The sequence below is a fragment of the Camelus bactrianus genome, chromosome 33, assembly GCF_048773025.1.
Source record: "Camelus bactrianus isolate YW-2024 breed Bactrian camel chromosome 33, ASM4877302v1, whole genome shotgun sequence".
NCBI lineage: Eukaryota > Metazoa > Chordata > Mammalia > Artiodactyla > Camelidae > Camelus > Camelus bactrianus.
Window position 1 is genome coordinate 20951581 of NC_133571.1, and position 285592 is coordinate 21237172.

Sequence of the window (285592 nt, forward strand, 5' to 3'; positions counted from 1 at the left end):
CCCTTTGGATCAGGGCCCATCCATTTTATCTCATTCACTGCTTTCAAGGCCCTGTCTCCAAATCCATTCGCATTCTGAGTGGTAGCCAGGGCTTTCCCAGGAGAACGTTAGGGGGGCACCACTCAGCTCCTAACACTGGTCATCAGGAACAGAACCAAGACTGTTGGCAACCAAAGTCTCTAGCCCTAGACTGTGAATTTGCTTTTGACTCACATCCTTTCCCAGGTTAAATACTCTCATAGATTATTGATAGCACGCTCTGGTTGGAAGGTATCGCATGATGATCGGACTGTAGTCCTCTCATTTGCCGAATGAAGAAGCTGGTCTTAAGTGTCTTGCTTAGAATCATAGACTCAGGGGTGGCCCGACGTGGGCGAGGATGCAGACACGCCCCCTGCTCCCCCGCTGGGTGCCTTTCTTAGATTTTGATCTCCTGATCACTTGCTACTCAGACTCTGGATTTGCAACTCTTCAGCCCAAGGAAGCAACTGGGTACCTGGAGCAAGAAAAGCCCCACCCCTTCTCCCTTTGGAAATAGCTGAGGGGTAAGCTGGCTTTCACGAGTCTTCCTACTCCTTCCCCCAGCCTCCTCTCTTTTGCGCCTTCTTAGGGCAACTATTACCAATTTCAGCAATTTTCTTCTGGCAAATTGAAGGCTCCAGGTGACAAAGGGACTCAGTCATATCCTCCTGGAGGATAAGATAGGCTGGGCCCCACTCCCACCCTACCCCTGGTCCCAGACTGGATGCTTAGGGCAGCAGGCATTCCCCCCATGAGCATCCATTACCCTCCCCATCCCCAAAACATACACAAACTAGGCTGGCTTCTGGGTCTCTGGGATCTGTCTGCAGCTCCAAAACCCTATCAGAAAGGGAATCCAGATTATTTTTCCTTTATTCTCAGCTCAGCTCTTTTCCCCCAGACCACCATGCGTTTATCATTGGCATGATCCTTGGAGTGAACACCCATTCTGTCTTTTAAGATTATCAGAAGAATAGGAAATAGGACACGTGGTTGAGCATGCCCATCCACTTGTGCGTGCGCGCGCACACACGCACACACACAACCCTGAGGAACTTGGAGACAAAACACCTCCACCCGCTGACCACCCCCAGGGTGCTTGGGAAGAGGGATGATCGCCTGCTCCCTGGTTAAACCATTTCTGTAAAAATGAAGCCAACGCACCAGCACTGATCTCATGTACCCCTGCAAGTCAGAAAATGAATCAATCTCCCTCACTCGGGCGAAACTGTCCTGGCAGTTCTTCCTTAATAACAATGTGATGGTGTCGTTTTTTTCTTGTGTATTCCCTTCTTTAGTTATTGGTCAGAAAGGAGGGCTTTTGCTAAATAATTGTTCCGCTTCTCTGCTTCTCAGTTTCAGTGTGGACACTGGGCAGCCAAACAAACCCAGCTCCTGCCTCCAGGGAGCCTGCAATCTAAGGACAGGAGCAAACCTCAGACAGATGTGTCTACAAAGAAGGAAGCAATAACAACTTGGAAAACAGAGCGAAGAAAGAATCTAGAGAAAGGCTCTCAAGTGATCTCTTAGGAACCACCTTCAAGAAAAGGAAGAAAGAAGGAGCGAGAGTGGCAGGGAGGGAAGAAGAGAAGAAAGGAAGGCAGAGAGTGGAAACAATCTGGACGGTGAGGTATTAACTGGACAATTTGTTTAGTTTTCGTCTCCCCTAATACAGCTGAAGAGTTAATTTTCAAATCTCTAGCTTTCCTAAAAGAAATTTGTCTTTAAAATGCCTGACATCCGTGGAGGACTATTTATTATCTGATGTAGGAGCACCTTGTTTTATTCATGGCTGTGTGTTTATTCCCTTGGGGAGGGAAGGCATTCTCTGTAAGAATCCCAGGAACAGGAGCGCGGGGCCGTGGCTGGACCTCCAGCCCCTGCCCCTCCCCGAGGCCTGTCTTGTTTTCCTAAGCACTGGTCAGGAATGCGCTGGGCGGGGGCGCCTGGCCGTCAGCGCCGAGCCCCGCAGCCCCAGTCACGGTCCCAGGCTGGCCTTTCACCTTCCCGCTCTCCGGGCTGCTCTTATTAAGCGGCAAAATGTTTCAATATGTTGAGCTTTGGGGGAGGGACGGAGAGAAAAATCGGGATATTGTTGAGAAGGAAATAATGAATAACCCGGCCGCCAGTCCTCATACCCCCCACGTGGGGAGATCTGGGCGATAAGTGTGCTTTCTCCAGAAATGGAATCCCAGCCATTGCCTTCTGGTCAGAAATTTCCAGAGCCAGTGGGGGGAAGGGGGGAAGTGGAGAAGAGGGAGCAGGTACTAAACAAATTTTCCTGGTGTCCAGAACCAGAGCAGTCAGAGATCTGGGGGCCCGAGAAAGAGGAGGAAAAAGTTTGAGAAAGTGAGGCTCATTCTCAGAGGTGCACAGAGCTGTCAGTTTTGTCCTTACAAACCACCACACTCTCCACTCTTGCCTGTCAGCTCTGCTCCCCTCTCCCCAGCACCCAACCCCACCCCAGCCAAGTTCAGCTGTTCTGGTCAGAAGCTGAGCCCCATTCAAGGCCAAGTCTAAGAAATGAGCAACGCTCCAAATTGCCAGAAGACACAAATTGGCAGACCCAGAAACAGCTCCTTAGCAAGAATGCTTTTAAATGTGTGTGCATTTCTAGGTGAGGGAGGGTAATATCTCAGTGGCTGAGTACACACTTAGCAAGCATGAGGGCCTGGGTTCGATCCCCAGTACCTCCGTTAAAAAATAAATAAGCCTAATTACCTTCCGTCCCCCAAAAAATGTGTGTGCATTTTTAAATGAACACCCCTTAATATCACTGGTTCTCTGACACTTGCAATCCACTTTGCTCTTATAGACGCTGCCTAGAAAACGTGAGTGAGAAGGAGGTATACATCTGGGGAGGACCAAATAAGATAAAGGAGTAATCTTAAAGGAGGAAAAATCTAAGGGCTTGAGAAATCAAAGTAGACGTCACGCGTATTAAGTGTAAATAATTATTTGCATTGCAACTGTTTGAAACTATATATTCAGCTTAAAGAAGGCCCTGGTTTCCATGACTCCTCCTGGCCTGACAGGGCCGTGTGCCTTCGCATTTATGGTGGTTTCTAGTGATCCTTGACATTTCCTAGTAACGTGGAGAGGTTTCTGGAAAAGCAGTGGAGGGCAGATGGGTGGCTGTCTATTAAAACAATTCATCAGACAGCAGTTGAAATATTGATAAGAAAACGGAAATCAAATTAAAAGACGGGAAAAGAGAGAGGAAGAGGGAGTGGGACGGACGGATGGAGCTGGAGGGAGGCAGCGGAGAGGGAAGCTGCAGGAGGCACAGACTTGAGTGGCTCCCAAAGCCCTAGGATGTGCAGGGGCTGAGGCTGTGTGTCTGGATACGCTGGAAAGAAAGGCAAACTTTGACTCTGGGCAGCCAGCAGGTTCAACTCCGCTCTGTCAAGGATCGGGAATCTGGGCACAGAGGATCTGCACCAAGAGCTCGAACATCGTGGAGTTGCCAGAGTCCAGCTCCTGCTGGTGGCGCAGAAAAGGGTGTCTGAGGTGGGTGTTCACGTTCCTGTGGGGTCTCTGGGACGATGCAGGGTCGCTTCTCTCAGTCCAGCTGCCTGCTCTAGTTTGCAGCCGGGAAAAGCAAGGCTTTCTGGGGCTCTTTCTTTCTCTCGTTCTCTCCCAGGCTTTCTCTCCTGCCCTTTTGATTTTTCCTCCTGCTTACTCTTCTTGCAAATTTCACTCCAAGTCTCAAAAAAAAAAAAAAGGGTGGCTGGGGCGGGGGGGACTCTGGAGCAAGGGCGCCAGGGGAGAACAGTGATCGAGAATCTAGGAGACTGGAGAAACGGAGAAACATACCTGGTCCCTGAACTCGTGTGTCTGTTGTGGCTCCAGGAGCCAAAAAGCTGGAATTTGTTAGTGGAGAGAAAAGTGTTTTATCAGAAACACATTGGCTGCCGTAGAAGCTGCGCCCTGCCACGTTAGAGATGGTCTAAGGGAAGAAGTAAAGGAAGAGGAGAGAGACAGTCGCCAGACTTGGCGAGGCAGGGAGAGACTCTCGCAGAGGCACCTGGCATCCTAGGGCAGTTTCTGTGCCTTCCAGCCTAAATAGTCAAATCTCAGACCTCGCCTCCCTGCCATTAAAAATGAGGCTGCCTCATTCATTGTCTTTGTCTCTTCGGGGGGAAAACCTGTTTTCTTCCAGAAGTGGGTGGGGGGTGCTCTGGAGAAGGGGCCTGTGTAGACCTCCTGAAACTTGAGCCAGGTGTCCTTTCAAAGCGGTCCCCCAGCAGGGAAGAGGGAGGCAGCTGGACGCTGGTGGAGTCCTAGTGGTGGTGAGGAACTTAGGCAGAGGGTCTGTGCCCAGAGGGCCCCAGCATAGGCAACTCCGTAAATATCTGTTCCTTGGGCCCTTGGGCTGTGTGGGTGAGGAGACCTACCTCTATCTATCCTGGCCACGTCTGGCCAGGGTGGCCCTGGTGTCCCCAGGTATGAAACTACCCAGGCCCTGGGGGAGACGCGTGTCTCCGATTACCTGTAGGTTACAGGATTGTAGGAAAGAGATCCAACGGTGTGAGCTGGCTCTCCCCACTATCCTTTAGCCTGAACCCTGGGGGAGAGAAGTGCAGGAAGGGCAGGGGTCCAGGTGGGTGGGCGCCTCTCAACTCGCCTTCCTCTCCCTTTGCACTTCCGCCTCACCACCCGACACAGCCTCATCCTTCCTCCACTCGCGAGTGACTGAGGTTTCTCCCACCCAGGTTGGTTCCTGGGCCTTCCCGACCTTTTCTCGCCAACCCAGGATGTTTCAGACAGTCCCTGACACGTCGTCTTACGTCAAGGTAAGACAAGACAGCGTCTTTAAACAGGTAATGACCCTCAGCCTCTCCCACCCCCTCCCCGACCTAGGGTCCCTTCCGCCTTACCCCGGGGAAAGAGGTCGGGGGAGCGGGCCGCGCTCTCAGCAGGTGCGTCTGGAGCCAGGGGCACTGGCTGGACAAACTGAGCGGGGCGCAGACCCTTGGGGGATCCCTGGTTGAGGACCAAGGCTCTTGGCCCCTTTGGTTTGGGAGAATGGACGTGGACGAGCCTGGTGAAGGCTGGAGAAGCCGAGACGCCAGCTCCAGGACCCACGCAGGCCAGCGTCCAGTCCCAGCCGGCTGCGCGTCCACGCAGCTGGCGCACAGCAGGTTCCCTGAGTCAGGGGTCCGCGTGCACCGGAGCGTGCGCGTGTGTGCGTTTGGGTGCGGGTGAGTGATCGAGACGCGCTTCTCCGACGAGTTCGACACGCCCCAGTCCTCAGGCCCACCTTCCTTGGCCCCATCAGCCCCTCGAAAGCGAAGAGTCCTATATTTGACAGCATATCGAAGGGGACAGGTTTTTTTCCCCCCTTTTCCATAGCAGTTCCTAAGAATGTAAACAAACCAAGGCCAGGACATCTGGGTTACACGTTTAATGAAATCCCCCAGCGGGGCGGGGCCGAGGGTGCGTACCCGCCCAGGATGGGGACCGCAGCGAGGTCCTCTCGCAGCCCAGGCGCGACCTCCCGCTCTCAGGGTAGCAGCCCAGAGCCTTCCGCTGCGCGGAGGAGGAAGGACCACCACCGCTCAGCAAACATACTCCCAACTCCTTCCCGAAACTCCGCCCCCGGGAGGCCCCCAGCTCTTCCGCCTACCCCCCCACTAGCCTTCCTGAGTCCGCGAAGCCCGGCAGTGTGGCCGTCGGAGGACACCGAGCACCTCAGTGAGGTGGGAACACTCGGGTCCTATGGGGCGCGCCAATTAAGCGTCCAACCCTCCTCCTGTTTCTCTCGAGGGAAATTTGTTGATCCCAGGTAGCATCTTCTGGCCCCCACCGGAGGTCTGAAGGACTCTATAGTCACTTTGGGGAAGCGGGGTTCTCCAGCTTGGCAAGGAAGAGTGTTTAATCAATCAGTGATGAAAGAATGAAAAAGGAGTGAATCAATGGATGGGTAATCAGTGAACGCTTGGGTGGACGGCTGGCTCCCAGGAGGTGGCAGAGTATACCCAGCCTACAGCGCGCTTGGATTCGCGGTGTCCAGCTTTCCCCAGAGGCTAAGGACGCCGTAAACCCCCTCACCCCACTGCTCCCAGAACGCAGGCACAGCTGACTGATTTCTTATTACAGGCTCTGCCCCGAGGGCTGCGAAGGGCCCCGGGGTGAGGAGTGGCCGTCTCTCTCCCATCCACAAGGATCCCCCGAGTCTGCCCCCCACCCCCACCGCCCAGGATCCACAACCTCAGAGATGACAAACCCAGAGGGGCAAAAGGGAGCCCAGGAGCCTGACCCTGACCAAGAGCCAGAGAGAAAGCAAACGGGCCGGGCAAGGGGAGGGGACTGGTGGGGGAGGGGGAGGGGCAGCAGTCTAAGAGCTGTAGCCGCCAGGGGAGCCTCTCACCGCAGGAGCTCTTTTGAAGGGGAAAAAATGGATTTTTTCAGCAGCCACAAAGTTTGTATTGTTGCACAAAGGGGTGCATTGATGACGGCGAAACGTCCGCGTGGCAGGGACAATCTGGGTCTGTTCCGCCGGCTCCCTACGCCTACCATTTGCCAGAGGGGCACAAACAGTCCGCGGCTGCCAAGCCTCTGCCATTCCGCCTCTGGCACTCGACTCGGAGCTTGTTGACAAACAGTGCGGGCCCAGGCGCCCAGCCCTGGGGAACCAAGGGTGCTCACTCCCACCGGGCAGCGATCTGGGTTCTAAGTGCTCGAAGAGGAACGAGCAGGAGAGCGCGTAGGGCGGGTACGAGGCTGTAAAGAGTAAGGGAAAGGTGAAAAGGGAGAGAGCATTGTATTTGTGCTAACTCATTTAATATTAATAACAACCGTAAGAGGTAGTCAGTTTTGCAGATGAGAAACTGAGGCATTAAGAGTGTAATGTAACACAGCTTACAAGTTACAAATAATAAGGGCAAAGTTGTGCTGATTGCAGGCAAGTTCTAAATCCTCACTTCATCTTCACAACAGCCCTTTGAGGTAGTTCCTATTATAACACCAATGTACAGATGAGGACACCGAGGCACAGAGAGGTTAAGGAACTCGTTCAAGGCCACAGAGCTGGTGAGTGCGGAGCTAGATACAAACCCAAGGGGCTGGGTTTCCCAGTGGAAACGTTCGACCAGGAGATTCCACTTGCAGATATGGGGAGGGGCAGGAGACCCAGTGGAGTAATCCTGACCACGTCCGTGCCAGATGTCAGCACTGGGCAATGCACTTCCCAGTCCTAGCGCCAGGAGCACATCCCTGAAGGTCCCTGGCCGCCCCACTCGAGATTGGCAGGATCCTCCACTTTCCCTCTTTGTGAGTCTTCCAGATTCCTTGTTCTCGCTCCCCCACCAGCCAGCCCGCTGGTTCAACCCACGCTGCATTCTGGGGGAGACAACCCCCACTAGAGGAAAGGAGGCTGGTCGCCCTAGAATGTTCACAGAGACGTGGCCCGGGGACAGCATCTGGCCGGCAGGTCCTGAACCAGCGTTTCAAGGACACAGGTCTGTACCTTGAATGCTGTTTGGGACGTCTGGGAGGCAGGGCGGCTGGAGATTTGGAGACGCTGAATTCTCCCTTCCCCCCAAAGCCCCCATCTAGGCGCCGCCACCGGGTGAGGGTCCTGGCACCTGGCTGGTCTCCACCTCTTGTCAGCCTGCACTCTCTGGTCAGCCTCGGACTCCCTTGGGATTTCCTCCTCGACGCCGCGTGGTCTGGGGACAGGGCCGGGAGCGCCACGGGCTCGGGGCGCAGAGACCCTCCCCCTCCCGGGCCCTCCCACCGCCGCGGCCTCCCACGTAGCGTTTTGAACCCTCTTGGCGCTAAAGCAAGAACGAGCGTGGGGAGCGGGCAGGGTGAGCAGAGGCTCTAAATCTTCCTTCAATCTGTGAGTAGATGAAGTCTGAGAAACAAATTCAAAGCAGGCGCGCCTGCAGAGCCCTCCTGCAGAAATATTCCCCGGCATTCAAGCGCATCCAGGGGCTGCTCGAGCTGCCTTGTTTGGCTAAGGTCAGACGAGACTCGAGTTCTCCAATAAAAATAAATCTCAAATTAATTATGGCCTCGAGCGAGGGGCCAGACACTTGAAGCTGCAGTTGTGCAGTCTGGAGTTTTGGCGCTCGCTCGCCCACCCTTCCCCCGCGCCCCCCTCCCCCACCCCCTTGCCAGCTCGAATCCCGCCTCGGCCGCTGGACAGGAGGGGCCGGGAGGGGGGAGGACGCAGGAGGAAGGATCCGCCCCAGACGCTCTGCCAAGCCTGGCATCTTTCGGGGTTTCAAGTGACCGGCCGTCTCGGGGTCCGGAGGCACCCCAGGGACCTGGCTCCGGCTGTCGCGTCCTCCCACCCACCCCCCGCCAAGACCGAAGAAGCCCCGGAGGCTGCGTCTGGAAAGTCTTGACCGGGTCAAAAGGGCTGACATTGAGCGAGCCAAGACACGTTTCACCCCGCCGCCGCACCCCTCCCCGGGGAAGCAAGACTTCCGCATCTTTGAAAATATTGTCAAGTGCGGATAGTGCGAGGCCAGTCATCCCACCACAGTTGCAATGAAAATGCTCCAAGTCCAAAGTTTTCCTGAATACTCGCCCCCCGTGGGCATGCTTTCTACAAGTGACCTTAGACTTAAAAACGTGTAGTGGACTGTTTTGTTGCCCACCCCCACCGCCCGCAGTTGGTAGCTTTTGTTTTAAATGCTGGTCCCGGTCTCTTGGCTGTCAGCTCCCCCTGACTTGAAAGCCAGCAGGCGCTGGTAGAGTGGGCAGGATGGTCACCACGGGCACCAGCTCCTGGGCACCAGTCCTGCCCAGTCTGGGAAAGGGAGAGGCAAGACAGCCCCTGGTGAGCCAGGAAAGAGGGTGTGAGCTAGCGTGTGGGCCGGGGCGGCCAGCCCCTAGCTGGGCCAGGAGAAGGGAGGGGAGGAGGAGAGAGGGCAGGAGAGGGGCGGGGACAGAGACGGGGGAGGGTTCCCCCCTCCCCAACTCCAAGCCAGTTTTCATCCCTAGCAGCCTCAGGCCTCACCATAGGCTCTCTATCGATTTGTCTTAATGCAAACATTCGAAATATTCTCTTTGGCTGCTCGTGAAAACAACGTGACCTGCCAGGATCAAACCATCTTTCCAGATGTCTGGTGGTAACCACATTAAACGGGGCAGACTTGTTTACTGTTGTGTTTGGTTAGGGCTTTTTCCCCCTTCGGGATTTAAAAAGGCAGCAGAAGCGAGTGGGGCATCAAATCCAGAGTTACATAAGTGGGCAGACTTGCCCACCGCTATGTCAGCATGGGCACAGGGGATCTCAGAGTCCCTCGGAGGACTGCCTAGAGCTGGTGTGTGCGTGGTTGGGGGTGGGGGGACTTGCGTCTTTCTGGGTGGAGGACCTGGTGAATGGACAGGAGCTCCTCATGGAAGAGCTGGTAAATACCAAAAGCCAGGGCACCAGTGCAGCCAGTGAGTCACTCAAGGGTGACAGCTCTGCCACTGCCAGCCTCTTCCCACTTCCCACCACCTTCAAAATTACGAAACTACCAAAGCTTTGGTTTTACAGGCAGAAACGGAAAGTGTTATTGAGTTCCACAGCTAAAACCAGAGGGCCAGTCCTCGTTTTAATCAAGTGCCACACTGAGTTCTCCCAAGGTAGGAGGCACCTCCTGCTAAAAGAAGTTGGGGTGCTAGGGATATTGGGGTGACTTACTGATCAGAGCAGTGAAGACTGGCTGTTATTTGCCAGGCTGAACAGGAGTTGGGAAGAGGAGCCTGGCCACCGTCTGCCACAGAGGCACCCTTCTCAAGCACTAGCGGGACTGTGTGTAGAAGGAGAGCTGCCGGCTGGTGTGGGGTGGCCATGAACGGCCTCAGTGTTTGCCCAGCACCAGGAAGGGGGCCTCCTGTGTAGACCGGAGTTCTTTCTGCCTGCAAGAGGGGGAATGTGGCTGAGGGTGCCTGGTTTCTGGTCAGGTCCGGGTGGGAAGTGGTCTCCCCGCTCTCTCCTGAAAGCCTTGTTGTTGTTTGAAGGTCGGCAGAGTCTGGGCTGAAAAGGAAACAATTTGGGGTTTGAAAGGATGTAATTCATTCTTCCTTTCCCTTTAACCTCTTTCCTCTCTGGAAAGCATGTGGAAATGCTGAAGGGAAGAGTGAGAGGGCCGGGGGCCAAGGGGAGGAAAGGGTTAAGCCTGATTTCTTTTAATTGAACTCCAGAACTGGTGGCCCCAGGCAAAGGGGGGGGGGACTGACCCCGCTAGCGGTAACCAGATGTGGCAGTCCCAGGGGAGCCCCCAAGCAGACCCCTGGATTGAGAAGCAGACAGGAGGGGGGGGGCCTGCCCGGCCCGCATCCCACCCCCACCCCATCCCCCTACCCCACTCCCCCGTGCACACACCAAGTCTCAATTGCTGGCAGGCTGCACCCGCCACTCCAGGTCTGGTCACGTTCAGACCCGTGTCTGTGTTCGAACCCAAAATTGGAGCTGAATTGATGAGACTAATTTCGAGAGGGGGGTGGGGGGAGGGAGGGAGGGAGGCCAGCGAGCTCTTGGGCTCAACTGCTCCTGAAGAAATAAAGAATTAATGTCACCTTTTTTGCCGCTGTGGACACCCTTTTGAAATTTTTTTCTTTCCAATTGACTCGGATCTCCTCTGGATTTTTCTCCCTCCTTCCCCTGGTGGACTCTTAAATAAAAGTGAGAAAGTCCAAAGCGTGGTCTGGAGAGCGTGGACAAGGTAACCTGTTTCGGAGGTCGGGGAGAAGGGAGTCACGCCTAGAGCGCCCCGGGGTCCCCTCGCAGCCCCGGGACTCCCAAGGCTGCCCCAACTGGAGCGGGCGGCGGCACTGCAGAGGGACAGGGAGGTCTCCGAGGGGCGGGGGCCGACAAGGCGGGCCGAGGGGAGGATGGTCTCACCGCGGGGTGGGGATGACGGTCTGGAGCACCGTCCCGGAGGTCTCACCCGGGAGCGGTCTGAGTCTGTTCAGGGTTGTTGCATGCAGTGTTCTGGAGACCTGCCGGCCAGCCGGGAGGGATCGTCTCGCCGTAGTGTAAGTTTCTTGGGGCCCAAGGTGGCATTGCATTGGCGTCTCTGGCCCGTGCGCTGGGGCTTGGGCCATCGGGTCGGGGTCAGCGCGAGGGGTCTGACCCCAGAAGGCTCGGACAGGAGACCTGGGATGCCGCGGGAACCGGCCCTCGGCGGGCGCCGGGAGCTCTCCGGTAGCCCAGGTGCCGGGTGCCGAGGCGCGCCCCCCGATAGCGTCCGTCCGCTAACAGCGCGCTGGGAGCGGAGTCCACGCCCCCGACGGCAGGGGTCGGTCCGAAACCGCCCCGAGTCCGCGTCGCCGGGTGAGCCGCTCCGGGAGTCTGCCCGACTCTGCAGCCCAGGGCTCGAGTGGAAAAGTTCCCATTGGATGCACTTTATAGCGGTTAGTTTGCTTCTGTCTGCATCCGGATCTTCCTGGGCTGTAGGCTCCACGTTATCCCCAGCCCGAGTAAACTCTCCCATCCCACCCACCCCCCCAAAAAAAAGTTTGACTCCGGCTGGGAAAAGCATTAATGAATGTATCTGTGGGAAGAAACGGAAAGTGAATGAGTCAGGAGGGCCACCTTCGGCCAACGGCCCCGGGGAAAGGAAGGAGGCCGAAGGCGTTTGGTGTCGGACTTTGTGGGGAGGGGGGCGTGCAGACTGCGGGAATCAGGGCGCGGGCGCCGGGCGTGGACCCCGGCATTGTTCCCAGCTCGCTCTTATCTCCCGGGAGCAAGTATCCTGTGTGCGCAGCGCATGAATGTATCTGGGCATCTCCGCGTATATTTATATAGTGTGTGTGATGCGAAAAGCAGGACCAGCAGAGGGGAGGAAGAGAGTGTGGGGTGGGGGGAGGGAAGACGAGGGAGAGCAGAGGGGAGAGAAGAGAAGAGAGAGGAGAGCGGGAGACAGAGAGAGAGAGAGAGAGAGAGAGAGAGAGAGAGAGAGAGAGAGAGAGAGAGAGAGAGATAGGACTTCCTCCCCATTCGCAAAGTGAAGTCACTTCCCAAAATTAGCTGAAAAAAAAGTTTCATCCGGTTAACTGTCTCTTTTTCGCTCCGCTACAACAACAAACGTGCACAGGGGAGAGAGGGCAGGGCGCTCGCGGGGGGCACGCAGGGAGGGCCCAGGGCGCCAGAGAGGCCGCGCCGGGCTAATCCGAAGGGGCTGCGAGGTCAGGCTGTAACCGGGTCAATGTGTGGAATATTGGGGGGCTCGGCTGCAGACTTGGCCAAATGGACGGGACTATTAAGGTAAGCGACGGAGCAGTGGGCGCGCCGCGGCGGGGCCCTCCGTGGCGGCGAGGCGGCGGGCAGGCTGGGCTCGGGGCGCCGGGGTCCCGGAAGACGTGGCCACTCTCCCTTCCTTCCGCGCCCCGGCTTCGCGCCGTCTCCTCCTGCGTTCGGGTGGCGAGTCTGGCAGGCGGGGGCTCCCCGCCGAGGGCGATCTCCCCCTCACCCCTTGTCCCAAAGCGGAGCCCGGCCCCCTCCCACCGCGCTGCCGGCCAGGCTGCGGCGGGGGCGGCGGCGTGAAAGCCGGGGACCGGGGCGCAGATCGCAGCCAGGGGCCGGAGACCTCCGGGGCTACCACTCCCACCCGGCGAGCGGGACACCCCGGCCCGGGCGCCAGCACCCGCCCGGCCGCTGGCTTCCTCTTCCCCGAAGCCGAAGGCGGCGGGGGCGGGAGGACAGCTGCCAGCAGCCCGGGTCCCTGCCGGGTGGGCCCAGGGGCGGGTGAGCGGACTGGTTGCAGGCGGATCGGGGTACAAGTGAGTGTGTCTGGGGGTCTGTGTGAGCGGGCTCCTCCAGATGGAAGCCCTGTTTACATGTCAGCGCGGGCCGGTTTCCCTTCCTCTTGGTACTTCTGTTGCCGGGTTCTCGGCGCTCGGGAGTAGCCGGCGCCCTACGGCTAACGGGCCGGCCTCGCCGCTTCTCCGCCGGGGTGCCGGCCGGTGCGCGCCGCTCCCCGCGCCGGGCTCCCGCACTCTGCGCCCGGGCTGCGCCGGCTCCGGGACAGGGCTCCCACCGTCCTCGCAAAGGGGGTCCTGCGTGCCTTCAGAGCCGCTTCCAAACCGAGAGGCTCTGAGCCCACGGTCCCGGCCACTGCCCAACCAAATCCTACCCCTCAGTCCCTACCCTCACCCGACACCGTGCGACTGGGTCCATGTTGCAAAGTGCAGCCCGGAGGGCCGGGTGAGGGTCTGGGTTTTATGTCAGACTGCAAGACGGTTGACTGCCTGCTCCCTCTGGAAGGGGGAAGTGGGGCCAAAGGCAGAGATGAGGGACACCCCCTAATGTGACTGGCCTTAGAGGACGGAGAAGAATGAATGGGACCTGGGGTTGGCTGGAGGCTGTCCCAGGACACAGAGCCGGAGCTGATCTGGAAAACCTATTAGGCTGCTGAGGTGGGGACTGGCAAGCGTGCCATCGCCAGAACTTGGAGGAATCAAGTCCTAGCTCAGGGCTGAGTAAGAGGAGGCTAAGATGTGAGGCTTGGAGAATTCAAGAGATTTTTATCATTTGGGTGGGGTGGTGGTTTTTATTTTCTAAGGTTTTTTTTTTCTTCTTAAAGTTTGAAATATGCTGACTTAAGTAAAAGGCATCAACAGCAGGAACTTGAAAATCTGGAGAGGAGACAACTGATTGTCAAGGGAGCCGCTGAGAGCCTGGGTTCCTCAAGTTTAAAGTGTGTGCATGAGAGGGGACTCCTTTAGGGAGGGGGTCACTGATCATTTTATACCTGTTTCTCTTCATGTTGGTATGTGCATGCAAGTGTCTCATAGCCCTGGTTTTGTAATAAGATGCTCCCCTCTAGAAAGCTCCCCCTTGTCCGGAGGCTTACCACTTACCCAGAAGGCACCCTCTGACCCGGAAGGGTGCTAAGATGGCTCCAGGGTCCCGATGTGGACACCCTAAGGAGAAGTGAAGCAATATCTCCCCAATGCTCAGACCTCTTAGCACAGGCCCCGAGGGTAGGGAGGAAGCTGTGGTCTGTGTACCCAGGATGTGCTAACCTCTCTAGATACATACACAGGGATTGGCATGGCAGGCAACAAGAACAGGCTTAGGCTAGGACCCTGGCGCTCCGTGCTGGGATGGGAGTGATGGTCTTCTTTCTTGTGTGGGTGATGGGAGACTGTGAGTCCATCCAGACCCTCCCCCGGAGCACTTTTGACTCTGATCCAGGTTACCTGGCTAGGAGACCCACCATGAGAGCAAGGCTGTTCAGGCTGTCACCTTCAGTCCCCAGCGCTGTGAAGGACTGTGTCTCTAGTGTATAGTTCAGTATTTAGATTGTGTGAAAGCCAGTTTCCTGTTCATGTGTGACCTTCAGATCTTGGGGCTCCCAGACCCCACTCCCACAATGGTTCAAACACTGTGTTTGGAGAGAACAGTGGATGAGGAGAGGCCACTGGACTTCTGGTCTCCATGCACAGTCCATTAAACCAGTAGATGCTTCAAATTCTGTAAAAATGAAACAGCGGGGCCAAATTACCTCTACAGTCATATCTTTCCAATCCTTTCAGTTCCTAAATATCATGCTCATATGCTCTTGCAAGAACATACACCTGCATGCCCACAAAATCCAGTTATATACTGAGAGGGGGTCTGAAGACACTATGTACCATGTTGAATTTGTAGGCACAAACCCAGAATGTGTGTTCCCAGTTTGAATGGCCTTGACAAATCATCTTTGACTAATTCTGGGATGTGATTTTCCTGCACCTGCATATTTCTTCCTTGTATACAAAGCATGTTTGTATTTCAAAATACATCGGGGTCTCAGCACTGAGGAACTATTTGGTCCAGGTTGCCAGAGAAGTCTGTATTTCTTTGCAGAAGTCTTTTATTTTGTGCATAGTTTGCACAACTTCATGTGAGTACAAAATCTCAGCCTCATCGCCCTTGCTATAATAAGTCCTTCTGTATCACGCTGTCCACTCCTTTCCAAGAATGTCTCCTGGGAAGGCTCTGAGCATCACATTGGGAGGACCAGAATTTGCAGGAGCCGTCCCACTCTTCTTTTGCCACAGATAAGTTAACCTACAATATTAAACAACACCCTGCCCCACCCTGCTCTCCACGGCGATAGTATCAGTGTTGAAAAGCACGTGATGCTGGTTGCTGATTTAAGAATGACCTGGTTTCAAAAACTGCATCTTAGTTCTAGGCAGTCTTCAATTGAATCTACTCATTTCATCAATGGAAGTTTGATTTAATGTACGTGGTACTGTTAAAGGTGGGGAAGCAATCCGAGAAGATGCAGACGTGGTGAATGAAATATGGAAATGAACAGGGGACTTGGAGTCAGGAAACCTGGGCTCATCCTCAGCTCTGCTGCTCAGTTTCTGTGTGCCCTGTAGCAAGACACTGAGCTCCCCGAGTCTCAGTTTTCTCATCTATAAAATGGGGCCAAAGTACCTCCTTGCCATAAATCACAGTAAGGATTGAATAAAGTCTGATACCTTAGTTGAATGTACATTAGTTGAATTTCTTCTAAGGGAATTGGGCTTTTGGAGATCGATTGGTCAGAAAACTGCATCATAGGTCTGGATTTATTATAATATATATTTCATTAATTCCATAAATGATGTGTCCATTACATTCCAAGGCTCTGCTTGATGGCTTGAGGATAAAACAGGGATCAAAACCCTGCTGGATTTACACTCTAGTGGAGATGACAGACACATAAATCAATAATTGGATGTCCAGGACGATACATATTCTAAAGAACAGGTTAGAGGGTAGAAAGTGATGTAGCTGTATCAGCCAGGATGGTCAGGGTGCTTCCAACAAAGTCGCAGTGGAGCAGGACACGGCCCGCTTTCATCCCTTACCTCAGGAAAGCTCAGCCCCATGCAGCCAGTGCGTGATGGGAGAGCAAAATGGGAAAGGAGGGTGGCGGTGACAGCTGGGCTTTCAAAACCATTCTGAGCCAGAATGGCTCAGGCCGCAGGTAATCACCACCAGGGCAGCACTCGGCCGCTGGGGAGCTCTGGGGCTGGGCTCCCTGGGGACAGCAGCAGAGGGAGGGCTACCTGGGGGCAAAGACCTTCCTTCTGTCCTCAAAGGGGTTGTTGCCTTCACTTTGAAGAGTGGACTGCCTGCCCACTGGCACCTTTTCACCTTCCTGTCACCTAGACTGACGGGAACTCTGGGCAGGAGAGACTGTGTCCATTGATCTGTCCCCAAGACCACGCAGAATTGCCTCCCTCAGGGAGCTACCAAATGGTGAATCCTGTTTGGTTTGTGAGTAATTTCTACCAAAAAAGCTTCCATCCACTTCTGCTGCTGTTCAAATGCAAGCTTAGAGGTTTGCAACCTTAGAGCTTTAGAGATTATTCAGCTCCATATTCTTATTTTATGGGTCAGGAAACTGAGGCTCAGAGCAGTTTGATGAATTATCCAAGATCACATAGCTAACTGGTGACAGGGTCAGGGTGAGAACGCAGGGCTCCCAGCCCCCGGACTAGTGTTCTTTCCACTATACCAGGAACATTTCATTTGCTTTCTTTACATTATTATGAATTATGGTGTCCTGGAGACAGTGTGTGTGTGTGTGTGACAGAGACAGAGAAAGTAGCATTTAAAAGAACAAGCATGAAGAATCGGACACTTTGGACTAAAGACAGTTCTGTTAGTGAAAAAATGTATTGCTCCCATCTTGAATTATTTCTGTACTTCAGGAAAAAATTCCAAACTTTTGGATAGGATTTTTTTCATAACTCTTTTCCAAAATAAACCCTTCTCTTTCTGTAGACAAACAAGCTCTCCATTACCGGGAGACTACAAAAAATAGTCAAATAGCCAGTAGGCCCCTCTACAGAGCAGGGGCAGGTGAGCTGAATTCCTGTTTTAATTCTTTTAATAATGGAATACTTGATGATTTAAATAAAATATATTCATGCATTAGATGCATTACAGCATATCTTACAGACCCACCTTCCAGTCTGTGTAGTAAGTAGGTCTTGAATAGCAACCACATTATATAAGATTGAGGATTTCTATGTCTCTTTCTGTTTGGGGTCAACCAGTTAACTTGGCATTGGTTTCCAAAATTGGTTGATTTAAACCAAACCTGTTTTCTAGAAATGTAACATTAGACAAATGCTAGCACTGAATTGCCTCAGCAAAAAAAAAAAAAAAGTTGGGAAAATTTTTATGACACTGAACCACCAGGCAGGATTTCTAATGGCCTGAGGCCTTTATCCTACCTCAGACTTCAGAAAATATCCTACAACTGTAAGTCCACACTCAGGCCACCAGCAAGGTCCTCGTCTTCTGTGGGAAAAGATTCATTCTACCCGAAGCATTATAGAGAGACTTCCAGATTAGGGACCAACTCTTTAGAGTTAGAATGAAAAAAAAAAAATCTACTATTTTCATTTATTTTAGACAAGCAGTTGCATTATGTAGGTATAGGATAATGTTTTTGTTTTGTTTTGAATAACGTGACTTTCTTTTCTGGGCCTGTACTTAAAACAGTCTTTCTAAGTCTATCTTTTGCTTATTGTTTTGGGACAGATTGAGAAGGCACATTGGCCACTATGTACACAAACACACACAATCTCACAAAATCTTCCACCAACCACAACAGCTTGTTCAGAAATCTCAGAGCTGTGCAGCTGTCTTGCCCTCCGCAGAAGACTACACCCTGTTTCATTTTCTGTTGCTTCAGTGATGTGTTACCTAGAGCGCTCATCCATTCGTGCATCAGTTCATCAGTGGGGTCGTCTTCCTGATGTCACTCCAGTTCTCCCAGCATCAGGAGCCCATGTATTCTGAGATGTTTCCCCCAGAGGCAGTGGATGAGGTCTGTCTGTCCCAGCGCTGTCACTTTTAGGGCTAATAGCGTGGACATTCGACAGAGTTGGACAGGCTGTGGAATAGCCCTTTTCTGTGCAAAGCTAGCTGGCCTTATGGGAATTTAACTGTAACTTTAGTCTCATTGGCATCATGAGGTGATACCAGCCGTATTAACGCAGGTCAGGAGGCCTGTGGTGTGGCTGTTATGCAGGAACTGGACCAGGTGACTAAGTGCTACGAGGACACCATGCTGGTGGCCAGAGGGCTGCTGCCCTGGAGACCAGGCAGGAGAAGCCGTGTGTGTGCGCGTGCACGTGTGTGTGCATGGGTGCACGCGCACACATGCGCGCACAGCAGAAGGAAAAGTCATTTCAACTGGATAGATGGAGAAAGACGGAATAACAATAGTTACGTGTAGGGTCCCTTCTGTTTACAAAGCACTTTCTTACACATCCTTGCATTTAATCCTCACAACAGCCCTGTGGGAGGTGATATCACATCTTTGTTTTATAGGAGAGAAATTAAAGGTCAGAGAGTTTAGGTAACTTGTCTAAGAAGACTGCTAATAGGTGACAAATTGGGTTTTCAAGCCGAGTGTTTCTCTTTCCAGAATGCCTGTTTTTCCTACGTACCAGCCACACTGCCTCTCGGCACAGGTGGATCTGGACCTTGGTTTCAAAGGACGGAGAGGACTTGGCAGGAAGATGTGGCTCAGGGGCTTTCTGGGAGCTTGGAATACTTTGGGTGGGGTACATTTGAAGGAGAAGGTGAGAGTGGGAATACTGGATGGAATTAGATTATGGATGACCTTATATACAGTAACAAAGAATTTGGGTCTTACAAAATATGTAGAAAGGAGGAATCGTAAGATTTTTAACAGAGGGGTGATCTGCATAACTGTACAAATCTCTTAGGAACCGCATCCCTCCTATTCTCATCCTGCTCCTTAAGAAACGGAGCTGGGAGGGGCCTCCATCACTTAGCAGAGGCCGCAAAAGTGAGCAGCAGGAAGGATTAGATAGAGTCAGGCCATCAGACCGTGCTGTCGGCTGTCTTTCAAGATGCTTGTTTATTATACATGCAGTCAGCGGAGGGAGGAGAAACTCCGCTTCACGAGGTCTCATAAAAATGTGACTATCCTTTTCCTCCCGTCACTGTGTCTTCTTGCAGTGTTCTAGAGACTTCACCACAAGCTGTCTTTTCATCTGGGCCATTTATCCTGAGCTGCAACTTTAGTTCCTTTTGAGAATGAGTCAGCAGATAGTCACGGAGAAGAGACAAAAGGAGAGGTGGTTTCCCTGAAACTCAAATCTAATTTCTATGGACATTTAGACAGGACGGACAGACGTCCACAGGCCGGTTGGGCCCATCACCTCACGTAGGATCAGAGATTACAGGTTCACATGCTCTTTCGGGTCCTTTAGATCACTTTTTGGCAAATTCAGACTTGCTTGTACTGACTAAAATGAACCAGAATACTGAAATTTTTAAGATAGGTCCCATCTTTGGGGAACAACATGATGTTTAGATCATGATCAAAATCCCAGAGTCTGTAATTTTTCAAGCCACCTTCCAAGAGAATGTGGACTTGAAATGTGAAATGCGTTCCCCACAGCAGGACCCGTTTTCTCAGACAGCGTCACGTGTCCTGGGGAATGAGGGCCCTTATGTCACCTCCCCGGGCACGCACGCAGGAGGCCAGCACTGCAGGTGCCATGGGAGCTTTAACTCTGCACTTCTAGACGTGTGTGGGTTTCATGCATCGACTGGAACCTAACATTCCGGCAGCAGAGGTGTTAGGTCTGAATATATGGGTGTTCATTGATTTTATGTGGGACGGCATCTGAGAGTGAACAACTTTTCAATGTTGTTCATGTAGCAGGAATGTCAAAAAATAGGTTAGTATTATAAAATAACTCAGCTTATGAGTTGTCTTTAAGTCAACGCTGTTACAGTCTGTATAAATGCATATCTTTGGATTGAAATTCTAATGCTTGAAGAATCCTTTGTCATTAGGTATTTATCACTTAATTCATACTCATTCATTTACTCATTCAACTAAACGCTGAAAACCACTGCCAGGCACAGTGTTCCGTAAAATTCCATGCAAAGAAACAAGATGCCTTTACTGTTTCTCCCAGGCTTCCGGGCAGTAGAGGTTTCTCTGCTTAACTGATTTTTAGTTCTGACTATTGGAGATTCCAAAAGAAGCAGTATCCACTAGTGATATCTTTATCTGTGGCTTTGGATTATAAGGAAATAAAGACACACATTCCCAAGGGTAACACCCAGCTTATAACTTCCATTGCCCCTTTACCCTGGCGATATTTGTCCATTGTATGGACATTTTTGGAAAACCAGGACTACGGCCAAGGAAATTCCTTCTTTTCTTCTTCTTCTCTTTAGCTTTCTTAGCTTTAGTTCCATTTATACATTAACAGAGAGGAAAATATCATAAATAGAATGAAACGATAAATAAGAAACTGAGAAAAAAAATTTCCATACATTAAAAAAGGGTAAGTGTCCTAAGATATAAAGATTACTTATGAATCAATAAGCAAAAGACAGACCACTTAGAAAAATAGGCAAAAATGCTACAAATAGGCAGTGCTAGAAAAAGAAATACAAATAGCCAATGACCATATGAAAAGAATCTCAAGCATGTATATAAAGATATTCAAGTGAAATTCCAAAATTTGTCACATAGAAGGATAGCAAAGAGTCATGATGCTTTATGTTAGAAAGAATAAGGGGAAATGTCACTCTCTAACCCTGCTGGTGGGGCTCTAACTTGGCACACTTATTCTGGAAGGCAATTTAGAAACATTTACTGAGATGTTAACTTTTTATACAAATTTGATAATAATTTCAATTCTAAAAATTTGTCATACAGGCATGTTCACTTGGATACCAAAGATGTATGTACAAGATGTTTACTGTAGCGCTGTTTATAACGGCAAAAATTGGAAAGAATCTAAGCATCCATCAATAGGGGACTAGACAAATAAATTTTATAAGACTCATATAAGAAAGTACCAGGCAACTATTGAATGGAACAAAGTCAACTGTGTATCTACACTGATTTAGAAAGTTCTCCAAAGTATATGATTACATGATAAAAGCAAGTACGAAATTGTGGTCCCATTTCTGTGAAAAAAAGGAAAACACTATACATATTTATATATATATATGTATATATATATATATATTCTTCCAGAAATTGTCTATGCATGAATAATCATATATGTGTGTGTGTTTTCCATTCTTTTTTTTTTTTTAACAGTGGCTGCTTCTAGGCAGGGAAAAGCAGACTGTTTTACTTTTCACACCATAAACATGTAGCATTTGATTTTTGCCATCACCAGTATATATTATGTTTATAATTTTAAAGAACTGATGCAAAAAATGAAGAGGGACCATTGGAAATGAATTTGTAAAAACTAAATTGGACAGCAGCATTCTAGCCCCAGCATGCTGATTTCAGAGACTTTCGGATCCCATTTTGCAGTAAACAAGGAGAAAAATGGGCCAGCCTAGGATCTGGGGAGTGGGATTCCAGCTCCAGCTCCATCCTAAATGAGCTGTGGGCTCTTAGACAAGTCATTTTACTCCATCAGTATTCGTGTAAATTTTCTCATGTTAAAGGTTTCCTTGTGTATAAAATGAAGGTGTGATTTCAAAAGTTCCTTTCAACTCCCATGTTTACAAGACTCTGATCCCAGGCAGGCTTTACAATCATGTCTTATTTGGGGGCGTGGATGACTGAGTGTCTCACAGAAGTTCTACCCGGGCCCATGTGGCTCTTCTCTGTGATCCTGAGACTGAGGCATGGAATGATCCTGGAGGCCGGTTGGAGGCTGAGGGTCTTAGGAGGAGGTGCTTTGCGAATTTCTGTGAGCTGCTGTTTTTATTACCAAGTGACACGGGGGCTGCGCTAATCCCTCCGCATTAATGTAAGCTAAGAATAGGCGCTGACGCTGCTTTGGGGTCTTACACTCTTTTCCAAAATTTGGTCTCATTTAAAACCCAAAACACATCTGGCCCCAAGTGCTTTCCCCTTGGACTTTTAAAAAATTCTGTTTAATTGAAGGGAAATTGAATTCGTCTGGTTTTGATTCATTTACACTTAACTCTTAAAAAAAAAATTGGGGGGACATATTTGATGTCCAGGAAGAATTTTGAGCCTCTTAATGAGTTTTCTGGGAGGCTTTTTTTTTTTCTTCTTCTTAAAACAGGAAGTGTGCTATGCTATGGGCAAACACAGTCAGCCCCGAAAGGCCCCAATTCAGTCTGAAACCGTATCACCCACCATTTTGCATGAGCCCCAGTGGTCTTTGCTAAGGCCTCTCTTTTCCTGCCCCTCATCTAAGAGTAAGAGACTCAGGCGCCTTCCATGTGAGGGGCCAACAGGGTGGCAGTCAAAGGCAGAAGAAGAAAAAGGAGCAGCTATGTTCTAGCTCTGACCATGTGCCAGTATTTTTTAACCTCTATGGACACACTGACTTTTGATCCTTGTAACAGCCCTACGCTGCAGGTATCCATTTCATTTTGGAGAGGGGAGGAGCTTACCAAGGCCATCAAGAAAGCAAGTGGAAAAGCAATGATTTGAACCTAACCCTCTTTGCCTCTGAAGTTCATCGAGCTTAGCCACTGTGATACGTCACCAGTTTGACACATGTCCATCAAGCTGAGGCTCCAAACCTAACCGGTGTACTGAGGACCCGGCAGGTTGTGTTGCTGCTTGTCTAAGGGAGCCCCACCCGCAGTCCGCCCTGGGCGGGTTTGTGGCCCTGCTCTGTTCCCCACACTTTTTCCTTAAGAAGGCCTAGACCCGGGATTCCCCAGGTGAGGGTCCAGTCTGACTGTGCCAGCAGGTGTGCTAGGCAGCAGGAGGGCAAGCGGGGCTGAAACCAGCAGGTTCTGTTTTACTTTCATGAGCCATCGAGATGATTTTTTTAAAAAAAACTTTTGCAGCTCAACACAGAGTAGCGTTTTCTTTGACCTGGCAGTGCTTCCTCCTGCACCATTCTACCCTGTCTCCTCTCCTTTTCTCACTGTCTTTTTCATTCTCTTTTCACTCATATACACACACAAACTACACACACTTTATTTAAAAAAAAAACCCAATTTTGGAGGGGGTTACATAAAACACAAAGAAGGCAATGTTTTACAAAGTTAAAAGGAAATCATCGAGAAAGGCTAACTTCAGGCTCCAGTTTCTCCTGAATAGCATTTCTTGTTATTTCAAGGCTGATTGACTTATAACTGCATCCACAGGCCCCTCACATCAGTTCCTTTTATCAGCTCAAGTGAGACTTCCTGTGGACGGGCCCGGCTTCCTGATGTATTTCCTTTTTCCTTTGGCAGAACAAAGACAACCATAGCTCCAAGGATCCTTGGAACCAAACCTAATTTAGCGCTGAAGAACCTATTATTTTAAAATGTCATTCTCAGTGCGGAGAGCCGGGTGCCTGGCTCCACGTTTGTCCCTGACTTTGTATAGCATTAGGATGGACCCCAGCGCAACTGTCAGGGGGCAGTGGGCCACTCGGACTCATCGCAGCCGTAGTTTGAGTTCCTTCAAAGAAGGAAAATTAACCCATTCTCCTCGCTAGCACTGCGTGAGCGCCTCCCCCTCCCATCCCATACCCACACACACCCCTTCAAGAGTTACATGAGATACCTCTGTGTATGGGGTTTACCCTTTTGCAACCCCAGTTCAATGTAACCCATCAGCAAAGAGCTCTCTTATTTAGAGATTTCAGTCAGTCTAGCTCATCTGAAGCTCTAATTCTAGAAACATGCATATACGAAAGGAAGCTTCTAATGCTATCCAAGTGGTTACCAACGTTAACTGAAGAAGAAATTCCAGAAATTGGGATATAGATTGTTGCTCTTCTCCTTTGCCTGGAGTTTGCCGAGTCGCCCCTCACCGCTTGGCCTCACCACCTGCTCTACGCGTTCTTTGTGAAAGGCCTTCAGCATCTTCCTGGGTGAGAAGCGGGCCCTTCTACGGGAGCTGCTTGCATCTCTGTCCTGTTTCCCAAGGCAAATAGCACAGGTTGCCAACTTGCAGTCCCCCAAGACTGTTAGACACAAGAGGCCATTGCACAGAAGAGGTTCTGAGGCCCCGAGGTGTGATGTGTCTAAAGATGACGACCAGGCCAGAGGCCTTGGCAGCAGAACTCAGGTCGCCATTCCCCAGACAACACGCTCCACGATAAGGGCGTTTGTTTCCAGGAGCAGAGATATCAAGACTCATCATATCCACAGGCACTCCAGCTGTCTCTGCCCTTCGGTCCTGTTTCCTGACCATTGGATAACACTCCTGCGGAACTGAACCTGGCACTTTCCATAGGAACCACCCAGGCAGCTAAGCAAACATGCGGCCACCCAAATGGTACTGAAGTCACTTTTCTCTTTGCAAAGATCACCAATTTGAAATGGAAAACCATTGAAACTGAAATGTAGCTCTCCTGGCAAGAGGCATATTTCCAAAACAAGAGGAATTATCGTGGATAATTTATACTGACTTTTCCCAACCCAGTCCTTAACGTAGTCACCCCCAGATGTAGATGAAGAGGCGTTCTCCAAGAGGAAAGGGACTCAGAAACTGTACGGCAGGAGGGGAGTGGGCGAGCGTGGGTACCGGCATGACTGCGATGCTAAGCCTCACGTAACCTGCTCTGGTGATGCTGGGGGAAGGGGTGAGCATGACCTCATCGGTACGTGAGGGCGTTGAGGGCTTTCCCTTCCTGGCTCTACTCTGTCGCCAGCCCTGTGCTAAGTCCGTGACCAGTCAGGAATCCTAGGACAAAGATCCACGCATTATCTCCCTCAGCTCCAGAAATGCTGTTTGTAGGGAACCATGTAAGCACAGTCGTCCTCCAGTGTCCCCAGGGGACTGGTTCCTGGACCAAAAATCCACAGATGCTCAGGTCCCTTCCATATCCACGACTTCCCTATCTACAGATTCAACCAATCACGGTTGAAAAATGCTACTAAGAGATCTGATGTTTGTTGACGTCAGGGATGAGGACCCGCAGAAACACAGGGTCAATTGTACTGACCTTGGTTTTCCCCACGATAGGCGCATACTGGGCCAAAAGGTATGAGTGACCTTGCTCAGACAGGGTCTTTGGTATAACACTGGACTTCCCTAGAGGTCAGGGACTTGAGGGCCACTGCACTATTTGCACTTTTCTAGAAAGGGGAGGGAGGAAGTGCAGACGACTTTTCTGGAAATGTGTTTCAGGAAATTGGCATGCGTGAACTTTTCCCAGGGTGCCTCAGGGAAGGCATCTAGTCATGTGGACTTGTCGTTCTGGACACTGGGACCTCTAAGCTCTTCCTTCTGGAGCTCTGTAGTTCTCCATCTACTTTCTGGGTCTGTAATGTGCTCAAGGGAGACCATGGTCCTTCCACCCTGCCTTCTCAGAGTTTGCCCCTGGAAGACCTTGTAAACAAGCCATGATCAGGCAGTGGGGCTGGGATTGGAGCTCCTCGGACATAATCATTTCTTCCCATTGGTTTGGACTTGGTATAACCCAGATTTCGTTCGGCCCAGAGCACCCTTTAAAAAAACTTTAAGCCCTGTGTGTATTTCATGGGAAATTTCACACGCCTGTTTCTGATTCACTTCCAATTAAAGGCTCAAAATGCTGGTTTTGTAAGAGCTCTTTGATGATTCAGATTCTTGTTGGTTCGTTTTTTCTTTTTTTTCCTCCTAAAAGTCCACAGAAGTTTAATAAGTGTGGCTCAGACATTTGCATGCTTAATTGTTAAAAATAATTGGAAACAGGAGAGAATTTTTACTGTGTGTGGACAAAACAACCCCATTTACAAGAGAAAAGAGGGAGACAGATGCCTTGGTGAAGGCAAACTCTCGTGAAAAAAATAAGGAATGTGACTGAAGGTGGGCAGCTTAGCGTGCCCAGCACTGGGAGACAGCGAGGGGTGGCCCCGAGCTCAGTGCCTCTGGAAGGGTCAGGGGAGTGTTACATGCAACACGGGCGTCCCCTCAATGCAGCCAGGAAGCATCGACCAGCTGTCGGTGGAGTGGTCGGTGTCACAGGAGATGGCCCGGTGGAGGGGCACTTGCCAGATACTAACACTAATTTCAGTTCCCTTCTCATCGGAGGGAGTCAGTGGTCTGCAGTACAGCAAGCGGTCTCCTCCACCTCCTTCCTACTCATATAGAAGCTTTGATGATGAACCGACCTGGGCACACCTCCGGACTAAATGCAGAAGAGACGGATGAAGCAGGTTCCCCCCGGACCCGGAGTAGATGGAGGTCCCATGTTCTGCGTTTCCACCCGTCCCTCTGACGTGCGCCCAGGGTGTAGGGTGATCTGAGTTCTGCTCCTGGCTTTGCCTTTGGCTGCCTGGGTGACATTGCACAAGTCACTCTCCCTTTCTTAACCTCAGCTTTTCCATCCACCCAAAAGGATTAAGATGCGTCATAGTATAATTCTCTTCTCCCACGGATTGGGTGAAAATGTGGACTGATGAGCTGCCTTGAATTCCTTGAAGAAGAGCATGAGTTAATTACCACCATTTGACTACCCATTGGGTGGCCCATTACCCGGCTGCTCTTGCTGCCAGCTGTCAGTTAGGCATCATTTCCATCTCCGAACCGATGTGGACATTTTACTAAAGAGAGCGCACCTTCTCTCCTCATGATTAGGGGCTGGTCAGCAGTGTTCAGCCAGCCAGAGTTACCAAATGAGACGTCGCGTGCACACCATGGAGCGTGGGGATGCGGTGTGCTGCGTGGCGCTTCTTGCCTAAAAGAGGTGGCACAGAACCTCTATTCAGGCGAGCGGTGAGATGCTGTTGTGTTTTGCAAATCAGAGTGATGGTGACAGAACGGCTCAGTGAAGGCCATGTGCAGTGTGAAGTGTGGAAATCTAGGTTTGAAAGCCAGTTATTCACTGTGCGATCTTGGGCCAGGTATCAGCGTCTCTAATCTTCTCCCCTCCTGTCTGTGAACTAAGAGTCATAAGGATAGTAACAATAAGTAACACTAAGTTTTTTACCCGCCTTACTGAGTAACTGTAAGAATCAAAATCAGCGTGGAAGTAAAAACACTTGGCCTTTGTAAAGTGTATGTAAATGCTGGTTAGTATTATCTTAATTACTATTCTCATCCAGGTCGGTATTTGAACATGACAGATAGTAAATGTTTCTTAAATTGAGTCCATTAGTTTGCTTTTATTTCTGGCTTTCATGGTTCCCAAGACTTCCTTGCATTTGGCTAAAGCTGTCAGCTCGCTATTTATTCATATCTCTTTGCCCATATAGACACTCTCCCTATGAACGCACCAGCTCAGACCCAGCGCCACATATTCCTCCTCTCCCCTCCCTCGCGTCCGGCCATTGTTCTGCTCCTGAAACTCCCATCCCAATCAATGGGCTTTTACGTAAAAACCGATGGCAGGATATGAGTGTGGCTTCAGGAATTCCAGGCTTGTGCCGCTGATAAAGAGAGTTGTGTCAAACTCAAAACACCAGAGGAACAAAATTCTCCTGTCCAACCTATGCCAGTCAGATTTTTTTTTTTTACTTCTGCCTCTGCCTTTAAAGACTCAAGAGCCTCCTAGAATATAAAGCATGTATCTTTATAACGTTCCTCTGGGGACGGTTTTTAGATGCCCATCTAACTAGCCGGATGCCCACTGTCCCCACTCACCCGCTTGCCCACTTCTGCCACCTCCTCTGCTATCTTCTCCGTGTCCTCACGCTAAGGGGTTACAGGATACAGGGCCACGCCTGAAGTCGGTTAATTCAGAGGGGAGCTAACACTTCAGTCCTTCTATATGCTCTGGCTTACCATCCCCTTCCAGAAAGAAGGGCTCTCCCACCAGGGAGGGACTGCAGACTGAACCCCCCGATCAAGGAACGTGAATTGGGGTGTGATGGTCTAAGTGTCGAAGGAACTAAAAGGCTTAACTGACCTAAGTGTGAGTAAAGGGACAACAGAATGAAAGAAGGAATTGGTCTTGAAGATGGTCCTCTTGGGGGTGGAGGTCGGGAGTGGTAGAGACCGGGCAGGGCAGGCTTTTCCTCATTCTCATCATCAGTGCTAATGTCTTAGGGGGGCCTGTACCTCTGTCTTCCACACAATCAATGTGAATGTATGAGCAGAGATGGTGAGAGGAGGAGGAACATCGGCCCCTATTCTGCCCACAGTGAAGTAGATAAGTAAGCATGAGATGAAAACAAAACAAAACAACACAACACAAAACAAAACACAGACACAAAGGAAAATGAAGTTGGCTCTTCATTTTAAAGTGCTCATCCAGACATTTAGGATTGAGATTCAGAGCGTCTTCTGAAATCTTTTCTCTGGACGTGTTGAATTAGATATTAGGGTTTTTTCCTTGACCCACAGAATAGGGATTTCAAAGTCTAGGGGGTGGGCATTGAGCTGCTCAGACACTCATCTGTTAGCTCTTAAGGAACCACGATCCAGCTAAGACCAGTCCTACTGTTTCTTTCTCCATGAAAACAAATGACCCCGAAAGTCTGTAGGATGGACTGAAGGAGCATTCTGGGTTTTTCTACACCAAAATCACAGAGTCAAGGTAAAGAGATCAGAGTGCATCTAAGATGTGTATCTCCCACATGGAAATACATTCAGCCTTGCAGAAAATGCATTTTGTTGACAGTGGTAACTACCTTTGGGAGGCTGGATTGTATGAAGGCTCTGGACAAACTCATCATCCTGCCATCTTAACTTCTTAACTACGTCTGATGTCTTGCCTAAACATACACAGATTTGGAAATAGCTAATGTAACGCTATCTCATTTTTCAAGGAACTCTAAATTTCTGTGTTTAAATTGATTTGGATAATAGGAAGTGATATTTTCTCGGGCTGCAGAAGGCCCAAACATCTCTCTTTTGAAGGTACTGGTGTATAGAAAGCATCGTGAGAGATGTGGCTCTTGTACACTTTTGGGTCAGAGATTTGGGAAACATCAGTCCTTCTCAACTTTCTTAACCTTATTTTAAAGGCCAGGGAAAGTGGAAGATTATAAAAACTATCTTTATCCAGGCTGTCCAAGGGAACTTTCTGCAAAGGTGGATATGTACTGTTTTGTGCTTTTCAAAATGGTAGTCACTAGTCTGGCTGTTCAAACAGCTGCTAACCCTTCAAATGTGGCTAATGCAAAGAGGAACTACATTTTAAATTTCGTTTTATTTCATCTTCATTCATCTACGTTTAAATACAGGTGGCTAGTGGCTCTTGTATTAGATAATGCAAGTCTGTATATTTTAGGTCAAAGACATCTTAAAATCTGAATTCAGTCCGAGGGTATATTTACATGGCTTATTTTTATCTGAGTCAGCAATGTGTGATCCACATGGCAACTGCCACTTCCATTGACTCTTATGACTGACATTAAAGCAGAACCAAATGACCTGGAGCTACCAATGCTGGCCTGGAGCTGGAACTAGGGTTACCATCTGGTCTCTCGGCTTCCTTGCCTGTTCCGCACTGACCTTGAAGAACATAATGCTTTCTTTCCCCGTGTATACGATGGGTGCATTTGGACTTTGTCACAGGGATATTCACAAATCATGATTCCATGTGCATTGCGCTCATCAGAGAAAGGTATGAGCTCTTCTGTGCTCTTCTTCCCTGAGAATGACCTCAGCCAGAGAGACTCCCTGCACAGGACGATGATTTCGTGTTTCCCCACTTGTAGAACACTGGCACTGGGCTAGATTATTTTTCAGGTGGTTTTCAGCTCTAATGCTTTGTGCTGCCATAAATATGTGATTCCTTGTTACAGAGGATGCCACCCTATTAACAGAGTCGGCTTTTCTAGTTCCAAGATTCCTATAATTTGTGGTAGGACTGTTTCTCCTCAAGTATCAGCAACTTATTCAGCAAACAACTAGCTAGACTGGGGGACTCTGAACCCCAGTTTCCCTCCAGTGAGTGTTCCCTGGGCTAGCGTTGTTTGATGGTGCAGTCAGTTACCAAGACCCACGTGGCTGAGCGCTCCCAGGCGTGAAACGATTTCTCTCTTTGCTTCGCGGTCCCCCCCCCCGTGGACAACAGAACATACTACCTGCTGGACCTGCTGTAGCTTTGGAATTACCATGAGGAGTAAGCGCTCAGTCCTTCTCCAGGGAGATCTGACCTCCTTACTGAGGCCTCTCCAATGAGCAGAGCTATGCTGGCTTTGCCTTGGAAGTCTTCCAGTGGTGCCACAGAGAAGGCCAGCCCTGTGTCTACCCCGGATCGGTGGCGTGGATTTCTGAGCTGAAATGTTTAAAACCAAGATGAACAGACGCTACAGAGAAGACGGCAAAGTTCCCTGCAGTCCGTCTCTCCAGGATAGTTCCAGGGGTGCTGAACCTCCGTGGTCTTGCTTCTCAGGCGCACCTGGCCTCCAGAAAGGGTAGAATCCAGGTCACCCCCGAGGCCCCTGGGAACGCCCAGTTCGAGTCTCCGATCATCTCACTCTGATGACGTGCAGACTCCACCGTTGGTCGGATATTTCTACAGTGCATGCACTTTCAGAAAAGTCTCCCTGCAGCTCGAAGGCTTCTGCCTTCGCTCTTTCCAGATGGCCTCTGGGATGCGGGGAGGAAGTGTGCATGGAATCCGATTCTGTGACACGGTCCTTTAGCTGCTCCGGGACGTCGTGGCGAGCAGCGCGGCGTGGGCTTCCACTGTTCGCTGTGAGCTCCTTGCAGACAGACGCTGCCGGTTTGCCCCAGAGACCCCAGCACCCGGCACATGTTTGTGTTTGCTGAGCACCTTCTGTGGGCCAGGTGCTGGGACACGGTGGTTAAAAACAGACAGGCAAGGCTCCTGCACGGAAACTATAGTCAAGGACGGAAGACAGATACTGAACTGGTTGTTATAAACGCAAAGAGTTCTGTGAAAAGGGAAGTAAAAGGTGCTTCAGGAGAGGCTAATACGAGGACCTAACCTAGTCTCAGAGGTCAGAGGCTTCCCCGAGGAAGTGACATGAAGGCTGAACCCTGATTGATAAGCAGGAGTGAGCATGAAAGAGAAGAGGCCTACGGTAAGTGGTTGCTGACTGAGTGATGAATGAAATACCGCTTTGCCCACACGGCGGCTCTGCTAAATTCTTCCAAGTTCCCAGCACCGTCACTCCAGCCATGGTCCCTCTAGCCATCGTCTATGGGTCCCTAAGGCATTTTCTTGGCTGTTCTTTTCTTAAGTGAAGGCAAGTGAAGTGAAATCAAGAATGTCACAAGAGGACCATTCTCTTCTCGATTACCTTTGATGATCAGACCAGTGTCTTACTGATGCAGACAGTCCATATATATTGATATGCCTTTAACACGCAGTGCATCCAAAAGTCTCAAGGGCAAGAAGATTCTGGAAGGCTTACTTCCACCTTTGACAACCACAACCTATTGGATGGACTTGTTCTCGGCTTGGTCTAACTGCTCACCGGCAAATTCAGGCAGCTTTGTGACAAGCCGAGCTCTGGGAGCCCTGCCTGCCGGCTTTGGTGTGAACTGCTGTCTGCCCTCCAGGTCCTGGACCTCCCCAGCTTCGGTTTCCTCAGCTGCAGAACAGGGAGATTCTGCCAATGATAATTTTACCTCGAAGTGCTGTTGTAATAAAGATGGCCGTAAAAGCATTTTGCAAGATCAAAAACAGAAGACCAAAAAAAAAAAAAAAGAAAAAAAAAAAGAAAAAACACGCCGACTGAAGAGGCATGTTATCTGTATCTAGTGTTTGCTAGAATCTCAGAGAAAGCTCTCTGATCTGAGACTTTAGAGAGGTTAAGAATTGGGATTGGCTTTCAAGAGCTTTTCTGGAGATGCCGTGTTCCATCCCTCATTGTTATTTTCGAACAACTTTAGCGGGAGGTTATCAGTAATATCAATAGCATTAATGATAATATTTATTGAGTAGTTACCAGATGAGCCAGGCACTGCCCTGCATTTTAGGGGTTCATTTCCACCGCAGCCGGTGGAATGCATCTCTTACTGGAAATACTCCACCTACGGATAAGAGGAACCAAGGGCACAGAAAACTCAAGTTACTCGTCCCCAAGTTATGCAGCTCGGATGGTCTGTCTGATCCCAAAAGCTTTACTCACTTCATATGTGAAATATTTTGAACTTTTCAGAAGAAAAGCTCAGGGCTGCCAAATGACCAGACTTATACAATTAATTACTCCTGCCCCGGAATACAAGAGCATTAACATTCGCGGTTTATTTTTGCCATTTCTTTGGCCCTCTGCTGTCCCCGCACGCCTCCGCCCCTCTTGTTAACTGTGCAGGCAGACCTCGGGGAGGGAGGGTCGCGGGTCAGGTTCCAGACCACAGCAAGAAAGCGAGCATCTCTGCAAAGCGAGTCACAGGGAGTTGTTTGGCTTCCCCGTGCGTATACAATTCACATTTACACCACATTGTAGTCTGTTAAGTATGCAATAGCTTTGTGTCTGAAACCTTTCATTAAAAAATACTTTATTGCTTTAAAGGCTCACCATTATCTGAGCCTTCAGCGAGTTGTGGACGTCACATCAAAGATCGCTGAACACAGGTCACCACAACAAATATAATAATAATGAAACAGTCAGGGGAAAAAAATCTTTTTTCAAATGCGTCTAAATAAAAATGAATTGCATTAAAACTAGCGAAAGTCACCCCAAAGGAGCGACGCTGAGGCGTCAGTCGCGTGTGATGAGGACAGACTATGTAAGTGGAGAGAAAGGCAGGGGGCTCCGCTCTGTTTTGTCACCAAGATCTTAAACAATTTTTAAGAGTCTTTTTATTGCCTCCCCTCTCCCACATCCCGCCTCACTTGGTTGGATGCTACAAGAGAAAACAACACTTGCACCTCCTTGAAATGCAAACAATAGACTCTGCCTGCGCCACTTCTGTTTCCCCACTGGGGAATCTGAGCGATGACCTGATTGAATTCCACTCGCAAAGGTCATGCTTTGAATTCAAGGCAGAGGAAAAAGCGAAGAAAACACTTTGCAATGATACCCCCTGGGTCCCGAGCATGCCGGGGCCTCTCCTCACTGCACTGCAGTCTGCTGATAAGGATAACGTGGATGACAAGCGGAACGTTTCCAGGATAAAGGAAATTCCCCATTTCATTGTGTAAAGGAAGCCACCACCGTCCACGCGGGGGAGCGAGGCTGGGGGCCCGGGCACAGATTTCCCTGCCCCGGCAGGAGAGGTGGTGCAGTGCGAACGGAGGGCCGCCCAGCTCCTCGTGGGCCCACCTCTCCCTGAATTCATCCAGGGAGCACTGGCGGGGTTGGAAGTCAAGGAGGGGTCATGGCAGTTTATGGCCTTCATAGTAGTTAGCCAGACTCTTGGAGATGGAGGCACATGGGCTGGGGGCCTGAAAAGCCTGATGCGTACAATGTGGCCCATTGAGGAGTCACAGAAAAAGCTCCAGGAGATTTAGAGAAGTTGATCTGGTTTTAAGTTTAAATTCTGGACCTCCTTTTCTCCCCACCCCCTTCAAGCCAAAATGTCAGAAAAGGGCCTGGTTTCCCTTTATGGAGTGCAAAATAAACAGATCTTCAGCAGCAGGAGAGGGGCCCAGCTCCCCAGCCCATAATGCCAGAGCCGGGGGTGGGGGGCCGTGGGGAAAAGCAGTTAGTCTTCTGTCTGGTTAGTATTTGGCATTGACTTTCATTTTCTCCAACCTCTGTTTTCTCGAAGGCTGCCTGTACGGGAAATACAGGAATAAAAGAGAAGCTGATCTTCGGGGGGCGGGGGGGGGGTGCGTGGGATTCTTGCCAGACTTCAAAGGAGGTGGCCTTTTGTTTTCTGATAGTTTGGGGAGGCATTTGCAAAATGAAAACCGCCTTGGGGAATTGAACCCAAAAACCTTCGCTGCTGGCTGGTCCCAGCGCGCTGCTCTGGTCCTGATGGAGCCCAGCTCTCCAGCCTCCTGGTCCTCCTGCCCAGCCCCGGGGAGCGCACCGAGCCCTGGGCACGGCGGGGTCAGCTGTGGTTAGCCTGGCCACAGGGCTCTGCATTCCTGCTGGGCTCTGCTTGGTTTGGGTGGGTGTGACCACGAGTTTACTCTGGAGAAAACTGAGACAAAGGTCTAAATTGGGCAGGATCTCGAATCTAATGACTTGTTTACAGATCCTGTACTTTTTTCAGGGCAGGGAGGAGGAGGAGGAGCAAAGGGCAAGCTGGTCACTGCGGGCACGTTGTTGTTTTTCATTCTAAGGAGGTGGGAGAGTTTCGGCAAGCAGCCGGGCATCTGCCGGCAGCCAGTGGGCCAGGCGGCACTCTGTGTAATTTTCCAAGGTGGGGAGGAAGCAGCCACGGCCGCGGCCCCTGTCCACTGGCCGGGCTTCCGGGGCATCTGCTGCTCTGGGGAGGGCACCCGCCCCACCACATGACAGGCCCCCGCGTCCTCCGACTGCAGCCTCGGGAGATGGGGGAGGTGATCCTCTTCACCCGGCCCCAAGTGCACCCCACGCTGGGTACCCTGCAAAGGATGTGCACCTGTGATGTGGCCAAGGAAACAGAGCAGGGCCTGTGGAAGGAGAGAGGTGCTGCCCGGGCGGGCCTCCCTAGTAGAACAGCAGACTCTTTAAGGTTTTGCTATCAGGTGGTGTTTACTGAATGATTGCTAAGTGTAAGAAATTCCTCCTCCCAAAAAGTGCACTGCAATTTGAGGCCTTGTGTTTCCAGATCCTGGCAGTTCCTCTGGCATTCAGAGGTGCTGCTTCCAAGACATTTAGGCCCCAGGGTTGACCGAAAGGGTGGGGTTGCACCACGGAGGGGGGCGGGGGCGGGAGGGTACTTTATAAACATCCCTGCTGAGCCCACAGCAACCCACGAGGTGGGTATTGCAATTAGCATTTTATGAGGAGGGAACTGAGGCCCAGAGAGGTTGGGTGATTCACTCCAGGCCGCTCAGTGGCTCCGTTCACCTCGCTGCCCCTCCTCGGCACCCAGTCTGCCAGGTTCATAGGCGAGGCGGGAACCGATGTGTGCCTGAGCTCCTCAGACTGAAAGGGTGGGGAAAGGGTGGCCGTGAGGTGTGGTCTGCCCCTCTCCTGGCCTGTCTCAGTTGGGTGTGGCTGATTCAAAATTGCACTTCAAGAGAACGTGCGCCCAGGCTGCGACCAGTGAGGCCCAGATGCCGCAGCACGGCCGGTTCTTGCTTTCCAGAAGGGCTCCCGCTGTGGCCGTGGGGACACCTCCGGGGCTGTGGGGCTGCTGGAGGTGGGGGCGGCATCCCCCGGACTCTGGAAGGGAAGGGGCTCCAGTTAGAGATGCATCAGCTGTCCTACCCACGTCCTATAAACACTACACCAGCTCACGTTCACTTTATGCTCTGTCACTTCAAAACTCTGCCATGTCTGTTAACTCATTTGAGAGGCAGGCAGGGCTGTTACAGCTGGAAAGAGAGGCAGCCTGAAGCCACAGACCCGGGTTCAAATCCCGGCTCCAGTTGTCAGCTAGAAGGGGCGGGCTGCCGTGGACCCTGAGCAACTCACCCAACTTCTCCCATCCTGTTTCCTCCTCTGCAAAGTGGAGGACTTGCTCCCCCAAGTCCCCCGCGTGGCGGGAGGTGGGGTACGGAAATGATTCTCCGCCACCTTCTGAGGGTCCCCAAAGCTGGCTGCTGACCCCTCCGCCTCCCGGGCCTCTCCCCGTGAGGAGGCGGGGTCCACGGGAAGGAGGAGGTGGCGAGACTCCTTTCCACTTGTTTCCTGCACCTGGAGACAAGCACAGAGGCCATTCTTCGGATGACTTATTGTTTAGAGCTTTTGTTTGTTTTGGTTTGGGTTTGTTTTTTTTAACTTTACAGAAAGAGGACTTGCATATTTTTGACATCTCCATTGTTCCTCTCTGCTGCCTGTCCCAGCTCCCCACCTTGCAACTGGCTGATCACTGGAGGACCTTAGTTAATAGTAACGGCCTGTGTGATGTGTCTGTGCCCCAGTGGGTGGAGAGTCGATGAAATGGGAGACTCTGCAGAGCAGCTGAGGTTGGACTCAGTGGAAAATCCAGAAGTGCAGATGTGGATCCAAATTGGGCTGCAAAATCTCATGAGATCAGGCTTTCTTGGACTTCCTGCTTTTAGCCTAAGCAGTATGTTCAACATAAACGAACTTTCGGTATTTTGAAACTTCCGTTTCTGATCTCAGAACCTGGAAGTAAAGAGCTGTTGTGAACGTTTCCACACATTTTGTCATGGTTATTCTGGAGGCCAAGTCCAACCCAGTAATTATGGAGCTTTGGGGCTCGCTGCGACCACAGCAGCCTGCCAGGACTGCGAGGGGGAGGGGGAGGGGGAGGCACCCTGCTGCAGAGCCCGGGACTGGGACACGCAGGACGGTGTTCAGATTCTAGCCTGCCACTTCCGGCCGTGCAGCTTAACCTCTTAGACTCTTAGTTTCCTCATCAGTTAGGTGAAGAAAATATAGCATTTCATAATGCTGCGAGGACCAAATGGTCCGTGTGTGTGTGTTGTGCACTCAAGCGCTTCCCTCTTTTCTTGTATATTTGTGTATGATGTGCAGACATCCGTCTGGATGGTACATGCATAGCTGTGCATACAGAAATTCAAAATATAGGTGTGTGTGGACGTGTGCATATATGTGATTGACTGATTGATGCCTTAAAGAAGTTTCCGTGGCAGTCTAAGGCAGCCCATTTCTGATAGATGGGCATTTGGAAGTCATCGAAATCTCCCTAATTAACTGTCAAATGGCCCTTCACACCCAGGCAGTGAGAGCTCTGGATGCAAAAAGGATGAGAGCTCTGTGGAGCCAGAGAGATCCCGGGTGGTCTGGAGTGACAAGTGAGACTTACTCTGGGCTTTGGAAGCTGAGCTTCCTTCATCGCGTCTGCCGGGACAAGCTAGCAGTGACGCCAGGCAGGCAGGTGCTGCAGGACAGCCAGGTGCTTTGGGAGCCCTGCACGGGCATCGGCTGGCAGAAGCAGAGCTGTGTAAGGCTGAGAAAGGAGGGGAGAGAGAGGGTCGGGACCAGGAAGGGGAGGTGCAGTCAATCCGCCCAATGCTGACCGCGTCAGCTCCCTTAGAAGGTCTACACTGCATAGACTTCTTTCCTTCTCTGTTTTTTGGCTTAAAATCTTTCTCTGCCCTTTAAATGTATTGTTTATTTTTAAGCATTTTTTAAAATAATAATTTCCAAAGTAATACATCATCTTTGTATAAAATTTGGAAAATTCAAGGAAAATAAATCACAAAAGAAAAATACACAAGCATCCACAGCCTAAGAACCCAGAAAACAACCTAGTAATATTTTGGCACATTTCCTTCTAGTCCTTTTAATGCAAATATACAGATGTATGTGTCTTGTTTTTATCTAACCAGAATCCTGTTGTTTTGCAAATTCCTTTTATTCTCTTCCTACTGGATAATGGATTTTTCCCCTGTATCATTTAGCTGCTACTGTAGATCACCCTCCTAGTGGACATACAGCTCAGCCACTGGGAGTGCGAACGGCTGGGCTTCTGGACAATCTATGTCATCTTGCTGCTCTTCAACTCCTGGACCTGGGATGGCTAGACTTCTTCCTTTTTTATTTTAATAAAATGTTCTTTCTGGGCTTTAGAATGAGCCCACATGAAATGCTGAAAACGGGATGCTGAAGCGGTCACAGGGTCCCCCTTGAGTCATAAAGCGGGAGATGCTGGGGAGGCGGGGGCCTGGGCCCCCCTCCTTGGGTCCTCAGATGGAAGCCAGGCTGAGACGGGGCTGCAGGCAAGCCCAGGGCTTGATCTGACCGCACCCACACCCCTGTGCCTCCTGCTTGCAGGAGGCCTCTCGTTGCACAGGCTGCTTGCCTTACACATACGTGGAAAGCAGCCACTAAGAATAGAAAAGCTGCCTCTTTTCTTCTTCCGTTGTCAGGCCCCGCATTTACTGCTCAGCTCCTCTGCGTCTGGGGCAGCTGTCTGCCCCTCCTCTGCCCTCCCAGCAGCAGGGTCAGCCCGGCTCCTCGTCAGAAAGAGGCCAGGCCCTCCCAGCCCGCTCCGTGTGTGGTGGAGGTTGGGAAGGTAGCTTTACTGAGGGCTCTTTGTCTGGTGAGGGAGCGGGCCCTCTCTGCACAGGAGCCCCTCTGGCCAGCCCCCCTGCATCTCCCCTCTGCCAGCCAGTGCTCTGCTGCCCCTCTAGCCCCCACTAACCTGAGCTCACTCCACCAGCCTTGAGAAGCTGGAACAGGCAGCTCTGGGAAAATCTGTCCTTCCCAACGGAGTGCTGGCAAGTTGGTGAGGGTGAATTTTCTGGGTGGACCAGCAGCTATGCAGATTCACCCCGGCATGATGCCTCACGGAGCTGGCACAGCCAGACCCTTCGTCAGGACTCGCATGGTGCCACTGCCAATCATTCATCATTCCACTAAAAGGTACTGAGTGCCTCCTGGTGCAGGCGCTGTGCTGAGGGTAGTGATGGGACAGAGGCTAAAACAGACAAGATCTCTGCTCTCATGGAAGATACAAAGAGTATAAAAGGAAGCAACTAGAACTGAAGAGTCTAGGGTAGAAATTTCAGGGGAGACACCTGCCAGATTACAGAAGACCCTTCTACTCTTCCGTCTCATGTTTGACGCTGGGATCCTGGCCTTGGCCCTTCCCCAAACTATCTCGAGCACACGGCTCTCCCAGCCACTGAGCTCCCGGGAGACCATCTCTTTGTGCAAGATCAGTTCTGGGCAGGAGAGTACGCTGGGCTCCAGCACACAGCCCCTCAGACCCTTGTGGTCAGGGAGTTCCTAAATGAACTCGAACTTTGGGGGCTGGGATCTGTTTACTCTTGGCACACTGGGATTTCCTGTTTCTAAGAAAATGGGCTTAGATGCTCAGCTGCATTAACCAAACAACATGTTGACGCAAATGAATCTGAAACTTGCCAGTCCCAGACTCTTTAGAAGGTCGGGTTTGGGAATGAGGTATTCGAGTGACTTTCCAGGCCCTGAGTTCCAAGCCGGATGGCTCAGGCCAAGCCCTTAGTGGGGGGACCTCCTCTCCTACCCTTCCAGGCTGAGCACCCCCCAACCCCATCCAACCAGGCTTAGATTCAGAGATTCTAGTCATCTTGGAGCAGGTTTGGGGTGGGGGTACCTCTCACTGGTCCACAACTGGCCTTCAATGTAGGCGTCCCACAGCTGTTCTGGGAGGCTCTGAAGGATCTGTCCTCCAAGAGACTCCATCACCAGTAGCCCATCCTCTTGAAGTGATCACCTTGAGCTGATTCCTTGGAACTTCCAGGAAGCTCATGTCAAAATGCAAGTTACTCTTCCACACGGCCCAAATGACTACACTTGCATAGGAGCTTATCTCAGCAAGGTCCTGTGAATGCGGCAAACCTGGCGGGTTTTGGCAGGGCGTGGGGGAGGGGGAGGGGAGGAGACATTGTCGAGGGGTGCTTCTCAGAGAGGCCCAGCCCAGAGAGGGGAGGGCACCATGGTAGCAGTGCTTGAGGGGGATGTTCAGACAAGAAGCAGATCAGGCTGGAGACACCCATTTGGTGAGTGTAGACTCCAGAAAACCACCTGACCTACTTAGCTACAGTTGGCCCACACCTGGGGTATTTACTTTTTTAATCTGTGGCCCCAGGTGCGAATAAAGTCTGTGGGCTGTACCTGCTCCAACTCTGGGGAGAACGCCTCTCTCCGCTGGGGAGAAGTCTGCAATTTGTTATCAACATTTGAACCAAGGGACTAAGTTGTATGGCCTTCACATTAAAGGGCAACTGTGTGAGTCAAAAACATGCCAATTATTGGAGATTTATTCCATAGCAGGAATTCTAGTCATTCAGATGCTCATTACTACTGCCCGAGCAGGGGCTAATCTGACACGGTGCAGTTTCCCTGGGAGAACCCACAATCCGCAAGTGGTGCAGAAAGTCAGCATGGGAGCAGGTGATGCAGCATTCACTTTGTGTTCTGATCATGTATCAGGTATTCTGAACCATGATGGGAGAGTCTCTATAAAGAATCAGGAGAGACGTTTATCCATGACAACAGCATACAAGTTCAAAGCCAGGGCAACAATTCAAGAGAACAGAGAGTGAGGCGGGGGATCAGACAGTGTAAGCGGATAAGCCAAAAAAATATTCAGAAGAAAAGGAACATCCCTGTAGGTTTGGATGGGTGTGGGAGGGCTTCCTGGAGGAGGTGCGTTGTGATCCAGAAAAAGTCAGCTTCCTGGGCGTCTCCGTCTTTAGGTCATTTAGGGCCAGAATCAGTGTCTTTACAGACGTTGGCGGCTCATGAGCCTTGGTGAGTAGCAACAGCTATGGGTAATTTTATGGAGCTTGTGCACAAGGATGGAGACATTTCAGAAATGGAAATAAAGGAAGTGTGTTCCTGGTGCCATGTGTGTGCTGAGCGCCAGGAGGTGGCCCCATGTGGGAAAGGGAAGGCAAGAAGGAAAACAGGTACAGGAGACTCTGCTTGCGATTCCAAGGAAGAGATGGATGGAACTCATTGATTCTTCCCTTGATTTAATCATGAAACATTCATTGAGCGCCTGTTATTTCCATGCAGTGCACACCATGGAGAATGCAATTATGCCTCAGACATGGTCCTTGTCTTTGATCAATTTAGTCTCCCAGTGGACACGGGCAGACATGAATTTCTTGCTGAAGGAGGGCAGGTGCTTTCACAAGACTATGCGTCAAGTGTCACAAGAGAGCAAGTGAAGAAATAACCAACTCTGCTGGAAAAAACTAGGAGAGTCGGGGAGGGCTTCACAGAGGGCAGGTCACGATGGAGTTGATATTTGAAGTGACTTGGAATTTACCTGACAGGGTATTCCAGGCAGAGGGAACTGCGCGGATGGGCACATGAACGGGGGAAAGAGAGTCAGTAAAAGAGCCACAGGTAGGGGGCAGCTGGTGGGGAAGCTGGAAAATAGGGCTTGACCCTAAAACCTGCAACGTTTATTATACCAGGCTGCAGAGAATTTGGAATTTATGTTATAGGCCCGAGAAAATCAGGACATGCTTTTGTGAGGGAATATGACCGCCAGTGTTCTCTTCAATTCCATGAAATAAGCATTTATAGAGCGCCTACTACATACAGAGTGCTCACTGTGCTGGGCAGCTCACGGGTCACGCAAAGAAAACATACTCTGAGCCCTCAAGGGTGGCCCCCACCCCAGCAATCCCGCGGAGGAGCAGTGGATGGAAAGAGTGAGAAGTGTGACCGCAAACAACTCTGATGTCAGACTGTCACAGGGGACGCCTGGAGGGCTATGGCGGCAGAGACTCCCCACAGCCTGCTGATTTGTCCCTGACCGCTCAGGCCTGATTTGGAGGCCCAACCATTTCTCATTTCCTTTCCTTGATGAGATCCCTGAGGTTCTCCCTCCTTTCTCCAGCAAAAGTGCTTTATTAACCCCACAGAGAACTGTGGGGTTCACATCGGCCTGTCTGCAAGTAGATGACACCCCAAAGCCACCCAGAACCAGCCTGACAGCTGGCCGTCCCAACAGGTCCCCACGCTCGGCCCGGGGCTATGACTCTAGGAGGCAACTCTAGGTGTTTGGTTTAGACGGAAACTATAATTAGCTGCCCCAGATGCGAGGGAGCGTGGGCGGGGGAAGGGGAGACCTGCATGTGAGTGGCTGTTTCTGGATTTGTTCATTTCTGGCTCCTCTTCTTGCCTGGAGTCCACGTTCAGCTGGCTCCTTCCGCTGGCAGATGCAGAGCAACCCCTGAGGTGGGCCTGAACGCCGGCCCCACACAATACTCGGAAACTCAATCAGGGTCTTCCTGTGTCTCCCTCCCCCTCCTTCCCAGCCCCGGCAGCACAGTCGCTGTGTCCACACATGCACGTGCCTTCAAGCTAGGAAGCTGGCAGGTCCCCTTCAGAGGGTAACTGAAAGTCTCGGTCCCTCACAGCTCACCTGTGACCACAGGCAGCCAGGGCGAGGGACCCGGAGCTCACTTCCTCAAATCCTGCCTGCCCGCAGACCCCCCAAGAGCCTTCTCCCCAACAGAAGCCCGCAGAACAGGCCAAACAAGGCCCAGACGGCCGCACAGACCTTTTGAATGTAGTACATGATTTATAGAAAGACATCTTGGCATCTCTTTCTGTTCTGCTCCCTCCTTTTCTTTTCTCTTCTTGCTGTCTTTTTGGCTGAGTTGCCTCAGGGCTGGTGGTTTCAAAACTAGCAGCTGCAAACTTATGAAGAGAAAAAAAAACCCAAACCACAAAAACCCGTCTTGTGAAAACCGTGTGGGCCAGTGTAAGAGCGGCAGGCCGTGCGGGAGGACAGCCTGCTCTTGTGTCAGGAGCACAGAAGCCGGAGTGTCAGGATCATGGCTGGGTCTTCACAGGGGCAGGAATCTTAGCGTGTGTGTCCAGGGCCCCGGGGAGACGGGGGCAAGGCAGGAGAGGACTCTGGAGGAGGGTGGGCTCTTCACCAGCCCGGGGGCTCTCAGGAATGGCTCCCTGCATCAGATGCGCTGTCTGAAACAGTCTGGCTTCCCAAATGCAAATCAGAGCGGCTGTCACCGCCACATGACCGGTGTCTTCCTCCAGGACCTAAGATCCAGGCTCTACTCCTAGTCTACTTGGGAGCTTTGGGAGCACCTGTCACTGCGTCCCAGCTCCTGTCTCAGTGCCATCGTCCCCAGCTAACACCCCCTCACATTCACCTGTGTCCTCATGCCTTTCGGAACACCACGAATGAAACAAAGGCACCTCCCCAAACCTGGCCCCCAGCTCCCGCTCCGCTGCTAGGAAAGGAGTAGGAAGGACCGGACGGGGAATCCTAAGACCCTCTCAGAGAGAGTCAAGCCCTTGTCTGGCCCAAGGTTGGAAAAAGAAGTCCTCAGCAGTTTCACTGAATGTTCAGGCTGGAAAGGAGAGTTCCCTGAGGGACATCAACTGCCCTGGGCTGTTTCTCCCGACCTCCGGCCCAAGCTCCACACCAGTATCATCTCCGACCAGAGCCAAGAGGGTGTTTGAGTCATTTGGCCAGATCCCTGGGCCATCTGCTGCGGATGCTAAGAACAGGCTACTCGTAGACCCCCAGACAAAGACCAACCCCAAGAGGCCCCGCGGACAGCACTCAAGGCCAGGCCCTGGGGGAAGAGACAAAAGAGAGAGTCAGGCCCAGTCGAATGAAGGGGACCCCAGTGGACTCCAATTGTGAATGCCAGGCGGGAGAAGTCGCGTGTGAGTGTGAGTCTGAGCATTTGAGGAGAAGCAGAGCTGGTGAAGAGATCAAAACTGGGTGGGGTTAATGAGAGGAGGCTTCAAGGAGGAAGTGAGTTCTGAGTAGAGGTTGAAGGAGGGGAGGGCCAACGGCTGGGGGAGGGGGAAGAGGAAGTGTGTCCTGTGGGGGAGGGTGGCTGGTCTTCGGGAAGAGTGAACGCGGGTTTACTCCTGGGAGCTGGGCCACCCTCCCGGACCCACCTAGAGTGTATTTTCAAGGAGGAAGAATAATACCGATCAACAACAGGCTTGCTGTGTAGTGGACAGAGTGCTTTGGAAAGAACCCGTTTTGGAATCAGGCAGATCTAAGTTGAGTTCCTAGCCCTGCCTCTGACAAGCTGGCAGGCCTCACCTTTTCAAACTACCAAGTGAGGAAAGTATTTCATAAGGCTATGGTGAGAATGAAATTAAACGGAATAACTTACACAGAGTGCTGGGTTCCGTACCTGTCAGAGCAGCTCCTCAGGTGACAGGGACTGGCGGGGTATGTTTTATGGCTTACAGGTTAGAAAGGCAGCCACACGAAGCTGCTCTAAGTCCCCAGGGGGTAAGAGTATAAGGAATCCGGGCTCTTGAACGCTAATCTCAGCAGGTCAGGCCCACTTCAGCCTTTCAGTGGGATGAAGTCAGCTGGGATCGAGTCAGTCCGGCGGCTAGGTCCATGGTGAGGCTGTGCACAGGGCTGACACCTGGCCTCCAGCCCTGGCCTGCAACAGCCAGAGGCCTCCGGGCACGGATTGGAGTCCCATCTGATGGAGAAGTAGGCACATTGAACCACGCGAGCTGATCAGTGTTTAACCACCAGCTCCCTGGGTCTGTGTAACCTGTTTCCGTGGTGCGAACACGCCCACTGTGGTCAGGGTCACTCCGCCAGTATGATGGCACTGAATGTGGGGCATGCAGTGAGCTCTTCCAGTGTGACCAGTGCCAACGCTCCACTGCCCCCAAAGCCGCTACCCAGGTGCTGGGAAGGGCACCTGTCCTCCGGCCCCGCCTGGTTTTGTTTCTTGTTTGTTTGTTCAGTAGAGGTGAGGAGCGGCCTCCCTGCCCTGTCCTCCGTCCTCCTCTGGGCAGAAGTAACGTTCCCCCCCAGGACCAACTTCCCCTCGGGCCAGTTCCAAACTGACTAGCAAGTTCATTTTACTCACAAGCTGAAACAAGATAAAACAGGGGGTATGTCCAGGGGGCCTTCAGCTCTGCTTTAAGAGGGACCAGCAGGTGCAGCTCCCAAGGCCCCACACTCATTCCAGGAGCTAAGGTCACCCCGCCTCATGCTCCCCGGGCTGCGTGGCCACCAAGGGAGCCGATGAGGCTTTTTGTCCTTCAGGAAGTGGCCACAGCCTCTGGCTTCGTGGTTCGTGAATTACCCAGCAGTGGCCGGCGCAGGATCCGGGATGCCGGAGCCAAAGAGATCTTAGGGATGGGCTGTGCGCCCGCGCGCTGCCAGGTGAGGGGACAGGGTCAGCCCCTTGCTGGGGCAGGTCTAGACCCCGGCTTCTCTTTCTTGCCCGGCTGATGTGCACACATGTTCCTCAATCATTTCTTCCTTAACTCCTGTGGCCCCTTGCGGGTACAAACTCCCTCAGGCAAGCCTCGTCTTTCTCACGTGTTCCCCATGGGTACCCAGCCCTGGGCACAGACTTGTGGACGAGCTGATGAACAGATCTTCTCCTGTTTGCAGTAAAGGAAGTGACAGGAGTGGTGGGAAAGGAGCAGCATCAGGGCAGCTCCCTCCCCGCAACCCCCACCCAGCAAATTCTGTCTTGGGATTCCTTCCTTCTGTTACGGGAACTTTCTCGTTTCCACTCCCCGTTTACCCCGTGGGCATCACCAGCCTGACCTGAGTGTTGGGTAAACCTGCATCACCTGCGCCTTGCTGAGAGATGCAGTAAACCAAGACTGACTGACCACGGTCAATTAGCCCCCTAGGGGGTGGGCTGGGGGGACCCGTGACTCTTTGGGCCTCTGCTCCAAGCGCCAGAGACCATGCCTGGGGTTCTCGTATTCCACGAGGTGACCCACGTTGGGCCTCCTGTGATGGCAGAGCTGCAGTATCCATCTCGGTTCAAGAAAGGCTCCCACGTGACTCCTAAATCACCAAAGACAGGGCAGCTTTGGAGTTTCATGCGGGGAGCATCTTTCTTCCGCCAGGCACCTCGCTCTGTGACCCGGCATGGATGCCCAGCCGGACTCTGCCAGGACCCTGTGTTATGTTCCATGTTTAAAAGAAAAGAGGCAGGGCGAGGGATTAATAGAGTGACAGGAAGTGAGCTTATTATATTTATAAACAATGAGCCCATGTTCGCATTTCAGGTGTCCTGATTCATCTTGCAGGTGGGAGGGAAGGACCGCTGGCAACCTTTCGCTCAGGGCTCTGGGTTTTGGAACAGGATTTCCTCTGCAAGTTGTCGAAGATCAGATAAAAGTCTTAATCTCAGGCACACACAGCCGCAGGTCTTGGCCCCTGCCACTGTGTGCTTGACTTTCAGTAATGAAACTGAACAATGGTTTGGGACTGAGGACAATTAAAGAGGTGGGAAAAGAAACACGTGAGGCTTGAGGGATGGGGGGCTTTCCAAGGGAGATGCAGCTCCGCTGAGTGGGAAAACCGGCTGCCGTCCAGCCTGGGACTCCTTCACTCCCTTTGCTTCCTTGTGCCAAAGAGAAAGTCTACAGAGCAGACGCACACACCTACCACCTTTTTTTAAAGGATGGAAGCAAGAGGCATTCACTTCTGCTTCTCGAGCTGGATTCTTCTGACCCTGCCTGGGGAACACCACGTCCCAGCATCAGCCGGTGGGACTGTGGGGTTGGGAACCCTTTTTAACTGTTCTCCACGATGCTTGCACTAAAGGGGTGCCTATTGTTTCAAAATGCACCTGTAACTTCAGCATCTTTTTAGAGCAGGAAGGACCAAGACTTTTAGGCGCTGCGTTTAGTAAGTGGCTCTGTTAGGGAGAGCTCCAAGGAGCAGTGAACCAACACACCTGACCTCCAGGAGTGCTCACCCACCGCACAGAGTTTATCCATGCTGGCTGAGCCCGCCGACTGAGTCAGCGCGAGAAGCTGTGGGTCGTGGAGGAGCTGAAGGTCTTGAAATCAGGGTCTGCACTCTGCAGGATTCCTCTTGCTCTAAAGTTCCACTTTGAGTTCATGTTCTCAGCACCTCAACTCCGCCTGCCATGTACGTGTTCGGTTGCGAGGGTCTCGTGCTGGGCTTGTCACTCATATTCCCTCTTCTGTCCTCACAACCCATGATTCCCATTTTACAGACGAAAACCTGCATCTCAGAGAAGTTCCCAAACTGGCCCAAGGTCACCCAGTGTGCACGTTAGACCAAAGCATTTACACCCACGCTCCGTGGGACCGGGGCTTCCAGAGCCTCCCTGTCCTCACACTGCTCCCCGTGTGCTTTCAGTGGGGAGAGGAGCGCGGTCAGGGGCCAGCTACTGCTGCTAAAGCCACGGTCCAGCTCAGGAACATGCGTTTTTTAGTCTAGAACGTTGATAAATACTCTGGCATTCCCAGGAAGTCACTTCCAAAGCAGTGAAGAAGGGCTCTGCTCTGGGGGAGGGCCTGGGGGGACCTTTCTCCTTCCCTTCGCTGTTCCCGTGTGAGGACAGAAGTGACCTGTGATCTGGGCTCCATGAGCCTTGACACCACAACTGTCCTGTTGGCTCCGCCTCTGGTACGATTCTGGGGACGAGACCCAGAATTATTTGTGCGACAAGTAAACGTGAAGGGATGCACTTATTTATTTGCCAGGAGGATGTAATGGGGGGAAGCAAAGCCTAATTAGTGAATTGCAGGGGAAACACAATCTATGGAATAAATGATTTTCCCAGCTGGGCTGTATTTAGAGGCTCCTGGAAATCTTGCATTTTTCCATCTCTGTTTCCCGGCCTTTCTGAGCCTTGGCTGAATGGATCCGGAAATCCTCTGGCAAAGAAAGTGCACTGGTCTGTTCACCTTGACAATGAAGAGAACGAAAAGGCTTGTAAATGTCCCTCTTCCTTCTCAGGTGGAGCGATACATTTTGCAAGCACCTCAGGAGGCCCCGAGGAAAAAGCCAGTGCCTTGTCCTCTCCCGCTGAAAAGCTCGTAATAATCTGTGCAAAACAGCACCTCTGGATAAACACAATGTGGCTATATATATAGCCCTGGCCATTTCCTGTTGCTCTGCACTGCCGCTTGTGTGGCGAAGGTAGGGTGAGGCTGTGACCATAAGCTGCACAGTGACTCGTACATTAGCTGTGCCCTCTCTTTCCTGTGCTGCTGACAGCCCTGGTGGACCAGATGGCACTGCAGGACCCCCGCCCCAAGACCTGTCCAGGGGGGTGTCTGCAAGGTGCGCTCCCATCCTCTCTGGGTACCAGTTGCCTTGCTGCAGAGATGTTGGTGCAAAAAAAGCACCGAAGAGCTTGCAGCCAGCGTGCTTGTCTAACGGTCCGCTTATGTAACTTTTGCACCACAAAGCAAGAGGTCAAGGAAGCAAGGGTGGTAACAGAGGGCGCAGCCCTTGTTCTGTTTAAAGGGGCAGCGTCGGCACAAACTTCTGTAGTGAGGTTGTATTAAAAATTATTTGGCAAAACCCAAGGCTCCCAGCCACGTGCTAGAAACCCACCATGCCAGAAACAGTAACCATGATTGGATCTTCAGAATGGCCTCTCATCTGAGGATTTCAAAATGCTTGAGTAGACATCTCACGGTGCAATCTCGGAGCTGCACACGAGACTCCCACTTTACTAAGCAATGAAATGTAGGCACCAAGATGGCAGAGACTTGCCCCAAACCTATAGCGAGTCAGGAGAAGAGACCAGAGTAAAATTCACCAGGGCCCACCGCTCTCCATCCACCAAGCCAGTGACCCCTGTCTCATTCCTGGGCACCGCTGCCCTCCTTCTTATGTAGGAGAGAAGCCTGGGGTGGAATCTGGCATTTTTTAAAAAAGCTTTTTAGGAAATTTTGTGCACAGAAGGAATCACTGTGGGTCAAAATCACTTCAGCTGACATGTGCTTGCGTGAATTGCTGAATGAAATCTTGTCATTTACCAAGGCGACGAGTAAGGATAGAGTGCTTGCTGTCTGCCAGGCATGGTGCTGATTCTTAGGTGCACGAGTGAAACCTGACCAGAGACCCTGCCTTCAGAGAGTTTCGTCTGGTGGGGGAGAGGCATTCATCCCACTTTTCAAATATATAAATGAATATATAATTACCAATGTAGTCCTTGTGATGAAGAGAGGGCAGGTGGCTCCGAGAGAGAACTCAAGGCTGGGTGTAGTTTAGTCCAGCGGACTCGGAGCAAGGCCCTCGGAAGAAGTGATATTTACACACAAATGATGCAGGTGAAGGGAGAGCATGTGTCAGCGCTTGCAGCACAAAACCAAGGCGCGTTATGATTCTAAGAAGCAACTAGTTACCAAAAAAAAAAAAAAAAAAGAAGGGATTGCTCTCCTGAGCTTAAGTGCATACATGCATTTGTCTTTGCCAAGGGAACCACGCCTCCTTCTCCCAAGAGTGCAGGTGGTTTATGGCAGGAAAAGAGGAGAAAAGTGAGGTCCAGGGAGGTAGGGTCTGACAATGACTTGTGATAAAGTTTCTATTAGGGCACGTCACTGCTTCCAGAGCGAGCCTGCAGGATGTCCCCGATGCTTTATTCAAACAGGATTCTGGGTTCAAATTAGCGTGGGAAGCACCGGCTTATTCAGAGCTACAGGGGCCTGTGTCTCGGGGTTTGTCAGGATGTCGCACGTGCTGACAGCGATCAGGCATCTGTAAGGGAAGGAGAGGAGTGATATCCAGTGTGCAGTGTTTTCCAAACAAACATGATGGTGGAAGAGTGCTTTTCCACTGGGCACCTAACAGAGGTGCTGAAACTTGATTCCGCCTAAGACCCACTTGGGGACAGTCAAGAGCGCTGATCCAAGGCTCCAGCTCCTGAGGGTCTAATTCACTTGATCCAGAATGGTCCCGGCAAGCTTCATTTTTAATCAATACCTCAAGTGATTTTGAGGCAGCAAATCCAGGAACCACACTTTGAGAAAAAGTAAGCGGGTTAGTATTCCAGGGCACATCTCAGCCGCTCACGCATTTCCGTGACCAGCCTTCCTGGCTTCCGCGCGTTCCTTTAAACCTGGTTTATGCTAAGTGACCACATCTAAGTTATTGGGCCAGGATAATTTTTTTAAAATAATAATAAGCAAAATATGTCACAGACGGCAAATCCGACCTTGATCTGGAATCCACTGGGTGTCACAGGTAGAGCTACAAAGGCCACCTCTGTCACCTGGGCTCAGTCGGCAGGAGCATCACGTGTGGTGTGCGGTACTGTGCATTGAGGATACCGGGAGCTGTGCAAACACTAGCGAGATCCGGCAGATCTTTTTCTGCGGGAGGTGCCCATCTTTGTCTTCGTCTAATTAGCCCTGTCTCTGAGGCCACCTCCCTTCTTTTCACGTGGAACAAAAGTGCTCAGAAAGACAGGTCTTGATGCATTCATATGCAAAGAAGCTGGTGTCTTTTATTTTCTCTCCCCTGATCCTGGCCTGCAGAATGAAGAAGTCTGGAGAAATGAAACGGGCTCTGTGCAGGGGGCGTGGGTTCCCACAGGCCCCTCCTGTCTGGGTTGCAATCAGCGCAGTGAGGAGGGGGACCACGGATGGGCTTGCTACTAAGATACAAGGTCCCCATGACCTGCCTGGGCCACAGCAGCCCCCACCTTTCCCAGTGCTCCTGACTGTGGACAGAAAACACATCTAGAGTCACACACCAACTTGCCAGAGGTTAGACTTGATTCAGAGAGAGACAGGAGGTGGGGAAGAGACACAGAAAGAAAAATGGGAGGGAAGATTGTGTTTCCCTGCCCATTCAGCAGCCCTGCCCTGTCTTTGTCAGACACGCAGCCCAAACATTTAGATAAGGCTATACACACGCAGGTGCCAGAGACCTGGTTCTAGGGGGACGCAGGTTTCAAGATGAGTTGTGTGTAAGAACACACATGCAGAACCCGGCTGAAAGCCGAGAGTACCTGTGACCCCAGCCACACTGAGGGCAGACGTGCGTTAGCTTCTGCAGGTGCTAGCTGCAGGTTGAACGCATTTGTCCCACTGACCCGCACAGTCGGCCTCTCGATGTGTTTTGCTGAGTCTGCACTAACCCTCTGGCTGGTGGTCATTTGCTCTTGGTGGCCAGTTTCGTTTCCTGGTTCTGAGAACATGGCAGTGGGGCCTGTGACTTGGGCATACTGTATCCCTGCAGGAAGTGTGCAGCTTTAACCTGTCAGAGCCAGCAGCCTCCTGTCTGGTGCATGCCGTCCATCAGCAAGTGTCTCTGGACCCCCAGGGAGCCCACTACCAGTTAAAACGGTAGCTCACAGATAAAGATCTCGCCTCAAAACTGCCTCCCATCCAACCAGGGGGGCAAGATCAAAAGGGAAAGAAAAATGGCTTCAACAGAAAAAATGAATGTCCTCAGTGCTATGGGGGTTGGGGGCAAAGAAAGCATCAGTGATAGGGGCCCCCCTGGGAAGGGCTGGTTATCGGGGGTCCAGAAGGTGGGGTCACGTGTGTGTGACCAGAAATGAGTTCTTGGCCCCTCTTGATCAGCAAAAGAGGGGAGGGGAGTAACACAACCTACGTCTTCAGTTTATTAAATAAGATTACGGGTATGGGAAGCCTCTGCTAAGATGTCTTAAACACCATAAAACAGCCCAAATAGCTCAGCTATTATTATTGCTATAATAACAGGATGGAGGGAAATCAGTCTCGAAGATGTATCTTCTGCCGTTTCCACTAGGAAGAGAGAGAGAGGCAGAGGCTGAGCTGAGTGTAGGAATTAACCCTGCCCAGGGCTCCAGCCCGGCTCCTCACCCTGCGCCCGAACTCCTCTGTAACTAGTTGAAGGTTATCATGCTTATCATTAGTCTTGAAAGACTGAAATTGGACTTATCATTTCTAAGATTTGGAAAAATCCAAGAAAATTTTGTACTTCCTAAGGTACCATTTGGTTTTCACTTTCAGGGAGCTGACCTTAATTTAGGAGAACTTGGTGACTGTGTAGTGGGTGTAATTCCTTGAGAGATCAGTTTGATGTTCAAGAAATAATCCTGGTGAATATCAGTATTACGAGGTGTCTGGACAACACAGGCGAGCCTAAGGTGGCCTTATAACGCCTGTGGGACGGTGACTTCCTAGGTAGTTCAATGAGCCAGGAGCCCGAATCCGGCTGTAGTTGGGGAATATATTGTGAAATGGTAATGAATTTCATAGGCCTTTCCGAGTTTTCCCCACCCTCACATACCAGGTCCCCTTGGAAATTCATATGATTCTCACAAACAGAAAATAGTATTCAGAATAAGATTTTTTAGTGGAGGGGAGGGTACAGCTCAAGTCGTGGAGCGCGTGCTTAGCATGCACGAGGTCCTGGGCTCGGTCCCCCGTACCTTCCCTAAAAATAAACAAATAAATAAGCCTAACCCTCCCCCCAAAAAATAAGATTTTTAAATACTTTTCCTTCAAGGGCCTTCATGCAGCAGTCTGAGAAACGGGTTCATCTCGCTTTAAGGGGAGGACCTTGGGTGGAAGAGGACAAAGGCCGACTGAAACAAGTAGCTAGAACTGGGGACTGGCTGACCCTGAAGGTTCCTCCACCCGGTGTCCAGGGGCCAGATCTCCATCCCTGGGCCATCAGCCAGGAGGCTTTCTATCTGCTTTGCCACTGAGACCTTCCTTCTTCCACCCTTCACCCAGCCCCACTAAACAGGAAATGCAACCTACTTGAGCTGAACAGGCAACCGCCCCCCAGGGCCCCAACCCCCACCCCGCCCAGCCTAAGTGCACTGTTCTTTACTGTCCATTCATCATGATGCTCTGTACACATTCATTTAATAGATGCAAGGCAACCAGAAATTGTGAGACAGAGAAGACCTGATAATAATTCTTACACTCAGGAAACTTCTAACCAAAGGGGTCATGTGTATTGATAAGCTTCAGCTTTTGATGGTGATATTAGCACCCTGGCTTCTGAAATTCTTAGGACTGTACTGGGAGCAGGCTTGTCACTTTTAAGATTCTAACGGCTGGCCTGATACCCTGAACTGGTTTGTCACTTGAGCAACTTTGGGGTTGTGGGAACCTAAAGAGATTTCTTAAGACACACCCATTTCAGACCCCTCCACTGCTAAACACGCAGGTACACATAAAAATCTCCACTCAAGCGACATCATCTAAACACAGAAGTCTACAGCTAATAGTGCACTGATAAATTGTGTTGTTTACTGGCTTTCCAGAGCAAATATTCAGCAAATACTGTATGATCAAAAGAAAACTAGAAAGAATGGTAATTTTTTTTATTCTAGAAAAGAGATAGCTACCTCTTTGTGCATACTTTCTGCTGTAACACTATTTGCATAAGTTAAATATTTATAGCTCAATTTTTAGTAGATTTCAAAATGCATTGAATTTGTGGGTATCAGTGTGTGTGTGTGTGTTTATATGTGTGCAGGTGGGGGTGGGGTGAAAAAGGACTAAGGCCTCTTGTCATGGGATAGAGCCTGACTCAGAACCCCAGACCAGTCCAGCCCCAGTCTGAGTTCCACAGGATGATACTAACCAGAACTCTCTCTTCATGCCCTAGGCAAACGTGTTCTAAAGGATCTATACGTGTTTCAAAAAGAATACGGGTATCTGAGCTCTAGTGCCTTATTTCTGCAGTAGATTTAACTCTTAAATGGACAGGGACTTCTGAAAGCCTTTAACTGAATTTGTTGAATTCGGCCAGCTACTTAGTGATGACGTGGGCTTGGGGGGGAGGTGGGCAGCACAGCTCCACCCCCTCATCTGTAAGGAGAGGGTACCCTCTCCGACCCACCTCCCAGCGTTATCTTCAGGTCCACGTGAGCCGGGAGCTGAAAACTCAGAATACGAAGGGCAAAGTCAGGCATTCCTGAAGGAGACTCCTGGAGAGACACAAACGGGGCTCTCCTTGCATCCCTGCAGGTGGCTGCCTGCGCCTGCGCACTGGCCCTCTGCAACGTGGAGCTTCTCTCAGGCTCCTTTTCCCCCAGGAAACTTTCTTTCTGTCTGAGTTCCAATTACTTTCGCTGTGACACTACTCGTGAGGTTTTTGTGGAAGGCTTACTTTCTATCCGACTGCAGCTGGTCAGTACCGTAGGTGCAGTGCTGAGCGCCTGGCAGTCAGGTGCAGCATTGCTAATCAAACCTTGTGTGGAAATAACTCTTACCTTTATGGACATAAACAGCGACTGGTAATTCCTTGACATAAAGACCCCTAGAGCAGCACCAAGAACTTGGGAGCTGGGACTGACGGCCAGCTTCTTCCACTGTGCCTTCATCTGACTCTTAACGCGTCGTGTCAGCATTTCATTCTAGTACTGACGTGGTTTTGCATCTTTTAGGAGAATGTACTCATGGGGGAGCAAACACTCTCCACACTACCCTCACCTTCTCCCTCCCCTCTGCCTTAGGTACCACTTGCCTGGCTTCTTCATTTTATGGAAGGAGAGATGGAATATCAGAGAAGTAGCCTTTGGTTAAGACCCCCTAATGGTCAGGGGTAGAGCAGAGGCCAGAGTTCTGGATTCCCTGTTCCGTGGTCCTTCTTCTCTACTAGGTCAGGCGTCCTGCTAACCTCCCAGACTAAAACATCAATTCTAACCCATACACTGAAATATAGGACAGCCAAGGCTCTGCCTTTCTTGCGTTCTTCAAGGGCTGCAGAGCTCAGAGATTCCCCTCCACCCCAGTTTACCCATTGGCACCCCAGTTTTCCAAATGCATCCAGGTGGGATGCCCAGGTTCAAGACCATCCTGATTTCTGGGTGTCTTCTAGCTACTGAGCCGCTGCATGGGATAGAATGAATAGAATCCAGCTTCGTAGCCAGAAAAATCTGGGTTTTACTGCTGCCGCCCCACGTCGAGCTGTGTGGTATTGGACCAATCACATAATCATCGCTCAGGCTCATTTCTTCAGTCATAAACCATCTGCCTTAGAGGGTTGTCATGAGGGCCAGATAAGACAACGCCTGTAAAAGCACTTTGGAACAGAAAATGCTGTAGGCGGATTGTCATTGTTATCAACGTTTGACTCATCCTCTTATGTCCAAGACTGAAAATGTTTCTTCCATTGATGTCAGAACAAAAAAAGAGTTGAACAAAGCGAAGACCCAGAGCTGCATTTCTGCTCTGGAGTCCCCTGTGTTACAGGGCCTATGCTGGGCTTTCCAGTGTGTAGACGGAAACCAAACAAAACAAAACAAAAAAGAAGAAGAAAAAGCAAGCAGCAAATACTGCTTGGTTTTGCATTTTCCCTTCTGTTTTCTGATCAGAGTGTCTATGGCCTGTGAGTGCAGAGAACCTCAAAAGACTGTGTTCGCTGCGGATAAGCACCCAACCTGATGTTTATCAGCACTTATCTCCTGCAAACTCACTCTCTGGAGGCTTCAAAGACGGGGGAGATCGCTCAGCCTTGTTCTGAGGGGAGGCAAGCTCCTGCAGGGTTCCGGCAGCAGGTGTGGCCCCAGAGCCCTCCTTCCATCCGTCAGTCCACAGGAACAGGGCTCTCTGCTCCTCCCTACGCAGAAGAGGGAAGCAGCAGGATGGGTAGGGGTGGTGGGAGCAGCAGAAGAAAGGAGTATTTGGAAACAAGCTCAGAAAGGCTGAGAAAGTCGGTAAAGAGGGGCAGGAGGGGCGGATAGACCCCCTCCTTCCCTCCCTCACCCCCACCCCACCCCCCGCCCACCCCAGTCCTTAATCTGCCAAACAACCCATCGCACCTTGAAAAGGGGTTTTAATTCCCTTCATGGGCTCCCCGCTCACCGTCCCCTACCTCCTCGGGTGCGCCCACCACTCTCAACTCAGAGCAATTGTCAGCAGGGTGGGACCCGGGAAAGGAGGGAGGAGGGGGAGAGGGAGGGGAGCCAGCATTTTATTAGGCTGTTGAATTTGATTTATTAGTGGGGGAAAATCCTGCGCTTGCTTGCCACACAGGTTATTCTCAAAGTGAAAACTCTATTTTACTTTGAAAAAAAAATGGTGAAAGTACCTCCAGTTATGAATGGAGCTCTTTGTTACCTTCCAGATGGACAAGACAGACTGTTTGGTTCATGTCTGTGAACCAGCAAAGAAGTGCGGGGGCCTGGGAGACAGATGTGGCCTTAATTGCATGGAAATATTAGAAGATCGTTAAGCCATTTTGACAGAATTTTCCTCCTGCTGCAGGAGCAAAGGGCCACGTCTGAGCTGCGTCAGGTCTGGCCAGACCCTCTGGCTGCGCCTCTTGTCCCCACGTGTGAGGGACGGGTGGGTCTGGATTCACTTGCCCTGACGTTAGAGGGGCACAGTGGCCCCTGCCAGCCAGGTCTGCGCCTCTCTGGGCCCCTAAGTGCAGACAGCAGCCTCCCGAGAAACCCCCGGCCCAAGGTGGGGAGGGAAGCTGGAAGCTGAAGTAAACACTCGGGAATGTGCGCGGACACACAGGGAGGACGGTGGTCAGACGGCCTCTGTCGGAGAGGCGTGCTCCGTAGGGCGCTCGAGGGACCCATGCGGGGCCTGAAAGAGTAAATCTGTGATCGCAACGGAAAACGATATCCAAAGACATCTGCGCTTTGCTTTCTTTCTTTCTTTTTTCTATTATTTTTTTGTATTGACGTATAGTCGATTTACAATGTTGTGTTAGTTTCTGATGTAGAGCATGGTGATTCAGTTACATATGCACACACACACACACACATATATATATATATGCCTTTTCATATTCTTTTCCGTTACAGGCCATTATAAGACATTGTATGTGGTTCCCTGTGCTGTACAGTAGGACCTTGTCGCTTGTCTATTTTATACATAGTAGCTAATATCTGCAAATCCCAAACTCCCAATTTATCCCTCCCCACCCACCTCCCCCACTGGTAACCATACGTTTTCTATGTTGTGAATCAAGTCAACATGTTTTCTATCTGTTCCCTGTTCCCCTTGGAGATCACATTTGGTGTTTACAGAAGTAGTGCTCTATTGGGAGTCCTGAAATGAAGTCAGAGAAACCCTTGAACGATGTTGGGTTGTCAAAGATCAAGACCCCATAAATGTGGTCAACCTCGTTTCCCGTCGGCCCGCCTGACTGTGGCCCCACATGCTTTCACTCCCTCCTCTTCCTCTACTTCCAGTTAGTGGTCTGTATGCTTAAAGAATGCATTTTTTTCAAACATTCACCTAAATTAAAAGTGATGAAGAGGATTTATCTGCTCTGAGGGAAGGGGAAACCCCTTTAAAACTGTATGTAGTTCAAGAATCCCTTTGGGTTATAAGAGGAAATATTTTAGATCAAATCTCTCTCAGTGAGATCGGAGCATCCACTGTTGACCACTGGGACCTGAAGTGGGTCTGTACCCTTCAGAGGGTTAGGTAATCTGAGGCGTCCTGATGGTCCAGTCACCTCTTAGCGTTGGTGTGGCAGGTGGTTGCTTAGATGATGTTAGACCATGGCCAGGGAGGGATGGGGACCAGAAAGGAGGGGAGGTGGCGAGGAGGGAGAGAAGGTGCAGCAGCAGAGATTCTGTTTTCATGCAGATGTTGCTGTTGTGGGAAGAAGGGAAGGGCTCCCAGGCAGAGTTGGCACCCAGAGCCCCAGGCTGTGTCCATCAAGGTTGCTGCTCCCTAAGGGCTAAGCATTTGAGAAGCACCCGTGATGTGTCACAGGGCCAAGAGCACGTGGTCTACAGGTCTGCTTTCCAGCACAGTCACCTGCCCACTGGGACTTGGGCTCCGGGGCTGAGCAGCCTGCCAGGATTAGGGCATCCTACTGCAGGATCTGACCACCTTGCAGATCCCTCAAGATCGAGACGCTGTTTGAAGGTCCTGCAGTGAGAGCCACAGCCTTTTACTAAACGGAGACAGTGCCCTTCCAAATCCCTGACGAAGCAGCCCTGGACGGTGGCGGTGCCAGGTCTGCACCCCTTCTCCCCGCTGCATGCTCTCTAGACCTGGGACGAAATGTTTACCTGAGGTCCTCGCTGGCTGTTTGTGACCAGGAAAGTCCCTCGCAGTCCGTGTGCTGACAGTCAGTGGAGTGTTAACGCCCTCCCCTCGACACACGCCTGCTCAGTTCACTGCTCTCCCCTCCTCTGAAATCCCCCAGCCTCGGCAGCTGCTTCATGCCCCGCCACCTTCTCAGGGGGCGACAGGCAGCTGCTCAGCTCCTTTCGATGGGACACTGGGCTGTCTGGGGAAGCCATCACCTCAGACTGTTCCATTAAAATGCAGCGCCTTACACGTTCCAGACCTCTCCTTGGCAGACCTGGTTCTCCTCTCATTTGACCCTCACCACATGCCTTCATTCCCACCACCTTTAATTCAGGATCGTCCCCTGCTCCCTCTCCCACCATCACCTTCCTCCCCATGGGCACCGGCCCTGGTCACACAGCACATCCAGAGCAGCTGCTCCCTTGTCCAGGGGCCCCTCCTCGTCCCCAGATCACCCACACCCTTGCCAGGTGTTTACTCCACCACAGAGACACGGCCAGACCAGTGAGGGGGAAGTTCCTACAAATCTCCTAATTCCAGGGTCACCAACAAATGCTTATAAAACTCTCTGATGTCATTTTCCATTGACCCATTCTTGACTTTTCTCACAGTCCCTGGTCCATAGCACAAGTCCAATAAATATTTGTCAAATAAGTGAAATGCATCAATGAATGAATGCATGCTTTTTTGTGCCAAATATGTTTCATGATCCTCTAATGAGACAGGACGTGTTAAAGAAATATCCTGAGGGACCGTCACAGGTTTTGAGCAGCGCGTAGTCCAGCCACCAGGCACCAAGGGTCCAGAACCCGTGCTGATTAATGCAGTCACCACCAGTGGCACAGGGCTGTTATTTACATTAACTAAAAGTAACTAAAGCTTAAAAAGTCAGCACCTCCGTCACACGGGTCACACTTTAAATGCTGAGAGCCGCACAGGACTGGTGGCTTCTGTATTGCACGGTGCAGACTGGAGAACATCGCCATCGCAGGAAGTGCTGCTGGACAGCACTGGTCTAAAGGACCAAACGAAAGAGTCCAGTTTCTTTCCATGTAAAAGAATCACCGGTTTATGTGAATGTTTTTGCCTCTTCATTCTGAGTTTATCCTAAGACTGAGGTTGTAGAGTACACGTACCCTTGTTCCTTTCCACAATCCTCAACACTTTAAAAGACATTCAAGTTGGGAGACCCGAAACTTTTCTTGGTTCAGGCTTAGAAGGAGCTGGGCATTCACAGGTTCCCGAGAAGGGCAGGGTAGGGAGGGTTGGCATCGCTGGCTTTGACTGTCTCATGAAATCCACCAAGCCCTACTGATGGTGGGCGATCCCAGTGGGGCAGAAACCCAAGCAGAAGCAGCCGTGTAAGAATTTGACAGCCCGTGACAGTGGAGCCTGAAGTCAAGGGAACTGAGCAGGGCAAGCAGCTGACAGGCCTGGGTGAGGTTTTGGACACCTCCTCACAGCATCCTCGTCTAGTCGGCCAGTTGCCCATTTTCCGTAAGTTTCTGGAATGTCAAGGATTAAGGCTCACAGCCACCATGACCAGTGTCCTTGAGACAGACAAACAGGTGTGGCTCCTATGGAGCAAGGCCGGTACTTCCAGAATCTTCCAAGAGTCGAGCACTAAGTATCCTTTATAGAGAGGGCAACCAAATCGGTCCCAAGTCCCTAGGAACTGTCAGTGGGCTTCAGCTGGGTTTTCTGCTCAACCAGCTTTACTGGGAGTGACAAACAAAATACCTCCATGGAATCCCACTGAGACGTTGTCACCGGAAGGCCACGGCAGGACTCGTTCACAAAGCATCTGCTTTTCCTATAGATGGATGCAGAGAGACAGGAGGCCCAGTGCCAGAATGCCTAGGTTTGGCACTCACGTCCACGAGGATGAAGGCCAACCCAGGGGGCAACTGCTCCGAGGGTGGCAGCCAGCTGAAAGGCCAGCTGGGTCCCAGAGACGGAGTCTCGGCTCCAAGATGAGCGATGCTTGGCTTCTGGAGTGTAGACCAGGCTGTCCCCCATTCTCCTGACCGCGCCGCCCCAGAAGGAGGGCAGGGGTGACTAGCCGTGGCCCGTGGGGCTGAGGCACACTGGGAAATCCAGGTTCCTCATAGACAGGGTGGCCCCATAATGCACCATCCAAACCAGGATAATTTAGAGGGTGAAAGGAGGCATTATTAAGCACTTTCTAGAACAACAATCATCAACTGGGACCGTCCCAGGCAAACAGGGCTGTAGGCTCAATCTAACAATCAATTGTAGGACTGAAGCCCTGGCAGGGAGCTCATCGCTCTCACTGCTCACAGTCCTTTTGTGTTTTGGTAAAGAAACAGGCCCTGGGGAAACGAAGCGCTTTTCCTGGATTAGAACCTGTGAATTAGAACGAGAAGGTTAACCCTAAGGAGCGCTCACTCTGTGGCAGGGGTGAGGTAGAACCTTATCATCACCTGTTAGCTCGCCCTGTTCTCACATTAACCTGTGAAGTAGGTTCTGCCCTTGTGCCCACTGTCGGGATGAGGAAACCAAGGTATTAATGGGTAAAATAGAAATAAAAGCAAAGTGACAAGGTAGTCTGGAATACCGTGGTGAGTCAGCGGTGGATAGAAAGTACTGCCAGCTTCAGCAGAGTGAGGGCTCTAGCAGCGGGCCGCAGGGCGGTGAAACCTCCTGGCAGAGGTGCTGGGGGGTCCCCTGCCACGCATCTCAGGTGCTGCCTCCCCCAAGCCCCTCACTCACGCCCCCCGTGCCCCCAGCACGCATGCCTGTGTTTATGTCGGCCTCTCCCCAGACTTGAGCAACTGGGGGGCCAGCGTGTGATTTTCAAGTCTCATTTCTCTCAGCATCCCCTGTTCCCGGCCGAATGTCTGGCAAGTAGTAGGTCCTCCATGAAGGTCTGGTGGATGAATGAGATGTGATGAGGCAGAGGAGGGCAAAGGAAGGCAGTTCTGTACAAGGATGGCTGGACTGAGCAAAGGGAGAAGGAAGCTGGTTTCACGTGGGTGTTTGCAGACACCCAATGCGTAATCAAGACATGTATTAAACAGATGTCTACTGGGTGAGAGTGCTGGTGAGAAAGGGCTGGCAGGTCTTATATAACGAGATCCTATTTAAAATAGGATGTTAAAATGCAGGAGAAGGAACGAGAGAGGGAGAAGGGATAGGGCAGAATGCAGGAATAAGTGGAGACGACAGAGGGGAAAATGAACAGAGGGTGGGCACGGAGTGGAGGAGCAGACTGCAGTAAACCCGGGAGGTGGGCAGGGACGGGCGGGGCTGAGGAGCCCGCCCAGAAACCTGAGCTCCGGAGGCACCCTCCTCCCAATCCTCCCACCCCACCACGCTGCAGCCATCTGTTGACCACCTCCCCCGGGGCCGCAAGAGAACGAAACCCCTTGGACAGCCTGGCCCATCCGGAGGTGACCGCTGGAGGTCCTGCACACTCAGGACTCACTGGGCATGTGGTCACCCAGCGGGGCCCCTCGGCATGAATCACGGAAGGAAACAGACGTAAAAACTGGGCATGTCCCCTTTTCCCAACAACCCGTGAGAAAATGAAACCAAGTGGAGTCTCCGGTGCCGGGCCCGTCTGTCCATCAAGGTGAAGTGGATTCGCCCTGACTGGGCCAGCCGAGGGTCACAGACACTTGGATCTCTGCACACAGGGGGTGGGACTCCCTGCATCTTGAGGCTGATCTGCTCTCATGCCCTGCGAGGGGCGCCCTGAGCGCAGCTGGAAGACCAGAGCCATGGCCCCTGTGTGCTTGTTTCCTCCCCGACTTCCTGTGATTATGAGAGTACTCGTTGCCATGGAAACTGTCACATGAGGACATCCTCCGATAAGATCACAGCTTCTAGGAAAAGGACCTCAAGTGCTTTTGGGGGGAGGGGATGATGGGGGGAGTGGTCAGTGGCTTCTTGATTAAATTTGAGCAAGAAAGGGTCACTGGGTGTGGCTGGTTAAAACAATAGACAAACTTGGGTGTCAGGCTTTAATGGCTCGTGGCCCAGAGTGACGGGAAGTCTGGCTCTGGCAGAGGTGCCAGTGGGGGAGGGAGGGCTCGGTGTTTCCCATCATGCTCTAGGGTTCTTATCCATTAAAGACTTGTTGCACAACTACTAGATGCTGGGATCTGTACAAGCCACTGGGTGCAGACAGTGAATAAGATGCATGTGGTCCCTCTCTTTGGGTGCCTCTAGCAGCAGAACTGGTCTTTGAAAGAAAGGATGGGACAGTTCCCAGCACTCCAGGAGTTGAAGAAGCACCGAAGGGCACATGCCACCTACACTTCCTCTTCTCCCCAGTGCTTGCAAAAATGGCAGCAAATGCCATCGCCACTGCTGGTGGCCAAGTGTCTGCTTCCCCCTGGGGGAACCCACTGTTTCAGCTCTGAACTGCCTCCCACCCCCATCCCTTCATCACCACAGACCAGACTGAGATCCTCTGGGTCCAGCTGCAGGGCCAGACCCATGAAGACCAAGTCCCAGGGGGAACTCTGAGAGCCCCGCTCCCAGGAGCTAAATCCTGTCTCCGGGTGTCCCGTCCCCCCGCAGTGGGAGGATCTCAGGTTCTATGAGGAAACACTGCAGCCACTCCCCATGAGGATGCTTCTTCCAAGCGTCCAGCTCTCTGCGGTCAGAGCAGTGTGGCCATTCATCATTGTCAAAGAGAACAAAACATTCAGGAGAAGACAGGTTAAATTTTCCAGGAACCAAGAAGTTAGGTAATTTGCCCCGGGTCGCACAGCCAGTAAAGCCCCGCGTTGACCCAGCTGGTAGCCAGCGCCTTGTATTGGAGCAGATTTTACGACAGCACCCTGTGGAGTAAGGAGAGCAACGGAGTGGGTCGCTTCCTCTACCCTTCGCCTTTGACCCCCTCCAGCAGCAAACATGCTTAGGGATCCTCTGGAGAAAGAAGCTGCTCCTCGCCCATCCAGATCTTCAACCATCCTCTCGTGACACTGCCTCCACAATCAGAAAACCGCACTCTGCGGCAGGGAAACATTCTGATGCATAACCACCCACGTGTGCTGCGGGGGCACCTGGATGCCAACCCCTTGTCGTGGAGCAGAGTCTCAGGGGAACTGCTGTGCCAGCCATTGACCCTTCAGTTGTCCCGGGCAGAGGAGGAAGGAGGGGGCCCAGAGCAGCAGCACTCAGCCTCCGGTGTGGAAGTATCCCAGTATGTTTCCCGGCTGGTACAGGGAACCAGGCAGGACAAAATCCCAGGGCAAGGGATGAGCAGTGACATCGATTGGGATCTTCTGCTGCTGTGTCCAGGACTGCCGCTCCCCTGACTGCTCCTCCCCCCGGCGTCTGGGGCTGTGTCTTGATGGTTGACAGTTCTCTCTTCGGCATCACCCCTTTGCACCTGGCAGGGCTTTATTTAACCTTTGCAGCCGATCAGCATGGGCAGGAGAATACGGGCTCAGTCTCACAGAAGAGATCATCTGAGTTTCCCAGTCATGCTGAGTCTGGCTCCACGTCCCACCCTCGTGCTGCCCCGTCCTTGGGCACCGGGGAATCCGCCTCCATGGTCAGGTCACCACCCATCACTGGAGAGGAGCCTGGCCCTCCGATGGTCAGATGGAACAAGTTACACGCGACAGATCATGCTGGCCCTTTCTCTGTCCCCACTGTCATTGAGAAGCAGCAGCTTGCAGAGCGGTCAGGCCCACAGTAAAGAAACAAAGTACAGATACTATAAAGTGCTCCCTTCTTGGGGCTCAGACAAACCTTCTGTCCCCCTTCCTGTCAGCTTCCATATTCAGCACTTTTTCTTCTTTTCAGCAGTAAAAGCATTCTCCGTGGGAGGAGAATTTCACTTCGATCTTTAGAGATGCCCTTTAAATGTGGTTATGGTCAAAAAGTGACTGTGAAAACTCAGTGTCAACGGGCAAAGGTAGATACCCACGGGAGATGTGGAGGTGCATCTGAAGGGAGACTGTGAGCGACAGGGGACTCCGGCCCTGGGTCCTGCTATGCGGGCTGCCTTTATGGACCCTCAGATCCTCCCCTCTGAACTCACTGAGGCTCATTCCGTTACTTTATTAAACTCCATTAAATAAAGTACTTTCATCTACGAAGGATTTCAATTCCATCTTCTAGGAACGTGGCCAGCTGCCTTTCTGGGCTGGTCCCAGCAAAAGTGCCCTCCCCAGTTAGTGAAGATTTAAGTGACAGGGACGGGGGTGGAGGACAGGGGGGTGGGGTTGCGAGGGTTAGAAATTCCAAGAAGTTACTTCAGAAGTCAGCCGAGCACTCTGAGTTTCCAAGGCCGATTTGGCCACGGGGCACAGCCCAGGGTGGGACAAGAGCCCTCCAACCGGAGACGGTTCGGGGGAAAGAGTGGACGCTTTGCAGAAAGGCAAGAGGGCGGGCAGTCACTAGCTGAGGGACGGAAGCCCCACGCCTCTGGACACCTCGGTTTTCTTTTCAGTAAAATAAGGGTCCTAACTCACATCTTCAAAGGTTAAGTGAGGTAACGGTTGTCAAAGTTCCTTGTGTACTTCAGGTTATCAAATAACTCCTGTCTTACTTGTCCTTTCTAATCTGAAACAGTGGTCCTTGCCTGTTGTTCGCTGGTTTTCTCCTTGTTTGTCTGAAGCAGTTTCTCTGCGGGGCTGTCACGGGCGTTAGACCTCAGCGCTGAGCCTGAGCCGCCCTCGCTGCATGAACCCTAGACAGGGCAGGCTTTGTGCCTCGACTTCCCTCGTAGTCAGTCCTGGTGCCGACGCCTGCCAGCCTGCGCCAGTAACCGTAGCGAGAAGGCCCCTCACACGATCACCCCCTGCCTCCTTGGAACATGGGTTCTCTCGGTGCTGGTGAAGGTGACAGGACATGCACCAGGGGCCACGTGAGAAACTGCCCCCAAATCCAGCGGCGCCAAACAGCTTGTTGTGCTTGCGGCTTCTGTCAGCCTTCACTGACGGTTCCGCACTCCCAGGTCTGGAGGTTGATGCGGGCCGGTGGCTGGCGGCCTCAGCTGCTCTCTGTGTGGACCTCTCCATGTAGTTTCTCTGCTTGGGCTGGTTTGGGCTTCCGCGTGGGATGGTGGCCGCTGCCCAAGGGCCAGAGGCCCGAGAGAGATCAAGAAGCAGGTGGACGTTCTGACACCTCTGCAGCCTCACTGGAAGCCATGCGAGGTCACTTCTGCCCCCTTCCATTTGTTGAGGTGTCACAGTGTCCCCTCTGGGCTCAAGGGGAAGGACGGAGACACTGCCTCTTGGTGGGGAGTGGCAAAGACTGGAAAGACAGCTCTGGCTGTTCTGGGGAAAGAGCCTCCCCGACGTGAGCAGGGGCAGCGCCTGCCCTGTCCTGAGCAGAAGAGCTTTCAGTTAGGACTGGGCGACTGATGCGTGTTTGCCACCTTCTTCCTTCTCCAACCTTGCCAAAAATGTGCCCCCCCTTCCCTTTCACCCCTGCCCTCTGCGAGATGGAAATAATAAGCTGGAAAGGGCATGGGGCCGGCAGTCAGGGGACGGAGAAGCCGAAGGCCTGAACTCACTCACAGGAGCCATCTTCTCCCGACACTTAGGATGTGACTGTGGCGAGACATCCCCCCCACCCCCGCCACACACACACACACACACACACACACACACACACACACACACACACACTGCTGCTTTCCAAAAACAGAAGACAGAGGACTGTGCTCCCAAGAATTCTGTCTGCATTTTGTATGCTCTCTGGCTGCCAAGAGAAGGGACTTCTGGTCATTATGCAAAGAATGTGGGCTCCCCATGGTGACCCAGGGACTCGCTCTCCAGAGAGGCCTGGTTTGGGAGCCCAGAGGGCCCTCAGAGCAGGGACAGTGGCAGGGAACTCGCTCTGGTTGCTTTGGACATCCTTTCACTTGCCTCCAGCAAAGCTCATCAGCCACAGAAAGCTGTCCTGACAAGGCAGGGGACAGAATCAGGGGAGAAGATGGGAAGGAAACTGGGACATGGGGTCAGGGCCTCTCGGGCCCTGTGTCTTGGGTCATTCCCTGTGCTAGAAATAAACACTCAGCCTAATAGTAAGAATTAGGAAAGGCTGGGGAAATTGGGCCTTTTCCGTCTCTGACTCCACGTGGCCCGTAACTGTGGCTCGTGTGCGTCTGTCCTGGCCGTGGAGGACAGTGGCCGTTTCTTCCATGTGTTTCTGCAGAGAACGGGGAGGTCCTCAGGGCACACTCTTCTGCCTGTCCTTGCTGCTCTGGGGGCTTTTCCATCTCTGCCTCCATCTCTGCTAAGCTGCTTGGAGACGCAGTTCTCAGCTCATCACTAATACCACCCAGGCCACGACGTAGCAATGCTCTGACCACATCCCGCATCACTCAACCGATGTCCCCTTGGAAAATAACCTTTGACTTAATCTAAGGAAAACAAATGTTGGAAGAGACATCTGCGGGTACTTTGAAAAAAGGAAGAGAAAAGAAAACAACATATATGTGACAAATTCAAAATAAGGGAGGTTTTTTTATTAGTGAATTCACAGTTCTGCACGTGGCATTCTGCTGACATTTACCGCATGCACGGTGTCTGAAGGGCGGCGTGAGCAGGTGCTGGCCGCCTCCTGCCCTGATTATCTCAGCAATAGATGCCTCCTCCCCTCGTTTGCAGGGTTATTTAACAGAGCCTTGCCTGTGCCACGTCGAGGTCTGAATTCAGACGCCAGAAAGGGACAGAGAGGCCTGAGGCTGCAATGGAATTATGTGATAGTTTGAAGGGAGACGCAGAAACACAGATTAGCGAAGTAGGCTCTCTTTTCTAGAAGCCCATGGAATTCACATTTCAAATCTATTATCTTCAAACCCACTTATTTTGAACTGTAGGCAACCCTGGTTACTTTCAAGTAACCAACCCAGTTGAGAAAGACTTATCTCCCTGGCTTTATCAGTCTCCTTGCCCCTGCCCTCTGCCCCCAACTCCAACCCACAGGTTCTCGTTGGCATCTCGCAGCATTGTGCTTTTTTTTTTTTTTAATTGTTTTTAAAAAGTTGGTATATTCTACATTCTAAGAAATTTAGGCACCTAATTTAGGTACTTAATTTACATTAACTCATTTTATCTTTATTCAGAATCTAGCCGGTTAGATACTGGTATTGTCCCCAATCTACAGGTGAGGAAATGAAGTTTATAAAGTGTAAATAAATTGCACTAGGTGGTGTGTCAGTGAGTAATTGATGGAACTTGGACTGGAACCCAAATCTCTCTGACTCCAAAGACTGTGCTCTGTGTTGCCGTGAACACAAGGAGTTACCCTCAAAGGGGTTATAGTCCAACTGGGAGGTGACAGGTAGTGGGTAAGTGCCCAGACAGCAGACCTGAGTTTGAAACCAGGTCACACTCACTTGCCGTGTGACGTGAACAACTTAGCTCATGTCTCTGAATATCCATTTTCTCATCAGAAAAGTAAGGATGCCAACAGTCTCTCCCTTGCAGAATTGCTGGGAGGAGTAAATTAGATCGTTCACGTAAATAGGATTTGCACGTAATAAATGCTATGATGATTGTCTGCTACTTTGATCTGTTTCTATCATGAGAACAGGGATGTGTTATCAGTGATGTGCTGAAGGCATCTTACCCAAACTGGTCTGCATCAGGACAAGTGCCCGTCAGCTGTGGCACCCTGGGCCAGCAGGGCACCCCGGGAAGGAAGGCAGGCATGTTTTGGTCAGCATTGCTAAGAGCAAACATGGCACCCACTTAGCCTGGGACTCCAGCTGCTGCTTCTCGTAGCTGCCCTTGCCTGGGAGCTCTGGTAAATGGGACAGGTGGAATACTGATGTTCTGGGCCACCTGCCTGCTCGGAGTCAAGGGACCAGGTGCCTCCCTCTGAGTCTAAGACACAGTGGCTGAGGGACCCGAGCATCCTGGTTGACTGGCCTTGCCTTCCCAGTGCTCAGCAGAGCGGAGCAACGAGCTTCTCTGAATCCTGTTACTAAGCTGATTCAGGGCTGACTTCACAGGCACAGGTAGGGAGCAGACCCTACAGACAGACCCCAGCGCTGAGCGCCACACGCCCTCTGCCCATCCCACTGCAGTCAGTTCCCACACAGCATCCTCAGCAGCAGCCTGCGCTCACGTCTGTGAAGAAGCCTTGCCTCCGTCTGAATGAAGGGCTCAGGGCCGCGTCCAGAGGCAGGAGGGAAGCAAAGGAACTCGGTCCCTCTGAGAACAGTCTGAACTTCCATGCTGTCCTTTCCACGTTCAGCCTGTCAGCCCGAAGTCAAGTCCCGGCAACAAATCACCAGTGAAAAGATCTCCAACACCAACCGTGCACTCACTCCTGTGCAGTGTCTTAAGCGCAAGGAAGAGGTTTGCAGTTAAACTCAGTGTTGAGAGTTTAAGCAAAAGTGACCGGCTTCTGAAGACAGCAGCGGCCACACACGTGCCACAAGCTCTAGGCGTGTCGTTGGTGTGTCTGCCAGCCCGACGGCTCCGCAGCTCCTCGGCACTGACACCCACATCAAATCACCCCCCGGGACCCCCGGGGTCCCCGGAGGGGACCAGATGCCCTCACACAGTCTGTCGGCCGCACTCACCCCGCAGGACGCTCCTGTTGGCTTCCTCCTGCTCCCTGCCCGTCTTCCCTCAATGTTCCTGCTGCCCCCAAGGCAGTTTGGAGACCACCCCCACTGCCCCTCAAGCACCAGCGGCACGTGGTCTCAGGGCAACCCCAAAGCTCTCAGCTGGGAACGGCAGAGGGCTGCTGTGCCCTTTCAGAGGCAGAGGGAACCCTCCCAACCCTGCCGTTTCTCCAGCACCCAGACCAGCACGTCTGGGGCCTCGGCTCCCCGAGGCTTCGATTCCCACCCAGTAGCCCCCGCCTCCCTCCTCTGCCTGTGGTAGGTTTCCTAATTCGGCCCAGCAGGCAGACAGGGGCCGCCCTCCTTAACTTCTCTCTCTCTCTCCACCTCCTCCCAACCACCAATTCTCTTCTCCACACTGTTATCAATTTTTTTAAGCCCTTTCCCTGTCAATGGTTGCAAACAGAAAAGTGTGTATGTGTGCGTGTGTGTGTGTCTACCCAAGCGGTACTCTCACTTAGCCCTTAAAAGCTCGAATGAGCCAGAGGGCATTACCATGAGGGAAGACTGCACACACCTACAAAATGGGAGGACTGGGACACGCAGGAGGCAAGAGGGCCAAGAAAGGCTACTCCGAGCACAAGGACTCACAGACTCTGAGACACACAAGTGCACGCAGGGCTCGTTTAGTGGGGCCGCGGGAAACGGCACGCCCAGGACAGGTGTGCAGCGTGGACCATGCCCGGTGGGGAGCTGGGGTGGCGCTGAGTTCTGGGGAAACAGGCAGAGGAGAGCAGATTTGCCATGACATGAAGGGAGTTCTCAGAGGCATCTGAGCCGAGGTTGTGGTCGATGGCAGTACTGACTGCTTTCAAGGGAGCCAGATGGGCAGGGGGCCGTGCAGGGTGGGCTGGGTGAGGGAAGGGTGTGGGAGTGTGTGGTCACGGAGCAAAGAGTCCGAGAGAGAAACCTGGGGAGCCCCAGGCAAGACTAGACAGACAGGAGAGGTGTGAGGTGGTTTGGGGTAAACCAGGGTCCTCTCCTCCTGTGACATGGCCTCTTGGCTGGAGTTTCTTTTGATGGTGAATTAAAGGGAACTTCTATTTCAAAATAAGTTCAGACTAGTTTTGTGCCCTGTACCAAACTACACTTTGTCTTGTAAAGTATTTTTTCTCCTCTCTGTAAGAGTGTCTCCACGGTCAGCCTCAGGAAGCCCCAGCTTGGTCTTTTCTGTCCTCTGTTACAGCCTCTCTGCTGTGAACCTGGGTTTTGCCACCTGCTTGGCCCCTCCGACTTGACAATCCTGTTTCTCTGCTTCTTGACCTGTGCTCTCTGGGGATAGTGATGTAAGGGGTCTTCCTCCCTTCACCAGAGCATCACTACCCCAAGTCGTGCCTCCCCGGCCTCCTAGCTGCCATAGTTCCATCATCTTCGCCCCTAACCTAGGGGAGACAAGATGGAAGAAGTTCTTTCATTGGAAACTGCAAGCTTTGTGCATGATCGAGCAATTAAGCCACTCTCCACCACAGAAGACGACACCCCGTTTCTTAGATGTGGTCCCTCTTTGTAGCAGAACTGAAGAACGGTCATCACCTTTATCGCCCAAAGGGCATTTATGGGTCCCAGGTGGCAATGCGTCTCTGCTTCTCGTGTAGAACCCCAGAAGTTCACGGGCTGAGGCTCAGCCCTCTGGAAGACGACAATGTCACACTTTTCTACTTGGGACCACTGTGTGCCCGGAGGACAGTTCCAAACTGCTTTGGGATGTAGAGCCCAGGCTGATCCCTCAGTGAAGGGGAGGATGGATATAATAACCAAAGACAAGTGGTTCTGAGAAGCACAGCTTTGCTCTGAGCCTGACACAGGCATCAGGTGGAAAGTGAAGGCTCGCAGCAGAGTTTCGGTCTGAATCCCGGGACCCCTTGTCCTCTCCATACGATGCAAGCAGCTCAGCTTTGAAAGTCCCGTCTCCGGCCATGTCTGTCCTTGGCAAAGCCTTCTGGTGCGGGAGCAGACTTCCCGGAGTGTGTTCCAGTAATTCTTCCCTGATCTCAGCCGGAAACAGACGCAGAAGAGCCTTTTCTTTTGAAGTATGGCTGTTCTCCTGCTAGGGTTGAGAATGGCCCTGGGCGAAGGGGTAGCAGTTAGCTGGTAGACAGATGGTAATTTTACAGGTGGGGGGCGGGGCAGGAAGGGGTGGGGCTAAGGTAAACAACTTAATCATCTCTTTAAAGGTCTTATCTCCACCTAGGGTCAGATGCTGAGGAACTGGGATTAGGGCTTCAACACGTGAATTTTAAGTGAACAACTCAGCCCAGAGCAGGTGGCCTCAGAGGATCGTTACTTGAAACTAATAGTCATTCAAAGGTCACTTTACTGGGCGTCACTATGTGCCGGAGACTGTTCTAAGCATTTTGCATGTGGTGACTGTCTCATCCCCACAATTACAGACTGCATGATTCTAGATTATGTAGATGATAATTAATTCTAGATTATAGATGACTACCTTCTTTTCTGAAACACGATCAACTTAACTTGGTGGAATCAGGTCATACGGTGACCCTCACACCCAGTCCCTGCTCTGGGTCCCTGTGATCTGACGGGCCTGGGAGGGATGGGAGACTCTCATTTCCGGGCTTCGGCTGGTAGGTCTCTGGAAAGTGCAGGACAGCCTTTCTCCATCCGTCACCTCCACCCGTTCCGGCAGGTGATGGGACAGCCTGAATGGGAGGACAGAACATCCTCTTTCAGCCCTGACTTCCCCACCCACAGAGCTGAGATGGTGCCCTCTTTCCTGGGCATGCTGAATCATTACATTTAAGACTGGAAACTGTCATCGCAAGGAGTCAGGCAAGGAAGGAGGAGGGAGCGCTCAGTCCTGGGGAGGCAGAGAGACTCCCGCCTGAATCGCGGGTGTGTAAGATGGAGCAGCATCCTGGAGCGCCCCTCAGCAAACAAACTAGACACCTGTCCCTACGTCTTCTCATTTGACCACCTATCAACGGTGAAAAAGCTATTCTTATTCCGGTTTACAGATAAGGAAACTGAAATTAGACAGGGCCACAGCCCTGGGCCCCACCCTTCCCTTGTGTGACCTTGAGCTACATACTTAACCTCTCTGGGTGGGTCTCACTGGCCTCACCTATAAAAGAAATGCTCCCTCTCATGTGCCCGTAGCTGGACGGCTCCCCCAGCTAGCGACCAGCATTTCTGCTCATCCGGAGAGCGCCTGGGCTCTGAGCACCACGACATCACACATGTGCGCCGTGTAGCCATTCTCCTTGGCTTCCTGCTCCCCGCCCTCCTTTCTGGGGGTCCCAGCCTCCATACCTACGTGAACACACTCCTGGTAATCCTCCTTGCGTCACTGCCCAGCCTCCCCCTCACCCGGGGTCACCCACAGAGATCCACCAAGTGGGCGTGAGTGTCACTGACCCCCTGGCAGCCCTGGGAGGCCCGCCAGTCCTGGAATTGGGGTGGAGAGTGATGCTGGGTCAAGGGTGACACGGGGCTCTATTCTCCTTCTCTGCCCTCCAGGAGGCTCTGTCGGTGGTGAGCGACGACCAGTCCCTCTTTGACTCCGCGTACGGAGCGGCGGCCCACCTCCCCAAGGCCGACATGACCGCCTCAGGGAGCCCCGACTACGGCCAGCCCCACAAAATCAACCCCCTCCCACCGCAGCAGGAGTGGATGAACCAGCCGGTGAGGGTCAGCGTCAAGCGGGAGTACGACCACATGAATGGATCCAGGTGAGCCCGCCGGGTGGGGGCTGCCCTGGGCAGGGCTGGGGGCTCGGGGCCGGCACCCCCATCCCAGTGTCTGGGTCAGGAGGGCCCGGCACGGGGGTGTCCGGGGCGGGCGAGGCGCTGGTGCCGGGCCAGGGAGCCCGGCCAGTCCCTAGAGAGCGGAGGTGAGAGCAGGGCCAGGGAGCCCCCTGCCTCTCGGGGCCTCGACTCCGAGGCCGGGTTAGAGTCAGACCCCTGCACCGACCGGCACGCGGCTCGCCTCCTTCACGGCAGCCCGGTGCAGCCCTGCTGGGGTCACTAAGCGAGAAGGTGCTTCTCCGTGTCTTGGTGAAGATGCTAAGCTTTCTGTGTGCGCCCCACCAGAGCAAAGATGACAGACCATTCCTGGAGTAAAAGTCCAGGAGCGCCAGCAAAGGGGGACACACCTGCGGGCTCACATGCGAGGGAGGGCACGTCACACTGGGAAAGTGTTGGGGATGGTGCTGCCCAGGGCCTGTGGAAATGGATGGGGTGGCCAAGAAGAGGAAAGCCCCAGGGTGAGGGGGCAGGTGGCCCGGGTATCAGTCCCCGCTCTGCACGTGGGTCAGTTACTCATCCCTCAGTACGCCGGCCGGAGCAGCCCTGGTCCACAGGCTCGTTGTGAGAGCTGACTCTGATGCTGTAGGGGACCCACCCAGGGCAGGGCTGAGGACTCGGAACGCACTGGACGTCATGACAGTGACCTTCACCAGCAAAGTTCGAAACAAAGAAAGCACTAGTCTCAGTCACGAAACCAAGCCAGTGGGCCCACAGCACAGGGAGACACAGATGGAAATGAGGAGGGCCCTGATTGCCAGGCTGAGAAAACAGGGCATTTGTTCCACATGCAGACACCACCTTGAAGCATTTGGACGTGGCATGTTAGCACCATCAGCACCGCGACTTAAGGTTCGAGAGCTGAGCGTGACTGTACACAGAGATGGGGAGGGGAGAGTCGGAAAGATGAGACGTTGGTGAAACAGCCCAGGTGGGAAATGGTGAAGTTCTGAACTAGGGTGATGGCACTGGCTGTGGAAGTAAAAAGGGAAAGTCACATGAGGGACATCGGGGGGACAGTGAGCAGGGCTTAGGTGGGTAAATACCGCGCATGTGGGGAGAGGGTGAATCAAAGGCGAGCAAAGCTGGGCTGTCTGCAGGAGGGAAGGTGCCAGCAGCCACCACAGGAGCGGGGAGAGGAAATGCTTTGAGAAGGGATGTCAGCGTTCCCCGTGAGATGTGTGCTGAGCAATCAGTAGAAATCCAGATAAAAACATAGACTCGGCTTTGGAAACCGAAGCTCAGACAACATTAGGGGGTTGGTATTTAGGCTTGGGCCTCATCTCAGAAGAGTTCTAGCTGAGAAAGTGGATGAGGTCACTAAGGAAGCAGGTCTACAGTGAGGGAGCCCTCCCCCCACCGACGGCCCTGGGCTCAGACCTTCCCGGGAAAACTCCAGCCCCACTAACCAAAACCAGCCCCTGGGATCCCAGCCGCCTTCCCCACGCTAGGACTGCAGGAAGGCTCGGCGGTTCGGAGCCAGGAGCCCCTCACATGAGGGTCCCTCCTCAGGCAGAGAGAGTAACACGCAGCTCACTGTGTAAGGACACAGTTTGTCAAACATTTCTCCACATTATCACTCGCTCCCCAGCACTGTCCCACGAGGTTGAGAATGTAATTCCACTCTGATATATGGAGACAAATCGGGCTTTGAGAGGGCGACTGACGTGCCCAAGGACTTAGAGGAGGCAGTGCTGCCCCAGAGCCCAGGCTCTCAGGTCCTGGCCTGCAGCCCACCTCCCCACCGCCTCCCCGAAGAGCATCCACTGTCTCATGTCTGCCGACACCCACCGGACAGTGAGGAGGGCCATTCAGCAATGCCTCCCAAACTGGCCTGACCACAGGAGCCCCTGCTGCTTGCTAGAAATCCAGATCCACCCCTGAAGAGGCTGTGGTCTGTGGGAGCCTGAATCCAACCACTGCTCACCTCTGCGGCCCCACCCCAGCCCAAGCCAGCAGTCCCTCTCCTCCGAGGTTCCCCTCTCCTCCAGGAGCATCCTCTCCTCCCACATCCTCTTGCCTTCCTGAAGTCTGCTCATCACACAGCAGCCAGTGTCCTCCTTTCAAAATATTTCACTTTCTTGCTCAAAATCCTTTCTTGGATGACAAAGTCCTTTGCATGGGCCACCAGCCCTCTGACACCCTCTTAACCCCCTCACCCATCTCACTCCTTCCACCCACACCAGCCATACGAGGCTCGAACTGTTCGTGGATCCCAAGCTGACTCCTGCCTCGGAGTCCAGGCCTACGTGTCCCTTCTCTCTGGAACACTCCTGCTCTGTCTAGTCTGCCAACTCTCTCCTGTACTTGTTTCAGGTCTCTGCCCGAATGTCCCCTCCTCAGAGGCCTTCCCTGATCACTAGACCTAAAATGGCACCATCAGTCTTTACCCTGCTTTGGTTCCTCCTGGCTGCTGTCACATCCTTCTCTGAAATCCGGGCAGGGCTCTGTTGTCCCTGAGCGGTGCCTGGCACGTGACAGTTGTTCAACACCCAGTTGCTACATGAATGTGGGAAGGAAGGTGTGGTCCACCCAAGTCAGAGGCAAAGATGCCCAGCCCTGTGGGCCATCGGTGTACAAGCAGGGCCACAGCCCCCAGTCAGCCGGCCTGGGTCTGGGCTCAGAAGGGGCTGTATTCGTGAGCTGACTGCTCCCTCCTGCTGCTGGCGAAGCCACAACACACCAAAGACTAATCCTGGGCAAAGAGGGTTCCCCCACCCCAAGGAAATCAGTTCTCAAACCTACTTGCCAGCTCATCCCTGGCTCCGGTCACCCCAGACGTCAGCAGGAGGACGGCTGTGTGAAGACCCCGGGGAGCAGATGTGGTATCTACCTGGCTCTGGTTACACAAAGCAGCCCCTGCTTTTGATCTGCTTCTCTTGACCAGGGCCCTGAGCCGGTGGCAGGAGAGGCTCAGAAACTGATGCGTTCTCACCCGTCCCGGGGAACAAAGAAGACCCAGAGGGCTCTCAGAGCCCAGCAGGCGAGGCACAGCCTTCACCAGCACCTCGTAAATATTCCCTAAGTGCTCACGTGGAAGCTGGACTGGTGGGCAGCAGGGAGCAAGGATTTTCAGAAAAATGTCTTTGCTTTGGATGGAACCATGTCAGAGCAAAAAGGAGCAAGATGATGGAATAGACGCCAGCCTATTTAAACTTCTCCCTCTCCGCCCCAGACTTCTCCTATCCCCCGGGTACCACTGATGATGGCACTTCTAATGCAAAAGATAATTCCTAACTTCAGATGAAAAAACCGAAGCAGTTGTAAAATTTGGGCTCTCCTGGCTCAGGAACTAAATTTGCACCTTGGATGCAATAGCCATTAGTCATGGGTTCTTCGGAACACTTGAAATACGGCCTATCCAAAATGGACACGCTGGATTTAGAAGATTTAGTGTGGGAGAAAAAGTAAAACACCCCATTAATTATTTTTCTATATTGATTATGCTAGAATGGTCATCTCTGGGCTGCATTGAACAGAATAATACATTTTAATATATGATTAAAATTCATTTTACCTGTTTTTTTATTCTTTGATATTATCATACTTTTTTGTTGTTATTTACCTGTTTTTATTTTTAATTTTAAAAACGTGGCTACTAGAAAATGTTCTGTTACGTATGTGGTTCCTTCGAATGGACAGTGCTGGGTGAGGTTTTGGACCATCCCGTGATTTGCAGTGAATTCTCTCTGCATTCTTTGATAACTTGGGATTCTGAGTTACTTGATGCTTATCAGACACCCCAAGGAAATGTGTGTCTCTGGAGGAGGTATTCGGTAGGCCTAAAGCTGCAATGCCCCTCTTGCTTCTGATCCCAGCAGCAAGTCATCTGCACCAGGGCACAGGGTGGGGAGAACCGAGGGCTGAGGAGCCCACGGAAAGTCGAGCTTGCACAGGTTGGGAGAGGTCCGCTCTGTGTCTCCGCACCTTCCCCCTGCGGTTGAATCTGTTAGCATGAGATGCTCTTGAAACAGCTGGGCCCCGGGGCTCTGTGCTGGGTATAGAATTCAGCAACTTGATCCCCGCTGTGGTCTGCAACCAACTCTCAGCTGCTTCCTGCCTCAACCACGGGGATTGGGGAAAACATCCCACAAAGGAAAGAATATCAACTTATGGAGGGAAACACAGGACTCGCTCCCCTTGTGTACCTGCCACTCTGGACCAGAGTTCAGTGTCGGTCTGCCCCGACGCTCCGGGACTGGCCAGCTGGATCTGGATGGCCTTGTGAGACATCACAGACCTCAGATCCACGTACAGGAAGACGAGCCTCCCAGACCCTGTCACTTCCACCTCTGACTGTGGGGGCCCCTTCCTAAGGCGCCTCCTAAAATTCTGCACCTTGCAGTCTGAAGCACGTCACACATAAGCTGGTGGGAGGTGTACCCAGGACTCTGGAGAAGCTACAGGCATCCAGTGTGCAGGGAGATGAAGACAGCTATTGGGTTAGGGTGATGGCTTTACTGGGGATGATTCCTGGAAACTTGCTTTCAGTGTACTGCATCTTCTTTTTAAAAACAAAAAAGCCCTATGCAGCATCTCAGCATGGATCCTACAGAAATGCTAAAGGCATCACAGATTTGCTTAATTTTCAAACAGTGTACACATGATATGAAAGACACACATCGGATAGTCCCAATGAAGTGGCTTGGGGAGCCCTTGAGTTAGCTGTGCAAATATCGAATATTAGGTATCCATTGACTGTGAACCTGGGCTGCAGACCTGTGGATCTGGATGACAAACCCTGAGTTCAGCTGCTCTGAGCTGAGTGGGAAGGTAGGGAAGATATTTGCAGCATCTAAAGAAGTTATCTTTAGGCAAGGTCTTTGAAATCTCCTTTCATCCAAAGACTCAAGATCTCTCACCTTGTTTTAAATCACTTGACAGTTTGCACGGCACTTCTGGAAACCAGTAGCAATCTTTTTAAAGAATACTCACCGAGCACACAAAAACAGAACCAGAGGGGTAAAGAGCTTATGTCCAGTGGCGAAAATAAAGGACCAGGCTGCAGGGTCCACATCATCTTTGCTGTGGCCTCTGCTGCCCCGGCTTCTGAGCCACTGCCGAGAGGGAGATGCTCTGAGTTACACCCTCACAGGCACCACCTCCTCTCTACGCTATTGTGGCGGCCCCCGGCCAACTCGTCCCCTGTCCCAGTGCTACCAGCTGCCCGTGGGCCCCCACCCCGTGCGAGCTGTAAGTGCAGGGCTCAATACAAATCAGCAGCAGCCTGGGCAAGCTGAATGGCAAACTCTCTCCAGCTCCGTGCGTCCCCCCAACCCCCGCCTTGTTTTCAGGGGGCCTCTTCACAGGCGCCAGCTGCCTCATTCAAGAACAGCCTTTCTGCTGTGCTTCACCTGTCCGCGTGCTGTCCGCGGAGGCACAGCGCCTGGGGCTCCGGGACGGTGGGATGTGCGGGGGGCAAGCGGAAAAGGTACAGCTGCCCCACCCCAGCAGTCAGAGGGGGGCCGGCCGGCGCACGCGTGGAGGGTCGGGGCGGGTGCCAGGGCTTTCCCTTATGGCGCCGCTTTGCTGATGGTAGAGTCCGGGTCCAAGGACAGGACCTTGGTCCAGAGGAGACGTGCCCAGGCAGTGGGGCAGACAGGCAGATCCCCTGGCCCAGCTGGGGAGCAGGTGCACACACAAGAGTGAGGAAAGAGAGAGGACACCGAAATCTGGTAACGTCTTTGGGATAGGAAACCCGGAGGCTCCAAGCACTGGACAGCCCCAGTGGTCACCCCAGCAGGAGCACCCAGGGCCTGGCTGTATTCAGAGGTCCCCCCCCCCCGGGGGCGGGGCTGCCCCGGCCAAGCCGCACCCCACAGGTGCCTCTCTTGCGCTGTGCTCAGACTCCTCTTCTTACCAGGCGACCTACCAGGCCGCTTTCACCAAATGAACCCTCTAGGCAGTTGGAGCTTCCTCTCTTCCTGGCACCAGGGACTGGCCCTGCTACGGTGCCTTGGGCATAAGGGGTCACTTCATTGCGGTGCAATGAGAAGGGCTGACCTTCTCACCTGTGCATGGCACGGGGTCTGTTTGGGGCTCAGAAGTCCCCAGAAGCCCAGCTGATGTGGAAAGCAATTTTCCCAACTCCGTCTCCCTCAGAGTTCCGAAAGGCGGGGGTGCAGCCCACGAGAGGCACTCCCCTTCCGCCACGCCCGGCCGACGTCGCCCCCTCGCAGAAAGTCCTCCGGCCCCTGCCAGAGGCAGTGTGTGCTCTGGCAACCCCACCCGCGGCACGGCGCTCCCAGCCAATGAAAACGTTGCGCTCTCTCTCTTGGTTGAAGGCCAACTTAATCCTCCAGACTCCGGCCGCACTTGGGCTGTTTCACAACGGCCAAGTATGCCGGGAAGGGCTGCCGGGCTGTGGCAGCGTGTGGGGGGGTACGTGTGGCGTGTGTGTGTACGCATGCATGTGTGCGTGTGCGTACGCATGCATGTGTGCGTGTGCGCGCACGTGGAGTGTTCTGTGCCGGCGCACGGCGCATCTGTGCACGTGGAGCGCATGTGCGCATGCGCCCACTTGCGGTCAGCCGGGATGAGGGCGGGGGACCCCGCGAGCTCCGCCCCCGCTTAGCTCAGATCCAGGACCAGGGTCTTTCCGGGGCTGCTTCATCTCAGGCCAAGTCCTTCTCCAGCAGCAGCCAAAGGGCCAAACTCTGGTGAAAAGCCCTGATGTGCTACTGCCTCCCCTCAGACTGCCATGGGGACATTAAACCTTCAACAATCTGGGGCTCTGACGGCTGGTTCTTGGTTCTCTGCCTGGAAAAACAGTAGGCGAATAGTAAAACCTTAAATTCTAACATGTGTAAGTTATACATCTTATTTTCATTTTCAGCCCATGTTCCCCTCTGTAAGACATCAGGAAAAAATTACCGTCTGACTTCTAATATCTCAGTGGAGCATTTATCTCCCAGCTATGATAAGTGATCTTCAATATTTTTTTTCCTTTCAGATTAAGAAACAAATTCATTTAATTTTCTTTATTGAATGTGCTCTGGCCTCCCCCTCCCCCTGCCACCGCCGAGGCCCCCCGCCCCCGCACCCCAACCCTCCTGGCTGTTACTCCCTCGGGCTCCCTGACTGCTTTCCTGCCCACCGGCCTGCCGCCACCGCATTGCGGGCTGGGCGGGGGTTGGAGGGGAGGGGAATCTGGCAAAACCTGGCTCCTTAAGGCCTCGGGATGGTCTGTTCCTGCCCATAGCAGAGGGAGGGAGGGCAGCCGCCAGGCCTCTGGAAAGCCCTGAGAGGTTCTGCGGCCCAGAGTTGGACGTCTGTAATCTGAACCTTATCTGAACTCCTGGGTCTGAAGGCCTGGTCTGGACCTCTTGCGAGGACTGGCTGTCTCCCAGGGTGCCAGGGCTGACGTTTCCTGCTCCGGATGACCAGGGCTGCAGCCTCTCCCTGGCCTCTAGTCTCTCCTTCGTTCCACTGCTCTCGGAGTGGCTGAGCAGAAGCTGGGGCAGGACAGGATGGCGCTGCCCTGGGCAGCACTGGGCTCAGGGTAGGTGGGGTGTTCTGCCATCCTACTCCAAGTACCAGGTGGCCACAAGTGAGATGTCGGCTCCGTCTCCAGACAGATGCTCTTTGCTGAGCTGGAATGCCTTGGGCAGCCTCTCTGCTCCCATGTTGCCGAATACCAGGGGTTGACCTGGCCGTGTACTTGGAGACCAGCTCGGGGGGATTGCCCTGTCCCTTGTGTACTTCCAGGGGCTGGGTGGTCAGGCCTGCAAAATGCCACAAGGGCCACAACCTCTTGGGTTGAGGTTCTTGGATTCTCTTCCTCCTTCAGGCAGCAGCCAGCTCTTCTGCATGTGTGTTTTGCTAGAGAAGCTTAAGGCAGGAGACTTGAGTCAGTTCCATCTTCTCTAGCTGTGTGCCCCTGGGCCAGTCACCTCACTGCGTGGTTTCCTTAACCATAGAAAGGAGGTGTTAACCCTTGCCATCCCTGTCCTGGAGGGTGATTGGGAAGTTCAGATAGAACGCTGTATGAAAACTGTGTTAAAATAATATATGTGCAATGGAAAGAATTTGCTTAGGAAACACTGATGGCTCACTCCCTCTGTGAGGCACTATCTAAGATGCTTGAGGTGAAAACCTGAAAGTAACGGACGCAATCAGGAGCTTGTCAGTCCAGCAAGGGGAAGCGCACCTGCCAGGCTAACCATCGCATGGCGTGACAAGTCCTAGGACCACGTTAGAAACAGGGTGCCGTGGGGGCGAGGCAAGGGCAGCAACGCCGGACTCAGAGGTCCAGACTCCAGTCTGAGGGCAGCCAGGGGCTGCCAAAAAGTTTTTCAGTACCGTAATTACAGGATTGGGATGGGAATTGAAGAAAACCCTGGTGGCAGCGTGGACAGAAATCAGGCCGCGTCAGCAGCGTCTGCGTCATCGTTACACCGAGCGGGGCCGGGCGCTGGCTCCGCGGACGTGGCGCGATTGGCTGGGGCGAGCAGCCCCGTGCCGCGCCGCGGCCGTGGTGGCAGTGGCACTGATGACTTCCTCTGGACTTTGTCTTTTCTCGCTCCAGGGAGTCTCCGGTGGACTGCAGTGTTAGCAAATGCGGCAAGCTCGTGGGCGGAGGCGAGTCCAACACCATGAGCTACAACAGCTACATGGACGAGAAGAACGGCCCCCCTCCCCCCAATATGACCACCAACGAGAGGAGGGTCATCGTCCCCGCAGGTACTTTGGGAACCAGGCGGCTGCCTGCCTTCCACGTCCTCACTCTTCTGGGCTAGTAGCCCCAGTGGGCGTCTCCACCTCCACCCGGTACCCTGTGCTCAGTGGAAATGCTTACTTGGGAAAGCAACGCCTCCCTCCTCCTTCCCTGGTCCCCTTCCAAGACAGCCTCCCCCATGTCACCAGACCCCGACGTGCAGCGTCCAGTGGCCCCGCCCCCAAACAGTGTCACCTCAGAGAGTCTGTCCTGAGTGCCCAGCAGCACACACGGGGTGTGCCCAGCAAAGAGAGGAAAGGCCAGGCCCTCTGAACCCAAAAGGAATCCCGGGAACACCCAGGCGTGCCCACCCTTGCTTTTAAGGAGACGGGTGGCTCAGAGGCTGTCATGTCCACCTGGCAAGCACTGCCTGGCATCTGCAGGGTCCCACCTTTCCAAAATTACAGCCAGCGCTTATGGTTTCAAAATAGAAATAACTATATTTAACAAAAGGAGCGCCTTCACATGTGTGCAGCAAGTTATGTCATTCTGTAAAAATAACCTATTTTTCCTAGGAATCGGCACTGTTGGTTACAGAAAATAAAATCATTGTTCAGGCCTTCAGTGCGTTGGCCGGACATCCTGCCTCGGCCAGCGAGCTCAGCCGCCTGGTCCAAAAGGGAGTCAAATCTACAACGTGTAGGGTCCGTGCCAGGTAGAAGGAGCGAGAATGTCCAAATCTCAGGCAAAGTAAATTCCAGGGCAGGAGTGAGACCTAATCTCACCAAAACAAGTTTCCCAAAAGGCCAAACCCCTTCCATTTGGAGACGTGCCGACGCAGTTGTGTCTGAGGGCAGAGGACTAGATGTGTCTTCGAGGTAGTCCAAAGGGGGTTGCGAGTCGGTCAGGAAGGCGTGGTTTTATAACGGTCTCTCCTCCTAGGCTCTGGGCATTTATTTTCCATGGGAAGTGGTGTGTCACCATCTCCTGGGACAGACAGCCCGGTGCATGCCTCCTGGGCCAGATTCTAGGTGGCGGGGGCGGGCACGCATGAGGCAGGAGAGGGCCGGGCTGACAGGAACTCCTGCACCCTCCGGGGCTTGAAAACTGCTCCTGAAGCGTTTTCAGTTTCCTTGTTTGGCAAGCATGTGACCTGACAGGCAGAGGAGGAATGGGTCCACGGGCTGAGGGCCTTCCTGGTGCCGGGCACCGGGTAAACGGCCTCGTCCCGAGACGCTGTTTCTGTGGTGTCACGTCCGACCCCCCTTCCTCAAGACCCCCACCACAAGTGTTTAGCTCAGGTGCATCAGCCAGGGCCAGGAAAAGCCCGCCCTCTCCCCTCTCGCGGAGAGAAGGTGGGCAGTGACGGCAGACCAGAGCTGGCCTGCAGGGATCCTTCTGCACCCCCGACAGCAGAGCCGAACCTCTCCAGGCCTCGGCTCACTCAGTATCAAACCCCCCGCTCCAGCCCTGCTTCTCCAAACAGTGGCAGCCTGGGAGGGAAATCTTGAGGACGGAAGAGTCAGGAGGCCAGAGGCGGTCTCTGAACCAACTGTGGACACCATCTGACTTCCTTAGTCCCTCCAGGGAGGGGATACAGAAGTGGGGAGAGTGACCAGACTGCTTGGTTGACCCTTCAACTCTGAAATGCTTTCAAAAGAAATAGCAAAATGGGGAGCTTCCGTGGGCCACGGTGACCCCAGCCGTAGTGATGAGAAGAGCCTGATTTCCTACCAGAGGGGTTTCAAAGCACTTCATGTAATGAATTCACTAGCTGGGGATTCACTTCATTATTTTACCTCTGGCTAGATCTTTAGGCATCATCCTCACACATTTTGGCCTACTCCAGGTCAGCCTCCTGGACAAAAGAGAAAGTCTCATTTGGGCAAGTCCACAAATTAAGGCAGTGAAACGTTGGTGGAACAACCAATTGAATTTATGGTGGGATTTTAAGACAAGTATAAATGAAGGCCCTAGTTAATCCCCAGTTCCAAGTTCAGATGGGAAGACACCAGGACTAAATCATCCAGGAGCTGCATTTGGAAGAGTTTAGCGTGATCCAGAGAGGAAGATTTATCATTCATTGTGCTGTAAAGGGAGAGAAATAATATTGTGACAGAGCCCAAAGCAAGGGAGGAAATAATAAAATAAATAACATATACAGTATAAATTTGAATTTGAGGCTGCAGATACTCAAAGTGAGGAATTAGGAGAAACAAAGGAGAGCTGATGAAATAGTACGCCTCATAATCCAAGTTCCCCGAGGACATGTTTCTTTAGAATTCTGAGATGCTGCAAAATTACTTCCATCTACCAATGGTCCGTGCCTAACTGTTTCTGGAGAGTGAAAGAGTAAAACAAAGCAAGAAATTTATCTGAGAGAGAGAGATGCAGACTCGGACATTGACGCCCTAGGAGTAGCTGGGCCTTCTGGCGTGATGGCAGAGGACCTCTCCTGTGAGCTAAGGTGGGAAGGCGAGACTGGCAGCAAAGAGGAGGCTGGGGGGTCGGGGACCCTCAGCTAAGTGCAGTCCTGGGAGGACTGGAAGCCCAGCTCAGACTGGGACTGAAGTTTGAGTGGGGTCTTAACCTTTCCCAACTCCACTACCCATCTGCAAAATGAAGATAAAAGCCCTTTTGCCGGATTTTCTTGACGAGTGGAAAAGGGGACACGTGTAGGACACGTGCAATGCCTAGTAGGCATTCAAAATCCGGGCTGTTACGGGTTCCCGGGCCCTGGGTCACTGGTTGACGGTGGCAGCAGCCTGGGACCTGCGGCCCCAGGTCCTCCTCTTCTAACCCCAGCTCTCTGCCCGCTCCTCCTCCTCCAGCAGCAATTCAGCAACTGCCCCACGCGTGGGTGGTGCCCCAGCCCCACTCTAGGGTGGGGAGGAGACCACAGAACCTTGCTCTTTTGCCACGGCCACTCTGGACCATTCAAACCTCTCCCATTTTCGCTGAGAGCCTTCACAGCCCCTTAGAATGTGAGGGTGAGGTGACAGAGGTAGCACAGGTATTCCTCCCAAGAAAGCAGGCTAATAACGCCAGCCCAGTAGAAGCTGGGGGCTGTCAAGTCTCCTTCCTCCTCCCGGAAGCCTTCTGTGATTCCAGATTCACACTAACCCCTCCGCCTGGGAGTCCTCCATCTGCCACCACAAACACCTGTCGCTTAATTACACGCTTTCCTGCCTAAGCGCTTCGTGTGGACGGGATAGACCCGTGTAACTTTCTCCCATGATGCATGTATTTGACTGATTATTGGATCCACTAATTGGGTGCCAAGGAAAGAGATGGCTTCCAGGTTGTGACACGTGATAAGATTTAAGGGCTCCACCTACTGTGGCACCTACTAGACTCACCAGCAGCACTCCAGGTACACCAGCTCCCCTCACACACACACCCCCCTGGCTTGGGAGGAGTCTTGGGGGTCCTAAGGGGAGATGGCCTCAGCCCTTCCATTACTTACTTGGGACCTAAAACATTTCCTCCCTCTGACACCATTCTCATCTTTGGGATTTAAATATCCTGAAACCATTCGGGAGATGTTCTTAAAGAAATGTCAACACAGCCGTCCCCAAAGGGAGAAAACCCAGGTTGGGTTTAAGTTAAAGATTAACACCTCTGGATTTCCGACTGCACAGATGGAATTGTGGTCCAAGTGTCCACATGTGTGTTCTTTCCTGCAGCCATCTGAGAGGCAGGTGTTCTTTCATGCAGTCATTGATGTTCTGAAGATACAGATGGTTTCCCTTTCCAGAGACATTGTTTCCTGGGTCTAGGGGACCCAGAGCGCTAAGTTGTTCAGGCAGCTCCAGATGCGCTGGGGCCAGGTGGGAGCTCTGGGAGGACCATGTGGGAGGGGACCACTTTCCCACTGAAGGAGAGAGGAGGAGCAAGGGAAGGGGAAGGGAGGGGAGAAAGGTAGAGGTGGAGGGAGAGAAAGAGGGAGGAGACCCAGAGTCAGAGAGATGGAGAGGGACAGAGACAGAGACACACAGAGAGGCCACCCAGGCAGTCTGAAGGGGGAGGCCCTGCCTCCTGCAGCCCTGCTGACTAACATCTGTGTCCTCCGTAGACCCCACGCTGTGGACGCAGGAGCACGTGCGGCAGTGGCTGGAGTGGGCCATCAAGGAGTACGGCTTGATGGAGATCGACACGTCTTTCTTCCAGAACATGGACGGCAAGGAACTGTGTAAAATGAACAAGGAGGATTTCCTCCGAGCCACCTCCCTCTACAACACGGAAGTGCTATTGTCACACCTCAGCTACCTCAGGGAAAGTAAGTGCCTGGTCCCCTCCATTTCTGGGCAGCAGAACACTCCCAGGGGCTGCGGCCCAAGTCCCCGGGGCTGGGAACCGACTCTGCAAGGCCAGCCAGGATGAGGAACCACCCCAGGGCTGGGCGGACGCGGCAGGAGCCACAGGCACGTCTGGGTGTGAAGTTGCCGAGGTCACACTGGCTCCCAGACACCCAGTGAGGGGGCTGACCCAGTCCTGCCGGGTCAAGGGGAGGAAAACAAGGAATGGAGGAAAAGTCGGGCACTGTGGCCCCGCGGGGTCTGCCAGAGGCCAGTGACACTCTTCCCAAGAGAACCCCTTTCCAGAAACCACTCAGCTCTGAATTATAAATAGATGGACGCCCTGGCCAGTATTTTCTTGAGCAATGATTTATTCCCTGCAGTAAACGCTTGATTCATGGATTTAAGGTTTTAGAATTTTACACATTCACTACCTCTTATTCTTGGGGCCGCTCTAGCACCCTCTAACCCAGCCTTACCGCTGTTCCCTACACACCGTCCCTGGATAAGCAGGGACAGTAGCAGCAGGTGCTCCACGCAGGTTGGGGTCTGTTGGAAGCTTTCTCCGGGCACAGTCAGAAGGAAGGGAGTTTTAGGAAGGGAGAGTTTATGAAAGAAAGTGCACAGTTGTCCAAAGGATTTATCCAACACAAGGTTTCTCTAGCACCACGCCCCATCAATTTGATATGAATCTCACTTGATATGAAATGTACACAGAGATAGGAACAGAATTTGGATAAACTGCCAGTCACCTCAGCCTTAACCCTTCACCAGAAATTCAGGTGCTGGATCAACGATCCCAAGTTCTGAAGGATCGTTCTGCGGCCAGAAAAGATGGTACTAACACGGGGGAGGAGAAGGTGCAGAAAAACAGATGCGGACTCATTCTAGAAGGGGCTTTCTAACTGTCAGCTCTGTCCAGAGAGCAGCTGGCAGCTCCAGAGCACGGGGCTCGCTGTCAGTGGCCAAGGCTGCTCGGAATCTTGTCGGACTTCAGCTTTCAAGGGAAGGAGGGTGATGGCTGTTAATCCCCTTTAAAGCTGACATCCTTGGGCAGTGCCTACAGGCCGCTCTCCCGGGTCTCCTGGGCTGCGGGTTGGTTCGTTCATTAGTTCAGTGGGTCCTCGCTCAGCCTTTCTGTCATCGTCTTGCAACAGCTCACTCTGGGGGGTGGGGGCAACACATACTGGCCGTAAAAATCAAAAATTTTTAAAAAAATGCCTTCGGAAGTTTCCACTGGTGCCTCGGGGCTCCTCGGTCCCCTGTCCGAGGCATCTGGTGACCAGCGGGAGAGTGTGGGTGATGCAGTGTATGTTAACACCAGAGCAATTACCTCATGTCTGAGTCTTGCTGCAACATGAGGTCAGCCGAAGAAATGGCAGTTTCAAAAAAGGGGGCAATTTTCCACCCAGTTTTTCTGAACTTCAGAGAATTAGCATTTTTCTAACAATCTGTATTTCTCAGTCTTTAAGTATTTATAGAATTTTTTTAAAAGGATCTTTGCACGGAGTCCCGCTGCGGCGCTAGCTGGGCAGGGCAGGGGGTGGAAGTGGGCGCACAGAAGCCGGACGTGAGGAGGAGAGACCAGCAGAGCCAACACCCTGGCCGGTCCTGCCTTCCCGCTCCTCCTGGTGTCCTGTGGCGGGAGGTCCAGGAACCGCCGGTGCCTTTTCTTCCTTTGTGGAAGGGGAGATGGACAGCAGTACAGACAGCGTGCTCGGAACACTTAAAGGGCCCAACTATCTTGGGCATCATGGCGACGCCCTTGATGGGGGAATGTTCGGGCACATTCCAGGTTGACGTGGGGGGAGCCCACTCCCTCCAGGTGACCCCAGACCCTGCTTTCTGTCTGGTCCATAAACGACCCAAGTCCACACTAGGACTTCCTTTCACAGGAGAGGACCCTTCACGGCCCCTGAAACAAGACCGACACCCGCTCAGAAGGCCCAGGAATTGCATAAGGAGGCCATGGGTAACCTTGGAGGAGGCTTTCCATTGGAGGAGAGCAGATAAAGAGCAAAGGAGGGAGCAGGCCGGGAAGAAGCGGGGGCCGGAGACTCTGGTTTGGGGGTCTAGGTAGCAGGGCAAGAGGAAGTGTGAGTTGCTGCTGCTTTCCTTCTTTCTTTTTAAGATTTGTAGACGTTAAGGAAGCTGCCCCAAAGCAGTAAAAATATGAAGTTTCCAGAAAGGAGCTTATTAGTAGTGGAGCAAATTTCCAGAGTTGAGAGTAGAGGAACAAAGCACACGTCTGACACCATGTCGAGGAAACAGCGAACGATTGAGGGGTCTGTGTACTGATGTCAAACCATGTCTGCCTGCAAAGCAAAAATTAAAATACTTATATTAAGTTTAAAAAAAAAAAACCTGGCCCCAGCATAGTATGGTAATAGTCTAGAAGCCGTTTGAGAAACTTAGACTTAAAATGATCTGCTATCATGGAAAAAATTTTGATTCATGCTTCTTACTAACTGATGTCCACCTTCAGTTCCAGCACCTGGGACCCCTGGCGGTAGGTCCGGTGCCTGGGGGCCGACTGCTCTCAGGCCTGCCGGGAGCCCCCCTGGTGCCCACCAGCAGGCCCTCAAACAGTGTGTTGTTTGTCCAGACTCACTTCCAGCGGGTATTTGTGCTGAGGCAGAGAGGCCGGTGCTCTGGGGAGAGGCTGGGACAGCTGAGCTGAGACAGAGAGAAGGGTGCTCATTCCTCGTGCTTTGTCATCTGTCCTTTGGTGGAGGAGGGGGTGGGGTTCAAGCATTTCCACTCTGGCAAGCGGTGGAAGGGAAATAGCAGAGCTCCTGGACACAGACGGGGAAGCACAGTAGGGCTGGGAGAGTCAGCAGAAGAGAACTGGAGCCCTTCTAACTTGGCTGGAAGCCGGGAGACTCCAAGTCAGTTGCCCTCTCCGAAGTGTCTGAGCTTTCTGGACTCTAGCAGAAAAAAGGACCTGATAGGATTAAGAAGCTCTGGCATCAAATTTACACTTCCAGTTGTCTGGGAGGGGAGCCCTCCTTTTAAATTTTCAATACCAAATTTCAAATTAAAAATGTATTGTCCAGGGTGGAGAAGAAATAGCAATGTCCTGAGCCCCCTCTCTACCCTGTCTGGCTTCAGGGGTTTACCTGGCCTGCCTGGGGGCACTGGATGTCCATACCGTGGCTTGTCAGCTGGCCCAGACGGAGTGCTGTCCCTATACCGTCCCCCCGAAATGTCATCCACACTTGAAATGCCAGGGCAGTGAGGCCTAGGTCTGGGGAGATGCCCACAGTTCTTGGGATCATCCTGGAGTCTCCTGGGGCCACCAGGGCTCAGGTGTCATTCACTCTACAGGGACAGGATGCCCCCTTGTGGACACCAAGGACAACTGTTTATCAATCCCCATTTTAAAGCCAAAATAAACTGAGGCCTGGACTGTTTCAGAAATTGATCCAAAGGCACACAGACCGTGAAGAGCAGCCTGGTATCTAAGACTCAGGCCTCTTAGCACGGCCTCAGGCTCTGATCTCCAAAGGCCAGGCCGCACAGAGAGCACGAGCTAACCTGGGCCACACTTGTCTACCCTGCTTTGGAATTAGCCCCACTCCCCTTGGGGCTCCCACAGTGAGGTTTGGGCCACGTTCCCCACGGCATCTTCTGTTTTTGTTTGCACCAAGAGATAAATGCTTTCCAAAAATTTTCCTGGGGCTTCCTGGAATGAGGCCGATTAAGCCAAACCTATCACCGTGCCCACCCTGCCCCCTTCTCTTCCGCGGGGCGCCCCTCACTCGGGGCCCGATGGGCGGCCCCATCCGTATCTCTCGCGGCACACCCCGTTTGGCAGAGGTCATATTTACAGTCTCGGGGCTGCGGGAAATGAGATTGGGTGTCACAAGGCAAGATTGGGACGGACCTCAGAGGAAGTGGGAGAGCTGCCCCCCAGCCGGCAGTTCAGACTCAGGGCCGCTGGGGGGAGTTCGGGGTTTCTGGGAGCCCAGAAGTCCTGGGCTGGGCAGCCAGAGGCAGAAGGAACAGGGGTCTTTTTTTCACTTTATGGGATGTTGTGTTCTGTCTGTCTGTCTGGGTCTGACCTGTGAAAAATACTAAGAAACTGTTTTTAAATAGTGGCAGCCCTAGGGAATGAAATATACTGTGTGACAGGGGGACCACAGCGAAGGTATCTATCTTAATTCCCATTTTTAATTTAAACTTAATGGGAAACACATTTTGCGTTTTGTGGCATTCCCATCAGCCGCCTCAGATGTTCGGGCAAAGGTGATGGGTCCGGACGATTAAGCTGGTGAAGTATTACCCCTTCCAGGCCGGGTCTGAGCCACAAAGGAGAACAAAAGGCCAGATTTCCCTGGACTCCCCAGTCAGTCAGGCCTGTTGTTTAGAGCACGGAGCCCCTTCCCTCCTCCCTCCCGCCCGCACCCTCCAGCCAGGCCATTGACGGCAGCGGCAGCGCAGAGGGAAGGGAGTCTGGCTTCAATGGGCCGGCTGCGCAGGCGGGCAAATTCTCCACGAGGCGGGAGACAAAGGCCCAGGCGCTCAGTCGGCGTTGTCTCGGGCTGCAGGTGCCCCAGATGAGGACCAGGTCCGCCGAGGGGATGTGGAGCAGAAGAAAGCCCGATTGTTGGGCCCCTCCCCACACCTGCAAGGCTTCGCTCTGTTCATATCCATCCTCTTTCAGATCCCAAGTACCGTACCAGCGACGGGCAGACTCAACAATGGAAGATGATTTTGTCCTTTTGCTTTCGCTTTGGGAAGCTACTCTGTGCCGCTCAGGGTCCCCAGTACACGGACAGGCATAGGTGCCCACATGCACTCACACGTACGTAAACAGAAAAGGAGCCCCGTGTTTTAATTGCGGTATAGCGGAGAGAGAGATGCAGAAATCACAAGTGCACAGTCAAGGAATCATCACATGACTCATACCAGCACCCCCAGGTCAAGGGGGAGACCAGAAGCCCCCATGTACCCCCTCTCCATCACTACCCCTTCTTCCCCAAAGGTAGCCACTGTCCTGATTTCCAGCACCATAGGTAGGTGTTGTCTGTTCCTTCCATTTAGCCTGGAGCCACAGGGTGTGCTGGGCTGAGAGCAGGTTTCGTAGACAGACCAGAATGGGCAGCCTGCCTCCTGGGCTTTCTGGCTGTGTGATCTTAGGGAAATTACTTGACCTCTCTGAATGTCAATTTCCTCATCTGTGTAAGGAGTGAGAAGATAGATAGTAAGCACGTGGCACACAACGAGCATCCCCAGAGTGTTGGCGTCTCTCCTTCCGTCGCAGCCTGCTTCCCCTGACAAGGTGGCATTCACCCCACGGGGAAGGAGCCTCAAAGCGTGAGAGAGAAGTCCAAAGCCACCAGGCGAGAGGCCAGGCTCCAGGGAGACCTGCCGGCATGGGAGCAGATTCCTTTAAGGAAAGAGCGTGCAGTGCCCCTCCCTGCAGCCTGAGGAACTGGTTAAATAAAAATGGGAGGAGAGAAGGGAATGCTGGTCCCTCGGGAGGGAGGTCAGACGCCCTGAACCAGCCCCTCCACAGGCAAGGCAGCCTCTCCTTCTAGGAGTGAAACTTGAACCAAGAACAGTCTTCAGGGCAAAATCCTTCTCCTAGGTTACCATGAAATATGTATTTCATGCGGGCTTTGCAGAGGTCAAACGACCCTTTCTCTTGCCTTTCTGGGAGTTTCCTGTGGGATTCACATGTGCCCAAAGAAGAACGTTCACCGAGGGAGAAATACAATAAATGCAGTTTATCTGAGCTCCGTGCTCTCCACTGCATCTGCGCTAATGACTCAGGCAGCTTGATCCTCTGAGACCACCATTTTTCTTTATTTGCTCCAGCCGTGAGGTTTCAGCCGGAGGGGACGGCGGGCACCGAGAGGCAGACGTTCTTGGTCTAACCCCTGAGACTGTTTTCCCTTCCCTTGGAACGTTTGGTTCCATTTCTTAACCTCCTTCCAGCCACGGAGGATTATTTCTTATTGCAGCGGAACCCATTCATAACTCTCATTCCAGAGGACAGACGAATGCCCAGCAAGCTCTTTATGAAGAGTTTATTGTGTGTCATTGTGGTGTCTGTGGGGGAAGCGATGTAAAAATAGCAATGATAATGCCTCGCACGTATTGAACACTCGTCACGAGCCGAGGTCTGTTCCGGGCAGCTGTATGTGTCACTGCATTCGGTCCTAACGACCGCCGTACTGGGCAGGTGCTGCTAGTAGCCCCTTTTGTACGTGAGGAGCCTCCAGCTTAGAGAGAGTGGGTAAACTGATGGCGGTCAGAAAGCCAGTCGATGGTAAGAGGCAGGTCTCCTTCTAAAGTCTCGTTTGCATAACAAGTTAGATTAAATGAGGTGGTCCCAGCCTTACTCTGTCCTCCATAGTTTTGCGTCTGCAATAACCAAACACATCTGGTTCTTGGCCCTTCCATGCACATGACTGTCTCATTTCTAAAAGCGTAGTTGCACTTCCACACTTTGGCACAGAGCTGTCTCAGTATCGCCACCACCCCTGCATTTTTTTTTTTGATCTGGAACTGTTTCAGAGCTGGAAGGAATAGTCACCCAAGCCTGAAGTCAGAGGTTCTAGGCAGTTGGATGATGCTTCCAAAATTCTTTCTTCGTCGTCTGGCCTGGAAGGGCACACGGTTTCTCTGAGGCACACAACCAAACGCCCACAGCTGGGTGAGGCAGCCTCTCCGGTCCAGCGTCCCTTCCATGACTTGAGACTAAAAATAGGAGCATCTGACAGCCCGTTCCCTGCTCCAAGCCCTGGCACCCAAATCCCTAAGTCCGTCCATTCGGTCACAGGGAGCAGAGAAAGGATTGTTTAGAAAGACTTTTTAGCCTCCAACACCCATGTCAAGCTGACTGCATCCTTTGTAAAAGCAGATCGCAGCCTTCTTGATAGCACGTCCAAGTTTCCCCAGGAGAACCCCAAAAAGGATCACAAAAATGCCTACATTTTCCAAAATAAAACTCCCGAATTTGCTCAAAACAAAGGAATGTGTCTAGTTTTAGGAAAGAAGGGAGGATTTTTTACCTGCAGCAACAACCAAAAAAAAAAAAAAAATCCCCAGAAAACGCGTACTACCAGACGGGTCTTGCATTAACGTTCAGCTTTAGACGGTTGTGTATCAACCTCTGCGACGACAGAAAATTCAATGTTTTATGCCCCGTGTCGAGTTGTATTTTCTTGGATATGTGTAAAGGGATGCAAAAGTTACTCTGGGGAGGACTGTCACCCTCACGCCCTTCCCAGCTTCCAGTTCCTCCCCCCAGCCGTGAACATCCAAGCACCTCGCCCACCTGTAAACCCAAAGGACATCGCAGCAGGAAGGATCAGGGCTAGTTTTTCCTCCAGGGTGTGGCAGGCTACAAGATGCAGACCAAATCTGGCCCCTGGACAACACAGAACAAAAACCAAAAGGAATGTACAACAGAGACCATATTTACCCACAAAGATATTTACTATCTGTTCTTTATAAAAAGTTTGCTAACTCCCCTTCTAGTTCAACTCCTTCATTTATCCGATGACAAAATCAAGGTCCAGACACATAAAGTCACTCACCCACGGTTACAGAGGGAGCCGGACGCAGGACCAGGGCGTGGTCCCCAGCCCCATGCACCTGCCGTGACGTTGTGTGGGCCCCGAAAACTCCAGAACCTCAAACATGGCTGCTGGGAGGGCATTCTGTCCGAACTTCCTTGCACCCTAACTCTAGGAAGTGACTACGGTCCTGCATGATTGGCCCCCAAAATGAGTGGCATTAGCTTTTTTTTTTTCTCTCCAGGAGTCAGCTGTCCCTGCAACCTTCTCCCCATCTCCTCCCCGCCCCACTCCCTTCTCATCCCACCTCGTCCTCTTGATCTCAGAAGAGTGGCTTGGTCATAACCTGATGCCTTTGCTTCATCTTTCAGGTTCACTGTTAGCCTATAACACAACCTCCCACACGGACCCGTCCTCGCGACTGAACGTCAAGGAAGGTGAGTCTCTTCTCTCCGGCACGTAGAACTGCCCTCCGGGCCAGCCCGGCACCGTCCCCGGTGCTGAGAGCGGGCGGGGGACCTCAGGAGTGTGCCTCCACTCTCTTGTTCCACTCAGCCTTCCTGGAAGCCTGCGTGGACAAGGGGACCCCCTCTTGTGCGTCTAGCTGCGAAAACACGACAGGGTTTTTAAATATCTTGTCATAATATTGTAAAGATATGACTTGAGGTTATTACTCTGGGAAAGAAAGCGTGTGGCTCCTGGAAGGAAATGGATACCGCCCACTTTCAAAGCTGAAAGGTGCAGGTTTTCTCTGTTGAAGGGAAGGAAATGAAGATTTCAGGGATTCTCGTGATGGCACATTTTCATTGGGTTTTGTTTCGTTTTGTTTTTGTAAGAAATTGTAGCGACTCCAGTTCCTTTTTAAAGTGGTGATTTGGGGATTTGGTCTAGTCGGTTTGGTTTGTTGGAGAGAGAAAGAAAACTGTCTCAGCAAACGGATTTTGCCGGTGAGGATTTTAGCGAACGTCACAGTAGCATTTCTCCGCATCTTTATTTATGAAACAACATTGTGGAGATTTCCTGCTCCGGACACTGTTAGAGTCTAGGCATTTAAACAAGTGAGTGACTCGTGGTACCTGGTTTAAGGGAGAAAAAAATGTGAGTGAAGGAAAATCTGCCCTAGGCAAAAGAAAAATTCCATGGAGCGGGGCATTTTGAGTGGGGGCTTGAAGAATGAATAGGAGTGTGGCAGGCACCCTCTCTTCCTCGGCTCTGCCTCCTTCGGTACCTTTTCTTTAATGCACACCTGCCATATAGAATGCAGGAAAGCAGAAGTTTTTCAGTATTGGGTGCGTGGAGTTAGCACAGCATAATATTTCAGAGAAACATGGAGCTCTTCTAAGAAAAGAACCTTAGAGGCCATTTGATTCAAAAATCGTCACGGATTCTAGAGGAAACACAGAGCCAGTGAGCCTGGGTGTCTTGGCCAAGGTCACACTATGATCATCAGATGATGACCAGACTATGCCATGGAAGAAATCTTTGACATAATGAATCTGCTTTTAGTTTCATGCTTTTCTGTGGCTTCCTTCCCCCTACCCGACTCTGGGCCAGTTCCTGTTTGTGTTACTGTTTTCCTTTCAAAATCAGAGTTATTGGCTTTTTCCATAAAAAACCCTGAAGTCGCATTGACTCATCCCACAATCCAAACCACATTTTATTAGGTGACCCGCTTACCATTATGTTGCAAACATGTGTAAGAGAGAAAAAGTGTTACAGTGACAGGCACGTTAGGCTGGAAGTTGGAGCACCTTTGGTTTACACTGGGGAAATCTCTTCAAGCCCTGAACCTCAGTTTCCTGTCAAATAAAGGGGCTGAACTAAACTGGTAAGTGTCACGCCTAAAAAAAAAAGTCACACCCTGACTGTTGAGCTCTTGGCTTCTAAAGAAGAGCTTCGAGCCCCTGTGCTCTAATCTGGTTACTCACTGAGCCTTGTTGCATTTGCAGTAAGAATCCATGTCTTGGAAGGAAGGAAGAGGGGTAGGGAGGAGGCAGAGAGGAAAGGAGGAAGGAGGCAGGTGGGCGGCCCCTGCAAGTCCCTCCAGCTCTGCAGGATGAGGCCTGCCAACGCCAGAGTGAACCAGTGAGGCTCTGGGGCAGAGCCAATGAGAGAGAATCTGATACTGGACTTAAAATACGATGTTCATTGTCTGGGTTGAGCTGTGCAGATAAAGGACTCATTCCTCCCCAGGGGGCCTCGCTTTCAGCCTCTCCCCTACCTGTGCTGCGGCTCTCGCTCCCCTCGGTCCTTCTGTCTGCGGGGCGCCTTTGTCACCACCGCCAGCTCTTTCGGGCCTTTGCAGGAGCTGCTCCCACGTGCTCTGGGCCGCAGCCCCTCTTCTGAAATGAATGAACAGCAGTAAGCAGGCCAACGCCCGTCCAGCCCTCAGTCAGACGGTGCAGGCCGTTTATCTCCCAGCATCAGCCCAGGCCTCAAAGAACCCTGAAGCCTGTGTTCTGCAGGTGCATCCTTTGTCCCCAGTAACGCTTGCCACTTGAGCTGCCTTGCTTCTTGGCCGCCTCCCCCGTGCTGAGGTGGTCTGGATCTGTCTAAAGGGCCCATCCATCCCACAAAGCAAAGTACATTAGCAAGACAAAGCTCTCCTTTTCCCCCTCCTCCCCACTCCTCTGTCTCTGCCTTTCTCTAATAGCCATCTTTAGTTCTTCAGATATTAAATGGAAAAATAAAGGGACGACGTCATGCAACCTTAGCTCCATCTTGTTTGAATAAGGCACACACACAGCCCCAAACAAACCCAGAGTCCATCGAGAGCACCGTGCAGGCGTGTGCGTGTGTGTGTGCGTGTGTGTGCGCGTGCCTGTGTTTCACAAAGGGCAGGTGCTCGCATCAAGCACAAAGGGGAGAAGTCGAGGTCTGTGTATGTTTCTTCATGCATTTATGAAATGAAAATACCTCTTTACTTTCAAATGGCATAATCACCCTTCCAGCTTGTCTCCTGAAAACGATTGCACTGTCTAAGGGTTATTTGCGCCCAGGAAGGAAGACTAGATTTTGAAAGTTCATTTATAACAGTCTTTAAGCTTCTTTAAATTAAATATTCTGTGGCCACAGATTGGACCCAACCAGAACCATTGTGCTCTCTCTACCTGTTAGCGAGGCCAATGCACTTAAGAAAATAAATTAGGGTGGACGCGATTGTTACCTGTTTGCGATTGCAGTGACAGCTGTCATCTGTATGGGATTCTGCAACATCTCAGACACTTTTCACCCGCTTTGCCTCTGTTTTTGAGCCTGGCAGCATCCGTGGGAGGTTGATTGAAGTACCTCCATTTTGCAGACAGACAAAGTGAGATTCAGGACCATTCAGAGGTTCATTGGGGCAGAGCCAGGATTCAAACCCAGGTTGCAGGATTCAAAATCCCGTGCTTCAGATAGTTTCCCGACAAACACAGCCTTTCCCTTCTAACTGGCTTCTCATGAAAACAACCTTGCCTAAATATAGTGTGGGCAGAGATTTGAATTTTTCCCATTATTTTTCTCTGCCCCTGCAATTTTCTCATTGTCATCTCCATCCGCATCCCTGCACTATTCTCTCTCCAGAGATGAATTCATACATGACCCCTGCTTGGCAATACCCCCTAGTCCTCACTGCACAGAGAATGAGCTGGAGAACTTTTTAAAATACTGATGTCATATGAAAAGTATCATATGACTTCACTCACAGGAGGTGCTTGAAGTAGGCAGATTCATGGAGACACGAAAAGTGGAATGGGGATTGCCAGGGGCTGGAAGGAGGGAAGAATGGGAAGTTATTATTTAATGGACACAGAATTTCAATTTGGAAAGACGAAAGAGTTCTGATGGTGACAGTTGCACAATGTGAATATTGTTAATGCCACAGAAAGTTGGTCAAAATGGTAAATTCTACACAATGTATGTTTTACCACGGTGAAAAGGCAAAAGTACATGAAAAGATGCTCAATGCCGCTAGTTATTAGAGAAATGCAATCAAAACCCCAATGAGGTATCATCTCACACCAGTCAGAGTGGCCTTCATCAAAAAGTGTACAAACAATACATTCTGGAGAGGGTGCGGAGAAAAGGGAACCCCTTCCGTGCTGTCGCTGAGAATGTAAGTTGGCGCAGCCGTTGCGGAAAACAGTATGGAGGTTCCTTAAAAAACTAAAAATAGACTTACCCACAATCCCACTCCTGGGCATGTATCCAAGAAGACAAAAACACTAATTCTAAAAGATGCATGCACCCCAGTGTTTATAGCAGCACTATTTACAACAGCCAAGACGTGGAAACAGCCTAAGTTCCCATCAGTAGACAGTTGGGTTAAGAAGATGTGCCATGTATACACACACACAGGATGGAGTATTACTCAGCCAAAAGAAAGAATGAAATATTGCCGTTTCCAGCAACATGGATGGACCTAGAGATGATCATACTAAGTGAAATAAGTCAGACAGAGAAAGACAAATATTATATGATGTCACTTATATGTGGAATCTAAAAAAAACAATGCAAATGAATCTATATACAAAACAGAAACAGACTCACAGAGAAAACACACTTCTGGTTACCAAGGGGGAAAGGGGGAGTGGAGAGGGATAAATTAGAAGTTCAGGATTAACAGATAGAAACTACTATACATAAAACAGAGAAGCAACAAGGATTTACTGTATGGCGCAGGAACAATATCCAACATCTTGTAATAACCTACAACGGAAAATAATCTGAAAATTATATATACATATAACATGTAATTATCAATGTATATATAACTGAAACTGAAAGTTTTTTCAGTTATAGATACAACTGGAAAAAAAACTGCAAAAGTAAACACAAGAAAATGTTTTAAAATACTGCCAACACGACCAGTTGATTCAGAATCTCTAGGCGTGACACGCGGTCTGGGGGATTTTTTTAAAGCTTTCCAGGTAACTCTTAAACCTGCAGCGCAGGCTGAGCAGTGCAGTCATACAATACAGACACAAACCAGAAGGGAACAGGGATGCCCATCTCAGAGACAGCTAGGTGTTCTCGGAGACACGCTGGGCCGTTTAACTTGACCTTTCCTGGCCCCAAATCGACCTAGAAAAGAAAGAGCAGGACCTCCGGGTGTACTAACGAAGGAGTCGGTTGAATTGAGCACGTGATTGTTCCTTCTTCTCCATCCTTGTATTGATAATGTTGTAACTATTACTGATTTTGACAGCTTTATGTTAGTACATCACTCCACCGCTCAGAAACCCCTTTCTTACACGTCCCCATGACGTGTGTCTAAAAAGTAGATGCAGAACTGGGACGGGGGCTGGGAACTTGATTTTATCGGGAGGACACTGAGGTTCTAGAAGTTACATGGCCAGTCCAAGAACAAAGGAGTCTTGGGGCCAGGACCGCGGATTCTCTCAACCTCGCGCTCCGACCGCCACACCCGGGGGCAAGAGTGTCCACACTGGACACGGGTCAGGCTCCGGCGCGCGTCCGGGCAGCCCTGCCCCGGCCCTCCCCGCGCGCCCAGGAGCTGCTCTGCGCCCTGAGCCCTCACTTCCTTAGCTCCTCGTGCTGGATCTGTGTGAATACCTCCGACTCTCCCCGAGTCAGAGGAGACTGAGCTCCTTGTTTATTAACTCCTGGAACTCATAAGCCAGCCGGGCCCTGCAGCCGGGAAGCCTTTCAGGACCCGCGGTGGAACGTCCTCCACGCGGCCGGCCGGCGGCCCGCGGAGCCCCCCGGCCTGCAGGTGCCCGGGCTGACGGATAAACAGCCTGTCCGCCTGCGCGCTAAGCGTGGGAGCGAGGGGTGGGGGGGAACCACCTGTCCGCGTCCTGCGTCGTGAAATGCCTAACGGGTGCTGAAGGGCACGCTAACGCGAACCCTGCTTCTCTCAAGGAGATTTCCAGATGGCGGGGCCCCTGCGCGGAGCAGCCGCCGTGTTTCAGCAGCCCCTCCAGGTCGGCATTTGACGCCGGTAATCTCATTTGCGCCTCTCCCCATCGCCAGGAGCCGGCGGGGCGGGCATCCTGCCTACCATTCTGTAGTTCATGGAAGCGAGGCACACAGAGGCAACGGGGCTCATCGGAAACCCCCCGGGCCTCGGGGTAGAGCAGGACCCAGACACAGGCCTGAGCTGTTCTTTCCTCCCTCCAAGCTGTTTCTCACCTCATTGTCTCAACATACTCAGTTCAAGCGTCTGACAGCATAAACATTCTTTAATTAATGCTCTCAGTTTACCCAAGGCAGGCGTTCGTCTCGTATTTCAGCATCGTTGCGTACTGATTCAAAACTCAGGCTCTGGACTCAAAGAGGCCGTGCGACCTTGGTCCGGTCACTTACTTTTTTCTGCTTCAGTTTTCTCACGTATAAAACGAGGATAATCTGAGTGTCCCTTTGGGGGTGACATCCTGCTCCTAAGCCATTTACCGTGGTGTCTGCCACACCGGGAAGGACTCAGTATGTTAGCCCCATGAATTACAGTGTAATTAGCAGTAATATCACAGAATTATTAGAATATTTTTGAGGGTTTGCCACATGCTGACCCTGTGCCAAGGGCTGTGAAGGATGCCATCCTGTATCCTGCGACCTGCTAACACCAGAGATGAGACAGCCAAGTTCTTACAATCTTATTAGGGAGATATACCTGTGGAGCTATCAAGGAATAGTATGAAACTGCATATAATCAAATAGAAAAATGTGTGCTACGTACAAGAAGTTCCCTGCAAGTAATGAAGAGATGACAAATCATTCAGTGCTGAAGTGGACCATCCTCCAAACCTTTCAGGGGACAGAGTCGAGATGGGAGGCAAGAGATGGCATGAGTCCCCCCGAGACCACACTGGGAGTCAAGAGCTTCACCCAGAACCGTAGGCAGGACTCAGGCCCTCCTCCACCCCGTTCATCCTTCTTTTTGTTTATTAAGAATCCACTCCATCAGGGAAACTAGGCTGAGCCTCAAAAAGATGGTGCCCAACCAGCTGCCCTGTAAGGGGGTGTAGAAATGCGGACCAGTCCGTGATTCAGCACCGTGTTGGGTGTAGCCGGTGTATCATCCCATCTCGCTACATCCCCCTGCATTCTCATCCTCTAGGGGGAGCCCTTTATGACTTAATGTTGGGTTCCTGGTGAGAGAGGGGACGCCCCTGGAAATGCCCAGCATGTCGGTGCTGGAAATGGACCCTGACCAAAGGGAAGGTGGGCACCAAAGACCCCCTCAGCACGTCTGGATCTGTCCTGCGTAGGGGCTGCTCGTGCTCAGGCTGGGTTTTGGGGAAGGGACTCAGTGAGCTCCTGCGGGTGTGCCCGAGTGTGCCCTGTGGGCCCCAGTGTGGGACGCAAGCATGAGCAGGGAGCCTTGGGTGGGACTCTTGGGGGCTTATAAGAAACCGAAGGAAAGGAGCCCAGAGCCAGGGATTTGCTTCGGGATTTGGGGAGAGGGGAGGGAGTAGGGGGAGGAGACCTGAAATGAGGCGGGCCCTGAGTTCATGCTCGGTAAAGCCTCAGGGCCCTCCGCGGGCAGTAGACTTTTCTCTCTGCTTTTCCACATCTCCAAAATTTTCTGTGATTTAAAAGATGCCCAAGAAGTTTTGTTCTGGTGGAGAAAATGCAGACGAGGGCAGAATATTGATTCCTGTGCCCCGAGTGTGTCGCACCGAGCAAGGGTGGCGGATTTCAGGGCTCGGCACAGGAGGTGGGGGCGGGCTTCGGGCAGCATCCTGAGTGAGGGCCACTTTTGGGGAGCGCACGGCAGGGGAGCTGTGCCGGTCGGTCTGGAACACGTGTGCGTGAAGGAAAAGGCCTGTAATGCTGTGAGGTAATGCCTGTTATTTTTAGGGAGTAAATAACATCTCTCATATAGCAGGTTACGCGGCTCCGCGGGCCCTGTCTGTGTTAGCGGACGTGCACTTAAAATGTGAGGGTATTGAGGCCTCACGGGGGGCCTGCTAAGAAGTTTGTCATTTTATGTTTTTCCTTTATGATGAAATGCCTCTAATCCATTTTTAGCAAAAGCAGGGATGATCTCTGAGTGTGTGTGTGTGTCTGTGTATGTGTGAGTGTGCACTGTTTCTGTGTCCAAAGGCAAGATTTATGATTATTGAACAGACAGTAGCTTGCTCTCTCCGTTTTTTTTTTTTTTTTTTTTTTATTATTGTTTTCCTTTGAAATTCCAGAGTTAATGTTTTGTCTGCTTTCGAGCTGACCTTCTTTGGAGAGCTGAGTGTGCGTGTGTGTGTGTGTTCACCAGAGAGAGACTGAGAGAGAGAGGAAGAGAGAGAGAGAAAGAGAGAAAGAGAGAGAGAGAGAGGTCTGGAAACAAAGAATCTTTGTCTGTAAGCTGTAGCAGGCAGGAAACCCCAATCCCGAGGGAATTTAGCCAGCCAGCCCTGTCCTGGAGTCAGACTCCAGCTCTCTGAATTCAATTTGACAGCTTGTCTGGGACACTTTCTAAGTAACCATTATCCTTCCTTTCTCTGAGTAAAAGAACTGTTATTTTGTGCCGTGGGTGTGCTGTGTGCACCGTTATCACCTGTGTGGGTTCCACAGTGACTAGGACACGCTTTCTCTAAATTGTTGGAAATGCTTAGCCTGTTTCCTAAGACAAGTGTAAATTTGTTCCAGGATAACAGCTTTCAGCGTTGCCCCGTGGCCGCGTTAGAGGCGGGTAGAGAGGGGTCTCATTGGGGTAGTTCGTTTAGTTCCACTTAAGGCATAAACCCCCTTCTTTGAAAGAGCTCTTCTGTCTCAGGAATCATTCAAGTTGTGTTCATTCTATTCTTTTAAAGACTTTTTTTGGAAATGTGTGCAAAGATCTCTTCCCATGATCATTCCCCCTCAGTTTCTGTGTTTGATGGATGAATCGATGACTTGTAAAGAAGTACACCGCCACAGGCCTGTCCCACCTGGGGAGAGAATTCCGAGGTCGGTGCCTGTCACCTGCCAGACCCTGGGGTTGGGGGGGGGGGCAGCCAGGCACAACTGGGGTGACCACCCGGAGTACAGCAGGCATCTCTCTGTCCTGTCTCCTCTGCCACTGACATCAGTTGACTTTGCTACCACTGCCTGAGGGTTTGTGAGGCAAAGCCCACCCTCTCCTGAGTGTGCATATTTGCAGGCCGTCCGGGTCCAGCTGTGCAGAATGACCAGGAGCACTATCCAGCACGGCCCAGGTCACTTTGGGGTCTGGGGTCTGACAGCTTGGCCGACAGCACGGTGTTGCCCATTTAGGTTCTGACCAAAATAATGTGTCCTTCAGATGTGAATGGATTCCTCTCCAGACTCTTTCCAAACAGAATTTTGAATGTCTCCTCATTCTTTGCCTGGCATCCCTTCCCTGGCTGTCTTAGCCCCACCCCAACCGCATCCTAGGAGCCAACTCACTTCCCACAGCCCAGCTCAGTGGACGTCTCCTCCGCCACCCCTTACCCCGGTGCTTCGCTTGAACCCGCTGTTCCCAGGGTAGCATCTGACGGAGCCTATCCTAATGGCCGTTGGTCTTGCAAAACTTGAAGCATCTTGGAGGTGGGGATGGAGACTTAGAAAAGGCCACTGGATGGATGATGGATGCATGATGGATGGAGCATGGATGGAGGGTGGATGGAGGACTGATGGAGAAAAAGTATAGACAAAGTGCCTTAAGCTACTCCTCACAAGCTTACTGTGACACTCACCCTTCGTGATGTTTCTAAGTCTGAGGGTGACAATGTGGCCTCGTCCACTGCGGGGAAGGGAGCTGTACTCGCCTTTTCCTCTCTACTTGCCATCAAGTTCCCCTTCACCTGACCCCAAGGTGATTCCTCGGAGGCTGTGATCGGTCCCATCCAGGAGTAGAGGGAAGAGCTTGCCGAGGACAGATCTCAGGCACAAGACGAGGTCTCCACTGCACCCTTTTGCCCCATTTTTTTTATCAGCTTAGACTACCCTCGGGGCCCCTGCAGATCTGGGTCCTCTTGCTGTGTGTGCCCATGCATTTTGGGACAGTCATACTGCAGGGAAAAGTTAACTCCCGCTCACTTCCGCCCTCCTTCTCTTACCTTCCTTACCCCCCCCCCATAATGATAACAGCTCCCATTGACTGAGGGCTTACTCTGTGCCAAGAACGTTCCTGTTCACTTCACCTGTGCACTTCACTGACAACCTCATGTCGTTGGTACGACTGCGTTCCCATTTTGCCTATGAGAAGGCACAGATAGGTTAAGCCCAGATCACCAAGACAGTAGGAAGCAGAGCAGAGTCAGTCACCGCAGCCCCCGCCCCATTCCACCCGCCCCTCCACGGAGAAGCCCACTTCTCCCAGGGAGCTGAGGTCATCCAGTTGTTAACACGATACCAGGAGATTCACTGATTTCTGCTTGGTCCAAAAAACAAACTCAGGAGTCTCACTCGGTGTGCTCAGCACTCGCGTTTTGAGCAGCACGTTAGGCGGCTTCCCAGCTGTTCTTTCCACTGTCGTGCTGTGTGATTCAGGCGGCGCTACGCAGCTGTGTGCTTAACATTACATTTTTTAAAAATAAAGGAAAAAAAGAAGAGATTTAGGGAGGGAAATGCTATGTTGAGCAACACCCTGTTGATCAATAAGGACTGCGATAAACAATTACAAAAACAAGGTGGACATCAGTGTGATAAATCTAGTTGTGGTATTTCCTAAAATGACAACAGGTGAGCAATGCCTTGCCTCGAGAAGTTTCTCGAGAAGGAGAAGGAAGGGTATCAGTATCACCTGGACTATTTTAAAGGCACGTGCCAGGCGGCTGCGGCCCCCCGACCCCACACCCCTTCCCCGTTCATACGTGCCCTTGGCGGGCGGAGTTGGAGCAGGGTGCTCTGAGAGTAAGCACATCCCACCGCCTGTGAAATCCCCTTCCCCACGTCACCCCGCCGCCGAGAGCCAGGGCTTTACTCAAACACTCAGCGGAGAAGAAACGTGCCTTCGGTGCTCTGCCGCAGCCTCCTTTCTACCGCCACATCATTGGTCTTTCCTCTTCCCCACGCCTGCGGGCACCCGGGCCCCTGGTACTGTCCCTGGTGCTTAGAAGTGCCCACGGTGTGACCTTCCTGCCCCTTGGGGCCTGTCCCGTGTCGTGACCTTCATCAGAGCTGCTCGCAGATGCTCCCTGGAGAAACCCAGATCTGGTCAGCACCAGCTCGCTCTGCGACATTCATGACAGTGACAAGGCAGGTGGGAGCCCTGCTGCATTTTAATAAAGGGGAATGGCTCTAAGTAACCCTCAGAGGGGGCCAGGGAGAGGCGCAGGGCTGCGGGGGCGGGGGCATTTGGGGGCGCCTTGACCTCCAGAGCACCCTTCCAACTGGACTCGGCCAGCCGACTGCTCCGCCCCCCCCGATGGTGAGCGCTCGGCGCGGGTGGGGTGGAGCGCCACCGCCACCGCAGGGATGCCGGTTTCTCAGTGGCATTTCACACTTGCAGAGTGGGCCGTTTGGGTTTTGCATTTCCAATTCATCTCCAGACTCTTGACTGCTACTATTTTAGGCCTCCCACCTCTACCAAGTTTCGCTTTGACTCTGACATCTCATCCCGTCCCAGAGAGCAGAGCTGAGGCGCAAAGTGCAATTGGCCTTGGTTGGTGTACCTCCAGTTCCCTCACCACGTGGTCCTGGTTTGTAATAGAAACTACAAGTGACCGCTGTTAGCTGCGTTGGGGCGGGGAGGGCAGAGCACTTTGGAACGAAAAGGCTAGATCTGCAAGCTCTCCAGAGGACCCCCAGGTGGTCATCTCCGTGCAGAATATTCCAAATCCATTTGTTTGGCAGAATGCGATGATTTAGAAATTCTACAGGGAGACTGTTTGGGGGGCAGTAGTCGCTGAAACATATTTAAAAGATGCTTGTTTAGTCTCGTGCTCATAAACCAATTTTTTCTCCCTCTCTCTCTCTCTCTGTCTCAAGAGAGAGAAGCTTCTCTCATTCCAGGCAGAGCTGTAGGGTTCGCGGAATCTTCTAGTGAAAAGCCAAGGCAGAGACTGCATCGTTTGTTATTTTAATATAAAAACCTTTCCCAAGTTCTTTTTATAGATACAACAACTTACTCTCTTCAGAGAAGCCTAAGATAATACATAACTTATTTCTCACGAAATAGCCTATTGGGAGAAGATAAAGTCTTTGAGGATGAAATTCTGTGGTTAGAGACGCTAACCAGGACCTGCGTGGCTTCTCCTCCCCAGCCTCAGGGATCTGTAAGCTTTCACATGCGAGGGTAAATAAAAAGTTTAACATGCCTCTGATGAAGTTCAAAGTCTTGTGTTAGGCATATTCTCAAGAGAAAGGGTAAATTAAGTGGGATTATTATTTTTTCAAAATCTCACACACCCTTCAAAGCCCAATTCAAGCCCCGCCTTCTTCAAGATATTCTCTCCTTATTCCTGAAGACTGCAGTCTCTCCTGAGGCCCCACCACACCCACAAGCTGCCTGTGGGCCGGATTACAGGCCACCTGGTGGTCCTTCATTGCGAGTTTGGTCCTGCAGCCTTTTTCCCAGCCTTGTCGATATTCAGTAAATGCCATTGACGGTCGATGGAGTCACCGGGGAAGGAAAATCTAGTTTGTCAACTTAATTAAATGTTTACTCAATCCTTCTGGTTCACTAAAGAAAGAACCAGAAGAAATGAGCCTTGGTTGACACAAGAAAGATGAAGTTCTTATTTTCAAAGACTAAAACTCTGGAAAGGAAGAGCAGCCACAGCTGTAGCGGACGCTTTGGAGCACAGAAAGCATTTTCACACGCACGACCTCATTTACTCTCAAAAGAAGAGTGCAGGGATTAAATAGGCCGTTCGCTTTTCCAAATTCTTAAATTTTTGGAGCAGCATTTTCCCCCCAAGTATCTACCTGTTACGGATAGGTTGACTGAGATTCAGAGAAACTGTCGCTTGCCTAAAAGCTGACACTGGCAGAGGTGGGAGGCCGACCCTAATATAGACTTCTTTCTATTGCATCGACCTGTTTCCCTGTTTGAGATGGACTGAAGAGAAATGATGGAATTCTTCCCCATGAAAATCTTCAAGCGCCCTTGGTAACACCACAAATGGCCTTGCACGTGGTGAGATGCAGGTATCCCTCTTCCAAAGACGTGGAAATCGTTCTCAGGATGATTCTGAAAGTTCTTTGAGCTTCCAGAGTCTTTGGGCTGCCTGTAAAACACTTATCAGTCCTGCCCAGTACCCTAGGGGAGTGAAAGGCAGCTTTTCTGCTATGAGTCATACTTTCAATTTCTGTTAAAATTCTTATATGGCCACATATGCTTTCTCTCAGGCTTTGGGCCTCCAGGCCTGTGCTAATTTGCATGTCTGGTTTAGATAATGTCTGAAGTCCCTTCCAGCCTGCAAAGAAGCCTTGGATTCTAACATATAAGTGAGACCACATTCAACCTGCCGAGAGTTGCTGGCCCTTTGTCTTTACTGTGCTTTGACGTGTGGACACTGGACTCGGAGGTGGGAGTGTTTCGTGCTCACCTACCGGGTCACAGAGATGAAGTGAAGTCACCTGTCCGCTTCTCCCGCACTGAGCCCAGAGCACCTTCCTGCAGACCACTTCAGATGCAGGCTAAAAAGCAAAGCACAGGAAGCACTGGGATTTTAAGTTTCTTAATTTGAACAGCAATCCTAAGTCAGTGCGAGGCTAAGACCGCAGATCGGGCAACTACCCTGATTCTAAAACTGTCAGAAATCGGCCAATTCTTTCATAGACTAAGCTCATCTCATTTTTCACTCTCGCTCAACCAAACATCAAAAAGATGCTGCCAAGATGTTAAGCTAAGTGTTTCATCTTCAAACATAACGTAATTCTCACCAGATAAAGAACTGATAACAAAGAGTTGACTTTCCAGAAGGGCTCTGAAAGCAACGCAGGAAGCCCCAGTCACTTTGCATAAGAGAATCATGGCGCCCTGGAGAGCTCAGGTTCATGACGCTGGACAGGTCAAGTCTTTGCTCAAATTATGTTATCGGTGAGGCCCTCCCCGTCCCGGCACTGCCTCCTCCCTTTCGCCTGTTTTCTTTTAATCAGTAGCACTCGCCACCTTCTAATATACGATGTGGTTTTACTGTTTGTTTGGAATGTCGGCTTCAAGAGCAAGGATGTTCCTCCAGTGGCCATTGTGTTCCCAGCACGTAAGACAGCGTCTGGTACCATAGTGGACATTCAAGAAAATGTTGTTGAGTAAATGAACACATGTGGGAGATGAACTATGAGTTAAGTCCAGTTAGCTCCTTCTGGGGAAGAGGAAGAGCCTGGGGCGGGAGAAGAAAACGAAGGTGATAAGAGACAGCCCGTCTCTCCCCAAAGATGATCACTAAGCCAGGGCACAGGTGCCCAAGGAATTACACCAGGAGCCTGGACAGGCGAGAGCACTGCACGTAAGACCCTCACCGGTGAGCCTTGACCTGCAGAACTTTGGAAGGAAAAGATGCAGGAGCTGAACTGGGCAGCAGACGCAAGACTGGATCCTGGGCCGCCAAAGAGCGCGAGGGAGACCCCGCTGAGGAACGCCGGTGGGAGGGGGTCAGATCGGGAGCAGAGGGGGCTGAACACAGACTACCTCTCATTTATCCTCAAGCCCTGTTACCTAAGTGAGCTGCTAGGTTTTCTTTTTCCGACCTGGAATCCTCTTAAACCTGAGGCATATTTGACCCAAGAAGTATGCAATTAAGTTGCGTCTGCAGGGCCCAATGAGGAGGGGAGTTTGGGACCAACACCTAATTAATCTAGTCCATATGAATTGCTTTTCCACATAAGGCTGGCCCCCAAATCCCACTTTGAGACCTTATCAAAATAAAGAGGTCATTTAGACTTGTGTGTCATTTAGACGCAGAGCCCACAGGAGGAACCCAGTGGAGGAAGGGTCCGGGCCCGCGGGGGCCCCGGGGGACTGTGGCGAGGCCGCCTGTCACGTGCCACTGGCCTTTCCAGACCCTCATACTTGAAAGCCATCCATTTTTTTCAAGGATTTCTCTCACGTGTCCTTTCTTCCCTTCGCACACGGAATTTCTGAAACAGTGCCTCCATTATACCCCACGCAGCGGGGCTGGTTCTGGGGCTCAGGGGCTGTTTGGATTCCAGGACAAGATCCTCGAGCAAAGGAAATCTGATCCAGGATGTTTTTTTTTCTGTGAGTTCCAAGTTTGAGGAAAGCCTTCCCTAGGTATTTCCCTCCTCCCGAGGCCTCCATAGAAGCCAAGATCCTCTGTTACTCTTTAGAACATAAGACGCCCCTGAGGTGGAGGCCGAGCTGCCCCGACAGGATGGGTTGAAATGAGGCGAGGACCCAGTTCTGAGCTCCGGGGCCGGCTGCGCAGGGAACTGGGGATGCTGACAGTCTAGGGAGCAGGGAGGACGCTCAGTCCAACCTCAGCCTGGTAATAGCCTGAGGCAGGTAATAGCAGGCAGCAGGAGGCACCACCCTACTATCTCCTGGAGCAGCCATTCTACACTGGGACCCAGGGTAACCCATTTCTCTTCCTAAAAGAGAGCCATGCTTGATTCAGATTTGGGCATCACTGGGCTGGGAGCACAGGAGTGGAGGACCCTTCCTCCTTCACATCTTCTCTTATCTCTTAGGGCCTTTCCTGTTGAGCTTTTTAACTGTAATTCACCAAGATAAACATCTTAGAGGTTCAAGCAAGACTGTATTAGACTCTGTGTATATTGTGTGTATTTTTAATTGCCATTTATCCAATGCTTATTTAATCCTCCTAGCCACCCTATAAAAGGTCTGTTATTAATCCTTCTTAGGGGCTCAAAAAGGCAGAGTAACCTTTGGACCAAGATGGTTCGGCAGAGTCAGTGGCAGAGCGGGGATCTCAGCCCAGGGCAAATGGATTCTAAATGCCGTGACATCACCCCTGGGCCGCCAGAGAGAACGGATGTCTTCACCAGGGCATCTGCCCTGCAGAACCTTCCACAGCTTAGGGGCTAGCTGCCTGTGCTCTGCTTTTGAAGTGGGAGGCCAGGCCAGCAGATCAGACATCTGGTGTGGTCTCTGACAGGGGTGATAGTGGCAGACAAGAGGCTGGTCCTGAGTTGGAAAGGCTCAGGAAGCAGGGCAGGCCGTCATGGGTGGGGCCCAGCAAGAAGGAGAGCCCGGAGTGAGGCAGAGTTCGGTTGGTGGTCAATAGGTTCTGGTCCTCCTCAAAGGCTGGTCCTCTTATGACCTGGGACCTCAGAAGGAGAGGGGGTCTTGGAGGATCATCTGGCCCAGCCCCCAAACAATAGTGAGGCTGCTGCCCCCAGGTACAGTGGATGTGGGATGGTCTGGGCAATGGTCTTCCTTCTAGGGGACTTCTTGGAAGTTCGGGGCTTTGGGTGCGGGGTCCCCTTTGTTCGAGCTTTTCTCCTTTGGTGTCCTCACACTCTTCCAAGAAAGGAGGTCTGGATCGGACTGAGAGGAGCCTCTGCTCTGAGCTGGAGCGGCCCTGCCCGTTCTTGGGCTGAAAGGTCTGCATTCAGAAGCCGGGCTTCCCAAGGATAAACAGGGCCAGGTGCTGCCAAGCAGAAATTCGAAGAGACGTTTCAGGGAAAATTCATCTTTTTCCATCAAGTAATCGAAAGCATGGTCTTATGTCATCAGGGGTGAAGAGAGAGGCTTTTTGTGTGCTGCTGTCTCTCATCTCTGGCCTCCGGGTGAGGTCATGACAAAGCATGGGGCTGCATGTTGCCGGGGACATTGGGCCTTCAGACGGCGAACTGCCAGCATCAGAGCAGAAAATGTCTTTCCTGAGATGTTTGGCCAGATTTCTGGGACGCGTTTCACAGCTTCACACAGAAGCTGAGTTAACACTGGGATGTCTGTGAGAAGGTCACGTCCAGAGAAAGCTTTCGCCTTCCAACAAGGACTTTTCAGAAAAAAAATCTCCATGCTCGTATTTCTCCACCCCGGGAGGCTCTCCTGGAATCTAAGAGGGCATTTAGTGTCAAAGTCAACCACACCGAGCAGCCCATAAAGGAGATACTGTTCAGGCCATTATATACATGAGGCTGACTTATCCACAATGCCTCGCGCACGGTGCCCAGATGCCCCAGAACAAGGCTCTGGCCTCACTTTGCTTTGGCAAAAGTTGATCTCAGGACTGCCTTAAACTGTAAGCTCCACGCAAAACCCTCCTGGTAGGACTCCTCTGAAAAGGCGTTGTAGTTCAGATTCGTTGTTCTGGTACCCTCTCAAGCCAGGGGGCACCAGCCATCACTGGAGTGAACAGTGAGTGTCACAATCAGGGTGGTTTTCTTCCAATGAAGCATCTGCCACCACACGGAAGTTCTGAGACCAGCAGCTCTGCTGGTCCCTAACGGTCCCGTTTTTGCCCACTGTGCCCTTGGCTGCTACTTAAGCATGTGTTTTCAGAAGTCAGTTCTCAGCAGACAGCAGGCAGCATATTCGGGGTGGGGGGCCCTGCACACACTCAGGCTGCCCCTTGGTCCAGGCACACCTTGCAGGAGAGCTCCCCAAGCTGACCGGCATCCAGGGGTCAGAGAGCCCCGACCCAGCTAGGCGTCGGGCCAGGGCAAGGAGAGCGTTTGTGCAGAAATGTGAGTCTTGGGGTCACTTCCTGACCCAGGCTTTACCATTTTGGTTATAGATACATTTCTGCTTGTGTGTCTGCTGACCACACTGCTAAGTTCTCATTTGTATGACTTTTAGTGGGGAAAAAAAAGCCTTCATGTCAACAATGACATTGTTAAAATATATATAAACTAAAATGCAGGCCGTTTAAATGAGTGGCATCTCGTCCTGGACATCCCCCGGGGAAAAAGGTTTCAGCCTCTGCCCTGTAATGGGTGGATCATTGTCCAGCTCAAAGGGCACACAGGGTTTACAGTCTTCACTCCGCATCGCCCAGACTGAAATCGCACGGAGACTTCACTGAGTGGCGAGAAGTCGGGGTCAGGGCTGTGAATTCTCTTCAGCTAATAAAATAGGGAACAGCAAGAGAAAGTGTGTGTGTTTAGCAAGAAGGAGAAAATATTGGCCCCATTTTCGTACATTCAGCAGATACTTACCGTGTGCCTGCTCTGTGCTGTGCACTGTTGTAGGTGCTTGGTTCTATCAGAGAACAGAAGAAGGCTCCCTACCCTTGCGGACCTGAGAAAGGGGGTGGGTTGGGGAGGGGAGTTGACATGTATTCGGCAGGGCTGGAGAACGTGTTTCTGGGTCTGAACATTCTTTAGGTATATAACGATGCAAAGACAATCATACTAATTGCTAGTATCTTCCGAGGCTGACTCTGCTGGAATGCCAGCTGTCCGCCTGGGCACCTCCTTGGGTACCCCTGGTTCTTCAGATCTCTAAGGCAGAACACCAGACCTCAGTCCCTGGCCTTGGCCTTCTCCATCTTCGGCTTTGTCTTTGCAGTAGGACTTACATCAAAACCATTGGTTTTCATTTAAATCGTACATTTAGTTGGTGTCCCCATGAACCCCAGTGCCCACAGAGAGCATTTGTTCATTTCCTCCGTAAATGGACACAGGTGTCCTTTGTGGACTCAGGCGCCAGGGGCAGGATTTTCCATGCAAATAGGTGGGGATGAAAGAACAAGTAGGAGGGAGTCCTGTGGTCCCTGCTGCTCCGATTCCACACTCTGCTCCCGGACCCTCAGCTAACGACGCCCACCTACGGCCCAGTCCACGGCTGTTTATTGCTCTCTTAACTCCACAGGAGGACACAGTTCAGGCTGATTGCTGGTGGCTTCTCTTGTTTCTGTCACATCATTTTTTTACCTACCAGAAGACTTTAGAGTTGGTTGGCACCTCAAAAGTCCTCTCAGCTAGGCTTCCCCGGCCCCCAGGCAGGCCTGTGGGAGAATTGGGTTCTCCAGCAAAACGATGGGGTTCCCAAACACTTCTCTGATAAGGCATGGACTTCAGCATGGTTGGGCACTTGGGGAAAAACCCAGCCATCACCCGCCCTCTGTTGGTTAGAGGGAATTCATCCAGGCCCGCTGTGCCGTTAGCATGCTCGCTCTGCCCGTGGAGCGAGAATAAAAGAATAGGAGGGAAAGTTGATAAGTCAATTGTTTTACCTCTTCTCTTCCAATTTAGATTCTTTTTATTTCTTTTTCTTGCCTAATTGCTGTGGCTAGGACCTTCGGTATAGCACAGGGAACTATATTCAATATCTTATAATAACCTTCTTGGAACAGAATATGAAAATGAACATACGTATGTACATGCATGACTGGGACACTGTGCTGTACACCAGAGACTGACACATTGTAACTGACTATACTTCAATTAAAAAAAAAATCAATGGTAACTTTAGCCAAAGCCATAATTTAGGCTAAAAAAAAGGTTCTTCTTAATGAATATAACAGCTTTCAGAGAGGGTGGACGCCTCCAGCAGATGAATGATTGAGTAGAAAAACTGATTAGAAAACTTTGAGTCAGAGGTCTTATCAGCACAGTAAGCCAGAAGTCAAGTCAGAACTTCAGCTAACACACACCGATTCCTGGAACTTAGTGATTTGTTTTTTCTTTCTGCATGAATTTGTCACTTTCTATTCCACTTTCTGTTCTGTTCCTGCTAGATTCACCTGCTTCCCCTCCCCTCACCCCGTGCTCACTCCATCCATCCCACACGTCACCGCAAGCTTAGCGCCCCATCACACCCTGCTTTCATGGTACTGCTGCGTGTCCAAAACCTCTCCCGGTTTCCAGTGCCTGTAACCCAGGCGAGTAGCGGATGACATGACCTTGAACCTGGCCTCAGTCCCCTCTTCCAGCCTGCTCCCCCTCCGCTTCAGTCCCGCAGCCCCACCCACGGCCACCCCTGCACCACACTGATGTCTCATCACTCACCCCTGCCATGTGCCCACCGCACTGCCCACCCTCTTCTCTCCAAGGAGGCCTCGCTCATGTCCCCCCACCCCAATCCCACTTGCCACTCCCTCCTTAACCTCCCAGAACCTTAGTATTGCCCCAGCCCTCCTTTGGCCCATGAGCCGCATTTACTCACAATCTGTTATCTTCTATTTAAAGGCAAGGAAGGGGAACTTGTTTTACATTCTTTCACATCCACTCTATGGCCAAACACACAATAGACTGCAGAATGCAGGCCCACATAAATTACTGGAGGCCTAACCAGCATCCTCCCGCACCAAAAAAAAAAAAATAAACTTTGAAGAAACCGGCCTTTCCTTCCCTTGAGGGCACCCCAGCCTCGCACACACTCTGCAGACCCCAGCAAGACAGACCAGACGATGCCCAAGAGAACCCTCAGCCGCATCCCAAGCTTGTAAACAAGTTGGGTTTGTTGTTTGTTTTTGTTTTCTTTTGCTTTTTAGCAAGCAGAAGAATCTACTTGCAGGAAAAAATCTCTTTGTGGAAAAAAAAAAAAAGCCAAATAAAAATCAAAACAGACGACTTAAATGAGTCCAGCTCTGCCTCTCTTTGGCCCCCTTTCCCGCCTTCCTCCTGTCTCCACCCCCTCACCCCCTGTTTGGCGTTTCATGCGAATTGCTAAAGACTGTAATTTTGAAGCAGCGCTGGCTCTTCCAGAGCCAGGAGGGAGGCGCGTCTGCACGTGGATTTCTCCACAAGAAAATCGTTTTTGTCTTTCGGTTCTTCTTGGCCAGAGACAGGAGAGCGGGCGGGCGACGAGCCGGGCGACGAGCCGGGCCACCTCCGCGGGCCCCGTTCTGATTGGTGGGGAAGCGCGGGCTGGGGCGGGGCGGGTGTGTTTCGCCCTGTCTGACGTCTTCGGACGAGGTTTGCGCTCCGTTTGTTTGGATGGTTTTTATGGCTTCTTTGATGTCCACGGAAAGCCTTTGAGAGTCACCATTCTGCATCCTTAAGCTCCAGTGCTCATTCCTGCTCCGCGTCTCAGCGGGACTCACACCCTGAGAAAGGAAACCTTTCCAGCCAGTCGGTTAAGCAATTTCTGAACATGGTTATGGGAGCCTGTGGCTTCTTTCAAGAAAGGCGGTGGGATCACCAATGTTGAGGTTCAAGGGAGGACCCGTCGAGGCAATCTGGAAGCTTCTGTGCACTTGCAGGCAGGAAGCATCTCTCCAGCCCTCGTTTCTTGTTCCAGCCACACCTCTGGCCTTCCTTTCTCTGCGGTCATCGCCCAGGCCTTTCCACTATCAACAGAAAAGCGTGAGAGGCCGAGGAGAGCCCAGAATGTGCCCACAGCATCCGTGCACTGAAGTGGGGGGTAGGAGCCACTGCCCGGGACCTCCTGGCCTGGGCTGGGAGACGGCCCTCCCGGGGGCCTTTAATCCGGACGTCACCCACCTCCACAGAGCTGCATGGAGGGCTTTGGACATTTTTTTTTTATTTCTAAACTTAGATTATATTTGCAGAATGCTTTACAAGATGCCTCGCATATGTCATCTCACTTGATCATTACCCGACTTCACCCACTCAGGCTGCTGTAACACAGTACCTTAAGCCGCATGGTTATAACCAACAGAAACGTACCTGGCACAGTCCTGGAGCCTGGACGTCTGAGGTCGCGGTGCCAGCGTGGTCAGGTTCCGGGGAGGGCTCCCTTCTGGACTGCAGGCGCTGCCTTCTCGTCGTGCCCTCACGTGGCAGGAAGTGGGCAGGCTGCCTTTACGGCTTCTTCTTAAAAGGGCACTAATTCCATTCAGGGAGGCTCCACCCTTACGACTAAATCACCTCCCAAAGACCCCACCTCCTAAAACCATCACATTGAGGGTTAGGTATTAACACATGAATTTGGGGAGGACACAAACATTTAGTTGGTACCTTGAGCATAGCCCTGTAAGGTGGATAAAGCATGTGAATGTTTACTTCCTTTTAAAAAAAAATGAGGCCCAAGGATGTCTTGATTCATCCAAGGTCTCACAATAGATAGTGGCAGGGACAGAACTTGAACCAAGCCTCTGACTTCAAGTTCGGGTTCTTCCCATTACTTTGGGGCTCCCAACCCAGGTGCCAATGTCCCTTCTACTCATCCCCGCCTTGACCCCGGGGGAAGAGTATACTTCTGGAATTTAATGATGCTCAGAAACTTATTGCTGAACTAAATTTAATGTCTCCTAAGGGCTGAAAGATAATCTTCACACAGCCTTTCTGGAGAGCAGGAGATGCTAATGTACCTCTTTGTTGTTTCCATTAGACCCTTCCTATGACTCAGTCCGGAGAGGCGGGTGGGGCAACAGCATGAATTCTGGCCTCAACAAGAGTAAGTAAACATCACTCTGTTCTTTGGGAGGAAAACTTCTTTCTGAGTGCTGGCTGGAGAACAGGGTCACGAGATAAAGGAGGAGAGGAGTGAGCATTTTGTGTTCCTGCTTTGTGAGTGGACATCAAAATCCATTGCCAATGTCGGGCCTGTCAGTGACACCCAGTTCTTGAAAGCTGGTGTGGGATTTTCACTCAGCCCTTTGAGTTTCATTTCACTGCATTTGGTTTTAGAACTATTGGAGTAGGGAGGTTTCTCAGGACAAGATTCGAAATGATTGAAAAATCTTTGGATTTAGATTCTGTCATTTCTGTTATGATAATGACCTTCTTTACTTTGCTTCTCTGATTGTCAAGATGGGGTCATACCAACATCTCTACCCTGTTCCGGGAAAGGCTGAGAAGGAGGATAACCTGATAAGGAGAAGGTGGGGGTCTGACACATCAGTTTGTGTTGGAGTCTGACCCAAAAGTTCCCAATAAGGGAGAAGGAAGAGAGAATGACTCAAACTCCTGACCCCAAATGTGTCGCTCTTGCTATCTCTAGGAAGTAAAATGTCAAGGTCAGGAATGGATGGGGAATTTTTTCAAGAAAGAGGTTGGGGTTACAAATTAATGCCCAAGCAGTAACCAAGACCCTTTTTAATAAGATGTATTATTTGTTTACTCTGTAACCAGCCCTTGGCCCAGTGATGAATTAGACTCAGACCAACATCTCAGGCAGGAGAGAGGGACCATGCATACATGTAACTCTTCCATCTGGGTGGTACTGGGAAGGCCTTGTGGGCCAGGGGCCCTAGGAGTTGGCTCCGGAAGGAGAAGCAGGATTTGGACCTGCAGGGATGGGGAGGAAAAGCCCTCCTCCCAGGAGAGGTGGGGGCCAGGGAAAGACAGCAAGGTTGTCATGTCTGTGCGGCAGGGAGGACTCGGGTTCCTGGAGGTTAGGATGCACGAAGGGAAAGAAAGCTGGAAAGGAAAGAAGGGGGCGTGAAGATGCTATGAAGATAGACCTCAATTCTTTAGTCAACAGTGAGTCACTTAGAGTTTCGGATGGTGGAGTGAAATCGTTTAGGAAGATTAAACTGGCTAAATAGCACATGATGGGTCAGTGGGAAGAGAGAGGAGTGGTGAAGATGCCAGTCAGAACAAGCCATGGATGCTGCAAGAGTGACGCAGATCTAACGCGGAGACGTGATGACAGGTGTGGGAAGGGTGTACGTAAGAGACACCCTGGAGGGGAGCTCACAAAACATGGCAACATCAGGGCAGGTGACCTGCACTCAGAGGTCTCCCTCTCATTAAGGACCTTTCTAAATTTTCGATTTAAAAATTAAATCTGCAGCCCCAATACCATTAGACATGCTCTGCTACATGTTTATTGCTGTTTGTCATTGTCTCCCCATTAAAATGCAAAGTTCTACCAGGAACTGCTGGTTCGAGGCTGAATCTCCAGCACTGAGAACAGTGCCAGCACGTAGTAGCTTCTAGACAAATATTTATAAAATGAAATGAATAGATGAGCGAGTAGAGTGAGTGAGTGAAAGAACGGATGAGAAAGCACGTGTCCTCCTTTGACGAGGTGTTCCCCTCCCCTCGTGGAGAATGGCCCCACTTACGCCATTTCTTTTCTTCTTGCTGCAGGTCCCCCCCTTGCAGGAGCACAGACAATGAGTAAGAGTACTGAGCAGCGGCCCCAGCCAGGTACCTGTCTCTGATGTGTAAACCCTCCTCTGCGGCCACTGACTCCGCGTGGTCATGGGAGGCTGTAGACCAAATACTGCGTTTTTGCTCATTCGTAGAATCCTGTATTTGACTGTGACAGATCTGTGAATTGGGTAACTGGCACTGGAATCAGGTGGAGACTTGCTAGATACTAGATACTAGAGGGGAGAGGAACCTAGAAATTAAAATGCCTTCTTTTGTAAAATAAAGACACTGAGACCCAAAAAGGTGAAGTGGTTTGCCGAAGGCCACTTGGCTGGCTTATGGGAGAACTAGAGCTGTAACCCCAGCCTCCCAAGTTGCTGTCCAAGCCCTTTATGCTTCTCCAGACCTCACCGATGATGGATCTACTTAACAATTAAATCAGAGGAATTTTAAAACCATGGAATTGGAGACTCTTTGGCATTAGAGTGGAACCTGGAGACATCTAGGCCTATAACATCCTTCTGTAACATCTCAGTCTTATGAGTACCTCACCTCCACTTGAATACTTATAGCAACAGGGAGCTCACTACCTTGCAAGGCCAGAGTCCCCACTTCCTGGATCATCCACTCAAGCTTCCCAGTTTGCCCACCAGAGAAGTCTCCCTCCCATGCTCTCCGAAGGTCCCTCACATACCTGAAGACAGCGGCTGTGCCCTACTCAGGTCACAGCTGAGATTAAGCTCTGAACAAGCCATTGCTTCGGGACGGACAGACGTTGTGTCCCATCTCCACTGAAGATAAGCAAGAAAAGTCGGCCTGCATTTCATCAGGAAGGCTAAGCACTTTCTGACTGTGAATCACGAGTCAGACAGAGAGGATCTGACACAGAGGACTTAAAGAATCCCCAACAACAACCAAATTAGACGTTACCTGCCAGAAATATCTCAGCCGTCATGCCATGGGGATCAAAAGGGGCAGACTCAGTAGCCTTCAGGACTCTGCAAGTTAACTCGTGATTGTTAGCAAAAACCCCCAAATCACGTTGATTTTCTTAAATTACAATTATAGTTGCAAAAACAGCAAAATTGTACCAAACATATGGCAATGTGGCCAAGGTGGGAACCAGCTCTCCACCGTGATTTCCTCACCTGAAAAAAAAGACCAACCTCACAGAAGCCCGTATTGCCAAGATTTCCTTTACAGCTAAATAATCACATCAGTTTTAAGGAAACTGAGAAATTAGGAATAATCATTCTATAGGTAAAATACAAATTCTGGTTGGTGTTGACACTTCTGAGCTTAAAATCACAAAATGCTGTACTAGAAGGGAGTGGGGGAGTCCAGGTGCCCAATCCATTATTTTGTGGATGAGAAAATAGATACCCAGAGACCATCCAGGGAGTTAGTTCATTTACAACTTAGCTGAGCTTGAACTCAGGCTGCTTGATTTCCAGACTTTTTTTTTTTTTAATGTAACATCAGAAAAGGAGAGACGTGTGAGGTGGTTAGTGGGGGAGGCAGCGCTTTTAAAGACTAGTCAGCTTTGGACCTTCTTTAAGCCCCTTTAGTAAGCCATCCTTCACCTTATCCAGGATGAGTGCATATTAGCCAGCTCCTTTCCAAATGGTTTTATTATTCCGTTTTAGGTAATGACAGCATTATCTACAAATTTTAGACACCAAATCTGAAAAAAAATGATACTATTTTATGTTACTATTCCATGTTGTTTCTGTAATTACAGGGATAAAGACCGTAGCTCTGGTCAAGGTCTCCGAGGTCTGCAAATAAAAAACAGTGCAGTTTTCTGACATCAGGCTTTCCTATGCTATTGAAATAAAAGTATAAGCCCTTGGGGTATTCTTATTGTTAATGCTGTTGTTTTTCTATTTTTAGTAACAGTGAAGCCAATTTTCTTTTTTGTTTCCTTAGATCCATATCAGATCCTGGGCCCGACCAGCAGTCGCCTAGCCAATCCCGGTGAGTTTACTTGGGTTTACTTTGGCCTCCAGGGTTGTCTTCCAGAACATTCCATAGCTTTGTGAGGTCAGAGGCTTCTTAAGTGTCCTAAGTTCAGGCTCCTGACCGGGAAGTAGCATGTACTTCTTGAAATGTTCGACACCTGTTTCTTTAGTGGACAGGTGAGAGGACACGGCTTGTCATTAGGTGTCAATAATGTCCGTTGGCTGAAATTCCTTCTGGACAATGAAGATACTAGCACTGAATATCCGCACTGGGATCAGGTTAAATTTCAGTAAGGAAAGGGGGCCGGGACGGGGGACAAGGGAACAGTTCCAGCAGTCCCAGCCAGCCCTCAGTGACCTTCACCAAGGCACAAGTGAATGTGTATCCCAGAGGTGCGTCAGCCTTGATTTGAGAACGTGTTGCTGAGTTATCTGGCTTTATGAAAAAGGCTGCAGATAATATAAACTTGATGTATTTTCAGGGCTTATTATTAAAATAACTCTCAAATGAGTTTTAAACCAAGCTCACCTCCCATTTGAGCTCAGAAGCCCTTTGCAATAGTGAGGCCGGCACCTTCCCTCACCTCAGCCCGCAGGGAAGTCATGCTGCCCGTGTCTCGAGGCCGTTCCTTAGTGTCGGCCCCTCCTGCTCAGAGGACAGAGAAGCCACCCAGCTCCTTCTCTTCTTTTTCTCCCTCCGCCCAAGTTCTTCTCTGTAGAACTTAGAGCAGAGAGCGAAACATGAGGGCTAAGGAACAGTCCGGGTCTCCTCAGCCTAACTGGCTATCCCATCCTCTCGCTGGGGCTCTGGCCTTGATGGGGAATATCTTGAGCAGGACCCATCTCTGAGTGGAGAGGACACAGTGATTCAGGCCTTTATAGATAATGAGATTCAAACATCCTTCCCAAAGCGGTGGGGAGTGGCTTGCCCGCAGTCACACAGCTGGGTCCAGCCTGGTTATCCGCTGCGAATCTCACCAAGTCTGGGGCAGATCATCTTACGATCTGACCATGCTGATCATGCCAGTCTCAGTGGCAAGCGGATTCTGAATGGAAAAGGAGACGAAGGGCTTCTTATCCACTGTGGGCGGGCCCTTGCACCTGGGAAACCGGGTTCTGACCTTCTGAGCTGAGACTCTGCTTCCTCCCGCCCACCCCGATGCCTGCAGGGAGCGGGCAGATCCAGCTCTGGCAGTTCCTCCTGGAGTTGCTCTCCGACAGCGCCAACGCCAGCTGCATCACCTGGGAGGGGACCAACGGGGAGTTCAAAATGACGGACCCCGATGAGGTGGCCCGGCGCTGGGGGGAGCGGAAGAGCAAACCCAACATGAATTACGACAAGCTGAGCCGGGCCCTCCGATACTACTACGATAAAAACATTATGACCAAAGTGCACGGCAAAAGGTATGCCTACAAATTTGACTTCCACGGCATCGCCCAGGCACTGCAGCCGCATCCCACCGAGCCGTCCATGTACAAGTACCCTTCCGACATCTCCTACGTGCCTTCCTACCATGCCCACCAGCAGAAGGTGAACTTTGTGCCCCCGCACCCGTCCTCCATGCCGGTCACATCCTCCAGCTTCTTCGGAGCCACGCCACAATACTGGACCTCCCCCACGGGTGGGATCTACCCCGGCCCCAACGTCCCCCGCCACCCCAACACCCATGTGCCCTCACACTTAGGCAGCTACTACTAGCAGCTCCACCATCCATCTGTGGCCTTCTCGCTGGAGCCCCACCTCTCACACTTCCTGGTGGCCTCGCAAGGACCGAGGCGGGCTGGAAGAGAAAACAGAACTGGACGTTCTTTCCTGTTGGAGAGAACCTTTGTATTTGCCCTTTAAAAACAACCCTCCTTTTTCCCCCCCTTTTTTAACGTTGGTAACTCTTGCTTCCTTTACCTTGAACAGAGATGGATCATTCCACGGGCCAGTATGCCAGTTTTGAGTCTCAATCACCTGTCATCTTACAAGCTGAATATTTAGATTACTGGAATGGTTGTATCATGGTTCTGGGAAAGAAACTGTAGATTTTTTTTATATATTTTTTTTAGGACCAAAGCAGTTTCTGATCAGCACACGGGTCTCCTCTTGGACCTTGAAGGGTTCAGTGTGATTACAGAATCATGTACGTAACCAGCTATGCTCTGGTGTGAGACAGTGAAAACAGAGGCAGGAAGCTTATAACCTTCTTTTAGGAAGACCTAATTCAGTGGATGGCAACTGGAACACTGGTTGTAAGGCCAGTGAAGTTTTCACCCAACTGGAATTTAAGAGAGAGAACAAGTGCATGTATTTAAGAAGCTACGGGCATTGCAAAATTCTTCTCAGTTGTCAATAACTAGGCACTAGGCTGACCATTCTCTCTAGAAATAGTCAAGACATGAGCTAAGAAAAGTTAATGCACATGCAGACATTCCTGAAAGACAGAGAGTCAAATAGCTTTTTTTTTTTTTAAATAATGACAGTGGGTCCCAGAACTTTGAAAAGTCGTAGGGATTTCTAGACACAAGCAGATTCACAAGTGCTGTGCGCTTGTTAGAACATCAGTCCAGGGTCCACCAACCAGAAGGCAACTTACTGTATAAATTATGCAGAGTTATTTTCCTATATCCTGCAGTATTAAAAGTAAATAAGTAAAAAGTTAAAAAGAATAAAGAAACGAGTTGACCTCGGTCACAGATACAGTGTGACTATCAGTCGGTTGTTATTTTTTTAAATGTAATTTGTACATCTTTTGTCAATCTGTACATTTGGGCTGTTTGTATGTTTTTATACCTGGTTTTTAAGAACTAATGTGACTTATTGCTAGAAAGGAAATGGGACATTGGCGTCACTGACTTAACTAGAAAGAGAAGCACTGGTGTGGTTATTTAACGAGCAAGCTCAAGCAGGCAAAGGTGATCCCTTTAAACGGTTAACGCTTTTGAAATGTTTGTAAATAACCAAACTGCAGTCGTCGCAGCTCTGAAGAGAACAACCAAATGCTCCCTTGTGGATACGAGGGCCTTTTCCTGCCCTATATATACAATATATTTTTTAGATATTAAAATATATATAATTTTGCAGGTAATCATTGACTTTTTTAAACTATATTAAGTCGTAAGCTGACAACTGTCAATGAAGACTATGTTGTAAAATAATTTGAGAAAATAAATTGTGCCTTCTTCTCTCAGAACTGAGGATACTGTTGTCTTGTTTGCAGCCATGTACTCCCCCGCCCCCCTCGCCCCCTCACCTTCAGGCCCAAGAGTTTCCCAAGGGACCTTTCCTACCGCCCTTTTCTCACGGGTACATACAGCAGAAAGGACAAAATCGATTGGTTTATTGTTGTCCTTGTATGTGGTTGTTGGTATCGCTAGTCAGGGGTCTCCAGAGAAACAGAACCAGGAGGATATCTACGGAGATTTATTATGTCCCATCGGCTGCAAGCTGGACACCTCAGGAAGCCGGAAGCCGGTGGTATGTGGGGTCGTATGTGGTTCCAGTTGGCATGCGAAGGCCTGAGGCCCAGGAGGGTGCAAATCCCAGCCTGAGGGCAGGAGAAAAGTCCCACCTCCAGCTGGCGGAGAGGGAGCCAAAGGGTGAATTCCTCCTTGCTCGCCTTTCGCTCCGTTCAGAGCCTGTTTGATTGGAAGAGGCCGTGGGTAATCTATCCCATTGAGCTCACACATTCACACGCTTGTCTCAGTGGGAAACACCCACACGCACCTACCTGGAAACACTGCTTAACTTTGGCCACAGTCAAATCGATACTTAAAATTAACCTTCAGGTTGTTGATGATGTTTGCAGAGGTGGTTTTTGTTTTAATGTTATTTAAATCGTCCTCCAGCCTAAAAAGGGTTTTACTGGATGACAGCCAAGACCACGGATAACCTGTGTCCAAGAACCAGAACAAAGCAAACAGGTCCACCAGGATAGACCTTGTCCGTTGGACTTCACTCTTGCATCCACTGAGCGCCTCCAACCCGACGGCCATCCCCCTGATGCCGCAGCAGAGAATAAGATGACCCCCTCCCGCTGGTCCTGTGCAGGAGTTTATAGCCCAGGCAGATTTTTAAGGTCTTTCTCCTTCCCAAAAAAGAAACTTGCCTCAAATCGTTTCACTGTTAAGTAGCTCATTTTCATTTCCTCTGTTTAATAATGAAAACAAATGAGGCCTGGAAAGTCCTTGATGTTGTGAGAAATTAGACTCATGGCATTGGTAGCCCTGTAATCTTCCCTGGGTCACACCGGGTACCTTCTAGACAACTTGCCTACCTGAACAAAATGAGAAGTGTTCCAAAACTTTGGTCTCCAATTTTTTTTTCTTTTAATTTGCAGCCTACCATTAAACAAAAAAAAAAGTGTTAAGCAAACAGTCTCAATGGATGCACATAGATTTATAAATCATATATACAAATGGTTACATTATTATTATTTATATTAGAAAACAAACACAAAATAGAACAGTTGAAAGAGTGATATAAAAATAAATTGAAACTGAAATTCTAAAAGTTTCTTCCTGTTTTCTTTGTATTGCACATCTCCCGCTGTCAGCACTCAGTAAGAAAGCTAGTCTTTAGAGACCCGAACATCTGTATGAGTTTACCAGTGGGCTTCTAAGAAAAGAGAAAATTTAAAAACTCGATAAAAGTGGCCTAAGCATAGAAAAATAAATGATAAAAGGCTGGGATGTTAGGACTGGTCTAGGTAGATTCTTTTGCAAATCTCCATCTCAGCCAAGTTTTTCCCATCAATTTTGAAATCTACAATGTAATCATTAGGGGAAATAGAGGCACCTACTTCCCACTGCTGTGAGAAGGATGGACTGCCCAGACCATTGGAAGGTCACCACTTTAAGAACTTTATTAATGTGCCTTATTCGAGCACTGGCTAAGGTTCATCACCTTCACAAAGTCTTAGAACTTTGGTGAAATCTTGCCCTTAGAATTTGTTCCCCAATGATTTATTCCATATTTGGGGAGCTGGTCCACTCGGGACCAGGACATCATTGCCTTCTTTTAGGCATTTATATGGAGCGAGGTCTGGCCATTGGTCCCTAGTAAAGCCCAAATTGGGGGTTTACTTGCTTACTCCAGGGCACCCTGCTGACTAGCTGCAGAGGACAAGTAGGACCTTCACCATCTTGGTTGCTAGTCCAGCCTTTTCCACACTCAACCATCCTGTCCCAAGGCTGCGAAGTGTATTCAGTCTAACACAGAGTACACGCCAAGCAGAGAGGAGCGTGGCAACCCCGTGAGCAGCTCTAAGGGAAATTGTTCTTCCCCACGGTTTAGGCTGGTCAACAGCCCTTTTGAGCAGGAAGTCACTTTTGTTTTCAGTGCAAAAGAAATATTGTTGATTCCCAGGCAAAGGAAGCTACATTTTCAATGTCTGTTGTTTCACATTTTTAATGGTGCATGACCAGTAGGCATGTAATGACACCTCACATGATTCTTTTATTTAATCCATGGTATTACAGTTAACTGAACCATCTGTGTGTACTGTGTTTATTTAGTCCAAGAGTAATCCGTGACGTGTGGGCCATCACACGAGCTGTCACTACTTGGGACCAAATGAGAACACGAGGTTCTGGAACACCAGGGCACAAAAGAACATCCAACTACCCGCCGCCAAGGAGCTGCCGGGCCAAGGCGGTGGTTAGTGAGGAAATTAGAAAAAAGCAAAACAAAACAAAATGCAGCTTTCTGTAAGTGGTCTGTTGGTTTAGTTTCACACTCCACTTCCTCTAAAATCTATTATTAACAGCCATCACGTAAACATGTTACCTTAGAAACTATTGAAAAGGTACCACTTTAGGAAGTAACCCTTGAGCGAGGGCCCAACCCTGCTGCACACCTGGTGGGGATTCGCCTCCCAGAGTTTCCTTCACCATCAACAGCAGCCCAGCCCTCCCTCAGGAGGCAGTCATGGTATCTAACATCACTGGGAGGAGAGGGGAGGTAATAAAGAACTGAAATGGGGGACAGGAGGCAGGGTTCCAGCTCTTATCCAGGAAGAACTTTGTGTTTTGCAAAAAAGTACACCGGCCACTTCATCATACAGAAAGCTACTGAAATCAACACCGTGCCCTTCACCCAGGGAGTCCCGCTGAAGGATAAAAAAAGGTCGGCGGGTTTTAAGACTACAAATCCCAGGCTCCCTTGGGAGACAGACACTTCGGAGAGGAAGTGGTTTAGCCAGCCAACCCTCTAGGGTTTCAGCCAATTGAGAAAGACTGCGGAGGGAAGCTTTCAAAAGGAATGTCGGCTCCCAGGCCTGGGGTCTGTCTCCCGCTCTCACTCTTACTTGGCCTCCTGTCTAATTGTTTCAGTCTGTCTGAGCTGGTAAATTCCTAAGCACACAGTCCATTTACACTTTGCTTAAAAGCTCTGGGGGGAAACAGAAAAAGTTTCCAGTGAGACCGCTCACCTACAATTGTTAACCGAACCCTCTGGATTTTAACTGAGTTACCTAATGTGTTTTCTTAGTGGAAGGAGAGAGTCAAGTTAGGGAGATAAATGAGCAGGGATGTAACGCCAGAGGCCCCGGCTTCAAATTCTGGCCCTTCCAACTTCTAGGCAAACATCTCCGCACCTACAAACTGGGGAGCTGAGTAATTTCTCCTGCAAGAGTGCCTGTGACACATGTGGAAAAGCCTTTACAAGATACTGTACAGGAGATATATATCTGCATATATATATATATATATGTATATGTGTGTGTGTGTGTGTGTGTGTGTGTGTGTGTATATGCGTGTCTCCATATATATATATGAATTTTTTCTTCTTTTTTTAATGGAGATGCTTGGGACTGAACCCAGGACCTCATGCATGCTAAACACGTGCTCTACCACTGAGCTGTAGCCCCCCTTTATATATGTGTATATATATAATCACTGTTATTTGTTAGTATTTGCCAGGTTTTTCCTAGAACGTTTATTAAGTCCTTGGTAACCAGGGGCGCTCTGTTTGGACAGCTCAGTACAGTGTAGATTTTGGTTTACAGTCAGAAAGGCATTCTCCGAATGAGTGACAAGTGGGAGTTAAGTTGGACGTTTCCGGGGAGCCACTGCGTTTTCCCCCTTCCCGGCCCTCACCGCACCCCACCTCGGGCTGCCGTCTGTGCCTGGCTCTGTGCACACCTAGAGTCAGCAGACCATGCGTCCGAGCCACAGGATGCTGCAAATAAAATGAGATTGTTGTGAAGGAATGCTAAAAATGCACTTTGTCAGAAATGCTGGGTTGGGTTTTCAAATCAGCTAAGAAATAGAGGCTGGGTGCTGGGATTTTACGCCCAGTAAGCTGGGGTGCAGACTTTTTTTTGCAGACCTGAAGAGCCTGTAAGCTCCAGGAGAGAAGAGACTCTGTTTGCTGCGTTCGTTCGTGGCCGCACACGGCGACTGGTCAGTAGCTGTATGTTGAGTGAATGCATAAAGAACAGGGTCAGAGTCAGAGAGATCCGGGCAGAAGCCCAGCATTTCCCTGCCCGAATTGTTATGCCGTCTCTGAACTTTATTCCCTGTCTGTAAAATGAGGATTATAGTCACAACCATACAAGGTTATCACCAGAGTTAAGGAAGAGACTGTAAGTAAAACTGTTCTGTATGTTGAAAAGAACTACGAAAATGCAAGATACTGTCTTGGCTGATGAGCAGTTCCTCCTTATGATTCAAAACTCTGTCCAGGTCTCTTCTCTGTCACCCGAAGACAGAGGAGTAAACCACCCTGCTCTATTCCCCTGTGTATTACAAATACACCTTTTTTAAAAAAAATTTTTATTGAAGTATAGTCGGTTTACAATGTTGCATCAATTTCTAGTGTACAGCATAATGGTTCAGTCATATGTACGCATATATATATTCCTTTTCATATTCTTTTTTATTATAGGTTACTATAAGATATCGAATATAGCTCCCTGTGCTGCGCAGAAGAAACTTGCTGTTTATCTATTTTATATATAGTCATTGGTATCTGCAAATCTCGAACTCCCAGTTTATCCCTTTCCACCCCCTTTCCCCCTCTGGTAACCGTAAGTTTGTTTTCTATGTCCTTTTTCAACTCACAAAGTTGTAAAAGCTTGAAACAGTCACAAATTTAGAGAAAAGTTGGAACAGCACAGAGAACATTTTTATGGATCCATCTGAGAGTGGGTTGTTAACCTCATGCTCCATCATGGCCAAACACTTGAGTGTGTATTTCCTACAAACAACGACATTTTGCAGATACTAACTAATATATACAAAATAGGTAAATAACAAGTTCACACTGTGCAGCACAGGGAACTATGTTCAATATCTTGTAGTAACTTATGGTGAAAAAGAACATGAAAATGAATGTATGTATGTTCCTGTGTGACTGCAGCATTGTCCTGTCCACCAGAAACTGACCCAACATTGTAAACTGACAGTACTTCAATAAAAATACATTTTTAAAAATTCTCCCACGTGGTCTGGAACAAACTTGGCAATCAGAAGATTCGCATGGACAGATGACGACCGTGTAATCCTCAGGCCCTACTCACACTTCACTAGAAACTCCACCGTTTCTTGTCTTTTGCAAAAAAAAACCTCATCCAGAATCACTCATTGCATTCGGTTGTCATGTGCCCTTAGTCTGGGACACTCCCAACTTTCCCTGACTTCCAGGACTTTGACAACTTTGACTATCACAGGCCAGTTATTTTGCAGAATGGCCCTCAACCCAGGGCTGCCTCCACGATGAGATGTAGGTTAGGCACCTCCAACAGAAATATCACAGTGACCCTGCCACCTTCTCCTTGCCTCTGACAGCTTCAGTCTACCCCAGGAGTGACGATGTTCATTCTGATGATTGGGGTATGGTGCCTGCCAGCCTTCTCCACTGCAAAGGGGCCGCTCCCCTCCACTCGGGCACTAACACCGCCCTCCAGGATAAGCCACGTGGTACGCGGCTCAGACTCTGATACCACTGCACTCTGATACTTACCTTGCTCTGCTCCACTTACAGCTTCAGGAATAAGTATTTCAGGATGGGAAGGAAAAGGGAAGAAAGGAAAAGGAAAGAAAGCAGAGAAAGGGAAGGTCCATGAACACACACGGAAGACTGCACATCTCTCTCTACTGTGTGGATGTGTCGGCTGTGGGTGGGGACAGGGGACAACAAGACTCACTGATTTGTGGTTGTTGCCTGCCTCTGCATTCCCCATCCAAATGTGTGTGTGTGTGTGTACACATGTGCACAAGGGCTTACACACGCACACCTGCACCTTTCAAGGTACAGAATCTGCAGCACAGTTAGAGGAAAGAGAGAGAGGGATGGAAGTTAACTAGAGAGACCACAAGTTAGGAGCTAGTTCAGAATGGGGGACAGATGGAGAAAATGAAATTTTAAAACCCTGTGCTGGGGATTCAGGGGGATGATTGGAAAGGGGAGGAGGGACGGGATATGGCTGTGAGTGTGGAAACGCAATGCTCTGGGATATATAATTAATCTTTTCTGGTAGGAACCGGGATAAAAATGGCATGACTTGGTATTAATTTTGGTTTGGGGGCGGTGCTGAGAGAGCAAGTTGAGACCCCAGGATGTATTTGTGTTTGAAGATCTGTGTCCTCCCTTAGACTACAGGGACCCGAAGGGCAGGAACTGGGTGTTATTTTTTTTTTTCTTCTTATTCCTAGCACCTAGCAAGTGCCTGGCTTTCTAGAAGGATCTGATATACGTCTGTTGTCTGTCAAAGCGCACCTGCCGGAGAAATTGTCCAGGCGCAGCTGCCCAGCAACTCTGAGAGGCAGGTGGGGCTTCTGCTCTGCTTCCTTAGGGTTAAATCCAGAGATACACAGAGAAAATAAAGAACTTGGAAGATACAGTTAGAGGGGAAGACCAGAGCACTGTTATAATTTGCTGGCAATTTCTACCGAGTCAGCGTTTGGTGTTAATTTGTTTCCCCAGAAGACGAAGTATTTCTCTTCCCCACTGATTATTATGTTGCCCAGAGGCCCTGGTTTTCAGAAATGTTTAATCAAGCATCACATATATTCTAGGAATACTTTCCAGACACCCCAGCGTTTCCTGAAAACTTCCCCTCTTTTGCTCTTTCTCTGTCTTTTTTAGGACCTTCTACTTAGCTAGCATTTTTCTGAGTACCTCAAAGTTTTGTCTTAAAAAAAAAGTCATATGACCACTAGGAAACGAATTTGCACCAAACCTCCAGCTGAGAGCTTTAAAATGTGGAGCATGCAGACTCTCTAACTACAGGGAGTTAGTGTGTAAGGAAGAAATATGAATTTACCTCTAGTTTCTGAAAAGCAAAGTTGATTGGATTGTAGCTTAAACGTGCCTTCCAAAGAGGATTTCTGACGATTCTCAGTCTTTTCCTTTCACACTGAATCTTTACAGACTTCAGTGATTACCTGATCAGAATCCGCACAAAACTCCAATGGATCCTATTTTACAAGTGGAGGACTGCCACTTGTGCTCAGAGCCAACCCGCCAAGGTTTTGGGCAAAGAGTAGAGCAGGGGGTCTCTGTACCATCTCCGTCAGGAGCCTCACGGCCAAAGACACAGCCATCCCCTGTCCCGGCATGCTCAGGAGACCGTGTCCCCAAAGAATCAAGCCCCTCAGCTCTGGGAGGATTTGGCTAATTCCAAGAGGGAAACCCTGAGTATTTGTAGAGCTTCCAGAAAACTCTAAAAATGCCATAAACATCACATTTGCATCCAAGGCGCACTTAGGTTATATCTTGCTTTGCGAGAAATATTTGTTTTCGGGAGGTCCATTGTTCAGTTTATTGAGAGTTCATTACAAGTGGCCACACAGCTTTGCACTGGCAAATGGCCAAAATGCAATGCAAGGAAAACTAGAGTCAAACTCCGGCCTCATAGCTCACGTGCAGTAGGTCCCAAGAGGGAGCCCGTGCCATCGCCAGCATTTTGGGCAATCAGAGGGATGGACAGACATCCTTTGTGTATGAGTTCCTGCTGGATTTCCTGGGAGAAACTATGACAAAAAGACAGAGGAACTGATCCTTGGTTCCCAGGACATACGTTTAACAACCTTAATGCAAAAGTGGTAGTTTGCTCAGAGTCAGAGTATCTTCAGAAGGTGAAAACTGTCCCTCGCTAAATCTTCCTCCATCTTGGTCTCTTGAGAAAAGAATGGAAAAATTGGCCTAATCATGGAATTTCCTGGTCTTAGCGGATTTACAGCCCAAGATTCAGCGGATGACCCAGGTCATAAGTGCTGGCTGCACAGCAAATTCAATTACCCCAGATTCCAACACGCCACCCTCCTTCCTGTCCCTCACCCCTTTCTTATTGTAATCTTTCCTGGGCCACCACCCCCCACCGGGTCGTCGGAGCCCAAGTTTACTCTCTGCAAGCGCAGAGCTAAGAATCAGTGCTTGAGGTCGCCTCCCCAGCGGGAGGAGACCATGTTCCCGATGAGGAACAGTGGCATCAGTGCAGCCCAAGCTTGGCCCAGCCAGCGTGAAGACGGAGCAGCCCAGTGCTGTCCCCTCTGTCCAGCCATCTCCAAGGACGGGGAGGACGGCATCAGGAGATAGCAAGTCATTTCTCAGGATTTTACAGCCAATCCTCTGACAGCACGGAAGCCCTTGCTGACGGACCAAGAAGAAAAACTCCTGAAAATTTTATCTGCTGACGTTTTTTTGTTCGTTTGTTAATTGAAGTCTAGTTGATTTTCAATGTTGTGTTAGCTTCTGGTGTACAGCAAAGTGATTCAGTTATGCATATATATATTCTTTGCCAGATTCTTTTCCATTTTAGGTTATTACAAGCTATTGAATATGGTTTCCTGTGCTGTACAGTAGGACCTTGCTGATTATCTATTCTGTATATAGTAGTTTGTGTCTCCTTCTGAGGACTTAACATCCTTGTGCACACTACATCTGACCCTTTGTCTGCCCTTCCCCTCGCCACAGCCTGGCCACCTATAACAGGAAGGACATACCTGTCTTATTCAGACAGACTTTGTGGAAGGTGGGCTCTGTGGTTTCTAAGGGACAGACACTCACTCAGCCTTCCTAGAGAACTGGGAATTCACTGTAAACCCCCCATGGTGATGGAGGAGATGGGGACCTCATAAAATAGACAGACAGCCTCCTGGAGCCTGAGCAAGAAAACTTCTGGAGTCCCAGGGATGGAGGGACAGTGCTCCCACGTCCTCACGACTAAGACAGCCTCCCCACATCCTCTCACCCGTCCTCCCACTGCCCGGCGCCTCAGCCTCCCAGTTAAAATGTTTGAGAGAGAAGGTTTGCTGAGCAAATTACTTGCTAAGCAAATTACGATCACCTCACTCTGACACCTCGAGGTTCACCTGAAGTCTCCGGATTGGCTGTCCTGGGCTCAGGGCCCAGGGGTGGCAGCGGTAGGGGCGCCTGCTCCCAAGCAGCCCAGCTTCTCCCCGAGCAAGTGGGGCTTAGGGCCTGGCAGGCCCCTGAACTAGCCGGCCTAGGCCGTCCCTCTTGCCGGAGCGAGGATGCCCCCAAGTGTGGGACCACCCCACGCAGCGTCTCCTGTGGAACGAACCCCAAGGCTCAGCATCCAGGACTTATCCGGTCTGCAACCTGCACCCTCAAATCTTAAATTATGTCATGGAAACTCTAACACTGTCATACTACAAAAAGACACTGCACCTCCGCTGGGCCCAGACTGACACATGGCACTCATCTGGGCGCTTGGGGAGGGGAGAAACTGACACCAAGCAAAGTGGGTTATCAATTTTCATTTAACCCTTAGGGCAGCCCGCGAGGTGGGCCTTATCCAGCCCAATTCGTTCCTGAGGATTCCGAGGCTCTGAAATGAGTCGGCAGGTGGACTTGGGTGCAGGCCTGCTGCTCCGGCACCTGAGATGTCCGGAGCTGGCTGCGCCTGCTAAGTCTCCTGGGGGGTTTCCACCTGTGTGAGCTCACCCCCTGACACCTGCCACGGTGGGGACAGTCTGGCCCAGAGGGAGAGCTGTTTCCACCTCAGAGCTGGCACACGAAGTCCTTCACACGCTTCCTTTTCCCTGTAAGGGACATCACACCCTAAGCATGTTACCTATTGACCTGTCTGTCTCTCCCCATGGGGATGTCAGCTCCACCAAGGCAGGCTCTGTGTGTTTGTCCCCGCCTGCATCCCAGCGCCCGGGACCCCTGGGCGCTCCGCACACATCCTGGCACGAATAGCTGTCCTGTGATGCTCCCTTTACAAGTGAGGTGTGGGACTCCCCCAGCTGCCTCATCCCGGAATCCCAGTCTGACAAGTTAGGTGCTCTTTAGGGCGGAAGAGGAAGCTGCTCTGGGAGTTTCTAGAAGTTCCCCTCTGCAGCAACCCTTGGCCACTAAAGAAACGTTTTCAATCTGTTCTGTTTTGAGAAAGGTTCCTGCCAGCCCTCCCCGCCCCCACCAGGCAGCCCCACCCCCTCCCAGGGTAGAGAGCCAGGTCTGAGCGGAGCCGGCCACCTGGCAGCCTCGCCCAGCTCCGGCCTGACCACCCAGAGCCGCGGGCTCCCCCTCCCCTCCCCGCGGCCCCCACCCGGTGCCCCTCCAGCCCGCTGTGAATCCAGCCCATTTAAAATTCCCTTTGAAAAGGTCTCTGTTTGGGTGAGTTCCGTGGGCTCTGCCTAGAGAGCGGCAGATTATCTGAAAATAGGTGTTATTGATTACAACCAGGTGGTCTTTGTGGAAAGGGGTCCATTTGAACCAAAATAAATATTTGCCGGCACAAAGAACAAGCTGGTCCCTGTTGCGGGCGGGGCGCGCCCGGCCCCTCGGCCCGGCGGCCGCGGGCGCGTCGGGCGCAAACCCGGATTGTGTTTCTTCCGTCAGGCCGGGCGGCGCAGGGGGTGGCCGGGGGCGCACAGAGGGCCGCCGGTTCCCGCGCCAGAGGCTCGCGTCCCAGGGCCGGCGGCAGGCCCGGAGCCTGCCCGGGCCTGGGGATTGTATTTTCTTTGGCTTTCTGGCGCCCTCCCTGTTACTTATTTCTTTTCCTTCTGTTTTATTTGTGTTTTCAAGTTGCCGGCCGGGCTGGACGCTGTCCATTCTCCCCGCTGCCTTGGAGCCTGGGAGCGCGGCGCGCAGACAGCCGGAGCCGCTCAGGCCGGGCTCGTCCCGCGCCGCCGGCACCGCCCCGGGAGGCACGGCCAAGGGGCGCCGGGGGGCGCGGGGGCGCGGGCGCCGGTGCCAGGCTGCGCCCCTGCCGGGCGGGGGCCACGGGGAGCCGGCTCCGCCGTGAGTCCCTCAGAGTCCGGGCCTCGCGGAACCCTGTGGCTTTCTTGGAAAGATGATAGGGACTGGGGTGAGATCTGGGGGGCAAATCAGGAGGAAGCTGAAACCTTGTCTGACCCTTCCTTGGTCCCCCGTCGCCCATTCTCTGGGCAAACTCTTTCCCTGCCTCCTGCCCAGCGTCAGCACATCCATCCCCTCAGGGATGCTCCTGGGAGGTCCCCCTCCCTCCTCCCGGCTCTGAGAAGTCTTTACTTTCCTCTCTAGATCCCAAACTTTGCCTGCTTCTCAAGGCCAGTGGTGGCTAAGTGGGTGATGGGGACCTACTGCAAAAAAGGGGGGGGGGGGTCTCACTTCTTAGTCAGTGTCGGGAGGCCATAGCCTGGGGCCATAACCAACAACATGAAGAGGCTTTGGGGAGCCCCCCCACTCCCCGACAGCCGAAGGGTGTGATCCAAAGCCAAGGGTGGAGGGCTGGAGGCTGAAAAAGGTATGGGTCGTAGGAAGCAGGAAAGGCCGAACACAGAGCGATTCTGAAAGACAGACAGAAGAGCTGGGGTCAGAAAGAGAGAGACAAGGAAATAACTAAGGATGTAGAAAGGAGAAACCACCCCTGTCCGGGTCAGAGCACAGAGGGTAGGGCGCTGGGCTGGCAGAGGCCGGGGAGGGGTCACGAAAGAGCTCCACAGCTGCGGAGACTGCATTACAGACCGGGGCTGCCCTCCTGCTCCGCCACAAAGCCCCCGCCCGACCAGGCATCCCCACCCTCACTGAAGAAGACACTAGTGGTGGCTGCTGGTGGCTGCTGGTCTCTTTGCTGGTGACATTCTAGGTGCTGCCAAGTAGAATTTCAAGACAGTGATGTCTACTTCAAAACATCTCTGCCTGTCTCTCTTGGGCAGTGATTTCCCCTCCTCTGCAAATCGGAGAGAGCTACCATTAAGGCCGACGTGGCCTAAGCCACAGGCTGCAGGCCGGGCCCTGTAGAGCTAGGGCCACTTCCTGATCCAGAGGGGAACCCAAGGCCTAGGAGGACATCAGTAGGGCCCTCACTCTGCCTTGCTCCCTTCATCTTTCCCTTGGGAAGCCACTTCCGAAGGAAATCTCGGCTATCTTGCCTGCATTTCCTCCAAGCCCCAGCGTCCCTAGGGAGGACCGGCTAGTTGCAAGATCAGGCTGCCCTAAGGTCAGGGAGCAGGAGCTACCTCATCGTGGTAGGAACACCAGCTGGCCCAGCCCTGACCAAAGCAGTCCCCAGGCTCGCAAGGAAAAGATGGCTTAGTATGTAGTACATGATTGCAACTTGTAGCCATGGTCACTAACCCATGGACATGGCCCATGACACCCAGAAGCAGGTTTTCTTTTAGAGCTAAAAATGACCTTTGAGGACATGTAATTTGTTGATGTCATCACCCATTAGAAAACCAGTGTCGGGTGTAGAGGTCTATGGAATCCCCTGGAACACCTAAAGGTCCCGATTCTGGGGGTGTGCGGAGGGGCCCGGGGACTCTGCACTTCTAACAAGTGCCCCCCGTGATGTGGACACAGCTTGGCCTGGCAGACGCCGTCCATGGTGTGCTGGTAAATGTTTAACAACTGGTTCTTGAGATGCAGGGGAGCAGGGGGCCTGATTCACGGCGTTTGCTGGTTTCCAGGCTATGAAGACTTCCACCACGGCCGCTGTCAGGCTACCAGTGTGAAGACTCTGAACTCAGACCTGGAAAGAGATGCACCCCAGCAGCCCTTGCTCCCTGGGCCTCCCCGAGACCTACAGCAATGGAGTGACAGCTCCCCGGGGACGGAGCCAGGAAAGGAACGTGGAGTCAGGGCTCTGGCCACCGCAGAGCCTGGCTGTCCCCTTAGTTAGCAGAAATCATGACCGCAGAGCTGGGGGCTGAGCCCCACACCCTGGCGCCCTTGACCACAGCCAGAACGAAACCAGGAAGCAGAACTAAAAACAGACGGTATCTCCTGCCTTTCCTTCCTCTGCACCTTGCAATGATGGATGTTCTTAAGAACGTGGGGTGACTGGGGAAAAGCCCAAGTGCTCGACTCCTGGGGCTTGTGTTCTTTGGGGAGAAAGTGAAAGAGGCAAGAGAACGATTCTGGAAAATGTGGATAGAGTCTTGAAGAAGATCAGAAGCCGGAAAGAAGGCGCTTTGGCAGCCGGCCTTGGACGATTCTAACCAGGGTTTCAGAGGTCGTGGGGCCGTGTTGCAACGGGGCAGGTAGCAGGGTGAGGTCCTGCTGGGAAAAACGGGACAAAGAGAAGGACATGGTTCATCCTAGTGTGTCTGGTTCAGAGCCAATGTAAGAAAACAACAGAAATGAAGTCCACATGAAAATGACATAAAAAAAAAAGCGGCAGCTGATAAGAGTCCACACAGCTCTGGGAGTTTAGAGATGGCTGTTATTTGGAGACATGCCCTGGCACGAAGTCAGGTTTCTAATTGTTCAGGCGTGTCTGCTGGTTCTTCCTCATTCAGAGCTCCGTTCTGAGAGTCATGGAATTACAGAGCTCATTCTAGAGATGAGAAAAGCCTGAGGTCCCGAGTGGTAACAGAATCTGCCCGCGATTGCACTGCGATGTATTAGTTCAACAGCTGCTAGAATTCAGGCTTCCCAGGTTTAGTCCAGGCCTAGATCTTCATCTAGATCCCCTAGATGCTACAGCGTATCATCTCTAGGTTATGTTTTTTTAAATCGAAGTATAATTGATGTGCAATATTAGATGTTAACAGGTGTACGATATAGTGATTCATAATTTTTAAAAGTTATACCCCATCTATAGTTATTATAAAATATGGGCTTTAGTCCCCCTGCTGCACAATACAGCTTCATCGCTTACTTTATACCTAATAGTTTGTACCTCTTAATCTTCTGTCCCTAGACTGTCCCTTCTCCCTTCCCTCTCCCCACTGATAACCACTGGTTTGTTCTCTACATCTGTGCTTCTTTTTTGTTATATTCATCAACTTGTTGTCTAAGTCATCTTGTCTTTAAAATTATTATGAAAGGAATGCACGGCTATAATAGAAAATCTGTAGAATGCAGAATATTTTTAAAAAATGACAATAAAAATGACCATCACGCTACCACCCAGAGATGATCAGGTTATCACCATGAATCACTTACACTTGATTCCACCTGGCTTAGTGGTCCTCAGCCTCACTGTACAGTAATGTCACCAAGGAAGCTTGGAAAAATCCTTGTGAAGGACTGAAAAAATCCTAATGCCCAGACTGTACCCCTGAAGATGAAATCAGAACCTGAGGGTTCAGGGCAGTAAGCATCAGTATTTTTTGAGGCTCCCAAAAGGATGCCAATGTGTGCCCAAGGTTGAGGACCACTGGCTTGGAATATTCTCCTCCCATATCTTTGCATAGCTGGCTTCTTCCCATTGGCCATTTCTCAGTGTTAGTGCCATGCTGTCAAGCCTGGACTTTAGACATATTCCTGGAGCACCCCTCCCCTCATCGGACTCTTCCTTATACCCCAGACTTCATCTTGATGTTTCTTCCTCAGCTAGGCTCTCCTTGGTGCCCCCAACAAGGTTAGGACCCCTTTATGGCCTGTCTCTCCTTTGACAACTGTGTCCCCTGTCAGCTGCCTCTAGAATTTGAGCTCCATGCTGCTTCTGGTGTATTTTGCCTTCTAGCCTGTCTCCAGGACTCTGCTGAGCACCCAAGTGTTTGTTGAAAGCAGCAGAGCATCTCAGCTTAGTCTGGTCCACATGGCATTAACGCATCCCCCAAAGTTCTCTTCTGCCACCATCGCTTCTCTAGAGTTATAAACCTCTACATTTTTATCATATTTACTTTTTTAAAGTCTTTCACAGTTGTTTTGTCAGCCTGGCAATGATTAGATGACTCAGATCTTTGATGTCTCTCTGTTAAGTATTTTGAACAACATCATGGCCATTCAAGAGCTTTCTGGGTCCTGGGTTGGCCAAGGAGGCGTCAATCAGCTCACTTTCACTTTTGTGATCTGGAGGTGGATGGTGCCACCTGCTGGCCAGAGGCGCATGCACAAAGGGAAGAAGCCGGCTACAGCAGGCCGCCTGTGTAGGTCCCCCCTCCCTTTAAACTTCCTTTCCAGCTAGGTCGGTAATACCACCTCCTTCAACACCCGTGGTCACCTGGAGGAGTGTCTGAAGCCCAGGCCGGGTCAGCAGCCGACACTTTTCTGAAGTCCATTAAGACGCCCTGGACAAGCATCTCCTTCCGGGGCCCTTCGTCTCTCCACTGATGACGGGGGGTGGGGGGGGGTCAGGTTTTCACCGCTTAACTTCTAGGATTCGTGCATCTGCAGCAGAAGCAGAAGCGGTGATGGGAGGAAGGTGAGCTATTTCATCTCAGGTTAAGGCCAAAGCAGAGGATGGGAAGTGGAGAGGCCCACGCTGCCTTCACCGTCAGAATCATAACCTCAACATCATCATCACTCAAAGAACGTCTCCCAGGAGCCTGACTCAGGCACCGCGCCGGGCGCTGTACCTGTCACTTCATTACCTATAATTTCATGCTGTTGTCTTCACAGCCACCTTCTAAGACAGGCATTATTGCTACTGACAACCTTTTTTTTTTAAAAGTGGTTCTCCAGGACTCTGCTGAGTGCCCAAATGCTTGCTGAAAGCAGCAGAGCATCTCAGCTTAGTCTGGTCCACGTGGCATTAACGCATCCCCCGAAGTTCTCCTCTGCCACCCTCACCTAAGAGCTTCTGCCATCACCTAAGAACTAGTTTTAGATAACCGATGGGGAAACTGTGCTTGACCAAGTGTGTCCGTCTCCGAAGCCCCTGAGCTTCACACTGGACTTCCCACCTCCAACTTTCCTCCTTGTCCCCTGTGTAATTTCTTTCCTGCTCTCGGCAGGGCTCATCCTTAAGAGGCAGCCGCAGGTGCAGGTTGTGCCCGGCCACCACCAGCGACGTGGGGAAGTGGCAGAGCCGCGAGGATACTCGTGGTCTCTAACCGCCACTTTGGGTGCAACTGAAACCAACCCTGCAGGTGGTCCAAACAGCCCACCCATCAGTGACTCGCCTACTTTTTTACATCAACGGGACAAATGGAGTCACCTCTGTGACGTGGACAAGGCTTGCACTTTCTTCGCCCCTTGGCTCCTTGGCTGCCCAGGGTGAAGGTAGATGTATGTGGTCTCTGTGTCTGCAAGGACAGTTCAAGGTCTGGTGCCTTCTCCATCCCTCAGACTCCCTCCCCCTGGTCCTGGCAAGCAGTCCCCTGACCTTGGCTGCCACCTCTCAGATGAGCTTTCCATCAGGAACGGTGACCCCTCGGGCATGAGGCTTGTGGGTGGCCCAAGGGAAAAGCCCTGAACTGACTAGAAGGCAGGAGGCCGGGACCGCAGTCCCTGCCTTCCCACCCCAGAGCTAGTGACCTGGGCAAGCCATGTGGTCTCTGAGCACGTTTCCCCTCCTGAAAACTGAGAATGCTAACACTGGCCTTCCCACCCCCGAAAGCTAGTTTCTGCCTCTGATTTCTTCTCCACTCCACCCTGCACATCAACACCAGAGATATATTCCCAAAATATCCATTTAATCACGCCATTGCCCCTGCAAAGACTCCAGTGGTTGACTGGAGCCAGGATGCAAACTCAGGTCAGCACCGAGCCTCCGGCTCCTCCGACCACACAGCGGTGCTTTCCTCCTGTGCCGATGCCGTGGCCATGGAAACAGCACATCACCTCCCAGGAGCCCCATGCAAATGTACGTCCTGTTCCTCTGTCAGTCTGGGACATGTGCCCACCCAGTGTCCAGCTCTCTATCTCACCTCTTTCCCCATTTTAAATCTTACCCATTCACCAAGCCCAGGTCAGCTGCCGTCTCCTCCAGGAAGCCTTCCCTGATTGACCTCTGTCTCCCTCAGCACTGTCATCACACTTCAATTGTAGTATCTTATTTATTAAATTCAATTTTAATACCTGTGCACAAAATTTTGCCTGCGATGGTGAGTCCCATGGTCTCCATCCCCTAAAGGGTTCCCGAATCCAAGTCAAAAGGTGATGACCCGGAAGCCCTGGGAATTGAAGTCCCCTCTCCCTAGCAGAGACCCCAGTCCGGCTGCTGGAGTCAGGATGTTTCTCTTGAAGACACCTGTTCTGACTTTCTCACCAGCCAAAATTCCAGGGACGTTTGACCCTTTAAGAGCTGCTAGTCCAGGCAGATCAGCTCCCACTGAGACCCTTGGTCCTGAGAGCCCAACTTGTTCCCAAGCTCAGTAGGCAAAGGAAGCCCTGCAGGCGCTTGGCAAAGGGAGAAGGACACAAAACAGGCAAGGCCACAATCTCTCAGGCTCAAAGCAGCAGGGTAGGGGCCTCCAGAGCCAGATTCCAGCAGCTCCTGCAAAGCCGGGGAAGGCAGGTGGGGCAGGGCGCCCACAGACGCCGGTACTGCGATGCGCAGTCATCTGCGGGACACGATGCAGCGCTGTTACATGAACATTGTTTCTAGAATGCTACCGTTTGTGTAGGAATGGAGGAGGGGATAGAAATATATGTGTACTGCTTATATTTTTCAAAAAATAAACAGCAGCATGAGAAAACTAGTAAGAATGGTTACCTCCATATAAGAAGAAGGGAAAAGAGAGGGCACAGGAATAGAAAAGAGTTTTCTAAATTCTGTTCTGTGAATTTTGAAACCGTACAACCGTCCTTTGCCTGATTAATAAAAGAAAACAATTAAATCAATAAAGGAAAACCATAAACAAGCTCTAATCATTGAAAGTAAGCTGAAACGAATGGGCCTAGCTTAACGTCAAGTCAGTGCCTGGTCACGCAGAGAAAAGCACCACGTCACATGACTTGACAGCAGTTTGCTGACTGTACATCCCTAGCAGGGTATACGGTATGCAATTTTTTTAAATCCCCAATAAGTATAAATCCATAATCAATAATCTCATTATTAATAGTCATAGGAATACCATTTGGGGGGAACTATTACAAGCATGTTGCATAAGGCAAAAAAAAAATAAATTACTGTCTGCATAATCAGCACGTCTCTGATTTAGCTCTGGTGCACCAGGCTGGTTTAGGGCCCTGGGGACCCTTTATCACAGCGACAGGAACCATCCAGGCTTTCTCATTCTTGCATCCCTGGTGCCCGACTCACAGTAGGCCCTCAGCAAGCATCTGTTGGCTTGCAGGGAAGTCCAAGACACCAGGATTCTGCTCAGATTCCCCCAACTCATCACCTAGGCAATAGTCAGGAGGCCGCTGATCTTTGTCACAACCCCACCCAGGTTTCTGCCCTCTTTGCTCGTGAAGCATCAGCAGCTGGGAGTCCACCCCGGGGGCCACTGGTCTCCCCTTCAGCCCCTCGGCTTCCTGCCCATGCCGCTACCCCATTTTGCCACATCAGTGGTCATTCACTTTTCTTTGTTTTTCTTTTGAGTAATTCTTTATTTAAATATTTGGGTCTTGTTTGTTTTTGTTTTGGAGGGAGGTAATTAGGTTTGTTTATTTATTTATGTACTTACGTTACTGAAGGTACTGGGGATTGAACCTAGGACCTCGTGCATGCTAAGTGTGCACTGTCACTGAGCTGTACCTTCCCCCTAATAGTGCTTGACTTTTTACAAAGGAATTTTTCCATCTATGGTTGCATTTAATCCTCCCCCAACCCTATTTCAAAGCTCCCTTTTACAAATAAGGAAACTGAGATTAGATGAAGTTAAGTAATTTGTCAAGGACCCTCTGCTAATGAATGGTACAGCTTGGCCAGAAGTTCCTTAGACAAATTGGGGTTGAAGTCCACGATTAACCATGTTGTCTTGAGCAAATCATTCATTCACTTGTTCATTTACTGACTCAGAAACCGTTTATTGACTACGTGAGGCAGTGTGCTGGTGCCGGGCACACAGAGGGGAACACAGGAGATCAACACCATTCTCCAAGGATACCCAAGGCTCCCTCTCCTCATCTGCCCCGACCTCAAGTGAAAGATTACTCAGAGAGGGAAATAAAATAGCACCTGTGTAATTAGCGCAGGTACTTAGGCTCTGTGTGGACATGGGAGGCACAACTCTTCCTAGAACATACGAGTCCAGGGCTGTTTATTAAGCCCTGGCCGGAGGCTCCACCCTGTGCTGAGTGATGCGGGGTTTTTCTGAAGCATGAGACAGGACCAGACACGTGGACCAACCACCCATGGGCCCCGGCTAATGCCTGATGGCCCTGGTGAGTCCACTCAGAGGGCGATTCAAGCGAAGATGTAGACCTGAATGACTCTAAGCTCATGGGCTTTCAAGACACAGGTGAGGGTCTGCGTCTCAACCCTGCCATCAACTAGCTGGTGACTCTGGACAAGTTCCTTACCTGAGCTGCCTCGAGTGAGAAATAGATGTAATAATAGCACCTCACAGGATCATTGGGAAAAATAAATTGGGCAGTGTATACAGAGTGCTTTCAACAGAACCTCAGACACAGTCAGAACTCAGCAAGTCGCCCCCATATAGTGAGTTTCTCCTACTATGGCACAGAAGAAACTTGAGGTTCTCACTGGCCAGAAAGATGCTCAGGTCGTCCACAGCACCCAGGGCAGTGGAGGCTGCTCGGGTGGGAGATGCAAAGAGGCCACATCGGTCCCTACCCCCTCCCCGCCCCCTGCAGCCCCCCGGGTGCAAATCTCCCTCTGTGCAGGGCTCCGCTCCAAGGAGTCCAGCTGGGTGCATCTGGCTGGGGAGATTAAATTATTTTTGAATTCCTAACTGAATGTTCTTTTAATGGAAACTTAATGACAGGCATTGAAATAGATTTCCTCCATAACCCCTCCTCCCGCGGCGCCCCCCCCGCGCGGCCCTGTGCGGCGCGCGGCTCCCGATAACCTTTCTTCCCTACCCCTGGACTTTTATCTCCCCCGCGACAAACAGCCCTTGCTGGACAGAAAGAGGAAATTCCAGTCATTGTTCTCAAACTTCTGGCTTCCAAAATAAAATGTTCTATCTCCCCTGTCAAGCTTTGATTGACATACACTTCCTGTAACGGGACAACGGCCCAGGGGCGGGGCCAGGGCCTCATTTGCATTCTGTACCTCCGAGGTTTTCACATCGTTGCTTCTGGACCAGGCAGGAGCCCCCCAGGCTCCTCACAGAGCCTCCCTGACGAAGACCCATCTCCCGCTGGATGAAAGCTCCCCAAGAAGGCACCTCCTCAGCTGCTGCCACAACCCACCCGGGAAGTTCTTTGCTGTCCGTGGAGAGAGACGGCCGTGCTAAGCGTCTCACTTCTTAGATTTGGCAGCTTCAAAGCTTTTCCTTCCACCCTTTCCCTCTTGAGGAATGAATTTTTAGACAGTCTCCCACATCTTAACTCTAAGTCCTGGAAGGTTAAAACAGGGTTCAGACTCTCCAAGCCAAAAACCCCCAGAACTACAGAGCTAAACATGCAATTCATGGGGAGTTGGTACCAAAGGAAACTCTGAATAGGGTGAAGCACCATGGGATATGGTTTTCCTTGGAAGGGGTAGGAAGTGTTCAATTGCTTTAAAAATAACTGAATGGTAGAGGATAATACAGCACACCTGTAGCAAGAGCAGTCCTGACGTGGTCAAGTTTATTCCCCAAGTTGGAATAAAAAGCCTGCCTTGAGCGTTGGCCTCAAATAGTACGAAGTTGGCCTTCTGGAAACTTCTGTTTCCCTTTTATTTTATTTACTCACTGAGTTCCTTGTGGGTACCCTCTCTCTCCAAATGTCTGGGGTTCTTATGATGCTTTGAGGTGCCAGCCATTCCTCAGGACTATGGGATGGCACCTGCAGGGCCTCATTTCCTCAGGGCTTTGTTGGCTGTTAGCATGTTAACAGTTGCTAGAGGATCAATGAGAATCTGTATTAAAAATTAGACTTCAAGTGGCAGACTGCCTTAATCTTAATATTTGGAAGCCAGCAGTCTTCCCTCAATAACCAGAAAGAAATGCCATTCACAAAGATTCCAGTTGCTCTGCTCTCTTACTAATCAAGAGGAATGGATTACCTGTGATAATTCTGCTGACCATGCCAGCCATCCCCGAGCCTTCTGCTAAAGATCAGAACAGGCCAGACAGTAGGGTTCTGACCCTTCAGTTCAATAAAGCAACTACAGAGCCATAAACCCTCAGGACAGTGGGCCAGCAGAGAACGCTAGCTCCCTCCGGCTTGTTGACCCCTGATTTCCTTTAGCTTTGTCAGTAGGTTAAATGGCGATGCCGACACACTTACAGGCACAGAGCAGTCTCCCATGTGGGCCAGTGTGTCCACAGTCGCGACCGCTGACAAAGCGTGCAACTCCGAACCCGTCAGACTCCTCACTCGTCTTTGTCAGAAGGACCAGGTGTGTTTGTAGATCTGTATACACTCAACCCCAGGCCTGGGAAAACGAGGCCATTGGTACCCACAACTGCAGCCGTGGCCACATGATGTGCCAAGACTCACACCGGAGTGTTTTGACAGAGCTGCGTGGGAAGGGGCCTGGCTGAGCCGGGTCCCGCCCTCCTGCGGACAGTGGAGCCAAGATGACGTGTGCACTCTGTTTGCCGTCTTCCCACCCCTCCCACCTCTCCCAAGAGGAAGTCCACCCTCCACAAGAGGATTTTCACCAGTTGATCTGTCAGTTAATGCACAATGACTGACACCTTGGGCAAGAACGTGGACAGTTTCAGAGATTTAATGTATTAATCAACACACTGAAATATTTTGATTCCTAAGCAGCTTTGAGTACCATCCTCTCCAGAATACATTCGAAACAACGTAGGTAGGGAACAGAACAAGAGTTTGCAGTAAAACCTTCCCCACCAATCAGTCCTTATATGACGTTGGTCTCTGTGTGGAAGACGTGGTGTTGGGCCTCGGAGAAAGGAAGGCCCAGCACTTTCCCCACTGTGGGCTCACATCCCATTCCCCTCCCGTCACGATCCTCCAAACCCTCCACCAAAAAACACAAGGTACATTTTCTCAGAGGCATTAGCAGTCCTTTCCCTTCTAAACTGACTTTGCACCTTCAAGTTCTTCATTGCCTTCTTGGAAGACCAGGAAATACTCTTTTAACAGGTGTGTAGCCCCTGACCCCATCTAACACAAATTGGAAGAAATTTTACCCCCATTTTCAGATTGAGCATTTTTTTCTCACAGGAAGATGCTCATCGAAGTTCTAGCGTGGTGGTTCAGCCTCTGTTGAAATATGTCACGTGAGATCAGCTGGGTTGAAACCCAGCTTGGCTGCAGAGTCCGGATATGCCGCAGAGCAGGCTGGGCTCCGCGCTGCTCACCACGTTGGGTAGGTAGAGGTAGACTCATGGAGTCCACGGACCGAGCCTTTCCTTGCTCCTCTGGAAACCCAGCGTGACCCAGGCCAAGACGGAAGCTCCAACAACCAGGATGGAGGAGGTCAGAGCCTCACCAGTGTCCCCGCGTAGCAGTGTTTTTTCTTGTCTTTGACTGGTTCACCTCCCCCAACTTGGGAGACAATCCTTCCGTTGAAAAAAAAAAAAAAACCCAATGTTAAAATAAAAGTGGCTTCTTTCTTTTCAGTAGAATCAAAATGAGAATATAGTTTTCCCCTGATCCTACCTAAAGCTCATAACTCCTTCAGGGAGATTTTTAAAAAGATCTCCTTTGGTCTGTCCATGAGGCTTTGGATGATTTTTTCTGTTCCCATCAACACTGCATGATTTCAAATAAGCCTATTCAAGACGCTATATAAGCTTCTGTGGCTTCCAGATTCCAGATTCCTATAAATCTACTCCATGTTCTAATGCAGTTGCCTTGGAGAGCTGCGTGTCTCGTAGCATCCTGGTTGCAGGCTTCAGGGGCATTGTGCTGGGAGGTTATAAAGGCTCTGGTCATACTTTCATAACCCCGAATTGCTGGCTGTTTCATATTGCTTCTAGTCACTAGGTCCTGTCACGATGTTGCTTTCCTCGTGTGGAAAAGCCACTGTTACATTTTGGTGTCATCTACTTCGTTGACTTCTGACAAGATGAAGTTGGGGTTGTCATAGCCTCTCTTCATCCTGGCTCTAGCATCCTTCTCATTGTAAAGGCACATGGCACAGTGGGGAGTTTCCACTTCCACCGTCTTGCTGAAGTTATGGAAATCCACGCGGTATTTCCCTTCCTTGGTCTTGGATACTATGGGGGCAAAACGGTAGCCCCAGAGGACCTCTTCTGGGACATAGGATGTCCGGACTTGGCAGGTAGCACTGGTTGATTCCACTGTGCCATCTAAAAACACCACTAGTTCAAAGTCCTGCTGGGGCAGGGTTTCCGCGGCCATGTGGAAGAAGGGGCTGCTGTGATCAATGACGTGGTAAATCGTCAGGGGGGAGATGAAGAATAAATTTTCATTTCCTGCATCGACCACAAAGTTGATATTGATCTGGTCCAAGATAATGGTCTCTCCTTCGGGAGTGACTGTGGTCTTCAGAAGCTTTCCGTAAATGTGGCTGCTAATTAGGAGGCTCTTCCGAAGATTAGCCACTCGGATCAGGAGGCAAAGCTTCCCACCCCGCTTGCTGATCACTGCATTCTTGCTGAAAGTAATGGTCTTGGCACGTTTCTTGGGTCTGGAGATCTTGGCTAAAATGGCGCCACACATGAAGGAATTGATGATGACTCCGAGAATAGACTGGACGATCAGCAGAAAGATGGCGGTGGCGCACTGTTCTGTCACACACCGGAATCCATATCCGATGGTGACTTGCGTTTCCAGAGAAAAGAGAAAAGCTGAGGTCAAGCCATTAATGTGCTCCACGCAAGGGGTGTGGTTGACAGAAGGATGGAACTCAGGGAGGTCTTTGTGAAGGTAGGCGACTGCATACCACAGGAGACCGAAGAAGAACCAGCTCCCCAAGAAGGCAGTGATGAAGATGGTCATTTTGTATCTCCACTTGAGGTCAAGCACAGTTGTCCAGATGTCCACAAAAAATATAAGCCTGGACTGCACCTCCACATTGCCGAACTCGATGTTGCACCTTCCATCCTTGGAGACCAGCCTTGCTCTTTGCCGGGAATGCCCCAGGAAGCGAGTGACAAACCATTTCCTCAGATGTTTGAGCATTCTTTCTGTCAACAACCTGGTCTGAAAATACATCGGAGAAAAACAAAACAGAACAAAACGATGTTTATAGTGCTAGTGAACTAGGCGACTCATATGAAGAGTTAACTGTGCAGGAAAAGACCACTCAGCACAGTCTGGGCTACTGATCACCTGGGCAAGCTGGCAGGTCGATTCTGGATAACACAATAGTATTTCCTTTTTTTTCTATAATTCTTATTTTTTATTGAAGTGAAGTTGATTTACAATGTTGGTTTCAGGTGTACAGCAAAGTGATTCAGTTACACATACACACACATATTTTTTTTCAGTTCCTTTTCCATTACAGCTCATTACAAGAAATTGAATACAGTTCCCTGTGCTCTACAGTAGGTCCTTGTTGTTTATCTACTTTATATCTAGTGATGTATATCTATTAATTCCAAATCCAAATCTACCGCTGCCCCCACCACTTCCCCCCTGGTAATCAGTTTTTCTTTTTTAATTTTTTAAAATCAAAAAAAAATTTTAGTTGAAATATGATCAGTTTACAATGTTGTGTCAATTTCTTGTGTACAGCATTACATTTCAGTCATACATATATATACACACTTTCCTTTTCATATTCTTTTTCATTATAGGTTACTGCAAGATATTCAATATAGTTCCCTGTGCTGTATAGTAGGACCTTGTTGTTTATCTATTTTATATATAGTAGTTAGTATCTGGATGTCTCAAACTCCCAATTTATCACTTCCCCCCTCCCCCACCCTGGGGAACCATAAGTTTATTTTCTAGGTCTATGAGTCTGTTTCTGTTTCGTGAATAAGTTCATTTGCACAGTACTATTTTCAATAGAAACTTTATACTACAAGATCATATTGCTTAAATCTACAGAGGAAAAATAATCACAGAGGTAGAAATGGAAGGAACCTGAGAGAGCATGTATTCAAGTGTTCCCTGACCTTAGTCAGTCACACACAGCCTTAAAAATGTTTGTGATAACACAGACACAGAAAACAAATTTATGGTTACCAAAGGGGAAAGGGGACAGGGAAAGACAAATTAGGAGTTTGGGATTAGCAGATACAAACTACTATATATAAAATAGATAAACAACAAGGTCCTACAGTACAGCACAGGGAACTACATTCAATAAATTATAATAACCTATAATGAAAAAGAATATTTAAAAGTGTATATATATATATATATAACTTAACCACTATATATACCTGAAACACAACATTGTAAATCAACTATATTTCAATTTCAATTTATAAAAGAAAGAATATCATTTGATGGCTAAAAAATATTTCTGATAAGAAATTATGACCTGTACTATGATTTATTTGATATTACTATTTAAATCAACTCTCCCTTTTTTTTTAAAATAAATTCAGCCTTGAGCTAAGCAAAAATATCTGTGAAAGCAGAAGCTTGATGCACTATTTACATGTTTATTAATGTAGAGAAATAACTAACTATGAAAAAAAGGCTAATCAATATGCAACCTAAGTCATCGTGTGCTCCGCTACTGGTACACACATGTCAAGAGAAATTATAATCCAGTTCCATTCTCTCATCTAACATATGAAGCAATTGAGAACCTTTTAATGACAGACCCAAGGTCGTGTTTCTAACCAGTGGCAGGATGACAACTAAAGCATAACGTTTGTCGTCCAGAGGAGCCCCACCACACTTCCATCTCAGTTATTACATTTTATATTCTAAAATGAGAGTTCTCTGAAATATTTTAAGACAAGCATTAGTCAATTTCCTTTTTTTTTTTTTATTTTGATGCTCGACACTGTTTAGCACAGAGTTCCTCAAGACTGTTTGGTCAAGTCCTACTATAAGATCTCAAAGGTTTTCTCGGTGGATCTACAATCCCGTTCCTACTCTGTCTCCTTGGCATGCCACGATCCCCGGAAGGAACAGTGTGAGGGTCACCATCAGCATCTCACACCTGCCTCCCTGCCCCAGGCAGAAGGGCTGGGGGGTTCTGATGTAAACAACTGCACAGAAAGGGAGAACCGCGTTTTATTCATTCCTCTATGCCAGCTGCTAACATGAACCACGGGCACTTCCTATTTATTCGACAAACATAAATGGAATAATTGAGTGAGTGAATTAAGCCCTTCAAACCAGTAGCTGACCCGTGGCCTTATTGATAATATTATTATGGCTTCCATTTTACAGCACAAAACTGAAGGGCTTTCCCCCTCAACAGCCAACAACGCTGAACCCCGCGGTCATGGTCGTAAACACTAGCCTGCCTCCTCCCTTAGGTGTGCCCACCCCACTCCCAAGGTGTGCCTGTCGTGGTTAGCAATGTCTTCGTGGTATTTTGAATCAAATGCAAACATGTTTCTAAATTCGATTTCAAAATCCCCCTTCAAAAATGTGTTTATTCACACAAACTAGGAAGCGAAACCAACTTAGTGATAAGTTTTAAACAAAGGTGATACTCTGCAGTGTCTGGCCCATGGCCTTAAACCAAGCGAAAACACAGAAAGCCGACCCCAGGTAGGAGTGGCGGAGAGAGAGCCACAGCTACAGGGGTTGGAAATTTTAAGGGCAGGTTCTAGAGATGTAGAGAAAGAAACTGTCGGTGGGAGATTAAAGAGCGACGCAGGGCTCAGCGGGCCCTGCCCTCGCCCCGCCTGCCCTCATCGACCTCAAGCCCCCAGAGAGCACTGGGGGCTACGGTCCAAGTGAGGCTCACTGAGGGAAGTCACCTCCTGCCTCCCCAGGCTCTTCCCTTTCCCTGCGCACACCCCGTTTAACCTTGCTTACATCCACAGGCGACTTTCTCCCTCCCTCAGGTTTGTGGAAGCTCATAATGTTTGAAAAGCTCTTCACAGAGTGGATCATCCCTAAAATCATAACTTCCAAAGCCAACCTTTATCAGTGGAATCCACTTCCTCTTTGTCCTACGTGATAATTCCAGAGATGGCGCCTAACACACCAGCCTCTGAGCTTATCTGCCCCACTATTCACTCTCCCTCCAGTCCCACCTACATTCACCTCATTTTGGAGATAAAGAGTATTTCTGTAGAGGGAACTCGTACCCCCTGATTTCTCTCTTCGATGAGTTTGGGCTTCCATGCCTGCATTACTAAGAAAATATTATCTGCCTGGCCTTGCCAAGAGCTGAAACCAAAGCAAGCAGCTTGAAAAGCTTTTCCCAGACCATCCGCACTTACCAACATCTTAAACATGTTTGGACCCGAAGCGCCCACAGCCGGGAAATGCAAGAAAGTGGTGTTGGGAGCCGGTCTCTGTATGCAGGCTGACTTCTTTTAAACCCAGCCCAATTTATCGTCGGCTCGGGCCAGTGGACTGATGCTAATTTGTTATTAGCTTGAAAACGTTAATTTGATAGTGGAGTTGTGTCGTTTAAACCAAGGCAATTGGTTGCTCTCAGACCGAGCCCCAGGCTGGGTGTGTATTTTTTCCCCAAACCTCACATGGCTTGAATACCGTCATGCTAAGGCATGACAGACCGCCGGCTGAGGCCCCTGGGCGGCAGGCGTGGGCTCTCCTCCGGCATTTCGCCCCTCCCTCTGCCACGCTCTCCTGCTCGTTCTCCTAGAGTCTGCCTAATGACTTTCCCCAGAAACAGTTAGTTATCGTCCATCTCCCAGCCTATTCCCTGAAATACACGGAGAAACTGAGACTTCCCAGTGTTCACAAAGATACAGTTGAATGTGTTGACACAGACAAGAACGTATTTGTAGGATAAAAGTGAAATCACACCAGGAAGAAACATGACACCACGTTAATCGCTCTGTACAATGGTCCCTGTTACCTAAGAAACTGAGATTTAAGAGCAGCCTTTATTGTTGGATTTATTGTGTAAAATCTGGCATTTACTGAAGGTACTTTGCCCCCGGACTGGGTTAGCCAGTGCTGTTGACTTATGTATTCAAACAGTGAGAAGAATTATACCTAGAGAATGCAAAAATACAGGATAAATTCATCCTCTGAGCAAACGCATCATTCCCAGGGCTGACACACTGTGCACAGCCAAATCCTACTTTGTTTTGACAGTGGCTTTAATCCCATCACTGACAGAGCCAACATGTGTATTTTGAACTATTGGGTAATTAGAGATTGGCCCCAGTGTCTGCATTACATAATATGCACAGTTTTTAGGTTACTTTCTATTGAAATCAGTAAATCTTAATAGCAAGCACAGGGCTGTACGTGAGCTAATATTTACCAAGGTCTTCTTAATGGGCTGGCAAAGCTGGTGCATTGTATTATCGCCATGTTCCTCACTGCTTCAGCATTCTTTTTCTGTAAATAATCCATTCTCAAAAAAATAGACTTTTGATAAACTTTCCAAACATGGAGTGTGTGTGCTTTTTGTGCAGGGTTTCAAAGACAGATAGAACTCCGCCCCTGTTCTCAGGGAGCTGGCAGTGGAAGGGGAAGTGAACGCAGTAAATCAGCAATTACAACGTGGTGTGGTTTGTGTAATCCCAAAGGAGCAGCTCTGCTCAAAGATCTCGATGAGCTGGATGACCGCCTCCTGCAAAGACCCATCCATGGACAGTAAGCACACTTCCGTGTACAGTAGTTTGTGTATCCATCATTCAGCAGCGATGATGTGTTGGTTCTAGCGTGTGTGCTAGACACCGGGGAAGCCGTCCTTCACCAAGTGGGCACGGTCTCTGTCATCCTGAAGACGTTTCTAGTGCAGGTGGGAGATGTAAACGGGCTGATGAACAATCAAACGCAGTATGACACCTGAGCGGTAGAAAACCGTGGGGGTGTCCCAGGAGCGTCCTACATGAGGGCCAGAGAAGTGTCCCCGAGCCCAAGGCCTGGAGGTGGCATTAAAGTTACACGTAGCAGGAGCTCTGTAACTATTTGTTGAATGATGATAAATAGATAACACAATGCCTTTGCTATCACTAACGTGGCCCCTCTAATAGGCATATTTTAGAAGAGACATTTCTGTGCCCTGTCGCCGTGGCTGTGTGCGGGACCAGCGCAGGAGCCTGGAGGAACTGAGAGCCTTGCTGGGTACACAGATGACAGCGTGCTGGGCGGCGTCCTGAGACACTGGCTGGACCCACAAGCAAGGGCCGGTGCACCCAGCACTGTGGGGCCACGTGGGATGTTTTCGTTGCAGACCTCGGGGAGAAACTGAGAGCAAGAACGCTGGTCTATTTCTGCCGCCGGGACAGCTCATGGTGATTCTAAGTCTGAAGTCTCCTCCGGTGAACAGCTCTTCAAATCCTTGAAGATAAATACATCTTCCTCCCGAATCTCCTTTTCTCCAGAAAAGGGCGCACTTCCTTTGCGTCCACCTCCCATGTCAACCTAACCCCTCTTCCTTTTAAGTGAAGTGCCTACAGCTTGGGCTCATTGATGTATTTAAAGAACCGGGATGAAGGATGACCTTCCGTAGGCATCCACCTGGGAACAAGCCATTAGGAACTTGGGGTTCCCTCCCTCCCCCTCGCCCTGCCTCCATCGCACCCCCCAGCACACTCTACCCCCACTACACAGTGAATAGATGCTGCTTTTATCATGTCTTAGAATTACAAAGACTATCATTTCTCTATATGGAGGAAAAAACATTTGCTGTAGCCTGCCTTTTAGTTAAACCTCTTACAGCGCTTGCATAGCCTTGGTTCCTCCAGGACATTTCTGAGAGTCAAGACTGCCTGTCAGAAGTCGAAAAATGGGAGAGATGGGGCCTGAGAGCAGAAGTCAGATGATTTTCTGTAATCCTTTTGCACTGGTGGTGGAGAAGAATTTCAAGCTTCCGTGAAAACTCACTGCTCTGTTTCAAGTCACCAGTCAATCGCGTGAACCCACATTTCTTGAGTTCCTGCCACAGCAAGGCATGGAAAAGACCACGGCGCAAGGTCTGCCTTCTTAGTCATGCCCTCAGGCAGGCTCTCAACTCGCTGAACTTCCTATGTGCCAGGTGTGATACTAGGAACAAAAGAGGTGACAGTCCCTGCGGTCACGCTGCTCACGGATAAGCAGTAATTCAGTAATTATTCAATAATTGCAATGCAGCCGGCTGGCTGCCGTGAAGGGGGCTGAGGACAGGGCTTGGAAGCAGCCAGCAAAGAGGAGATGCAGCCGGCTGGGTGTCAGACTTACACTGTTCAACACACCTTTGCTAAGGAGCTAAAATTGAGCGCATCTGACCGATACCGCAGAGGACTTCCTGTTTTCTATGAAAACGGCCTCAAGCTATTGGAGGAGAGCCACCCAGCTGGGTCTGCAAACACTCAGCACCCCGGGGAGCATCAAGTCAGCCAGTCGCCCAGGCTCCACTTTTCACATCAAAACCCATCGTGGACAGAGGGCGTGTCTCCTTTCTGTTGAGTAATTCAATAGAAGTCATCTCTGATGTCATTGGCTCTGTCAGGCTGCTCACGTGGTGTCGCCATGAGTTCTTCTTAAGTAGAACTTGGCGAGGCTGGTGGAGACAATTTCTCCTGGCCCCGTGGGCCTGTAAAAGGGTGTCTGACCCTCAGGACTCTTCCGGGCTGAATTTGGAAATGCACTTCAGGGAAGTCCCATCTTTCTCTCGGGCGGGAGGGCGAGGGCTCCTCACAGGTCCCCTTCCCTGTAAAGCCACACATCTGCTTGTGTCCTGGGGGGGAATGCAGCTCAGGCCTTCCTGGGCGCCTGGCTCCTTCCAGAGGAGAGTTTGGGAACAAGAGTCGGGAATGACAAGGTCTGGGGTGTTGGTCTCAGAAGACACCTGGGCTTCTGCAGGCATCTCTGGAGCCAGCCAGTCAGGTAGCATTCTCTGAACAACTGCAGAGGTAACTGCCATGGCCAGGGGACCCATAGAGGGTGGGAGCCCTGGTCCAGAATGTTCACAGCACAGGTAATAACCAAAGGCAGCCAGGCAGAGTGGGAGAAGCTCCGGGGGGGGGGGGGGGTAAGCGCAGACGTGGACTTGAACCCCAGTCCCGTCTGAACAGCCAGGTGACCCGAGCGAGCCCATTTAGCCTCACCTGGCCTCCGCCTTCTCACCTGTGAAACGTCTGTAATGATGGACAGCGGTAGTATGTTCTAAACGCAAGGGCATATGGAAAGCTCCTAGAACATGGTGGCCATGCAGCAAACAGTAACCACTGTCGCTGTTGGTTTACAAACTTAAACTTGTGCAGCAGCTTCACCAGGTGTCCCCAGCCCAGGCCACTGAGGGTCTGCTCTGCAGAGTCAAACAGGCTGTGTGGGAGATGACAGCCAGGTGGGGGAAAGGCTTGAGAGAGAGGGACAAATGTGACAATTCGTCGACGTCTGTCAACTCTACGGGCGTCAGAGCCCATCCTCCCCTCTGGAACAGAAGACCCGCAAAAACCAAGCCTGTCTTTATAAAGGATTTGTCTCTCATATGGGCCGGAGCCTTCTCCTGGGAGGCGAGGACAGGAGAGAGGGAGAGGCTCTTCCCTGGCGAGGCTGAACAGCAGCGGGCTGCAGGGGGGGCGCCCCTCTTCTCTTACTGCGGACGTTAACTGGCATCAGGTGGTGCCACTGGCCGTCTACGGACGCCCACTGAGGGGGAGGAAGCAGCGCTGCCCTCCGGGGGCTGGCCTGGCGTCCATCTAGGTCTCGGTGTTGTCAGGGGCTGTCCCGGTGCTCACAGCCAGGTCTCGTGGTCTCCTGTCGAACACACTTCACAGCACATCAGCATCAGGCAAGCCCACTTCAAAATCATGTCTGAACGCAGACAAAAACATGAACGTCGTCCAGACCATGAAAGAGACCACACATCCCCCGTCCTGGCTGCTGTGAGTGATCCCTGCTTCTTCGCCAATAGCAGCTTTGAGTCTCCTCCTTCTAGAGAGTAAGTTTATTAACACACTCAGTCCTAGAAGTGCCCCTACTTGCTGACGTCTAACCCAGAGCAGACTACGGCTTCCTTAAAGCTTCTCCAAACTGCCTAGAACAAGCCCAAATCCTATTCAAGGACTTTCTAACACTCTCTCAGGCGAGGCTCCCCCAATTCCTCAAGGTGGGTGTTCTCACTAGCTACAAAAAGCCAACTTATCCGACTCCTGGGGAGCTCCTGGTACTCTTTGGCTGAAGGCATTGATGCCCCAAGAGGGCAGAAAAAGAGGTGAAACTGAGAGGTCACAAAGTCATTTTACAATCATTCGGCGAGAACCAGTTCTGTTCCATTGCTTCCAGAAATCGCACTCACGTATGTACACTTCGTATGCTTTTGTATCAGGATGGAAAATGAAGGGCCACATTTAAATATAGAAAATCATTAAAAGGAGATAAATTTTCAAGTTCAGGTTTTAAGGTCTATCTGGGATCATTGGTCATCCTAAGATAATTCTATATTCCTCCACGGAGACCTGAATCTCTCCCTGTTACCAGGGTTGGGTCCCAGCGGAAATCATCAGAAGATGTGACATTCCCACCAGGACAGACAGCCTGGGAGCTAGTGAGGCCGGACCCAAGCCAGGTGTCCGCAGGGTCTCACTCGTCTTTGGTGACTTTGCCGTGCGGTCAGAAACCTGTGCTTTGGAAGCTGACGCTAATTCTGTGTGTGTTGGCAGTACTGTTTCCTTACAGCGCTGCACAATGTTTCTTCAAGCTTTTTGGAAAAGTTAGCACGTCTCAGCTCTGCAAAGAAGGACCGAAAGGGGGCCCTTCACCTCTGCCTGGTTCAGGGTCTTGCAGGGAGAGCTGCGCGTCCCGGGGGCCGGGGGCAGTGGTAACTGCAGAGCACTGGAGACGCTCACAGTCAGAGCTGGGTCTTCTTGGCTTTTATTCTAGAGATTTTCGGAGGATTCTAGCTTCTAAACTTCAGGGGGTTCTACGCTTACCAAGGGAGGGCATTGCTTTTTAGGTGCGAGTGGAGCGAGCCAGAGTTAAGAGTAGATAAACCAAGGTAAAAGCAGGGATGCCCGGCTCAGAATGAATGAAGAGAAGCCCTGGGCTGAGAAAAGTCTCTGCAGAGGGTGGAGTGGCAATTAAGGCCTGTGGGGAGGGCCTCAGCCTGCTCCCGGCTGCTCCCGGCTGCGACCGGCCGGCGGCAGCCCGTGTGAACAGCGCCCTCTAGAGCACAATGGCAGCGGTGCCCGTGGAGCAGGTGTCCGTCCAGCCACAGGGGGAAATCTCTCACAGCGTGGGTCCTCCACTGGCTTGGTCACTGAGAAGTCAATGTGGACACGAAGCCGCTTGCCTTTGTCTGAAGAGGTGCAGGAGACTAGTTTCAGAGAGTCACGTGTGACTGGAATCTGCAGTGGCCCGAGAGCTGCGGGGACTGGGGTTCCAGGGGTTGGGCTTGGAATTTGCCAAATTGCCTTTGCCAGGCTCGGGACGGGGGTGCAAGCACAGTCAGGAATACACCTGGCAAGACACAACAAACACGGTATCATCTGGAGAGAGAGGACAGGTCCCCGGAGGATCCCGGGTGAACTTCCATTCCATCTGTCGCAGACACAGATGGGACCTTCCACGTAGGAGAGGATGGACGGGTGAGTCCCCAGCCTTCCTGAAAGTCACTGTCCCCACGGTTGAAATCTAGTTTCTGATGAACCTATGACTGAAGATGAAGTTAACGCAAGGATCCAAAGGCATTTCTAGTTTCATGGCCTTTTATTCTCATTACTATTCAGAAGAAATCCATTACAATGTAAATATCATTGTACACGTGTAGACACATAGTCTCACACGGAAGCCAAAACCAGCATGCTCTCAAAAGATAGTATGTGAACAGAAATCACTTGCATAGAGTAAGTCATACAACATATGCTCTAGGGTATTAGGGATTTAAAGGAGCTTTTACTGAATCATTTTATAAAGTGAAGAATCATTTTTGCAAATAAAAACATTATCCTTTCACTTGCTTGTCTTGTAAAAGTGTGTGTGTTGGGGGGTAGTTTATTTTTCTGAAAACTGGACACATCTGAGAGAAAGTGATGCTTAAATCTTCTCTATCAAGCACTCCACCTGGAGTTTAATAAAAGAATTTAAATGTTTACTGAACATTGTGTTTATTACGTGTGCCGAGACCCCATTATTAGTCTGAGCCTTCTGGGTCTGTGTGGTTTGTGTTGGTATTACATCAATTCAGTCTTTCCAGCCCAGAAACGAATGAATTCCATGTGGATGGGAGGCCCTGAACATCCTTTCCCAAGTGTCTACAGCAAGAAAGTACACTTCATTTTTAAGAAAACGTATGGAATCTCAAACCTTGATGATTTATAAAATAGAGGAATCGTTTAGCTGATGCCTTGAGTTTAGGCACTGGGTCTAGTATTCACGACCCTGTATCTCCCCATGAAGGGTGTGGTGTTGGTCCAGCCCCGCTTGGAGAGACATGCATAGAGAAGGCGCAGGACACCAGGTTCTGGACTTTGGAGGAGGCTCTGGACGCCTCCCAGTCCCACGTTCAAGCTTCTGTTGAAGCTTCCCCATCTCGGCTGCAGCAAGGGCCCCCAAGGCAGGATTTAAGAAGTGGGCATGTGGGGTTCGAATCTTGAGTCGGTCAGTCACCCACAAGCTCTCATTCTGGGTAGGACCCAAACTCTCAGAGTGTGAATGTCCTCCCCTGGAAAGTGAGGACGCTCACATCTATCGCAGACAGGCAGGAAGAGCTCAGACCACACCTGGATGTGGGAAGCGGTCCAGCTAGTCACCCTTCAGGAATGCCACCTCCAGCTCTAGTTTCTCTTCCAAGCCACAGCCGGGCACGGAAGGAAAGCTCCACCGCCTCGTCGTCTGTGATGCCTTTCATTCCAGGCTCCTCTGCACCCGTGTCCAGGCTCCAGGGGCGCCGTGCCTCCCAGAAAGGCGATGAGAAGAGAAGGCTCCAGATTAATGGCAGGCCAGGGGGTGCACGGCAGAGCCTGAGACCCTGCTCCGCCCCGGAGAGCTCCTGAGGGTCAATGATCACGAGCTTTGGCTCAGGTTCTGCCGAGCCACCGGACTTACATTAACAGGGCAGCAAGTCACCCTCCCTCCCACGTCTGAGAGCTTTCTGGGAACGCCCTGGAGGCAGTGGGAGCAGAGCCAACAGCCCCAGTGACTCCGTTCCGTGCCACAGAGCCGTCCTTGGGCCCACGCCGAATTCCTCTCTTTGGGACTCTTCTTGTCCCCGGCGAGGCCCACCACAGGGGATCCTGTCTGCGTGGGGACACGGCTGCAGAGACAGCCCAGCTGGCTCATCACAGGCTGCCGAGCTGCTCCAGCTGCTGTCTCCAGCTGGCTCTGCCACTGAGGCAGGAGGCCGAGCGGCAGGGGGGCATCCCCCAGGCGTGGAGCCGGGCAGGGCCTGCAAAGCCCAGGCCTCGCCCAGATCTGCCCTGTAAGGAGGCCAGCGGGGCCCCCCGCAGCCCTGCTGACACACGGCCCCCATTCCTGCCCACTCTGTTTACTCACTCGTGTGTATAATGCCCTGGAAAAGGGGAAGTGAAATTCCACTTCCCTGCCTCTCCTTTGCCCTTCTGTCAGCAGCAAACCCAATCACAAGAGGCTTGTCTGTCTCAAAAATGTTACCCAACCTCTCTGAGCTGTACTTTTCCCTACTAAATAATGCCTGTTTGTTGCTGAGGGGATTTGATGGAAAATACACATGTCTGCACCAAAAGCTGTCCACAAATGTGGATAGCAGCGTGGTCCATAATAGCCAGTAAGCGGAAAGAACCCAAATCGCAATCCATTGACGAACCAATAAATGGGCTTTGTCCACACAGTGAAGTATGAGTCGACCAAAAAAAAAAAAAAAAAGGGAATGAAATACCGATACACGTTAGAACGTAGAAGAAGCTTGAAAACACCGTGCTAATGAAAGAAGCCAGACACGGTGCTGTTCCATTTGTACCAATGTCTAGAATAGACAAATCCTCGGGAAGAGAAAGTTAGCTGGGGAGTTCCCAGCGCGGGGAGGGGAGGAGATGGGCGTGGGGTGTGCGGCGAATGGGTCTGAAGTGATGGGAAAGTTCTAAAATTGCCAGAGGTGAAAGCTGTCCATCTATACCAAAACTCCACTGTTGTCCACTTTAAATGGCTGGATTGACTAGTGTGGGGATTATATTATATTGTATTGTATTGTATTATATTATACTATCAACAAAGCTGGTACAGAAAACAACCCACGTCAGATACCTCTCACCCAGCAGGGACTCATCAGACCCCCTCCCACCCGCATCCTGCCTCTCCATTTCTTAACCCCCATTTCTTTTCCATCTTTTCCTCCTTCCTCCTCCGGCGCCAGCCAGACACTGCGCCCTCTGCCCTTACGGGGCCGTCGGTTGAACGTGGCCCCCTCCTTCCATAGCAAGAGGCCACTGGGATTCTGGAGACACCACGTCAAAACTATTTCCTTGGTCACAAGAGCCTGGAGGTCAAGCCGGTGTCAGCTCTGACCCAGCACCCCACACACCTCGTAGGCTGGAGGTTGGGCTAAAGTCTTGCACTTGGGAGCGTGAGCCGGGTCTGTGGTCCCTGAAGCCTGGTGGGCCCACGGACCCCCGAGCTGTCTGACGGGACGCCCGGAGGTGGGGCAGGAGGGTATTCATGTGGCTTGGGCCTGGACCCCCGCCCCATGGCCCGTGGCCCGTGGCCCCTGGCCCCTGGCCCGTGGCACTCCCTCACTCCCTCTCACACCTCATTCTCCCCCTCCCTTTCCTTCCTCTCATACTTTTTTTTTTTGTCTTGGATTTTGTTCCCGGCCCGTAGACCCGGTCCCGGTCCTGGAGTCAGTAACACTAGTGATGCAGCTGTGATCTAGGCCCACCTCTCTGGAGACGCAGCAACCTCACAGAGTAGTCAGAATCCCCTCGGACCATTTAAACCCCTCGTTGGCCCGCCTTCCCCGCAGATCATTCTTTCCCTTCAGCCCCCACACACAAAGCAGGGAGAAAGGGGTGTGAAGCCCAACTGGGGTGGTGGGGGGGTCTTTGCTGCTCCCTTGGTGACAGCTGGGGGGAGCTGTGTGGAGTCCAGATTCTCTTAAGGGAGTGACAGGAAACCATCCTCTGTACGTTCCCAGAGCTTGGCCGGGCCCCTTTCTCAAGGGCAGGACTGGACTTCCATGTGTGCTTGCCCAACACAGGCCACCATCGAGAGCAAGAATGGCCCCGGCCACCCCCGCTATTTGCAGGAGCCGACCTGAAACAACCTCGCCTGGACCGCTGCAGATGGTGGCGACGACACACTGTCAGGACCAAACCTGGATCAGCATCCTAAATGATGCTTTGTAGGGGAAGAAACCAAAGTACAGCCCTGTCCTATGATGAGCACTAATTCCTACGGAAAAAAAAGGAAAACGAGGCCAGTCCCTCTGGAGACCGCGTGCCGGCGCCCCGGCGTCTCCGGCCTTGAACACCTTGTCTGGAGTCGGACTGCAGTTCCAGCTCTGCTGCAGAATGATGCCTGCCTGTGCGTCTACAGAGCTAATTCCCCAGTGTAACTGATTAAACCTGGGAACGAAACAAAACAAAGCGGAAAGCAACGAAGAAAAGCTTAGGGGCAATAAAGACCACGGAGCTCATTGTGAGTTACGCTTGCTTTTTCACTTTTTCTTCTTTTTTCTTTTCCTCCTCCATCCATCCTTCCCTCCCTCCCTTCCTGTCTCTCTTGCTGCTCTGCCCAGACCCACATTATAGAACCAAAGCTGCTGTTTCCAGGCCCACTTTTCCTGCCCAGCCACACTCCCAGTGTCTGTACCCATTTTCGGTGATGGGCTTTTGCAGCATCACGTTAGTCCGGCCCCAGTCCCCTTGCTCAGGCTCCCCTGCACCGCCCTGGCCCAGGTGGAGAAGAGGGGGTAGAAGGAAGGCCCCCGGGGAACTGCAAAGAGACAGACAGCTGGGCTGAGCACTGACCCAGATGCTGGCTTCCCGGCCCCTGTGAGGTGTGTGGTCCAAGCCGTGGGCAACGCTAAGACTGAAAGCTTCATTGCAGAAGGCCAGCGGGTGGGGTTGGCAAAGCAAACAAGGGGGTTCAGCAGGTGTCAGGAAGGTAGAGAGCGGCCAGTCGTGAGGTGAGGGAGACTCGGGTTAAACCCGCTCCCTCCACCTGCCAACAGGACGAATTACTTGGCTTCTCTGAACCTGAGTGTCTCCAGGAAGGTGGAGAAGAGAGCGCCTGTTTCACGGGCCGAGGTAGGAATCAGTGTAAGAACAGACGGCAGCGGGTCCAGCACGTGGAAACCTCGCTGAGGTCACCTTCCCCCCGCGCTGGGCAGAGCTGCGGAGCCTTCGGGAAGACACGGTCAAAGGTTGCGTTGGCATTTGGGGAATAATTGGAACTCCCAGGTCCGGATTTGAGCAGGCGGCTGGCTCTCTTGCCTGACCCACGCCTGGGCTCGGAAGTGCCCAGAGGAGTGGCAGAGGAAACGCAGGGACAGGCGTGCGGTCCCAATGGAGAAGATGCCAGGCCATGGGACGTAGTCTTCTGCCTCCACTACCCCCATCTTCCCAGCCTCTTCAAGAAAGCTCTCCCACCAGAGCCTCTGGGAGGGGGAGGCAGTGGGCTCCGGGCTGCTCTAAGGGGCCTACAAGGAACATTTTTGCACACATGAAGCCCAGAGGGAGAAGACTTTGTTTATCTGGCTGCTGGGGGAAAATAACAGAGCCAGGGAGAGCGGGGAGGCTACAGATGAAGAAGGAAAAGATGGCGCAAAAAACAATTCGATTAGATTAGCCATGGAGATCCAGTTGTGCCAGAGCAATTGAATTTCCTCTGAGGTTGGCATGACCAGCCTTCCAGAAGAAGAGGCAGCTGGAGCACACGGCTTGTGATTGACGCCTGGCTCCTTCCTTCCTCTAAAGGCTCTTGGCTTTTAGAAGCCCTGTGACCAGGGCTAAGGGTAAGAGGTGTCTCTCCACCAGGCATCTTAGGCTGAAACCCTTGCTCTAAAAAAAATCTTCCTAGCAGCCGCTTCTTTTCTTTCTTAGCACCAAATACAGCTTATTACATATGTATTTTGTTTAACGTGCGCCTTTGTCCGCTCTGTCAAGGGCACAAAGTTCAAGGAAACCTTGATTGAATCTTTCTTCTTCTCTCATCCCTACAGCCAGCCATCAGCAAGTCTTCCCTGCTCTTCCTGCGAAATGCACTCGAAACCTCTCTGTCCAACTCGCTCCATCTCCACAGCTGCCACTATGGTCCAAACCACCATCCTTGCTTTAGCTGCAGAAATGGCCTGCTCACTCTCTGCTCTCTCTCCTCACACATTCCCCAGCGTCAGAGGCAGGTATTAACCGGGTAGGTCAGATCCTGCCGCTGCCTTGCCGAAGCCTCTCTTTGCTCCCCTCTCCCTAAAGACCTCCAGGTCCTACACAGCTGCTCTCCCTAGACCCACGTCCCATCACTGTGTTTCCGCCAAGTCTGCTGCTCAGACCATGAGCCACGCCCCCACCTCTCTGCCCAGTTCTTTCCCACTGGCTGTTCCCTCCTTTGGGACTGCTCTGGCTCCTCCACGTCACTGGGGACTCAGCTCCGTCGTCACCGCCTCTGAGAACCTTTCAGCTTCCAGTCCCAGGGGACACCCACCGCCTCCATCAATTCCGCTGCTCCATTCTGTTTTCGCTTCTTCCATCTCTGATCGCCATCAGATGTCATCTTGTTGTTTACTTCTCTGTTTACTCTGTGTTCCCTTCTTGTCCACCTCCCCGCTACTGGAATGTGCATTCCAGGAAAGCATCCTGTCTTACCTTGCTCGGAATTCTCAGCACCCAGAGCCACCATTAGAGAAACTCTACGAATAGTTCTTGAAAGAGTGAGAGTTCATGTCCCCTCCTGGCTGGAACGTGGTCTGACCTGTTCACCACTTTCTATCCGACGCCACCCGCTGGGCCTCCATGGTCTCTCTGAAGAGAGACACAAGCTATTTTCCTCCAAGGTGCAACTGAACACGTTTTTACTTGACCGCCCAACTAATGACCAAAAAACATTCAATGATGGTGCGAGAATGACGCGTGGTGAGTTCATAAGTGCCAAGGCTAAGAGGTGATGGGAAGATAGTGCTGGGCTTTTTTTTTTTTTTTTTTTTTTTTATTGAGGTGTAGTTGATTTACAATGTTAGTTTCAGGTGTGCAGCAAAGTGATTCAGTTGACATATACATACACACATATATATTTTTTCTTTTCAGATTCTTTTCCTTTATATGTCATTACAAGAAATTGAATGTAGTTCCCTGTGCTCCACAGTAGGCCCTTGTTGCTTATCTATTTTATATATAGTGATGTGTGTCTATTAATTGCCAACCCCTAATTTATCCCTCCCTGCCCTACCCTTTGGTAACCATGGTTTGTTTTCTACGTCCATAAGTCTGGTTTTGATTTTATGGCTCCGTGCTGGGAGCTGGGGATACAGCAGGAACCAGACTGGTACTCAGGGAGGTGGAGAGAGCTGGACAGATAACAGAAAGGAACCAAGTAAACAGGGTAATTATAGATTGTGATAAGGGCTAAGAAAGCCACAGCCACTGGGGTGACCTTGACAAGGAGCAGTGCGTAGAGGGTCCTGGGAACCCAAGAGGGTGGGGGCAGCAATGCCAAGACGAGAGAGGACAGGTCCTCCCCCAGGCCGGGGTCCAGCCGAACACGGCCTCCTCCCAGGCCTCGCCTGCTGGCTCCTGCCTGCGGTTATAGCATTTCAGGTGGACCTAAGAAACCAAAGGAGACCTGCCTCCACCTCAGGATGGGCACAAACCAAGCTGCAGTTTCCCCATTTGTCAAACAACAATAATAATATATGTACCTCCCAGGGCCATCGGACAGATTAAATGGCACTGGTTTGAGAGAGTTCCGGTGGATGAGTGACGAACTATACAAAAGTGAATTGGAATCGCAGCAAGAGGGAGTTCAGTTAGACGAAAGGAAGAACTTTGTGATGGAAAGGATGACCTGATGCTACAGCAGGTTTCCAAAGACGAATCTTACCTACACTGATGACTTAAAAGAGAAGAAATAACTATCCGTCTTCCGTGAGTGCCCCGCACGACGTAGGCTTCCCAGTGTGGCGCGAATAAACGCAGAAATGGATGAATTTTTAAATGGAGACGTGACTTGCAGAAAGAAGCAGCTTAAAGAACTCAGGAAGTTGCTAGTACTATGTCAGGAATTCCAGAAGGTTCCCTCTGAACAAAACTGAAGGCACGCCACACTGGACCCACCGAGACCAGCGGACCCAGCCCCCCGTGGACCAGCTCGTGTGACTGGGCTCCCCCGAGGCGGTCACTTCCCTCCCGGGGACGCGGGGCCACGTTGCTGGGTCGGCCTGGAAGACTTTGAAAAGTAAAAGCCCGCTCTGTGCCCTGCCTGGGGTTAATCTTGCTCGCTCCAGGGCAGGGAGCGGCTGGGGCGCAGAGGGAAACCCGGCATCTTTGGGCAGGTGTCCTGCTTTCTCTCCAGCCCTGGTCACAGCAGGGCCTGGAAATGGCCCAGCATCTGGTCTCTAGTCACCAACAAAATGTGTATGCTGTTTACTGTGTCTGCGTTTGGATATAAGCCTGCCTGGGGCCTGGCTGTGGGAGTCCCTCACCCACCTAGCTAAGCAGGCAAAGACAGGACCCACTGCGCGGCCAGCTTCTGCCCAGGCTCCACCCAAGCGGAGCAGGCGGCCGAGGGGCTTAAAGAGGTCCCTGGGAGCTGCAGGCGGCAGTCAGGGCCCAGGCAGGGGGTGGGGTCTGTTGGGATGGGACACTAGGAGAATTGTGCCAGAGCCTTGGGGACCGAGCCCCACGGGAAGGAGGAGGCAGCAGGGCGAAGTGGTGGGGGCTCTGCGGAGTGGGGAAGCCTTGACCACTGGCTGCGTGGGGTCATGGTACCTCTGGGGTGTCTGGGGCCTCAGGCAGAGAGGAAGCTGCGAGGTTCCTTTATGGGGAGGACCCAGGTAGCCTGAAGATAGGCTCAGCCAGGGGAGGTGCCGGAGTGGCTGTCTCTGGTCCACACTTAAACTTAGAAGCATCTGTCTGCCCCTTCAAGATCACGGGGTCTCACCCTTGAGCTGCAAGAACACAAGACCAAGAGTGAGGGGCTCAAGCTGTGCCCCCTCCCAGGACCCATGGTTGGGAAAGACTCCAAGGTCACCCTGCCCGCAGGTAAGTGGCCCCCGAAACCCTCCCCGAGGGGCAGACTTGGCCCCCGTTTGTACAAGGAATGGAACCATTTCCCTCTGAATTCCATCCTGCCTCTCAACACCTCAACCCTCCAGCTTCCCCGCTGTCTAACCTGGCCCTCAGGCTAAGGCTGGAATCGTCTGTCCTCTCGCCCTCAGGAGGCGTGGGAAGACCAGCCCTTCCCACGCACTGGAGAAGGCAGCTTTACCCACATCCCTGGGCGACCTCAAATGACAGCCCACTTCCCGGGGTCCCTTTCCTGTCATTGTGGTCCACGCCTGGGGAGTGGCTTGCCCTCATCATGCCCTGAGTGACGAATCTCTCCGCTCACATCACTCCCAGCACAAGCCTGGCCTGGGCCCCCTCCCCTCCCCACACCCCCCTCACTGCCACGAGGACCTTGAAGAAGCATCTTTGTAGAAATTCAAAACTTCCAACAGCACCACAGGCCAAAGGAAAGCGTGTATTATAAAGAGGTGAATAAAATCTGAATCCTGCACACATTTCTCTCCACTTCTCAGCCAGCCTCTTTCCCCGGTCGGGACAGCAGTGAGTGTCCGCACTGGCCGAAGGAAACCTCACTCTCTCACAAAGGAGACCTCGGACAAAGGAGCCCAAGAGCCCCAGACACTAAAGGGGTGCTCGGGATGGTCCAGGTAAGCCCCCTGAGTTAGGGTCTCAGAGCTGCCCTCTCCTCTCCATCGAAGGGGATGGAGCAGCTGGGAGAGGGGTCGAGCCTTCCCTCCCGGACCCCTCCCACCACGGGGCAGCCCTGGGTGGGATGGGAGAGGCCAGCCCCATCAGGTAGAACGTGCCCCGCTCATGCCTCCTGCCTGTCCTCCCGTGATCCAGAACCGTCTGCAAGGCAGGGAGTGTGGAAAAGCCCAAGGAAGCATGGGCACCCCTAGAGGTGGTCTGAGGCCATCCTCTGACTCCTCCTGTGACTTATCTCCAGATCCGATCAGAGCTCCCTCTACCCCATGCGTAATTCATCAGCTGTCTGACCCCCTCACGGCGTCTGAGTACCCAGACCCCTGACATGGCCGACTGCCTTCCAGCACAAGACTGGGGTTACTCTTATCTCTCCGAACATCACATTGACTTGGACACATTTCAGGGAGTCTTTTCCTGTGAGAAGTTAGCAACTGCTATTCAGAGTTTCCAAGCTCTGTCCAGCTCCTCAAGGACAAATGGCAGATCTGGACCGAGCCAGAAAGCTCCCGAGAATTTAATCAAGGGCAGCGAAGCATGAGCCTTGCCCTAGGGTAGTCACCTGAGAGAGCCGTGGTCGTTCCAGCTGCAAAGACAGCATTAACCTGTTGCTTTCAATGGTATTACGTTGCATACTTAAACCTGCTGCCTGGAGGTGGGGTGGCACATTGATCCCCCCTCTAAATGCAATTCCTGAACCCCAGCCAAGAAACATTGGTGTTTGCACAATTGGAAGAGAGACAGGACCACTGGAAAAGGCTAAATAAATGGAAATTTCTGGCTTGTATTTCAGAGTATTCGAGGAGAGTCTTCCCTTCACACGTAAGTGGGGGACCTGCTGCAGTGAGAGTCCCCGAGCGGGGGAGCCCACCGCAGGACGGAGCCTGGGCGGCAGACCCACGCCCGCCGAGGCAGACGGCTGTCCTCGGGGAGCCGCCGAGGGGAAAAGCAGCCGGCTTCTCTGAGGGAGGGAGTTACCCACCCGAGGTGATGCCGGGGGGCTCTGAGCAAGTCTTGTGTCTTCCTAGGTCTCAGTTTCTTTCTTCACATGATGGCGAGCTGGACCTGATAAGCCCTTGGAACGATTGTGTAAAGTTGGTTTCAGTGTTCTGGTTTGTAATGTGATGGGGTTAGATTGGGTTTTATATTAACTGTCAAAGCCCTTAGAGTTTTCAAGAAGGAACTACTTTGGGTGGGGGGTCTTTGGACTCTCAGTGGTCTTTAAGTTGCCCATTTTCTGCATTATTCTTCATACTATTCTTCAAACAGAACCAGGAGTTTAGGGGTGATTTCCCTTTGTCTGCTCAGGGTTCTGACAAGGTCACAGCAAGGGAGGGGACACTGTCCCTGAGCCTCCCTCGTAATCAACCCAAAGGGTGGTTTAGGGTCACTCCATCTGGACCAGAGACTGGACTCTTACGAGCCCCTTGACCTTAGGTTATTTTTTGTTAATTGTTGAGTTTTCTAGATCTGCCTCCTATATGCCTCCAGGTGAATTTTTCCTTCAACCTTTTTCTTTCTTTTTTTTTTTTTTTTTTTTTTGAAAGTGCTTGTTTTTAATTGTTCTATTTTTCCAGTCTCCACACACACTCCCTGCTTGCTCATGAAGATTAGGAACTACACAATCAAACCAACCACTTTGCTGTTTCTAGAGCAGAGCAAATATTACTCACGAATCATGTATATTCCAGGAGACCGAGCAGGGAAGGTCTGGGTCCTGCTCTCTTTACTTCTGGCTTCAGTCTAAGTCATCACTGTCCTGTACTTTCTTCTCTGAACCTATAAAGTTGCAATGATCTTATTGGCCTTTAGTTGAAGGTAGGTGGTCCCTTTCTGCTGTTCCTTGACCAGCTTATCCGGCCGACCATCACCTCCACCTCTGAAAATGCCCATTTGATGTGGGGAAAAGAGAAGGTGGAAAGGGAGTGGGAAGAGATAAATTGGGAGTTCGAGAGTTGCAGATACAAACTACAATATATAAAATAGATAAACTACAAGTTTCTTCTGTATGGCACAAGGACTATGTTCAATATCTTGTAGTGACCTATAATGAAAAAGAATATGAAAACGAATATATGTGTGTACATGTATGACTGAAACACGATGCTGTACACCAGAAATTGACACAACATTGTAAACTGACTATAGTTCAATTTAAAAAAATGACTAGTTAGAATTTTTAATGATTCTCAATTATTTGGCAAACAGATTTCTGTGCCAATAAATTCATTCACATGTGACTTGAATTAGCAACACAACGCGCATTCTGGCACATTCTTCTCCAGCCTTAAAGAAATGAAGCTGCAATCACTTTGAATCCTTATCCGAACCCCAGGGGTTCCTTCAGCTCCAGGCAGAAAAGCTCTAGGAGTGTCTGGAAGTGGCTACACTGACCTGAGTCTCTCTGAACTCAAACCCCAAAGTGCTGCTTTTTCCAGACGTTCTGAGCTGTGAGTTCTCACGCACCAGGCCAAGGCATGCTCCCACCTGCCAAGCGGAAGGAGGAGGGACACCCGGCGGACCCTGGAGCCAGGGGCGCGGGTCTGAGTCCCAGCTCTGCCGCTCGCCACCTGTGCCACTTGCCCCACAGCTTCTCCACCAGTGTGACCACCGAGCGCGTGTCACGTGGACCTGGACGCTGAGCCCCTCGGCCTGGAGGCCAGGGAGGGCGTGGAGTCGGTAGCTGGGCCTCAGACGGCAGCCTCCCCACTCCCACAGCAATGGGTAACTGTCTCACCACCATCCTCATGTACCGGGTGGCTTTTTGGGAAAAACAACTGAAGTCCCTTCCCTTTGTGTCTGACATCTTTACCTCTGGGCAAAATGGGGCTAAAAATGGTACCTACTCACAGGAATCACGCGCAGGAGAGACTCCGAGTCTGGCTCAGTGCAGGCAGGGAACACGCTGGGGCACTTGTGCACAGAGCTGCAGGGGCCTCTCTCAGCCATTCTGTCACCATCTCTGATGACGAAGAAATGTTCACACATCGAGACACAGGGGAGTCATCCCGGCTTATACACGGGTTAACTTGAATTTGATGCAAACTAAAATAGCCTTTTTTGTAGCCTCTCCAACATACATTGTCCGTCTGCTTTAATTATTAAAGAAAAGGACACGCTGACCAGAAGTAAAGAAATGTCTGCGTTAAAAATAAAGACCGGCCCCTCTTCCTGGGACGCCGACACCAGGCTGGTCCTCCCAAGGCCGTACTGGACGTGCTGATCTGTTTTTATTTTTTTGTATATATACATAAAAAATATATCCCTGACCTGTTTAATGCTTCTTTGTTCTGACAAGATACAAACCTGTGCTGAAAACCCTGCTTCTCCGGAGCGGTTTCTCAGAGTGACCTGGGACGTGGGCCTCCGGGTTAGCCCTCAGTTTGGCGCTTACGGATTATTTTTGTCAACATTGATATTGTCTCAGGTTTAAGCGTGCATGGTAGGGAGGGACACATCTTCTGGCCTGTCTCCTAAGAGGTGACAGTGGGGCGCAACAGAGATGCAGGGCGATGCCTGGTCTAGGGCCTGGCCCTCAGGGGACAAGGAGACAGAGACGCGCCTCCCTGGGCTGGAGATGCTCCTTCCCCGCGGACAGGCAGGCACCGACCTGGGTGGTCGGAAGAGCAAATGACCAGAGGCTTCATTTCCGAAGAGGAGGCCCTGAAAAGCCAGTGCCCTGACCCACATGGTCCCTGACTCCCCAAAATGTCCGAGGCCACCAACTCATCTCTCTGTGCCCAGGAGGCCATTGCGACGCGGCAGGGGAGGTGCAGAGAAAGCGCTCTTCTCCACTCAAGTTTGCTCATCACGTGGCCTTCGGGGAAATTTCCAGAATGAGCCCCGCCAACCTTCAGGTTCCCGTGTCTGGGCACCACTTTGTCGTGGCAGCCAGTCTCCCCTAGACGCGTGTGTTCCACCTTTTAGCCATTTCCTAACTGCTTTCTTGGCAATGGGTTCACCCCACCCAGCCCACCGTGCACTCTGCACACAGAGCAGCCTTTCTAAATTGTCAGTGTGACGGCACGTGGCTTCCCACGACCTTCAGGATAACTGCCGGGCTCCTGGCCACCACACACGGGGTCCCTCATCACAGGCCCTCGCCCTGCAGCTCCATCTTCCTTCTCCCCGCCCCAGCCACGCCAGCTCGCATCCCCTGCAAACACCATGCTCTCTCACGCCTCTGTGTTTCTGTAAATGCTATTTTCTTGTTCAGGAACGCCCTTCCTCCTGCCCCCACCAGGCTCCACCCTTCCCACCCAAGGGGTTTGGGGTCACACTGCCGTGAGGCCTTCCACAGGCAAAATGGGACGTCCTTCCCGAGCAGGCAGTGATCCTACCATCACTGCACCGCGGCGTCTGTCCTGCTGGAGTGTAACAGCCCGTCTGCGCGCACGTGCCCCCCGCGCTGAACGTGCCATGAGAACAGGGCCCAGTCAGCGATTTCCCAGGATCTCGCAGAGCTCCCAGAACATAATGCGTGCTCATTATCAGCTCGTTGAAAGGCAAAGGAGGAAAACGCCTGTATGTCTAATAATGATATTAATGAGGAAGGCAGTAATGAAGAGAAGAAGTAGTCATGATGAGCATCTTAAATCGTAGCACCAAAAGGAGTGAAATTTGGGGCAAGCTCAGGACGTGCAAGCAATTCCAGTGAGAACTCAAAGAGAAGGGGTTAGGAAGCATTCACTCCGCGGAAGCCACGGGGCAGGTAAGAGGCAAGGCATGTGATCAAAGCTGAATCCTTGGAAAATCACCGAGCCATGAAAAGGTCCGGAGTAGATTTACAACCCATCGCACAAAAAAATGAATTGCTGGGAAAAGGAAAAAAGACACGCATGAGAAATTCTGAGTCTCGGCTCTGCAGGGCATTTCTTGGCAATTAAAGCATCTTATACACTTGAAAAACAAGTCAGAGAAAATCAAAAGCCACCAACAACATCCAAGCTCCAGGAACCATTCACAAGTTACCCCAGATACCCCAATACCCCAGACCATGCGTTTTGAGAAACTGAAGCTGACCGAGCGGGGATCCCTTTTCACAACCCAGCACAGAGTAAGGCATCGCGAGCCAAGCCCATGACCGAAGGGCACCCGCCAGCCGGCTGGGTAAGTCCTTGTCGAAAGTGGTGTCCTTACCACAATCACCATGCTTGGCCTCATTTTGTATGCCCAACTACAGAAAAAAGCAAACACGTTTTTCCTAAAGCTTGCCAATTGCAAAACACAGACATCTTCTGAGCGACTATGTGCAGCATCTCTGTGACATGGATGTTTGCAGAAAGAGGCTCCACGCTGGTCCCTCCCTGGGCTTGTATCAGGGGAGCACAGAGAACCGCTGCCGTCCACCACACAGAGCATCTGTCACAGTGGTATTTAGGGAGCTGAACAAATGCTGAGGAGTCCAGATGCCTTCGCCTGGAATCATGCAGCATTTAGTCGAAGGAAGGAAAGGCAGTTTTGGTGCAGGTAAGGGAAGCACCTTACAGGCGCGTTTCACCCAGACAAAGCCTTCAGCCTTTTCCACCACAGACCTCGCTTGCATCCTTACCCCCTGCCTTAATGACAGTGAAGGCTGGGAGAGGTCAGCTCTTGTAAGAGCTGATGCCCTCAGGGACAGAAGCCCACGCACAAGTCCACCACCAAGAGAAGACCGTGCCACTGATGCTCAGGGCTGTGAAACCAGAAGACCCAGAGCACTGAGTGAGTGAGTTAAAACCCCACTCTTATCCCCCAGAGCAGTGGACAGTCCATCTAGCTTTGAGGTAGGGGAAAGACAGCTAAATTTCCACCGGAATTAACTCCTTTTTCCCCAAAAAGGCAATGTGGCCTTTCTCCCCTTACCTCATGGATTGCCTGCGTGAATGCAGGGACAAAGCCTCAGTCTCTTGGTCCCCCAGAAAGCAGCCGGGTCCTTGACATGCACCTTTGGTCCGAGAGTTTGGATGGCCGGGGCAAGGGGCCCTGGGGCCCTGTTGGCTTTTATGAGTCTGTGGGTCAGCTCAGACCGGCTGCCAACTCATCTGTATGCAATGGCTCTCAAAGAACACAGTTTACTCAGAACCGGATCCAACAGGAGGAGGCGTGGTAGTTAAGTGGGCCGGACACACCAGAGGTGTCGAGCGGCCAGGGCTAATTGAGAGGGGTTTGTTTATGGAGCCCTGGCTTGGAACCAGGGCGCTCCTGCTGGCAGTGTCCCGGCCAGATGTGGGCCCACCAGCTAGACGCTCCCAGGTGGGGGTGCGGGGTCCCCAAGGAGTCCTTCTGAAGCCTCTCTGGCTCAGTGACTCCCTCAGCAGCCACAGGTCAGGCTGACCTGACCTTCCCTTGTGGCCATTCTCTGCCGCATCAGTCCCAGTTCAATGCAGAGCTTTGTAGCCAAGCAGTGGAGTCAGGGCAGGAGGCCCTGCTCCACCAGGGTCTCACCTAGGGCAAGTTCTGAGGTTCTCACGATGGAGGCCTGCCGCGGGGAGGGAGGCCATGGATGTACTGGGCTTGGCACGCACTTGGCACTGGGTAAGCCCTGGGGAAAGTCAACACACCCCAGTATCCGCTTTCTTTCTTCCCTCCCACCCCATCCCCTAGGGTCATCTGCCCCTGGTTCATCCTTCTTGTCTGATGCCCTCTTGATTTGCTCTGTGTCAGTGATCCTCCTGGTCCTGGTGTCCTCCAAGGACCGTCACGCACTCGGCTGCTGGTCCCCACGGGAGCACCAGGGAACAGTCCGCTTCGTCTGCTCCCGGGGCAGCAGGGGGTGAATCCGGCCCTGGCCCCACATCCCGCCCCTTCTCCACTCAGCACCTCACAAGGTGGCATGAGGTTTCAGATTTCACCTCGGTCTATGTGATTCCAAGAACAGGAGACACTGCAGAGCTGGACCGTGATGCGGGGGCCGCGTGCCGGGGATTCTAACACAGGAGGATGAATACCCTGTGGTTTTCGTGGAGGGGACAAAATAGAAACGAACACATAATTACATGAGGAACAGGGGTTGTGTTTTCAAATATTGATAAGAATAGTCAGTTTTCCGATTATTCAGTTTTAAAGGAAAAAGAATACAGCAGCGTAAGTAAAACGGCTTATACCAACGTTTTCCACGTGGCGTCTGATTGGTGGGACCCATCCCAGGGAACGGCGTACCGCGGGGAAGAGAACAAGACGAGAGATTCGAAGCTCGTGCGAAATAGGACTTTCCCTTCCCAGAAGGCCTCCTTGTGGGCACACCGGTCCCCCCCCCCCGCCTCCCGAGGTTCACCCCTCTCTCCAGAAGTACTTCCCTTCTCAGCCCCCACTGTGTGCTCCTCTGCCTCCCTTCCCTGGCACCCCAATCCCATGGGGGGACAGCCCCCTAAGCCCAGGTCCCCCCTCCCCTGAGCAGTGCATCGCCCCGAGTCTGGGTGTGGGGGGCACAGGAAGGTGGCCTGCAGGCCTCCAAGGTAGGGAGAGTGCACATCCGAGGGGTCCTAGCAACTGCGCCCCAAAATGTCTGTGCACAGGGTACACACGGGCAGCCAGTGCTAGGGAGGGGCTCCTGCAGAGCAACTTTGGCTGGAGAACTCCCGTATGGCCACGCAGAACCTTCCTGAGGTTCCAGGAAAGCCTAGGAGACTCCTACCTCCCGGTCCTCTCATCTTCTCTCGGGGGCCCAGGACCGGTGCCCGGACAGTTCAGCAGGATGGGAGCTGTCAGGGCCATGGCAGGAAGGACACTGGGCTCCCACAGGACAAGGCAGGAAATTTCAGAGCAGGGGCCCAAGGAGCCACGTTGAGTCTCTGGGCCAATGTGATTTGAGGGTGTCCTTTTCTTTCTCCAAATCATCCTCCAAGCAACTGGAAACACAAACACATACAAACACACACCTCTCAGAGGTAAACAAAAAATTCTCTGAATCAGCACAGAGCACACCCCAAAAAAAGAAAATAATCCTTTTCTTAAGTGCCTCGTTCATTGGCAAGACACGTCCCTCCCTCCACCTACCGATGGAGCTGCAACATCCCATTACTCTGGGGACCAGGTAGTTACCCCACCTCCGCCCCCCACCCCTTGCCCCCTTCAGAAGGGCCCCTGGGGACCAGCTGGGATGAGAAAGAGGCTGTTGCTAAGCAACAGGGAGGGCAAGGCTGCTGCTGCTTCCAGCTCCAGGAATCTTGGTTCTAAGGTGCCTGTGAAGGCATCTGACCTGATAGAAGGCTGCACCTTCCACACAGTCAACGTGCTTTGTTTTCTCAGTCTCTCCTCCTGCCCATGGTCTTCAGGGAGGAATTCTGCTCCTGCTTTGCCCGTCTGCTGCTTCTCCCTCCGCTGCGGTCACAGAGACTGTCCTCCTGGGCCTGGCAGCCTGGGACAGTGGGCAGAATTCCTTTTTTCCCGGCTCTGTCCCAGTCCTGCTGCACTGAACCCACTGGGTTTCACCAGCATCGACTCCTCAGACACAGCAGGGAGTCCCCAGCCTCTGCACCTGAGCTGGAGAACCAGAGCTGATGGATTGCCCTTCAAAGGCATTTGGAGCATTTCAAAGATATTATTCTAATATTCTAACCAGAGCGTTTTGGATAAATGGTAGGCCTGTCGAGGTGCCTGTCTGGTTAGGGAACAACAGGGCATTCTGCTCACACAGTAAAGAACGACACACGACGGCAAGTTCTGTGAGGCAAGGACCCTGGACCAGGTGGGGAGCAGGTGGCACGGAAAGCGGGCAGGACTTGCAAAGGGGGCCATGTTCTGGGCCCCAGGAGTGGGTACAGGATGCCAAGGAGGTGAGGACAGCAGATCACAGCAAAACTGCCAGGGCAAGTTCTTCCTGGCCCGTGTGGAACAAGGGGAAAACCAGCGTGGGGGGGGGGGGGGGCAGTTCCAACCTGGGAGCATCTCAGTCATCTGAACTACCTTTGGGAAAGGTGTCATTTTACTCAGCCTGCAAAAAGAGAGTTAAAGACACTCGTCTCTGGGGACACACCGCGCATGCGACCAGGCTGAGGGTCAGATTCACGCCTGTGATGCATAGACCCCCCCCCCCAACCACTGTCTCACTGAGATGAGCCCGCTACAAGGGGGACACAGTCTCCCCGCAGGGGGATCAGAGGTCTGAGCCACCTCCAGCCTCTGCTCTAGTTAACGGAAAAGCAGTTTCAGTGGCGCCCTTCCTGGCAGAGCACACATTCTTCACAAAGCAACTGAACTCATCATTTTGGGAATTGGGAAAGGAAATTTAAAATAATTTTAAGACAAGAATATGGCAAATGACACAAATGTTTATTTTTCCTCCCTCCTGAACTCAACCAAAATGAGAAAAAAGGAATTTTAAAAGGTAAAAATCCACAAAGACAAAGAGAACAGGAAAGAGGACAACCACGACAGAGAGAGTTTTACAAAATTTAAGAAGCAGGAAAACACGTAAACAGGGCAGAGCAGCAAGGACAGAACACAGGTGCCCCCTGAGGGGGATGTCAGCTGGGGGCCGAGGAGGAGCTGAGCTTCTCACAGCTCAGGATGGGGAGCCCGGCCACCTCTGAAGGCAGCGCTCACGTGTGGGGCAGAAGACAGGAAAACTGGCTGAAATTCCTTACAAGGAACAGAATCACCGGTGTAAGATCTCAGGTACTCTGGAGAAGCCCAGGGAGCGTGCGGACTGGCGTTCTCCATAGCCAAGGATGGGGGCAAAGCCCTGAGTGGAGACAGAGGCAGGTGTGGGAGAACATGTGTACTGAGAGGGAGACCACGACCCCCTCCCCCACTCAGCACCCAGGCGCCCGAGAGCTGCCGCGCAGGACCGGGGAGGACCAGGGCTGAGACGAGGCTCAGGTCCTACGTGAACTTGGCGGGCCCCGTACTTTTGGTCACTGGTGACCAGACCAGCAATCTGCAAGGCGCTACACCCCCGTCTCCTGGGGGAGCTGCCTTCTTGGGATGAAAAGAGAGGCTCATAGATTCACAAACTGCCTCCATTGGAAGGGACTCTAGAGGCCACCTCCGGCTCGCCCAAATGCCCTGTGTGTCCCCCCCCAACCACATCCGCCCAAACCCTCCAGCCTACCTGTACTCTTCTTAAAGCTCGGCCCGCGGAGCCCAGCTCTCAGAGATGCCCTGCCACCAGCCCCAGTAGGCCAGGACCGCCACCTCCATCCTTCTAGACGTGACACACTCAGTGCCCGTTAGCACTCACAGGGTGCTTCGTGGTGAGCTAGGGGTGACTTCTATTTTGTTTACAAATGTAAACAATCCATACACCGCCCCCACCTGCATGAGAATGGCTTGTTTGGGGTCGACTTGCTCAGATGATAATCAGGACCCTGAACGCAAATCCAAGGCTAACTCCACTGCGCTGCAGAGGCACAGACACCAAGCAAATCTCAGAGACAGCCTTCTCCCCCAGTACCCCTCCTGTCTTTGAGGATCCAGGAGCCGAGCAGGGAATGGGGCAAACCTCAAGGAGGACCCCCACCCCTCTCCCGGTGCCTGGGGGCGCCTGCCCTGGGCTCCACGGTGAAATTACAAATAAATGCAGGTTATAGAGAGCTCTCGCTTTTTTTTTTAATTTCTTTTACATTTCTGTTTGAAATGGTTGCTTTTTAAATAGGAGAATTCCTGCAAGGACGCCAATATAGGAACTTACTATAAGTTTTAAAAAATTAACATGCAAAAATAAATCTTTGGGAAAGGATGAACTACACAGGTCGTCTTAGCGCTTGGGACGGATGGCCCTGGGGCCGGGCCGGGCGGGGAGGGGGCTGCAGGTAGCTTCACAAAGACCCTGCTTTGCATTCTGAAGACACAGCCTCAGAGCCGCCCTGGCTCCTGTCCCTAGCGAGAGAGGAGTGAGCGAGCGGGAGGGAAGACAGGGAGCTGCCCCCGGACGGCTGTCTCCCTGAGCACCTCCGCGAAGACTCCAGGCCCCAGCCAGCAGCCTGCCTTCCTCCCCACACTAGTGCTGATCCCGCCGGTAATTTCCTTGCCTCAGCACAGCTTTCTCCCCATGATCTGAAGTTCTCGGGAAACGGGTTCCTCATCCTCCAGAGTTCCTTGAGCTCCAAAGCTCCAAAGCTGGACACTTCACCCAAAGAATGAACAAGTGCCTACTGCTGTGTCTCCGTCCCCTCCGCCCCCGCTCAGCCTGCTAACACAGGTGGTCTGTTCCCCTGCAAAGCACTGCCACCCCCCAAAAGACATTTTCTTCTAGGAGTGGCCAGCTGGCAGCTTGCTTGTGGCATCCTGTGGTTCTTTTTCTGCTGCTCTGGCACCCAGTGGGGACTTCATAGCCACAGAGCACCCGGTGCCTTCCTTCCCTGAGGCCACCATGACACACAGGGGTCCCTCTACTGTGCTGCCATCATGCGGTGGCAAAGTGAATGGAGGAGGCACTTTTCATTTGGGGAGGGGGGTTCTGTTTGCTGGAAGGTTACCAGGACAGACTTGCCAGGACTAGGACACACATCCGTGGGCGCCTGAGCCAAGGACGGTGCTGAGTGGCCCCGACCACAGGGTACACATAACCATGGCTCCACTCTGAAGACCAAAGGTGGCTGCCTGGTTACGTGGTCTGGCCGAAGCTCTTCCTTGAGGCCGCCGTCCCTGTGGCAGCCAATAGGGGACCCCCATCCCCACCCCACCCCCACCCCCAGCCATGTCCAGACTTGCAGGAGGCCACAGAGCATACAGTTCCAGCCAGAGAAGGAGGAGATGGTAATGTCTGCCCTTCATACGTGTCTGTTTGGGGAGCAGGTGTGGGGTGGGGACGTGAGTGGGCGTAGGAGCCGGGAGTCATGCTGGGATGGGTCAGAGGACCAAAGGGAAGAGCTCAGCAGCGCCCCCTCGTGCTACGTGGCAGCGGCACTGGCCTCTGGCTGTCTAGGGCTTCACTTCAGGGGCTCAGACACGGGGTTCCAGATTCTTAGCTGCTCACATGTGCCCCATTAAATCAGAAGTCAAAACAAATCCGTTCACACGATCCCAGCCAGGCACCCTGTGCTCTCTGCCCGCCCCGGGGCGGCCGGGTGCGGGGGCGGGGTGGTGGGGGGAGGCGCAGAGCGGGGGAGTGGGGGGGCGCGGGGGGGTGGGGGGCACGGGGCAGGGAGCACGGACTCGGCGGGCACTTGCGCTCAGGCTCCCGTGTTTACAGGGGTCACCCAAAGCTGGGCTCTGGAGATAGCCAGCGTCTGCAGTGATGAAGCACGGGTACCCGGGCCCACCAGTGACCTTGTAGCGGATGCTTCTGCAGCCACATAGCTGATGGGACAGTCATTTCCCACCGCGGTAACCAGCCCTGCATGCGCCTGATTGCTCTAGAGCCACACACAGCGCCGGCCCAGGGACAGCCCTCAGTACTCGCAGTGCCTGTGGGACCAGTCAGGAACCCCACACCCTCCCAGGATATTAAGAACTTGGCTTCCAAAGAGCAGGTCTCATTGGCCTTCCAGCCTGGGTCCCTGCTGTCTCTCAGGCCCACAGTGACCTTGGGTACAAGGTCGTAAGGATTTCATTCAAGGGGAGGGAACGTGCTTTAGAGTAAGGGCCTCGAATTCTGGGTGACAGCCTCAGGGAGCTTGGGTTGTAGGAAAAACACTGAACTTGGTGTCAGGAAAGCTAGGTCTGAGGTCTGCCTTTGCCAGTTCACGGCAGTATCGCACTGGGGGAGTGACGTAGCCTCTCTGAGTCTCCGCCGTCTTCACCTGAAAAAGGGACAAATTATACTTGCTTTACATGACAGACAGATTTAGGGCATCTCATTCAGAACCCATCATCTAGGAAGTGACCATGGCCCCTGACCCAATACGATCTCACAATGCCAGGGTGTCTGGGGAGGGTCAGAGCAGCTGTGGGGTCGGCTGGGGGAGGGCAGGGAGTAGGGAGTCTGAACCTCTCTAGGAAAAGCCCAATCCCATGGGGTCCTCATGCAAAGAGTGAGCTGATATATTCAAAAAAATCCCAGGTGCACCGTGAATCAGGCACTTTCTAGGGACAAGCAGGCCTCATTCAACAGATTTCAAGATTCCAGCCCATTAAACATGACCTGCCTTCTTGCTCAGTAGCCAAGACCAGTAATCACCCAGTCAATCTACAACTCATGCCCTTTCCTGGGTTCCGGGTTCACCCAGCAATGTTCCAGTCACGAGTTGGCCTCCCATCTGGCTCCCCCTGTAGGGAGAGATGTGTTGACCATGCTCTCGTGTGAATTCTGCTTCCCAGCACGGTTAGAGCACTCACTGCGAATTAATGAGTTAGCACCCTTTCGTCCAGACACCAGGGAGCAAGCCCTGAGGGGGTGCTCTTGGGAGACAGTTGTGCTCGAAATCAGGTGACTGGACTCGCAAAGGGATCTTGGCAGACGCTCTACGAGATGTCACCATCTGGGGTCTCTTGGAAGACAGCAGAGTTGACCTCCACGGAGACACCCAGCCATCACCGTGAGCTGTGTCTCATCACCTTTCTATATAAGCTTGTGTAGCTATTTATTTATCTGCTACCACAAGGGCAGGCATCCCGTGGGCAGAGAGCACATCCGGAGCCTGACACACAACTACTGCAGAGCAAGGGGTCAACCAGTGTCTGCAGGACAGATGATTACAAATGAATGAATGACTTGAGTATAAAGAGAATGAAGTAAAGAAATGCCTCTGCTTGTGCGCTCATCTGAAATCCCAATAAAATATCAGTTTTTAAATAGGCATTAACTCTCAAAAAGTGAGAATAACCAGACAGGAGACAATAACAGCAAGTTTTTGAAAACCAGAAAGCAAACACATTCTAAGCTTGTGCAGGCACAAGCCGGGAAGCAGCACAACTTACGTGTCGGAATCCCATGAAGCCTAGCTATCTGCAGCGCAGTCAGCCTCGGGAAGGGGGGACGGATGAAGCAGCTGGAAGGAAGACTGGCCTAGTCTGTTTAGGAAGCATCCTCCCCCTGACTCGGCCCAGGCAGGAGACTTCTCCCTGCCTCCCTGGCACAAGACTGGAGGTTTACTGTCTCGGGTAAAACAAAGGGCCTCTGGACAGAGGGACACACAGCACCTTTAAGGGTGGGCTTATCACACCCCGAAAGAGGGAGAGCTAAGTAAACATACCCACTGCAGATGTCAAGGCCCCCAGTTCTCTTCCCCAACTTGATTCCACGGGCTGGTGGTCAGGACTTCACCCTCCCAGCAGGAGATCGAGTGAGTTGTTCCTGAGGAATCTGAATATCCCCAAAGGAAAAAGTACCATCAGGGGCCCCTGCAATGAAATGGCCCTGCCAGAGCATCCTCCAGGGGGCCTGTTAAGTCAGGCCCCGTCCTCAGCCCAGAGCTCCCTCTTCCCAGGTGAGGGTCCAGGCATCTGAGGAGCTAAAATAAACAGACATGAAAAAGTGTCTTGGAGGAAACAGACTGTGCAGGAAGAAGAAACCTCAAATGGAAAGGATGCTACCAAAATAACAGACCTTAAAAGAATAATAAAGGGTGGGGGTGGAAATTAAGATGAGATAGCCAAACCAGGAATCTCAATGAAAAGGGGTGGAAAAAAAGTTGGGAGAATCTACGGGAACATAGAGCAAAATTACAAAGAGATGAAACTGAAAGAGAAAGATAAGGAAATGAGAGTTTTCTGAGTTCCAGCCTCTAAGTGACAGGGATTTCCGAGTGAGAGGATGGAGAAAATGGGAAGAAAGAAACCATCAAAGCAACATGGCAAGAAAATGTCCCAGAATGGAAGGCACTGATGGGGGCTGCCGTGTGCCTGCACCAGCCAGGTCCCATCACCGTGAAATTCCAGAATATTGTGGGCATATCAAACTAGTTAGAACGATGAAATGCTTTGAATGCATACATATGTTACTTTAATAAAAGAAAAACTAAAGATGAAGACAAATGAGTAAATACTGTATTCTACCTGCTGAGAAATCCTTTTCAACCACTAGGTGGTGCTATTGGCCACCTGTGGAAATTGCCAAGGACCCAGTGCTTGCTGGTCAGCAAAATTCTATGGAGTTTTCCACAAAACAGAATAAAGTGAGACTCGACCAATAAAGTCAGGAAGGAATTAAAGTTGACAAATTTCTTTTATTTTCAAATATTATCCCTTTTCACGGAGTGGCAAGAAAAAATCATTTGCCCCTTGTGTTGCAATAACTGGAAGACGGATGCTGGGGACAGAATCCAGTCTCCTGGCTGCTGAGTGTCCCAGCCCAAGTGTTGATGCAATAAAATGAACTGTGCAGCCGACTGTGGTCAATGTCCCCCTCAGGCACCTGGGCCTGGGCTCGTGAATAAGAGGAAATTCAGGAACGGAAGCTGTTTTACAGAAGCTGAAGCTGCCGTGGTGCCACAGTCAGAATTCCATGGAAGACGCCGAGAGGTGGATGCTTACCCACTGCAGGACGCAGAGGCACAGGCCTGAGGTCCAGGCACATTTAGCACCTCCTGCGAAGTTACCGGTGACATCTGGAAAGCCGGTGCAATGGCTTTTTTCCTCATCTCTATTGTCCTTGGTTTCTTTGGCTTTACGGCCAGCAGAAGCTGTGGGTACACATTTCTTGCCCCCTGCTGTGTTGAGCACAAGTTGTCATAAGTACCAAGAAGTAAATACTTTATGAATGATGGAATCTGGCACACCACCCGCTAGGATTTCTTGCCACTCTCATCCCTTCAGCATGGTGCCACTGGCCGGCCAGCCTCCGGCCATTCGGATCACAACTCTCTGTCCCCTTCTGGACCCCTTCCTCCCTCACCCCAGGTGTGGGCATGGCCCTCAGCTCTGGCCTCTTCTCCTCTCCGTCTCCCCCCTCCTCCACACACCTAAAGCGGCCTCAGCGTCCCAGTCTCTTCTTGGTAGATTCCAAAATCTACACCTCGGTCCCCAGCTCCCTCAACACCAGACACGTGCTCCCTCCTGTTCTCAGACAAGTCCACGTGGTGACTCGTCCAGCCTCTAGTTAGCATGCGCCATGTCTAAAATCACAGTCTGCATCTCTCCTATCCAAGCCACACGGACCACGTTGCACAGAACACATACAGAACGTTTCCTTCACTGAGAAAGTTGTATCAGATGGTTCCGCTGAAGCTCTGCCCCGCCTACACCAGTCACACTGCGGAAGAGCTGTACCCTGACTCCGCCCTCACCAGATGGCAGGCTCTCTGAAGGCGAGCTCTGTGTTCACCTTGCTGCTTTTTTATCCTCAGAATCTAGCCCACTACCTTCCTTTCACCTGACAAATATTTACATGTCACCGTCTAGGTACCAGGAAACAAGTGATGCTCCGAGGTGAACCACACAAATACAGGGCCGGCAAGGGCGGAGCTCACAAAGTAAGTGCTCACCGAAATGAGTGAATGAGTGGATTATATACAGACCACCTCCAGGAAAATCTTCACCAAAGTGACTTTCATTCTCCCCAACTTAGGAATCTTCCATAGTCACTTCCCACCTGGGGAATCAAGTCCAGATTCCATTGCGTGGGATGCAATTCCTTCCAAGGTTAGTGTGCTGGTTTGCTACGGCCGCTGTCACAAAAGGCCCCAGAACTGGGGGCTTTCACAACAGGAATTTCTCACAGTTCTGGAGGCCGGAAGTCCAAGAGCAGGTTCAGTGTCTCCTGAGGCCTCTCTCCGTGGCTTGCAGACCGCTGTCTCCTCGCTGTGTCTTCACGTGGCCATGACCCTGTGTGTGCACCTCCCTGCTCTCTCTCTCTGTGTCAGTTTCCCTCCTTGTGAAGATCCAGGCCAAACTGGTTCAGGGCCTACGACAACAGATTCATTCAAACTCCATCCCTCTTTAAAGGCCCATCTCTAAAGACAGCCACAACCTGAAGGACTGGGGGTTAAGGCTTCAACCTATGAATCTGAGGCAGGGTCACGCAGTTCAGCCCCTAGCAGTTAGGAACATGATGTTATAATCAAACAAAACTGGCTCCTGAAAGTTACTAAAATACCTATGCCAGTGAGGGGATACTTCGCTTGTCTGAGCCTCAGTTATCTCACCTGAGAAATGACGATAATGCTCTCACAAGGGCCTTAAGAAGCTCAAAAGCACTGAGTCATGGGAGCGCTGGCAGAGCTCAGCACGCAGTAGGCACTCGGTGAGTTACAGCCGCTGGTGGTCACCACTGCCTCCCGCTTTTGCTGCCCCCAGCGGCAACCCCTCCCTCACCGCAGGTCCCTGTGCGCCTGCCTCTCCGGGCCTTTTCTTCAGACAAGCCCCCTTCTCACGGTCAAATCCTAGGCTCAGTGGAGCCTCGCTTCTCTCGGGATGTCAGCCCTCGGCTCCCCCTTCTCCACTCTGTTCTGACTTACTGTCAATTCTACACCTGCATCCCCTCAATTAGCACCTGCGAATAAAAATCCCAAATTGTTAATTTGTCTGCCAACATTTCCCACACATCGGCTGACCCTCCCAATTCAATCTTTAGACCTTTTAGATCAAAGCCCACTGCAAGACTTTTTTAAGTCTCTCTCACAATACCTATCAGAGTGCCGCAAACATAGCAGGCCTTAATTTATAGATGACCACTATTCACTGACTGAACACGTAGATTTAATGTATATGTGTGTGTGTCTGTGGTTTAAGCATAAAGAAACCACAAGAAAGAGAAATACCATTGACTGACACACATCTGCTGTTTATGGATGGGTTTATTAATGTACACAACTGACGTATGAGGAATTCTCCTGACATGAGCAAAAATACTTAAAATATTTGTCTTAGAAGAGTTTTAGTTAGGACTTCAGAGTATAACTCAACAGACTCTTTTAATTAATATTTTATCAGGCTGGAAATATTTATGAGACATTACCAGCCTCATAAATGCAAATGGAATTTCTATAAATAGGAGAAAAAATAATTTCCTGTGTGTCATATTCAAAAGAGAAAACTTTAATTGTGAATTCATCTCTCGCTCAATGAAGGAAGGTAAGAAGCGGGGGGGGGGTGCACAGAGGCAGTGGTTCTGGGCTCTAATTACCAGCAGTGGCACACACGAATTCTCTGTTGCTTTCCAGCATCACCCCACCGATTTCCAGACAATAAAAGATGCACTGATCTCTTCACCATCCCCCTAGGAGTTCTCGATCGTGTCTCCCCGTGCTCAAATGTCACCTGGTCTCTGGGGGACTTGAGCATGAAAAAAGTCAGAGCTCACCTAAATTTGCAAAAACCAGTCAGGAATAGAACGCTATTTGTCATTTTTCAGGTCTAGGTTGAGAACTGGATCCAGGTTTTCTGTCTCCTGGTCCAAGGTCCATCACTGTGAGAATATTTACAAAATAACATTTCCCAGGTCACCCTGTATTTTGCTTCAAAATCAGCCAGGCTCCCCAGGGTCAGGGCAGAAGAAATCCCATAGTCTTTACACTGAATCCCAAGCAACTGCCACCTCAGGCCAGAGCACCTCCTGGGCTCAGCAGATGCTTCTGGTGTGTCATCTGGTCCCCAGAGCTACCAGCCAAGGTCTCTCCAAGAACCAGGAGATGGAGGACTTAGGACCCTGCGTGCACGCCCCCCAGTGCTCAGTCATGAGACCAACACGTGAACGGAGGAGCAGGAGCCTGCTGCCCCCGAGGGGCAGGGGAGGTTCCCGTCCCGCAGGACCACTGCGGCCTCACTGCGGAGAGAGGGGAGGGCGTCTAGGAGCAAACCCTGGCCTTGGCTATGCGTGCTGTCCCTGGGGAGCCTGCCTGGGCAGTGGGCTGTGGGCTCGCTGCTCCCGCAGCAAGAGAAGCCCCCAGAAGACCAAGCTGCCGGCTCACTGACCCGCCTTCATGCTTACAGGAGAGGACAGGGCTGGTGCACCCCTGCCCAGGTGACAAGCACATGTTCTCTTCTTGTAATTAATACACTGGCTTTCATGTTTTTGACAGTGTTCGCTTGATAAATACTCACTGCGCACCTGTGGTAGGTGCTGGGGACACCACAGGGAACAGGAGAGTCCGAGTCCCTGCCCGGGGGACACTGTTCTCACTCCTGATCTGGTGTGCCTGCCCCAAGGGGAGACACACTCGGGGCCTGGGACCGGGGTGTGGATCCCGAAAGGCTGGGCCACAGAGAGGGACAAGGGAGGCACCCCCCCCATCATGGACCAGTTCTCAGAGAAGCCCCCGGCCCTCCCTGCACAGCAGCCCCCCCTGGGCCCGGGGTGTGACGTCAGTAGCTGGCTTTCCTACAACTCCCAGGAGTAAGAGAATAAATGCAGACACTCATCTTTCCACAGGGCAGGAAGGAACCCAAGAGGGAGGGAAGGGAGGTGGCTGCTAGGCGGTGGCTCTGGGTCAGGACTGCTCAGGACTTCAGGGAGCAGAGGGAGCACTTCCTGCTGTGCCCAGCCATCCACAGGCCGCCTGCCCCTGGAGAGGATGGCCAGGGCGAGCAGAGAGCCGGGAGCCGCCGGCCTGTTTCCTGTCTCTGGACCGGCTCCATCTCCAGCCCGCGGGCAGGGCGCCCCAGGCCCTCACTCCACCCACAGAAGCAAGGTCCGTGGTGGTGCGGATGCAGCGCCCAGACTGTGCCCCGCAACTCCCCAAGGAGTGCCACCCACCTGTTAGGTTCCATCTAAGCAGCGCAACTAAATTTTGCCAATCGTCCCCTAAACGCACCCGGAGTGACTGAGCAGCCCCTCAGAGGCTCTGATCCAAGATTTCTACCGTCCTAGTTTCTTCCTTCTTTCGCTCGCTCGGCTGCACCGCACCCACCAAACACGCGCGCGCTCACGCGCAGGCACTTGCGCGCGCACAGATCCCCGTCCTTTGCACCTGCACGGCCAGAAACCACCCCCAACCCGGGACCACCGGCGGGTGCAGCGGGGAGGGGGCGCGGGCCTGGCGGAGGGGCGGAGGGAGGGCGCCCCGAGGGTGCGGGGAGCGCAGAGCTGCCCGCCCCCTCCCCCGGGCTCTCGCCCTGCTTTCCCGACCCGATTCACTGAGAACTGCCCGCGCCCCCATCACACGGAACCCCCGCCCCGCCCCCCACCGCTTTGCCTGGGGTCCTTTAAACCGGCGATTACACATTATTACACAGAGATTCCTCGCACCGGGGGCAGAAGGGGAGGAGAACCGGGGAGGGAAGAGGGCGGAGGGGAAGGAGGCGGAGGCGGAGGGAGGTGGGGAGAGAGAGCGCGAGCCTCCCGCCGCCGCTGCCGCTGGAGAAAGGGAGTGACTAGTGACTGGCTGCAGGGGGCTGGCGAGAGAAGGGCCAGGATGGCTTAGAAGCCTCTGCCCGCAGGACCCCACGGCAGGGAGAGGCTCTAGGCAGAGTCCAAGGCTACCCTGATGGCTGGGGCTGGCGGGAGCCCTCAGGGGCCCTGAACGCCCCCTGCACCGCCTCTGAGGGACACCCCAGAAGTTAGCGTCAGTGGGACTCGGAAGCTCGGATCTCAACAAGTAAGTTGTCTTCTTTCCTCCTCCATTTCTCCCCAGCTCACTGGTTCTGGAAGGCGGGACCTGTGATCTCAGGGTGCCTGTTGGGCTGGCGGCTAGCTGCTCGGCACCTGCCAGTTTAGGAGCCGCAAGGAGGGACAGCTTAGGATGGGTGCAAAGTTCAACCAGGAAATCTGAGGTCCCCGAAGAAGGTGGGCTGCCCTGGGCTGGGAATTTAGCCTTCAGAGGACTGGAGGTGGCTCTGCTGTGTTCCAGAGCAGGGATACCTGGGGTGCTGAACACCCCCATCAGTGGTGTGAGAGGCCAGGGCAGTGGGGAGGGGGCGGCATTCCCCCTGGACAGCGGCTCTGCCTTCAAGTGGGGATGTGGAGAGCTCAGCCTTAGATCCTTGGCTTAATCTTGCTTTCTTTTAAGTCTGGCCAAATTGGAAACATGGCCTTGCTAATTCTGCCCTCCTGTCGCCTGGTCACTTCCTGCGTGCCCCCCTATCTCTTCTGAAACATCTTTCAAACTGCTCAGAAAGGCCAAGGGTGAAAGCTCCAAGGCCAGGGTTAAGGGACCAGGGAATGGCATCATTGTCCCCACCCTCCCCGAACCCACGCACCCACGCGTCTCCCTGGAGAGCCGTGGTGGCTCCCCCTGCCAGGGCTCTGCTCCCTGGGGCTGCGGGGCAGCCTGTGAGTGCCGCTGGCTCCTTGAACGAGCTCTGGCCCCCAGAAGTTCCAGGGTCTGTGCCAAGCATCGGGTCGGGTAAGGCCAGCCCAGCACCTGTTCCGGGAGGCCTTTCTAACACCAGCAGATCAACAGGCACACGCATGTTTGCTTTGTGACAGACTGTGCCCAGCACCTTGCTCTCTTCTGATCCTTTTAATGGAGCAGATATGACCATCTTCATTCTGCTGGTGAGACAGTGCAGCTTAGCGAGGCTCTGTAAACTGCCGGCGGCGGTACACAGCCTACAGTTTAGAGTCTCACCTGGGCCTGACTCCAGAACGTACCTCTTGGTCATCACTAAGCCCCACATCACAGCGCTTTCTGGTTCACAAAGTACTTCTCCACGTGGGAGGGAGGCAGTGGAAAGAAGCTAATGTTTATGACCCAAGTACTGAGCGGGACACATTCATGCACACGTAGCTGGACTCCAGGCCTGGGAGGCAGGCATCACTCCATCCGAAAGGCCGAGGCTGAGAGATCTCTGAGCACTAGTGACTGGCAGGGCCATTAACTTCTCAATGCTTGGCTTCAAATCCAGAGTCTTTCCACTGTCAAACGCCCAGCCTGGAAGGTGCTCTGGCCTTCCCAAATCCACACCTTTTCCTCAAAACCCAGGAGTAAACCCCATCAGCCGGCTGAACGAGGAGGCCCTCGACCTTCCTAAAATCTGGTGGAAGAATCTAGCAGAGCGAGTGATGTGGGCCTTAGAGAGAAAGGCTCTTGGAGGCCTGCCTGTGACTTTTAACTATTGATTTGACCTGAGACGGCCTGACGCTGCCTGGAGGCAGAGGCGGAACTTCAGAGGACGTGTTGGGGCGCAGGGGGTGTGCAATAATATCAATAATATCAAGGAATCGGCGCTTACTGAATGCGTACTGTGTGATGCTTGGCGTTTTATGTATGTGACGGGACCTGTTTTTCTTTCCCCATCCACTGCTTTCTTTTCTCACTGTTCCTCCCAGCCTCCCCCACCTCACCCCACCCCACCCCACGCCACCATCCTGGTTCCAAACAACCTGGAATCAAGTTCACGGAGTGGAGACTTAGGACCTAAGGCTCGAGAGAAAAAAAAAATCATTCTTTTACCTTGGAAGGACTATTTGGAGGCATTTGTCAAGTGTTTATTACTTGCCAGGCTCTGTTCATTAATTAAGAGATTGATAATAAGTTGTTGCAACAGCATAAATTATTAGGACAGCACCAGGGCCACCACTGGAAGAGGAAACATCCCGTAGGGAAATGGTCTGTCCTTTCCACAAAAGCGTGGGGCTCGGGATCTCCCCGAGCATGTTCTACATTCACCATCTAGCTCTCCAACAGAAAGAGGCTCCCTGGGTCACAGATGCTCCTGTCCCCTGCTGGCGTCCCTCCCAGCAGCACTCCTTGTTTAAGTAGCATTGAGCAGAGATGAGTGAGCTCCGTCCAGCAAACAGCGCAGGGGGAGGAGGAGGCAGGGAGGAAGGGTGGGGAGGAGAAGGGCCCCCACTGTCCCGGGGGTCCTGGAGCCCTGCCTTCTCCAGCCTCAGAGTCCAATCCCAGTGGGATTCCCCGATATGGGTTCCCCCGAGTCTGTGGGCACATGCTGAGCTGGGCAGAGAGCTCTTCCCTCTGTGGGTCCCACAGAATCCACGTGGCCTCCTCACAGGCTGTGTGGCAAAACCCCCCCTGGGGCTCCCTGGGTTTCCCGCCCAGGAGATGCCCGCGCTGTTCTAGTCCCCCGCCCGTGAGGATGCTGACCCCACAGCCCACCCTCCCTCCCTTTGCTCCGAAAATGGCCCGGCTCTCAAAGCCACTGGCGGTGTCCTGTGCACTCACGTACTTGAAAACCGCTTCTCCATCTGTTCTTTGTTTTTACATCAGTTCAGCAGCCATTGACGTGATCCCCCAGATGTGCCAGGAATAATTAATTTTTGAAAACCTTGGGATGTGATCGTTCGGGCAGGGAGGTTGTGTTTTCCATTTAGGATGCTAGCCAAAGTTTGCATCTTCTGAGCAATCCTGGTTGAATTTTTAGGCTGCAGATGGGAGGGTGATGGAGAGAGGGGCAGGGGCCAGGAATCGATTAGGTGGTTGGAAGAAGCCATTTTTGGATTCAATTGTTACTGTGTCCCAGCTACAGACAGGCCGCCGAGACCAGGGCCCACCAGCAGACGTCTATAAACTGTTGTCAGCCATGGAATAATGCTTCCGTTTTTCCTGGGGACAAAATAAGAAGAATGGGAGTTCAGACACAAACTCCCACATTGTAGGGAGACATTTGGGAAAAAAACAAAACAAAACAAAAACCAAACCTGAATGTGTTTCTCTAAGAGACCTGCGGAGTGGAGTGACTTTCTCTGGAATGACTTTAAAACGGAGGGGACAGCTTCCCCTTCCCGAGACCTAGCTGCCGGGGGACACGGGGTGGTCTCTGCCAGGGCCACCCGCTTATCTAGTCCCTCCCACCTTGACATTCTGATAAGGGAGCTATTCTGGGCCGCGGAGCCCGGGATGGCCATAGCGCTTGCCAACGGCCGCGTTGGGCTAAATGTCACAGCCAAACCTTTAACACACGACCCTGGAGATGCTGGCTGGTGCGTCAGTGTTCCATCACCGTTCCAGACCAGGGCAGGCTGAAGGCAGAGGTCAGGGATATCTGAGCGGTCTGGCAGGTGGCAATGGCACTTCCTGGTCACCAAGGGTCAGAGCACATGTAGCCGGAGAGGCTGGTACGGGGAGTGAAAAGGGAAGGCGGGGAGATCGAACAAGGACGAGCTTTCAGCATCTCATTCTCACCTTCTGAGACCTGGTTGCTTGGGGCTGGATGTGCTGTCCACTCCGTCCCCTCACACATTTCAGGCTCTTCAACTTAAGGTCAGGTGGGCCCTAAGGCCCCCACCCTGTGTTACTTCTCGCGGCTCATAAAGGAAAAGAGGGGGAAAGCAAGAGCGGAGAAGGGCCGTCAGGGAGCCGAACCTGTGCCCCGTGTCTCACGCTCAGAGTCTGCCCCCTCCCGGGGCTGGGCTGTTGAGCACCGATGCCCAGAGCCCGGCCAGGAGGAGTGTCACAAGCAGGGAAGAGGCTCTGCCTCTGCCCCAGGAAGCTGGCCGCCCAACAGGGACAACAGGGACAACAGGTCCCACAGGGCCAGGTCCCAGGGACCTTACACACAGGACCTCAGGATGGCCAGCGCACCTGGGCTCTCGCAGAGCGACCCCACCACATCACGGAACGCGGGCCCTCCCGCCCCCAGGTCCTGGCTCAGGCTGCCTCAGTCCCTTTGGAAAGTGCCCTTTATTGGATGAACTTAAAAAGTCGCTCATATATTCCTTCAAAAATGTATACGGGGAGCCTACCCCAGGCCAGCTCTGGTGTGGGAACCAGGGCTAGGAGACTGAGCCGTTTACACACCCTGCCCCTGCCCACCACCATTTACACACCCTGCCCCCCACCCCTCGCCAAGAGCCCTCTCTCCAAGTACTGACCAGGGGAGGCAGGGGAGCCGAGACACATGTGGCGTCAGGGCAAGCATCACTAGAGAGACCTAGGAGGGCCGGGGAAGGCTTTCTAAGGGGGCTGGGAAAACTCCATGGTCCCGATCACTGTACCTGTGTAGTAAGTTATGAACCTGAGTAAATCAATTTCTTCCATTTTATTCTTTTTTATTTTTTTTAACCTATTCTAGTTCCTTTGCCTTTCCATATCAATTTCAGGAAATTCTTCTCTGTAGCTACAAAAAAATCCTGTGGGATTTTGGTAAGAATGGCCTCAAACCTGTGCATCAGTTTGGGGAGAACACGTGTTTTACTGTATTGTGTTCCCCTCCAGGAACACAGTATGTTTCTCCATTTCCTCAGATGTTCTTTGGTTTCTTCCATCAGCATTTTGTAGTTAACATACTTCTTTTCGATTTGCCGGGAACTTAACTGTGTGACCTTGGGCGTATCCCTTAGTTCCTCAGACCGTCCTTTTACTTTCTGTAACATGGGCACAACGGCATAGCAAAGGGCAAAGCAGACTTAGTTCCCTCCGTTCTTTCTCTTCTTCTTCTCAGCCCTCATTCTGATGCCCTCCCTTGCTTCTCGGCACTTTGTCTTTTCAGCCTCTGTTGTCTGAACTGTCCTGCATTCTCAGCCCCTTTCCTCCAAGTCTCTTCGCCTCCTGTTTCTCTTATTCTTACTGCTTCTCCAGGCCACTCATTCTCCCGTGATGTTCGTATCGCTCCTCTTCATTGGACCACGTGGAGGGCTCACTTTTCCTGGTTTTTGTTAGACATAACATGTGACCCTGGGGCTGGTCAGCCTGGGATCAAGTCCAGATCCACGACACTAGCTTGAGGGCAGGTTACTGCTCACTCTCCCCTGTGCCTGTTTCTTCACCTATAAACGGGGGAAACAGTACTACCTCATACCTTTTCTGAAATGATTAAATGAGTCAAGACATAGGAGGCACTTAGAAGATTAGCTGGCGCACCGAATGCCCCCAGCGGGTCTCAGCTGGGACTGCTGGGACTTTACCCATCATGCCCTGGGGCTCTGGTCCTTTCCCACTGGTCCCCGTACCTCCGTCACCTCCCATCTTTTTCACTTGGCGGTAAGTATATTTGTATTCACATTATCTTGCTTTCTTGATACCATCCTCCCTGCACTGCGCCTGTCTCATCGTCTCTGATCATCACTGATAAATTGGCACCAGCCCGGGAACTCTGTCCCTGGGGCTGTAGAGAGGAAACAAGTGGTTTTTCATTTTGACTTAATTATTAATCGCCTTTATTATTTAATGCAGAATACATACAGTGCAGGGTTACGACGAAGAGAATGAATTATAACGATTCTGCTCACTTTCAGAGAGAGAGCCGGCCTAAAAGGGAAAAGTACCGGGCAGACTGATACAAATGTGGGGAAAATGCAAAATGAACTAATTTGATTTTCGTGCCCTTTTGTTCATGATTTTTCATACGTCTTCCGGGGGCTGGGAAGGTGGGGCTGGATCGTGGCCAGGAAGCCGTGGCTGAGTATTGAGATGCATAGATGTGAAGGACACACCAGGGGTCCCCAGCAGCTGCCAGGGAGGACAACGAAATGGGAGACAGCGGAGCTGGAAAGCTCAGCCGCAGGCTGCCAGGCCTGCTCCCGGGGGCACTGCTCAACAATTAGGAACTCACGAACGTTAAACTGCTTGAGAGGTCCGTGTGATTAATCTATAGTCCATGCCTCAAATTTGGCCTGATTTTGCCCTTTTAAAAATTACTGAATCTATTCGGACTCACTTAGACATACTCAAGTAGATCTTTAAAATACCATCTCTCTGTATTTCTGCCAAAGAATTGACTTCCGCAAGCAATTGCCAAGACCTGTCTGCCCTCGTATCAGGCAAAAACTCTGTCTTCCTTAAAAAACCCTGCAATGAAACACGTACAGTGCTGTGGAGATACTTAGGTGAGTTAACAGTCGTAAAGCACCTGGTTCAGGGAAGAACACACACACATCTCACTACCAGGGCTACTCCGCAAAGAAATAAGTCAGCATAACCCACTGTGGGAAATAAATTGAGCACATTTAAAACAAAAGCAAAATGAATGCAAAGGGCAAGGGGGAGGCAGCACAGATGGGGTAGATGTTCCCTCTGGGCAGGGCATGTCTCAGTCAAACCTCGGGACAGCTGACTCCCTCTGGGAGCAGCCCCGCCCCCACCTGGACGTCCCTCTAAACAATAACCCCACGGGTGCTGAGGAACCAGGCTCGAGGGCTCCCCTTGGAGGGACAGAGGCAGCCGCAGGATGGAGCCTGGGATGCCTGAGCAGGTGGGACCTGGGAGCCTGTGACAGGTCCCCAGGGAAGGTCATTCGAGCAGTCGGACACAGCAGGGCCCTCATCACCTGCGCCTCCTCCCCCTCCTCCCGCCTTACACAGCGGCTCCCCTGCCATGGCCGCCACAGCTCCTCCATCCACATCATCCCAGCTCCAGGTTCCACTCAAAGCCCCGTGCTCTCCCCCGGCACATGCTCCCCCTCACACAGTCACGGAACAGGTGTGCAGTCCAGAGAGAGGGGTGCCAGAGCTCACTTTGGCTGTGGCAGACCTTGGCAGAATCCTTGTTTGGATGTTCAGCTTGGAGCAGAGCAAAAAGGAGCACGCCTTCCCCGAGCCCTAGTGAGCCCGTGACAGTGAGGAGCATTCTGGGCACACAAGCCAGCACCTGCGGTCCACTCCCCTCCTCCCGCAGAGCCCCCAGCCCTCTTCTTCCAGGATCCCCTCGGGTGGGTCACCAGCACCCATTTCATCCCAGCCAGAAACAGCTCCTGACCCGACCCACCTCCTGCCGTCACAGCCCTCCCCCGAAGAGGGTGTTCCCTCCACCTTCTCCGAAGCTTTTAAGGTCAGACATCTCCACCCACTGGGAACCCCTTCTACCTGCGGTGACTGTGACAGTGACGGGGAGGACAGAACGCTTTCCCAAGACCCTGCTCTCTGCAGCACACTTGCAAGGGGTGTAGTTGGGAGGAGGCGGGTGGGAAGAGGATGCTCTGTGAGAGCAGGGGGTCTTGGCACCCGTCACACAACGGGGGAGGCTGGGGTGGTGGGGAACAAGGCTGGTTAGGACCGCGGGAACAGAGCCAGCAGTCCGTTTCCCCTCTCTTTGCTATCGTGTGAGACCCAGATCGGCCTTCTGGCTTCTTCTGTGCTGAGGATTGACAGGCTGCGCTCATGGCAGGCTCATTAGTGCAAACAGGAAAGCTCTGAGGAGAATTTACTGGCATCACTACGACTCTTAACGCTACGCTCAGCATCACTCAGAGTACCAGCCAGCGTGTGCATGTGGGGAGAAAGCCTCTCCAACTCAGTAGCCCAGGAGTCTACGCTGGCAGCTGCCCGACTGAATCTGACTCGCAGATATATTTTCCTTGGCTAGCTCGGTGTTTCAAACATTGTGGAATTCGTTGTCAACATTGAAAAACATAAATTTCATGTTTAAACATCTCCATCTCTAGCTTTTCTGGAAAAAGAGAGTGGAAGATCTTGCAGCACCCGCTCCACATTCTTGCTTGACACTAATCAGCTCGGGCCAAGTGACGCGCCCCCTGTTGGATGGCAGGTGTACTTGGCTCACCTCAGTCCTCACCACTCCCTATTGTCTTCCTGAAATCCAGAGCTCGTTTTGATTGCATTTGCTGTATGTTCATATAATTGCTTGTCCTAGAAGAAGAATGATATCTTTGACAATCTTTTTCTTTATCAAAAATATGAAAATGAAAGTCTGAGAAGTCGTCAAATGTGAGTAACAATAGGAGAAAGTGCATATCTGAACAACATGCATACACGGTGTGGCAGTGTTAAAAGATGCAGCAGCTCCGTTCACTGACCTCGCCCATCTGCCTTTGGATGCGGCAGAGTTTGGCACCAGCCTCCTGGGTTCTGGTTAGGACAGCACTCACGCCCCTCTCGGGCCTGACAGATACTCACCCCACTCCTGGCAGAAGCAGACACGCCTTAGATAACAGGGAGTCCAGCCAGAGTCATCCAGAGTGAGATCAGTGGTCTCTGCCCTGGGAGGGGCCACAGCTTCCACACAAGATGCTTCCGGGAGTGACAGGGTGCTCAGTGATTACACCAGGTCAGCAGGTGTTTGCTGGGACAAGTGGATACCCTGTCTCCTTGGAGCAACTAGGCACCTGTGTGAACAAATATTGCTGTCATGAGAAAAAGTCCAGGAGCAGCTGGAAGCAGGAACAGAGGGCTTTAGCTCAGGAGGAAAGCAGGAGGTGGGTGGAAGACACAGCCCGCGAGGAGGAGAGGGGACAGCCCCAGCTGTGCGCGGAGCCGGGGTGCAACGGGCAGCCTGGTGCTAAATCGTAGACTGGTTCCCAAGCACGGATGGGGAAGCGTCCCCGGCTGCCTCCTGCGTCAGACTTCAGAGCTGCATTTAGAGATTTTGGAGTCAGGCATGCCACTTCCTAACTGAGTGACCTTAAGCAAGTCGCTAAATCACTCTGCTTCTGTGATCCGAAAACGATCACAGGCCAAGACAGACTGGATAGATGCGTGTGAGCATTACATGAGAGAATGCCTAAAGAGTGCCCTGCAGAGACGGCTCGCGATGGGTGCTCAGGACAGGAGCCGTTAAGACTGCACCTGCGTCTCAGGTCGGGAAGGCGCACCTCACTCCTTCGCTGGGCATCTTCCTCACCAAGTCTTTCCTGACTCTTCCTCCTCACCCCCTCAGGCCAAGCTGAACAAGACCCACGCCCTGTCCCCCTGTCACTCTCTATGGCACTGTTTGCCTGTGTGAACCACCATTCCATGAGTTCCTTGAGGGCAGGAAATAGGGCAGGGGTCCTGGCCTCCTTTGCCCAGTAGAACTACCTGGGGTCGGGCTCCCTGGGCGTGGGACCTGGGCACCAGCCTGGCGTCCAGCTCCCAGCCGATCACAACGGCCACCAGGATAGAGACAAGCCTGGGGAACAGCAGCACCAATGGCACCGGAAGCTTCTTGAAAAAAGTGCCTTTTCTGGGAACCCCGGATCCGCTGCACCAGAATCTGCATTTTAACAGGACCCTTGCGAACAGAAGGCACGGGAAAGGGTGAAACTCTGTGCCGCCTCCTCCCGCCCCAGGGCAGAGGCGCCAATCGGCAGTGGCTGTCCGTGGGGGCACAGATTCCCTGAATGAATGAATGGATGGATGGGTGAACGAGTCTTGCGTGTCAGTTTCCAGTGGGCTTTCACACCTGGTATCACATACACTGTCACCCAGCTGGGAACTCAGGTCCAAAAAGCAAAACCACAAAACATCCAGGAACCAAGCTGGTAAGAACAAATAGCTGCAGAATGATGAGGTTTTTAAAGAAAGCACCTGGTGAGTTTTTAAAGAAGGATGCACAAATTAATAGATGGAGCTTGAAAATTTGATTCAAGAAGTTCGTCTTCCTTGTCCCTGAAAACCCTTTGACTTGACACCCCCGCAGAACTGAGGGCCGAGATATCTAGGATGAGTGATTCGCTTACTCTTCTAAGGAAGCTGGGGATCAGCGGCTCCACGCCTGACACCTGCCCTGCAGGTCACCCCCTGAGGCTTTAAACACTGGCCTTAGATGCCCCCGCCTCTGTCTTCATCTGTAAAATGGGTTTATTGGGACATTGCATTACACTTCAATTCAAAGAGAGTTTGCCAGTGTTTACATAGATCCTTATGTTTGTCTTCATATATTCTTTCCTGGGGTCCCCACGGTGGCCCCAGAGCTGGAAGGGTGGAGCACATTACCCGAGGTTTCCAACAGAATAAACTGAGGCAAAGAGCGTTCAGACTGTCTTTCTTTGGCTCGCAGGGCAAGTGTGTTGCAAGCTGAGCTAGCACACAGACCTCAGCCTGGGCCGAGGGGGTAATAACTTCCGCGGATGACCCCAGCTCACTCGGGGGACATGTGTGCCGATATCAACTCAGAAGCAAGCCTCTTTTTCCTGTCTGCCGGACACAGACAGTTTTCAGATCTGGGCTGAGGTGTCCCAAAAACCCTTTTTCTGTCTCCAGCCCAGCACAGGGCCTTCTCCTACAAGAACATCTGAAAGTATGTTTAAAAATAAAGAAGGAAACAGTGCAGAAAATCAGCAGAAAGCTGCTTTCCTGAAAGCTGAGGGCGGGGAGCGTGCCTCCCAGGCGCCGGGTGACTCATCCTCGCCGGTGCTGGGCCTGCGCTGCCCAGCATCAGAGGCCCAGGGAGTCCGGGCAGCACTCCTACCGGACCCCCATCCGGGTCCCAGCAGCCGGGGTCCCCAGGAGCACACAGAGCCTTGAGAGCAGCGGCTTTTCTCACTGTTTCTGGGCATCTCCGGTCGAGGTTTCAGGAAGCAGTCTCCTAGCCAGGGGCAGAGCCACGTCACCGGGGGGTTCTGCAAAGCAGTACCGAGCAGCCCCTCCTAGTCTCATTTATCTTCGTAGCTGCCACGGAGGGGCAGGGAGCAGGTGGCCCTGTGCAGAATGGAAAATGGCCAGCGGATGTCTGAAACAAACAGCGCTTCCTGTGACCCATCAATGTGAGATTTTAAAGGTTACCTTGAAATTGCAGCAGCCACGCGGGCAGCAGAGGAAGGGTCTGCCTCTCCGTGGTGGGTGAAGTCTTCCTCGCTCAGTCAGTGAGGCAGCTGGCTCCTGGTTGACAGAACGTTCACCCAGGCTGCGCTCTCAGGGACGCAGCTTCCCGGGAAGGGGAGTGCCTGTGAAATCAAGAACTTGTTTATAAAGATGAAGAAGGGCTGAATGACAGTCTCCCCTGAGGGGATGTCTCCAGGATCAGAAGCTCCCAGAACTTTCTGGAAGGAGCAGCTCATAAGTCTGAGCCTGAGCCTCAGAATCCCAACCTCTGCAAACCATTGTCTGGTGAGACCTGAGAGCCCCTGTGCTGGAGCCAAACAAACCAAGATCCAGAGGCGGCCTCTTACTACCTGAGCTTCATGTTCCGTGTCTGAAAATGGAAGGATGGTAACAGCGCTTGTCTAACAGGGTCAAATGAGCTAACATAATGTTAGCTTCTTGGTGCGGTGCCTGGCTCAAGACTGGGCAGAAATGGAAGCAGTTGCTCTTGGCGGCAGAGAAGCTCATGGTCCTTCCCAGCTTCACCAGAGCCTTCAAGCATTTTAAATGCCTGTGAGCAGAACAACAGAAAGACAGTAGACTGAGTGCTGCAGGTGCCTGGCTGTTTCTTCCAAGTGCAACATATACTCCAAAAATGCGTAACAACCCTTTGAAAATCTCGGGGCATTAACATCATGCCCAGCTCAGTTTCTCAGAGGGCAGGGAGTTACTCTATTCGCATTTTAATGGTGTGTCTACACAGCAATCCGCCATATTAGTCAGTGCTCAGACAGCCACAGACTCCCCACTCAGGTGGTGGGAGTGAGCACAGGGAGACCCAGACCCCTGCCGCCTTCTCCTTTCTGTCTGCAGCTGAGACCTCAAAGGAGAAGGAGGGAGACAGGGAGGGAGAAGGGAGCGAGCACAACCAGCTAGCGCCCAAATATCAGCTCTTCCCCTTACTCTTTTGGTGACCTGGATGTCACGTGACCTCTTTGGGACTCATTATTCTTTTTGGGGGGGAGGAGGGGTAATTAGGTTGTTTATTTTTTTTAATTGTTCTTCTTTACTTATTGGATGTACTGGGGATTGAACCCATGACCTCGTGCATGCTAGGTGTGCCCTCTACCACTGAGCTGTACCCTCCCCCCGGGACTTGTCATTTTTATTTATTCATCCATTCATTCAGTAAGTACTTTTTGGGTACATAGTATATGTCAGGCCATGCTCTGGAAAATTAGAATGTATCAAGGGAAAAACAGACCCACAGCTGAGCCCTTGGGGAGCTGACATTCTAAAGGAGGGAGAGACACTATTAGAAACAAGTGCGATCGTGAGCAAACAGTATGATCTTTATTTACCTCTTACTTAGTGGGTAAGTAAGAGGTAAATAAAGATTTACCTGTGGGTCGCTGTGGTGGTTGCGAGTCCATGTATAAGGCAGGGAACACAGTAGGCATCTACTGAATTGTTACAATTACTATTTTGTAAATTGCACTCGGATTTTCTTTAAATCTTTTAAATGCTTAACATGGAGTTTGCACCCAGAGAGTGTTCGTTTATTCGTTCAACAAACAACTATCGAGCTCCCATTATATACTAGAGCCTGGACTAGGCACCAGGGAGATAAGGGGGTAATCAAGAAAGCATGTTCCCTGCCCTGAGAATCCCACAGCCCACCGCTGGTCCACACCTACAGGTCCACTGGACACTGGGTGTAGGGCTGTGAGGGCGCGAAGGCAGAGCGACCTTGAAGTTTAGGGTTTCTGCGAATCTGACCAGTCCACGTCACTGACGATTATCTTTTTCAATTCAACGTATCCCAGCCATGGCTGGCGATTCTAGGAACGCCATGAACCAGGACATGGAGATTGGAGTCACTACCAGGGACCCGAAGAAGATTCCCAAACAGGCCCGCGATTATATCCCCATCGCCACCGACCGCACACGCCTGCTGGTGGAAGGCAGGAGGCCCCGCCAGCGCTACATGGAGAAGAGCGGCAAGTGCAACGTGCACCACGGCAACGTCCAGGAGACCTACCGCTACCTGAGCGACCTCTTCACCACCCTGGTGGACCTCAAGTGGCGCTTCAACCTGCTCGTCTTCACCATGGTCTACACCGTCACCTGGCTCTTCTTCGGCTTCATCTGGTGGCTCATTGCTTACATCCGGGGTGACCTGGACCACGTCGGGGACCAGGAGTGGATTCCCTGTGTTGAAAACCTCAGCGGCTTCGTGTCAGCCTTCCTGTTCTCCATCGAGACCGAGACCACCATTGGATACGGCTTCCGGGTGATCACGGAGAAGTGTCCGGAGGGCATCATCCTCCTCCTGGTCCAGGCCATCCTCGGCTCCATCGTCAACGCCTTCATGGTGGGCTGCATGTTCGTGAAGATCAGCCAGCCCAAGAAGAGAGCCGAGACCCTCATGTTCTCCAACCACGCTGTCATCTCCCTGCGGGACGAGAAGCTCTGCCTTATGTTCCGGGTGGGCGACCTCCGCAACTCCCACATCGTGGAGGCCTCCATCCGCGCCAAGCTCATCAAGTCCCGGCAGACCAAGGAGGGGGAGTTCATCCCCCTGAACCAGACCGACATCAACGTGGGCTTCGACACGGGGGATGACCGCCTCTTCCTCGTGTCCCCGCTCATCATCTCTCACGAGATCAATGAGAAGAGCCCTTTCTGGGAGATGTCGCGGGCCCAGCTGAACCAGGAGGAGTTTGAGGTCGTGGTCATCCTAGAAGGGATGGTGGAGGCGACAGGTGAGATGCTTTCTCCTCTTTGGGCCCCACCCCGCCCCGGAGCTCATGCTGCCGTGACTCCAGAAGATGGAGCCTTGAGAGGGCAGCTCAACCAGCCCGACCCCAAAACGGTGACCTGGGGGTGTTGCTCCTCAAGACGGGGTAATGAGAGCAGCTGACGTGTGCAGGTTGTCCCAGCATGTCCTAGACGCTACACGTGCAGTAGCTCATTGAATGCCCTCCCTCACCCCCATGAGATGCCTTTCCTTACACTGCAGATATAGACACAGAGGCACAGGCAGGCAAATTATTTGCCCATGAGCAAGTGCTCCTAAGTCCCGGAGCCAGGAGGCAGGTCAGGCCCTGGGGACCCAAAGCTGCACCGCCCGCCTCCCATCCTGGAGCAGGTGTCACCCAAAGAGAGTTCTGGGACCAAATAACCTTGGGGAACATGGGGTTAATAAAGGCGAGCCAACTTCTTACAGTAGGACCTGGCGGTGTCTTTATATGTTGTGAACCGCCTCATGAGGGAAGGACAGGGTACAGCATCTCCCGAACTCTGGGATTCCCAAACTCACGGAATCCTCTTTTTGGAGACACACCTGTGCCCCAGACCCATGGGCCCTGCTGGAGCAGGCTGCCCTCAGCTTCCCTGCGGACCCAGCCCGGCACCTCCCTGCACAGTGACTGACTCACAGGCAGCCACGGCCAGGCTCTGTGTGGGGACTCGGGAGCCCGCATCCCCACACCTCAGGCAGGACCCCCGGGCAGAGGAGCCCCAGCAAACCCTGCACCTGCTTCTGCTCCCCTTCCTGCCCTCCTCTCTCTGCACTCAGGGAGGAGTCTGAGCAGCAGGGCTGGCCCTGGGGGTGACCTGTGGAACACTCACCCGGGCTCTGATGGACACAGAGTTTTGTAATCCGGCAACAAGGCTGGAGGGCTGGCCTCCATCCCACTTTACAGATGTGCGAGCTTCACGCAGACAGGAAGTGTCCACACTCAGGTCTGTCACTTACAAATCTAGAGCTTGTAGACACCACACCGCCCCCCAAAACACAGGGGGCCTGGCACAGAGGTGGCCGAGCAAGCCTGCCTCGCCTCTCGGGAAGCTGGGTACGGGGAAGGAGTCAAACGGGGCAGCCACACACCTTCCCGCTGGGATGCAGCCTGGCTCCAGGGACTGGGGCAGGGGGGCCACTCAGCCATCTGCGGGGGCCAGAGCCTGGCAGGCAGCGCACGGTGGCAGCTGAGGGAGCCTTTGGGGCCGAGGACAGTCAGGAGACAGGATGCCGCCTCCCGCAGAGCCGGGGGCTTGCAGGTCACGCTGCCCTCGATGCTGAGTTCAGATCAGAACACAGGCTGAGTTTCTGGGAAAAGAGCTCCACTTCGAGGCCACAAAGAGGGGCTCGGGTCAGAGACGTGGGGACAAATAAGAGTGGTGGGTTACCACCGCCCCCGCCGCCACCTGCTGGCCTCTCCCCGAGCGCCTGCTCAAAGTCAGGGTCCTGCAGTTGGCCTGGCTGGCCTCCTCGCCTCCCGTGGCTGGGTTACCTGGGTCTGCAGGGGACCCCAGAAGGCGAAAGAAGACCACCCAGCCCCACGGGCTCTGATCTCAGAGATTTCAAGGGCTAGGTTGTCGCCTTCACGGAGCCGAGCACGGGCTGGGAGTTCAGGCCGGGGTCTGACTGGCACAGCTCCGCCTGTGTGTGTGTGGGCAGGCGGCTTGACTTGCCGGCCAAATGAGGGTGAAGTGGAGCAACATGTGAACCAGCGTCTGCCACCCAGAGGGGCTTCTTTCCAAATGCATCGGGATATGACTGCCAGGCACACGGGTGGGGTCTCTAGCCCCAGAGCAGCTCACTGCCCCCTCCCAAGAGGCAGGAAGGGAGGACAGGAAGACCCCAGGAGGCCTGACCCAAAGCTCCCATGGAGGTCCCCTCCCGCTGTCTTTCCTGAGGCCCCAAGCTGCAGGCATCTGGCCTGTGTCTAGGACGGTCAGTGCCTGGCTTGGACCTGTGCACCTCTGCTGGGCTGGGGGTTGGCCTAGGACCAAGGGAGAGGCCTGGCCCAGGCAGCACCCCTGGAGCAGAGAGCAGTCTGCGAGCCCACAGTGGGTCAGTGCGTGGGGTCACTGGGGTTGCTGAGCACTGGCACACCGGACAGGAAGCAGCCTCTGCCCTGGGCCTGGTTTGTGTGAGGCCCCTGCCCGAGAACGTCCGAACTCGGGGCTGGAGCAGGCATCCCCTTCAGTTCCCCAAAAGCACGAGCTGGGAAGAGACTGAACATCAGGAAGCTGCCTCTCTGGGACCCTGAGCACAGAGGTTTCCTCATCCATAAACAAAGCTGCCCTCCCTGGAGAGAAAGCGGCACCTAAAAATAACACAGGCATGTGAGGACTGAGCGGACAGGGAATGGAAGCATTAGAGCATGCTCAAATCAAGACGCCACGCTTCACGCGCGCGCATGTGTGTGTGTGTTTGTATGTGTGTATGCACGTATGGACGCTCCTGCCCGTATGTGTCCACGCCAAACAACCCCTGTATGTTCTAAACGCCTGGCAGCTTCTCTGGGCTCACCCAATCGGAATTTATCTTGTTTCCTGCCTCTTTTCTTGTCTCAATCTTCTAGAACTTAATGCATTTTCAGGAACCATGTCTGTAGCTCTAGCTCTTCCAGAATTACCCACAGCAGTCTCTAGGAACCTACTCCAAAGGCTTGCTTTGTTCATTTCCCATTTTCTGCCTCCATCACACTTGGTGCTCCTTCAGGGCAAGGGCTGTGTCTTATTCTGCTGTGTATCTCCATCGTGCTTAGCCCAAAGTGGATGTTCAAAAATGCTTGATGAATGATTGGATGGATGGATGATGGCTGGATGGCTGTGGCCACTCCTGACACAAGTGCCCTCTGTTCACCAGGCATGACTTGCCAAGCACGGAGCTCCTACATGGATACAGAGGTTCTCTGGGGCCACCGGTTCACACCAGTCCTCACCTTGGAGAAGGGCTTCTACGAGGTGGACTACAACACCTTCCATGACACCTATGAGACCAACACGCCCAGCTGCTGCGCCAAGGAGCTGGCGGAGATGAGGCGGGAGGGCCGGCTCCTGCAGTACCTCCCCAGCGCCCCGCTGCCCGGAGGCGGTGCTGGAGCCGAGCTGGAGCCCGAGGCTGAGCAGGACGGAGAGGACGAGCCCGAGGGGCTGAGTGGGTCCCGGGAGCCCAGAGGCTCAGTGTGAGGACAGCACCCCCGCCCCACGACCTCCCCTCACTGGCTTCTCATGACCACAGACGCTGCAGGGCTGGGGTGCGGGGTGCTGAATGCGCTGCTGGGAGGGGAGGCCAGGCGCCGCTGAGGCTCCGCAGGGAGGAACGGTGTCCCTGGTCCCAGAGCCCACCCACTCAGGGCCTCCCCGAGCAGGTGGCCCTGGCCTGGGCCATCTTGGCGGTGCTGCCTCTGGCCTCCCGGCCTCCGCCGGCGCTGGCTAAGGGCCAGGCCAGGAAGGGTTTCCCCGCAACGGAACGTGCAGGTGGCCTCTCCTCTCACCCCTCTCTCTGCCAGCTGGCCGGGATCACCTTTCTCCTTGTCGCTTCGCAGACCCACCGGCAGCCCCTCCACGGCTGGCACCTACAGAGGGCTATCGCCCCTCCCCTCATTCCACCACCCTGGGGCTTGCTGAGGATTCAGGGCGGAGAGGTTCTGCCTGCCTGGGCTCTGGGGTGGCAGGAGGCTCACAGGCCTCACGGGTTACGGTCCATCCAAGTCTGTAGCTATGGAGGACGAGGCCCGGCCCATCCCTGTCACCACCTGTGAAGTGTATGTTTCCTCTGCTGGGTTCCGAGCGTGGCCTCAGGATCAGTGATCTCCTTAGGGTGACTCTCGGCAGAGTGCGTCCGGCCCACGTGGAGTTCCGTCACCCCAACCACATCGAGCCCACACCTCCCCCAAAAGGAGAACCCCAGCAGTCAGAGCTTTGCTAGAACTTTGGGCCCAAGAGTCTCAAAGCACATCTAAGCTTCGCTGTGGTTTCCTTCACAATCTCAGAGATTTGTGGCGTGATCCGGGGAGCAGGCTGTGCTCGGAGGACAAGAGGAGCCCGGTGATGCTGAAGCGGGGCGGCGGGGGAGAAGCACAGAGAGGGGCAGCATTTGGAATTTTAACATAAGCATCGGCTGTAGGTGTGGCCGGGAGACCTGACTTCAGTCCTTGTCACCAGGTGACTGTGGATGAGAAGCTAAGTGCGGGGTGACTGCGGTGGCAGCATCACCTTCCAGCCCAGGGGCTGAAGAGACCCCTGGATGTCCCCAAGGCAGCTGGGCCAGGAGAGCAGGGATGGTGGCTTCAGTGGGGGAGGGAGGGCCGCCACCCTCGCCTTGCCAACGTGGAGACTCAGGGAGGGGGTGAACGTTAAGAGAGAGATGAGTGGAGAAAAGGCTTCAAAAACACCACTGCAGAGGCCCTTCCTTTCCAGTCCAGAGGATGAGGACAGACAAACGGTGTGGATGTCACAGAAAGGCGAACGTACAGCATGTGTTGAGGCTGACCTAGACCTGGAGAGCGATGTCAGGCGTCCCGGCCACAGAGCTGGGGAGGCCTCCCACACAACTGCACAGCTCCCCGCTGGCCTTTGGAAAGGGAAGCTCGCTCTTGCCCCAGACGCGAGCACCTCCCTGGGAGTGAGAGCAGCACGTTATGGCAGAGCCAAGGGGACTGCATTGGGATCTCAGGCCCATTCCCCTTGGGCTGGGTCTTCCAGGTCCTGGCGCTGGAGGGAAGAGGAGGCCGGAGCAGCCTGGTGCCTGGGCGCCCACGGGCTGGATCTGGCAAGGAGGGCGCTGGAAGCAGTGAGTCAGAGGGGTCTTCCTGACGGAGGGATGATGCTGAGTCCTGGCTCTGGGCATCCACCTGGGCTGAAGCAGGCCTTGCAGGGAACGGGGAAAGAGCTGGAATCCTGCCCTCTGAGGAAGGGGAAGCGGGCGGCGGGAAGTGCTTGCAATCAGGACTTGAAGGCAGGGACCCATCACTAAGACTGGATACCTTATGACTGGAACTGGCAGGTGGGGGCCACTCCTCACCCCAGGCCTGCCAGACCCGAGGCTTGTACTGCACGACTCTTTCCTCGGCCCCATCCCACCCCCCACCCCCACCCCCGCCCTGGGCAGACCTAAACCCTGCCTTAGTCAAAACCGATCTGTGCACCCCCCAGCCCCGACACCAGCCTCCCTCACAGTCAGAGCCCACTTCCTGTCACCTCCTTCTGCTGCTCTGAGGTCCTGGCTGGAGGGGAAGGCGCCCTCATGTGTCCCAGGAGAGCCCTCCTGCTCCTGTTCGTGGCCTCTGTCACCCTGCCCTCCAGCATGCCTCAGCCCCGTGAGTCGAGAGCCACGGAAACTAGAAATTTTTGTACTGAAGTTGCCCAAAACAAAGACGCGCCAAAAACGGGGGGAAAAAGTTGCCTGTTGTTATCTATGAGTAAGCCCTGAACACATCTCTGCACCTTCGCCATTCACCGCGCACCTACGTGTGCCCAGGGGTGGGCCAGCCACTCCCTGGAAGACTGCACTTAATTCTCAAAACCCTGGGAGAAGCTCCTAGTAACCCCTTGCTATCGGTGAGCTAACTGAGGTTCAGAGAGGGTAATTAGTCTGCTCAAGGCCACAGGTAATCACAGGAGGCCGGGCCTCAGTGCAGAGCAGAGGCTCCCAAACACACACAAGCGGGCCCTCACCTCGCGGAAGCCCCGCCCCCGCCCACCTCCGCGCAGCCCCGGAGCTCGGGCTGCAGGAGGGACGCTGCCCCAGCGGGTGCCGGGCTGTGGCCCGTCCGCCCCGTCCGCCGGCAGTGCTCTCCCGCGGCAGGGTCCTTGGGAAACACCTCTCTCTGATTCCTGGAGCATTAATGAGCGGTGAAAAGAAATTGGATGGGGAATTACTGCTTTGGGGAAGAAGACACTTATTCTGCTCGGCTTGGTTTTTGCTCACGACATCTCCTTAAACTGCCGTGTCGAATCTCTTTCTCCCTGTGTAGGATTTGTCAGTCTTCTTATCGAAAAGAACACCGCAGCACTGCTAAAAATTCATCCAATAAAGTGGATTTGATCTTACAGAGCCCTTTCTCATTGTTAAGTAGAGGGTCACTTGTTGCCCGTTCAGATTCACTGCCAGTTCAAGCAGACTTGTCCTCCTGGTTTTCATTAGTCTAGAAACACAGTATGAGTATCCAGACTGGAGCGGAGGCGAGAGTCTGGGTGAAGACAGCGAGGAGGAAACCGGGAGAGGGGAGCTGGCCCAGGAGGCCGGGCTCAGCCTCCAGGCCAAGACCGCGGAGGGCGCGTCGGGGGAGGGGAGCGGTGCGCCTTCTCCTGTTGGCTCCTTCAGCGCCCCTGCCCCCCAGATCATTCTCACACACTCCTCCACGTTGACCAGTCAGGTCTATGCCCTAATGACGAGCAACCAAAATCTGCCCGTTAGGGAGCCCCTGCACAGGCCATCTGTGTCCATGGCCTAAATTAGCAAAACGATTGACTTAACTGAACAACAAGAAAGGGGCAGGGGAAGCTGGGAGGTGTAATCCTGGCAAAGGACATCAGATTTCTCAAGCCAAGGCCAGTGGCTTCTGCTGAGCACGTCGCCGTCAGAGGCTTGACAGCTGGCTTTTCTTCCGCTCCGGTCAGCCCAACGGGAATCGAACAGCTCAGATCTACAAAAGAGGTTAATGAAAGATCCCTCCTTTAGACCATTCTGAGAGGATGAAACAGCTCTCCAGGCTGTGATTCAGAACGAGGAGCAGTGTTTTATGTTGTGGGAGGTGGTACAGCACCGATGTGTGGGAGCGTCTCCCGTGTCTGGTGCGATGGCCCGCCCGTGGTGACCAGGTGCCTTAGGCTGGTCCAGCTGCGATGACAAAATGCCACAGACCAGGTGGCTGGAACAACAAACACTGATTTCTCACAGTTCGGTAGGCTCAGAAGTCCAGGCTCAAAGCGCCAGCAGACCTGGTGTGTGGTGAGGGCCTGCTTCTTGGCTCCTAGAAAGCTGTCTTCTCGCTGTGTCTTACGGTGAAGGGGGCAAGGGAGGCCTCAGGGGCCTGTCTTATAAGGACTGATACCCTCGCGAGGGCTCCATCATGACCGAGGCACCCCAAAGGCCCACCTCCTAGGACCTTCACATTAGGAGTCAGAATTTCAACATATGGATTTGGGGCGGGGGGGACACAAACATTCTACCCATAGCAGAAGCAGACGAGTGCACGTGACCCAGACCAAAGCAGGTGCAGGGCCTCCCAGGCAACGGCACCTGGTAATACGGAGGGTGAAATGGCCTTCACGGCGGCGACGGGAAATAGAAACCACAGGCAGAGGCCGGGAGGTTCTGGGAACAGCGGCTGTGTGCCTGCGGAGATGCCTCTTGGCTGGAGGTTGCACCACAAATGCTGTCCAGTGTCAGGAGGGAAACGCCGAGTCAAGGGGCAAGAAACGGGCCCCCCGGTGGACACATCTGCCAAGTCAAGCCTGGATTACGCTTTGGGGAAAGAGGACTTGCACGCATTTCTAATAAAAAGCAAAAATCTGCACATTATCCACAGAAAACCCGCCTTGGCCCAGAAGGACCAGTCTTTGCCTGTGCCAGGTTGGGGCCCAGCACAGGACACACACCCTAGGCGTCCCTGTCGACCATTAAGTACCAGCCATAACGGGTGTCATAAGGGGTGTCAGTTTCTTCATGGCCAATAAATGCCCAGGAAGGAGTTTCAGAAACAGAAAGGCTGCAGATTTTTTTTTCCTAAGGGACAATTTACTTTCACTCAGAAGCTGCCACTATTTTATTTTATTTTATAACCTCGAGTACCTTCGCGGAGGCAAAAATCCTAAATCACAGGGGAGGAATTTGTGAGAATTTGGGCATGTGAGAGTGTGCTTTGAGCATCATTCTTCTACCAAGTGGCAACAGTGTAAGTGGAGAATCTAGGGCTGTGGGTCATAGGAAAGTCGTAGATAAGCACATGCATTGAGGATCCCTTTGTGTGCACACACCGCATGTCCCTGTCAGCTTCCAAATCACCTGGTAAATAGCCATGCTCACAGAGGGGACTGCAGTCCGCCCTGCGCGACCCGAGCCTTCACAGCCGTGCCTGTGTTCTCTCTGAACCCGAGGAAGTGATCAGCCATGGTCATTCAGGAATTCACCCGCCATCTGTCCGCTCAGAGAGGAAGAGTCCAACTGCATCTGGTCCGTGGAGACAGATGGGAAAGAGGGGAAGGGTGTTTGCTGAAGCCAGGTGCACCTGATGGATGGAAACGTGGCTGTTCAGCTGCCTGTGGCTCCCAGTCAGGAACGGCACTCACACAGCACCCCCTCCTCCCCTTCATGTTAAGCACCAGACTAGAATTCTGCCCAGCGGACACACCCCCACCTTTGGGGGTCCCTGTGGCCTTTTTGTATATAAGGAAAGAATCCCATGGGGGAGTTTTCCTCTTCACATGTGTCCCAGGATTCCAGTGGGTCCACAACGGCAGGAGAACCTGGCCCCGGGTCCAGCAGCCGTCCATCCTGACCACTCCCTCCTGGCTCAGGGGAGCTCTGCTAGGCATTCCAACATCTCACCAGTTAGAGGTAAAAACTACGCATCAGAAAACATGGCACCAACTCTGCACGACGTCCAAAGGGTCTCTGACTTTTGCCCCAGTTTCCCTACACATTCCTCAGTCAGCGCTCACCCAGCACCTTCTACATGGATTCAGCAGCTATCAGATACCTGTCTGCCCACCAGAGAATTTGCCGTCCGGAGGGGAGCAGGGAGGGAGGCAGAGGAAGTACACAAAGGATTGAAAGGATGAGAGTTTGCAAGAAGGGCTGTGGAGGAAACTCACAGGGTCCTGAGGTGGAGGACAGCAGGGTGGGACCCGCTCTGAGGAGGCGCCGGGGGCTGGCACTGGGCACAGAAGGAGGGCTGGGCTGACCAGGCGCAGTGGTCGGGCTGAGGGATGCTGGGCAGAGAGCAGCGTGCGTGCGTGTGAAAGCCCTGTGGGGCAAGATGCCGGGAGAAAAGGCCGGAGGCTGCAGCCCTGGGGGCAGGGGGCTGGAGGAGTTCAGACCTGCCTGCCTGGGAGATACTGCTGTGAGTGTGGATTTCACTCCAAGAACAGTAGAGGCCAATGCAGAGGGTTTTATCAGAGGGGCGCCCGGCACCGTCTCCTCTAGATGGTGTGGGCTAAGAGGCGTGGCCCTCCTTCCCCCAGGGTCACGGGTCATCGGCCAGGTTGGGACATTTTCTGAGCTGCTCAGTCTGGCTGTACTTGAGCTTGGCCCTGAAGGTCTGAAGCCACAGATAATTCTAAGTACTTCTTCATAAATATTAACAAGTTGTGAACTCAGGAGCCATTCTGAGCAAATTCACTCCAAGTACAAACTGCCCAGCCCTCCGCGTCCGACACTGATGAGACTGTGCGAGGACCACTATGTGGCACGAGCCACACCCCGGGCCCACCTGCTGCATCTCCCACCTGCGTCTGGGCTGCAGACGAGCCATCAACCCGGGCTGTCAGGCTGCGCTCTGGACACTCAGGCTGTGGGGGAAGCCTTCCTCCCGCACGGCCCTGACCGTGGCAGCTCCTCCCCCCTCGACCCAAATAGGCTCCTTTCACTGCAGCACCTTCAGGCAGCATCTGAAAGAGAAAGCCAGTCTCTTTCCAAAGCCTTTAGAGTTTCCCCTTTAAAGAGGGAAACTTCATTCTGCAAAGCGTGGCTCATGTGTCTGACATGCATATAACACCTCGAAAACTGGCACTGCTCTGCGTGACCCCCAGAGAAACCCAGCTCTCACTCTGCTCCCTGCCCTCCCCCTGCAGGATCTCCTGTCCCGGTTTCAATCCCGAGTTCCTGAGGCGCCTGTGCTCACCGCCCGCTGCGTTACACCTCCTTGCGCCCTAGGTTTTTTCTCTAAAGGCTCCTCCAAGGATGTTAGCCCCCAAGTTAAACTCACTATTCTGTCCTCCTCTGCATATGACAATAAGGTTGTATTTAAAGCAACAACAGAGCAAAACGCTTTTCACGATGGAAGGGCTCCAGAGACGGTTCTTTACAAGGGGAAAAGGATGTCCCCGGAAGTCTGTTCAGGCATCCGTTTAGGTCACTTGTCATCATTTACTTACTTCCTCAGCAAACACTGGTGAGCATCTTCTCTGTTCTGAGCATCCTGCCAGGAGCTGGGGAAACAGGATCGAATGAGACATGGTTCCTGTCCTTTGGGAGTCCACGGCCGAGCTGGGTGGAGGGTGCTCTGATTCATCTCACTGGCCAATCATCTTACTCTGTTTTAAAGACACAGAAAGGTGCATGTTGTCGGTTACTAGAGGAAAGAACGAGCTAAAACACATGGACACGTTCATGAACAATTACTGAAAGAAGACCCCCAAAGGCAGGTGTTGTCTGTAAAATCAGTATTCACAGCAGTATTGATGATTTAGCACATGTAAAATGTTCTGTTAAAAGGCATTGCAGGCAAAACCTTCATACCCTCCACACCTGCCACTTTCAGAGCATGTTCATCGGCTTCAGTTTACCCTTGTAGACCCGGTCGACCAGTTTTATCAGTCACTTACCATCTGTGATTTGCACAGTTCACAAGAGGCAGAGAACAAGTCTGAGTGTTAGGGTGTTCACTGGGCTCCTCCTCGCCATAACACAGGCATGGACTGGCTCCACGCATCACTTTTTCTTATGTTACAATTGTAAACACCATTTCCAGAATGTTTTGTCATGCTCCAAGTAAAAAAAAAATTCCTAAAAAAAAGGAATCACAGCCTTTCCTCTACAGACCTGGAAAAACTCAGGCCATCCTGCCCCCCGCCCCCACCCCGTACTGTAGCCCTCTCTGTTCATATCACTGGAGATGGCCCAAGGGAGGCAGCATTTCCCAACTGGAAATTCCAGAGCCACTGAGGGACTTTGTGCAGAACCTTGCAGTCCGGCCTCTCACACCCGGTCACTGAGCAGATCTCCCCAGAGCGCCCGTGCTGGGGAGGGCGAGGACACCACAGACCTGGCTCAGCGCTCAGGCCTGGGGTTTCCACAGTGGGCAGAAGAGACACCATTCTTGCCTTCCAGGAGCGTACAGTCCAGTGGGACGCAGGCATTCATCAAATAACCCCACGCAGGGCAGGCTTACACTCTTGGCCGGCCCTGTGATACGGCGCAATGCAAGCACACAAAGCATGTCACAGGGGATCTTAGCTGGCCTGGAGAAGTGGCGTTGGAGCTGAGCACTGAAGCCTGAGAAGGGCCTAACCAGGAAGAGGCGGGGTGAAGGAAAGCCCTCCGGGAGCAGGTGTTGCTTTGGGAAAGACCCAGACTGGGTGAGGGGGGAACGATGCTCTGGGATCTAAAAGGAAGGTGGGGTCGGGGAAGGCAGGAGGACTGGTGCTGGGAGTCGGGGCTGGAGGACCGCGGGGCCTGGGCAGCACAGGGCTACCGTGCTGGTACAGATTTCGATCATCTTAAGAGCAATCTTTCAACACCAAAATATTATCATTTTTTAGAATAATTAATCTTGGGAAGAGTGGAGAATGGCAAGCGGATTGTTAGGAGGCCGGTTGGGTGAGAAAGGATGGCAAGCTGGACTAAGAGGGCAGCGGAGGAGCTGAAGACGCAAGTGCCCCTGGCCTCCAGCACTCCGTGAGAGGTAACTTCAGAGAACCTCCCAGAGACAGGCACAAATACGGCTTCTAAGACCCCTGGGATTCCGAGGAGATGCTGAGCGAGGAACCCACAGAAGAGCCATGAGGGAGGAACACAGCAGGACCACACATTCCCCCAGCCTAAGCAGAGCACACCCTTCAAAGTCCCCGACGCGGAGACCCGCCTGTTCCCACGCGCACCAGCTCCCGGAGGGCAAACGAGAGAGGCCACCTCTGAACAAGAGGATCCCTGGGCTCCTGCCCGACGCCCTCTTCTCTTCCCTCTGGATCTGGCTCATTTTTCTTTCCCTCTTGCATGCCACATGATCTAGATTGCTCTGAAACCTCTCCTAATGAGTTCTTTCTCACATTGCAGCTTGGCAATTTCTTTAGCTTTCCACTGCCCGTTTTCACTTCTGAAGCATTCCCTTAAACTCGATGTCACCTCGTTGGTTTCCGTTGTGATGTCCGGCATGTAGCTAGCGGGAAACACTGTATTTCCATATTCTCCTCACAGAGTTGCATTTTCAGAGCAGCTGGAGAAGAGACTGCGCAATCCTGTGAAATAGCTGGTGGGCAGAAAAGCGGATTGAACGAAACAGTGGGCTTCTTTTGCAATGTGACACCGCTGGGAGGAAAGGGTAGGAAATCAACCAGAGGCACAGAACTTTATTAATAGATAATATAAAATTTGATTCCTACATCACCGCCCCTCACTCTACCCCATCTCCCTTACTTTCTATTCGCTCTGCCTAGAACAGCCTGTTCTGGAAGATAATTCAGAAGCAGCCTCAGCTGCAGTTCCATGAACTGATCCAAATAGTTCCACTTTGTTCATTTCATTCACTTGAAGATGGTCTTCGTGTGTCATGAGTCAGAGCCCTTCCTTTCCAGGGTGACCGTCCATCAGGACACGTCCATTCCCAGGACAGCTGTGCTTCCATTTCTGTGGCAAAATCCTTCAGCCAAAATTTTAAAAAAGCCCAGTAGACGGTGACTTTTTCACTCCCCCATTTACAACACAGATACCCAAGAAACACAACCCTCCAGGATCCATGGCTGTCATTAATTCATCATTCTTCAGCTTACTTTCTCCTTACTGACCTTTGAGTTGATTATAATAACCACTGCCTTGCTAGTTTCCATGAGAGTTATAGATAGAAAACCACGTGCAAACGGTAACGTCCTCTGGGCACGTTCGCATCCCACCATGAGCTTCCAGCAGCACAGCCGAGGGGCGGGAAGCACCTTGGTCTGAACTTGGAGTGTGCACACCATCTTGGGAAGAGAAAAGCTTTTCCAGTCACACAGGCCCAGATTGAACCTCCACATCTCTTTCCCTGCTGGAGCACAGTGGTAACTGTCTGGGAATTAATCTGAGACTTCACGGGCAGGGCCCCATTCCAAGTGGCATCTCTGTAAAGACCAACTCCTCTCCCTTTAAACTGCAGGCCACGTGCAGAGAAAGGAACCTTCTTCTCCGCCACGAATGGCGGCATCCTCGCCTGCCCCGCCTTTCCCTCAGTCCCTCCTGTCCCCTCTCCCTTCACTTCTCCATCCCAGTATTTGCCGCCCAATTACTGGCCTTACAAGGACTTCCTGGGCCAAGCTGTCTTCCCTGCCCCCCAACAGCCTCATTACCCCGGCAGGACCTCCTCCTCCTCTGCAACCCAAACTCAGGCTCCCCCCCCCCCCAGACTCCCTGACCCTACCCCAATGCACACATGGCCCCTCTTGGCCGACACCAGTCAGCTCCTGTTCCCCAGGGTGATAGGTCAGAGGGACGGCTCAGCCTCCATAGGTCGGAGTCATCGAGAGGCCAGCTGTGCTCAGAGCCCCACCAGGACCCTCTAACCTTTTGCTCACTCAGCTGCCACCATCTGTTGACCTTGGAGGGGAAGCGCCCCCCACCCACCACTCAGACAGGGCAGCCGGCGGGCACCTGCACAGGGCACGGCCCTGGGGGCACAGTGCTGCCTCTGGGGTGACGGTGACGTGGAGATGGTACCTGGCTGCAGCAGCGTTGGGGATGATGGAGCTGGGGCAGGAGCAGGTGTGGGGAAGTGGGTGAGGAAGAGACTGACACGTCCGGGGAGGGGACGCCGGCAGCTGGGGAGAAGTAGGTGTTAGGTTCTCCAGAGACACAGACCCACAGGAGACATGTATATAATATATAATACCTTGTAAATATATTAATAGAACGCGTCTGTGTGTGTCATGTGCGTGGATTTGGGGGCAGGGCAGGAAGAGAATCAGTACTGTCTTAAGAGGCAACTCCCTCAGGGAGGTCATCACAGTGTCTTCAGGCAACGCAGGGTTAACCTCCTCGGATGGGAGCACAAAGGATGATACCCCTGCGAGTGGGGAGTCCTCTTCCGCTGGTCAAGAGGACTCATCAGAATTCAGGGGCTTAACGTCCCCAGGTTCATTGTGATCTTCCCCCTGTCCCCATTTCAACCCAGGATCCTATCCGTCCCTGGCCAATGCCCTTGCTTTGTCAGTAGACACCCTAGCAGGCTGGGAATTCAGCTCGCCTGGTAAGGCAGCCACGTGCATGGTAAGTCAAGTAGCATCACCTTGTGCCATGAGTCAGCCACCTGAGCTCTGCATCTGAATTTCCACCACCGTCTCAGTCCTGCAGCTGCAGAGGACAAGGGTCTCATCAGGGCACACACAGACACTAGGTCACTCATGCGGCACCGGAGCTGGGAATTCAAATCCCGGAGCTGAGCCTTTCCTATTGCTGTTTTGTCCAGAGACATTAGGAGCAGCCAGCTAAGGTCGTTATGTCCATTCATTTCCGAAAGGGTTCAAAAGTGTCATATACACAGCATCTTGCTTCTTGTAAGTGGTCAACTAGGAGCATCCAGTGTGGGTGTTTTGCAGATCTTGATAAACAGTTCATGTCCTGGACTACGACTGGAAATAGAGTCATTAGCATCTTTAAATCCCATCAACTTAGAGAGCCAATTCCAGAAACCCCACGACAAATTCACAAAACTCATCCTTCAAATTCTGTCCCTTTACAACCAGAGTTGGTACCAAAATCTGATTTAGTCAGGGTTCTCTGGAGAAACAGAACAAGGAGGAGAGAAGGTCTGTCTGTCTGTGTGTCTGTCTGTCTGTATTTGTTATGAGGAATTGGCTCCTGTGGTTCTGGAAGCTGAGATGTCCCATGATCTACCATCTGCTGGGGGTATAATTCAGTCTGAGCCCAACGTTTGGGAAACCGGAAGAACCGAAAGCATAAACCCCAGTCCCAGAGCGGGAGCAGCTGATGGGAGATGTCCCAGCCCAGCAGTGGGGCAGGAAAAAGGGGGTAACTTCTTCCTACCTCTGCCTTTTGCTCTATTTGGGCCCTCGATGGACAGGAGGAGGCCCGCTCCCCTTGGGGAGGACCGTCTACTTTATTGAGTCCAATGATTCAAATGCTAATTTTGCACCCAGACACCATGTTTAATCTACGTGTTCTGTAGCCAGTCAAGCGGACACACAAAATTAACCCTCACGATATAAAAAGAAGTGAACGGCCTCGGTGGTATTTAAGAGTTACAGTTGGCAGGACCTCATCGTGAGGCAGGAGAGAAGCTGGGGGGTAGGTGAGAGATGTGCAGAACGACCCCCCCACTTGGGGCTCAAGCCCCTGGATGAATGGGGTAACGTTCACTGAGACAGAAAACAGTGGCGAATGACCAGGCTTTGGAAAATAGTCAGTCTCACTTTTTACGTGTCGGTTATGAAGTTCCTGTGATACATCCGAGGGAAAATGTTGAGATGGGAAAAAGCCTGAACAGAACAGTCAGCTAGATGGGAGACACACCAGCAGAAGCTGCCCGGGCTCATTAAGGACAAAGGAAAGAGCACTTCAAGGAGCAGAGAGAGAGGGTGGTGACGGTGTGCCCGCTAAGAGGTAGTGTGATGAGGGCTGAAAAGGTCCTGAGCGAGACCTGCTTCAGGGCTGCGGGCAGCGGGGCCACCTAGAGGGGCCAAAGGGTGTGTGAGGTGAGAAAACTGAGGTGTAAGACACGCCTCCTGGAAGCCTGGCTCTGAGGCTGAGGAGAGGACTAAGGCAGTGGGGGTGTCTGGAGAGAAACGGGGTGGAGGAAGGTGGTGTCAGGGTTCTGATTGTCTGCTGCTGTTTAAAGATGCTGCAGACTCCGCATGTTTAAACGCTGCTGGGAAACGTCAGGAGGAGAGAGGAGGAGGCCACACCATCATCAACAGGTGATCCCTGAGACAACGCGGCACCCAGGTGACGCCACAGTGGAGAACCCCTCTCCAAGGAATGTCTCACTCTTCCCCGGCTTTCCCCATCGCCTCCTCCTCCCTTCTCTTTGCCTCTCGAAAATCCTGTTGATCCTTTGTTGCCCAGATGAAGCCAAAACCCTTTTTCTTCTTGCCCCACCTAGCCCTGGTGCTCCTCACCCCACTGAATGCCCGGAGGCATTCACCACTCACACAGAATGATGACCCATGTTCCCTAGATGTGCTGAGTGTCTACCAGCTGGCCGTCTGTCAGGGCAACATTTCCTTTCTTTTATTGTGACTCCCTCAACACCAGCCTCTGGACTGACATGCAAGATGAAGGGGCTTTTACTCTGTTTCTGTTTTGTAGATGATTTCATTTGTGTCTTTTCTTTTTTTTTTTTTTTAGATTCCTCATATGAGTGATGTCATATGGCATTTTCCTTAAGTTCATTTGTGTCATTATTTTAAGATTCCACATAGAAGTGACATCGTATGATATCTCTTTCTTTGACTTACTTCACTTAGAATGACAATCTCTAGGTCCATCCATGTTGCTGCAAATAGCATTATTTTATTCTTTGTTATGGCTGAGTAGTATTCCATTGTATAAATATACCACAACTTCCTTATCCAGTCATCATAGTAAACAATCTTATGGTTACCAGGGGAAAGAGGGTAGGAAGGGATAAATTTGGGAGTCTGAGACTTGCAAATGTTAACCACTTTATATAAAAATAGATTGAATAAAACAAATTTCTTCTGTATAGCACAGGGAACTATATTCAAGTTCTTGTAATAACCTTTAATGAAAAGAATATGAAAACGAATGTATGTATGTATGCATATGACTGGGACATTGTGCTGTGCACCAGAAATTGACCCATTATAACTGACTGTACCTCAATTTTAAAAAAAGATAAAGCAGCTTTTACTGCAGAAAGGAATCCACACAGGAGTCAGGGGAAGGGGAAGGACCTCGGGGCTCCCAGCTGCACATCAGGACTCCAGCTCTTAAGGGACCGCGCAGAGACAGACAGATGTCCTGCCAACAGGGTCCACATTTCTCAGGAGGATGGTCGGGCTGAGCTACTGGCAATCAAGAAGAGGCACAAAACAAGAGCGCGGGAAGGGGAGCCTCGGAGGGCCCGGGGCGTTGCCAGCATCCCGGGTTCCTGTGTCTGTCGTCCCCTCATCATCAAGCGTGTCAAACTAAGATAGGAGCTAATCTCAGAAGCCATTAGAAGGTGCTAAGAACTGATGAGGTGAGAACGCCGTGGAGAGGGCACGTCTGCTCCGCACAGGCATCAGTCACTCGCTCAGTGGAAATGGCAGGGACGCAAGCTGGCGGGGCGGTGGGGGAGCAGCTGACTTGGCCCAGGCAGCACAGGGCCTCCTGGGCATCGGTGCCCAGGCAACGTCCCTGCAGGCGTCTGGCACCTTCCGACGACTTGTTTATCACGTCTGTCTTCAGAATTCTAGGCAGGGCAGGGTTAGTATACTGAGTGGATAAAGAAGGTCGAGGTATGTAACGTGCCTAGAACGGCGCCTGAAAGCTAGTAAGCAGGCGTGCTCACTGTGTTGCTGGCGGAGCAGCAGCAATAACTGTCGTCATCCTGGACGAGCAAGAGGGAAGGCCGAGAAACCTGGGTTCGGATGGTGCATCTTCTGGTTTCCCAGAGTTACCTACCAATAAGTCGTTTAGCCTCTGATTGTTCTCTTCATTACAAAGTGAAGTTACTCCTGCCTCTCACGCAGGCGTGTCGTGGGGGGAACAGAACACACAGCAGTAAAGCCCAGCTGAGCCCACCGGGACTTCTCCTGGGGTGGCGTCTCCCCGGGCACGGAGGGGCTTTCACAAATGCGGCTCTTCGCTCCCGGAATCCGCCCGCTGAGTCACTGCGGAGGAGAATTTGTGTGTCAGCTTCGTTGGGCCAAGGTGCCCAGATCCTGGGTCAGACATCACTCTGGAGGGTGTTTCGGATTCGATTAACGTTTAAATCGATGGACTTTGAGTAAAGCAGATTGCGCTTTATAATGCGGGTGGGCCTCTCCCGAGTAGAACAGAAGACTGGCCTCTCCCGGAGCAGGAAGGAGCTCGCAGCAGACGGCCGGCAGGCTTGACAGCTCCTTCCCCGGACTCCAGGCTGCTAACCTACTCTGCAGGTTTGGGACTTGCCAGCCACAAAACCCACGAGCCAATTCCTTAAAACAAACCTAAGGACACATCCTGTTGGTTCTGTTTGTCTGGAGAACTCTGACTAATACAGACACAAAACTCTCTCTGTGGTCAGAACGATGCAGCTTGAGGCACCCACCTCCCCAGCACTGAAGAACCAGCTAGAATGTCTGTCTCGAGGGCTACAGAGAAGGACTGCACGTCCCGTGTCAGCGCTGCTTGTCTGCCTGGCTGGGCTGGGCTGAGCGCGCACTGACGCTCACAGCGGCAAACCTGTCATTATCGGACGTCGGGAAGGGAGGGCCCGAGAGACGGGCAGGGGGGAGAGAACCTGGTCTCTGCAACAAGCGCGTGCATCCTCGTTCCTGACCTGACACGGGGCTAGAGACAGGCTAGTAACAACAGCAAGATAATGCGTTTTACTATACAATCCACGGTTAGGCACACCGTATGTTACGTTCCCAGAAGATAGAAGGAAAATCTTCAGATTTCAGAGATGTCAAAATGGGGGGAAAAAATGTATCTCAGAGTGAATAAAATAGGATGATGATGGTAAAAAGATGTCTAGGACTTGCTATGCGCAGGTACCGTCCTGAGCACTCCACATGTGTTAATTCATTTAAGACAGCAAACCTATGAGATGGAACCTATTATCGTCCCACTTTATGGATGAGGACACTGAGACTCAGACAGATGAGGCGCCCTGGCCAGGCTCACTCAGCAACTAAGCAGCAGAGCTAGGGTTTGAACCCAGGCAGACTGGCTCCAGAGTCCACGCTCTCAAGGGCTCCCTAAGAACTAAAGTTAGGAGATGGCTCGCTCGGAATCTGTCCCACTGTCCAGGGACTTGCACAGCCCACAGCCCGTTCCAGAAAGTTCAGTGGCTGTCAATCAGCTTGGCTGTAAGTGACCACTCTTAAATGTACCATTAGCTTTTTTGAGAAGTTCAAATAAAATACATCCACAGTGATTCACGACTGTGTCTGGAAGTCACGTTGCCAAATGGTAAATTTGGGGAGAGGACAGAACTCAAAGCTCCATGTGGTCACCTGGATTTATGGGGAGGACGTCACAGTGCTTCACCTACTCACAGCCCTCACCCATGAATTCACTCAGTAAGTAATTATCACACCAGCCAGGTGCAGGACAGTTGCTAAGGGCCAAAGATCCGGAGGAAACGGGAGAGAGCACCTGTTTCCCACCGCCTCCCTGCACTTGTGCACGTTTAACAAAACACCTGGCTCGGGAGGAGAAGGAAGCAGAATGTCGGGAGTGCCCTGCAGGTCCCCTCTGAGATGGCTTATTCTTCCCCGATAGCTCTCCTCTGCGTATTCATGCCATCGTGGGGGCATCTCACCTCAGCAGAGTGATGACGCCGCCACTCCAGTTCCCATGGAAACCGAACTGGGACAAGAGGAACAGAAGGCTCTTCAAGGTCATCAGAGCACAGGAGAGTGGATACAAGGACAGCAAGGATGGGGCACTCTTCCTCCGGCTCAGCACTGAAACATGTGGCCCCCATCAGCCACACGACCTTGGGGCGCTGGGCGTGGGTTCTGGGAGAGGAGCCTGAGCCCTCGGCATTGCGTGGGCAGCCAGGCAGCTGAGCCCAGGACCAGGCTGGGGGTGGGGACCATGCCTTCTGCCTCCCGGCCCAGCCCCACCCCACGTCTGGTCCCAGGGAGACGTGCGAGGCATGTTTGGGGCATGAATGACTGTCCCTGTGTGCCCTTCCCCCTCCTCAGAGCCACAAGGCTCCCAGTGTGCTGCCTTCATTACCAGACGTCCTGGAGCCGAGGACTGCCACTCTGCGGGCCATCTGCTCAGAAAGCCCAGTGTGACGCGGACGAGTCTGGGGCAGGAGGGATGCAGAACCACCTCGTCAGCCTGCACTCTCCTCCTTGCTCCTCACCGTGGGGCTGTCTGCTTCTCCCCTTGGCCCTTCCTTGTTTGACACCCCAGCCATGAATTTTCCTTCCTTCCGAAAGCCTCAGGAAAAGACCTTTCTGCCTCCCAGTAGCCCAGGCTTTGGAGCAGGGCCAGCCATTCCCCCAGAGCTGTTTATCAGTCCTGTGCATCCCCAGGTCTGTCCAGGCCCAGACAGGTCACCAAGCCTGAGGACCCTGCCCCTGAATCACGTGAGGCTGGGAGTCCAGGTACAGAAGTCAGAGACAAGATGGCTTCATGGGAACAGAGTCCCCGCAATGACTGGCAAGGACATTCATTGTGCCAGGCACCTGCGGTATCTCCGTGGGGCTCTGGGTCGCCCACCAGCCCAGGCCCTGCCTCCAGACTCCACCGTCTGAGCTGGAGCATCTCTGAGCTGACTCCGGGGAGACCCTGTCTGCTGAGACTGGCTTCTCCTCATTTGTCCTCTGGGCCAATACTTAAGGGGTTGAAAACAAGTGCAGGGTATAAGCAGGGGGCGCAGCACTGGGGTAATAATGATTCTTAATATTGTTAGTGTGGGTTTATTCCTTCTGCAGTTTTGCTGGGACCACGGGGGAGAGGTGGACCCACGCCGGGTGCAGGAGCCGGGCTGGGCTGCGCTCACACGCCAGGCGATGCCCCGACTCGACCTGGTGGTGGGAGTGGGGGAGGGCGCGGGGCGGTGGGGCCGGCTGTCAGGGACGGGTTGTGCCCCTTTAGGGGCGGCAACGACCCTCGGTTCCCACAGTTTTAAAGTGTGGGCTACAGCGACTCTCTAAGGATGCTTCGAGCTGTAAAATCTCAGGATTCTCTGGAAAGAAATCATATTAATGGTTAACAGTCATTTCCTCCTCAAGGCCCAGGCACAGCGCTGACAGCTGCCCGCCGACCCGCAGCCCCTGCCCGGCTGCCGGGAGACCGCACGCCAGCTGCCCAAATGCAGAGGCCGCGGGCCGGCCTCCTGGGGCTGGAGGCGGGGCGGCGCGGGGACTTGGCTGCCAGCGGGGCCCGGGGGGCGCGCGGCCTCCCGGCAGCGGGGACGTCAGGGCCTGTGAGCCTGGGCGCGCGCCGCCACCGCCCCGACCACGACCTCGGGGCGGATGCGGGCGGGGCTGCTCGGGCCGCGCGGGGAGGAGCGCGGAGATGCGGTGCCGCCGCCGACAGCGCCCTCCCCCGGGGGACTGTCCCCGGGGTCACGGTCAGGCCTCCTCCCAGGCGGCCACACACACAGACAGACAGACAGACAGAGCGGCCGCACAGCTCCCAGCTGCCGGGCCCCGGCCCTTAGGAGAGGACCCCGGCCGTGCCCGTGTCCCTGCTCCCGCGGCTAAAATTACTCCTGAAAGTTACTGGTCACCACCACGGTCCACACACGTGTCACCTACTCTCTTCAGAGCGTTTTCTCACATAATGAGGGTCTGCATTCGTCCTCCCGGTTCTGAGGGTGTCATGGCTGCGATCACCACCCCCAACTTACAGATGAGGCAGTGGAGGCTTCAAGAGAGGGAACAACTTAGCAAAGCCACATGGCCCGTTTCCTCAGATCTGGTGTGGAATCAGGTGGGGATAAATCAGGTGGTCGCGTTGCTATTAATAAAGGAGGTGTGGCCAAAACCAAAACTTCCTGATGCCTAGTCCACACCATATTCAACTGGACATGCTTCCTAAAAGGGGTTCTGAAGAGCTATTCTGTCATCCAACACCAAACCCTCTGCCTTAGAGGTTTTCACATACACCTGTCCTGCGCATCTCTAAGAAATACTGCCGTTAAAAAACTAAACCTATTTATTCTGTTATTTTCTAAACCTTGGGATCATGTGATCTCTTGGGGGTGGGGGCTGGGGAGATGCTCATTAACAATGATGATCGTGAAACCAAACTGGGGTGGCACTGCACAGGTGCCCGGGAAGCCCCCGTCAAGCAGCGGGGTGGAGGGCAGAGCTGGCTGGTTCCAGAAGGGAGCGGGGGGTGGGGGGAGCTCCCCGGGGAACAACAGTGTCTGACTCTGACTCTCCTGGGGAGGTCCTTGAAAAATACAAGTTCTCTGGCCATCGAAGAGACAACTAGTTCAGCAGGGCATAGAAATCTATATTTTTAAGCAAGCTCTGCAGGTAATTCTGAAGTGCGTCCAAGTTTGGAAACTCTGTGGAGGCTCAGAAGCCCTGCTTGGACTTAGCCTATGAAAGCGGAGAAGCCAGACTCTAAATGTTTATGCCATTTCCTAAAAACAGCAATGAACAGTATTGGAGAGTTTAAAGCCATGAAATCACACTTAGAAATCATGGCATCTCAGCCATAAAAAAGAATGAAATAATGCCACTGACAGCAACGTGGATGGACCTAGAGATGATCATACTAAGTGAAGTAAGTCAGAGAAAGACAAATGTCATATGATATCACTTCTATGTGGAATCTTTTTGAAAAAAATGACATAAATGAACTTATTTACAAAACGGAAATGGATTCATAGACATAGAAAACAAATTGCTGACTACCAAAGGGGAAAGCCAGTGCGGGCAGGGGGAGGATGATAAATTAGGAGTTTGGGATTAGCAGATACACACTACTATATAGAAAACAGAGAAACAACAAGGTCCTACTGTGCAGCACAGGGAACTATATTCAATACCCTGTAATAACTTATACTGAAAAAGAATATGAAAAGTATATATATATGAATCTCTGTGCTGTACACCAGAAACTAACACGACATTGTGAATCAACTAAACGTCGATAAAAAATAAATAAATAAGTAAATGAATAAATAAAAAGAAATTATGGCATCTTATAATGAAAGCACCCCTTCGCTAGAGTCCAGGGGGCAGATGACATTCTATCCAAGTGCTGTGGATCACGGCTCAAATCTTACCTTCTCTTTCCAGGGCCGGCTCCAAAAAAAGGGTCATATGGGCCCCCAGTGTCCGCTGCCAGGTCGGTGCCCTTGAAGTGCGCTCGTGAAAGTGGGAGAGAGGGGAGGAGGGGGCCGCAGCCTGCCGGGCACCACGGAGGCCCCCTCCGCCCTCGCCCACGAACAGGACACCGGTGAGTGACCAGCGAGTCGACAGCGCCATCTGGCGGCTCCTTCGCAGCACGGCTCTCCCGGAGAGGCATCTGGAGCCGCCCCGTGGTTACAAACGCAGCCCTTTCCTGCAGGGCTGAGCGTGGGCAAAATAACGGTTTTCTAAAGTTTTCGTTTCCATAAATCTTCTCTTTCTTAAACATTTATCCATTCATTCAACAAACCTATTTGCAAACGTACCATGCGTCATATAGACACATATAAAAGGGGAAAACAGAGGAGGTGGATTGGGAGCAATGAGAGATGCTATTTTAGATACAGCGGTCAAGGGAAGTCTTTCCTAAGGTGGTGACATTTGGGCAAAGATTTAAGTGGGGGAGCAATCGCACCGACACGGGCACCCGAGCACGGCGGGGCAGGAGCTGCAGGGCAGAGGTTGAGATGCGCGGAGGAGGCACACTGATCGAAGAACGAGGTCAGCCAGGCCGAGTGATGGAGCGGGGACGGCGGGGGGCAGAGGGTGGCTGACTCACCAACAGCCTCCAGAGTACCTGCCTCTGGCCAGCCTTCCTCCATTTCTCAGGACTGAACAAGTCACTTTCTTTTTACCTCCAGAAGCTTTTCTTGAATCTACGATCTTGAAACTTGTGGGTGCAGGCCAGCTTCTCGCCACCATTGTGGGGCCCCCAAATGTGGCCTTCACCAGGCAACCTGCCCCTCAGTTTCTTTTGTCTGGAGAACTATTACCTCAGAGACTGTCTGGGGGTTCACAGTAGGGAGCATTGTTTCCCGAGGCGAGGATACGGTCGGTCGTCAGTAAGCGGTGTAAGGGGAGGAATCAGGCGGAGAGCCGAGAGGTGTGCAGACGTCGGGGCTGCTCCCTGCTCCCGGGGCGGCTCTCTCTCCAGGCACCGGGTGACCACACTGAGCTGGTCACCTTCCCCATGGTTGGGCAGGGCTTTGGGATGCGTTCAGGCTGTGAGCAGGAACGACCTGCATTTCCTCTGGGCCACATTCTAACTACCTGCAAGGACCCCTCCACCCCACCCCGTGGTCCCCTCCCTGCAACACCATCCCAGGCACCTGCGTCTTCAGATGACGTAGCCAAAGGGTGGGGGAGCCCAGTGGCCGCACAGAAGACTGTCACCAGGAGGGGCACCTGACCTGCAGCAGACTGAGCAGGAAATACACCCTTTTCTGCGTTAAGGTGTTGAGATTTGGGTAATGTCACTGCGGCATGAGCCTAGCCAGTCCTGACGGCGAGGGGTTGCTAGCAGCGCCGCGTCTCCAGCGGCCCCGGGTCGGGTGACAGTGCTCTCTGAGGAGCCCCTCTGGGCAGCAGCACAGCAGAGACTAGAGCGGCAGACCCGCTCTGCACTGGCAGAGAATAATGGGAAATAAAGGAAAACCTTTATCATTTACCGCAAGTTTTACCTTTCAAAAATGGAGACAAAGTCATCTCTCTTGAGCAACTCTCTGGTGAAGCACCACGTCTTCCCCTCTGATCCTTCCTGCAGCGGCTCCGAGTGCAGCTCCTGCTCCGGGTGTGTTACCGAGCCCACGAGCCGGGGGGCGACACAACAAAGCCAAGCCTGCAGCAGGCGTCTCCGTTAGCAGAGAGCGGGCGCAATGCAGCTGGTATCAGCCGTCACACCCGGGCCATCTGCATGCAGGTGTCCCCTGAACAGGGTCTTGAGAAATCAAGGGCTCTCCCCACGACCGGTTGTTCAAGTCTCACCCTGAAGTTTCATTTTAACCACGAAATTACGTCTGGCATCTCTACTGATCAAGACTCTCTTCCTGCAAGATACATGTCAATTATGTGAAACTTTTCGGCTTTTCAGAAAGGCTGACAACCGATTAAGCTCTTCATGATACAACTGCACAAGCACAATGTGACCTCTTTCCCTTGACCGCTGCGCGGTCTGGCACCGTCTCACAATGCAAAGCCTGGGTAACTTACCAGGAGTTTGCCCTCCTGCTAAGCCCTTTAGAAACTTCTATTACCTAATTCAGCCACAGCAACCCCCAGCAGAAGGTACAGTGAGTCTCGTTTGAGAGATGAGAAAGCCAGAAGTAGTCTGAGGAGGGTTTAACAGTTCTGTTAAGGGCTTTAGAATGAGTAGGTAGCAGCCAGGACTCAACTCCCCAACCTTAACGTCTACTTTCATTGGAGCATAAGCTGGTGTCAGGGGTACTGGCTCAGACTCTCAGCCCCGCCTCTCTTGAGCAGCTGTACAACTGGCTGAAGACTAACCCTGTGTGCCTTGGCGTCGTCTATAAACCAATGAGGGACAAGCGAGTTCATAAATGTAAAACGCTTACGACAGCGACCGGCACTAGAGTAAGCACAGTGTTCGTTATCACTGGCTGTTAAAACACTGCCATACATCGCCACCATTGATAAAATACGTAAAACTAAAAAGACAAGCCTATTACGTGCGAGAAGTTCTTGTAGAACCTTTGGTGAGAAAGGAAGGCACATCACCTGGTTGTAAGAGTTCTGTTTTCCCTGAACACGGTGTTGGAGTTGCCCGTCTGAAGAGCAGCACGCACGCTCTGAAGTTCCCAAGCAGCCGAAACGGCTCACACCCGAGACCTGACTGCGTAAGTGTGTAACTGCCGTCAGTGGTATATTCAGTCTTCAGCCTTTTACCAGTTTTAGAGAATGTGACATTGCTTTCCATATTATCTGGCAGCTCAATTAGTCCTAACTTCTGTGTGTCGTTGCCATAAATAATACAAACGGGGCTTAATATTGAACCACTGGGGGCAGAGAAATTAACAACAAACTTCTGTTCCCTTATCACTAATATGACAGGGAACCAAGGTGCAAATGAGAAGAAGTGGTGAAGCTCTACGAACTGGAGCCGGTTCCCCTTGAGAGGAGCTCAGTACAGATGGTGCCTGGGCCCGCGCTTCTCACACCTGTACCGGGTCACCGGGAGGCGCTAAAACTGCAGGCCCCCGAGTCCAACCCCAGACCTCCCGAGTCAGACTGTCTGGGCGTGGCTCAAGGAATCTTATGTTTAGCTGGCTCTTTGGGTGCTTAAACGGTTTCTAAGCTTTGAGAACTATTTGTCCAGTTTTAAACATGAACAAGTGGCCGAGAAATCCCAGAGTGTTCTTCAGAATGTTCTTAGGAAATGAAAAAAGGAGCACTGCTCGAATGTCAAGGATGCACGTGCACCTGGCACGCCATCCTCCTTCCAGCAGCTAGTGGTGGGGCGAGAGCCTTCCCGCAGAGTTAGTGGTGGGGCGAGAGCCTTCTGGCAGTTAGTGGTGGGGCCAGATGCCTCGCGGGGGCCAGCATTCTTCTACGGGGAGTTATGAACATGGAAGATGCCACTGTGTCTAATCATAGAGCTTTCTCACAAAACGTCAAGTGCAGGGAAAACTCTTAAGAGAGTTCTTGTTTTATTCTCCCTTCTAAGCGTCTGAAACTTGGGTACCCAAGTACTTTGTTAGGAGAAAAGAATCAGAAGCTCTGTGTAATAAACAGATGACACCAAGTTCTGACCTTTCAGGGTCTCCGATCAGAATTTCTTTTGCTCACCATCTTGACAAGCTTATTTATTTTGAATGGTTATTTTGAGGAAGAGGAAGTTTTACAGGTAGCTCGTGGACAATAGCGAGAAGAGACAGTAGGAAGAAAAGGAGGATATAGGAAATTTAAAAAAAAAAAAACAAAAAAAAACCCCAGCAAGAACACAATAGGACAGTGGTGATGGAGCACCTGGTACAGAAGCACTCTTTATCTCAGCGTGTCCTGGTCGTACAACTATGTTATGGTAGAGCGGTCCGCAGGTGTAAGTGGTGAATCTTTAGGTATAGTAACAGCAATATTGTGGCTTGACATATTCTGGAAATATTTTAATTAAAATATTTAAAATAAAAAAGCCAACTTTATTTTTAAGAGGTATACTCTCAGTTATGTGAGAAACATAGCCACTGAACTGTCTTATTTCAGAGGGTTGCAGGTGCTCAAAGTTTTAATGTAATGGGAGTCAACATTAAAGTGTGCCTTTTCCTGTAGGACCACAAATGACTGAAATTCCAAACACCATCAGTGATTTTATCACTGACTCCTCAATGATAAATAAATACACATTTTAAGAGGTAGGTACTGTATTTTCGTCAGTATGAAGAAAACGTGGTAATGAAATAGTATGGAAATGAGTCTCAGAAAACTAAGCCGAAGACCCAGTGCAAATGTCCGATGTCTCTTTTCTTTAATCCCATCTGAGCAGTTTCCATGGGGACCCATGTTCAAGTCTGGGGGTGAAATGTTCCATCTTGCTTCTAGTCTAGAGTGTGGTTGTAGGCGTATAAAAGATGGGGTCATCTCACTACACGGGCAACTGTCCCCATTACTAACTAACAGGGAAATGCTGTAATGTTTCAGGATGAAGAATGATTTGTACTTGATCACTCCCAACAGGAAAACTAGGATTTCAATACCTTAATAGAGTTGGTTTTTTTTCCTTGAAAAAGTCCTGGCTGACATTGAAGCATTTCTTTTGAGAACTCTGGCACAGGAGTGCGTCTGGACCGCAGTCAGGCAGTTGGGGGACCTGCAGCAGCTGTCACATTTGAGTGCTTTCTTATCTGGGTTTGCCACAGATCAGCTTGTCACAGGCGACCGTGTATAGGAGATGGTTCTTTTCCGGTACACTCTGAAAGCGCACAGTATGTCCAAAATGCTTTGTGGGAATCTTTAGAAATACGGTTGTTGTTCAGAATCCCCTTCCGGGGGAATCCTAAGACGCCAACTCCGTCTCCTGGGAGACCAGCCGGGAGCCCGGCGGAGGCATGGCGCTCCCACGCCTTAGGGCAGCCCTGTGTGCAGCAGGTCTGCTCGAACTTGCCAGTGCAGATCAAGAGGTTTCTGCAGTCCTAGAGGTACAGTTTGACCTGGGGAGAATTTGGCCAGGCAGCATACTGTGACAGATAAACACAGGAGACATTAAGCCCCTCCCCTCAAATAAAATAAAATAACTTCTGGTAAAATAATGTGTCATAGAAACACTAATCTTTTGGTCTGAGTACCCCCAACAACCCCTTCTATTTTGTTATAATTCATATTAGATTAAAAAGGAAACACATACACAGAGGTCTGTTTTAACCTGAAATAATTTTGTTGATATTTGAATTGCTTTCAGTGGGACATTTGCTTTAAGCCACAAGGTATGTCCATCTGGATTATCAGAGTACAAAATCCCTTCTCTCCCCGCCCACCCCCAACCAAAACAAACAAAGAAACAAACAAAACCCCAAACCCACAACTCAGCTTCAAATAAGTTTTGAAGAAATGAGACTCTAAATATTTACATATGGGTCAAGAAATAAATCACAAACTATTTACAAAAATACACAAGCTTATATGCATTAACAATTTACACCAGTTCACAAAAATATTAAAACATAAAAAAACTATATAAATTAAAGTTAAAACCTCAGAAGTATGACCCAAGACTTCCTAGGATGCTTCTCTCATGCAGGTCATGGTTGAAAAATCAGAGTTTGCTACCTTAGAGTCTAAACTGTAAAACAACCATTTTTATTCTTTGAACACTAACAGTACTAATCAAAAAAGGAAAAAAGACCTTCTGTGCACACTGCTTATCTTGCACAGGTAAAACATACCATTCCTTGACATTTCTGTCGCACACAGCACTAAAAATCACATGCCTCTAACCATTTGCAAGTAACTTTCTGACATACTTTTGCTTTCATTATTATTATTCCTTACAACACACTGCTCGGATGACACTTTGCCAGCAAACCGAATGGGTGACTGACAGGGCTGGAAACAGATATATGAACTTTGCAGGCTCCTTTTTTAACTAAAGGGGCAAATTTCAAATTTACATTGTATGCCTCTATTGCTGCTTTGAATATGATATGATATTCTGTCCCCACTCACGTTAAGGGTCCCTCTTTTGTACAGAATTAGTCCCAGAATATTTCAACCTGACCCTAATTTAAAAAAAAAAAATGCTTTGCCATTATAAAAATGTGCAGGCCCTACCTATCCTTGGGACCAACCTCAGGGACTTGCGTGCTTAGAAGGGAACTGCACATACGTGCTATCCACGAGGCTCGGACGCAACTTACTGCAAGGAGACGGCACTTCTGGGGCTGTCCGCAAAGTCTCTGGCCAGACATCCAGCGAATATTTATTTCTATCAAACCAAACTGTGGTATCACAATTTTGCCAAAAAGATCAACTCTGGAGACGTGGCTATGAAAATACCAATAGAATGAAATTCTGAGTTCAATGCATAAGGCAGCTCCATTTCCTGGACTGTAATGCTCCACGTGAAAATTTCAGAGTCATGACTCTCAGTTACTCCCTCTGTGGAGTCACACGCAAAGTGGACGGTGCTACGGTTACTCGGCTCACAGTGGCCTGACAGCCACCGTCTGCCCAGACCATTAGAAAGGGATGGACAGAGGCAGAGCCTTTCCAATAATTGAACCCGAAGCTGAGGCTGTATCTACACTCAGTGAAACAGTTCCAGACTTTACCTAAAGTCTGTGTTTCACACTAGTACCAGGAATCTGAGTCATTATTCTGCATTCAAAATATTCACCTGATATTTTCTAAACACAGGACATTAACCAAGTAACTGCTTTAGGGAATTAACATTCATATTTTTAAAAGAGACTTTATAGTTTCTGGAGTAAACAAGGGGTGTGATGACAAATCCACAAGTGTTAAAACCGGACAGACTTCGGCCACATCCCTCAGGGCTCTCCGTCCCTAAAGCCATCTGCATCTCTGTGGCACACCAGCTCCTTTCTCCTCTCCGTGCTGCTGGTGAGAGCTTACGGGGCTTGTGTTACCTCAGAGGGGCAATGGGGTGCCTACTGACCAAAAGACGATCATGGTAAGAGAAGAAATTAGTGCTGCGTATTCACCAAAGAGCGAACTCCTGCAAGCGGCTCCCTGCGTGTGCGCTAGGTGAAGTGTCCTGGCAGGCTCCCCAGCATTGTGACTCTAGTCCAGGTGGGTCTGCGCGTTTGATCTAGAGGCTAAGTTCCCACAGGCTTTTTCCATGTTGGTATTTCAGGGTTTCTATCAACATTTTTATTCAGTCTGTCTTATCAATCATGGGGGAACAAAAGAAAACCTTATAGAGTATTTCCACATATAAGTAGATGTGTTGTTCTTAAAACTTTTATTTCTTTTTCTAAGTATAAACCCTTAAAATGTAATCACATGACTTTTTAGATTAAAAAAAACTGGCATGAATCTTAATCTTTATACAATTTCACAGCAGTAATAGCAGCATGAATTTAGCCTCTTAAAAGATTTTTCTCTGCTCTAAATGAAAGTAAATTCCAAGTTTTAAAAAGCCAGAGCAGCAACCATCCAGTAAATGGAATGAAATTCTCCTAGTAACTTCTACAAACTGAGTACTTACAACATGTGAGTGTATAAAAATCAAGTATCATTAAGATTTATGGAATGACATGACAATCTCAACTCATTCTGGAAATGCAGGACTGCCTTCTAGTCTGGAGGATGTGTGCAGTGGGCTGAGAAAATGGAATGCAACTTTCAAAATAAAGTCCTGGGTATCAGACATGTTTCCCATGTCTGCAGCGTTCTAAGAACTGTACCTGAAATGCTGGTGTGGATGGCAATTACAGTAAGACTGTGAGCGCACGAGGGCAGAGTGAAGCAACAGCACGTTAATCCCTAGGACCTGAACGGTCACTGCTCAGAATTCCAGCGGGTGAGACGGGCTGTGATAAGTGGTTATTGCAGGAATGCTCAGCTTTCTAACAGATCATTTGTAGCTACTTTAAGAATTCCAGGAAACCTGGACTCTGGTTCAGAAACAAACTAACATGTAAATTATAATCATGATAAATTATGTGTTTATCTAGTCAAACCATGCTGGTTTGTTTTTTTTTAAATGAAAAAAAAAGTTGCTTTAAGAAAACAAATGGTGTGAAATATTTCACTAGGATCACAATTTACCAAATATTACTGAGGGGAAAAAGAACTGAAGGCAGGCAACACCTCAGAAGCACTGATAGTTTTCTGGGGCTAACGAAGTGCACTGACTTCCACCTAAGAAGTTTCTTGAATTCTAACTTAAAGATCCCTTTGCAGTGATATGAGCCTATTCAGCCTGGATCTAAATAGTCTGACTACTTGTGATGACTCTTTATGAAATGCTCAAAGTCTTAATTCCTTTAATTTTTTGGTTATAATTTGTTAGATGTTCAAGAGACTCATCTGAAGGATCAGGAGAAGGTTTCTCCACTGTAACTTAAACACACAGGGGAACGAGGTGAGAAGAGTGGGTGTCACTCTGGGCCAAGCGCATGGCCACTGAGAAAGCAAGTAGGACCGCAACAGAAAACACAGAGCCCTTCGGGGAAGCGGACGTCAGCCGCTCTGAAGGATACAGCAAACATTAAGAAGGACAAAGTCAAGTTGAAATTTTGTGCAAGGCAGTCCTCAGGCTCTTACACATCAGCCCCATATGGCAAGTACAGCCTGTAGCAAATCTCTTTACTAGGTTTTCAACACAGTGCTTACACTCGTTCAGATTTTTAAATGACAAAAAAATGACAGAGTCTATAGATGGAAGAGGTGGTGGTGAAGCAGGGAAGGGGGAAAAGATGGTTTATTTTTTATTATTTTTTAATGTGGTCAGGGGGTTTGGAGCTTTTTTTTTAATTTTTTTTAAATGTTTGGGTACTGAAAAAAATAGAACAGTCCACTGTCCAGCAGAGGCTGCTTCAACTCTGTTGCCCCCAGGCTCACTCTGCGTGGATCTGCGTCTCGGGGTGCTGCAGGGCCAGCTCTGCGGGCAGGAAGGCGCCCTGGCCCAGAGCCGTGGCGTAGGTCCTGCTCTGCGGGTGGGCAAAGCCGGGGGGCACGTACACCCCCAGCGCTGCCGCTCCGAAGGCCCCTCGCTGGAGCTGGGGCGGGGAGTGGTAGCCCTCCAGGTTGTCGTACTGGGGCACCATGGTCACGCCGCCCTGGCGCTTGCCGTGTGGCTGATACTGGTACAGCACGCCAGCGTCCCTCTCCACGCTCTGGGCGTGGTGGAGTTTCAGGCTATGACTCCGCTCTGGTTTAGGGGGTGGGACGACTGACGGAGCGAGGTGTTCCTCCTCCTTGTAGCCGTCTCTGGAGTGTTTCTCTGGGGCAGGAGGCTGCCTAGCCCGAGGCCTCTCCAGCTCCTTGGAGAGCCTCACCTCTTTGTGGTTCAGTCTTAAAGATTCCTGCCCCGATGGAACGTAAATCCCTCCAGAGTTATGGTAGCTGACTGGCTCAGACGCGTCTGGAATCCCCTGGGGCCCATAATCTAGCTGGCCAGCCCCCTGCGGGTAAGGCGGCCCGTGTTTTGATTCACACAACTGCCTATGGCTTGCTTCCTGATGGCCCCTGTGCTCGGGGAGACCACAACCCATGTCGTGAAGCTTCCTGTTCCTGAGGCTGCTCTGCTTCTGCGGGAGGCAGGGCTTCTCCGGCTGCCCGCCGCCGTACGCTCCGTGCGGGTGGGCTCTGTCCAGCTCCGGCTCCGCGTGCTTCCGATAGAAGCGGTCCTCTCCCTCGGGGCTGACGGCCTTGACTGCGTGCCGCCCCTCCTTTCCTTCTGCCACGGAGAGAAGTCCAGTTTTCCCAGGATCGGATTTACTTCGCAGGTGGATGACATAGATCCCGCCGAGGTCGTCCTGCGCGGCCGGGGCCATGTTGTCGTACTGGGACACGACGGGCCCTTTCACCTTCTGCCGAGCGCGGCTCTCCCTCCGGATGGACTGCACGCGGTACTTCTCCATGTCCTCAAGATCCCACGAGGTGTAGCTGTGCTTGACGTCAGCCACTGGAGGCATGCTGACGACGCTGTGGTCATTGGCAGAGAAATAGCCGGGGGCGCCGGCCCGGGGGCGCGGAGGCAGCCCGGCGTAGCCGAGCACGCTCTTCCCCTGCAGCCGAGGGTTGCAGAAGGCCAGGTCGCGGCCGGGCAGGCGGTGCAGCGGCCGCAGCGGCAGGGCGCCGCAGGCGTCCAGGTCGCACAGGGCGCCGGCGGCGCCGGAGTACGGGCTGTAGCGGTAGTGCACGCGGCCGTTCTCGAAGTAGGGCTGCAGCTGCGTGACGTGGTAGTCGGGGCGGGCCTGCGGGGGCGGGCACGGCTTGTACTGGTGCAGGGGCCTCGGGCAGAAGGCCGGCTCCTCGTCCGGGGGCACCTCCGTCCGGGAAATGGGGACAGAGCGGATCACGGAGGACGGAGGGGCGTGGAGAGACTGCACCCTGCGGATGGTGGGGTGCGGCGGCGCGTCTTCGGGGTAGCAGCCGCCCCGCACAGCGGCGCCCAAGGAGGACACGTACTCCGCCCGGCCGCACGGCTTCCAGTGGTGTCCAGACGCGTTTCTCCCCGGGGCCACGTACGTGTTGTAACGCGGGCCCACGGAGGCTGGTGGCTCTGACCTGGAGGCGAACGCCGGGTGCGGCTCCACTTTACTGTGATGCGGAGGGACGCTCTGGGGGCGGTACTGGCAGTTGGGAGTCACGTTGAAATGCAAACAGTTTTCCAGACTGAAGGGTTCAGTGCTGACATCAGGCCTAGCAAAGGCGGAATAAGCAGTTCTCTGAGAGGCGTGCTTAGGCTGCGGGACAGGGAGCGGTAACGGCAAAACATCGTCGTCCACAGAGGCGGGGGCCGCGCCGGCGAAGGCGTGGGGACCGGGACCGCAGGCCGCGTCCGCGCCGATGCAGTGCGCGGCGGCGGCGATCTTGCCGTCCGCGGTCCTGGCTTGGGGGGCCGGGCCGGGGAAGCCGCAGGCGGGGTGCACGGGGGCCGGCTCGGCGCGCAGGGGCAGCGGCGGGGCCCGGGCCCCTTCCCGCACCTTCTCGGGAAGGCCGGGCTGGAGGGCAGGGGTCGCGGCGGGACACTGCGCGGCGGTGCCATCGCTGGCGAGGACGGGCGCAGGGTCGCCCGCGGCCCTGGGTTCAGGCGGCCTCTCCAGAGCTGGAACTACTCCTGGAACCTAGTGAAAGACGGTAATACTGTGAGTTTGTTTTTTATGCTCCCCTCTACGGACTCAAACACTATTAAAAGTTTATAACTCACAAGTTGAGTCTATTTGGGTAGCAGCTTGAAATTTCCCCAAGCTATGTGGTTGTACTAAACAGGACAGAGGCTGATCTGTCCCCACTGCCACCTGGTATAGCAGCTGTCACCATCTCTGGAGAACTGTTCTAATTTATGACAGGCTTTACATATGAGAGGAGGCTGCCTGTGACATTATGTCAATGTGCAGACCAAAACAAAAGTTTGGTCAAGTAACAGTCAGGCTTAAAAATACATACCCAGTCTATCTGTCCAGCTCAGTCTCAATGCCAAGAACATTTTGCTAAGGAAACAGAGTTGATCCTATCTGGAAAAGTTTGTGGAGTGACTCACAGCTGCCCACAATGGGCAGTTTTAAGCCCCCTGACCTCCAGAAGGACAGTGAAGGGACTGGTCCAAGGATGCGGCCACTGTCTCCCTCCCGCCTCTACGTCAGCCTGGCCAGTGGCAGCAGAGGCCAAACGTGGTCCTCACTGCAACACTGCAAATACTCTCTCCTTGAGAAGCAGTTGCTAGAAACAGCATCCTCCCCAAAAGATTAGGTATTGAAATCCTTTTAGTTCAAGGTGACCACAAAAAACCTGGGGCATTTTTTTTTTAATGGAGATACTGGGGATTGAACCCAGGACCTTGTGCCTGCTAAGCATGCTCTCTGCCACTGAGCTATACCCTCTCCTCCTGGGCACTTTTTTAAAACATGAGAAAATTAGGAAGAAACCTTAATATTTTGCATTTAACATTCACTCATCGGTACAAGTGCTTAATTACAGAACAATCTGCTGGTTCATGTTGAGAAAATAAGAAGTCCTAAAACACTGTGACCTCTGACATTTCTAAAACGTCTATAAGGTAGAACGTCTCACAAATGTCCTGAGAATAAAGCACTTCCGTCAGGCAGACGTGAACCACTGGCAGAGATGCTAAGATGACTTGCCCAGAGGCACAGTGAGTCGGTGATGGAGCGGAGAAAAACCCTGCAACCCGACGCCTGCAGCCCAGCTGGACGTGTGTGATCACAGTCTCTTTGTGTGTCTGTGAGGACACGACCCACACACTTTAGGAACTAAAGGCAGCAGGTATAGTTAAACCAGAGCCATCGAGTAAGTGCTCCTTTTTCAGGAAAAAAACAAAAACAAAAACAAAAAAAACCCAGCATCAAGATAAAGGCAGATCCCAACCTCAAATGGGAAATGCTTCATGGAAACCTGACACGGGACTAAAAACATGTCAGAGCCACTCAAAGTAACAACACCCCCTGCTGGAAAGCGAGGTACCTTCGGGAAAAGCCCACTTCATCTCACTGACTGCCTCCCCTTCTTACCTTGTGCGCATTGTGAACTCCCACGCTGGCTGCTGCCTGTCCCTGCCCCGGGCCTGGCAGCTGCTCTGTGGCTCTCTGGGAAGGAGGCAGTGGAAGGGGACGACTAGTTCTGTGAGTGCGCTGGAGGGTGGCGACTGCAAAATCCACTGCGCTGGGCTGTTCGACCACATCCCAGCCGGCTTCCCTGGTGCTCATCTCGGCTGCTGTCGGAACAGTCGTCACATAAGCCACGGGGGCTGTGCTGGTGTCCTCTTCAGGGGACCCAGGTGGAGGGTAGACTTTGTCTCTGGGCAAATTACAAGGCGTGGGCGATTTGTCTGCAAGTTCTAAAGGGTGATGGGGCTTATCCACACTTGCACCAAGATAAGAAGAAGGCTGCTCCCCACTGTAGAGACGAGGCTGAGACCGGTCCTGATCCACAAAGGAGACAGTCAGAACACTGGTCTTCGCAGACTGGTCTTCAGGGAAACTTAGGTGATCATCAGATTTAGAGTCTGTTAAGGGAACTGAAGTGACTCCGGCCTTTTCTGGGTCCCCAGCTAAATAAATTCGATGTGGCTGACTGCCTGGGAAGTCTGCTGGGTGGGGCTGCCCCCCAGACTCCGTGGCACAGGAGTGGGTGTAATCCCCGACAGCTGCTGCACCCGGTGCTGGCTGGTCACCGTCCTGGAGGTGGGGCTGCTCTGTGGGCATGTCAGCCTGGAAGAAGGCTCTATCTGCAGTGACACTGGAGTGGGAAGCAGGCAGCCTGTCTTCAGCTGCGGCCACTGCCAGGCCTCCGTAACTTGCACAAGCAGCCTGGGATGGCCCTGGTCTCCTCGGGGGCTGGGTGGAGGCTTGCTGCGCAGACTCGGCTAACGCTAGCGCCAACAGGCGGGCAACGTTTTTCGGAGGCGGTGGTGGTGGGATAAGAGAGACTGAACTTACAGGAACGGGATCCTGAGGGGGGTCATGGTTATCTGCTCCTGGTGGGAAATTGGGGAAAAAAAATGAGAGTGAAAAGGTAGCTTGTGTTATCCTGAACGGAAAGCCAAACACTCCCCATCTGATCACTAAAAACAGGTGCCTTCCATATTTCCGATCGGCAATCCACGATCTTCTATCCCACATGCAAATGCTGTAGAAAACACATCTGGTTCGGAAGCAAAACTAAAACAAAGAGTGTTTAAACCACAATCCCCTCTTGGATTGCTAAAGAGATGGGGTGAAGCAGGTCCCTCAAGGGGCTCAGAAAGGACTGCTTAGAAAACAAGCTTCAAGTGCTTGCAGGCAGTTAACTAAGAATAGCTTCTACATTTGATGGTGTAGGCTGGCTGGTTAACTTGTTAAGGCTATAATACAGATATTTCATCAGAAGGAAAAACAGAATCAAGAGCTACGAAGCTGTGTGAAAATTACCCATGAGTTCTGACTGTCCAAGGAGATAAGGGAATGCTATGAAGACGTGAAGCAGGACCACTGGCCCTTTGGGGGGTTTCTGTTTGATTTAACTTAGGACTTGGAGCCTTCAGCACCACCTAGAAAACCACTCTGTCTGATTAAAGGCTAGCTGTGGAGTCAACTTCTCTCTTAAAAGGCACAGATGGCACGCAGGACTGAAGGTCCCTGCTAGCTCACAAGAAGAACAGAGGAAAACACATGGTACCTGTCTGAGTCTGTCCAGGAGGCACAGCCTTACTCTGACCGCTTGAGGCAGAGGCAGGCTCCTCCTCCTTCCCTGGCGACTCCACGCCGGCGGGCGCCACCTGGCCCAGGGGCTGGGCCGCAGACTCACATCCTTCTTGGGCCTCTCTCTCACTTGCTTTCAGCTTTACTACCTGGGTGGGGGGTCTGTTTATAACATCACTTTCTTCGACACTTTTGTTCCAGGTTGGAGAAGGTGCGTCCTGAGCTGCCGTGTTTGAGGCTGTACTGATGACTTCTGACACCCGAGCGGGAAGGGTCACTGAGATTGGCTCAGATATGTTCATAGAGGGCGATCTGCTTAATTTCCGGCCAATCTTTGGAGAGAAAGCGTAGACGACCTTCTCCGTGAACGAGGATGCCTTAGATGGCTTCTCTTCGGTTGGGCTCAAGTCCAGCGTAAAGAAAGGACTCAGTTTCTCCTGAACAGGAGAGACAGGTTCAGAACTGGCAGCGCTTCCCGGAGTCTGAGACTGGCTGCCACCCGCCTCTGAGTCCTTGTTGTTGGTATTTTGTCTGTCCTTGGAGTATCCCAATGAATCAAAAAAGGAAGCACCACCCTCCAGACACTCAGACTCGGCCTTAGGAGGACTGCACTGAAATGACATCGGGTCAAAATCCAGGCTGGCTACTCCAATGTCTGGTGGGCTCAAATCAACGTCCTCAGCTGAATGCGGAGACAGGAGGGCTGGGACATGCAGCAGCCCGACTTCCTCCTCGCTCTCGTTGTCGTGGGGGAGATTGTCGTAGGAATTGCAGCGGTTCCCCAGCATTTCTCCATTGAAAGAGGCACTCAGTGCGTCACTGCTAGATCTGGGCCGTCTGGGTCGGAAGAGCTTGGAATCACCTGGTAAACGTGGACAACAGCATCAACGTGTGAACGTCACAGGGCACATGCACCATGAGTCCCCTACTCAGTGCTGCAGTAACGCACTACAGAGCAAGAGGATGCAACTGTCTCTTGGGGCGTACAGATGGAACCCCCAAAGCAAGGGATACAGAACAGACGGTTTGACACCGTCAGAGGGAGGGGAAGGGGGCTCAGAACCCCTAGATCCTGCTAGTAGTTCAGCGCTGACTCTTGTGACTTCGGGCAAGCTCTTCATTCCTTTTTGTCTTATTTTCTCACTGACCTCACACGTGACTTGTGAGGCAGAACTAATCACTTTGAGTAATACTTTGGATATACAACAGCAAGAGGGTTTCTTTCTTTTTTTTTTTTTTTTTTTTGGTGGGGAAAAATCCTCCTAACACCTAAATTTCTATAAAATTGAACTTCTCAATGAAACTCTCTACAATCTCATAAAGTATTACATATATTTACTAAAGAATTCCTTTCTGATACTTAGTTTTTACTTCTTTTCCTTAACAAGAATAGGCTTTAAGTTTCTCAGGCAGAGGCCTTAAGAATGTAGACTATTAGATGATTTTGTGATAGTGTTAAAACTCCAACTGGTAAAAGAAGCCCTCTGTCTCAGCATTCTATTACAATTATTAGAATTGCCGAAGTGAAAATGTACTATAAAGAGACAGACACTGTCTTAACACAAAAACATTGACTAGTGTGTTGACCACTTATAAAATTAATTTCTACTCAAATATTATTTTCTGCTTAATACAAGCATCTAATCAGCCCACTCCCACATTTTTGAGAACCATTCTCTTAACGACAGTGAAATGGAAAATCTCAGAAAACCGGTAAGATGTCAGACACTCGACTGAAGTGAAATGAGAGGACTTCTTGAATCCTGAGCAGAGCCACTGGCCACTGAGGACCTGGCGGTTAGAAATAACAAATGAGGATGAGAAAGTTGACCAGGAGGAGGCACCCCAGGAATCAAAAGAGCATGATCTGCATGCCAAGGGACTGAGAAAAGCCCTTGGGAACCAGCGCAGCTGCTGACTGCGTCTGTAAGAGGCCCGCTCGTCAGCCTGCTGCACCAGCCACGCACGACATGAAGGCTGTCCTACCCGCTACTACACGGTTTCACCAAAAAGGTTCTATCTCCTTCCGAGTCAACACTGAAGTAATCTTTTGTTCACTCTAAAAATTAGTACAGGGTTGCAACTATAGCCTGACTTTTGCTAAATGGAAGCTAAAAAATGTATTTTCAAAATTGTTCTTCAAGTTGCAATCAAACATTTTGGTACTATTTACCATGAAATTCTGGTCCCCATTTTAGGAGATTCACTTTAGTTGCCTTCTCCTGGTACTAATCATCCTCAAATAGCGAGAACTGCCTCTAGTCAGTGTGATATATGTAATTTAACATCTGGTTAAGCCATCTGCAAGACAAAAGACTACTGGTCCTAACATCAAAACTTTCATTTTATATTTTGTAACAAGCATTGCATTCTTATGAAATTTAGAGAAAGAAAAGCTACTAACACCATTTGTCACTGGACATTAATAAATACAAATGGTTAACTTAAAACACTTCACCTAGTTTTACATAAACTGAATAGCAATCAAGTCAAAAGTGAAGAAATTGAAGACTGGTACCATTTTGCAACATCAATGGACAATACTAAATAGATACTCGTTTAGGAAATTATAATCTATAGCCTATTCATGAAGCATATAGTTATACAATATTCTCCATTGTTATGTTCTTTTATGAAATATATTCCAGAATAAAACGACTGAGGCTTCATTCTTACCGTCAACTGCGTGGAGGGAAGTAAGAGACTCTTCACTCTTAGCTGAACGGAGGGTCCCTTCTGCTCTGCCACCTAAAGAAACAAAACCGAACACTGTGAAGTTTTATCCACTGTGACCTATGTAGTGAAATGAAACTATGTAGTGTAGTGGTGTCTTTATCCATATTTAAAGTTTCGAGAGTGATAATACTTTTACGATCACATTCAGTTTTGCATCCTATTATATACTATGTTGTACTGTTCCCAAGTGGTTTCCTATGTGAAAAATCTCTCTTCTAAAGGATTATGAACTTGGGAATAGAGATGAATTTTAAAACTTCCTTTTATATGTCTTGAAGACCAGTATATCTTGAGATGATCTCATGCTCGATTTGGGGTGAGCCCTGAGTCCAATGGCTAGGATCCTTTGAGAGAGAGGCTGCAGGCAGACAGAGGAGAAGTCCCGTCAAGACAGGGGCAGAGACCAGAGCGGCGCCACCAGAGGCCGAAGAGGCAAGGAGGGACTCTTCCTGGATCCTTTGGAGAGAACGCAGCCCTGCTGACACCCTGATTTCAGTCTTTAACCTCTCGAACTGTGAGGAAACAAAGTTCTGTTGCGTTAAGCCACTCAACTTGTGGCAATTTGTTTTGGCAGTCCTAGGAAACTAACACAGGTCCTTTAATTAATTACGTTTGTTGGATCTTATTTGTTAAATATCTCCATCCTCTTTCAACCTCTTGGCAGCACTCTGGGCAGCTGACAGGTACCTCTGGTGCAGGTGCTCAGCTCTCTGCTTCCCTGCCGGAGCACCATTTTCTCACCACTCTCCTTTCCTGACAGCTCTGCCTGCTCCATCCTTTAAACGCTGCTTTTCTCCAGGATATTCAGCCCCCAACCCGCTTCTCTCTCTCAATGGGCTCTCCCAAGGCCTTAAAATATACCTCCAGGGCTTCCACCCTTAGATGTTTGTTGATGACTTTCAGATCTGTATTTCTAGTGAAATTAAATCCCTCTGCTGAATTCCAGACCCACAATACCCCTCACCTCTCGGGCAAGTCCAGCTCACTGTGTCCACAGACAACATGCTGTTTTTCTTCCCCAAACTGCTACTCCCCACAGGGATAATGGCACCACCATCTCCCTTACCACTGAATCAAAACATGAAAGTTATCTCTTTTTTTCTCTCATCCTTCACAATCACTTGGTCACCTAGACCTCTGGATTCTGCTTCCTAGATGCCTCTCAAATCTATTTCCCACTCCCACAGCCACTGCTCATTGTTTCTCGCCTGTACAGCTAATTTTCTGTCCAGCCGCCAGTCTTACCCTCTTCCCGTCTACTCCCTACCCTCTGGCAAGCACACGCGGCCCCTAACGAGCTGAACCTCTTTCTGTACCATCCTCCCCAGCCAAGCTCTTTACTGCTCCCTGCTTCACAGACCAACACACTCTGCTGCCATTTCCTGAAATCCCTTTCTCAATCCCTTGCTGATCAGGTGACTGGTACTTACGCTTCAAAACCTAAGTCACAGGTTCTACTCTCTGACCATCGGCCCCTCTCCCCACGTGAAATGACAATTCCTGCCAAAATTACCTCGCATAAACCTCTATTTCAATAGGTATGATTTTGCATGAAATTAATCTCCTTACATGTATGACTTCCCAAGTGAGACACGGAAGGCAGGGCAGTGTCTTGGTTTTCTTTCTATCCACAGAGGCTGCTATCAAAATACTGAGCGCATGCTTAGTGCATGATTGCAAATGGAATCAATGATGAATGAAATGAACTGAACGTTGTATTTCTAACATTACCTAAGAAGTAAACACTACTGTCCTTCCTAGATTCAGAACTTAAATGATTTTTAAAAGAGTAGCCCTTTCAACAACACAGTGATAGATTTCTCTGCGACACTCTCATCAATGAATCATCTAGTAAAAAGATACCTCCTTTGGTTTTAAGAGTTATAAACTTTTCAGGCATGTTGAAACATAATTTTGTCATTTTTGAAATCTGTAAAAATACAGATTAATAAATGTAAAACACCACAGCAGTTATTTTTTATTACCAACCATATGCAAACCAGATGAGGATACATTGTGACTTTTTAAGCACATTTACACTACATGTAACCTGTATAGTTTCCATGAGAAATTGGGTACTTCTACACATTTATACATAATATATACTTGGGGATAAAGAATTGGTAAAAGGAGACAATTTACATGTAGCAACACAATTGGGACATATCCTGAGGCCTGTTACAACAGCGTGCTGAGTGGGTGCCCGGAGTGAGAGAGAGCCCGGCCACGGGACAGGAGCGCGCCCCCCGGCGGCCCGCCCCGCCCCGCCGGCGACGGCACAGGACAGGAGCGCGCCCCCCGGCGGCCCGCCCCGCCGCAGCACCGCGGGGAGGAGCTGACCTTTCAGAGCCGCGGCCTTCATCTCGGAAGGCTCGCTCTCGTTGCGCTGCAGCTTCCTTTTAGAAACAGATGACGATTTCCCCAAGTTGAAAAAGGAACGCCAGCTGCCCACGGGAGACTTTTTCATTTTATTTTGAGGCCTCCTCCTATGAGAGAAAATAACCTGTATTAAGATATCCAAGGGGCTACCTTTACTAATGGAAAATCAACAAATGATGGAAAGAACTCAAGAGCCTGGGGGGCACAGCTGAAGCGCAAACAGCCGCCTTCCACACGGCACGCGCTACCCCGTGTGGCTGAGCTGCACAGCGGAAGAAACGAGAATGAAATGTGTGACAGTTTCGCAAAGGTGATTCTTATACAAATTTTCATATTTAGATCTAACCTCACAGTCCGTGAAATAAGTGAGAATAAGAATATTTGGGGATAAAAAAAATATTAAAACTCCGAAAGTAGAACTGAATTGAAGAAAATGATTTTAGGTGTGAGTAAAGCGAATTAACTCAAAAGAGAAGAAAAGTATTAAAAATAGTAACTAACATACACTGACAGCCTGGGACTCACTAACTGCACAGACAGCACCCCACTGAAGTTACGTAAAACCACGGGAGGTAGGTACTGCTCCTCTCCTTGCACAGCTGAGGAAACCATGACCCCGAGACGCGTAAGTGACGTCCTTCACGCTCTGAAACCAGTGGATGCTGGCGCCGGAGCTGGAACCCAGTCTGCCTGCAGCCGGCACTGACACTCCTGACTACTTCTCTTAAAGAGGTTTTTGAGAAAATTACAGAGCTGAACTATAAATTCAGGAAGCTGAAGACAACCCCAGGATGACAAAGGAAAAGTATGTGCTGACTTTCTACTGCCGGGCCATGCTAATCAAGGGAGGGGAAAGGAAGTTGGAAAGGCATACGGAAACACGGAAATACGTTCTCAGCTTTTACTGGTACTGCCCAGTTCAGGGAGGTGAAGGCCCGACATTCTTGTGTAACAACCAAAGCAGTAGCCGAGATCAAAATGAACATACACATTAGCCTTCCCACGATAACTTAGTAAAGAAGATACAGAAACTCTGTTATTACCGTTTCTTAAGAGAAAAACCGAGCATCAGAGCTGGACAGGACCCTGAGAGAGGGAGCAGCAGTGCTTCTCACACGCTGGCTCACCGCAGAACCACCTGCAAGGTGTGACGAAACACTGACTGCTGGGCCCCACCCCAGAGTTTCTGATCCTGGGGTCTGGGCTGGGGCCCAAGAGTGAGCTGTTGGTCGGAGAAGCACTGGTCTGCTCCAAACTTAACGAGAACCAACAGCAACCAAGCCGCTATCCTTGCATCACTTTCTGAATAAGCTGTCACAACAGTTTATTTCTAGACACATTTCTCAACAACATATTTCAGAGAGAAAATCACACCCCACCCAGTGGAAGCGTATCATTTTTTCCTAACAGTTTTCCTGTACAGCTGACCTCCCTCTTCTTTACAACGACATGACGCAAAGCGTTTTGAGAGTCATTCATATCACTCCCTATGAAGTCACATCCACAGTCGAATGAACAGGTTTTTCAGGGACTGGCCCAGAATCAATACAGTAATACTAAAACACAGCAGTGAAAGTAAAAGAGAATAGCATGTAGCCGCAAGACGCAGATTTTGAAGGAGGACTGCGTGCAACTTACCTTTCAAGCGGGAACTCGATTACGGTGTGGAACTTCCCCTGAAGGGCGGCAGGCCCCTCTCCCACTTCGATGTATTTATTTTCACTCACAGCTGGGGAGGTGACCTGAGCTTGTGTTCGGGCCTGGGCTTCCTCCAGCGTCAGCAGCTTGGTGGATGGAGACGGAACCAGCAGGGACTTGGGTCTTGAAAGAGAAGCTTTGGAAAGAAAAACAAAGCCATGTAAAGAGTCAAACTTTGACAAAGGGAGAAAAACATAAATATGTGTGAGCATGTGTGTACAACAATTTGCTTATCTGTCCATCCGTATAGCTACCTGTCTGTGTTGTTTTAAATCTTCCTCATTATGGTTTTTAAATGGCAAAAATAATACAGCCTTACACTAAGTGAGGAACAGAAGGTGACATGCAAGGTTATTAGCAGTGACGTGCATGTGTGTGTATATATATATATAAATACACATACACACGTAGATATATATAAAAACTTCCTTAAGTAATTTAACTATTTTCCTTTCTTAAAAGATACCAGGCACGGCCTAGTCTCACGCATGCATTTTTAGTTTAGGAAGGAATTTTTCTACTGCTGCTCTGTATTACACCTTTATACACATCAATGACAGATGACATGATACGTTTTTTAATGTGCCCTGAGCTTAAATCACAATAGGTCTAATATTTAGTACTCACTAAGACCACGCAAAATAACTGTTAAATTGTGCATTCTGGGAAACAGACATAAATTATCTACTTCCTATCAAAGTCAGATTTATTAAACTGAGACAAGAAATGCAGTTTTCCAGTCCTTCGGAAGTCGTACTACGTGTCCCCGGCAGTGAAGAGTGTGTGCTCAAGCCACACCTGCCCCTTCCTGCATGGCTGCACTGATTCTCCCGCTGAAGAGGACGTCGACATGATTGAGGATGAACTCAACAACCACAGACTGAATTCTCACTTCCATGAAAGCCGCTGTTCCACTGAAGCAGGCAGATTCTATCTGTTTTGATCTGTGGGGTAAACAGCATTACCATCAGAAAGTCCCCAAATAGCCAAATTAAAGAGCATTATTTTTTTGTTTATGTGCAAATCACAGACACCCACAGGAGGAAATCACACTTTCACAGCGCTGTGGCTGAACCCCGACTGCCTGCTTAAGGAAGATGCTCATAAAAATAACAGGTTAGTTTCATTTTAAAAAATTATCCTTAACAAACACTGACGAACTAGACCCTTATTTAAGACGACTGGTTCTACTTCAAATCATAAGTCAAATGTAACTTACCTTAGCAGGTTTGGAGCCCAAACAATTGCTAGGTTTTTTGCATGCATATTTGTGATGGAACAATAGTCAGCTAGAAGAGACAAGTGTCTCATTAGGAACTCCAGTGTTCTGGAAAATGAAATGCAACATATTAACAAAAAGAAACATCAGGTAGCAGGACAGAGCGTAAAAGCTCCATTACCGATTTTTAACTTTTCAACAGCAAAATGGAAAAAGAAGCCATATAAACCCCAGCAAATTCTTTTCGCTGCCTATTAGGTTTGAATGTTATTATCACTACAGAACTGCCAAAATATTATTAGTTCTACGGTTTATATACAGTAATTCCATCTACAGAATACTAAGGAAAAAAAGACTGTTACTAATTCTGTACTTTATATACAGCAATTCCATCTATAGAACAGGAAGGGAAGAAAGTCCAAGGCAGATGCAGTAAGAAATGGAAGTCTCTGGCAGGACTGGCTCAGAAAAAAACAGCCTTAGTTTTGCAGAAAGCTCTAGGAACATTTGCTCCTGGATGTTAGACATCCAGTTTCAAGGACACCTAACCCTAACCCTAACCCAAACCCACCCAGCACCTTTTGCAATTTCTGTGTCTCAGCAAACAGATGTACACACAGGTTCAGTCAACTCCCCATTTGTTCATCCATGCATACATTCATTCAATATTTATTTAGTGCTTGATGAATGTCAAGCACTGCGCCAGACCCCAGGGATACAGAGGCAAATAACTATAAATGTATGGAAAAAACAGAAGTTTAAATGGTTGGAACTCCAAGGAAATTTAAACAGTCAGAAACCCCAAGGGGAAAAAACCCCACTTCCACGCAACTGACTTCCGCGTTAGGCTGGTATTCACAACGTGCAGCCTACCTGTAGTGTGGAGGGGGGAGCTGCTGGATGACATCGTGGATTTTTATCAGCCTTTCTTCATCTGTTGCTGCTGAAACAGCATCCTGGAACGACCATAATGCAGAATGACTAACAGGCTTTGTTGGTAAAAATGCAAGTTCTTTACTTACAATTCAGTTTCACTTTGAGATTAACTGACTTCACTCTTTGATGTCGAATGGATAAGGAAACATAATGTAGTATCAAGAAGTAAACAGAGCGTGGACATTGAAATCTATCAAAAAATAGTATTTTTGAAACTTTATGATAATCAACATCAAGGGTTATAAGATTGTGGCTCAAAGTCAGAAATGAAAGAATGAAGATGTGAAAACAGTGGAGACTATGTCTAGCTAGCAAGCGCTGTTCTGTTCTGTTTCACGGAATGTTTTTACTCAGAGAACTATTTCTTACATGACCAAACTCATCTTTACACGTATTGAACAAAACCACGGCAAAACTCCGAACAGAATTTGACTTAAAAGTGACTGGTACTCACAGAAAACTTCTCATACAGCTGGTAGGTGAGCAGAGGGTTTGGGAGCTCCCGGAAATAGAGCTTACACAGGGAGCCCACGGAGTGGATGTCCTGAACATAGGGTTCTTTTGTCAGGTCGGGAACATGTTCAGAGTCAAATTCATGGCTAACAAAGACAGAAGACAGACAACAAAAAAAAAATTTTTAAAGAAAAGCAAATATGAGTTTAAAACAGAAAGGAAAGGCCCAAAGTATTAGCCTCTACCTCAGTGAGTCAATGTTTTCTTCGAATGCCTGTATTTCATGTAAGTTATATTTGGACTTCACCATTCACAGTGTCTGATCGTGAGACAAGTGTTTTTCTAAGTGGAAATTAAGGGCAGAGCTTTAAATTAAAATGGACAGAAATTTCCAAAATGTACATGAAAGAACAGCTTTTACCACACAGATCTGAAAACAGGACTTTTAATTCCTAATAGTTTAAACACCCAATATTCTGGCAGTTCTGAAAACTTGAGTTGAATGGCAATTTGTCCATGAACAACTATGTGCAGAAATTCCTCAGATACAAGACGTATAGTTCAGGAATGCTTTACTGAAGGAGGATAAGGAAGCCAGAAACAATACAAAGCAAATCTCAGCCAACGCCACATTTTATTAGGAAGTAAAATCTGCAGCATTAAAGTGAGTGAAATAAACGCTGTGCTCAGAACACTCAGGCAGAGGAAGCTCACCCTCCAGGTTGATTAATATTAATCTACAGACATGAGGCTGCTTATCAACCTAGAGGACTCAGGTATGTGGACAATCTGAATATGAGATTTGCTGCATCTGAAACCAAAGACTGAAACTGTCTTTAGTATAAGAATCAATTTAAGTATTTTCCAAACATGTATTCCTGAAAACAGAGATGAACTCTGTGGCCAATTAGAATATTAAAATCCTTATAGAACAATGGCAATTACCTTGCATCTCTGTGAAAAATAAAAGATAATAACATATTAAGACTAGACTAGAATCTAAGCGATTGAGCAAAAATAAAACTTCTACTGCTGGTGTAAAGGAGGTCATTACTTCTGAGACTTTCATGGGAGAGGGTGTAGAGCACGTAACTTGTGCACGCTTGAACACACACTGCACAACCCGGGTGAAAGGAGACTGGAAAACGTTTCACCCTCATCAGTGTTCATTAGTAATAATTAATTAATAATTATAATGTACATTTCCATCTCTGATGGGTGTCACAGATTCACCCCCTCGGGGCAGAAGCCAACAATGCCTTCCCTGCGGGGTGTGGGAGGCTGGCCTGTGCTCCCGTAGCTCTGTCTAGATGTAGGCAGGAGCCCAGACCAAACCAGGTCCACAAACCCAATTTTTTAAAATCTTCAAATATTGTAAAAAGAAAATACAAGTATTGAAGCGATTAGGGGACACGGTTTTCTGACACTACAAGTGAAGAAATGGCGTGTAGGAAAATACATCAAACAATATGGATATTACTTCCTACTTCATCTAAACTATCTTACTGAAAATGACGGTTATCAATATAAGCAGCTTAATTTGAAAAATAGGTTCATTTTAATGAACCACAGTAGGGACATAAGAGAAAATGCTATGTTGGGCTTTACCGCAGTCTCTGGATATTGGAGGCAACGCCAGAGAGACGATATATCCCGTCCACGATGCCATACCTCTCGATGAACGCTGTGCAACTCTGAAGAACCTGGGGCACTAAAGAGAATTTTTGAAGACATGGATTAAATTGAGAGTATTCAGTAGAAACAAATTCACAAAAAAATGCAAATGTCTTAGCAAAATAAAGTTTGTAAGTTAAAGTTATAAGGGGTAAAGATTAATCTACTTTAAAAAATGATGCGGGCATACTGACTTAATTCCACACCTAAACTAGACAGCTGGTCCCGGAGCAATGCGGACTGGCGCCGTCCCGTGACACTCAGGTCACTGAAAGAGCTCGCACGTTGCCGGACAGTCTCTGCTCTAAGAGCTTCCGCCACAGACTCATTTAGACGGTGTTACAAAACTAAGGTGAACTGCTTACATCTAAAACCACACCAGGTCTGTAAAACTACAGCTATTCAGCTGAATTTCATACACAACAAGCGGATATACAAAGTTAAATGCTTATCCCAACACGACCACTGACTACCCTAAATGCTGCGCTTTTTCACTTTTTAAAAGTTTCTTTTATCTTTTCACAGCTAATGCTAATTCCAATCATACCCAATACAGAAAGCATCAACATGATGCAAAGGTCAAAGCAATTTCAAGTAAACGGAATCGTTTAATTTCCTGCCTATCTCTACATTAAAATTACTGATGTTTGACTCAACATTATCAGCTCGTCTTGAAGGGCACTCTAACTACCAGCAGGAAGAAAAGAAGGGCACTGTGGTTACCTCTGAGCAAGTGACACAAACAGGTAGCTATGCTGGGTCTACTGTCCAGAACAGAATGTTGAAAGTTTATGATAGAACATTTTTATAACCGTTCAAAAATTTACAATAACGGGGAGGGTGTAGCTCAGTGGTAGAGTGTATGCTTAGCATGCACGAGGTCCTGGGTTCAAACCCAGTACCTCCATTAAAAAAAAAAACAATTTACACTAACTGAAATTTGAACTTCATTTGTTTTGCAATACAGATTGATAAATTTATAGGCTTTTAAGTAACTATGTTCATTCCATAGTTTTAAGTTAAAATCCATGAAAGAATGGCTTAGACATACATTTGGTCTGCAAAAAACTACTGTACTAGGGGTCAAACATTCAGAGCGGCAAATGAAACAAGATATTTTAATAAGACAGTTTTAGCTCATGTATTTCACCTATGGTATATGTTACCCCTTTCTTATTACAAAAGACTTTTCCTTGGTTTTCCCGCCTTTGCTGTACTTCCTGCATTCTGTCCTTTAAATTCTGTCAGATCCCGTAAAACTGTAAAACTGTCAGATCCATTTAAAATCAAACTCCTTAGCTCTGAATAAATTTTTTTAAAAAAGCAGGTGTACTACTGAGCTTGTAATGGGTGTCAGGCTAAATGCTTTATAATAAATTCTCTCATCTGACTCTCACAGAAATCCTATGGGAAAAGCTCTACCATTACCCCCATTTTACAGAGCAGAAACTGAGTCTTGGATGAAGTTTTACCCAAGGACAAGTGGTAAATAAGTGACAGGAATAGGCTTTTAATTTCTGTATTTTCAGGCTCTCCTAGCTTCCACTATAGATTTTTCATGAAAATAAGCTACCATCTGTTAAAAAAAAAGTATAGATAATTTTCTTGGGATTCTTACAACCACGTGATGTTATATTCATACTTGCTTATTTTTTCCCAAACAAGTAGACAAACTCTGAAAATATGGGGAATCAGAGGTCTTTCCCTGATGATACAGCTAAGCCTCTACAGACATCAAGCTTTCATGGAAAACACGTGAATTGTTCCTTCACGTTTTATGCTCCCCATGTGAAAGAACTGAATGTCCAAACAACGATCACATAACGGGGCTTCATAAACAAAACTACACAACGGAGCATTGCTATTACTTAGAATTTTAAAACAAATGACGTTTAATTAAAACAGGTGGCAAAATGAAGGAGAAGAGCACACATTTTCATTCTGAAAAAAAGAGAGGAACTGAAGAACAGGACAGGAAGATGAAAAGAGAAAAGATCTGAATTATTTTTTCACTGACATAAGAAAGTAATGCAAGAACCCAATATATTACTAGAAGAAATCCTAGTTTTAAAGGACTATTAGCTAACTTCTCCCCAACCCATTTAACCAACCAGCCAAGTGCACATTAAATAATAACCCAGTCAAAACTTAACAGTAGAAACCTCTAAAGTGGTTCTTCCAAAAGGTGATGTGACTTTAAGAATTATTCCCACACTCTCCAAATAATACACTTCTAATCCACTCTTACTTAGCACTTTTAGTTATTTCTTATCATCATATGACAGTGTAACAGGAAGTAAAGGACTAAATTAAACATCTGAATCATGCCTAAAAAGAATGAGCTAGGTAAGCAAGACAAGAATCGGTCCCTGACTTTCCCTGACAGTTTTGGTTTCATTTCTGTTCTTTTCTCTTCATTTGTTCAGTCATTCATTCCCCTCCCTCCCCCGTCCGTCACGTGTTAGACCCCTTCTACATGCCAGTCATCATGCAAGCACTCTATAAGACAGCTGAAAAGGCAAGTTCTGCTCTCAAGGTGAAGGCTTACAGGCCAGGGGTACAACGGTACAGTGTTACACAGTAGGATGTGTATCATGATTTTTGGTTAGAAAAATACAATTACCTAAAGCATTGATTTTAGGTTATTTGGGCCTTGTTTTTTTCCAGTGCGCTCTGATGATAAAATCTCTGTATATTTACAATAGTTAAAAGAAAAGCCTCTCGCTGAAAGGGACAAATAACCTCAAACAGAAATATGTTCAGGAAAACAGAGTGTCCTCACCTTGAGTTTTAAAATATGTTTTTTTAATATTTTATACCAAATGTAATTTTACTTAGTTTTCTACAAAGTCCTCATTTTTTAAAAAAGCGATCTCATTTTAAATCTCATTTTAAGAATATTTGGTTTCAAACATGTGTAGCAAATTTTTAAAGTCCTATTGAAAAGCCAGACACCTGGAAACCCTTTGTTCCGCGAGAACACATTCTATCACAGGGAATGCGTGAACACTACAGTTACTAAACCTGGTATTTTTCAGAAAGAAATTATATATTGGCACCTGTCCTCTCTATCATACTTACTAAGGATGGAAACACATCCAAAACTTCTAAGCACAGCTAAACCTTGTTGAATTGATGTTGAAAGCTAACAACCAACTGGAAAACACTCCCTCATAATAATGATCACATTCAAGGAAGGCTGAACAAAAAAGACACAAAAAGAAGAAAGAAACTAGGATAACAAAAAACATTTTGACTCTATAATTAAGGCTGCCCATATGAATGACAAATGAGTCTGATCGATCCACAAAAAATGTGTTATCTACTCTTTCCATACAGGAAGAGCTCAGAAACACCGCAGGTTCAGTTCCAGACCACCCCAGCAGAGCGGACACCATCACAGAGCACGTCACACCGGTTTCCGGCTTCCCAGTGTATATAAAAGTCACGTTCACACTGTACTGTCGTCTGCTGGGCGTGCAATAGCGTTATGTGTAAAAAACAATGTACATACATTCAATTAAAACACATTTCATTGCCAAAAAAAGCTAATCATCATCTGAGTCTTCAGCAAGCTGTAATCTTTTTGCTGGGGGTGAGTTTGAAACATCGTGAGAATTACCAAAATGTGACATGGAGACATGAAGTGAGCAAACACTGCTGGAAAAACAGCGCCGACAGACTTACTCCACACTCCACACCTGGCTGCCATACAACCTTCAATGCACAAAAAACGCGGTCCCTGCGGAGCCCAATAAAGTGAAGCACAGTAAAACGAACATGCCCGCATGGCACCTCTGAAATGTCAAATCTGAAATTTAAAACTATAGTCAAGTTTACAAGTTTAATAGCTTCATAAATTATTCAGCAATTTCCCTAAAAGCCGAGCATTCCAATTTCTGCTCTCATACATAACGCCATAAGGAGCATTTTTGTCTCCACTGGAACACAGCCTTAGGATAAGCTCTGAGGGGAGAACTGAAGGAAACACTGTAAAGACTGTTGCCCTGAAGTCCCAGGATGATTTTCAAAAAGGCAGTAATTCCCAGACTACCTGAAACCATCCATTTTTACCTGCTGGTAAAAAATCACTGTTGTTTTTTAATGTCACTGGATGTCGTAATTTAGAAAAATAGCTTTGCTATATTAATAATTTCCACCTATATAAAACGGCATCTCAAAATTGCTTAAAGATACATTTCCACAATTGCAAATAAGCACAGACATTTTTCTGTATTTTGTTTACTATCTACCTCCTTGTCAAAATTCTATGTTTGCAACTTTTCTCCATTCTTCTCCTCAGGCGCTTCATTTTCTCACAAATCTGAGTATTTTTATATACCATATTAGGAGCATTTCATCATACCCAAGAAAAGATTGCTTTCCCAGTGTGTGTTAGGTAACTTTTCTTTACATTTGTTATTTTCATTATACGGAAATTGTATATTTGAGACCATCACTTCCTTCTTAATGTATTTTTTTAATCTGAAAAAGCTATTATTCCTTTTTGATCTCAAAACAAAATCATTTCACATTAGTATTCCTATCAGTTTAAAACAGTTAACTCTTTTATACATTTGGAATTTTCAGTGTCATAAAGCAAGAATTAAGTTTTTCAAAATTGCCATTTCATTACCTCTGTGTGTACTCATAATTAACCCCTCCTCATGACCTGGCTTTAAAACCATGCTTTATCAAAGTGGATCTGTATCCAGAGTAATGACTACTTCTGAACATTCCAAGCTATTTCATTCATCAGCCACATCTCATTCTCTACACTAACACATTACAGTTTTACATATTATTTTAAAACCAGTAAGGCTAGATGTTTCCTATCCCGTCACTGATTTCCCCCCCATAAGGCTCTCTGATAGTCTCCTTGGCTTATTTTCCACGTGCATTTTGACTGGTTGCAAAAATAATCCTCAGGGCTTTTGTTGGTCTATTTGTTTTTCGTTCTGTTCGTAACAGCATTAACCTAATATTAGTTTGGGAATAACATCTGTTTAAAATAATATTGTCTTTTCCCTCAAGAAACATGACCTAGTTTGCATTAAATTCGTATTATAAGTATATTGGTATTCTTTAGGCAGTGAGTGAGGCCTTAATTTGAACTTGATCTATTGGCAGTCATACTAGCTCTCACTCTTTGTAAAAAGTGTAATGGGTGTTTCATATCAAGATTCAGAGTTTCACAAATCACCTATTTGTGGTTTTTATCAACATGATAGGTAGACACCTCCTTGATATTCTAGCATCTCTAAAGGAGATGGTAAAGTGCTTTTAAAAAAAATCAAAGAAAAACTCCATTTTTCCTTTCTTCCTATCCATTCATTCAACCACTGGATTCTCGAGTAAGAATTTAATTTATAGAGAAAGGAATTTAAATTTTTAGATACTAAAATTGGGAGACTGGTCTTGGTAATATACATACAGTCTCAAACTCTGACCTTTTTTCCAAGAAACAAATATTTTAGGATAAAATGAGAGAGGGAAAACTGGCGGAGGAAGCTACTGGACAGATGTAAAAATAATGCGAACCAGCAGAGCTACTGTGCCTCCGTGTGAATGCCTTCCTCTTCCTGAGCAGCCCACGAGCATCTCTGATACACAGACCCTTCCTGATTATCAGCTGTCCCCAGAACTCAGGTGCATGCCTGAGAAAGTCCAAGACATGCTGCTGAACATAAACGTGACAGCCACTGCTCGCCTAAGCTCCTTCGAAACTGATTATAGAAAATAAATGAGGAGACGTCAGAAACTGAAATTAAGGGATTATAAATTTTATTTTTACCTTCAAAACCAGAATTCAGAAGGTGCTCTCCCAGGTCACAACCAAACACCCTTTCTTTCAAGATCCCACGCTGCTTCAACTTCTGTTTTGTTGGACGAGACTTCATGAATGTGCGTAAGAAAGTAATGAGCTTGCCGTGCTTTTTAGATACTAAAGAACGATAAAGAAGAGAAAATACCTTAGTTGTAGCAGGAGGTCACATTTTTTACTTAGTGAGAGCAGAAATGCAGATCTCAACAGGCTGACTCAAAAAGAACCTATTAGCACTACACTTCGTATTCTACAGGAAATTTCCAGCAGAAGTTGAAGAAACGGCTGCTTTATAAATAACAACATGGTTTTGCATGTTCTTCTCACCGGCCTGTTACCTCACCTGATGGGACTACGGGCAAACTGAAGTCTGTAACTGCAGACTTTTACATCAAGCTTGGTAAACCAGCCACCTTCCCACTGCCACCTAAGCGCGCTCCAGGACTGGGACTGGGACCTGAGTTTTACTCTAATACATTCCCTTGGAGAGCTTCATAATAAGCAAGACTTAAAATGGTGTAAATTTTAAAACTGCATTTCTAGTTAGTTTCTAAAATACGTTATTTAGTGGTTAGGAATTTTCACAGCATTTATAATCTGGAAAGTAAAATTGAAAAAAGAACCAACTCCCTCGTTCTCATTTTATAAGGAGGACGAGCCCATTAATCAACACACTTGCCAAACTAACAGCTATAGAAACACAAAACACAAAGCATAAAAAAGCATTAGGTCTTCTATTAACACCCATCAAGGCAAGAGACAAGGAGATTAATACATGGTAAGGCATTTCCACTGACTGATATGTTATAAAGGCAACAGCGAAAGATCTGAAAGCAAACAAATCCTTAGAAAAAGACTTTTGCCGAGAAGTGCAGCTTACAGGGAGAATTACTCTGGGAGTCAACAGACAACAAATGACTATAAGCTCAGAGATCAGCTGCAGGATAGAGGACTAAGCCACGTGGCCTCAATCCCCCTGCTCAGTTTGCAGATGATTATGGGGGTCTTACTGAACCCCACTACAGTTTCCCAAGTCGTAAACCCCTTGAGCTGACGAGCCTTCTGGGGAATTCTGTGTACCAGAGCAACCTGCGGCCCAGACACACCACTGGATGGGTTACTCCAACCAGATTAAATACTTACCATCCATTTCTTTTCATTTTATGGGAAACGCTATTTATAGACTTCAGCGTGTTTTCTCTGAGCTGTATGAAGGTGATCAATTGTAACCGCTTTGCTCATAACTGAGAGGTTTCCTGGGACTTGAGACCTTCAGTGCTAAAACCAGGAAAGTCCTGAACCGACTGGCACAAGGCAGTCATCCCAGACTGTACACAGATTAAAGGGGAATTATATTTTTTCTGTACCAATTACTTACAATTCACTCAGAGTCATCAGTATAATTTTGATGCTATCTCTGACATGCTCTGACACTCTGGGTAAATTATAACCTTGCTCGTATATGACATCCTCGCTGTAAAATTAAATGTGCTCTCTCATCTGCTAGTGAGACATTTACAGCACACTGGGGTAGCTTCAGAAGTACGTCACACTTAATCATGCTAGTGTGTAAAAGTGATCGAACTTGTATGAGTTTTACTCTCCCCTAGTTGCCGGCAGATCGTGTGTTAATGAATCTTTGTTGTTTAAGGGTGGCCATCAAACCATTTCCATTCATTTTTGAACATTTTCTAACAAACTTTAAAATAATTTTAATGAGATTTAGAAGCAAAAACAAATGAGTTTGCTTCATAACAATTTAACATTATAGCATTATATATTTGGAAGAACTTTAATTTCTACACTATTCAACATTTCTACCTAGAAACAGGGCAAGTCATTTTTCTAAAGCTTTTGTATCTCACAGTGTAGTTTTCTAATTTTCTTTATGAAAAGACATATTTCACACATTTCTTGTTAGGGATATTGCTAGGTATGGGGGGGGCTGCTTTTGTAGAATACCACTTTTTTTTCAATTATATGGCCTTAACTGCTAATTACTGATATGCTAGAAAATGTATTCTTTATGTATGGCTCAAATCTGATCATTTTCTAAACTCTCAACAATTAGGAGGATTCTACTTTTGGATTTCATGGATATATAATTGTGTCAAAGCATATATGGTAACTGCATCCTTTTTCTGACAGGAATAATTTCTGGTTTCTTTTTCAGATTTTAAACTGGCCAGAACCTCCAAGGTATATGTTAAAAAGCAGGCATTCATCTTTTGATGCTGAATTTGATGGAAATGTCTGTTGAATCTGGCAACTGCATACGATGTATATAAGAAAGCATTCTTTTAGTCTCAAATTTCCAGGAACTTTTCAAAAGAATGGGAATTGAATTTTAACTACTGTTCACTCAGCAACAAACAGGTAAGTGCCTTCCATATCTTAGGGGCCGTTCTAAGTCCTGAGGCGACAGTGGGGACAAGTGAGACCAGTTCCCTGCTGTCACGGAGCTTACTGAAGGGAGGACGACAGTGCACAGTTAAATCACAACACTGATGGAGGCAGCACTAACTTCACTCTGTATACACGTTTGTATGTATTAACCACTCATTTCTCAGAAAATCCTATAAGGAGAATAGTATTATTACCCCTATTTGTAGATGAAGAAACTCAGGCACAGAGTGCTAAGTAACAAGTCTAAGCTCACGTAACCAGGATCAAAAATCAGGCGGTCTGGCTCAAAACCCAAGCTCTTGGACACTCTATATGATACAGCCTAAATTAAGACAGCAAGGCAATTTCAGATCGCTCTCAACTGCCAGTCAGGAAACAACAGAGCCACGGAACAGTGATGAGAAAAAGAAACCTCCTTGATGAGGTGGTCAGGGAAGGTCTGAGGAAGCCACACAAGAGCCGGGAGACGCTAGCGCAGCGAGCAGGGGGACGGTGTGGACGAGGGGGCTGGAGAGGCAGGCAAAGGCCAGCACGAGAGGCCACAGTACAGAGTTTGGGTTTTATGCAATAAAAATACACTGAAGAGTTTACACATTTTAGAAGGGTTCTTTAAAAATAACCCAATAATGTATTAGAAACCTAAACGTGCATTAATAGGGAACTGATTAAATCAAGTATGATACGTCTGCACAGAGGAGTCCTGTCTGGCCTTCCGTGGTTTAAGGAGGCTCTCTACCTAATGATACAAAGTGTGCTCAGGATATACCAAGTCAGAAAGCAAGGTAGAGAAAAGTACACTCAGCATAAGAAAGGACGGGGAGTAAATACAACACACACATACGTTCACACAGACACATCAGTGTGTGTACAGGAGAGCTCATCTCGGCAAAAAGAAACACGGGAAGGATAAAGCAGATAATTAATATAAATGGGTAAAAATGGGTGGGAATAGGAAGTAAGATTGCTCTGAATATATCTTTTTATAGAGTTTGACTTCTGAATTATGTTAATGTTCTGTCTATGTGTTCAAATATAAGTTGATTTAGAACATTAAAAAAAGCAAATCCTAAAATTAAAAATAACCTAAGAAACGTATCTAATAATACATCAAATAGGTAACATTGTCAACAGAGAGAAAATACTTTAAATGACTTAAAAACAGTAAACTGAGAGTAAACTGCATTTACTGGGATATATTCCAGGGACAAAACAACTGCCCAAGCACCAAGCTGTACGTAGCTTCATTCAGCTGTTTCACTACTGGTAACAATATCAGCAGTGTAATTCTGAAACAATTTTATACATATTGTTGGACAAAACAAATAAATATATTGCTTTTAGGAACCAAGACTTTTAGTGTGAGAGAAAGGAGATACAATGATAAAATCAAAGCATTTAAGAAAAAAAAAAACCCTCTAATGTTAACTGTGAGTTGGAAATACGAACATGAACTCAAATTTAAAATACACACACATTTTCCCCTAAGTGCTGGCCACTGAAAAGGCTTAGAAACAGTGGCATTCCAGTTGCAATGAACACCTTTGGTCTCAGATCTGGGTTTTTAAATATCATTGCCTAATAAAATGAACCAGTGGTCCTTGGAGAAATGCCTGTTTGCGAGTTAACCGCAGGGGAAGCAGGAGGTGAGACTGGAGTGTCTGCTGTGACAGGAAGCAGGGGAGACACCCACACCCGTGAGGAGCTGGGCCACAGGGACCAAGCTGAGTGGACACCCTGTGGCCAGCTTCGGGACATCACCAAGAATGACTATGAAGAAAGGACGGAAAGGAGTGACGACTGTCAGCACGGATGGAGAGAGAACATTTTAGAAACCGCATGACAGTTTCCCACCTTGAACTGGGCTCCCTGCTAGCAGAGGAAGGGGTAAGCTTCTTTCTTTCACACAATTAGCAGTATCATACCTGGAGTTACTGATTGCAATTAACTACATATTAACCAGGAAATACGCTCACAGTTCAGTGGTAACTGCATGGAAACAGCTTTATAATCACTATCCTCCAACCAAACTCTCACACACAATAAAATCACAGCGGTCAGAGGGCAGCCTGTTCAGAACCGGACTTTCCAGGTCACCTGCTGGTGCTGACGCCGTCTTCGGTGGGCTAAGTCTGGCTCAGGAAGGAGGAAACACGGCTATCTCTTCCTGTTAGGGTAAAGACCATTCATATGGATTTTCCCTAAATAATGACCTAAGACTCACTTAAGTCAGAGCTGCAGTATGACACAAAATGAAGACCAGAGGAGAGTGTCCTCAGAACCCTGCGCCCCGCCATGGCACACCTGGCACTGAGGGTTCTGGGAAATCGTGTGGCTACACATGCAACCTGGCTACTCCGTGTGGCCACGCTGCTTCTCCTACCTTCCCAAAAAACGCTACTAAGTAAATTAGGAATCTTAAATCCGTACTTGTAATGCGAATAGGGGGTGGCAACTGTGGTCTCTTCCTACCAATATATACCCCATATGGTCTTAAATAATTTCTAAGTCTTCAAAGGAAGAGTAAGCTATGTTCTGCACAGCTTTAGTGTTGCTACTGTTGCTACTGTACTCGGCATTCTAATCCACTGAGGAAGAGAGAGTTGTGGTGAAAAGCTCTGGCTCCCACAATGAAATAATCAATTATCTATCAAGACAGATGAATTTCAATGTACTGGATTTTAAACTAATAAAAATACTCAATTCAGTTATAGTCAAATTTGAGGATCTAACAACACTTCCAAATATAAATGTGTTCCTTCATTTTATATGTTCTTCCCATTTCTTAGACAATAATATGGCTAAAAGAAGCTTCTTTTGGACACCACACTGTCCGCACCAATTACCTTATAACAAAACTAGTAAACTGCTTATTAGCAAACTACCTTCTGAGGACCAGAAGTATGCGACACTGTCAATTACATCAGGAGACTTCTGAAGAAGGCAGAGTGACGGATCGGTTTTAGTCATTTGTGTGCCTATCAACCCATTTCAGCGGAGGAACCTTGGAATGCAGTGGGAAGTGTGTTAGGGTTAAAGTCCACCAAATATGCTGGAGTAGAGAAATGAAAATGATAACAATGACATTTTCACAGATAAAACACACAAAAATAAAACACAAAACAGTACTTAGACAAAAGCAAATCACACCACTGTGTACTCGAATTCCCTGTGCTTGAAGTTAAAATGCAACCTGTGCCTCAATGCTCCTTTCTTCCGTATCATTCAGACATTTCACATCTGCAACCTTCTTTCAAACTTGAGACAAACCCAACCAGACCAGTCTCTCCAGAAGTTGAAAGCTTTAGCAGTATGGCACATAATTTAGTATCTCCAAGGTAAATCTTTATGATACCAATAACCAGTCTACAGGGGCACACTGAACTCTGACACACAGAGCTGGGGCACTAGGTGTCAGTGTTCCCAATTCCACAAGTACAGTATTTCTCCAGCAAAACCAAAGAACTGTTACTTTCTCACAACACTTCACTTAAACCAGAGTTCTCTAAACTGGGTCTCAGAAATCTTGACTGATGTGGGAGAATTCTGGGCTTGGGTTAATTTCTCAGGAAATTAAACTAATCAAAGGAAGATGGTTTGTGCCAGATAATGGCCTCGGCATTATTTATTTGATTATACACACCAAGTGCTAAGATCTGTAATAAAGTCAGAAAGTCAAGCAGACAAAACGAGAGGGTAGAGGTGGGATGTACAGTACCCGAAGAGACTGTCTTGATTAGGTCTAACGTATAATAACGTATGAATGTAACGTTTAGCATGTCCAGTAGATTTTCACAATTGCACACAATGTCCTCTCTTTTTGCATAAAGTTTTCAAACACAGATTAGATGACCATTTGATGGGAATTCAACAGACCGGAATAGAAACACAGGGAGCTGGATTCCAGGGTATTTAAGGGTTTTATAACCTCTCAAATTCTGCCTCTGTTGCATATTTTGAAATATTTTGTTAATAAATATGAGAAGATTCACATTTTAGTACAAAATTTCATAAATTTGCTTTCCTTTAAGGCATAACAATATATATACATTCATACCAATAGATATGGAGAAAGGCTTTTTCTCTAAGCAATGTCAAATTGATTTTTCCTTTACTTTGTTATTATTTTAGACTAATTTTCTACAAAATTCTGCTCTTCAAGATCAGTCAAGATGGCAGAACAGAAAGGCCCTGCACTCACCTCCTCTCACAGGCACACCGAAACTACAACTATTCGCTGAGCAGCCATCGATGAAAAAGACCAGAACCTACCAGGAAATATATTCCACAACTAAAGATATAAAGAAGAAACCACAACAAGACAGGCAGGAGGGGTGGAGTCACGATCTAGTCAAGTCCTGGGTCGGTGACCCACAAATGGGAGGATAATTACAATCGCAAAGGTTCTACCAAAGAAACGAGGGGAAAAGGAATCCAAATTGGAAAGGAAGAAGTAAAACTGTCACTGTTTGCAGTGATGCTGCAAATGACACCATACACAGGAAAACCATCAAGACGCCACCAAAAGACTGCCAGAGCGCGTCCGTGAATTCAGTGAAGTCGCAGGATGCAAAAGTAATACACAGACACCTGTTTCATTTCTATACAACAATGAATTGTCAAAAAGAAAAAGAAAGGAAACAATCCCACTTACAATCACATCAAACAGAACAAAATACCTTGGAATAAACCTACATAAAGAGGTAAAAGACCTGTACTTGGAAAACTGTAAGACACCAATGAAAGAAACTGAAGAAACTGAAGATGGAAAGATACACCGTGCTCTTGGATTGGAAGAATTCATACTGTTTAAATGGCCAGTACCTTCATTTTAACTACATTACAGTATTCTTCTGCAGGCACCCACTACAACCTGAACTCCCGCACCGTGAGCTGCCATTAGAAGAGCTTCCGAGTGTTGGTCAGCACAGTCAAGGCTGCACTGAGCAACGGGGCAGTGAGAACCTCCCCGGCACTCATGCGGGGACCAGCGCAGCGGGGCTCTACATCACGTTACGTTCCAACCACATGTCACCCTTGCCCACGTATTCTCCAAAGCGACCTACCAACATTATACTCCCGTAGGCTGCATTTCTGGATTCCCACTCTTCATTTCTTTGTCCTGTTTAGCTCTGTCTTCACTTTTGTCAATCTGATTTAGCCTGAAATGTCACTCTGCTTCCAAACGCATTTCTGTGCTTGCTAATCAGGTTAGACATTGTTTCACGCTGACTGGCCATTCAGTTTTCCTCTTCAGTGAAGTAACTGTTCACACCCTTTGCCTATTTTACTATTTGGCTGTCTTTTTCTCATCAAGGGGCAAGAATCCTTTATATAATCTGGAATTGAATCCCTTGTCGGTTACACACGTTACAAACATGTTCTCCCAGGCTTTGGCTTATCTTTTATTGTATGATTTTCTCAGCATGTCTTTATGTATGGTTTCCATGCTCTAAGACATCTCTCCTTATCTAAACATGCTGTCCTATTTCTTCTAAGCCTTTCTTTCCCTAAAGCTTTTCCACTTTTTTTAGGCTTTTAGTTGACTCTGAACTTTTTCGTGTGTTTAAGATGGGGCAGAGATATAATCACACTACTTTTCTCTTTATGCACAACCACCTATTTCATCACCTTTTGCTGGATAATTCTTTCTCCACTGATTCGCAAGGTTAATTCTTACATGAAAACTGTGTGTAGTGTGTGAGGGGTCTGCTTCTGTGTTCTCTCAGTTCTACCAGTCTACTCTTCATCAATACCTCACCTTTCTTAATCTCTAGCATTGTACAGGTCTTAGCAACAGGGACCTACTGTATAGCACAGGGAACTATATTCAATTTCTTATAATGAGAGGTAATGGAAAAGAATCTGAAAAAAATATATATGTATGTATATGTATAACTGAATCGCTTTGCTGGACACCTGAAACTAACATTGTAAATCGACTATACTTCAATAAAGCGTAGAATTTAAAAACAGTTTTAAATGCTAGATTAAAAAAACTTAAGCCTTAAGCGAAGGCAAGATCTCATCTTAGAAACTGTAATAAACATAGGAATTCTATAAACACTAGAAGTGCATTTCAGTAAACAAACACAAACATAAAAGAATTCCACAGGTACAAGTATAGACAGAATTCTAAAAACAGAAGAACAGTAACGGGCTGCTGATGCTTTAAACAGCAGCAAAGAAACATGACCCAGATTCACATTTACAGTCTTAATGAAACAGCTGAATTGAACTGTGTTACCTAGTATTTTCAAATTTATTAAAAGGGATATTGGCAAGAGATGCCAAAACTAATCTTTTTAAAAATATATATCTGTCTCCTTTATTTGGGTAAATTTAAAACTAATAGAATTTTGTTCCTCCAGAAAGACAGAGAACTTGAAATTTTATAAAGTTACAAAGCAACAAAAATTAACTTATTTTCAGCATGCATTGTCATAGGTCCTGAAAGGATCTATAGGCAACTGAGAAACGTAGCTTTTGAACCAGTTTAGTCAGCATTTGTGCTGGAGAAAATATTCTTATTCAGTTTATAGCTTTGAGTATATCAATTAAATTAGGTTGAAACTAAATCAACAAAGCTTTTACTTGATAATAAATGGACTTGGAGTTAAGTTGATTCACAGGAGTAATTACTTGACAAACTTATAAATAAAAATTCCTTTATGAGCAAGATTCTAATATTTGACTCAAATATTAGTTAAACTAAAAACTCTTTTTCTAGAAACTGGAATAGACCCCCTTGTAACTTTTCTTTTTTATAACATAAAAGAGCTTTAAATAAATAAAGTAAAAGGATGAATATGATATAAAGAAAGCTCTGACAGCCAGTAACTAAAAATATACATGAATAATTTTCAGTGTTTCTTTAGTCTTACAAAAGACACCCTCCAAATCAGAGTTAAAGATTTTCTTGAAAACCAAACTCAGAGGAGTTTTTACATGACGGAGTAAGGACACGTCCAAGAAATTGTCACCGACTCTATTTCTATCTCCATCAATCTTCTGGTCTGTCCTGTTAGATCTGCCTCCTCTCTGGCTCCACCCACTGGCCTGCTCCCAGTACTACAAAGGCAGTAAGAAGAAAAAAATAAATCGAATCATAAACCAGATATCCAATGAAATTACAGTAATATCATAACAGTAATTATAGTACAGCTAACATTTATTGAGTGCTTACTATGCTCCAGTGCTTTACAAGCGTTAATTTAAATTCAGTTTGCGTTAGCCTCACACTCTAAGCGATTTAAACTCAAAATATAAACCAATATAGAAACAGAACTGTCTCCTTGGGGGGAGGGTACAGCTCAGAGGTAGAGCATGTGCTTATTGTGCACAAGTCCGGGTTGAATCCCAGGTACCTCCATTAAAAATAAATAAATAAATCTAATTGCCTCCTTCCCCCCAAAAAAAGAATTGTTTCCTTAAAAGTGTATGTCAGAAGAAGAGGTAGACTAAATAAAATCTAAACTCCCATTACATTCAGTGTAGTGACTTTTAAATATAATAAGGTTATCAGAAATAATGATACTTTATACATTTTCCTTATGTATCTAGCTCTAATTATCAACTATCAAATATCAAATCCTCATATTTCAATTCATTTTCTTTCGTTTATTTGGTGCTATCCTGTAATATAATTTTTGTGTAAAATGTTAGCAATCCTATTTGAAGATTTAGAAATCCACACTGAACCAATGGCCTACTAACTGGAAGCTTGTATGTCTTTCCAATAATAAAACAGATAGCTCGACATAGGTCGTCCATTCACCACGCCTACTACCAGCCAGGCATGAGCAAGTGAAAGTGCACGGGACCAGGACCTGGAGGTGTGGTTTAGGTCCTGACTGAGCAACAACGTGCTCTAAGAGCTTAGACAACGTAATTAACCAATTTAGATCTCAGTTTAAACAATACGACCAATGAGAAGTCTGAGCAGGCAATTTATGAATTGTAGATTTCAGTGAAAATACCTGAGGCATCATGAAGCACTCTGAGAAAGTACAAAGTTAGCACAGGAAGCTCCAGAGTCCGTGGAAGAGGTCTTTGCTTTAGGGAACTTTATCAAGACAAAAAGGACATCACTTAAATTTTCACTGGACAGCTGTATCAAATAAAACAGATGCAGCTTTCTGAATTATCTTGGAAAAGGCTGGTATAAAAATTTAAGAAAGAAAGATCATTGTTAAATGCTACTATTTCATGCATAGTATATTAGGTTTAGCACTTTTAAGGTTAAACTGATTTAAATTAAATCACTTTCTTTTTCTCTATGAAAACGTAGAATAGTAGTAAGGAGTCCTTATGTAATTAATTTACGCAACATGCTTACAACTGTTTTCAGAACTCGATGCATAAGTGCACTGTCTTTAATTGTTAAAGGCATTCACAGTTGTTGACCACGCCAGATGACACTGTTGTTTGTTTCTTTGATTTATTTGCTAGCAAGTCCTTGTTGAACACTACAATGACCATTTATAATACAGTTTTTATTAGAAAATCCCACATACTTTATAAAGATTAATCTCTGAACTAGGTCTCAGGAATTCACTATAGTAAGAGGAAAAAAAGGTAAATATTACCTATACGTTCTTAATTTATGAAAACTTATATTCTATCCGGTTGATACACAGAATGCAAAATCCTCATTGTGTCTCTAGGAACTACTGAGTTTACTTCTAATTTTTAAAGCAGGAATAAAGCAGTTTCAGCCTTGGGTTTCACTGCACCCCCTCCCATCCCAAAGTAGATGCCCAAGAAAATCTGTAGACAAATTTGAGTATTAATTCTTAATATACTGTTGCAATTATGATAGAATAAGAATGTAGAGCATCACTTTCAATCAGTATGTCATAAACAGTTTTGGAAGGAAGGGAACAAACACAGCTCTCTAACTGTTGCGTGTGACAGCTGCTAGGCGCACATCTGGGACCAGACCAGGGATGAGGTTCCGGAATGTGGATGACTGTGACAGTTTTGACTTCTGTACATGCCAACCTCAAAGGAAATCAGGTATTTGAGAAATGTCATGTACATGCAATACTGAATTTAAAATAGCACTGGCAGTAATGGCTCTTGTCTGAAAAAACTGGAAAGCTACTAACAGTTACATAAGTCAAACAGGCTTGCACTTCACAGGAGAGAAGAGGAGGCATTTCGAAAGGCACTACTGACTGGAATGCAAATGGATGACACTAATAGATCTAGGGAATAAATCTGTAGTGAAGTTTAGATAACAGCTTTTCAGACACAGACAAGATGAGAGCAATTCAGAGCAGAAAACAGGCAACAAACTGCTCCTTCCAAATGCCCAGCACAGCTCTTGTGTGAAATGGCACGCCTGTGGGCAACGGAAAGGTTCAGAGTACTTGAATAAAATGAATAAAATGTGTCTCTTTCTCGGGGTTAGCAATGAACACAAAGGAACCTTGGCCGCTGTTCCTAGAGGACTTGAACATGATAAAGCACTGAGTTAAGAGCTTTAAAGTCATGGTTCCCTTGGGAAAACAGGCATCAGGTTCAGATAAGACACTCTTACTATTTACATTATACATGTACTTTTCCAGGAGCTGCAAATTTCAGTAATAACAAAGAAGGCTCGAATTTAGCTTATGTGAGTTTACGGAGATATAAGTAAGTTTTACGTTTTTCTTGCTAAAACTGACACTGATTTATATGTAAAGATTTAAATTACAAATTAAAACAATAAATGTGATTGGCTTTGTTCAACTCAGTACAAAAACAAAGTAAAAAAAATTTTTTAACCTGGTGACTGTACCCCCTCAGTTATTATATAAAAGACTCTGACTAATTTCAGTTCTAAATACAGGACAAAAAGATTTGCATTCTAGCAGAGGAGAGTAGGAGGAAACGAGGTGGATATAAATTTCTGACATTAAAGGATTCTAGCACTAGAATGAGTTATAATATATACAGCACAGAAACATCTCTGCTAAGGGTTTTGAATAATCAGGGCCCTTATTTTCCCAGGATGAACTAGTACTATTTCATATGAAGCTTAAAGACTAGCATTATTTTAAGAGAACATTTATTTATGCATCTCTCTTATAAAAATTAAATCATAACAACTACAAAGTCTTAAGAATTCAGTAATATCAAAGGTAAGAGGACTACATGAAGTTCTAGAAATCTGAACATTTAGAACCCTAATCTTAAAAGTGTGAAAACTGTTTTCTTGAAATTATTTTTCTTTTTTTTAATTAGATTAAAATGCAAGCATACTTACTTTGATGTCATATAGTCCTCTGCACTTGATTAAGCTATGAAGTTTGGTGTGGAACACAGGGGTGGGTTTTGTTTGTTTTTGTGGTGGTTTTGTTCCCCGCCCCGTTTTCTTTTTTTTCAGGAGCTGGAGGAGAATGGTTCTGTATTTGGAGAACACGGAACTGATAATGAGAACTCCTTATTTAAAGGCAGCAGTCTCAGAAGCTTGCCCTAAAAAGACCTGACCCTTAGCATGGGGAATGAGGACATGGACTTTGGAGTCAGACAGACCTGAGGGTTTGAATCCACTCTCTAATCACTTTCCAATCTGCAAAGTCTTGAGCAAATGGCTATTTAAGTCTCAGTTCCCTCAAACACATAATGAGAATGATCCTACCACTCAAGGCTCATGTGGAACAGCGTACGCCAACCACCTAACCCAGCAAGTGTCAGTGAACAGGAGTTATTTCACCCTGTAACCTCTTTACTTCTGGTCTGAACGCTTTTAGAATCCTCCAACCAGACCCCGAGCCAGCTCTCCAACCAGGTTTAATCATTTCTGGTTGTACCTCCTTAATCCAGGGCTGAGGTCACGGGGAAGGGTGCACACAAACATGGGATCACTTTCCAGTCCTTCCTCCTGTAGCCGTCTTACACATAAACCTAACCTGAAAAACTTTAGATTTCTGCTTTCTCCTACTGAATATCACATAGCACTACATAATATGTTACAAAGGAGAAGTTATGGTCTCAAACTATCATCATATGAGCAACGGTGCTTTCTGAAAAGTTGACAATGAAAGAGAGCTCTAAATTCTGAAGTTACCCATTTACGGTTTTGACGATTAAAATATCACTATCATCTAAATAGTAGTAGGAAAGAACACCGTTTAACTGTGATCTGTGATTCGGAGAAAACGGTGGTCTCCCTATTACCTTGATGAGAAGCACTTATAATCAGGGTCTGAAGAAGCCCCATATAAACATGGAGGACCTCCCTAATGGTAAGGAAATCTCTGTAAGAGGGAAAAAAGACTCAATACAAATATTTCACGGACAGAGGTGATTAGCCTTACTAATGCCAATGAGTAAAATAAAAATACCAAAACCTGAAGAAGGAAGGGCAGAAGGGTTATTTCCTTGTGCTAATCTGAGCAGCCTTTCTCACACAGCCCACCAACGTCTTCACAGTACATCAGTGATGCCTGCTTTCTATGAGTCAATAATTGAAATGTTATTATATTAAACCAGCAGGAAAAAAAATTTTAATATGATCTATACTTGTTGCTTATGAAACAAAGGAACATTCTTTTAATCATGAAAACTCTTTACATTAACCTAAGGCCTAGAAAACATTAAGAGGTAAGCTGATTTAAAACAGAAAAATGAGTATTTCCTGAAACTAACTAGGAAAGTAAGAAAAACATTGCCCAGTACCTACAGAGCACAGTCTACTTCAAAAAATGATCATCTCTCTACACACATGACAAAATTAAAGATCAATTATTGAGCCCTTGGATAATTAAATAACTGCTCACCTAAAAGCAGCCAAGGAAACATGAGCCCAAATATAATATAAAAACAGCCTCAGTGAAATATTCTGAGAACTGCTGGAGTCAAACATCTGAATAATTCACTGAGATGTCCTTACCTCTTGCTGTGACACAGGTTTCAGGATGAACAGTTAAAATTATTCCAAATGACTGTACTCAGCAGTCGGTCCGACAGGATACCCCAGCTCTGCATTCTGTGCAAACGCGGGCAGACCGGATCACAGTCACACTGGCTCAGACCTCGGCCAGCCTGGGACAGCTCCCCGTCGGCCCTGCTCAGCGCCCCCGGCTCCAGCTCTGCCCTCGGCCCCTCTCGGCAGTTCTCGCGGCCCCGTGTCTGGTCCGTAATCAAGCCCCGCCGGCCTGTGTGTGCGGGAGAGCTCCTGCCTCCAGGAGCTTAATCTTCTCTCAGCACGTACTGCTCTGAACACAGCAGAGACGCCCCAGCCCAAACCACACTTGCAGAACAGGCTTCACCAGTGTCGCTCCACCCACCAACTGCATGCAGGTGCCTACGTTCTGCTCTGAAAACACCATTATGAAACTGATATTGAATTAACTGTTTAATCTTAAAAAGTCACTTACTATTACGTTGTTTATATTTGCTATGTAGATGGGAGACAATATACTCAAAAATATGATGGTATTTAGGCCCAAATAAAATAAGAAAGGTAACTGATCAAGCAGGAAGTATTGCCAGTAAATGGCTGAATCATTAAACTGGCAGCAACAGGCTAGGAAAACATACCTTTGAATATCTTTACTGATACTGAGCTCTGACTGCCATTCCACCTACAGAGTCAAAAAAAGGTATCAATTTATACTGCCTCTGTGGGAAAAATTCTGAGACTGGAATGTCTAATCTTTTAATATGCAAATAAAAAGTCCTAAAACCTGAAAAAAAAAGTACTTTTCAAAATTAAAAATCCAGGATTAAACTGTCTTGACTGTGAACTCCTCCTATACACGCTGCTCAAGTGTTAAAACTGTAGCTCTACTTACATAAATATTGAAAAGATTCGATGTTTACACTAAATAACAGTACGGCACTGTTAACCCAATCAGAATTATTTGAAGAAATAAATGAACTGGAAGAGATTAACATATTTTCTATTCCAAATGACTTTTTACTAATACCAATGTAAATCCACATTCAGATATTTGCTTTCAATGAACAAAATAATGTTACTATATGCCAGACAGATTCTAAGCCCTTTACAGATAGTCTTCACCGTAACCCTGCGAAGTTGACCCTAACACTACTCCCAACGTAGAGACAAGGAAACCAAGGCAGAGGATTAAGCAATTGCCAAGGTCACACCAGTAGGAACTGCGGAATTTAAGACACCCAGGGGTTATTTATCACGCATTGTGCCAAAATCTGCTACTGACCAAACTTACTCATTCCTTCCTCTCTGAACACAGCTCTGAATATAAAAGTGTCGATAAATGGTAATCCACAATAAGGAAAACAATGAACTGATGTGATTTCAATTTTGAAATGAAATGAGAATTCTGGTATGTGGCAGAAACAAAACACGTTAATTTTTACCGACGGAGCAGCTGTGGATTTATAGATTTTGCTGAATAGGAAATGAGGCTCTTAAAGTTTATTCATGGTGGAGAAGGCAAAGCCACCCCTCCCCCATCTCTTCCTTAGTCCCGAAGACAGAGAGGGAGGGCGAGAGAAAGAGGGAGCAGAGAGCAAACGGAGAGGGGAGGGGGAGGGGGGCGGAAGGGGGCAAGGGGAGCCCACGCTGTAGAGAAGCCCTGCGGGGGGGGTGCTCAGTACAACTCACAGGCCCCTTGTGTTACCCAACGCCTAAGCGCAGACAGGAATAAAGGCCATGATAGTCTGCCTGTACAGTAACCCTCACCTGAAACCCAAAGGCTGCACTCGACGCCATAGAAACACTCGCGGGGAAAACAATGAGTGTGGGTTAAACGCAGGTGAAAATGGAGTGAGGTCTGTAATCCAGCTCGCTGCATTGTGACAATGTCGGTTTCCTGGTTTTGATAACATACTGTACATTTATGTAAGACGTTACAACTGGGAGAAGTAGGTTTTGAGTACACAGGACCTCTCTCTACTATTTTTGTAACTTCTGAGGCTGTAATTATTTCAAAATAAAAAGTGAAGAAACACGGCTGACTGAAAAGCATTACACTCTGTCTTCTAATGACCGCTTGTGGCACAGGACAGTCACTGCTATCTTCTGCTCATGTGTAAGCAAACGGGGGCTGAGCTGTGAAGGACTGAGATGTATCTGTGTGGGCAGCGGGGGCAACAAGAGAACTCACTGGAAAGGCATTGGCTACCTTCAGTCACTCTGTCATAAAAGTCACCTGAGTTATTCAACCCCTGGACAGTATGTCTAAGTTCTGCCAACTTCATGGCCAAAAATGCATCGGAGTCAGATCTCGCCTCCCTACTTGCACAGCTCCGGCCCTGGTCCAAGCCAGCACTGCCTCGTTACAACAGCCACTGCCCCTGCCCCCTCCTACCCTGAACACACCAACCGCGGCCGGCCTTCAAGTAAGGCAAGTCAGGTCAAACGACAGCTCTGCTCAAAACCTTCTAACCACTTGCCATGTGCCATTTAATTTTAAGTGAAAGCCAAAAGCCGTCCCCTGACCCGTCTACCCTCCTCTGAAATGACGGCCCCACAGGAACCACACCCCAGCGCTTGCTATCCCCTGTGCCGCCCACCCCGGGCTTTAGTTTTCTCCGTAGCACTTATGTAACGTAGTATGTATTTCACTTGCTTGTTCGCCTTTTTTCTCCCTCTTACCGCGCTTGAATACAAACACCAAAATGACAATATTTTTGTCTGCGGTGTTCACTGCTTTAGCCCTAATACTTCGTGTGCACTCAATAAATGTCCCATCAGTGACTGAGTGAATGAATACTGGACATGATCATAAACAGAAAAGCTGCTTTATTTAGGGCAAGGATTAAGCTGATCAGGGGCCTACTCTTGGCACTGGGTAAAGGGCAAATGGGAGTTTAGGAAACATTTTGGTAACTACAGTGGAAATTGTTACATTTATAATTATTAATCAATTTAGAGCAAACATTACGTATAAAAGACGCAAATTAATTTAAAACAGAGTATCTGTCCATAATCAAAACAATCTAGGTGAGTAAAAAAGACACACAAGAAGTAAAGCATCAAATTCAAAATAAGGCTCTCAGTGTCACACACTATTTCCAAATGAGCAGCATAAAGAATAGCTCCTGTATTTCAAGGCTCAAATACAGTCCCTTGTTATTCAAAACACAGCCTTAGGACCAGTGTCATGGAATTACCTGGGAGTTTACTACAAACGCAGAATCGCAGGCCCCACCCTAATGAATCAGGACCTACAGTTTCTAACTCTCCCTCTCGGCACATTCAGGTTTGTGACTCAGCGGCCTAAGGAGCCTTCGTGAAGGACAGAGTCAGGCATTTCTGCAGGAGAAAGATCACAGGCGAGGGCGGGGAGACCCCAAAGTACACCGAGAGGAGAGTAAGCAAATCTGTTACTGATGCCGAGTAGAGATGAGAAAAGAGAAAAACAGCCTAGACAGAGAAATTAGTTCCAGTTTTACAGAGCACCTTACATTCTAGGCTAAAGATTTTGTGTATAATTCTAGCACAAAGGGAAGTCACAAGGCTTTACAAGCTGTATTCTGAAACTTTATTTCAGTAGTAAATGTGAAGGCAGAGTAATTCAACAGGCATTAGTTGTACATCCACTGTGCGTACACCCCGTGGGGGGAGAGTAAGATGAATGAGACACACTTGTCACTTGTGAGGAGACTGCAACTCCGTGAGCAAGTGAAGCAGCTGCTATCAGGTCTGACATAGGACAAACAGGACACACGGGCACCGGGAGAGGTGGCTCAGGGAGGGACAGATCAGGAAGCTCTCCCAGACAAGAAGATTATGGACCAAGTCTTAACATACAAGGAGGATTTCAACTGGGCAAAATGGGGGCGAGGGCGGTTCAGTCTGAGGAGCAGCAGGAGCAGAGGGAAAGCTGTGAAACCACAAGGCCGGAGGTTCCAGGAACACAGAAGCGGGGCCCCGTGGGCGCACAGGAGAAGGCGCAGAAGAGGAGACCGGAAAGGCAGGATGGCCGAAAAAGACACTATGCTTTACATACAAGGAGGAAAGAGTGAAAGATCTTTTTAATTAATTAGCAAGGCCTTAGAAAGGATGATGGCGATAACAAAATTAGCAAATTAAGCAGGTTCCTATAAGCATTTCTCCTCACCCTCCAGGTAACACGTCTTTTGCTCCCATTTGTTTTGTTCACATCAGCCTTATGCAAATCCAAATACATTCTCACTCACTCCTGTTGTAACAGAACCAAAAGATAATAAATAGTTGTTCTGAGAGAGAGAGAACAATAAACCTGACCTCTACTCAGTGTTCCACGGTGGGAAGAATTCTGGGTTTTGAGTCAAATAGCTGCAAGAGAGTTACTAATCCACATCAAGCACTCGGTCCCGCCCTGGCGCATGGCCGCTGCGGTCCTGGGAGAGGCCGGAGATGCCGGCAGGCCCAGCTGTGGGACCTCAGGCAAGTCGTGGAGTCTTTCGGAGTCTCTGTTGCTCCCCTGCTTAACAAAGGGGTGCGTGGGAGACAGAAGTGCACTCCCTACCCCCAGTACCTTGCAGAGCTGTACTGAGATTCAAATTCCAATTTCATGTTGTAAACACAGTATTCAGAAACTCTTAGAGGCACTCTACAGCTCTGTGGTATTCATCAATTCTCTAACTGTCTTTTCCGATGCAGAGGGACAGGTATATCTTGATGTATCCCTCATCATCCGTCTGGGGAGAAAACCTCCCCTAGGAGTCTGCACTCTGGAACGCCTTTAAATCTTCCATCAGTGCCTCCTGTTGTGCTGATTTTCATATCTGACTCTTGAGGTGTTCACTTCCAGAACACAAGCAAGCATGTGTCTAGAGGGAAGGACAGTCAATACAGCCTTCCATGTAGAATAAGTAAGCCGGGATCCATGTTACTTGCTACAGAGTGGTCACTCCATTCTACAGTGACATGTAATAAAGGGACACGGTTACAGAAGAGCAAAGTGCTAGAAACTCAAAGAAAACAGAACAGTCCAGAAGCAAACATGAGACTAAAGGAAAAACTATAATTAGGAAAAGTTGCAAATAAAACAACAACAAAAAGCAAAATACTAGAGGACCAGTTTCCTAAAAGAATAATGCAAAGACTTTTTTATTTCAAAATTATACTACAAATTCAGGCTAATCTGTTACCTTATAAGCTACTTCTTAAATTAATATAAGGATTTCATCAGCATTACATCTAATTACTAGGTTTTTTCCTCAAATAAAAGCCTCAGCTACTTCCATGTCTGCTAACAAAAAAAAAATTCGCTTTTTTCTCTCTTCACCCCCTCTCCACCTTCCTCCCTCTCCCTCCCTCCACCCCTCTCTTTCTGTAATAAAAGGTAGATAATGTGGGAAGATGGGAGATCCCACAAAGAAATTATAAAAAAGACCGAAGTTAATCCTAGATATGAAATATCTGACATGAGAACCCCATCATTAGATGGAGTAAAGAGAAGCTGCACAGCGGGAAGAATCAGTGAGCTGTGAGGCAGGTCGACATGAGGAACTCAGGCTGGAGAGAGGAGCGTGGCAACACCAGAGACACAGCTGACATGCGAAGGAGCTGGGGTTGGGGGAGGTGTGCAGAGGAAATGCTTGAGGTGAACAGCTGAGAACTTGAAGAAAGACATCAATAAATAACCATAAAACTGCTCCATAAACTCCAACCAGGACGAACACAACGAAATCCTCATGTGCTTCCTTCATCTTCCTTCCACCTCAGCCTCGTCTTCCATCAAACTAAATGCCAATTTCTTAGGGACAAGCTTCTACCTTTCTTCCCCTTTTCCTTCCTCTTCTTTTCTCTCTCCCTCTCTCTCCCTCTCTCTCCCTCTCTTTCTTTCTCACACACACACGTCCTTTTCCTTAAGGCACCATGGATACATGCTATCTTGGTCAGGCAATGGTGACTCGTTGATTTTATTTTTACCACACACAAATAATTGAACACACTGAGAACATCCAGAAGAGCTCCAAAGGGGAAACTCTCCCTCTTGCCCTTGTTGTGTAATAACATAGGGAGATTTAAGTTACAGGCTCAAACTATAGCTGCATCTTTCAGATTTGGCATCTAACAGTGACAGATGGCAATGTTAAAAATAAATAGAACATTCAAGTTATTTGTACTGCAGGCAAAGACAGTTTTAAAGTGTGAAACAAGCCTAAGGTTGACAGAATTTACATCATCCTTTCCTAAATGAATTAAGAATGCACATTTCCCTAGGCCAACCTTGCAATGCTGTTCACAATAAAATATTAGCTTTTGAAGGTGTTCTGTCATTATATGTCATTACTAATTCAGAATTAACAATGTCATTCGGGTCTATTAACAGAAATCTATTTTTCACAACTATCAGTAACTGATTAACTTTCTCAAATGTTAAAAGTTTCGGAGGTTATCACTGTTGGAAATTCACTTTCACATTCAGAACATAAGAAACTATTTCATTGATACAGTTTGACACTAACATTAAGCTAATTTTTAAAAACCATTTACAGTATTTATCGCTGAGGCAAAATTATCAAAGATAAGACTTGATAATGAATAAAAGTTAAGCTCATACAGCAGAAACACATAGAAATAATGCACAAGAAAAAATTTTTGATGTTGAATTTTAGTAACTTTACAATAGTTACCACAAAACCCCATGACTAGTTCAACAGACAGGTAAAAAGCATCTGACTAAATCCAACATCCTTTTATGATAAAAATCATTCAACAAACTAAGAACTGAAAGGAACTTCCTCAACCTGATAAAGGGCATCTGAAAACCCTACAGTTAACATCTTACTTAATGCGGAACAATTAGATGCCTTCTCTTAAGATCAGGAACAAGACAAGTTCTCAAAACTTCTTTTCAACACTGTAGCATCTCCAGGGCAACTGGGCAAGAAAAAGAAATGAAAAACATCCAGACTGTAAAGGAAGAAGTAAACATATCTCTATTCACAGATGACATGATCTTGTATATAGATTATCCCAAGGAATCCACTAAAAAACCCATTAAACTAATAAACATTTCAACAAGGTTTCAAGCTACAACATAATATACAAAAATTAACTGCATTTCTATACACTTGCAATGAACAAGAAGAAAATGAAATTAAGGAAATAATTCTATTTATAGTAGCATCAAAACAAATAAAAATAAATTTAACAACAGACATGTACAACTTATACTCTAAAACAGGTACAAAATGTTGAATGAAATTAAAGGTCTAATCAAATGGAAAAATATCCCATGCTCAAGGACTGAAGACCAAACAAGCAGTGGCAAGAAGGTAATACTTCCCAAACTGATACGCAGATTCAGCAAATCCCAATCAGAATCCCAGCTGACTTCCTGGTAGAAACTGACAAGCTGATTCCTAAAATTCATACGGAATTGGAAGGAACCCAGAAAAGCCAAAACAATCCTGAAAAAGGATAAAGCAGGACGGCTTTCCAATTGCAAAAGTTACTATTAAGCAATGGTAATCAAGACAGGCTGGCACTGGCATAAGAACAGACATACAGATCAATGAAACAGAATTGAAAATTCAGAAATAAACTCATGTGTCTAAGGACAACTGATTTTTTTATAAGAGAGTCAAGTCAATTCAGTGGTGGAAGGAATAACCTTTTCAACAAATAGTGCTTGGACAACTGGATATCCAAGGGAGCTGAACACCACACCATATACAAAAATTAACTCAAAATGGATCGTTATACCAAAATGTAAGGTCTAAAATTATAAAATTCTTAGAAGAAAATACAGAAGTGAATCTTGACCTTGGGTTAATAAGCAAAGCCTTCTTAGATAAAACATCAAAATCATAAGCAACAAAAGAAAACATAAATTGAACTTCATCAAAATTAAAAATGCTTATGGTTCAACAGACACCATCCAGAAAAGGAAGGACAAATCACAGTATGTGAGAAAATATTTGCAAATCATTTTATCTGATAAAGGACTTGTATCTGAAATTTATAAAGAAAACTTACAACTCAGTAATGAAAAGATAATCCAATTAAAAATGGACAAAGGATCTGAACAGACATCTCTCCAAAGATATGCAAATAGGTAATAAGCATGAGAAAAGATGCTCAACATTATTAGCCATCAGGGAAACGCAAATCAAAACCATGAAGATGTATCACTTCATACCCAGTAAGATGGCAATAATCAAAAAAGCAGTGACAAGGATATGGAGCGACTGGAATTCTCATACACATTGCTGGTGGGACTGTGAAACAGTCCAGCTATTTTGTAAAACAGTTTGGCAATTTCTCAAAAGGTGAAACACAGAGTTACCATATGATGCAGCCATTCTACTCCTAGATACAGCCTCAAGAGATGAAAACACACATCGACACAAAAATCTGCCCATGAGTGTTCATAGCAATACTGTTCATACTAGCCCAAAATGGAAACCCAAAGTGAGTGGATGAAATAAATATGGAATGGCCATACAATGGAACATTATTTAGCCATAAGAAAGACTGAAGCACTCATCCAGCGATGAACCATGCAAACAGTATGCCGAGTGAGAGAAGCCAGTCACAAAAGACCACATATTGTGTGATTCCATTTATGTGAAATGTCTAGAATAGGAAAATCTACAGAGACAGAAAGTAGGTTAGTAGTTGCTTAGGAGTTGGGGGGAAGGGAGAGGATGGGGCAGTGTCTGCTAATGGGTATGGGGTTGTTTTTTTTAAGTTACTGATGCCATACTTAAAGAAGGAAAGAAACCTATAGCCATCACAGCCACTAATGAACAAGCAAGGAGCCACTGAGATAGTCTTTTTATGTTTAGTAAGTTTACCTAAAGAAAAGGGGTTTAACAGGATAAAAATGCCTTGAAAGAAGACTGAGAATCCCGTCTCAGGCAGAACTGCAGAGAACACTGTTTTGGAGTATTTTTCCTTCTGCACAATAAAAGTAGTCTGTCTAAAATTTTAAAATTCCTATGAGAAAAGTTGGAACACTGACTCCCTAACTGTCTATGAAGAAACAGGCTTTGAAAGGGGTCATTGCCCTTTATGTTTACCTAAATGTCATAAGCAAAAATGGTTTGATGAATGCTTTGGGGGCAGAGGCGGTAATATACTAAACAAAAAATAAACTTCTTTTCCCTAATTCTTGCACACAGGTCCTAAGCCTAGAAGATATTTTAAAGAAAATAGTCCAAATAAATTCTGAGGCCCAGAAATTTTCTTCTATTTCTTTTACTTGGGGGGAGGGAGTCGAGGGTGGAGAAGGGCAGAGGGAATGTAACACAACTAAGAGGAATAAACGTGATTACTTCCCCCGCCTCCCAAAATCTTTTAGCCTTTGTTCTTATTTTCTTTTAAAAACTTTACATCACATTAAAAAGTTCCAGACGAGGTATTCTGTAGAATGTGTCTGGATTAAATCACCTCAATAAAAACAAAAACTTCCATTTTCTTGACTTTTACCACCCGTAACACATTGCTTTAATTACCTGTAAGATACTCCACTTATACAGCACTGCACATATACCATGTAACTAAAAAGAAATGCTGTTTAAACTAGTTTTGATGTTCACAGGTATGGATAAGACATAACTTCATCTCATTAATCAATTTTCAGCAAATCATATTTTCTCCATGTCAGTTCTTTAAACCTAGTACTTTCTTTCATCATTTTATTCATTGATAAGCTGTATTCCTACTACATAATTGTAAAAAGAAATATGACACAGCTTGATGGAGCAAATAGTTCTTAAAATTGTCTAAAATTCTGAATGCATGTAAACCTTTGTGAAATTATCAGTAAGAATATATTAAAAATCAAAACTACATACAATTAGGAATGCACACTGTGACAATAAATGCAAAGAACAGCTAACCAAGCTATGTGCTTGACTCGAAGAGAAAATCTGTATCTTTATTTTGATAAATAGCCACACTAATGAAAATGCATACTTACCTGGTTTTGGCACGGAGTTGGTCACTGACTGGGGAACTTTCTGATTAATTAACTCAACACAGTGTCCAGGGAAGAGTCCCACCTGAAGAAGAAAAGCAGCAAAGAGAGGATTCTAAACCAGAGAACAGACCAGCGCGTGAACACTGCCAATTCAGTTCCAGTAATGTGCTCCAAAGCCCCTCCCAGTGATTCTGTTACTCCAAGACTCTAAATCACAGACAAAGCCAATTGCACAAACAAATAATAAAACAATCTGTTGCTATGAGTATACAGAGTTGTGTGTGTTATTTGTCCAAATATCTGTCTGCTTTGCTAGTTTTAGCTTTTAAATTCCCCACTTTTTTTTTTACATCAATTAAAATGCTTAGTCTGATCCCAACCTATGCATACAAGAGGTATAATTTATACCTATTAATAAGGTACTTTGCTGAAATTTCAATCTAGCTGTGTTGACGTCTCCCCTGCCAACTTGCATATTTATTGACTTCTCCATGATTTTCTAAAAATCAAAACTAAACCATATTCAAATTTTTTGTGGATTTTCTCTTCATTCTCCCACAGGTTCCATGAACAATGACAGGACCGAAATAAATTAGTGAAACAATCGCTCACTTAAAATCCGGGTATTCACTGTTGTTAAAGAGCCAGTTGTGTGTGGACAGGTGTGGAGAGGAACGCAAGGGAGAAGAAAACCCACCCTCAGCGGTGATGACAGACGCCGGCCTTGAAACACACACCAACTGGACGTGGCAGCAGAGCTGCCTGTGGCACTGGGCAGACGCCCAAGGAGCTGCTCTAGGGAAAAACTGAGCCCCAGATCACCCAGAGACACTGCATAGCCGACAGAACGAATACGGAGATAAACAGCCAGGAAACAAAAGTAAAAAGAAAATTTTACCAATATGTATAGCTGCTTTCTTAGACAGGAATATAATTAGGCTGCCAAGCGGCACATGCTGAAGATGAAACAAGAAAACTCCGTCGCTCTGAACATCCCCCTGTTGACAGACGCTGGGAGGGAAGGCCTGGGCTTCCAACAGCCTGACGCATCACCCTGCTCTAAGCTGTGCAGCACCGTCCGTGTGGGATTACTTTCACGAACTCATGTGCCGCATTCTTACTTCAGTCTCTTGATCGATAGTCCATGGTAGTTCTTAAAACTATGAAGATGTAACTAGTTATCATGAGCTGAAAAGGTGTTATTAACAAATCATCCATTTTGTCTGAAAGATCTAAATTTGGGATCCTTATAGTCCGTCTGCATTGCCTTCCAAAATGATGTTCTACATGTTTGTTTTATTGGTGAAATTCTGTATCATATTTTACTCAACTTCCTACTTAACTAGTAAACAAATAGAAATTCTTCCAAGATTGGTTAGACCCAGACAAGAATCAACCTGAAAAATCCTTCTCATTCTCTCTTGCACAAATCAGTTACAGTGAGAGAGTTAAGTGTAGTCTCAAGACTTAGAGTCCCATTCCAGGTCTGCCACCTACTGCGGCGGGTTTACAACTCAGCCTCCGTGTTTCAGGTTCCTCACCTGAACACATAATATAGCTCACCTAACTCACAAGGGTTGTTACGAGAACCGAATAGATGAGTATAAGCAAGATGCACACAGTAGGAACTCGTGCAGCGTTCTCGCTCAGTCATTGCGCCAGCGCCTCCACCAGGAGGCGGAGCGGCCCCAGGCCGCCCCCACCCCCCCACCCCCCCACCCCCCGCTGCCCGGAGGTGACACATACTGCCTGCCACCCCGGCGTGGTGTGCTCAAGTCTCCTCACTACCAAATATCGCTCTTTCCATGAAATTCTAGTTCACTTTAATTTATAAACATTTTCTGCAATTTGCTGCAGAGAAAAGACCAGGTGCTAATCTTGGCCCATCCGTTTACTAGGCTCTGTGATCTGGAGCAAACTGCCTAACATCTGCTTCTTCCTCTGTGAAAATGAGGCCAGCATTAGCTACCTCAATAATCTGTGTGACGGCACCTAGCCTGGTTTCTAAACTGGAGTACCTTCCGGCAAATAAAACCAGCTTTCCATTACTTCTTCACAAAGACTGAACAAAGCTTTATGCTACTAGACACTGGTTACACTCCCACCCTTCAGCGCTGTCGCAGTGCGGCAGTCTCGGTGTCTGGGGGAAGCTACCGTGCAGCGTGCAGGGGTCTACGGCAGGTCCGTCCGGTGCGGGACCCCAGGCCCTGCTCACCTGTCTCGCTTCACTGTGAAGTACAGTATTACTAAACACCAGCTAAGCTAAATACTCAGTTTCCCAGGCTGCTTGCATCCAGATGTAGTCACGGGACATATAAAGCAGCTCTCCTGCCACTGCTGTCTCTTCTCTCTGCGCTGTCTGCGGGTACCAGAACTGGATCTGAAGTGGCCATCACTGGACCTTAAAGAAAGGCCAAGAGAACCGCAGAGAACTTTGCCTGGCGTCACTGAGCTGCTGGCCCAACCACAGCAATGTCTCCTTTTCTGTTCATTTTACTGTTTCTTGAGGCCAAAAGCACTCCTAACTAAAACTCTTTTAAATAAAACAGTTATTGAACGTTTTATACATAATGTAACTAACCCTAAAAATATAGTTAATGGACATTTATACTTTTCTGACGCGTACTCAAGCTAATATTTCACCAAATATAAATAGTTCTAATACACTCAAAACATCCAATGTGAAAAGAGACTGGAACTCTTAGCAATAAGACCCGGGAACTGTGTCATCCTGCCGCGTGCATTACTTTCTGCAGCAGTGGCATTGTCTAGAGCTCTCACTTAAAGGCTGGGAAGGGGAAGGGATTTCGGCAGGAGTCAAAACGACCTTCTACTCTGGGAAGAGGATAGAAGGAAAAGAATAGACCAGCATCTAGGTCCATGGGGGCAGAGGAGGAGGTGCTGAAAATACAGTAACAGAAGAAAAAGAGAAGGCCAGAACAGGACAGGGGTGGGCATAAAGGAGGGAGAGAGAAGCTTCAGATTCGGCAGTTTTTCCCCCACGTGTCTGAGGTGAAGTGAGAAGAAGCCAGAGATGCTATTCTATCCCTTAGTGAGCTGGTAAGTGTTTAAAAGCTCGCTCTGCAGGGGGAAAGGCCTTGCTTTACAGCATTTGCCGGTGTCCGTGGTATAAACGTTGCCAACACGGCTGGGTTCCAGTTACCGACGCACAACTGAACACAGAGTTGAAAAGAGGTGCAGGCAGAGCAGCCTGTTACGTAGAACTCAACCCACACCACAGACTAGATGGACGTCACCTCAGGAGCACAGATGACAGTTACACAGAGTAAAATAACTACCAGAAGCTATATGTACTTATTACCTTTGTTTTTAATACAATTCACTTAATCGTAAATTTGTATGCTTTACTTTTTAATGATGGCTGTGTTCAGCAAGCGTACCACAAAATCCCTACATACCTCCCAGCCGGCTCCAGCTCACCACTCATCTGTGTCCCTCTCTGCGCTTGGCCTGGAGCCTCTCCACCTCTACCAGCCCTGGGAATTGGCGTCCAGGGCCTGGCAAGGGTGCGGCCCACTCTGACTCTACGAGAACAAGGAGGGGGTAAAGGGAACAGACTGCAACCTGGTTCTCCTGATTCTCTTTTAACTTAAGCAAACACTCACATTCCAAAAAACACAGGTTTGGCTACAAGAGTAAAAGTACTAAACTCAGAATGTTAGATAAGAAACTAATGCCATAAAATGAGCCTGGAGCTTTGAAACAGAGGGGATGGAAAGACATCACTGCTTAATAGTGGAGCCTAATTCTTAACTATGGTCTCTCTAGGGCAACCACTCAAAATCGAAAAAAGAATTTCAACATAACAATGTGCTAGTCACTGACTTTTAAGAAAATCCCTATTCCAATGGTTTATTTAACTTAAGGCTAGTGACACTTTAGGGATGTTAGTTTAGCATAACAAAATTGTTTATATTAATCTTAGCAAAGTACTGCTCTTACTCCCAGAAATACACCACAAATTTTTTAAAAACTGGAACTATTTGGCCTGAGAGAGTTTCCAATTTTCCATTTTCTGACCACAACCTCCTATGTCCCAGGTCTCCACTGTTCACGTAACATGACAAGTGAGGTTCAGATTCAGACACCGCATCCCTTCCTTCCTGTATCCTCCCCTAGGGTACCCAACCCCCTTCCAGTCTCTCTCTTTTTTTTTTCACTACCCAGTATGGATCCTGTGGTTGATTATTTGAACTTTTAAAAATATCAGTGCCCTTAATCTCCTTGCAATATCAACCTTCTGCTGAACCAATCCAGCAAACCCCCCAACCTAAACCAATATTCTTCCCTACTTGCAAGCCTCTGTATTGCTAGAGAAACAATGCATCACTGAGGAGAATTAAACCAATGCAAACTCACAGTCTCCCACCTAGAAATGCCAGTTACTTTCTGCCCACTCCCCAGATCTCCTCCTGGAGCACCCACTCCCCTTTAGGCTCTCTGTCCAGTCTGACGTCCACTCCCCTGCCAACAACATCCCAGCACAGTTGAGCAAACCACAAGATAATGAGTCTGTCTCCTAAGATTTTGGAACTACGTCTGAATCTTTAATTATCTCCACTGAGTTGCTAGAACTAGGAAATATTTCAAAAAAAAAAAAAAAGAGGAAGGCGAGACCAAAAAAAGCAGCAGCTGCTACTGCAGTGAAAGCAGCAAAACCCCCAAAACCGGAAACAAATTTCCTTAGTTCCACATCGCGTCTGGCTTTTTCGCCTTATTTTATATCCTGTCTCCTAAACCTCAGATGCCAGCTCCCTAATTTCCACTTTTAAAAACACTACCCTTGCAGTAGTTACATGCAGGTCTGAGACTCAGAAACGTGGTCAGGAATCAGAATGTAAGTTTGGGAGGCGGACATACACATGGTAGTGAAAGCTGAGACAGTGAGCCAGGAAGTCAAAAACCAAGGGCACAGAATGAGAAGGCGTTCCAACCCGAAACTTTCGGAGGCCTAGAGGCGGAGGATGCCCTGTAAGAGAAGGGTGAGAAGACAGGACTCTAAGTGTGTTGGGTCACATCGATCAAGAGAAGAAAAGTGCCAGGATAAGAGAAATGAAATACTGCTGAGAGCTTAAGTAAAGGGAGCAATAAAGTAAGAATGTTTACATTAAGCCAAACAGAGACCACTAGTGATGCAAGGGAAGAAAACAGGAGTGAAGGGTTTAAGAATATATTTGTGATAAGTGAATTTAACAATGATGGGGAGAGGGAGGGTAGAGCTCAGTGGCAGAGCACATACTTGGCATGCACAAGGTCCTGGGTTCAAGCCCCCAGTACCTTCATAAAAAAAAAAAAAGATGGACCTAGAATCTAACCTGGGTAAGAAGGTGAGTGGACACAAGAAGTGGGTGATGGCAGGAACTGGAGAGGCCAATGGAACTATGGCACTGGACACAGTATTGTGTACTGAGCATCACTGCTGACAGTACAGCAAGTCACTAACAAATGAAGCCGAATTTCTGTTCCTAGTTAGCTCAATGAAGTATGAAATAAGACAAAATTATGGTTGCTTTAAAATTTTAATTATTTGGCCTCTTCCTTCCTCCCTGGAAGGAGTAAGGAGAGGACGGAGCAAGCATAGCAAGTGGCAGGGCAGACAGATGACAAGGGCAGCTCGCGTAATGCGGGGAAAACAACAGTCAGATTTCACTGCGACATTTAGTTTATGAAACAGAGGCATGGAAAGTAAGACTGGAAAAGTAGAACGGGGTCAGAGACCATGGACAGTCCTGAATATCACGACAAGGAGTTTGAAGTTTCCTCTGTACAAAATGAAAATGGTAAATTCTGAGAAGAGGGGCAGGAACAGGTATGTTTTAATAAGAAAACTCTAGTGGCAGAGTAAACCTCCCAGGGCAGAAGGAAAGGAAGACAAGAAGCAGAAGACCACTTAGCAATTTGCACGCACAGGCCAAGAAAGAGATAATAAAAGCCTGTAGCATGCAAACAGGATGAAGAATAAGAAGAGCACAGGAACGTTAAGAGACACAGAGGTGGAAAAGACAGAAACTATCAAAGTGATCAGATACATGAGAAGTTAAGTCAGATGGCTCTGCAGTTTTTCCCTCATTATAACTGACAAACTATCAACTGTGAATATTCAAAATGTACATTTTGATAAGTTCTGACACCCATAAAACTGCAACCACACTCAAGATTATAAGCACATTTATCAACCCCCAAAGTCTCTTGTATCTCTCTGTAATCTCTCCCTCTCCCCACCAGTCCCCCCTATCCTGCTCACCAGACAACTGACCTAGTTTCTACCACTATACATGACTTGCATTTCCTACAATTTTTTATTGATTTTTTTAAATTAGCATTTCTACAATTTTATATGAAAGGAGTCACACAGAATGTACTCTATGCCGTCTGTTTCTATCATTCAGCATAATTATTTTGAGGACCATTCATGTTGCTGTATTTATCAATAATTCATTCCTTACTATTCCTGAGTAATATTCTATTGCATGGATACCACTATTTATTCATGCATTGATCTTCTGTTCATGAGCTACCTGGGCTGTTTCCAGCTTGGAGCTATTATGCATAAGGCTGCTATGAACAGTCATGTGTGAGTTTTTGTACAAACACAGGCCTTCTTTTCTCTTGGATAAACACCTAGGAGTGGAATGACTGGACTATGTCATTGCTGTATGTTCAAGAAACTGACAAACTGTTTTCCAAACTGGCTGTAGCATCTTACATTCCCCCAGCACTGTGCCAGCATTCCAATTCCTCCACATCCTCACCATTCTAATAAGTATGTAGCAGTACCTGTCATTTTCACTTGCATTTCTCTAATGACTACTGATACTGAGAACCTCTTTATCTGTTTATTTGCCATATATCTTTTTGGTGATGTGTCTGTTCCAATCTCTGCAATTTTTTTTTAAATTGAGTTCTGTTTTCTTGTTGAGTTTTGACAGTTCCTTGTACATTCTAGATACAAGTCCTTTATCAGGCATAATCATTGAAAATTTATTTTCCCAGTCTATGGTGTATGTGTAGTGTCTTTCAAAGAACAGAAGTGTTAAATTTTGATGAAATTCAATGTATTATCTTATGAACTGTTATTTTGATACTGCATCTAAGAAATCTTTGCCTAAACAAAATTTTCTCCTAAGTTTTCCTCTATAAGTTTTATAGTTTAAGCTTTACATTTGGGTACATGATCCATTTTGAGTTAATTTTTGCAGAAGGAACAAGAAATAAATCAAAAGGATTTCTGGAGGCATATGGGTATCTATCCAACTGTTCTAGCACCATTTGTAAAACAGGCCACGTTTCACTGACTGACTTTGAACCTCTGCTGAAAATAAGTGGTCCATGTGTGTGTGGTCCATTTCTGGACTGTTCTGTTCTGTTGGTTTACCTACCTGTCCCCTAAATGCCACATTCTCTTGGTATTGTAGTTAAGTCTTCAATGCAATTAGTTACTTAGTTCTCCAACTTTCTTCTTCTTTTTCAAATTTGTTTTGGCTGTTTTTCTAGGTCCTTTGCATTTCCATATAAATTGTTTAATCTGCTTATCAATTTCCACAAAAAAGTCTGAGATTTTGACTGGGATCAATTTGAGGAGAGAAGGCATCTTAATAATATAAAGACTTCCAACCCATACATAGGGTGTGTCTCTCTTTTGGGGGGGGGGGTATTCTTGAATTTCTCTCAGAAATGCTTTGTAGTTTTCAGTACACAGATCTTTTATATCTTTTTTCAGATATATCCCTAGGTACTTCACAGTTTCAGTGCTATGACAGATGGGTTTTGTTACATTTTCTGATGGACGTTAATATGACTGGTCTGTGGACTTCGCTTACAGTGGCAAGACTTCGTGTAGTTGTCCCAGGTATATATATTTTAAATATACACTACGTATTTTACATACACAAACTACTTTTATTTCTCCTTTATATTAGATGTGAAAAATAATACTGATTTTTTGAAATTGTGTTTCTTTGTAGGTTGTTGTACCATTTGTAAATTTCATTTCAGAATCATAAGAAAGAATTTTAGAAAATATTTATCATAACAAGGGGGCACAGGGTTTGCTGAGGTTAAGAACTACTACTCTAAGCCATTCTGTCAGTAGTTTCCACAAAACAACATTTAAGCATCATTTGGTAGGACATATTCCGAGGTTATAAATTAACCAAAGGCTATCTAGAAACTGACTTCTCTCCAAACATCAGCGGCACCTGCTAATGGCACTAATAAGAAAACTAAAAACAGCAACAAGAAACACAGAAAATAATTTAAGATGATTTACACTTTTTGTGATCCAAGAGGGGAAAATGCAAAGCCGGAACTCACCAAGCTTGTGTTCCGGCTATATCACTAACTTACTGTCTTTGTGAATCAGAACAACCTACCTAAATCCTTTTGTCTCTCGATTTCTATGATTTTAAAATGACAGTTTAGGACCAGATGATCTCCACTATCATCCGTCCCACTACGGAAATCTATGACTCATACCTGTGGGCAAGTAGAAGCCACCACTGGTTCATTAAGTCACCACTATGATCTGTCTTTGCCCAGAATGCCTTAGTTTCTACCTAAGTTCTGACACTAAACAGTGAAATAACAACGGGCCAGTTGTTTAATCCCCTTAGTTTCCTTGTCAGTAAAAGAGACGCAATAATATTGTGTAAGAATTTACAGAGCATGAGAATTCAAGGTTAACGGAAAGCACTTTGAAAGCACACATAAAAGCACTCAAGAAGTGTTACAACTGTATCTGTAGTACCACGCGCTCCCTCTTCCCCTGAAATTACATAACGTTACAGATGAAAAATTACATCCTATGATTTCCCATCACTTAACCGGAGAGGAAATATTTTGCTCTCTTTAATTTCGAGTAATAAAAAGCTGCAGCTTTGGATTCCGTACATAAAATGATGGTTCATATAAATAAGCAGGTAAACTGCCTTCCTCCATTAAACTACTTACTACAAGGGACAAGGTTTCCACATATCTCGAATTTGGGATAAAGAATACTTTTCTGGAGAGCAGTCCCTCAGAGTGATCTGAGAAGCTGTCATCCTGGCTCGAGTCCTCCCGTCAAATAAAACTTAACTCTCAACTTTAAAAAAAAAAAAAAAAAAAAAAAAAAAAAAAGAATACTTTTCTGAACATAAGTTATTGGAACCATATTAAACTCCTGAGGTAAGGAAATGTTTATAGTCCAAGAAACGCTTCTCCAATATTTGTACACAAAAATCCTCACACAACATTCTGGGGTAACTATGAAAAATAAAATAGCTGATCCTTGATCATCTTGTGGAAACCAAGAGAAGATGAGCTGTACAGAGTTCTGTCCATCTCCAAATGGTACTTCATCCATCAGACTGACTGTATCCCAAGTAAGTTGTAAGAGATTTTCTGGGAGGAAGAAAAGACCCGTTAAGCTGTGTTTAACTTCTTCCTTTATCTGTGCGAGGATCATCAGTGAGAGACCAGATCAGTGGTTCTCATTTTGTGCTTAATCATCATCTTAGGAACCTGATAAAAATTCAGGTTCCGGTCCCCATCCCTGCAGAGTCTGGCGAGTAACATCTAGTTTTAAAAGGTTTCTCAGGTCAGTCTGATGCTAGAGGCTCCCAGATAAAACTCTGAGAAACACGGCACTAAACAAACAAGTAATCCTCAAAGATATTAACATTTTATATTTGTGTTATGCCTTTTGCCTAAAAAAGGGGGCTTTCCAGACACCTCACCTCACGTTTGCAACCACAGTTCACAGACAGGCACAAAAGCTGATGCCATGAATTTTTTTTCTGAAATATACACTACACAACGAAGCACCTCAGAAAACTAAGGTGCAAGATTCCATACACTCTTTAGAAGACAAAAAAAAACTCAGCATTTCAAATTA

The 285592-nt window shown here is 49.8% G+C and overlaps 4 protein-coding genes and 2 long non-coding RNA genes across 18 annotated transcripts in view; 3 read left to right on the forward strand and 3 right to left on the reverse strand.

The window, feature by feature from the left end:
• The first annotated feature begins 3264 nt into the window (after window positions 1-3264).
• LOC123617657 (uncharacterized) lies at window positions 3265-7729 on the forward strand. Its single transcript, XR_012503812.1, has 4 exons — window positions 3265-3531; window positions 4737-4817; window positions 7310-7484; window positions 7571-7729. It is a non-coding gene; the product is annotated as an uncharacterized LOC123617657 (long non-coding RNA).
• LOC123617658 (uncharacterized) lies at window positions 7729-11755 on the reverse strand. The gene is made up of 3 exons (XR_006725824.2): window positions 10871-11755; window positions 10546-10696; window positions 7729-10003 (listed from the first exon to the last, which is right to left on the reverse strand). It is a non-coding gene; the product is annotated as an uncharacterized LOC123617658 (long non-coding RNA).
• FLI1 (Fli-1 proto-oncogene, ETS transcription factor) lies at window positions 10883-120736 on the forward strand. Of its 3 annotated transcripts, none has more exons than XM_010957858.3 (9): window positions 10883-11004; window positions 71061-71272; window positions 79872-80026; window positions 84076-84279; window positions 92199-92264; window positions 113885-113950; window positions 115591-115650; window positions 117526-117573; window positions 118727-120736. In XM_010957858.3, the coding sequence occupies exons 1-9, from the start codon at window positions 10951-10953 to the stop codon at window positions 119254-119256; spliced, it is 1395 nt and encodes a 464-aa protein (XP_010956160.1). In that variant the 5' UTR covers window positions 10883-10950; the 3' UTR covers window positions 119257-120736. The 3 variants fall into 3 exon arrangements, with proteins under 3 accessions (XP_010956160.1, XP_045374682.1, XP_010956161.1); XM_010957859.3 differs by lacking the exon at window positions 10883-11004 and adding an exon at window positions 11959-12235; XM_045518726.2 differs by lacking the exon at window positions 113885-113950.
• Window positions 120737-142386: 21650 nt separating this feature from the next.
• KCNJ1 (potassium inwardly rectifying channel subfamily J member 1) lies at window positions 142387-169608 on the reverse strand. 3 transcript variants are annotated; one of them, XM_010957860.3, is made up of 2 exons: window positions 169401-169608; window positions 142387-144813 (listed from the first exon to the last, which is right to left on the reverse strand). In XM_010957860.3, exon 2 carries the CDS (start codon window positions 144790-144792, stop codon window positions 143674-143676), a length of 1119 nt encoding a protein of 372 aa, XP_010956162.2. In that variant the 5' UTR covers window positions 144793-144813; window positions 169401-169608; the 3' UTR covers window positions 142387-143673. The 3 variants fall into 3 exon arrangements, with proteins under 3 accessions (XP_010956162.2, XP_074212978.1, XP_045374683.2); XM_074356877.1 differs by lacking the exon at window positions 169401-169608 and adding an exon at window positions 148997-150204; XM_045518727.2 differs by lacking the exon at window positions 169401-169608 and adding an exon at window positions 147978-148936.
• Window positions 169609-183574: 13966 nt separating this feature from the next.
• Window positions 183575-203496, forward strand: KCNJ5 (potassium inwardly rectifying channel subfamily J member 5). The gene is made up of 3 exons (XM_010957862.3): window positions 183575-183892; window positions 196476-197414; window positions 200309-203496. Exons 2-3 carry the CDS (start codon window positions 196478-196480, stop codon window positions 200629-200631), a joined length of 1260 nt encoding a protein of 419 aa, XP_010956164.1. The 5' UTR covers window positions 183575-183892; window positions 196476-196477; the 3' UTR covers window positions 200632-203496.
• Window positions 203497-226372: 22876 nt separating this feature from the next.
• ARHGAP32 (Rho GTPase activating protein 32) overlaps window positions 226373-285592 on the reverse strand; it is a 174088-nt gene continuing 114868 nt past the window's right edge. For 7 of the 9 annotated variants that reach the window (XM_074357073.1, XM_074357075.1, XM_074357074.1 and 4 more), the window contains 13 exons: window positions 275698-275779; window positions 251420-251569; window positions 245560-245662; window positions 243953-244097; window positions 243436-243518; window positions 242563-242670; window positions 242142-242287; window positions 241284-241479; window positions 239607-239752; window positions 237207-237278; window positions 234508-235392; window positions 232863-233827; window positions 226373-231458 (listed from right to left, as the gene is read on the reverse strand). In XM_074357073.1, the coding sequence (XP_074213174.1) occupies window positions 229224-231458; window positions 232863-233827; window positions 234508-235392; window positions 237207-237278; window positions 239607-239752; window positions 241284-241479; window positions 242142-242287; window positions 242563-242670; window positions 243436-243518; window positions 243953-244097; window positions 245560-245662; window positions 251420-251569; window positions 275698-275779 (5316 nt within the window). In that variant the 3' untranslated portion in view covers window positions 226373-229223. Of the gene's footprint in view, window positions 231459-232862; window positions 233828-234507; window positions 235393-237206; window positions 237279-239606; window positions 239753-241283; window positions 241480-242141; window positions 242288-242562; window positions 242671-243435; window positions 243519-243952; window positions 244098-245559; window positions 245663-251419; window positions 251570-265733; window positions 266504-272556; window positions 272575-275697; window positions 275780-285592 lie in introns of those variants that run through there. The other 2 variants (XM_074357079.1, XM_074357078.1) reach the window with 2 other exon arrangements.

Bases quoted from the DNA above. Each gene is read 5' to 3' on its own strand.
- FLI1 (XM_010957858.3), top strand. From the start codon at position 10,951: ATGCAGTGTTCTGGAGACCTGCCGGCCAGCCGGGAGGGATCGTCTCGC. The intron at 92,265-113,884 runs GTGAGTCTCTTC...TGTTTCCATTAG, and splicing joins GCGACTGAACGTCAAGGAAG to ACCCTTCCTATGACTCAGTC. The intron at 113,951-115,590 runs GTAAGTAAACAT...TTCTTGCTGCAG, and splicing joins GAATTCTGGCCTCAACAAGA to GTCCCCCCCTTGCAGGAGCA.
- KCNJ1 (XM_074356877.1), bottom strand. From the start codon at position 149,032: ATGCACCAGCTTTGCCAGCCCATTAAGAAGACCTTG. The intron at 144,814-148,996 runs GTAAATATTAGC...ATGTATTTTCAG, and splicing joins AGCCCATTAAGAAGACCTTG to ACCAGGTTGTTGACAGAAAG.
- KCNJ5 (XM_010957862.3), top strand. From the start codon at position 196,478: ATGGCTGGCGATTCTAGGAACGCCATGAACCAGGACATGGAGATTGGA. The intron at 197,415-200,308 runs GTGAGATGCTTT...TCTGTTCACCAG, and splicing joins AGGGATGGTGGAGGCGACAG to GCATGACTTGCCAAGCACGG.